This window comes from Melospiza melodia, chromosome 6 (assembly GCF_035770615.1).
Source record: "Melospiza melodia melodia isolate bMelMel2 chromosome 6, bMelMel2.pri, whole genome shotgun sequence".
NCBI classification, from domain to species: Eukaryota; Metazoa; Chordata; class Aves; order Passeriformes; family Passerellidae; genus Melospiza; species Melospiza melodia.
Genome location: NC_086199.1, coordinates 45,575,348 through 45,859,566, shown reverse-complemented (window position 1 = coordinate 45,859,566; position 284,219 = coordinate 45,575,348).

The following is a 284,219-nucleotide window of genomic DNA, read 5'->3' as shown; positions in this document are numbered from 1 at the left end:
TTTCCAGGGAAAAGCGCCGTTGTTTGTGTCTGGGGGCCTGTGGCTGGAGTGGCCGGCTGACTCCTTACAATGAACGATACGCAGGATGGTTCCCAGAGCTGAGGTGGCACCAGTGCCAAGTCGGGCTAGTTTGATGGTGCAAAGTGGCTCCTGCAATCTGCCATCCAGAAGCGGGGTAGCTTACTTTGGTTTGCCAGGGAAACGGGCCGAAATATTTGTCTAGGGGCCTCTGGCTGGGGGTGGCTGGCTGGCTCCTGAAAAGCTACGATAGGCAGGATGGTGACCAGACCCATGGTGGCACCAGTGCCAAGTTGGGCTGGTTTGATAGTACCAAGTGGCTCCTGCAATCTGCCATCAAAAAGTTGTCAGGCGAGTTTTGTTTTCCAGGGAAAAGCGCCGTTGTTTGTATTTGGGGGCCTGTGGCTGGGAGTGGCCGGCTGGCTCCTTTGAACCCACAATACGCAGGATGGTTCCCAGACCCAAGGTGGCACCAGTGCCAAGTTGGGCTGGTTTGATACTACCAAGTGGCTCCTGCAATCTGCCATCAAAAAGTTGGCAGGCGAGTTTTGTTTTCCAGGGAAAAGTGCCGTTGTTTGTGTTTGGGGGCCTGTGGGTGGGAGTGACCGGCTGGCTCCTTAGAATCCACGATACGCAGGATGGTTCCCAGACGAGAGGTCGCACCAGTGCCAAGTCGGGCTAGTTTGATGGTGCAAAGTGGCTCCTGCAATCTGCCATCCAGAAGCGGGGTAGCTTACTTTGGTTTGCCAGGGAAACGGGCCGAAATATTTGTCTAGGGGCCTCTGGCTGGGGGTGGCTGGCTGGCTCCTGAAAAGCTACGATAGGCAGGATGGTGACCAGACCCATGGTGGCACCAGTGCCAAGTTGGGCTGGTTTGATAGTACCAAGTGGCTCCTGCAATCTGCCATCAAAAAGTTGTCAGGCGAGTTTTGTTTTCCAGGGAAAAGCGCCGTTGTTTGTATTTGGGGGCCTGTGGCTGGGAGTGGCCGGCTGGCTCCTTTGAACCCACAATACGCAGGATGGTTCCCAGACCCATGGTGGCACAAGTGCCAAGTTGGGCTGGTTTGATAGTACCAAGTGGCTCCTGCAATCTGCCATCAAAAAGTTGGCAGGCGAGTTTTGTTTTCCAGGGAAAAGTGCCGTTGTTTGTGTTTGGGGGCCTGTGGGTGGGAGTGACCGGCTGGCTCCTTTGAATCCACGATACGCAGGATGGTTCCCAGACCAGAGGTGGCACCAGTGCCAAGTCGGGCTAGTTTGATGGTGCAAAGTGGCTCCTGCAATCTGCCATCCAGAAGCGGGGTAGCTTACTTTTGTTTGCCAGGGAAACGGGCCGAGGTTTGTGTCTGGGGGCCTATGGCTGCGAGTGACCGGCTGGCTCCTGAAAAGCTACGATAGGCAGGATGGTGACCAGACCCATAGTGGCACCAGTGCCAAGTTGGGCTGATTTGATAGTACCAAGTGGCTCCTGCAATCTGCCATCAAAATGTTGGCAGGCGAGTTTTGTTTTCCAGGGAAAAGCGCCGTTGTTTGTGTCTGGGGGCCTGTGGCTGGAGTGGCCGGCTGACTCCTTACAATGAACGATACGCAGGATGGTTCCCAGAGCTGAGGTGGCACCAGTGCCAAGTCGGGCTAGTTTGATGGTGCAAAGTGGCTCCTGCAATCTGCCATCCAGAAGCGGGGTAGCTTACTTTGGTTTGCCAGGGAAACGGGCCGAAATATTTGTCTAGGGGCCTCTGGCTGGGGGTGGCTGGCTGGCTCCTGAAAAGCTACGATAGGCAGGATGGTGACCAGACCCATGGTGGCACCAGTGCCAAGTTGGGCTGGTTTGATAGTACCAAGTGGCTCCTGCAATCTGCCATCAAAAAGTTGTCAGGCGAGTTTTGTTTTCCAGGGAAAAGCGCCGTTGTTTGTATTTGGGGGCCTGTGGCTGGGAGTGGCCGGCTGGCTCCTTTGAACCCACAATACGCAGGATGGTTCCCAGACCCAAGGTGGCACCAGTGCCAAGTTGGGCTGGTTTGATAGTACCAAGTGGCTCCTGCAATCTGCCATCAAAAAGTTGGCAGGCGAGTTTTGTTTTCCAGGGAAAAGTGCCGTTGTTTGTGTTTGGGGGCCTGTGGGTGGGAGTGGCCGGCTGACTCCTTACAATGAACGATACGCAGGATGGTTCCCAGAGCTGAGGTCGCACCAGTGCCAAGTCGGGCCAGTTTGATGGTGCAAAGTGGCTCCTGCAATCTGCCATCCAGAAGCGGGGCAGCTTACTTTTGTTTGCCAGGGAAACGGGCAGAGTTTTGTGTCTGGGGGCCTCTGGCTGGGGGTGGCTGGCTGGCTCCTGAAAAGCTACGATAGGCAGGATGGTGACCAGACCCATGGTGGTACCAGTGCCAAGTTGGGCTGATTTGATAGTACCAAGTGGCTCCTGCAATCTGCCATCAAAAAGTTGTCAGGCGAGTTTTGTTTTCCAGGGAAAAGCGCCGTTGTTTGTATTTGGGGGCCTGTGGCTGGGAGTGGCCGGCTGGCTCCTTTGAACCCACAATACGCAGGATGGTTCCCAGACCCAAGGTGGCACCAGTGCCAAGTCGGGCTGGTTTGATACTACCAAGTGCGTCCTGCAATCTGCCATCCAGAAGCGGGGCAGCTTAATTTTGTTTGCCAGGGAAACGGGCCGTGGGTTTTGTTTGGGGGCCTATGGCTGAGAGTGGCCGGCTGGCTCCTGAAAATCCACGCTAGGCAGCATGGTTCCCAGATGCAAGGTGGCACCAGTGCCAAGTCGGGCTGGTTTGATGGTGCAAAGTGGCTCCTGCAATCTGCCATCCAGAAGCTGGGCAGCTGATTTTTGTTTGCCAGAGAAAAATTCCGTGGATTGTTTTTGGGGGCATATTGCTGGGAGTGGCCGGCTGGCTCCTTAAAATGCTCGATACGCATGATGGTTCCCAGGTCCAAGGTGTCACCACTACCAAGTCGGCCTGCGGTTTTAGTATCAAGTTCATCCTGCAATTTGCCATCCAGAAGAGGGGCAGTTGAGTTTTGTTTGCCAGAGAAACGGGCCGAGGTTTCTGTTTGGGGACATATGGCTGAGAGTGGCCGGCTGGCCCCTGAATATCCACGATACACAGCATGGTTCCCAGATCCAAGGTGGCACCAGTGCCAAGTTGGGCTGGTTTGATAGTACCAAGTGTCTCCTGCAATCTGCCATCCAGAAGCGGGGCAGCTTACTTTTGTTTGCCAGAGAAATAGGCCTAGGTTTTTGTCTGGGGGCCTGTGGCTAGGAGTGGCCGGCTGGCTCCTAAGAATCCACGATACGCAGGATGTTTCCCAGACCCAAGGTGGCACCAGTGCCAAGTCGGGCTGGTTTGATAGTACCAAGTGGCTCCTGCAAACTCCATCAAAAAGTTGGCAGGCGTGTTTTGATTTCCAGGGAACAGCGCCGTTGATTTTGTTAGGGGGCCTGTGGCTGGGAGTGGCCGGCTGGCTCCTTAGAATCCACGATACGCAGGATGGTTCCCAGACCCAAGGTGGCACCAGTGCCAAGTCGGGCTGGTTTGATTACACCAAGTGGCTCCTGCAATCTGCCATCCAGAAGTGAGGCAGCTAAGTTTTGTTTGCCAGAAAAAAGGGCCGTGGTTTTTGTTGGGGGCCTGTGGCTGGGAGTGGCCGGCTGGCTCCTTAGAATCCACCATACGCAGGATGGTTCCCAGACCCAAGGTGGCACCAGTGCCAAGTCGGGCTGTTTTTATAGTACCAAGTGCGTCCTGCAATTTGCCATCCAGAAGAGGGGCAGTGGAGTTTTGTTTGCCAGAGGATAGCGCCGTTGTTTGTGTTTGGGGGCTTGTGGCTGGGAGTGGCCGACTGGCGCCTTAGAATCTGTGTTACGCAGCATGGTTCCCAGACCAGAGGTGGCACCAGTGCCAAGTTGGGCTGGTTTGATAGTACCAAGTGGCTCCTGCAATCTGCCATCCAGAAGCGGGGCAGCTTACTTTTGTTTGCCAGGGAAACGGGCCGAGGTTTGTGACTGGGGACCTATGGCTGGGAGTGACCGGCTGGCTCCTGAAAAGCTACGATAGGCAGGATGGTGACCAGACCCATGGTGGCACCAGTGCCAAGTTGGGCTGGTTTGATAGTACCAAGTGGCTCCTGCAATCTGCCATCAAAAAGTTGTCAGGCGAGTTTTGTTTTCCAGGGAAAAGCGCCGTTGTTTGTATTTGGGGGCCTGTGGCTGGGAGTGGCCGGCTGGCTCCTTTGAACCCACAATACGCAGGATGGTTCCCAGACCCAAGGTGGCACCAGTGCCAAGTCGGGCTGGTTTGATACTACCAAGTGCGTCCTGCAATCTGCCATCCAGAAGTGGGGCAGCTTAATTTTGTTTGCCAGGGAAACGGGCCGTGGGTTTTGTTTGGGGGCCTATGGCTGAGAGTGGCCGGCTGGCTCCTGAAAATCCACGCTAGGCAGCATGGTTCCCAGATGCAAGGTGGCACCAGTGCCAAGTCGGGCTGGTTTGATGGTGCAAAGTGGCTCCTGCAATCTGCCATCCAGAAGCGGGGCAGCTGATTTTTGTTTGCCAGAGAAAAATTCCGTGGATTGTTTTTGGGGGCATATTGCTGGGAGTGGCCGGCTGGCTCCTTAAAATGCTCGATACGCATGATGGTTCCCAGGTCCAAGGTGTCACCACTACCAAGTCGGCCTGCGGTTTTAGTATCAAGTTCATCCTGCAATTTGCCATCCAGAAGAGGGGCAGTTGAGTTTTGTTTGCCAGAGAAACGGGCCGAGGTTTCTGTTTGGGGACATATGGCTGAGAGTGGCCGGCTGGCCCCTGAATATCCACGATACACAGCATGGTTCCCAGATCCAAGGTGGCACCAGTGCCAAGTTGGGCTGGTTTGATAGTACCAAGTGTCTCCTGCAATCTGCCATCCAGAAGCGGGGCAGCTTACTTTTGTTTGCCAGAGAAATAGGCCTAGGTTTTTGTCTGGGGGCCTGTGGCTAGGAGTGGCCGGCTGGCTCCTTAGAATCCACGATACGCAGGATGGTTCCCAGACCCAAGGTGGCACCAGTGCCAAGTCGGGCTGGTTTGATTACACCAAGTTTCTCCTGCAATCTGCCATCCAGAAGTGAGGCAGCTAAGTTTTGTTTGCCAGAAAAAAGGGCCGTGGTTTTTGTTGGGGTCCTGTGGCTGGGAGTGGCCGGCTGGCTCCTTAGAATCCACGATACGCAGGATGGTTCCCAGACCCAAGGTGGCACCAGTGCCAAGTCGGGCTGGTTTGATAGTCCCAAGTGGCTCCTGCAAACTGCCATCCAGAAGCGGGGCAGCTGAGTTTTGTTTGCCAGGGAAATGGGCCGTGGTTTGTGTTTGGGGGCCTGTGGCTGGGAGTGTTCGGCTGGTTCCTGAATATGTACGATACGCAGGATTGTTCCCAGACCCAAGGTGGCACCAGTGCCAAGTCGGGCTGGTTTGATGGTGCAAAGTGGCTCCTGCAATCTGCCATCCAGACGCGGGGCAGCGGATTTTTGTTTCCATGAGAAATGGTCCGTGGTTTGTTTTTGGGGGTATATGGCTGGGCCTGGCCGGCTGGCTCCTTAAAAAGCTCGATATGCAGGATGGTTCCCTGACACAAGGTGGCACCAGTGCCACGTCGGGCGGTTTTCGTAGTACAAAGTGCGTCCTAAAATTTGCCATCCAGAAGAGGGGCAGTTGAGTTTTGTTTGCCAGAGAAAAGGTCCGTGGTTTGTTTTTGGGGGCATATGGCTGAGAGTGGCTGGCTGGCCCCTGAAAATCCACGATACACAGGATGGTTCCCAGATCCAAGGTGGCACCTGTGCCAAGTCGGGCTGATTTGATAGTACTAAGTAGCTCCTGCAATCTGCCATCCAGAAGCGGGACAGCTTACTTTTGTTTGCCAGGGAAACGGGCCGAGGTTTGTGTTTGGGGGCCTATGGCTGAGAGTGACCGGCTGGCTCCTGAAAAGCTACAATAGGCAGGATGGTGACCAGACCCATGGTGGCACCAGTGCCAAGTTGGGCTGGTTTGATAGTACCAAGTTGTTCCTGCAATCTGCCATCCAGAAGCAGGGCAGCTGAGTTTTGTTTGCCAGAGAAAAGGGCCTTGGTTTGTGTTTGGGGGCATATGGCTGGGTGTGGCCAGCTGGCTCCTTAAAATGCACGATATGCAACATGGCTCCCAGACCCAAGGTGGCACCAGTGCCAAGTTGGGCTGGTTTGATAGTACCAAGTGGCTCCTGCAATCTTCCATGATCACGTGGAGAAATACTTTCTGGTTTCAGCCTCATGCTCTTTCTTCTCTCCCTCAACTTCTCTATCACCTCTCATCTGGTTCACATGCGCTGTCTTCAAGGTCCACAGGCTACTTTTCACAGAATCTTCTGGCCTGATGAAGTAAGAATGATGAATAGAACAGAGCTGGGATCTATTTTCCAGTTTGGATAAAATGCATTCTGCACACAAATCCAAGGAGAACGGGCTGCCCCGATGCCCAGAAAATCTTTCACTCCTGCTAGTGTTCTACGTCAACCGCAACTTAGTCTGAAAGAAAAGCTTTTTCTCTGAGAGCATCTGAGAGGTTTGCATGAAGCACTGATATCTGACATATGCAATTTTGAATAGGAGAGGAAAAAGAAAATGGCAAGGAGTTTTTAATTTTAGTGGTTTCAATTTTAATTTCCGTGCACTTTTTCAAAACTTGTCAGCTCAAATGCCCATCAACATCTTTTAGTCATCTGTAAGTCAGTATTCATATAAAATGTGCTTCAAATCCAAAGAATTTCAAATTTGCACTCCAAGCTTCTATGCCTAGATTTATGATTTCCTACACATATTAGATGAAAGGAAGGCCTTTTTTACTGTGGGAGTGCTGGAACACTGGAACAGGTTGCCCAGAGAAGTTGTGGGTGTCCCATCCCTGAAAGTATTCAAGGTCACCTTGGACGGGGCTTGGAGCAGCAACAAAGGAGAAGCTTGATGGTAGAGAAACAAAGTCGGACTATAGAAGAAACTCGGATTGAAGTATAGGATCAAGTTTTCTCTCAGCTCTTGGGGTAAATTCAAAGTTGTACAAAATGACATTTATCTGTGCTATTCACTACTGTAACAGAAAGTTTCATGAAAACTGTACAGAAGATAGTAAATTTTAAAAGAGATAAGAATTACAGCATAAAATCCATGGGATAGGTTACAACATGAGACACTCTCTAAGAGAAAATCTCTTTGTTTCAGCACCTCATCGGGGTAAGATTTCATGAAGTGCCAAAGAAGGCGGCAAAATATCATTCGGGACATTATTTACTGGAATTCAGCCTGGCCATTAGTAGGAACTGCCTTTGAACATATCATGTAGATATACCACACACGCTTTCCCTTCACTGAAAAATTACTGTTTACAACAAATAAGCAATTGACGATCAAAATTGATTGAAAGCATCTTAAACATGTCAAGTATTTCATTGTAGATGATCTGTGATCCAAATGCTTCTTCCACCTTCGAGAGGGACAGAAGAATTCTTCCATATCATGATGGTTTAAAATTGTATCAACCAATGTTTTCTGCTGAAAAGATATCATCTATTTTTTTCTATTTTTGGAAGAAAATATTCCTAGACATACAACAGGTGAGAACTAAGTAATTTTAAAGAAACAAATGAAATGAAAATATTCTGTAAATAGAATGAAATGAAAAGCTGTGTTTTAAATAGGAGCTAAATATTAAACAGAATTTTTGTACCAGGCATTTGGATTACTGCACCAGCTCTTTTGCCCATCAAGAGAGGCATTTAGCATTTCAGTCTTTTCCAAGGTGTTCATGATCTGCTATTCTGATCTCTGTGTGTGCCTAGGTGTGTGTGGAGGGGGGGGCATATGAAGGGGAGTGTGTATGTTTGCTTTACAATTGTTGTGGCAGATTCATGCCTCAGCTCCACATTTTGTTTTAAAAAGGTCACACCGAGTGGATATGAAGTTTACTATCAACAAGAGATCGATTCCCAAATCATCCATTTGACTCTCCCTTATAAATCATGTGCTTTGTTGCATATTTTATCAAATATACTTTCAAGCCAGATGGAGGAAGGAGGATGTGGGAATCCCTCCACCATCTTGCAACTTTTATGTAAGTAGGTTTTCAAGAAAATCATCATTTCTCTTTTAAATATGTCTGGAACAGGCATGATGGTAGTGTCAACCTGTTGGAGTTTTTGTTGCTGGAAGAAGTTGTACAAAAGGATTGGTTTTTACATTGACCAGTTACTGAATCAAGCGCAGGAATACATTGGAAATTTAGCTGGGGGTTCCTTTTCCCAGCAGACTACTTCTAGAACGAGCTTGTACACTGAAGCTGACTCTTTTGCTCTCTTTTTGTTTCTTTCCTATTTTCTTGGCTTCTTTGCCACTATCTAGACAATTTTGGAACTTTGTTCCCAACTAAAATGGTTTCAATAGTCTGATTGTGATCATACATTTTTACAAGGAATTTTTAAAATCTTTCCTCGAGTCCAGAAAGTCAAGGACTTAGATCTTTTTCTTCCCTTATCAATATTGCCATGAAATTGATAAATAAAGACCAACTCTTTATTTTTGTTTTTAACCCACGTAGATAATTCCCATCCATTAATCCATTTTGTGGACCAATAGCTGCCATTCTGATGGAAGCTGTCACTTCTTAACAATAGGCATTCTGTGACTATGTTGACTGCACTTTGGGTGAAGATCCTAACTGGTCTTAGATATACATAGGGAGAAATTTGCTCAGCCAGTGTCAGTCTTAAGCATGCGTATCAGAAGATCTTTCTAGAGCTGGGAATTTTCCCATGAAAGGGATTCAGTTAGGGAAGAGACACTTGTGCCAGAGTTTTACATTCTTCTTGAACACTGCTTAAGGAACTTAGATGCCATGTCCATTTGGATCTCTGTCTGCACAGAACTTTGTCATGCCAGCGCTTTGAAATGCATCTTGAAGAGAATTCACTAGCACAGAATGAAAGAGAGTGGAAGGGGTTGGTGGGGCTAACCAGGCCCAACCCCCCTGCCTAAACCAGGATACCTAGAGCCTCTTGCCCAGGATTCTATCTGGGTGTACTTTTAATGTCTTCAAAGATCCAGGCTCCACAATCTTTCTGGGCAGTCTGTGCCGTGGTTCAGTCACCCTGACAGTAAAGAAACATTTACTGATGTTCAAAGGCAATCTCCTGTATTTCAGTGTGTGCCCACTGCCTCTTGTCTTTTCCCTCAGCATCACTGAAAAGACACTGATTCCCTCCCCTTTGCACTATTGCTTCCATATGTATGTGTGATGCCATGTAGAGGTATGTCAAAAACCTCCCTGAAGCCCAGGCAGATAATATTCCCTTCATCTACCAGTCAAGTTGATTCATCAGAGGAGTTTAAAGTGATGTTCAGCATGAAATTCCCCTGAAAAATCATGCTAACTACATTATTTGGTCATCTGTCATGTGCCTGGCAAGGATTTCCAGGAAGAGCTGCTTCATCAACTTCCTGGGGATAAAAAAGAGGCTGGCTGGTTTGTACTATGGCGAGTCCTCTTAATTGCCTTTTTTGAAGATGGGTGTCATTTGCTAACATCCACTCTTTAGCTCCTCTTCTCATCTACACCTCGGCAAAAAGCTTTTCCACTATGTCTGGCTAGGAAAAACTGTGCCAGCACAGAAAACATCTCCCATCGTGTTCTAGAAGTTGCACGGATGTCTGCCAAGTGTTTGGCAGGAAGAAAAGAAAAGTTGTCCAAAACAGCTTCCAATCGAATGTTCCTGTGATTGGAAAAGTCAGGAGAGTGCAAAGGTACTGTTTTCTATCAGTTGGCAAGGTGCGCACACAATCCCAGTGTTGTACAGCTTGCTTCTTCACCTTCCCGAAGCTGCCGCTCTCGCCGGCTGCCGGAGCCCAAGAAGCGGCTTCTTCACGCAAAGACGATTGTGCCGCTCACAGTGCTCTCCTTAGCGCGGCTTCTGCCGAAAGACGCCCGGCAGCGGCTCTTACCTCCGGAGAGCATCCTACCTTCGTCTTTAGCTCCTCTTCTCATCTACACCTCGGCAAAACGCTGTTCCACTATGTCTGGCTAGGAAAAACTGTGCCAGCACAGAAAACATCTCCCATCGTGTTCTAGAAGTTGCACGGATGTCTGCCAAGTGTTTGGCAGGAAGAAAAGAAAAGTTGTCCAAAACAGCTTCCAATCGAATGTTCCTGTGATTGGAAAAGTCAGGAGAGTGCAAAGGTACTGTTTTCTATCAGTTGGCAAGGTGCGCACACAATCCCAGTGTTGTACAGCTTGCTTCTTCACCTTCCCGAAGCTGCCGCTCTCGCCGGCTGCCGGAGCCCAAGAAGCGGCTTCTTTGCGCAAAGACGATTGTGCCGCTCACAGTGCTCTCCTTAGCGCGGCTTCTGCCGAAAGACGCCCGGCAGCGGCTCTTACCTCCGGAGAGCATCCTACCTTCGTCTTTCGCGTCTTATGTAGTCTACACCTCGGCAAAAAGCTTTTCCACTATGTCTGGCTAGGAAAAACTGTGCCAGCACAGAAAACATCTCCCATCGTGTTCTAGAAGTTGCACGGATGTCTGCCAAGTGTTTGGCAGGAAGAAAAGAAAAGTTGTCCAAAACAGCTTCCAATCGAATGTTCCTGTGATTGGAAAAGTCAGGAGAGTGCAAAGGTACTGTTTTCTATCAGTTGGCAAGGTGCGCACACAATCCCAGTGTTGTACAGCTTGCTTCTTCACCTTCCCGAAGCTGCCGCTCTCGCCGGCTGCCGGAACCGAAGAAGCGGCTTCTTCGCGCAAAGACGATTGTGCCGCTCACAGTGCTCTCCTTAGCGCGGCTTCTGCCGAAAGACGCCCGGCAGCGGCTCTTACCTCCGGAGAGCATCCTACCTTCGTCTTTCGCGTCTTTTGTAGTCTACATCTTAGCAAAACGCTTTTCCACTATGTCTGGCTAGGAAAAACTGTGCCAGCACAGAAAACATCTCCCATCGTGTTCTAGAAGTTGCACGGATGTCTGCCAAGTGTTTGGCAGGAAGAAAAGAAAAGTTGTCCAAAACAGCTTCCAATCGAATGTTCCTGTGATTGGAAAAGTCAGGAGAGTGCAAAGGTACTGTTTTCTATCAGTTGGCAAGGTGCGCACACAATCCCAGTGTTGTACAGCTTGCTTCTTCACCTTCCCGAAGCTGCCGCTCTCGCCGGCTGCCGGAGCCCAAGAAGCGGCTTCTTCGCGCAAAGACGATTGTGCCGCTCACAGTGCTCTCCTAAGCGCGGCTTCTGCCGAAAGACGCCCGGCAGCGGCTCTTACCTCCGGAGAGCATCCTACCTTCGTCTTTCGTGTCTTATGTAGTCTACACCTCGGCAAAAAGCTTTTTCACTATGTCTGGCTAGGAAAAACTGTGCCAGCACAGAAAACATCTCCCATCGTGTTCTAGAAGTTGCACGGATGTCTGCCAAGTGTTTGGCAGGAAGAAAAGAAAAGTTGTCCAAAACAGCTTCCAATCGAATGTTCCTGTGATTGGAAAAGTCAGGAGAGTGCAAAGGTACTGTTTTCTATCAGTTGGCAAGGTGCGCACACAATCCCAGTGTTGTACAGCTTGCTTCTTCACCTTCCCGAAGCTGCCGCTCTCGCCGGCTGCCGGAGCCCAAGAAGCGGCTTCTTCGCGCAAAGACGATTGTGCCGCTCACAGTGCTCCCATTAGCGCGGCTTCTGCCGAAAGACGCCCGGCAGCGGCTCTTACCTCCTGAGAGTGGCAGCTTCGGGAAGGTGAAGAAGCAAGCTGTACAACACTGGGATTGTGTGCGCACCTTGCCAACTGATAGAAAACAGTACCTTTGCACTCTCCTGACTTTTCCAATCACAGGAACATTCGATTGGAAGCTGTTTTGGACAACTTTTCTTTTCTTCCTGCCAAACACTTGGCAGACATCCGTGCAACTTCTAGAACACGATGGGAGATGTTTTCTGTGCTGGCACAGTTTTTCCTAGCCAGACATAGTGAAAAAGCTTTTTGCCGAGGTGTAGACTACATAAGACACGAAAGACGAAGGTAGGATGCTCTCCGGAGGTAAGAGCCGCTGCCGGGCGTCTTTCGGCAGAAGCCGCGCTAAGGAGAGCACTGTGAGCGGCACAATCGTCTTTGCGCGAAGAAGCCGATTCTTCGGTTCCGGGAGCCGGCGAGAGCGGCAGCTTCGGGAAGGTGAAGAAGCAAGCTGTACAACACTGGGATTGTGTGCGCACCTTGCCAACTGATAGAAAACAGTACCTTTGCACTCTCCTGACTTTTCCAATCACAGGAACATTCGATTGGAAGCTGTTTTGGACAACTTTTCTTTTCTTCCTGCCAAACACTTGGCAGACATCCGTGCAACTTCTAGAACACGATGGGAGATGTTTTCTGTGCTGGCACAGTTTTTCCTAGCCAGACATAGTGGAAAAGCTTTTTGCCGAGGTGTAGACTACATAAGACACGAAAGACGAAGGTAGGATGCTCTCCGGAGGTAAGAGCCGCTGCCGGGCGTCTTTCGGCAGAAGCCGCGCTAAGGAGAGCACTGTGAGCGGCACAATCGTCTTTGCGCGAAGAAGCCGATTCTTCGGTTCCGGGAGCCGGCGAGAGCGGCAGCTTCGGGAAGGTGAAGAAGCAAGCTGTACAACACTGGGATTGTGTGCGCACCTTGCCAACTGATAGAAAACAGTACCTTAGCACTCTCCTGACTTTTCCAATCACAGGAACATTCGATTGGAAGCTGTTTTGGACAACTTTTCTTTTCTTCCTGCCAAACACTTGGCAGACATCCGTGCAACTTCTAGAACACGATGGGAGATGTTTTCTGTGCTGGCACAGTTTTTCCTAGCCAGACATAGTGGAAAAGCGTTTTGCTAAGATGTAGACTACAAAAGACGCGAAAGACGAAGGTAGGATGCTCTCCGGAGGTAAGAGCCGCTGCCGGGCGTCTTTCGGCAGAAGCCGCGCTAAGGAGAGCCCTGTGAGCGGCACAATCGTCTTTGCGCGAAGAAGCCGCTTCTTGGGCTCCGGCAGCCGGCGAGAGTGGCAGCTTCGGGAAGGTGAAGAAGCAAGCTGTACAACACTGGGATTGTGTGCGCACCTTGCCAACTGATAGAAAACAGTACCTTTGCACTCTCCTGACTTTTCCAATCACAGGAACATTCGATTGGAAGCTGTTTTGGACAACTTTTCTTTTCTTCCTGCCAAACACTTGGCAGACATCCGTGCAACTTCTAGAACACGATGGGAGATGTTTTCTGTGCTGGCACAGTTTTTCCTAGCCAGACATAGTGGAAAAGCGTTTTGCTAAGATGTAGACTACAAAAGACGCGAAAGACGAAGGTAGGATGCTCTCCGGAGGTAAGAGCCGCTGCCGGGCGTCTTTCGGCAGAAGCCGCGCTAAGGAGAGCACTGTGAGCGGCACAATCGTCTTTGCGCGAAGAAGCCGCTTCTTGGGCTCCGGCAGCCGGCGAGAGCGGCAGCTTCGGGAAGGTGAAGAAGCAAGCTGTACAACACTGGGATTGTGTGCGCACCTTGCCAACTGATAGAAAACAGTACCTTAGCACTCTCCTGACTTTTCCAATCACAGGAACATTCGATTGGAAGCTGTTTTGGACAACTTTTCTTTTCTTCCTGCCAAACACTTGGCAGACATCCGTGCAACTTCTAGAACACGATGGGAGATGTTTTCTGTGCTGGCACAGTTTTTCCTAGCCAGACATAGTGGAAAAGCGTTTTGCTAAGATGTAGACTACAAAAGACGCGAAAGACGAAGGTAGGATGCTCTCCGGAGGTAAGAGCCGCTGCCGGGCGTCTTTCGGCAGAAGCCGCGCTAAGGAGAGCACTGTGAGCGGCACAATCGTCTTTGCGCGAAGAAGCCGCTTCTTGGGCTCCGGCAGCCGGCGAGAGCGGCAGCTTCGGGAAGGTGAAGAAGCAAGCTGTACAACACTGGGATTGTGTGCGCACCTTGCCAACTGATAGAAAACAGTACCTTTGCACTCTCCTGACTTTTCCAATCACAGGAACATTCGATTGGAAGCTGTTTTGGACAACTTTTCTTTTCTTCCTGCCAAACACTTGGCAGACATCCGTGCAACTTCTAGAACACGATGGGAGATGTTTTCTGTGCTGGCACAGTTTTTCCTAGCCAGACATAGTGGAAAAGCGTTTTGCTAAGATGTAGACTACAAAAGACGCGAAAGACGAAGGTAGGATGCTCTCCGGAGGTAAGAGCCGCTGCCGGGCGTCTTTCGGCAGAAGCCGCGCTAAGGAGAGCACTGTGAGCGGCACAATCGTCTTTGCGCGAAGAAGCCGCTTCTTGGGCTCCGGCAGCCGGCGAGAGCGGCAGCTTCGGGAAGGTGAAGAAGCAAGCTGTACAACACTGGGATTGTGTGCGCACCTTGCCAACTGATAGAAAACAGTACCTTTGCACTCTCCTGACTTTTCCAATCACAGGAACATTCGATTGGAAGCTGTTTTGGACAACTTTTCTTTTCTTCCTGCCAAACACTTGGCAGACATCCGTGCAACTTCTAGAACACGATGGGAGATGTTTTCTGTGCTGGCACAGTTTTTCCTAGCCAGACATAGTGGAAAAGCTTTTTGCCGAGGTGTAGATGAGAAGAGGAGCTAAAGACGAAGGTAGGATGCTCTCCGGAGGTAAGAGCCGCTGCCGGGCGTCTTTCGGCAGAAGCCGCGCTAAGGAGAGCCCTGTGAGCGGCACAATCGTCTTTGCGTGAAGAAGCCGCTTCTTGGGCTCCGGCAGCCGGCGAGAGCGGCAGCTTCGGGAAGGTGAAGAAGCAAGCTGTACAACACTGGGATTGTGTGCGCACCTTGCCAACTGATAGAAAACAGTACCTTTGCACTCTCCTGACTTTTCCAATCACAGGAACATTCGATTGGAAGCTGTTTTGGACAACTTTTCTTTTCTTCCTGCCAAACACTTGGCAGACATCCGTGCAACTTCTAGAACACGATGGGAGATGTTTTCTGTGCTGGCACAGTTTTTCCTAGCCAGACATAGTGGAAAAGCGTTTTGCTAAGATGTAGACGACAACAGAGGCTAAAGAGTGGATGTTAGCAAATGACACCCATCTTCAAAAAAGGCAATTAAGAGGACTCGCCATAGTACAAACCAGCCAGCCTCTTTTTTATCCCCAGGAAGTTGATGAAGCAGCTCTTCCTGGAAATCCTTGCCAGGCACATGACAGATGACCAAATAATGTAGTTAGCATGATTTTTCAGGGGAATTTCATGCTGAACATCACTTTAAACTCCTCTGATGAATCAACTTGACTGGTAGATGAAGGGAATATTATCTGCCTGGGCTTCAGGGAGGTTTTTGACATACCTCTACATGGCATCACACATACATATGGAAGCAATAGTGCAAAGGGGAGGGAATCAGTGTCTTTTCAGTGATGCTGAGGGAAAAGACAAGAGGCAGTGGGCACACACTGAAATACAGGAGATTGCCTTTGAACATCAGTAAATGTTTCTTTACTGTCAGGGTGACTGAACCACGGCACAGACTGCCCAGAAAGATTGTGGAGCCTGGATCTTTGAAGACATTAAAAGTACACCCAGATAGAATCCTGGGCAAGAGGCTCTAGGTATCCTGGTTTAGGCAGGGGGGTTGGGCCTGGTTAGCCCCACCAACCCCTTCCACTCTCTTTCATTCTGTGCTAGTGAATTCTCTTCAAGATGCATTTCAAAGCGCTGGCATGACAAAGTTCTGTGCAGAGATCCAAATGGACATGGCATCTAAGTTCCTTAAGCAGTGTTCAAGAAGAATGTAAAACTCTGGCACAAGTGTCTCTTCCCTAACTGAATCCCTTTCATGGGAAAATTCCCAGCTCTAGAAAGATCTTCTGATACGCATGCTTAAGACTGACACTGGCTGAGCAAATTTCTCCCTATGTATATCTAAGACCAGTTAGGATCTTCACCCAAAGTGCAGTCAACATAGTCACAGAATGCCTATTGTTAAGAAGTGACAGCTTCCATCAGAATGGCAGCTATTGGTCCACAAAATGGATTAATGGATGGGAATTATCTACGTGGGTTAAAAACAAAAATAAAGAGTTGGTCTTTATTTATCAATTTCATGGCAATATTGATAAGGGAAGAAAAAGATCTAAGTCCTTGACTTTCTGGACTCGAGGAAAGATTTTAAAAATTCCTTGTAAAAATGTATGATCACAATCAGACTATTGAAACCATTTTAGTTGGGAACAAAGTTCCAAAATTGTCTAGATAGTGGCAAAGAAGCCAAGAAAATAGGAAAGAAACAAAAAGAGAGCAAAAGAGTCAGCTTCAGTGTACAAGCTCGTTCTAGAAGTAGTCTGCTGGGAAAAGGAACCCCCAGCTAAATTTCCAATGTATTCCTGCGCTTGATTCAGTAACTGGTCAATGTAAAAACCAATCCTTTTGTACAACTTCTTCCAGCAACAAAAACTCCAACAGGTTGACACTACCATCATGCCTGTTCCAGACATATTTAAAAGAGAAATGATGATTTTCTTGAAAACCTACTTACATAAAAGTTGCAAGATGGTGGAGGGATTCCCACATCCTCCTTCCTCCATCTGGCTTGAAAGTATATTTGATAAAATATGCAACAAAGCACATGATTTATAAGGGAGAGTCAAATGGATGATTTGGGAATCGATCTCTTGTTGATAGTAAACTTCATATCCACTCGGTGTGACCTTTTTAAAACAAAATGTGGAGCTGAGGCATGAATCTGCCACAACAATTGTAAAGCAAACATACACACTCCCCTTCATATGCCCCCCCCTCCACACACACCTAGGCACACACAGAGATCAGCATAGCAGATCATGAACACCTTGGAAAAGACTGAAATGCTAAATGCCTCTCTTGATGGGCAAAAGAGCTGGTGCAGTAATTCAAATGCCTGGTACAAAAATTCTGTTTAATATTTAGCTCCTATTTAAAACACAGCTTTTCATTTCATTCTATTTACAGAATATTTTCATTTCATTTGTTTCTTTAAAATTACTTAGTTCTCACCTGTTGTATGTCTAGGAATATTTTCTTCCAAAAATAGAAAAAAATAGATGATATCTTTTCAGCAGAAAACATTGGTTGATACAATTTTAAACCATCATGATATGGAAGAATTCTTCTGTCCCTCTCGAAGGTGGAAGAAGCATTTGGATCACAGATCATCTACAATGAAATACTTGACATGTTTAAGATGCTTTCAATCAATTTTGATCGTCAATTGCTTATTTGTTGTAAACAGTAATTTTTCAGTGAAGGGAAAGTGTGTGTGGTATATCTACATGATATGTTCAAAGGCAGTTCCTACTAATGGCCAGGCTGAATTCCAGTAAATAATGTCCCGAATGATATTTTGCCGCCTTCTTTGGCACTTCATGAAATCTTACCCCGATGAAGTGCTGAAACAAAGAGATTTTCTCTTAGAGAGTGTCTCATGTTGTAACCTATCCCATGGATTTTATGCTGTAATTCTTATCTCTTTTAAAATTTACTATCTTCTGTACAGTTTTCATGAAACTTTCTGTTACAGTAGTGAATAGCACAGATAAATGTCATTTTGTACAACTTTGAATTTACCCCAAGAGCTGAGAGAAAACTTGATCCTATACTTCAATCCGAGTTTCTTCTATAGTCCGACTTTGTTTCTCTACCATCAAGCTTCTCCTTTGTTGCTGCTCCAAGCCCCGTCCAAGGTGACCTTGAATACTTTCAGGGATGGGACACCCACAACTTTTCTGGGCAACCTGTTCCAGTGTTCCAGCACTCCCACAGTAAAAAAGGCCTTCCTTTCATCTAATATGTGTAGGAAATCATAAATCTAGGCATAGAAGCTTGGAGTGCAAATTTGAAATTCTTTGGATTTGAAGCACAATTTATATGAATACTGACTTACAGATGACTAAAAGATGTTGATGGGCATTTGAGCTGACAAGTTTTGAAAAAGTGCACGGAAATTAAAATTGAAACCACTAAAATTAAAAACTCCTTGCCATTTTCTTTTTCCTCTCCTATTCAAAATTGCATATGTCAGATATCAGTGCTTCATGCAAACCTCTCAGATGCTCTCAGAGAAAAAGCTTTTCTTTCAGACTAAGTTGCGGTTGACGTAGAACACTAGCAGGAGTGAAAGATTTTCTGGGCATCGGGGCAGCCCGTTCTCCTTGGATTTGTGTGCAGAATGCATTTTATCCAAACTGGAAAATAGATCCCAGCTCTGTTCTATTCATCATTCTTACTTCATCAGGCCAGAAGATTCTGTGAAAAGTAGCCTGTGGACGTTGAAGACAGCGCATGTGAACCAGATGAGAGGTGATAGAGAAGTTGAGGGAGAGAAGAAAGAGCATGAGGCTGAAACCAGAAAGTATTTCTCCACGTGATCATGGAAGATTGCAGGAGCCACTTGGTACTATCAAACCAGCCCAACTTGGCACTGGTGCCACCTTGGGTCTGGGAGCCATGTTGCATATCGTGCATTTTAAGGAGCCAGCTGGCCACACCCAGCCATATGCCCCCAAACACAAACCAAGGCCCTTTTCTCTGGCAAACAAAACTCAGCTGCCCTGCTTCTGGATGGCAGATTGCAGGAACCACTTGGTACTATCAAACCAGCCCAACTTGGCACTGGTGCCACCATGGGTCTGGTCACCATCCTGCCTATTGTAGCTTTTCAGGAGCCAGCCGGTCACTCTCAGCCATAGGCCCCCAAACACAAACCTCGGCCCGTTTCCCTGGCAAACAAAAGTAAGCTGCCCCGCTTCTGGATGGCAGATTGCAGGAGCTACTTAGTACTATCAAATCAGCCCGACTTGGCACAGGTGCCACCTTGGATCTGGGAACCATCCTGTGTATCGTGGATTTTCAGGGGCCAGCCAGCCACTCTCAGCCATATGCCCCCAAAAACAAACCACGGACCTTTTCTCTGGCAAACAAAACTCAACTGCCCCTCTTCTGGATGGCAAATTTTAGGACGCATTTTGTACTACGAAAACCGCCCGACGTGGCACTGGTGCCACCTTGTGTCAGGGAACCATCCTGCATATCGAGCTTTTTAAGGAGCCAGCCGGCCAGGCCCAGCCATATACCCCCAAAAACAAACCACGGACCATTTCTCATGGAAACAAAAATCCGCTGCCCCGCGTCTGGATGGCAGATTGCAGGAGCCACTTTGCACCATCAAACCAGCCCGACTTGGCACTGGTGCCACCTTGGGTCTGGGAACAATCCTGCGTATCGTACATATTCAGGAACCAGCCGAACACTCCCAGCCACAGGCCCCCAAACACAAACAACGGCCCATTTCCCTGGCAAACAAAACTCAGCTGCCCCGCTTCTGGATGGCAGTTTGCTGGAGCCACTTGGGACTATCAAACCAGCCCGACTTGGCACTGGTGCCACCTTGGGTCTGGGAACCATCCTGCGTATGGTGGATTCTAAGGAGCCAGCCGGCCACTCCCAGCCACAGGCCCCCAACAAAAACCACGGCCCTTTTTTCTGGCAAACAAAACTTAGCTGCCTCACTTCTGGATGGCAGATTGCAGGAGCCACTTGGTGTAATCAAACCAGCCAGACTTGGCACTGGTGCCACCTTGCGTCTGGTTACCATGCGGCGTATCGTGCATTTTAAGGAGCCAGGTGGCCACTCCCAGCCATATGCCCCCAAACACAACCCACGGCCCTTTTCTCTGGCAAACAAAACTCAGCTGCCCCGCTTCTGGATGGCAGAGTGCAGGAGACACTTGGTACTATCAAACCAGCCCGACTTGGCACTGGTGCCACCTTTGGTCTGGGAACCATCCTGCGTATTGTGGATTGTCAGGAGACAGCCGACCACTCTCGGCCACAGACCCCAATCAAAAACAAAGGTCCGTTTCCCTGGCAAAAAAAACTCAGCTGCCCCGCTTCTGGATGGGAGATTGCAGGAGGCACTTGACACTGTCAAACGAGCCCCACTTTGTACTGGTGCCACCTTGGGTCTGGGAACCATGCTGCGTATCGTGGATTTTCAGGAGCCAGCCGGCCACTGCCAGCCACAGGCCCCCAAACAAAAACCACAGCCTTTTTCTCTGGCAAACAAAACTCAGCTGCCCCGCTTCTGGATGGCAGATTGCAGGAGCCACTTGGTACTATCAAACCAGCCCGACTTGGCACTGGTGCCACCTTGGGTCTGGGAACCATCCTGCCTATCGTGGATTTTAAGGAGCCAGCCGGCTACTCCCAGCCACAGACCCCAACAAAAACCACGGCCCTTTTTTCTCGCAAACAAAACTTAGCTGCCTCACTTCTGGATGGCAGATTGCAGGAGTCACTTGGTGTAATCAAACCAGCCCGACTTGGCACTGGTGCCACCTTGGGTCTGGGAACCATCCTGCGTATCGTGGATTCTAAGGAGCCAGCCGGGCACTCCCAGCCACAGGCCCCCAAACAAAATCAACGGCGCTGTTCCCTGGAAAACAAAACACGCCTGCCAACTTTTTGATGGAGTTTGCAGGAGCCACTTGGTACTATCAAACCAGCCCAACTTGGCACTGGTGCCACCTTGGGTCTGGGAAACATCCTGCGTATCGTGGATTCTTAGGAGCCAGCCGGCCACTCCTAGCCACAGGCCCCCAAACAAAAACCTAGGCCTATTTCTCTGGCAAACAAAAGTAAGCTGCCCCGCTTCTGGATGGCAGATTGCAGGAGACACTTGGGACTATCAAACCAGCCCAACTTGGCACTGGTGCCACCTTGGATCTGGGAACCATGCTGTGTATCGTGGATTTTCAGGGGCCAGCCGGCCACTCTCAGCCATATGCCCCCAAACAGAAACCTCGGCCCGTTTCTCAGGCAAACAAAACTCAACTGCCCCTCTTCTGGTTGGCAAATTGCAAGATGAACTTGATACTAAAACCGCAGGCCGACTTGGTAGTGGTGACACCTTGGGCCTGGGAACCATCATGCGTATCGAGCATTTTAAGGAGCCAGCCGGCCACTCCCAGCAATATGCCCCCAAAAACAATCCACGGAATTTTTCTCTGGCAAACAAAAATCAGCTGCCCCGCTTCTGGATGGCAGATTGCAGGAGCCACTTTGACCCATCAAACCAGCCCGACTTGGCACTGGTGCCACCTTGCATCCTGGAACCATGCTGCCTAGCGTGGATTTTCAGGGGCCAGCCGGCCACTCTCAGCTATATGCCCCCAAACAAAACCCACGGCCCGTTTCCCTGGCAAACAAAAGTAAGCTGCCCCGCTTCTGGATGGCAGATTGCAGGAACCACTTGGTAGTATCAAACCAGCCCGACTTGGCACTGGTGCCACCTTGGGTCTGGGAACCATCCTGCGTATCGTTTATTCTAAGGAGCCAGCCGGTCACTCCCAGCCACAGGCCCCCAAATACAAATAACGGCGCTTTTCCCTGGAAAACAAAACTCGCCTGCCAACTTTTTGATGGCAGATTGCAGGAGCAACTTGGTACTATCAAACCAGCCCAACTTGGCACTGGTGCCACCATGGGTCTGGTAACCATCCTGCCTATTGTAGCTTTCCGGGAGCCAGCCGGTCACTCCCAGCCATAGGCCCCCAGTCACAAACCTCGGCCCGTTTCCCTGGCAAACAAAAGTAAGCTGCCCCGCTTCTGGATGGCAGATTGCAGGAGCCACTTGGTACTATCAAACCAGCCCGACTTGGCACTGGTGCCACCTTGGGTCTGGGAACCATGCTGCGTATCGCAGATTCTAAGGCGCCAGTCGGCCACTCCCAGCCACAAGACCCCAAACACAAACAACGGCGCTTTTCTCTGGCAAACAAAACTCAACTGCCCCTCTTCTGGATGGCAAATTGCAGGACGCACTTGGTACTATCAAACCAGCACGACTTGGCACTGGTGCCACCTTGGGTCTGGGAACCATCCTGCATATTGTGGATTGTCAGGAGCCAGCTGGACACTCTCGGCCACAGACCCCAATCAAAAACAACGGCCCGTTTCACAGGCAAACAAAACTCAGCTGCCCCGCTTCTGGATGGGAGATTGCAGGAGGCACTTGACACTGTGAAACCAGCCCCACTTGGCACTGGTGCCACCTTGGGTCTGGGAACCATGCTGCGTATCATGGATTTTCAGGAGCCAGCCGGCCACTCCCAGCCATAGGCCCCCAAACAAAAACCACAGCCTTTTTCTCTGGCAAACAAAATTCAGCTGCCCCGCTTCTGGATGGCAGATTGCAGGAGCCACTTGGGACTATCACACCAGCACAACATGGCACTGGTGCCACCTTGGATCTGGGAATCATCCTTCCTATCGTGGATTTTCAGGGGCCAGCCGGTCACTCTCAGCCATAGGCCCCAAACACAAACCACGGCCCTTTTCTCTGGAAAACAAAACTCAACTGCCCCTCTTCTGGATGGCAGATTGCAGGAGCCACTGGGTACTATGAAACCAGCCCTACTTGGCACTGGTGCCACCTTGGGTCTGGGAACCATGCTGCGTATCATGGATTTTCAGGAGCCAGCCGTCCACTGCCAGCCACAGGCCCCGAAACACAAACAACAGCCTTTTTCTCTGGCAAACAAAATTCAGCTGCCCCGCTTCTGGATGGCAGATTGCAGGAACCACTTGGTACTAACAAACCAGCCCGACTTGGCACTGGTGCCACCTTGGGTCTGGGAACCATCCTGCGTATCGTGGATTCTAAGGAGCCAGCTGGCCACTCCCAGCCACAGGCCCCAAAATACACACAACGGCGCATTTCCCTGGAAAACAAAACTCGCCTGCCAACTTTTTGATGGCAGATTGCAGGAGCCACTTGGTACTATCAAACCAGCCCAACTTGGCACTGGTGCCACCATGGGTCTGGTCACCATCCTGCCTATCGTAGCTTTTCAGGAGCCAGCCGGTCACTCCCAGCCATAGGCCCCCAGAAAAATCCTCGGTCCGTTTCCCTGGAAAACAAAAGTAAGCTGCCCCGCTTCTGGATGGCAGATTGCAGGAGCCACTTGGTGCTATCAAACCAGCCCGACTTGGCACTGGTGCCACCTTGGGTCTGGGAACCATCCTGCGTATCGTGGATTCTAAGGAGCCAGCTGGCCACTCCCAGCCACAGGCCCCAAAACACACACAACGGCGCTTTTCCCTGGAAAACAAAACTCGCCTGCCAACTTTTTGATGGCAGATTGCAGGAACCACTTGGTACTATCAAACCAGCCCAACTTGGCACTGGTGCCACCATGGGTCTGGTCACCATCCTGCCTATCGTAGCTTTTCAGGAGCCAGCCGGTCACTCCCAGCCATAGGCCCCCAGAAAAATCCTCGGTCCGTTTCCCTGGAAAACAAAAGTAAGCTGCCCCGCTTCTGGATGGCAGATTGCAGGAGCCACTTGGTGCTATCAAACCAGCCCGACTTGGCACTGGTGCCACCTTGGGTCTGGGAACCATCCTGCGTATCGTGGATTCTAAGGAGCCAGCTGGCCACTCCCAGCCACAGGCCCCAAAACACACACAACGGCGCTTTTCCCTGGAAAACAAAACTCGCCTGCCAACTTTTTGATGGCAGATTGCAGGAGCCACTTGGTACTATCAAACCAGCCCAACTTTACACTGGTGCCACCATGGGTCTGGTCACCATCCTGCCTATCGTAGCTTTTCAGGAGCCAGCCGGTCACTCCCTGCCATAGGCCCCGAGACACAAAGCTCGACCCGTTTCCCTGGCAAACAAAAGTAAGCTGCCCCGCTTCTGGATGGCAGATTGCAGGAGCCACTTGGTACTATCAAACCAGCCCGACTTGGCACTGGTACCACCTTGGGTCTGGGAACCATCCTGCCTATCGTGGATTTTAAGGAGCCAGCCGGCTACTCCCAGCCACAGGCCCCCAACAAAAACCACGGCCCTTTTTTCTGGCAAACAAAACTTAGCTGCCTCACTTATGGATGGCAGATTGCAGGAGCCACTTGGTGTAATCAAACCAGCCCGACTTGGCACTGGTGTCACCTTGGGTCTGGGAACCATCCTGCGTATCGTGGATTCTAAGGAGCCAGCCGGCCACTCCCACCCACAGGCCCCCAAACAAAATCAACGGCGCTGTTCCCTGGAAAACAAAACACGCCTGCCAACTTTTTGATGGAGTTTGCAGGAGCCACTTGGTACTATCAAACCAGCCCGACTTGGCACTGGTGCCACCATGGGTCTGGTAAACATCCTGCGTATCGTGGATTCTTAGGAGCCAGCAGGCCACTCCTAGCCACAGGCCCCCAAACAAAATCCTAGGCCTATTTCTCTGGCAAACAAAAGTAAGCTGCCCCGCTTCTGGATGGCAGATTGCAGGAGACACTTGGGACTAACAAACCAGCCCAACTTGGCACTGGTGCCACCTTGGATCTGGGAACCATGTTGTGTATCGTGGATTTTCAGGGGCCAGCCGGCCACTCTCAGCCATATGTCCCCAAACAGAAACCTCGGCCAGTTTCTCTGGCAAACAAAACTCAACTGCCCCTCTTCTGGATGGCAAATTGCAGGATGAACTTGATACTAAAACCGCAGGCCGACTTGGTAGTGGTGACACCTTGGGCCTGGGAACCATCATGCGTATCGAGCATTTTAAGGAGCCAGCCGGCCACTCCCAGCAATATGCCCCCAAAAACAATCCACGGAATTTTTCTCTGGCAAACAAAAATCAGCTGCCCCGCTTCTGGATGGCAGATTGCAGGAGCCACTTTGACCCATCAAACCAGCCCGACTTGGCACTGGTGCCACCTTGCATCTGGGAACCATGCTGCCTAGCGTGGATTTTCAGGGGCCAGCGGGCCACTCTCAGCTATATGCCCCCAAACAAAACCCACGGCCCGTTTCCCTGGCAAACAAAAGTAAGCTGCCCTGCTTCTGGATGGCAGATTGCAGGAACCACTTGGTAGTATCAAACCAGCCCGACTTGGCACTGGTGCCACCTTGGGTCTGGGAACCATCCTGCGTATCGTGGATTCTAAGGAGCCAGCCGGCCACTCCCAGCCACAGGCCCCCAAACACAAACAACGGCGCTTTTCCCTGGAAAACAAAACTCGCCTGCCAACTTTTTGATGGCAGATTGCAGGAGCAACTTGGTACTATCAAACCAGCCCAACTTGGCACTGGTGCCACCATGGGTCTGGTCACCATCCTGCCTATTGTAGCTTTCCAGGATCCAGCCGGTCACTCCCAGCCATAGGCCCCCAAACACAAACCTCGGCCCGTTTCCCTGGCAAACAAAAGTAAGCTGCCCCGCTTCTGGATGGCAGATTGCAGGAGCCACTTGGTACTATCAAACCAGCCCAACTTGTTACTGGTGCCACCTTGGGTCTGGGAACCATGCTGCGTATCGCAGATTCTAAGGCTCCAGTCGGCCACTCCCAGCCACAAGCCCCCAAACACAAACAACGGCGCTTTTCTCTGGCAAACAAAACTCAACTGCCCCTCTTCTGGATGGCAAATTGCAGGACGCACTTGGTACTATAAAAACAGCCCGACTTGGCACTGGTGCCACCTTGGGTCTGGGAACCATCCTGCGTATCGATCTTTTTAATGAGACAGCCGGCCACTCCCAGCCATATGCCCCCAAACACAACCCACGGCCCTTTCCTCTGGCAAACAAAACTCGCCTGCCAACTTTTTGATGGCAGATTGCAGGAGCCACTTGGTACTATCAAACCAGCCCAACTTGGCACTGGTGCCACCATGGGTCTGGTCACCATCCTGCCTATCGTAGCTTTTCAGGAGCCAGGCGGTCACTCCCAGCCACAGGCCCCCAGACACAAACCTCGGCCCGTTTCCCTGGCAAACAAAAGTAAGCTGCCCCGCTTCTGCATGGCAGATTGCAGGTGCTATTTAGTACTATCAAACCAGCCCGACTTGGCACTGGTGCCACCTCTGGTCTGGGAACCATCCTGCCTATCGTGGATTTTCAGGGGCCAGCCGGCCACTATCAACCATATGCCCCCAAAAACAAACCACGGCCCTTTTCTCTGGTAAACAAAACTCAACTGCCCCTCTTCTGGATGGCAAATTTTAGGACGCACTTTGTACTACGAAAACCGCCCGACTTGGCACTGGTGCCACCTTGGGTCAGGGAACCATCCTGCCTATCGTAGCTTTTCAGGAGCCAGCCGGTCACTCCCAGCCATAGGTCCCCAGACAAATACCTCGGCCCGTTTCCCTGGCAAACAAAAGTAAGCTGCCCCGCTTCTGGATGGCAGATTGCAGGAGCCACTTGGTACTATCAAACCAGCCCAACTTGACACTGGTGCCACCTTGGCTCTGGGAACCATGCTGCGTAACCCGGATTCTAAGACGACAGGCAGCCCCTGCCAGCCACAGGCCTCCAAACAAAATCAACGGCGCTTTTCCCTGGAAAACAAAACTCGCCTGACAACTTTTAGATGGCAGATTGCAGGAGCCAGTTGGTACCATCAAACCAGCCCAACTTGGCACTGGTGCCACCTTGGGTCTGGGAACCATCCTGCCTATTGTTGCTTTTCAGGAGCCAGCCGGTCACTTCTAGCCCTAGGCCCCCAGTCATAAACCTCGGCCCGTTTCCCTGGCACACAAATGTAAGCTACCCCGCTTCAGGATGGCAGATTGCAGGAGCCACTTTTCACCATCAAACCAGCCCGACTTGGCACTGGTTCCACCTTGGGTCTGGGAACCATCCTGCGTATCGTGTGTTCTAAGGAGCCAGCCGGCCACTCCCACCCACAGTCCGCCAAACACAAACAACGGCGCTTTTCCCTGGAAAACAAAACTGGCCTGCCAACTTTTTGATGGCAGATTGCAGGAGCCACTTGGTACTATCAAACCAGCCTAACTTGGCACTGGTGCCACCATGGGTCTGGTCACCATCCTGCCTATTGTAGCTTTCCAGGAGCCAGCCGGTCACTCCCAGCCATAGGCCCCCAAACACAAACCTCGGCCCGTTTCCCTGGCAAACAAAAGTAAGCTGCCCCGCTTCTGGATGGCAGATTGCAGGAGCCACTTGGTACTATCAAACCAGCCCGACTTGGCACTGGTGCCACCTCTGGTCTGGGAACCATCCTGCCTATCGTGGATTTTCAGGGGCCAGACGGCCACTATCAGCCATATGCCCCCAAAAACAAACCACGGCCCTTTCCTCTGGTAAACAAAACTCAACTGCCCCTCTTCTGGATGGCAAATTTTAGGACGCACTTTGTACTAGGAATACCGCCCGACTTGGCACTGGTGCCACCTTGGGTCAGGGAACCATCCTGCCTATCGTAGCTTTTTAAGGAGCCAGCAGGCCACGCCCAGCCATATAGCCCCAAAAACAAACCACGGACCATTTCTCTTGGAAACAAAAATCCGCTGCCCCGCGTCAGGATGGCAGATTGCAGGAGCCACTTTGCACCATCAAACCACCCCGACTTGGCACTGGTGCCATCTTGGATCTGGGAACCATCCTGCCTATCGTAGCTTTTCAGGAGCCAGCCGGTTACTCCCAACCATAGGCCCCCAGACAGAAAGCTCTGCCCGTTTCCCTGGCAAACAAAAGTAAGCTACCCCGCTTCTGGATGGCAGATTGCAGGAGCCACTTGGTACTATCAAACCAGCCCAACTTGGCACTGGTGCCACCATGGGTCTGGTCACCATCCTGCCTATCGTAGCTTTTCAGGAGCCAGGCGGTCACTCCCAGCCATAGGCCCCCAGACAAATACCTCGGCCCGTTTCCCTGGCAAACAAATGTAAGCTGCCCCGCCTCTGGATGGCAGATTGCAGGAGCCACATGGTAGTATCAAACCAGGCCAACATGGCACTGGTGCCACCTTGGCTCTGGGAACCATCCTGCCTATCGTGGATTTTCAGGCGCCAGCCGGCCACTCTCAGCCATATGCCCCCAAACACAAACCACGGCCCTTTTCTCTGGTAAAAAAAACTCAACTGCCCCTCTTCTGGATGGCAAATTGCAGGACGCACTTGGTACTACGAAAACAGCCCGACTTGGCAGTGATGCCACCTTGGGTCAGGGAACCATCCTGCGTATCGATGTTTTTAAGGAGTCAGCCGGCAACGTCCAGCCATATACCCCCAAAAAAAACCCACGGAACTTTTCTCCAGCAAGCAAAAATCCGCTGCCCCGCGTCTGGATGGCAGATTGCAGGAGCTATTTAGTATTATCAAACCAGCCCGACTTGGCACTGGTGCCACCATGGGTCTGGTCACCATCCTGCCTATCGCAGCATTTCAGGAGCCAGCCGGTCACTCTCAGCCATAGGCCCCAAACACAAACCACGGCCCTTTTCTCTGGAAAACAAAACTCAACTGCCCCTCTTCTGGATGGCAGATTGCAGGAGCCACTGGGTACTATGAAACCAGCCCTACTTGGCACTGGTGCCACCTTGGGTCTGGGAACCATGCTGCGTATCATGGATTTTCAGGACCCAGACGTCCACTGCCAGCCACAGGCCCCGAAACACAAACAACAGCCTTTTTCTCTGGCAAACAAAATTCAGCTGCCCCGCTTCTGGATGGCAGATTGCAGGAACCACTTGGTACTAACAAACCAGCCCGACTTGGCACTGGTGCCACCTTGGGTCTGGGAACCATCCTGCGTATCGTGGATTCTAAGGAGCCAGCTGGCCACTCCCAGCCACAGGCCCCAAAACACACACAACGGCGCTTTTCCCTGGAAAACAAAACTCGCCTGCCAACTTTTTGATGGCAGATTGCAGGAGCCACTTGGTACTATCAAACCAGCCCAACTTGGCACTGGTGCCACCATGGGTCTGGTCACCATCCTGCCTATCGTAGCTTTTCAGGAGCCAGCCGGTCACTCCCAGCCATAGGCCCCCAGACACAAAGCTCGGCCTGTTTCCCTGGCACACAAAAGTAAGCTACCGCACTTCTGGATGGCAAAATGCAGGAGCCACTTTGCACCATCAAACCAGCCCAACTTGGCACTGGTGCCACCTTGGCTCTGGGAACCATGCTGCGTAACCCGGATTCTAAGACGACAGGCAGCCACTGCCAGCCACAGGCCTCCAAACAAAATCAACGTCGCTTTTCCCTGGAAAACAAAACTCGCCTGACAACTTTTAGATGGCAGATTGCAGGAGCCAGTTGGTACCATCAAACCAGCCCAACTTGGCACTGGTGCCACCTTGGGTCTGGGAACCATCCTGCCTATTGTTGCTTTTCAGGAGCCAGCCGGTCACTCCTAGCCCTAGGCCCCCAGTCATAAACCTCGGCCCGTTTCCCTGGCACACAAAAGTAAGCTACCCCGCTTCAGGATGGCAGATTGCAGGAGCCACTTTTCACCATCAAACCAGCCCGACGTGGCACTGGTGCCACCTTGGGTCTGGGAACCATCCTGCGTATCGTGTGTTCTAAGGAGCCAGCCGGCCACTCCCACCAACAGTCCCCCAAACACAAACAACGGCGCTTTTCCCTGGAAAACAAAACTCGCCTGACAACTTTTTGATGGCAGATTGCAGGAGCCACTTGGTACTATCAAACCAGCCCTACTTGGCACTGGTGCCACCATGGGTCTGGTCACCATCCTGCCTATCGTAGCTTTTCAGGAGCCAGGCGGTCACTCTCAGCCATAGGCCCCCAGACACAAACCTCGGCCCGTTTCCCTGGCAAACAAAAGTAAGCTGCCCCGCTTCTGCATGGCAGATTGCAGGTGCTATTTAGTACTATCAAACCAGCCCGACTTGGCACTGGTGCCACCTCTGGTCTGGGAACCATCCTGCCTATCGTGGATTTTCAGGCGCCAGACGGCCACTATCAGCCATATGCCCCCAAAAACAAACCACGGCCCTTTTCTCTGGTAAACAAAACTCAACTGCCCCTCTTCTGGATGGCAAATTTTAGGACGCACTTTGTACTACGAAAACCGCCCGACTTGGCACTGGTGCCACCTTGGGTCAGGGAACCATCCTGCCTATCGTAGCTTTTTAAGGAGCCAGCAGGCCACGCCCAGCCATATAGCCCCAAAAACAAGCCACGGACCATTTCTCTTGGAAACAAAAATCCGCCGCCCCGCGTCAGGATGGCAGATTGCAGGAGCCACGTTGCACCATCAAACCACCCCGACTTGGCACTGGTGCCATCTTGGATCTGGGAACCATCCTGCCTATCGTAGCTTTTGAGGAGCCAGCCGGTTACTCCCAACCATAGGCCCCCAGACAGAAAGCTCTGCCCGTTTCCCTGGCAAACAAAAGTAAGCTACCCCGCTTCTGGATGGCAGATTGCAGGAGCCACTTGGTACTATCAAACCAGCCCAACTTGACACTCGTGCCACTTTGGGTCTGGGAACCATGCTGCGTAACGTAGATTCTAAGGCGCCAGGCGGCCACTCCCAGCCACAGGCCCCCAAATACAAACAACGGCGCTTTTCCCTGGAAAACAAAACTCGCCTGCCAGCTTTTTGATGGCAGATTGCAGGAGCCACTTGGTACTATCAAATCATCCCAACTTGGCACTGGTGCCACTATGGGTCTGGGAACCATCCTGCCAGTTGTACCATTTCAGGAGCCAGCCGGTCACTCCCAGCCATAGGCCCCCAGACACAAAGCTCGGACCGTTTCCCTGGCAAACAAAATTAAGCTGCCCCGATTCTGGATGGCAGATTGCAGGAGCCACTTGGTAGTGTCAAAACAGCCCGACTTGGCACTGGTGCCACCTTGGGTCTGGGAACAATCCTGCGTATCGTGGATTCTAAGCAGCCACCCGGACACTCCGTGCCACTGGCGCCCAAACACAAACAACGGCGCTTTTCCCTGGAAAACAAAACTCGCCTGCCAACATTTTGATGGCAGATTGCAGGAGCCACTTGGTACTATCAAACCAGCCCAACTTGGCACTGGTGCCACCATGGGTCTGGTCACCATCCTGCCTATCGTAGCTTTTCAGGAGCCAGCCGGTCACTCCCAGCCATAAACCCCCAGACACAAACGTCGGCCCGTTTCCCTGGAAAACAAAAGTAAGCTGCCCCGATTCTGGATGGCAGATTGCAGGAGCCACTTGGTAGTATCAAATTAGCCCAACTTGGCACTGGTGCCATCATGGGTCTGGTAAACATCCTGCCTATCTTAGCTTTTCAGGAGCCGGCCGGTCACTCCCTGCCATAGGCCCCCAGAGAAATACCTCGGCCCGTTTCCCTGGCAAACAAAAGTAAGCTGCCCCTCTTCTGGATGGCAGATTGCAGGAACCACTTGCTACTATCAAACCAGCCCAACTTGGCACTGGTGCCACCTTGGCTCTGGGAACCATGCTGCGTAACGTAGATTCTAAGAGGACAGGCGGACACTCCCAGCCACAGGCCTCTAAACAAAAACAACGGCGCGTTACCCTGGAAAACAAAACTCGCCTGCCAACTTTTTGATGGCAGATTGCAGGAGCCACTTGGTACTATCAAACCAGCCCAACTTGGCACTGGTGCCACCATGGGTCTGGTCACCATCCTGCCTATCGTAGCTTTTCAGGAGCCAGCCGGTCACTCCCAGCCATAGGCCCCCAGACAAATACCTCGGCCCGTTTCCCTGGCAAACAAAAGTAAGCTGCCCCGCTTCTGGATGGCAGATTGCAGGAGCCACATGGTACTATCAAACCAGGCCAACATGGCACTGGTGCCACCTTGGCTCTGGGAACCATCCTGCCTATCGTGGATTTTCAGGCGCCAGCCGGCCACTCTCAGCCATATGCCCCAAAACACAAACCACGGCCCTTTTCTCTGGTAAACAAAACTCAACTGCCCCTCTTCTGGATGGCAAATTGCAGGAGCCACTTGGTACTACGAAAACAGCCCGACTTGGCAGTGATGCCACCTTGGGTCAGGGAACCATCCTGCGTATCGATGTTTTTAAGGAGTCAGCCGGACACGTCCAGCCATATACCCCCCAAAAAAACCCACGGAACTTTTCTCCAGCAAGCAAAAATCCGCTGCCCCGCGTCTGGATGGCAGATTGCAGGAGCTATTTAGTATTATCAAACCAGCCCGACTTGGCACTGGTGCCACCATCGGTCTGGTCACCATCCTGCCTATCGTAGCTTTTCAGGAGCCAGCCGGTCACTCCCAGCCATAGGCCCCCAGACAAAAACCTTGGCCCGTTTCCCTGGCAAACAAAAGTAAGCTGCCCTGCTTCTGGATGGCAGATTGCAGGAACCACTTGGTACTATCAAACCAGCAAAACTTGGCACTGGTGCCACCTTGGGTCTGGGAACCATCCTGCGTATCGTGGATTCTAAGCAGCCAGGCGGCCACTCCCAGCCACAGGCCCCCAAACACAAACAACGGCGCTTTTCCCTGGAAAATAAAAACTCGCCTGCCAAATTTTGACGGCAGATTGCAGGAGCCACTTGGTACTATCAAATCAGCCCAACTTGGGACTGGTGCCACCATGGGTCTGGTCACCATCCTGCCTATCGTAGCTTTTCAGGAGCCAGCCGGTCACTCCCAGCCATAGGCCCCCAGTCACAAACCTCGGCCCGTTTCCCTGGCAAACAAAAGTAAGCTGCCCCGCTTCTGGATGGCAGATTGCAGGAGCCACTTGGTACTATCAAACCAGCCCGACTTGGCACTGGTGCCACCTCTGGTCTGGGAACCATCCTGCGTATCGTGGATTCTAATTAGCCAGCCGGCCACTCCCTACCACAGGCCCCCAAACACAAACAACGGCCCGTTTCCGTGGCAAACAAATGTAAGCTGCCCCGCTTCTGGATGGCAGATTGCAGGAACCACTTGGTAGTATCAAACCAGCACAACTTGGCACTGGTGGCACCTCTTGTCTGGTAACCATGCTGCGTATCGTGGTTTCTAAGGAGCCAGCCGGGCACTCCCAACCACAGGTCCCCAAACACACACAATGGCGCTTTTCCCTGGAAAACAAAACTCGCCTGCCAACTTTTTGATGGCAGATTGCAGGAGCCACTTGGTACTATCAAACCAGCCCAACTTGGCACTGGTGCCACCATGGGTCTGGTCACCATCCTGCCTATCGTAGCTTTTCAGGAGCCAGGCGGTCACTCCCTGCCATAGGCCCCGAGACAGAAAGCCCGGCCCGTTTCCCTGGCAAACAAAAGTAAGCTGCCCCGCTTCTGGATGGCAGATTGCAGGAGCCACTTTGTACTATCAAACCAGCCCGACTTGGCACTGGTGCCACCTCTGGTCTGGGAACCATGCTGCGTATCGTGGATTTTAAGGAGCCAGTCGGCCACTCCCAGCCATACGCCTCCAAACACAAACAACGGTCCATTTCCCTGGCAAACAAAAGTAGAGCTGCCCCGCTTCTGGATGTCAGATTGCAGGAACCACTTGTTGCCAAGTTGGCGTGGTTTGATAGTACCAAGTGGCTCCTGCAATCTGCCATCAAAAAGTTGGCAAGCGAGTTTTGTTTTCCAGGGAAAAGCGCCGTTGTTTGTGTTTGGGGGCCTGTGGCTGGGAGTGGCCAGCTGTCTCCTTAGAATCCACGATACGCAGGATGGGTCCCAGACCAGAGGTGGCACCAGTGCCAAGTCGGGCTGGTTTGATGGTGCAAAGTGACTCCTGCAATCTGCCATCCAGAAGCGGGGTAGGTTACTTTTGTTTGCCAGGGAAACGGGCCGAGGTTTGTGTCTGGGGGCCTATGGCTGGGAGTGACCGGCTGGCTCCTGAAAAGCTACGATAGGCAGGATGGTGACCAGACCCATGGTGGCACCAGTGCCAAGTTGGGCTGGTTTGATAGTACCAAGTGGCTCCTGCAATCTGCCATCAAAAAGTTGGCAGGTGAGTTTTGTTTTCCAGGGAAGAGCACCGTTGTTTGTGTTTGGGGGCCTGTGGCTGGGAGTGGCCAGCTGGCGCCTTAGAATCCACGATACGCAGGATGGTTCCCAGACCAGAGGTGGCACCAGTGCCATGTTTGCCTGGTTTGATAGTACCATGTGGCTCCTGCAATCTGCCATCCAGAAGCGGGGCTGCTTACTTTTGTTTGCCAGGGAAACGGGCCGAGATATTTGTCTGGGGGCCTATGGCTGGGAGTGAGCGGCTGGCTCCTGAAAAGCTACGATAGGCAGGATGGTGACCAGACCCATGGTGGCACCAGTGCCAAGTTGGGCTGGTTTGATAGTACCAAGTGGCTCCTGCAATCTGCCATCAAAAAGTTGTCAGGCGACTTTTGTTTTCCAGGGAAAAGCGCCGTTGTTCTTGTTTAGAGGCCTGTGGCTGGGAGTGGCCGGCTGCCTCCTTTGAACCCAGGATACGCAGGATGGTTCCCAGAGCCAAGGTGGCACCAGTGCCAAGTTGGGCTGGTTTGATAGTACCAAGTGGCTCCTGCAATCTGCCATCCAGAAGCGGGTCAGCTTACTTTTGTTTCCCAGGGAAACGGGCCGAGGTTTGTGTCTGGGGGCCTATGGCTGGGAGTGACCGGCTGGCTACTGAAAAGCTACGATAGGCAGGATGGTTACCAGACTCATGGTGGCACCAGTGCCAAGTCGGGCTGGTTTGATAATACTAAATAGCTCCTGAAATCTGCCATTCAGACGCGGGGCAGCGGATTTTTGTTTGCTGGAGAAAAGTTCCGTGGTTTTTTTTTGGGGGTATATGGCTGGACGTGGCCGGCTGGCTCCTTAAAAAGATCGATACGCAGGATTGTTCCCTGACCCAAGGTGGCATCACTGCCAAGTCGGGCTGTTTTCGTAGTACCAAGTGCGTCCTGCAATTTGCCATCCAGAAGAGGGGCAGTTGAGTTTTGTTTGCCAGAGCAAAGGGCCGTGGTATGTGTTTGGGGGCATATGGCTGAGAGTGGCCGGCTGGCCCCTGAAAATCCACGATAGGCAGGATGGTTCCCAGAGCCAAGGTGGCACCAGTGCCATGTTGGCCTGGTTTGATAGTACCATGTGGCTGCTGTAATCTGCCATCCAGAAGCGGGGCAGCTTACTTTTGTTTGCCAGGGAAACGGGCCGAGATATTTGTCTGGGGGCCTATGGCTGGGAGTGACCGGCTGGCTCCTGAAAAGCTACGATAGGCAGGATGGTGACCAGACCCATGGTGGCACCAGTACCAAGTTGGGCTGGTTTGATAGTACCAAGTGGCTCCTGCAATCTGCCATCAAAAATTTGGCAGGCGAGTTTTGTTTTCCAGGGAAAAGCGCCGTTGTTTTTGTTTAGAGGCCTGTGGCTGGGAGTGGCCGCCTGTCCTCGTAGAATCTACGTTACGCAGCATGGTTCCCAGAGCCAAGGTGGCACGAGGGCCAAGTCGGGCAGGTTTGATAGTACCAAATGCATCCTGCAATCTGCCATCCAAAAGCGGGGCAGTTTACTTTTGTTTGCCAGGGAAACGGGCCGAGGTTTGTGTCTGGGGGCCTATGGCAGGGAGTGACCGGCTGGCTCCTGAAAAGCTACGATAGGCAGGATGTTTACCAGACCCATGGTGGCACCAGTGCCAAGTTGGGCTGGTTTGATAGCACCAAGTGGCTCCTGCAATCTGCCATCAAAATGTTGGCAGGCGAGTTTTGTTTTCCAGGGAAAAGCGCCGTTGTTTGTGTTTGGGCGCCTGTGGCTCAGAGTGGCCGGGTGGCTGCTTAGAATCCACGATACGCAGGATGGTTCCCAGACCCAAGGTGGCACCAGTGCCAAGTCGGGCTGGTTTGACACTACCAAGTGGCTCCTGCAATCTGCCATCCAGAATCGGGGCAGCTTAATTTTGTTTGCCAGGGAAACGGTCCGAGGTTTGTGTCTGGGGGACTATGGCTGGGAGTGACCGGCTGGCTCCAGAAATGCTACAATAGGCAGGATAGTTCCCAGACCCATAGTGGCACCAGTGCCAAGTTGGGATGATTTGATAGTACCAAGTGGCTCCTGCAATCTGCCATCCAGAAGCGGTGCAGTTGAGTTTTGTTTGCCAGAGAAAAGGGCCGTGGGTTGTGTTTGGGGGCATATGGCTGGAAGTGGCCGGCTGTCTCATTAAAAAGATCGATACGCAGGATGGTTCCCAGACCCAAGGTGGCACCAGTGCCAAGTCGGGCTGGTTTGATAGTACCAAGTGGTTCCTGCAATCTGCCATCAAATGTTGGGCAGGCGAGTTTTGTTTTCCAGGGAAAAGCACCGTTGTGTGTGTTTTGGGGCCTGTGGCTGGGAGTGGCCAGCTGGCTCCTTAGAATCCACGATACGCAGGATGGTTCCCAGACCCAAGGTGGCACCAGTGCCAAGTCGGGCTGGTTTGTTAGTACCAAGTGGTTCCTGCAATCTGCCATCCAGAAGCGGGGCAGCTGAATTTTGTTTGCCAGAGAAAAAGGCTGTTGTTTGTGTTTCGGGGCCTGTGGCTGGCAGTGGACGGCTGGCTCCTGAAAATCCATGATACGCAGCATGGTTCCCAGACCCAAGGTGGCACCAGTGCCAAGTCGGGCTGGTTTGATACTACCAAGTGCGTCCTGCAATCTGCCATCCAGAAGCGGGGCAGCTTAATTTTGTTTGCCAGGGAAACGGGCCGTGGGTTTTGTATGGGGGCCTATGGCTGAGAGTGGCCGGCTGGCTCCTGAAAATCCACGCTAGGCAGCATGGTTCCCAGATGCAAGGTGGCACCAGTGCCAAGTCGGGCTGGTTTGATGGTGCAAAGTGGCTCCTGCAATCTGCCATCCAGAAGCGGGGCAGCTGATTTTTGTTTGCCAGAGAAAAATTCCGTGGATTGTTTTTGGGGGCATATTGCTGGGAGTGGCCGGCTGGCTCCTTAAAATGCTCGATACGCATGATGGTTCCCAGGTCCAAGGTGTCACCACTACCAAGTCGGCCTGCGGTTTTAGTATCAAGTTCATCCTGCAATTTGCCATCCAGAAGAGGGGCAGTTGAGTTTTGTTTGCCAGAGAAACGGGCCGAGGTTTCTGTTTGGGGACATATGGCTGAGAGTGGCCGGGTGGCCCCTGAATATCCACGATACACAGCATGGTTCCCAGATCCAAGGTGGCACCAGTGCCAAGTTGGGCTGGTTTGATAGTCCCAAGTGTCTCCTGCAATCTGCCATCCAGAAGCGGGGCAGCTTACTTTTGTTTGCCAGAGAAATAGGCCTAGGTTTTTGTCTGGGGGCCTGTGGCTAGGAGTGGCCGGCTGGCTCCTTAGAATCCACGATACGCAGGATGTTTCCCAGACCCAAGGTGGCACCAGTGCCAAGTCGGGCTGGTTTGATAGTACCAAGTGGCTCCTGCAAACTCCATCAAAAAGTTGTCAGGCGTGTTTTGTTTTCCAGGGAACAGCGCCGTTGATTTTGTTTGGGGGCCTGTGGCTGGGAGTGGCCGGCTGGCTCCTTAGAATCCACGATACGCAGGATGGTTCCCAGACCCAAGGTGGCACCAGTGCCAAGTCGGGCTGGTTTGATTACACCAAGTGGCTCCTGCAATCTGCCATCCAGAAGTGAGGCAGCTAAGTTTTGTTTGCCAGAAAAAAGGGCCGTGGTTTTTGTTGGGGGCCTGTGGCTGGGAGTGGCCGGCTGGCTCCTTAGAATCCACCATACGCAGGATGGTTCCCAGACCCAAGGTGGCACCAGTGCCAAGTCGGGCTGGTTTGATAGTACCAAGTGGCTCCTGCAATCTGCCATCCAGAAGCGGTGCAGTTGAGTTTTGTTTGCCAGAGAAAAGGGCCGTGGGTTGTGTTTGGGGGCATATGACTGGAAGTGGCCGGCTGTCTCATTAAAAAGATCGATACGCAGGATGGTTCCCAGACCCAAGGTGGCACCAGTGCCAAGTCGGGCTGTTTTTATAGTACCAAGTGCGTCCTGCAATTTGCCATCCAGAAGAGGGGCAGTGGAGTTTTGTTTGCCAGAGAATAGCGCCGTTGTTTGTGTTTGGGAGCTTGTGGCTGGGAGTGGCCGACTGGCGCCGTAGAATCTGTGTTACGCAGCATGGTTCCCAGACCAGAGGTGGCACCAGTGCCAAGTTGGGCTGGTTTGATAGTACCAAGTGGCTCCTGCAATCTGCCATCAAAAAGTTGTCAGGCGAGTTTTGTTTTCCAGGGAAAAGCGCCATTGTTTGTATTTGGGGGCCTGTGGCTGGGAGTGGCCGGCTGGCTCCTTTGAACCCACAATACGCAGGATGGTTCCCAGACCCAAGGTGGCACCAGTGCCAAGTCGGGCTGGTTTGATACTACCAAGTGCGTCCTGCAAGCTGCCATCCAGAAGCGGGGCAGCTTAATTTTGTTTGCCAGGGAAACAGGTCGTGGGTTTTGTTTGGGGGCCTATGGCTGAGAGTGGCCGGCTGGCTCCTGAAAATCCACGCTAGGCAGCATGGTTCCCAGATGCATGGTGGCACCAGTGCCAAGTCGGGCTGGTTTGATGGTGCAAAGTGGCTCCTGCAATCTGCCATCCAGAAGCGGGGCAGCTGATTTTTGTTTGCAAGAGAAAAATTCCGTGGATTGTTTTTGGGGGCATATTGCTGGGAGTGGCCGGCTGGCTCCTTAAAATGCTCGATACGCATGATGGTTCCCAGGTCCAAGGTGTCACCACTACCAAGTCGGCCTGCGGTTTTAGTATCAAGTTCATCCTGCAATTTGCCATCCAGAAGAGGGGCAGTTGAGTTTTGTTTGCCAGAGAAACGGGCCGAGGTTTCTGTTTGGGGACATATGGCTGAGAGTGGCCGGCTGGCCCCTGAATATCCACGATACACAGCATGGTTCCCAGATCCAAGGTGGCACCAGTGCCAAGTTGGGCTGGTTTGATAGTACCAAGTGTCTCCTGCAATCTGCCATCCAGAAGCGGGGCAGCTTACTTTTGTTTGCCAGAGAAATAGGCCTAGGTTTTTGTCTGGGGGCCTGTGGCTAGGAGTGGCCGGCTGGCTCCTAAGAATCCACGATACGCAGGATGTTTCCCAGACCCAAGGTGGCACCAGTGCCAAGTCGGGCTGGTTTGATAGTACCAAGTGGCTCCTGCAAACTCCATCAAAAAGTTGTCAGGCGTGTTTTGTTTTCCAGGGAACAGCGCCGTTGTTTGTGTTTGGGGGCCTGTGGCTGGGAGTGGCCGGCTGGCTCCTTAGAATCCACGATACGCAGGATGGTTCCCAGACCCAAGGTGGCACCAGTGCCAAGTTGGGCTGGTTTGATTACACCAAGTGGCTCCTGCAATCTGCCATCCAGAAGTGAGGCAGCTAAGTTTTGTTTGCCAGAAAAAAGGGCCGTGGTTTTTGTTGGGGGCCTGTGGCTGGGAGTGGCCGGCTGGCTCCTTAGAATCCACCATACGCAGGATGGTTCCCAGACCCAAGGTGGCACCAGTGCCAAGTCGGGCTGGTTTGATAGTCCCAAGTGGCTCCTGCAAACTGCCATCCAGAAGCGGGGCAGCTGAGTTTTGTTTGCCAGGGAAATGGGCCGTTGTTTGTGTTTGGGGGCCTGTGGCTGGGAGTGTTCGGCTGGTTCCTGAATATGTACGATACGCAGGATTGTTCCCAGACCCAAGGTGGCACCAGTGCCAAGTCGGGCTGGTTTGATGGTGCAAAGTGGCTCCTGCAATCTGCCATCCAGACGCGGGGCAGCGGATTTTTGTTTCCATGAGAAATGGTCCGTGGTTTGTTTTTGGGGGTATATGGCTGGGCCTGGCCGGCTGGCTCCTTAAAAAGCTCGATATGCAGGATGGTTCCCTGACACAAGGTGGCACCAGTGCCACGTCGGGCGGTTTTCGTAGTACAAAGTGCGTCCTAAAATTTGCCATCCAGAAGAGGGGCAGTTGAGTTTTGTTTGCCAGAGAAAAGGGCCGTGGTTTGTTTTTGGGGGCATATGGCTGAGAGTGGCTGGCTGGCCCCTGAAAATCCACGATACACAGGATGGTTCCCAGATCCAAGGTGGCACCTGTGCCAAGTCGGGCTGATTTGATAGTACTAAGTAGCTCCTGCAATCTGCCATCCAGAAGCGGGGCAGCTTACTTTGGTTTGCCAGGGAAACGGGCCGAGGTTTGTGTTTGGGGGCCTATGGCTGAGAGTGACCGGCTGGCTCCTGAAAAGCTACAATAGGCAGGATGGTGACCAGACCCATGGTGGCACCAGTGCCAAGTTGGGCTGGTTTGATAGTACCAAGTGGTTCCTGCAATCTGCCATCCAGAAGCAGGGCAGCTGAGTTTTGTTTGCCAGAGAAAAGGGCCTTGGTTTGTGTTTGGGGGCATATGGCTGGGTGTGGCCAGCTGGCTCCTTAAAATGCACGATATGCAACATGGCTCCCAGACCCAAGGTGGCACCAGTGCCAAGTTGGGCTGGTTTGATAGTACCAAGTGGCTCCTGCAATCTTCCATGATCACGTGGAGAAATACTTTCTGGTTTCAGCCTCATGCTCTTTCTTCTCTCCCTCAACTTCTCTATCACCTCTCGTCTGGTTCACATGCGCTGTCTTCAAGGTCCACAGGCTACTTTTCACAGAATCTTCTGGCCTGATGAAGTAAGAATGATGAATAGAACAGAGCTGGGATCTATTTTCCAGTTTGGATAAAATGCATTCTGCACACAAATCCAAGGAGAACGGGCTGCCCCGATGCCCAGAAAATCTTTCACTCCTGCTAGTGTTCTACGTCAACCGCAACTTAGTCTGAAAGAAAAGCTTTTTCTCTGAGAGCATCTGAGAGGTTTGCATGAAGCACTGATATCTGACATATGCAATTTTGAATAGGAGAGGAAAAAGAAAATGGCAAGGAGTTTTTAATTTTAGTGGTTTCAATTTTAATTTCCGTGCACTTTTTCAAAACTTGTCAGCTCAAATGCCCATCAACATCTTTTAGTCATCTGTAAGACAGTATTCATATAAAATGTGCTTCAAATCCAAAGAATTTCAAATTTGCACTCCAAGCTTCTATGCCTAGATTTATGATTTCCTACACATATTAGATGAAAGGAAGGCCTTTTTTACTGTGGGAGTGCTGGAACACTGGAACAGGTTGCCCAGAGAAGTTGTGGGTGTCCCATCCCTGAAAGTATTCAAGGTCACCTTGGACGGGGCTTGGAGCAGCAACAAAGGAGAAGCTTGATGGTAGAGAAACAAAGTCGGACTATAGAAGAAACTCGGATTGAAGTATAGGATCAAGTTTTCTCTCAGCTCTTGGGGTAAATTCAAAGTTGTACAAAATGACATTTATCTGTGCTATTCACTACTGTAACAGAAAGTTTCATGAAAACTGTACAGAAGATAGTAAATTTTAAAAGAGATAAGAATTACAGCATAAAATCCATGGGATAGGTTACAACATGAGACACTCTCTAAGAGAAAATCTCTTTGTTTCAGCACTTCATCGGGGTAAGATTTCATGAAGTGCCAAAGAAGGCGGCAAAATATCATTCGGGACATTATTTACTGGAATTCAGCCTGGCCATTAGTAGGAACTGCCTTTGAACATATCATGTAGATATACCACACACACTTTCCCTTCACTGAAAAATTACTGTTTACAACAAATAAGCAATTGACGATCAAAATTGATTGAAAGCATCTTAAACATGTCAAGTATTTCATTGTAGATGATCTGTGATCCAAATGCTTCTTCCACCTTCGAGAGGGACAGAAGAATTCTTCCATATCATGATGGTTTAAAATTGTATCAACCAATGTTTTCTGCTGAAAAGATATCATCTATTTTTTTCTATTTTTGGAAGAAAATATTCCTAGACATACAACAGGTGAGAACTAAGTAATTTTAAAGAAACAAATGAAATGAAAATATTCTGTAAATAGAATGAAATGAAAAGCTGTGTTTTAAATAGGAGCTAAATATTAAACAGAATTTTTGTACCAGGCATTTGAATTACTGCACCAGCTCTTTTGCCCATCAAGAGAGGCATTTAGCATTTCAGTCTTTTCCAAGGTGTTCATGATCTGCTATGCTGATCTCTGTGTGTGCCTAGGTGTGTGTGGAGGGGGGGGCATATGAAGGGGAGTGTGTATGTTTGCTTTACAATTGTTGTGGCAGATTCATGCCTCAGCTCCACATTTTGTTTTAAAAAGGTCACACCGAGTGGATATGAAGTTTACTATCAACAAGAGATCGATTCCCAAATCATCCATTTGACTCTCCCTTATAAATCATGTGCTTTGTTGCATATTTTATCAAATATACTTTCAAGCCAGATGGAGGAAGGAGGATGTGGGAATCCCTCCACCATCTTGCAACTTTTATGTAAGTAGGTTTTCAAGAAAATCATCATTTCTCTTTTAAATATGTCTGGAACAGGCATGATGGTAGTGTCAACCTGTTGGAGTTTTTGTTGCTGGAAGAAGTTGTACAAAAGGATTGGTTTTTACATTGACCAGTTACTGAATCAAGCGCAGGAATACATTGGAAATTTAGCTGGGGGTTCCTTTTCCCAGCAGACTACTTCTAGAACGAGCTTGTACACTGAAGCTGACTCTTTTGCTCTCTTTTTGTTTCTTTCCTATTTTCTTGGCTTCTTTGCCACTATCTAGACAATTTTGGAACTTTGTTCCCAACTAAAATGGTTTCAATAGTCTGATTGTGATCATACATTTTTACAAGGAATTTTTAAAATCTTTCCTCGAGTCCAGAAAGTCAAGGACTTAGATCTTTTTCTTCCCTTATCAATATTGCCATGAAATTGATAAATAAAGACCAACTCTTTATTTTTGTTTTTAACCCACGTAGATAATTCCCATCCATTAATCCATTTTGTGGACCAATAGCTGCCATTCTGATGGAAGCTGTCACTTCTTAACAATAGGCATTCTGTGACTATGTTGACTGCACTTTGGGTGAAGATCCTAACTGGTCTTAGATATACATAGGGAGAAATTTGCTCAGCCAGTGTCAGTCTTAAGCATGCGTATCAGAAGATCTTTCTAGAGCTGGGAATTTTCCCATGAAAGGGATTCAGTTAGGGAAGAGACACTTGTGCCAGAGTTTTACATTCTTCTTGAACACTGCTTAAGGAACTTAGATGCCATGTCCATTTGGATCTCTGTCTGCACAGAACTTTGTCATGCCAGCGCTTTGAAATGCATCTTGAAGAGAATTCACTAGCACAGAATGAAAGAGAGTGGAAGGGGTTGGTGGGGCTAACCAGGCCCAACCCCCCTGCCTAAACCAGGATACCTAGAGCCTCTTGCCCAGGATTCTATCTGGGTGTACTTTTAATGTCTTCAAAGATCCAGGCTCCACAATCTTTCTGGGCAGTCTGTGCCGTGGTTCAGTCACCCTGACAGTAAAGAAACATTTACTGATGTTCAAAGGCAATCTCCTGTATTTCAGTGTGTGCCCACTGCCTCTTGTCTTTTCCCTCAGCATCACTGAAAAGACACTGATTCCCTCCCCTTTGCACTATTGCTTCCATATGTATGTGTGATGCCATGTAGAGGTATGTCAAAAACCTCCCTGAAGCCCAGGCAGATAATATTCCCTTCATCTACCAGTCAAGTTGATTCATCAGAGGAGTTTAAAGTGATGTTCAGCATGAAATTCCCCTGAAAAATCATGCTAACTACATTATTTGGTCATCTGTCATGTGCCTGGCAAGGATTTCCAGGAAGAGCTGCTTCATCAACTTCCTGGGGATAAAAAAGAGGCTGGCTGGTTTGTACTATGGCGAGTCCTCTTAATTGCCTTTTTTGAAGATGGGTGTCATTTGCTAACATCCACTCTTTAGCTCCTACCTTCTCATCTACACCTCGGCAAAAAGCTTTTCCACTATGTCTGGCTAGGAAAAACTGTGCCAGCACAGAAAACATCTCCCATCGTGTTCTAGAAGTTGCACGGATGTCTGCCAAGTGTTTGGCAGGAAGAAAAGAAAAGTTGTCCAAAACAGCTTCCAATCGAATGTTCCTGTGATTGGAAAAGTCAGGAGAGTGCAAAGGTACTGTTTTCTATCAGTTGGCAAGGTGCGCACACAATCCCAGTGTTGTACAGCTTGCTTCTTCACCTTCCCGAAGCTGCCGCTCTCGCCGGCTGCCGGAGCCCAAGAAGCGGCTTCTTCGCGCAAAGACGATTGTGCCGCTCACAGGGCTCTCCTTAGCGCGGCTTCTGCCGAAAGACGCCCGGCAGCGGCTCTTACCTCCGGAGAGCATCCTACCTTCGTCTTTAGCTCCTCTTCTCATCTACACCTCGGCAAAACGCTTTTCCACTATGTCTGGCTAGGAAAAACTGTGCCAGCACAGAAAACATCTCCCATCGTGTTCTAGAAGTTGCACGGATGTCTGCCAAGTGTTTGGCAGGAAGAAAAGAAAAGTTGTCCAAAACAGCTTCCAATCGAATGTTCCTGTGATTGGAAAAGTCAGGAGAGTGCAAAGGTACTGTTTTCTATCAGTTGGCAAGGTGCGCACACAATCCCAGTGTTGTACAGCTTGCTTCTTCACCTTCCCGAAGCTGCCGCTCTCGCCGGCTGCCGGAGCCCAAGAAGCGGCTTCTTGGCGCAAAGACGATTGTGCCGCTCACAGTGCTCTCCTTAGCGCGGCTTCTGCCGAAAGACGCCCGGCAGCGGCTCTTACCTCCGGAGAGCATCCTACCTTCGTCTTTCGCGTCTTTTGTAGTCTACATCTTAGCAAAACGCTTTTCCACTATGTCTGGCTAGGAAAAACTGTGCCAGCACAGAAAACATCTCCCATCGTGTTCTAGAAGTTGCACGGATGTCTGCCAAGTGTTTGGCAGGAAGAAAAGAAAAGTTGTCCAAAACAGCTTCCAATCGAATGTTCCTGTGATTGGAAAAGTCAGGAGAGTGCAAAGGTACTGTTTTCTATCAGTTGGCAAGGTGCGCACACAATCCCAGTGTTGTACAGCTTGCTTCTTCACCTTCCCGAAGCTGCCGCTCTCGCCGGCTCCCGGAACCGAAGAAGCGGCTTCTTCGCGCAAAGACGATTGTGCCGCTCACAGGGCTCTCCTTAGCGCGGCTTCTGCCGAAAGACGCCCGGCAGCGGCTCTTACCTCCGGAGAGCATCCTACCTTCGTCTTTCGCGTCTTTTGTAGTCTACATGTTAGCAAAACGCTTTTCCACTATGTCTGGCTAGGAAAAACTGTGCCAGCACAGAAAACATCTCCCATCGTGTTCTAGAAGTTGCACGGATGTCTGCCAAGTGTTTGGCAGGAAGAAAAGAAAAGTTGTCCAAAACAGCTTCCAATCGAATGTTCCTGTGATTGGAAAAGTCAGGAGAGTGCAAAGGTACTGTTTTCTATCAGTTGGCAAGGTGCGCACACAATCCCAGTGTTGTACAGCTTGCTTCTTCACCTTCCCGAAGCTGCCGCTCTCGCCGGCTCCCGGAACCGAAGAAGCGGCTTCTTCGCGCAAAGACGATTGTGCCGCTCACAGTGCTCTCCTTAGCGCGGCTTCTGCCGAAAGACGCCCGGCAGCGGCTCTTACCTCCGGAGAGCATCCTACCTTCGTCTTTCGCGTCTTATGTAGTCTACACCTCGGCAAAAAGCTTTTCCACTATGTCTGGCTAGGAAAAACTGTGCCAGCACAGAAAACATCTCCCATCGTGTTCTAGAAGTTGCACGGATGTCTGCCAAGTGTTTGGCAGGAAGAAAAGAAAAGTTGTCCAAAACAGCTTCCAATCGAATGTTCATGTGATTGGAAAAGTCAGGAGAGTGCAAAGGTACTGTTTTCTATCAGTTGGCAAGGTGCGCACACAATCCCAGTGTTGTACAGCTTGCTTCTTCACCTTCCCGAAGCTGCCGCTCTCGCCGGCTGCCGGAGCCCAAGAAGCGGCTTCTTCGCGCAAAGACGATTGTGCCGCTCACAGTGCTCTCCTTAGCGCGGCTTCTGCTGAAAGACGCCCGGCAGCGGCTCTTACCTCCGGAGAGCATCCTACCTTCGTCTTTCGCGTCTTATGTAGTCTACACCTCGGAAAAAAGCTTTTCCACTATGTCTGGCTAGGAAAAACTGTGCCAGCACAGAAAACATCTCCCATCGTGTTCTAGAAGTTGCACGGATGTCTGCCAAGTGTTTGGCAGGAAGAAAAGAAAAGTTGTCCAAAACAGCTTCCAATCGAATGTTCCTGTGATTGGAAAAGTCAGGAGAGTGCAAAGGTACTGTTTTCTATCAGTTGGCAAGGTGCGCACACAATCCCAGTGTTGTACAGCTTGCTTCTTCACCTTCCCGAAGCTGCCGCTCTCGCCGGCTCCCGGAACCGAAGAAGCGGCTTCTTCGCGCAAAGACGATTGTGCCGCTCACAGTGCTCTCCTTAGCGCGGCTTCTGCCGAAAGACGCCCGGCAGCGGCTCTTACCTCCGGAGAGCATCCTACCTTCGTCTTTCGCGTCTTATGTAGTCTACACCTCGGCAAAAAGCTTTTCCACTATGTCTGGCTAGGAAAAACTGTGCCAGCACAGAAAACATCTCCCATCGTGTTCTAGAAGTTGCACGGATGTCTGCCAAGTGTTTGGCAGGAAGAAAAGAAAAGTTGTCCAAAACAGCTTCCAATCGAATGTTCATGTGATTGGAAAAGTCAGGAGAGTGCAAAGGTACTGTTTTCTATCAGTTGGCAAGGTGCGCACACAATCCCAGTGTTGTACAGCTTGCTTCTTCACCTTCCCGAAGCTGCCGCTCTCGCCGGCTGCCGGAGCCCAAGAAGCGGCTTCTTCGCGCAAAGACGATTGTGCCGCTCACAGTGCTCTCCTTAGCGCGGCTTCTGCCGAAAGACGCCCGGCAGCGGCTCTTACCTCCGGAGAGCATCCTACCTTCGTCTTTCGCGTCTTATGTAGTCTACACCTCGGCAAAAAGCTTTTCCACTATGTCTGGCTAGGAAAAACTGTGCCAGCACAGAAAACATCTCCCATCGTGTTCTAGAAGTTGCACGGATGTCTGCCAAGTGTTTGGCAGGAAGAAAAGAAAAGTTGTCCAAAACAGCTTCCAATCGAATGTTCCTGTGATTGGAAAAGTCAGGAGAGTGCAAAGGTACTGTTTTCTATCAGTTGGCAAGGTGCGCACACAATCCCAGTGTTGTACAGCTTGCTTCTTCACCTTCCCGAAGCTGCCGCTTTCGCCGGCTCCCGGAACCGAAGAAGCGGCTTCTTCGCGCAAAGACGATTGTGCCGCTCACAGTGCTCTCCTTAGCGCGGCTTCTGCCGAAAGACGCCCGGCAGCGGCTCTTACCTCCGGAGAGCATCCTACCTTCGTCTTTCGCGTCTTTTGTAGTCTACATCTTAGCAAAACGCTTTTCCACTATGTCTGGCTAGGAAAAACTGTGCCAGCACAGAAAACATCTCCCATCGTGTTCTAGAAGTTGCACGGATGTCTGCCAAGTGTTTGGCAGGAAGAAAAGAAAAGTTGTCCAAAACAGCTTCCAATCGAATGTTCCTGTGATTGGAAAAGTCAGGAGAGTGCTAAGGTACTGTTTTCTATCAGTTGGCAAGGTGCGCACACAATCCCAGTGTTGTACAGCTTGCTTCTTCACCTTCCCGAAGCTGCCGTTCTCGCCGGCTCCCGGAACCGAAGAAGCGGCTTCTTCGCGCAAAGACGATTGTGCCGCTCACAGGGCTCTCCTTAGCGCGGCTTCTGCCGAAAGACGCCCGGCAGCGGCTCTTACCTCCGGAGAGCATCCTACCTTCGTCTTTCGCGTCTTTTGTAGTCTACATCTTAGCAAAACGCTTTTCCACTATGTCTGGCTAGGAAAAACTGTGCCAGCACAGAAAACATCTCCCATCGTGTTCTAGAAGTTGCACGGATGTCTGCCAAGTGTTTGGCAGGAAGAAAAGAAAAGTTGTCCAAAACAGCTTCCAATCGAATGTTCCTGTGATTGGAAAAGTCAGGAGAGTGCAAAGGTACTGTTTTCTATCAGTTGGCAAGGTGCGCACACAATCCCAGTGTTGTACAGCTTGCTTCTTCACCTTCCCGAAGCTGCCGCTCTCGCCGGCTCCCGGAACCGAAGAAGCGGCTTCTTCGCGCAAAGACGATTGTGCCGCTCACAGTGCTCTCCTTAGCGCGGCTTCTGCCGAAAGACGCCCGGCAGCGGCTCTTACCTCCGGAGAGCATCCTACCTTCGTCTTTCGCGTCTTATGTAGTCTACACCTCGGCAAAAAGCTTTTCCACTATGTCTGGCTAGGAAAAACTGTGCCAGCACAGAAAACATCTCCCATCGTGTTCTAGAAGTTGCACGGATGTCTGCCAAGTGTTTGGCAGGAAGAAAAGAAAAGTTGTCCAAAACAGCTTCCAATCGAATGTTCATGTGATTGGAAAAGTCAGGAGAGTGCAAAGGTACTGTTTTCTATCAGTTGGCAAGGTGCGCACACAATCCCAGTGTTGTACAGCTTGCTTCTTCACCTTCCCGAAGCTGCCGCTCTCGCCGGCTGCCGGAGCCCAAGAAGCGGCTTCTTGGCGCAAAGACGATTGTGCCGCTCACAGTGCTCTCCTTAGCGCGGCTTCTGCCGAAAGACGCCCGGCAGCGGCTCTTACCTCCGGAGAGCATCCTACCCTCGTCTTTCGCGTCTTTTGTAGTCTACATCTTAGCAAAACGCTTTTCCACTATGTCTGGCTAGGAAAAACTGTGCCAGCACAGAAAACATCTCCCATCGTGTTCTAGAAGTTGCACGGATGTCTGCCAAGTGTTTGGCAGGAAGAAAAGAAAAGTTGTCCAAAACAGCTTCCAATCGAATGTTCCTGTGATTGGAAAAGTCAGGAGAGTGCAAAGGTACTGTTTTCTATCAGTTGGCAAGGTGCGCACACAATCCCAGTGTTGTACAGCTTGCTTCTTCACCTTCCCGAAGCTGCCGCTCTCGCCGGCTCCCGGAACCGAAGAAGCGGCTTCTTCGCGCAAAGACGATTGTGCCGCTCACAGTGCTCTCCTTAGCGCGGCTTCTGCCGAAAGACGCCCGGCAGCGGCTCTTACCTCCGGAGAGCATCCTACCTTCGTCTTTCGCGTCTTATGTAGTCTACACCTCGGCAAAAAGCTTTTCCACTATGTCTGGCTAGGAAAAACTGTGCCAGCACAGAAAACATCTCCCATCGTGTTCTAGAAGTTGCACGGATGTCTGCCAAGTGTTTGGCAGGAAGAAAAGAAAAGTTGTCCAAAACAGCTTCCAATCGAATGTTCATGTGATTGGAAAAGTCAGGAGAGTGCAAAGGTACTGTTTTCTATCAGTTGGCAAGGTGCGCACACAATCCCAGTGTTGTACAGCTTGCTTCTTCACCTTCCCGAAGCTGCCGCTCTCGCCGGCTGCCGGAGCCCAAGAAGCGGCTTCTTCGCGCAAAGACGATTGTGCCGCTCACAGTGCTCTCCTTAGCGCGGCTTCTGCTGAAAGACGCCCGGCAGCGGCTCTTACCTCCGGAGAGCATCCTACCTTCGTCTTTCGCGTCTTATGTAGTCTACACCTCGGCAAAAACCTTTTCCACTATGTCTGGCTAGGAAAAACTGTGCCAGCACAGAAAACATCTCCCATCGTGTTCTAGAAGTTGCACGGATGTCTGCCAAGTGTTTGGCAGGAAGAAAAGAAAAGTTGTCCAAAACAGCTTCCAATCGAATGTTCCTGTGATTGGAAAAGTCAGGAGAGTGCAAAGGTACTGTTTTCTATCAGTTGGCAAGGTGCGCACACAATCCCAGTGTTGTACAGCTTGCTTCTTCACCTTCCCGAAGCTGCCGCTCTCGCCGGCTCCCGGAACCGAAGAAGCGGCTTCTTCGCGCAAAGACGATTGTGCCGCTCACAGGGCTCTCCTTAGCGCGGCTTCTGCCGAAAGACGCCCGGCAGCGGCTCTTACCTCCGGAGAGCATCCTACCTTCGTCTTTCGCGTCTTATGTAGTCTACACCTCGGCAAAAAGCTTTTCCACTATGTCTGGCTAGGAAAAACTGTGCCAGCACAGAAAACATCTCCCATCGTGTTCTAGAAGTTGCACGGATGTCTGCCAAGTGTTTGGCAGGAAGAAAAGAAAAGTTGTCCAAAACAGCTTCCAATCGAATGTTCATGTGATTGGAAAAGTCAGGAGAGTGCAAAGGTACTGTTTTCTATCAGTTGGCAAGGTGCGCACACAATCCCAGTGTTGTACAGCTTGCTTCTTCACCTTCCCGAAGCTGCCGCTCTCGCCGGCTGCCGGAGCCCAAGAAGCGGCTTCTTCGCGCAAAGACGATTGTGCCGCTCACAGTGCTCTCCTTAGCGCGGCTTCTGCCGAAAGACGCCCGGCAGCGGCTCTTACCTCCGGAGAGCATCCTACCTTCGTCTTTCGCGTCTTTTGTAGTCTACATCTTAGCAAAACGCTTTTCCACTATGTCTGGCTAGGAAAAACTGTGCCAGCACAGAAAACATCTCCCATCGTGTTCTAGAAGTTGCACGGATGTCTGCCAAGTGTTTGGCAGGAAGAAAAGAAAAGTTGTCCAAAACAGCTTCCAATCGAATGTTCCTGTGATTGGAAAAGTCAGGAGAGTGCAAAGGTACTGTTTTCTATCAGTTGGCAAGGTGCGCACACAATCCCAGTGTTGTACAGCTTGCTTCTTCACCTTCCCGAAGCTGCCGCTCTCGCCGGCTGCCGGAGCCCAAGAAGCGGCTTCTTCGCGCAAAGACGATTGTGCCGCTCACAGTGCTCTCCTTAGCGCGGCTTCTGCCGAAAGACGCCCGGCAGCGGCTCTTACCTCCGGAGAGCATCCTACCTTCGTCTTTTGCGTCTTTTGTAGTCTACATCTTAGCAAAACTCTTTTCCACTATGTCTGGCTAGGAAAAACTGTGCCAGCACAGAAAACATCTCCCATCGTGTTCTAGAAGTTGCACGGATGTCTGCCAAGTGTTTGGCAGGAAGAAAAGAAAAGTTGTCCAAAACAGCTTCCAATCGAATGTTCCTGTGATTGGAAAAGTCAGGAGAGTGCAAAGGTACTGTTTTCTATCAGTTGGCAAGGTGCGCACACAATCCCAGTGTTGTACAGCTTGCTTCTTCACCTTCCCGAAGCTGCCGCTCTCGCCGGCTGCCGGAGCCCAAGAAGCGGCTTCTTCGCGCAAAGACGATTGTGCCGCTCACAGTGCTCTCCTTAGCGCGGCTTCTGCTGAAAGACGCCCGGCAGCGGCTCTTACCTCCGGAGAGCATCCTACCTTCGTCTTTCGCGTCTTATGTAGTCTACACCTCGGCAAAAAGCTTTTCCACTATGTCTGGCTAGGAAAAACTGTGCCAGCACAGAAAACATCTCCCATCGTGTTCTAGAAGTTGCACGGATGTCTGCCAAGTGTTTGGCAGGAAGAAAAGAAAAGTTGTCCAAAACAGCTTCCAATCGAATGTTCCTGTGATTGGAAAAGTCAGGAGAGTGCAAAGGTACTGTTTTCTATCAGTTGGCAAGGTGCGCACACAATCCCAGTGTTGTACAGCTTGCTTCTTCACCTTCCCGAAGCTGCCGCTTTCGCCGGCTCCCGGAACCGAAGAAGCGGCTTCTTCGCGCAAAGACGATTGTGCCGCTCACAGTGCTCTCCTTAGCGCGGCTTCTGCCGAAAGACGCCCGGCAGCGGCTCTTACCTCCGGAGAGCATCCTACCTTCGTCTTTCGCGTCTTTTGTAGTCTACATCTTAGCAAAACGCTTTTCCACTATGTCTGGCTAGGAAAAACTGTGCCAGCACAGAAAACATCTCCCATCGTGTTCTAGAAGTTGCACGGATGTCTGCCAAGTGTTTGGCAGGAAGAAAAGAAAAGTTGTCCAAAACAGCTTCCAATCGAATGTTCCTGTGATTGGAAAAGTCAGGAGAGTGCAAAGGTACTGTTTTCTATCAGTTGGCAAGGTGCGCACACAATCCCAGTGTTGTACAGCTTGCTTCTTCACCTTCCCGAAGCTGCCGCTCTCGCCGGCTGCCGGAGCCCAAGAAGCGGCTTCTTCGCGCAAAGACGATTGTGCCGCTCACAGTGCTCTCCTTAGCGCGGCTTCTGCCGAAAGACGCCCGGCAGCGGCTCTTACCTCCGGAGAGCATCCTACCTTCGTCTTTCGCGTCTTATGTAGTCTACACCTCGGCAAAAACCTTTTCCACTATGTCTGGCTAGGAAAAACTGTGCCAGCACAGAAAACATCTCCCATCGTGTTCTAGAAGTTGCACGGATGTCTGCCAAGTGTTTGGCAGGAAGAAAAGAAAAGTTGTCCAAAACAGCTTCCAATCGAATGTTCCTGTGATTGGAAAAGTCAGGAGAGTGCAAAGGTACTGTTTTCTATCAGTTGGCAAGGTGCGCACACAATCCCAGTGTTGTACAGCTTGCTTCTTCACCTTCCCGAAGCTGCCGCTCTCGCCGGCTCCCGGAACCGAAGAAGCGGCTTCTTCGCGCAAAGACGATTGTGCCGCTCACAGTGCTCTCCTTAGCGCGGCTTCTGCCGAAAGACGCCCGGCAGCGGCTCTTACCTCCGGAGAGCATCCTACCTTCGTCTTTCGCGTCTTATGTAGTCTACACCTCGGCAAAAAGCTTTTCCACTATGTCTGGCTAGGAAAAACTGTGCCAGCACAGAAAACATCTCCCATCGTGTTCTAGAAGTTGCACGGATGTCTGCCAAGTGTTTGGCAGGAAGAAAAGAAAAGTTGTCCAAAACAGCTTCCAATCGAATGTTCCTGTGATTGGAAAAGTCAGGAGAGTGCAAAGGTACTGTTTTCTATCAGTTGGCAAGGTGCGCACACAATCCCAGTGTTGTACAGCTTGCTTCTTCACCTTCCCGAAGCTGCCGCTTTCGCCGGCTCCCGGAACCGAAGAAGCGGCTTCTTCGCGCAAAGACGATTGTGCCGCTCACAGTGCTCTCCTTAGCGCGGCTTCTGCCGAAAGACGCCCGGCAGCGGCTCTTACCTCCGGAGAGCATCCTACCTTCGTCTTTCGCGTCTTTTGTAGTCTACATCTTAGCAAAACGCTTTTCCACTATGTCTGGCTAGGAAAAACTGTGCCAGCACAGAAAACATCTCCCATCGTGTTCTAGAAGTTGCACGGATGTCTGCCAAGTGTTTGGCAGGAAGAAAAGAAAAGTTGTCCAAAACAGCTTCCAATCGAATGTTCCTGTGATTGGAAAAGTCAGGAGAGTGCAAAGGTACTGTTTTCTATCAGTTGGCAAGGTGCGCACACAATCCCAGTGTTGTACAGCTTGCTTCTTCACCTTCCCGAAGCTGCCGCTCTCGCCGGCTGCCGGAGCCCAAGAAGCGGCTTCTTCGCGCAAAGACGATTGTGCCGCTCACAGTGCTCTCCTTAGCGCGGCTTCTGCCGAAAGACGCCCGGCAGCGGCTCTTACCTCCGGAGAGCATCCTACCTTCGTCTTTTGCGTCTTTTGTAGTCTACATCTTAGCAAAACGCTTTTCCACTATGTCTGGCTAGGAAAAACTGTGCCAGCACAGAAAACATCTCCCATCGTGTTCTAGAAGTTGCACGGATGTCTGCCAAGTGTTTGGCAGGAAGAAAAGAAAAGTTGTCCAAAACAGCTTCCAATCGAATGTTCCTGTGATTGGAAAAGTCAGGAGAGTGCAAAGGTACTGTTTTCTATCAGTTGGCAAGGTGCGCACACAATCCCAGTGTTGTACAGCTTGCTTCTTCACCTTCCCGAAGCTGCCGCTCTCGCCGGCTGCCGGAGCCCAAGAAGCGGCTTCTTCGCGCAAAGACGATTGTGCCGCTCACAGTGCTCTCCTTAGCGCGGCTTCTGCTGAAAGACGCCCGGCAGCGGCTCTTACCTCCGGAGAGCATCCTACCTTCGTCTTTCGCGTCTTATGTAGTCTACACCTCGGCAAAAACCTTTTCCACTATGTCTGGCTAGGAAAAACTGTGCCAGCACAGAAAACATCTCCCATCGTGTTCTAGAAGTTGCACGGATGTCTGCCAAGTGTTTGGCAGGAAGAAAAGAAAAGTTGTCCAAAACAACTTCCAATCGAATGTTCCTGTGATTGGAAAAGTCAGGAGAGTGCAAAGGTACTGTTTTCTATCAGTTGGCAAGGTGCGCACACAATCCCAGTGTTGTACAGCTTGCTTCTTCACCTTCCCGAAGCTGCCGCTCTCGCCGGCTCCCGGAACCGAAGAATCGGCTTCTTCGCGCAAAGACGATTGTGCCGCTCACAGTGCTCCCCTTAGCGCGGGTTCTGCCGAAAGACGCCCGGCAGCGGCTCTTACCTCCTGAGAGTGGCAGCTTCGGGAAGGTGAAGAAGCAAGCTGTACAACACTGGGATTGTGTGCGCACCTTGCCAACTGATCGAAAACAGTACCTTTGCACTCTCCTGACTCTTCCAATCACAGGAACATTCGATTGGAAGCTGTTTTGGACAACTTTTCTTTTCTTCCTCCCAAACACTTGGCAGACATATCTGCAACTTCTAGAAAACGATGGGAGATGTTTTCTGGGCTGGCACGGTTTTTCCTAGCCAGACATAGTGGAAAAGCGTTTTGCTAAGATGTAGACTACATAAGATGCGAAAGACGAAGGTAGGATGCTCTCCGGTGTTAAGAGCCGCTGGGGGGCGTCTTTCGGCAGAAGCCGCGCTAAGGAGAGCCCTGTGAGCGGCACAATCGTCTTTGCGCGAAGAAGCCGATTCTTCGGTTCCGGGAGCCGGCGAGAGCGGCAGCTTCGGGAAGGTGAAGAAGCAAGCTGTACAACACTGGGATTGTGTGCGCACCTTGCCAACTGATAGAAAACAGTACCTTTGCACTCTCCTGACTTTTCCAATCACAGGAACATTCGATTGGAAGCTGTTTTGGACAACTTTTCTTTTCTTCCTGCCAAACACTTGGCAGACATCCGTGCAACTTCTAGAACACGATGGGAGATGTTTTCTGTGCTGGCACAGTTTTTCCTAGCCAGACATAGTGGAAAAGCGTTTTGCCGAGGTGTAGACTACAAAAGACGCGAAAGACGAAGGTAGGATGCTCTCCGGAGGTAAGAGCCGCTGCCGGGCGTCTTTCGGCAGAAGCCGCGCTAAGGAGAGCCCTGTGAGCGGCACAATCGTCTTTGCGCGAAGAAGCCGCTTCTTGGGCTCCGGCAGCCGGCGAGAGCGGCAGCTTCGGGAAGGTGAAGAAGCAAGCTGTACAACACTGGGATTGTGTGCGCACCTTGCCAACTGATAGAAAACAGTACCTTTGCACTCTCCTGACTTTTCCAATCACAGGAACATTCGATTGGAAGCTGTTTTGGACAACTTTTCTTTTCTTCCTGCCAAACACTTGGCAGACATCCGTGCAACTTCTAGAACACGATGGGAGATGTTTTCTGTGCTGGCACAGTCTTTCCTAGCCAGACATAGTGGAAAAGCTTTTTGCCGAGGTGTAGACTACATAAGACGCGAAAGACGAAGGTAGGATGCTCTCCGGAGGTAAGAGCCGCTGCCGGGCGTCTTTCGGCAGAAGCCGCGCTAAGGAGAGCACTGTGAGCGGCACAATCGTCTTTGCGCGAAGAAGCCGCTTCTTCGGCTCCGGCAGCCGGCGAGAGCGGCAGCTTCGGGAAGGTGAAGAAGCAAGCTGTACAACACTGGGATTGTGTGCGCACCTTGCCAACTGATAGAAAACAGTACCTTTGCACTCTCCTGACTTTTCCAATCACAGGAACATTCGATTGGAAGCTGTTTTGGACAACTTTTCTTTTCTTCCTGCCAAACACTTGGCAGACATCCGTGCAACTTCTAGAACACGATGGGAGATGTTTTCTGTGCTGGCACAGTTTTTCCTAGCCAGACATAGTGGAAAAGCGTTTTGCTAAGATGTAGACTACAAAAGACGCGAAAGACGAGGGTAGGATGCTCTCCGGAGGTAAGAGCCGCTGCCGGGCGTCTTTCGGCAGAAGCCGCGCTAAGGAGAGCACTGTGAGCGGCACAATCGTCTTTGCGCCAAGAAGCCGCTTCTTGGGCTCCGGCAGCCGGCGAGAGCGGCAGCTTCGGGAAGGTGAAGAAGCAAGCTGTACAACACTGGGATTGTGTGCGCACCTTGCCAACTGATAGAAAACAGTACCTTTGCACTCTCCTGACTTTTCCAATCACAGGAACATTCGATTGGAAGCTGTTTTGGACAACTTTTCTTTTCTTCCTGCCAAACACTTGGCAGACATCCGTGCAACTTCTAGAACACGATGGGAGATGTTTTCTGTGCTGGCACAGTCTTTCCTAGCCAGACATAGTGGAAAAGCTTTTTGCCGAGGTGTAGATGAGAAGAGGAGCTAAAGGGTGGATGTTAGCAAATGACACCCATCTTCAAAAAAGGCAATTAAGAGGACTCGCCATAGTACAAACCAGCCAGCCTCTTTTTTATCCCCAGGAAGTTGATGAAGCAGCTCTTCCTGGAAATCCTTGCCAGGCACATGACAGATGACCAAATAATGTAGTTAGCATGATTTTTCAGGGGAATTTCATGCTGAACATCACTTTAAACTCCTCTGATGAATCAACTTGACTGGTAGATGAAGGGAATATTATCTGCCTGGGCTTCAGGGAGGTTTTTGACATACCTCTACATGGCATCACACATACATATGGAAGCAATAGTGCAAAGGGGAGGGAATCAGTGTCTTTTCAGTGATGCTGAGGGAAAAGACAAGAGGCAGTGGGCACACACTGAAATACAGGAGATTGCCTTTGAACATCAGTAAATGTTTCTTTACTGTCAGGGTGACTGAACCACGGCACAGACTGCCCAGAAAGACTGTAGAGCCTGGATCTTTGAAGACATTAAAAGTACACCCAGATAGAATCCTGGGCAAGAGGCTCTAGGTATCCTGGTTTAGGCAGGGGGGTTGGGCCTGGTTAGCCCCACCAACCCCTTCCACTCTCTTTCATTCTGTGCTAGTGAATTCTCTTCAAGATGCATTTCAAAGCACTGGCATGACAAAGTTCTGTGCAGACAGAGATCCAAATGGACATGGCATCTAAGTTCCTTAAGCAGTGTTCAAGAAGAATGTAAAACTCTGGCACAAGTGTCTCTTCCCTAACTGAATCCCTTTCATGGGAAAATTCCCAGCTCTAGAAAGATCTTCTGATACGCATGCTTAAGACTGACACTGGCTGAGCAAATTTCTCCCTATGTATATCTAAGACCAGTTAGGATCTTCACCCAAAGTGCAGTCAACATAGTCACAGAATGCCTATTGTTAAGAAGTGACAGCTTCCATCAGAATGGCAGCTATTGGTCCACAAAATGGATTAATGGATGGGAATTATCTACGTGGGTTAAAAACAAAAATAAAGAGTTGGTCTTTATTTATCAATTTCATGGCAATATTGATAAGGGAAGAAAAAGATCTAAGTCCTTGACTTTCTGGACTCGAGGAAAGATTTTAAAAATTCCTTGTAAAAATGTATGATCACAATCAGACTATTGAAACCATTTTAGTTGGGAACAAAGTTCCAAAATTGTCTAGATAGTGGCAAAGAAGCCAAGAAAATAGGAAAGAAACAAAAAGAGAGCAAAAGAGTCAGCTTCAGTGTACAAGCTCGTTCTAGAAGTAGTCTGCTGGGAAAAGGAACCCCCAGCTAAATTTCCAATGTATTCCTGCGCTTGATTCAGTAACTGGTCAATGTAAAAACCAATCCTTTTGTACAACTTCTTCCAGCAACAAAAACTCCAACAGGTTGACACTACCATCATGCCTGTTCCAGACATATTTAAAAGAGAAATGATGATTTTCTTGAAAACCTACTTACATAAAAGTTGCAAGATGGTGGAGGGATTCCCACATCCTCCTTCCTCCATCTGGCTTGAAAGTATATTTGATAAAATATGCAACAAAGCACATGATTTATAAGGGAGAGTCAAATGGATGGTTTGGGAATCGATCTCTTGTTGATAGTAAACTTCATATCCACTCGGTGTGACCTTTTTAAAACAAAATGTGGAGCTGAGGCATGAATCTGCCACAACAATTGTAAAGCAAACATACACACTCCCCTTCATATGCCCCCCCCTCCACACACACCTAGGCACACACAGAGATCAGCATAGCAGATCATGAACACCTTGGAAAAGACTGAAATGCTAAATGCCTCTCTTGATGGGCAAAAGAGCTGGTGCAGTAATTCAAATGCCTGGTACAAAAATTCTGTTTAATATTTAGCTCCTATTTAAAACACAGCTTTTCATTTCATTCTATTTACAGAATATTTTCATTTCATTTGTTTCTTTAAAATTACTTAGTTCTCACCTGTTGTATGTCTAGGAATATTTTCTTCCAAAAATAGAAAAAAATAGATGATATCTTTTCAGCAGAAAACATTGGTTGATACAATTTTAAACCATCATGATATGGAAGAATTCTTCTGTCCCTCTCGAAGGTGGAAGAAGCATTTGGATCACAGATCATCTACAATGAAATACTTGACATGTTTAAGATGCTTTCAATCAATTTTGATCGTCAATTGCTTATTTGTTGTAAACAGTAATTTTTCAGTGAAGGGAAAGTGTGTGTGGTATATCTACATGATATGTTCAAAGGCAGTTCCTACTAATGGCCAGGCTGAATTCCAGTAAATAATGTCCCAAATGATATTTTGCCGCCTTCTTTGGCACTTCATGAAATCTTACCCCGATGAAGTGCTGAAACAAAGAGATTTTCTCTTAGAGAGTGTCTCATGTTGTAACCTATCCCATGGATTTTATGCTGTAATTCTTATCTCTTTTAAAATTTACTATCTTCTGTACAGTTTTCATGAAACTTTCTGTTACAGTAGTGAATAGCACAGATAAATGTCATTTTGTACAACTTTGAATTTACCCCAAGAGCTGAGAGAAAACTTGATCCTATACTTCAATCCGAGTTTCTTCTATAGTCCGACTTTGTTTCTCTACCATCAAGCTTCTCCTTTGTTGCTGCTCCAAGCCCCGTCCAAGGTGACCTTGAATACTTTCAGGGATGGGACACCCACAACTTCTCTGGGCAACCTGTTCCAGTGTTCCAGCACTCCCACAGTAAAAAAGGCCTTCCTTTCATCTAATATGTGTAGGAAATCATAAATCTAGGCATAGAAGCTTGGAGTGCAAATTTGAAATTCTTTGGATTTGAAGCACATTTTATATGAATACTGACTTACAGATGACTAAAAGATGTTGATGGGCATTTGAGCTGACAAGTTTTGAAAAAGTGCACGGAAATTAAAATTGAAACCACTAAAATTAAAAACTCCTTGCCATTTTCTTTTTCCTCTCCTATTCAAAATTGCATATGTCAGATATCAGTGCTTCATGCAAACCTCTCAGATGCTCTCAGAGAAAAAGCTTTTCTTTCAGACTAAGTTGCGGTTGACGTAGAACACTAGCAGGAGTGAAAGATTTTCTGGGCATCGGGGCAGCCCGTTCTCCTTGGATTTGTGTGCAGAATGCATTTTATCCAAACTGGAAAATAGATCCCAGCTCTGTTCTATTCATCATTCTTACTTCATCAGGCCAGAAGATTCTGTGAAAAGTAGCCTGTGGACCTTGAAGACAGCGCATGTGAACCAGACGAGAGGTGATAGAGAAGTTGAGGGAGAGAAGAAAGAGCATGAGGCTGAAACCAGAAAGTATTTCTCCACGTGATCATGGAAGATTGCAGGAGCCACTTGGTACTATCAAACCAGCCCAACTTGGCACTGGTGCCACCTTGGGTCTGGGAGCCATGTTGCATATCGTGCATTTTAAGGAGCCAGCTGGCCACACCCAGCCATATGCCCCCAAACACAAACCAAGGCCCTTTTCTCTGGCAAACAAAACTCAGCTGCCCTGCTTCTGGATGGCAGATTGCAGGAACAACTTGGTACTATCAAACCAGCCCAACTTGGCACTGGTGCCACCATGGGTCTGGTCACCATCCTGCCTATTGTAGCTTTTCAGGAGCCAGCCGGTCACTCTCAGCCATAGGCCCCCAAACACAAACCTCGGCCCGTTTCCCTGGCAAACAAAAGTAAGCTGCCCCGCTTCTGGATGGCAGATTGCAGGAGCTACTTAGTACTATCAAATCAGCCCGACTTGGCACAGGTGCCACCTTGGATCTGGGAACCATCCTGTGTATCGTGGATTTTCAGGGGCCAGCCAGCCACTCTCAGCCATATGCCCCCAAAAACAAACCACGGACCTTTTCTCTGGCAAACAAAACTCAACTGCCCCTCTTCTGGATGGCAAATTTTAGGACGCACTTTGTACTACGAAAACCGCCCGACGTGGCACTGGTGCCACCTTGTGTCAGGGAACCATCCTGCATATCGAGCTTTTTAAGGAGCCAGCCGGCCAGGCCCAGCCATATACCCCCAAAAACAAACCACGGATCATTTCTCATGGAAAAAAAAATCCGCTGCCCCGCGTCTGGATGGCAGATTGCAGGAGCCACTTTGCACCATCAAACCAGCCCGACTTGGCACTGGTGCCACCTTGGGTCTGGGAACAATCCTGCGTATCGTACATATTCAGGAACCAGCCGAACACTCCCAGCCACAGGCCCCCAAACACAAACAACGGCCCATTTCCCTGGCAAACAAAATTCAGCGGCCCCGCTTCTGGATGGCAGTTTGCAGGAGCCACTTGGGACTATCAAACCAGCCCGACTTGGCACTGGTGCCACCTTGGGTCTGGGAAACATCCTGCGTATCGTGGATTCTTAGGAGCCAGCCGGCCACTCCTAGCCACAGGCCCCCAAACAAAAACCTAGGCCTATTTCTCTGGCAAACAAAAGTAAGCTGCCCCGCTTCTGGATGGCAGATTTCAGGAGACACTTGGGACTATCAAACCAGCCCAACTTGGCACTGGTGCCACCTTGGATCTGGGAACCATGCTGTGTATCGTGGATATTCAGGGGCCAGCCGGCCACTCTCAGCCATATGTCCCCAAACAGAAACCTCGGCCCTGTTCTCTGGCAAACAAAACTCAACTGCCCCTCTTCTGGATGGCAAATTGCAGGATGAACTTGATACTAAAACCGCAGGCCGACTTGGTAGTGGTGACACCTTGGACCTGGGAACCATCATGCGTATCGAGCATTTTAAGGAGCCAGCCGGCCACTCCCAGCAATATGCCCCCAAAAACAATCCACGGAATTTTTCTCTGGCAAACAAAAATCAGCTGCCCCGCTTCTGGATGGCAGATTGCAGGAGCCACTTTGCACCATCAAACCAGCCCGACTTGGCACTGGTGCCACCTTGCATCTGGGAACCATGCTGCCTAGCGTGGATTTTCAGGAGCCAGCCGGCCACTCTCAGCCATAGGCCCCCAACCAAAACCCACGGCCCGTTTCCCTGGCAAACAAAATTAAGCTGCCCCGCTTCTGGATGGCAGATTGCAGGACGCACTTGGTAGTATCAAACCAGCCCGACTTGGCACTGGTGCCACCTTGGGTCTGGGAACCATCCTGCGTATCGTGGGTTCAAAGGAGCCAGCCGGCCACTCCCAGCCACAGGCCCCCAAATACAAACAACGGCGCTTTTCCCTGGAAAACAAAACTCGCCTGCCAACTTTTTGATGGCAGATTGCAGGAGCCACTTGGTACTATCAAACCAGCCCAACTTGGCACTGGTGCCACCATGGGTCTGGTCACCATCCTGCCTATTGTAGCTTTCCAGGAGCCAGCCGGTCACTCCCAGCCATACGTCCCCAGTCACAAACCTCGGCCCGTTTACCTGGCAAACAAAAGTAAGCTGCCCCGCTTCTGGATGGCAGATTGCAGGAGCCACTTGGTACTATCAAACCAGCCCGACTTGGCACTGGTGCCACCTCTGGTCTGGGAACCATGCTGCGTAAGACAGATTCTAAGGCGCCAGTCGGCCACTCCCAGCCACAAGCCCCCAAACACAAACAACGGCGCTATTCTCTGGCAAACAAAACTCCACTGCCCCTCTTCTGGATGGCAAATTGCAGGACGCACTTGGTACTATAAAAACAGCCCTACTTGGCACTGGTGCCACCTTGGGTCTGGGAACCATCCTGCGTATCGATCTTTTTAATGAGACAGCCGGCCACTCCCAGCCATATGCCCCCAAACACAACCCACGGCCCTTTTCTCTGGCAAACAAAACTCAACTGCACCGCTTCTGGATGGCAGATTGCAGGAGCCACTTGGTACTATCAAACCAGCCCGACTTGGCACTGGTGCCACCTTGGGTCTGGGAACCATCCAGCCTATCGTGGATTTTAAGGAGCCAGCCGGCTACTCCCAGCCACAGGCCCCCAACAAAAACCACGGCCCTTTTTTCTGGCAAACAAAACTTAGCTGCCTCACTTCTGGATGGCAGATTGCAGGAGCCACTTGGTGTAATCAAACCAACCCGACTTGGCACTGGTGCCACCTTGGGTCTGGGAACCATCCTGCGTATCGTGGATTCTAAGGAGCCAGCCGGCCACTCCCAGCCACAGGCCCCCAAACAAAATCAACGGCGCTGTTCCCTGGAAAACAAAACACGTCTGCCAACATTTTGATGGAGTTTGCAGGAGCCACTTGGTACTATCAAACCAGCCCGACTTGGCACTGGTGCCACCTTGGGTCTGGGAAACATCCTGCGTATCGTGGATTCTTAGGAGCCAGCCGGCCACTCCTAGCCACAGGCCCCCAGACAAAAACCTAGGCCTATTTCTCTGGCAAACAAAAGTAAGCTGCCCCGCTTCTGGATGGCAGATTGCAGGAGACACTTGGGACTATCAAACCAGCCCAACTTGGCACTGGTGCCACCTTGGATCTGGGAACCATGCTGTGTATCGTGGATATTCAGGGGCCACCCGGCCACTCTCAGCCATATGTCCCCAAACAGAAACCTCGGCCCGTTTCTCTGGCAAACAAAACTCAACTGCCCCTCTTCTGGATGGCAAATTGCAGGATGAACTTGATACTAAAACCGCAGGCCGACTTGGTAGTGGTGACACCTTGGGCCTGGGAACCATCATGCGTATCGAGCATTTTAAGGAGCCAGCCGGCCCCTCCCAGCAATAGGCCCCCAAAAACAATCCACGGAATTTTTCTCTGGCAAACAAAAATCAGCTGCCCCGCTTCTGGATGGCAGATTGCAGGAGCCACTTTGCACCATCAAACCAGCCCGACTTGGCACTGGTGCCACCTTGCATCTGGGAACCATGCTGCCTAGCGTGGATTTTCAGGAGCCAGCCGGCCACTCTCAGCCATAGGCCCCCATACAAAACCCACGGCCCGATTCCCTGGCAAGCAAAATTAAGCTGCCCCGCTTCTGGATGGCAGATTGCAGGACGCACTTGGTAGTATCAAACCAGCCCGACTTGGCACTGGTGCCACCTTGGGTCTGGGAACCATCCTGCGTATCGTGGGTTCAAAGGAGCCAGCCAGCCACTCCCAGCCATAGGTCCCAAGTCACAAACCTCGGCCCGTTTCACTGGCAAACATAAGTAAGCTGCCCCGCTTCTGGATGGCAGATTGCAGGAGCCACTTGGTACTATCAAACCAGCCCAACTTGGCACTGGTGCCACCTCTGGTCTGGGAACCATGCTGCGTAACACAGATTCTAAGGCGCCAGTCGGCCACTCCCAGCCACAAGCCCCCAAACACAAACAACGGCGCTATTCTCTGGCAAACAAAACTCCACTGCCCCTCTTCTGGATGGCAAATTGCAGGACGCACTTGGTACTATAAAAACAGCCCTACTTGGCACTGGTGCCACCTTGGGTCTGGGAACCATCCTGCGTATCGATCTTTTTAATGAGACAGCCGGCCACTCCCAGCCATATGCCCCCAAACACAACCCACGGCCCTTTTCTCTGGCAAACAAAACTCAACTGCACCGCTTCTGGATGGCAGATTGCAGGAGCCACTTGGTACTATCAAACCAGCCCGACTTGGCACTGGTGCCACCTTGGGTCTGGGAAACATCCTGCGTATTGTGGGTTGTCAGGAGCCAGCCGAACACTCTCGGCCACAGACCCCAATCAAAAACAACGGCCCGTTTCACAGGCAAACAAAACTCAGCTGCCCCGCTTCTGGATGGGAGATTGCAGGAGGCACTTGACACTGTGAAACCAGCCCCACTTGGCACTGGTGCCACCTTGGGTCTGGGAACCATGCTGCGTATCATGGATTTTCAGGAGCCAGCCGGCCACTCCCAGCCACAGGCCCCCAAACACAAACCACAGCATTTTTCTCTGGCAAACAAAATTCAGCTGCCCCGCTTCTGGATGGCAGATTGCAGGAGCCACTTGGGACTATCACACCAGCACAACATGGCACTGCTGCCACCTTGGATCTGGGAACCATCCTTCCTATCGTGGATTTTCAGGGGCCAGCCGGTCACTCTCAGCCATAGGCCCCAAACACAAACCACGGCCCTTTTCTCTGGAAAACAAAACTCAACTGCCCCTCTTCCTGATGGGAGATTGCAGGAGCCACTGGGTACTATGAAACCAGCCCTACTTGGCACTGGTGCCACCTTGGGTCTGGGAACCATGCTGCGTATCATGGATTTTCAGGAGCCAGCCGGCCACTGCCAGCCACAGGCCCCGAAACACAAACAACAGCCTTTTTCTCTGGCAAACAAAATTCGGCTGCCCCGCTTCTGGATGGCAGATTGCAGGAACCACTTGGTACTATCAAACCAGCCCGACTTGGCACTGGTGCCACCTTGGGTCTGGGAACCATCCTGCGTATCGTGGATTCTAAGGAGCCAGCTGGCCACTCCCAGCCACAGGCCCCAAAACGCACACAACGGTGCTTTTCCCTGGAAAGCAAAACTCGCCTGCCAAATATTTGATGGCAGATTGCAGGAGCCACTTGGTTTTATCAAATCAGCCCAACTTGGCACTGGTGCCACCATGGGTCTGGTCACCATCCTGCCTATCGTAGCTTTTCAGGTGCCACCCAGTAACCCCCAGCCAGAGGCCCCTAGACAAATATTTCGGCCCGTTTCCCTGGCAAACCAAAGTAAGCTACCCCGCTTCTGGATGGCAGATTGCAGGAGCCACTTTGCACCATCAAACCAGCCCAACTTGGCACTGGTGCCACCTCTGGTCTGGGAACCATCCTGCGTATCGTGGGTTCTAAGGAGCCAGCTAGCCACTCCCAGCCACAGGCCCCCAAACACAAACAACGGCGCTTTTCCCTGGAAAACAAAACTCGCCTGCCAACTTTTTGATGGCAGATTGCCGGAGCCACTTGGTACTATCAAACCAGCCCAACTTGGCACTGGTGCCACCATGGGTCTGGTCACCATCCTGCCTATCGTAGCTTTTCAGGAGCCAGCCGGTCACTCGCAGCCATAGGCCCCCAGACACAAACCTCGGCCCGTTTCCCTGGGAAACAAAAGTAAGCTGCCCCGCTTCTGCATGGCAGATTGCAGGAGCTATTTAGTTCTATCAAACCACCCCGACTTGGCACTGGTGACACCTCTGGTGTGGGAACCATCCTGCTTATTGTGGATTTTCAGGGGCCAGCCGGCCACTATCAGCCATGTGCCCCCAAAAACAAACCACGGCCCTTTTCTCTGGCAAACAAAACTCAACTGCCCCTCTTCTGGATGGCAAATTTTAGGACGCACTTTGTACTACGAAAACCGCCCGACGTGGCACTGGTGCCACCTTGTGTCAGGGAACCATCCTGCATATCGAGCTTTTTAAGGAGCCATCCGGCCACGCCCAGCCATATACCCCCAAAAACAAACCACGGACCATTTCTCATGGAAACAAAAATCCGCTGCCCCGCGTCTGGATGGCAGATTGCAGGAGCCACTTTGCACCATCAAACCAGCCCGACTTGGCACTGGTGCCACCTTGGGTCTGGGAACCATCCTGCCTATTGTAGCATTTCAGGAGCCAGCCGGTCACTCCCAGCCATAGGCCCCCAGACACAAACCTCGGACCGTTTCCCTGGCAAACAAAATTAAGCCGCCCCGATTCTGGATGGCAGATTGCAGGAGCCACGTGGTAGTGTCAAACCAGCCCGACTTGGCACTGGTGCCACCTTGGGTCTGGGAACCATCCGGCGTATCGTGGATTCTAAGCAGCCACCCGGCCACTCTGAGCCACAGGCGCCCAAACACAAACAACGGCGCTTTTCCCTGGAAAACAAAAATCGCCTGCCAACATTTTGATGGCAGATTGCAGGAGCCACTTGGTGCTATCAAACCAGCCCAACTTGGCACTGGTGCCACCATGGGTCTGGTCACCATCCTGCCTATCGTAGCTTTTCAGGAGCCAGCTGGTCACTCCCAGCCATAGACCCCCAGACACAAACCTCGGCCCGTTTCCCTGGAAAACAAAAGTAAGCTGCCCCGATTCTGGATGGCAGATTGCAGGAGCCACTTGGTACTATCAAATCCGCCCAACTTGGCACTGGTGCCACCATGGGTCTGGTAAACATCCTGCCTATCGTAGCTTTTCAGGAGCCAGACGGTCACTCCCTGCCATAGGCCCCCAGACAAAAACCTCGGCCCGTTTCCCTGGCAAACAAAAGTAAACTGCCCCGCTTTTGGATGGCAGATTGCAGGATGCATTTGGTACTATCAAACCTGCCCGACTTGGCCCTGGTGCCACCTTGGCTCTGGGAACCATGCTGCGTAACGTAGATTCTACGAGGACAGGCGGCCACTCCCAGCCACAGGCCTCTAAACAACGGCGCTTTTCCCTGGAAAACAAAACTCGCCTGCCAAATTTTTGATGGCAGATTGCAGGAGCCACTTGGTACTATCAAACCAGCCCAACTTGGTACTGGTTCCACTTTGGGTCTGGTCACCATCCTGCCTATCGTAGCTTTTCAGGAGCCAGCCGGTCACTCCCAGCCATAGGCCCCCAGACAAATATCTCGGCCCGTTTCCCTGGCAAACAAAAGTAAGCTGCCCCGCTTCTGGATGGCAGATTGCAGGAGCCACATGGTACTATCAAACCAGGCCAACATGGCACTGGTGCTACCTTGGCTCTGGGAACCATCCTGCCTATCGTGGATTTTCAGGGGCCAGCCGGCCACTCTCAGCCATATGCCCCCAAACACATACCACGGCGCTTTGCTCTGGCAAACAAAACTCAACTGCCCCTCTTCTGGATGGCAAATTGCAGGACGCACTTGGTACTACGAAAACAGCCCGACTTGGCAGTGATGCCACCTTGGGTCAGGGAACAATCCTGCGTATCGATCTTTTTAAGGAGCCAGCCGGCCACGTCCAGCCATATACCCCCAAAAAAAAACCACGGAACTTTTCTCCAGCAAACAAAAATCCGCTGCCCCGCGTCTGAATGGCAGATTTCAGGAGCTATTTAGTATTATCAAACCAGCCCGACTTGGCACTGGTGCCACCATGAGTCTGGTAACCATCCTGCCTATCGTAGCTTTTCAGTAGCCAGCTGGTCACTCCCAGCCATAGGCCCCCAGACAAATACCTCGGCCCGTTTCCCTGGGAAACAAAGGTAAGCTGTCCCGCTTCTGGATGGCAGATTGCAGGAGCCACTTGGTACTATCAAACCAGCCCAACTTGGCACTGGTGCCACCTTGGGTCTGGGAACCATCCTGCGTATCCTGGGTTCAAAGGAGGCAGCCGGCCACTCCCAGCCACAGGCCTCTAAACAAGAACAACGGCGCTTTTCCCTGGAAAACAAAACTCGCCTGACAACTTTTTGATGGCAGATTGCAGGAGCCACTTGGTACTATCAAACCAGCCCAACTTGGCACTGGTGCCACCATGGGTCTGGTCACCATCCTGCCTATCATAGCTTTTCAGGAGCCAGCCGCTCACTCCCAGCCATAGGCCCCCAGACAAATATCTCGGCCCGTTTCCCTGGCAAACTAAAGTAAGCAGCCCCGCTTCTGGATGGCAGATTGCAGGAGCCACATGGTACTATCAAACCAGGCCAACATGGCACTGGTGCCACCTTGGTTCTGGGAACCATCCTGCCTATCGTGGATTTTCAGGGGCCAGCCGGCCACTCTCAACCATATGCCCCCAAACATATACCACGGCCCTTTTCTCTGGCAAACAAAACTCAACTGCCCCTCTTCTGGATGGCAAATTGCAGGACGCACTTGGTACTACGAAAACAGCCCGACTTGGCACTGATGCCACCTTGGGTCAGGGAACAATCCTGCGTATCGATCTTTTAAGGAGCCAGCCGGCCGCGTCCAGCCATATACCCCCAAAAAAAAACCACGGAACTTTTCTGCAGCAAACAAAAATCCGCTGCCCCCCGTCTGGATGGCAGATTGCAGGAGCTATTTAGTATTATCAAACCAGCCCGACTTGGCACTGGTGCCACCATGAGTTTGGTAAACATCCTGCCTATCGTAGCTTTTCAGTAGCCAGCCAGTCATTCCCAGCCATAGGCCCCCAGACAAATACCTCGGCCCGTTTCCCTGGGAAACAAAATTAAGCTGTCCCGCTTCTGGATGGCAGATTGCAGGAGCCGCTTGGTACTATCAAACCAGCCCAACTTGGCACTGGCGCCACCTTGGCTCTGGGAACCATCCTGCGTATCCTGGGTTCAAAGGAGGCAGCCGGCCACTCCCAGCCACAGGCCTCCAAACACAAACAACGGCGCTTTTCCCTGGAAAACAAAACTGGCCTGCCAACTTTTTGATGGCAGATTGCAGGAGCCACTTGGTACTATCAAACCAGCCCAACTTGACACTGGTGCCACCATGGGTCTGGTCACCATCCTGCCTATCGTAGCTTTTCAGGCGCCAGCCGGTCACTCCCAGCCATAGGCCCCCAGTCACAAACCTCGGCCCGTTTCCCTGGCAAACAAAAGTAAGCTACCCCGCTTCTGGATGGCAGATTGCAGGAGCCAGTTTGTACCATCAAACCACCCCGACTTGGCACTGGTGCCACCTCTGGTCTGGGAACCATCCTGCGTATCGTGGATTCTAAGGAGCCAGCTGGCCACTCCCAGCCACAGGCCCCCAAACACAAACAACGGCGCTTTTCCCTGGAAAACGAAACTCACCTGCCAACTTTTTGATGGCAGATTGCAGGAGCCACTTGGTACTATCAAACCAGCCCAACTTGGCACTGGTGCCACCATGGGTCTGGTCACCATCCTGCCTATCGTAGCTTTTCAGGAGGCAGCCGGTCACTCCCAGCCATAGGCCCCCAGACACAAATCTCTGCCCGTTTCCCTGGCAAACAAAAGTAAGCTACCCCGCTTCTGGATGGCAGATTGCAGGAGTCACTTTGCACCATCAAACCAGCCCGACTTGGCACTGGTGCCACCTCTGGTCTGGGACCCATCCTGCGTATCGTGGATTCTAAGGAGACAGCTGGCCACTCCCAGCCACAGGCCCCCAAACACAAACAACGGCGCTTTTCCCTGGAAAACAAAACTCGCTTGCCAACTTTTTGATGGAAGATTGCAGGAGCCACTTGGTACTATCAAACCACCCCAACTTGGCAACAAGTGGTTCCTGCAATCTGACATCCAGAAGCGGGGCAGCTTACTTTTCTTTGCCAGGGAAACGGACCGTTGTTTATGTTTGGAGGCGTATGGCTGGGAGTGGCCGACTGGCTCCTTAAAATCCACGATACGCAGGATGGTTCCCAGACCAGAGGTGGCACCAGCGCCAAGACGGGCTAGTTTGATGGTGCAAAGTGGCTCCTGCAATCTGCCATCCAGAAGCGGGGTAGCTTACTTTTGTTTGCCAGGGAAACGGGCCGAGCTTTTTGTCTGGGGGCCTATGGCTGGGAGTGACCGGCTGCCTCCTGAAAAGCTACGATAGGCAGGATGGTGACCAGACCCATGGTGGCACCAGTGCCAAGTTGGGCTGATTTGATAAAACCAAGTGGCTCCTGCAATCTGCCATCAAAAAGTTGGCAGGAGAGTTTTGTTTTCCAGGGAAAAGCGCCGTTGTTTGTGTTTGGGGGCCTGTGGCTGGGAGTGGCCGGCTGGCTCCTTAGAATCCACGATACGCAGCATGGTATCCAGACCCAAGGTGGCACCAGTGCCAAGTTTTGCTGGTTTGATAGTACAAAGTGGTTCCTGCAATCTGCCATCCAGAAGCAGGGCAGCTTACTTTTGTTTGCCAGGGAAAGGGGCCGAGGTTTTTGTCTGGGGGCCTATGGCTGGGAGTGACCGGCTGGCTCCTGAAAAGCTACGATAGGCAGGATGGTGACCAGACCCAAGGTGGCACCAGTCCCAAGTTGGGCTGATTTGATAGTACCAAGTGGCTCCTGCAATCTGCCGTCAAAATTTGGCAGGCGAGTTTTGTTTTCCAGGGAAAAGCGCCGTTGTTTGTGTTTGGGGGCCTGTGGCTGGGAGTGGCCGGCTGGCTCCTTAGAATCCACGATACGCAGGATGGTTCCCAGACCCAAGGTGGCACCAGTGCCAAGTCGGGCTGGTTTGATAGTACCAAGTGCGTCCTGTAATCTGCCATCCAGAAGCGGGGCAGCTTACTTTTGTTTGCCAGGGAAACGGGCCGAGTTTTTGTCTGGGGGCCTATGGCTGGGAGTGAGCGGCTGGCTCCTGAAAAGCTACGATAGGCAGAATGGTGAGCAGACCCATGGTGGCACAAGTGCCAAGTTGGGCTGGTTTGATAGTACCAAGTGGCTCCTGCAATCTGCCATCAAAATGTTGGCAGGCGAGTTTTGTTTTCCAGGGAAAAGCGCCGTTGTTTGTGTTTGGGTGCCTATGGCTGGGAGTGGCCGGCTGGCTCCTTAGAATCCACGATACGCAGGATGGTTCCCAGACCAGAGGTGGCACCAGTGCCAAGTCGGGCTGGTTTGATAGTACCGAGTGCGTCCTACAATCTGCCATCCAGAAGCGGGACAGCTTGCTTTTGTTTGCCAGGGAAACGGGTCGAGATTTGTGTCTGGGGGCCTATGGCTGGGAGTGACCGGCTAGGTCCTGAAAAGCTAAGGTAGGCAGGATGGTGACCAGACCCATGGCGGCACCAGAGCCAAGTTGGGCTGGTTTGATAGTACCAAGTGGCTCCTGCAATCTGCCATCAAAAAGTTGGCAGGCGAGTTTTGTTTTCCAGGGAAAAGCGCCGTTGTTTGTGTTTGGGGGCCTTTGGCTGGGAGTGGCCGGCTGGCTCCTTAGAATCCACGATACGCAGCATGGTTCCCAGACCAGAGGTGGCACCAGTGCCAAGTCGGGCTGGTTTTATAGTACCAAGTGGTTCCTGCAATCTGCCATCCAGAAGCGGGGCAGCTTACTTTTGTTTGCCAGGGAAACGGGCCGAGGTTTTTGTCTGGGAGCCTATGGCTGGGAGTGACCGGCTGGCTCCTGAAAAGCTACGATAGGCAGGATGGTGACCAGACCCATGGTGGCACCAGTGCCAAGTTGGGCTGATTTGATAGTAGCAAGTGGCTCCTGCAATCTGCCATCAAAAAGTTGTCAGGCGAGTTTTGTTTTCCAGGGAAAATCGCCGTTGTTTGTGTTTGGGGGCCTGTGGCTGGGAGTGGCCGGCTGGCTCCTTAGAATCCACGATACGCAGCATGGTTCCCAGACCAGAGGTGGCTCCAGTTCCAAGTCGGGCTATTTGATGGTGAAAAGTGGTTCCTGCAATCTGCCATCCAGAAGCGGGGCAGCTTACTTTGGTTTGCCAGGGAAAAGGGAAGAGCATTGTGTCTGGGCGCCTATGGCTGGGAGTGACCGGCTGGCTCCTGAAAAGCTACGATAAGCAGGATGGTGACCAGACCCATGGTGGCACCAGTGCCAAGTTGGGCTGATTTGATAGTACCAAGTGGCTCCTGCAATCTGCCATCAAAAAGTTGGCCGGCGAATTTTGTTTTCCAGGGAAAAGCGCTGTGGTTTGTGTTTGGGGGCCTGTGGCTGGGAGTGGCCGGCTGGATCCTTATAATCCACGATACGCAGCATGGTTCCCAGACCCAAGGTGGCACCAGTGCCAAGTTGGGCTGGTTTGATAGTACCAAGTGGCTCTTGCAATCTGCCATCAAAAAGTTGGCAGACGAGTTTTGTTTTCCAGGGAAAAGCGCCGTTGTTTTTGTTTGGGGGCCTGTGGCTGGGAGTGGACGGATGGCTAATTAGAATCCACGATACGCAGGATGGTGACCAGACCCATGGTGGCACCAATGCCAAGTCGGGCTGGTTTGATAGTACCAAGTGGCTCCTGGAATCTGCCATCCAGAAGCAGGATAACTTACATTTGTTTGTCAGGGAAACGGGCCGAGGTTTGTGTCTGGGGGCCTATGGCTGGGAGTGACCGGCTGCCTCCTGAAAAGCTACGATAGGCAGGATGGTGACCAGACCCATGGTGGCACCAGTGCCAAGTTGGGCTGATTTGATAAAACCAAGTGGCTCCTGCAATCTCCCATCAAAAATTGGCAGGAGAGTTTTGTTTTCCAGGGAAAAGCGCCGTTGTTTGTGTTTGGGGGCCTGTGGCTGGGAGTGGCCGGCTGGCTCCTTAGAATCCACGATACGCAGCATGGTATCCAGACCCAAGGTGGCACCAGTGCCAAGTTTTGCTGGTTTGATAGTACCAAGTGGTTCCTGCAATCTGCCATCCAGAAGCAGGGCAGCTTACTTTTGTTTGCCAGGGAAACGGGCCGAGGTTTTTGTCTGGGGGCCTATGGCTGGGAGTGACCGGCTGGCTCCTGAAAAGCTACGATAGGCAGGATGGTGACCAGACCCATGGTGGCACCAGTGCCAAGTTGGGCTGATTTGATAGTACCAAGTGGCTCCTGCAATCTGCCGTCAAAATTTGGCAGGCGAGTTTTGTTTTCCAGGGAAAAGCGCCGTTGTTTGTGTTTGGGGGTCTGTGGCTGGGAGTGGCCGGCTGGCTCCTTAGAATCCACGATACGCAGGATGGTTCCCAGACCTGAGGTGGCACCAGTGCCAAGTCGGGCTGGTTTGATAGTACCGAGTGCGTCCTACAATCTGCCATCCAGAAGCGGGACAGCTTGCTTTTGTTTGCCAGGGAAACGGGTCGAGATTTGTGTCTGGGGGCCTATGGCTGGGAGTGACCGGCTAGGTCCTGAAAAGCTAAGGTAGGCAGGATGGTGACCAGACCCATGGCGGCACCAGAGCCAAGTTGGGCTGGTTTGATAGTACCAAGTGGCTCCTGCAATCTGCCATCAAAAAGTTGGCAGGCGAGTTTTGTTTTCCAGGGAAAAGCGCCGTTGTTTGTGTTTGGGGGCCTTTGGCTGGGAGTGGCCGGCTGGCTCCTTAGAATCCACGATACGCAGCATGGTTCCCAGACCAGAGGTGGCACCAGTGCCAAGTCGGGCTGGTTTTATAGTACCAAGTGGTTCCTGCAATCTGCCATCCAGAAGCGGGGCAGCTTACTTTTGTTTGCCAGGGAAACGGGCCGAGGTTTTTGTCTGGGAGCCTATGGCTGGGAGTGACCGGCTGGCTCCTGAAAAGCTACGATAGGCAGGATGGTGACCAGACCCATGGTGGCACCAGTGCCAAGTTGGGCTGATTTGATAGTAGCAAGTGGCTCCTGCAATCTGCCATCAAAAAGTTGTCAGGCGAGTTTTGTTTTCCAGGGAAAAGCGCCGTTGTTTGTGTTTGGGGGCCTGTGGCTGGGAGTGGCCGGCTGGCTCCTTAGAATCCACGATACGCAGCATGGTTCCCAGACCAGAGGTGGCTCCAGTTCCAAGTCGGGCTATTTGATGGTGAAAAGTGGTTCCTGCAATCTGCCATCCAGAAGCGGGGCAGCTTACTTTGGTTTGCCAGGGAAAAGGGAAGAGCATTGTGTCTGGGCGCCTATGGCTGGGAGTGACCGGCTGGCTCCTGAAAAGCTACGATAAGCAGGATGGTGACCAGACCCATGGTGGCACCAGTGCCAAGTTGGGCTGATTTGATAGTACCAAGTGGCTCCTGCAATCTGCCATCAAATAGTTGGCCGGCGAATTTTGTTTTCCAGGGAAAAGCGCTGTGGTTTGTGTTTGGGGGCCTGTGGCTGGGAGTGGCCGGCTGGATCCTTATAATCCACGATACGCAGCATGGTTCCCAGACCCAAGGTGGCACCAGTGCCAAGTTGGGCTGGTTTGATAGTACCAAGTGGCTCTGGCAATCTGCCATCAAAAAGTTGGCAGACGAGTTTTGTTTTCCAGGGAAAAGCGCCGTTGTTTTTGTTTGGGGGCCTGTGGCTGGGAGTGGACGGATGGCTAATTAGAATCCACGATACGCAGGATGGTGACCAGACCCATGGTGGCACCAATGCCAAGTCGGGCTGGTTTGATAGTACCAAGTGGCTCCTGGAATCTGCCATCCAGAAGCAGGATAACTTACATTTGTTTGTCAGGGAAACGGGCCGAGGTTTGTGTCTGGGGGCCTATGGCTGGGAGTGACCGGCTGGCTCCTGAAAAGCTACGATAGGCAGGATGGTGACCAGACCCATGGTGGCACCAGTGCCAAGTTGGTCTGATTTGATAAAACCAAGTGGCTCCTGCAATCTCCCATCAAAAATTGGCAGGAGAGTTTTGTTTTCCAGGGAAAAGCGCCGTTGTTTGTGTTTGGGGGCCTGTGGGTGGGAGTGGCCGGCTGGCTCCTTAGAATCCACGATACGCAGCATGGTATCCAGACCCAAGGTGGCACCAGTGCCAAGTTTTGCTGGTTTGATAGTACCAAGTGGTTCCTGCAATCTGCCATCCAGAAGCAGGGCAGCTTACTTTTGTTTGCCAGGGAAACGGGCCGAGGTTTTTGTCTGGGGGCCTATGGCTGGGAGTGACCGGCTGGCTCCTGAAAAGCTACGATAGGCAGGATGGTGACCAGACCCATGGTGGCACCAGTCCCAAGTTGGGCTGATTTGATAGTACCAAGTGGCTCCTGCAATCTGCCGTCAAAATTTGGCAGGCGAGTTTTGTTTTCCAGGGAAAAGCGCCGTTGTTTGTGTTTGGGGGTCTGTGGCTGGGAGTGGCCGGCTGGCTCCTTAGAATCCACGATACGCAGGATGGTTCCCAGACCTGAGGTGGCACCAGTGCCAAGTCGGGCTGGTTTGATAGTACTAAATAGCTCCTGCAATCTGCCATGCAGAAGCGGGGCAGCTTACTTTTGTTTGCCAGGGAAACGGGCCGAGGTTTTTGTCTGGGGGCCTATGGCTGCGAGTGACCGTCTGGCTCCTGAAAAGCTACGATAGGCAGGATGGAGAGCAGACCCATGGTGGCACCAGTGCCAAGTTGAGCTGGTTTGATAGTACCAAGTGGCTCCTGCAATCTGCCATCAAAAAGTTGGCAGGCGAGTTTTGTTTTCCAGGGAAAAGCGCCGTTGTTTGTGTTTGGGTGCCTATGGCTGGGAGTGGCCGGCTGGCTCCTTAGAATCCACGATACGCACCATAGTTCCCAGACCAGAGGTGGCACCAGTGCCAAGTCGGGCTGGTTTGATAGTACCCAGTGCGTCCTACAATCTGCCATCCAGAAGCGGGGCAGCTTACTTTTGTTTGCCAGGGAAACGGGCCGAGCTTTGTGTCTGGGGGCCTATGGCTGGGAGTGACCGGCTGGCTCCTGAAAAGCTACGATAGGCAGGATGGTGACCAGACCCATGGTGGCACCAGTGCCAAGTTGGGCTGATTTGATAGCAGCAAGTGGCTCCTGCAATCTGCCATCAAAATGTCGGCAGGCGGGTTTTGTTTTCCAGGGAAAAGCGCTGTGGTTTTTGTTTGGGGGCCTGTGGCTGGGAGTGACCGGCTGGCTCCTTAGAATCCACGATACGCAGGATGGTTCCCAGACCCAAGGTGGCACCAGTGCCAAGTTGGGCTGGTTTGATAGTACCAAGTGGCTCCTGCAATCTGCCATCCAGAAGCGGGGCAGCTTACTTTTGTGTGCCAGGGAAACGGGCCGAGCTTTGTGTCTGGGGGCCTATGGCTGGGAGTGACCGGCTGGCTCCTGAAAAGCTAAGATAGGCAGGATGGTGACCAGACCCATGGTGGCACCAGTGTCAAGTTGGGCTGGTTTGATAGTACCAAGTGGCTCCTGCAATCTGCCATCAAAAATTTGGCAGGCGAGTTTTGTTTTCCAGGGAAAAGCGCCGTTGTTTTTGTTTGGGGGCCTGTGGCTGGGAGTGGCCGGCTGGCTCCTTAGAATCCACGATACGCAGCATGGTTCCCAGACCAGAGGTGGCACCAGTGCCAAGTCGGGCTGGTTTTATAGTACCAAGTGGTTCCTGCAATCTGCCATCCAGAAGCGGGGCAGCTTACTTTGGTTTGCCAGGGAAAAGGGCAGAGCATTGTGTCTGGGCGCCTATGGCTGGGAGTGACCGGCTGGCTCCTGAAAAGCTACGATAAGCAGGATGGTGACCAGACCCATGGTGGCACCAGTGCCAAGTTGGGCTGATTTGATAGTACCAAGTGGCTCCTGCAATCTGCCATCAAAAAGTTGGCCGGCGAATTTTGTTTTCCAGGGAAAAGCGCTGTGGTTTGTGTTTGGGGGCCTGTGGCTGGGAGTGGCCGGCTGGCTCCTTATAATCCACGATACGCAGCATGGTTCCCAGACCCAAGGTGGCACCAGTGCCAAGTTGGGCTGGTTTGATAGTACCAAGTGGCTCTGGCAATCTGCCATCAAAAAGTTGGCAGACGAGTTTTGTTTTCCAGGGAAAAGCGCCGTTGTTTTTGTTTGGGGGCCTGTGGCTGGGAGTGGACGGATGGCTAATTAGAATCCACGATAGGCAGGATGGTGACCAGACCCATGGTGGCACCAGTGCCAAGTCGGGCTGGTTTGATAGTACCAAGTGGCTCCGGCAATCTGCCATCCAGAAGCGGGATAACATACTTTTGTTTGTCAGGGAAACGGGCCGAGGTTTGTGTCTGGGGGCCTATGGCTGGGAGTGACCGGCTGGCTCCTGAAAAGCTACGATAGGCAGGATGGTGACCAGACCCATGGTGGCACCAGTGCCAAGTTGGTCTGATTTGATAAAACCAAGTGTCTCCTGCAATCTCCCATCAAAAAGTTGGCAGGAGAGTTTTGTTTCCCAGGGAAAAGCGCCGTTGATTTTGTTTGGGGGCCTGTGGCTGGGAGTGGCCGGCTGGCTCCTTAGAATCCACGATACGCAGCATGGTATCCAGACCCAAGGTGGCACCAGTGCCAAGTTTTGCTGGTTTGATACTACCAAGTGGTTCCTGCAATCTGCCATCCAGAAGCAGGGCAGCTTACTTTTGTATGCCAGGGAAACGGGCCGAGGTTTTTGTCTGGGGGCCTATGGCTGGGAGTGACCGGCTGGCTCCTGAAAAGCTACGATAGGCAGGATGGTGACCAGACCCATGGTGGCACCAGTCCCAAGTTGGGCTGATTTGATAGTACCAAGTGGCTCCTGCAATCTGCCGTCAAAATTTGGCAGGCGAGTTTTGTTTTCCAGGGAAAAGCGCCGTTGTTTGTGTTTGGGGGCCTGTGGCTGGGAGTGGCCGGCTGGCTCCTTAGAATCCACGATACGCAGGATGGTTCCCAGACCTGAGGTGGCACCAGTGCCAAGTCGGGCTAGTTTGATAGTACTAAATAGCTCCTGCAATCTGCCATGCAGAAGCGGGGCAGCTTACTTTTGTTTGCCAGGGAAACGGGCCGAGGTTTTTGTCTGGGGGCCTATGGCTGCGAGTGACCGGCTGGCTCCTGAAAAGCTACGATAGGCAGGATGGTGACCAGACCCATGGTGGCACCAGTGCCAAGTTGGGCTGATTTGATAGCAGCAAGTGGCTCCTGCAATCTGCCATCAAAATGTCGGCAGGCGGGTTTTGTTTTCCAGGGAAAAGCGCTGTGGTTTGTGTTTGGGGGCCTGTGGCTGGGAGTGACCGGCTGGCTCCTTAGAATCCACGATACGCAGGATGGTTCCCAGACCCAAGGTGGCACCAGTGCCAAGTTGGGCTGGTTTGATAGTACCAAGTCGCTCCTGCAATCTGCCATCCAGAAGCGGGGCAGCTTACTTTTGTTTGCCAGGGAAACGGGCCGAGCTTTGTGTCTGGGGGCCTATGGCTGGGAGTGACCGGCTGGCTCCTGAAAAGCTAAGATAGGCAGGATGGTGACCAGACCCATGGTGGCACCAGTGTCAAGTTGGGCTGGTTTGATAGTACCAAGTGGCTCCTGCAATCTGCCATCAAAAATTTGGCAGGCGAGTTTTGTTTTCCAGGGAAAAGCGCCGTTGTTTTTGTTTGGGGGCCTGTGGCTGGGAGTGGCCGGCTGGCTCCTTAGAATCCACGATACGCAGCATGGTTCCCAGACCAGAGGTGGCACCAGTGCCAAGTCGGGCTGGTTTTATAGTACCAAGTGGTTCCTGCAATCTGCCATCCAGAAGCGGGGCAGCTTACTTTGGTTTGCCAGGGAAAAGGGCAGAGCATTGTGTCTGGGCGCCTATGGCTGGGAGTGACCGGCTGGCTCCTGAAAAGCTACGATAAGCAGGATGGTGACCAGACCCATGGTGGCACCAGTGCCAAGTTGGGCTGATTTGATAGTAGCAAGTGGCTCCTGCAATCTGCCATCAAAAAGTTGGCCGGCGAATTTTGTTTTCCAGGGAAAAGCGCTGTGGTTTGTGTTTGGGGGCCTGTGGCTGGGAGTGGCCGGCTGGCTCCTTATAATCCACGATACGCAGCATGGTTCCCAGACCCAAGGTGGCACCAGTGCCAAGTTGGGCTGGTTTGATAGTACCAAGTGGCTCTGGCAATCTGCCATCAAAAAGTTGGCAGACGAGTTTTGTTTTCCAGGGAAAAGCGCCGTTGTTTTTGTTTGGGGGCCTGTGGCTGGGAGTGGACGGATGGCTAATTAGAATCCACGAGAGGCAGGATGGTGACCAGACCCATGGTGGCACCAGTGCCAAGTCGGGCTGGTTTGATAGTACCAAGTGGCTCCGGCAATCTGCCATCCAGAAGCGGGATAACTTACTTTTGTTTGTCAGGGAAACAGGCCGAGGTTTGTGTCTGGGGGCCTATGGCTGGGAGTGACCGGTTGGCTCCTGAAAAGCTACGATAGGCAGGATGGTGACCAGACCCATGGTGGCACCAGTGCCAAGTTGGTCTGATTTGATAAAACCAAGTGGCTCCTGCAATCTCCCATCAAAAAGTTGGCAGGAGAGTTTTGTTTTCCAGGGAAAAGCGCCGTTGTTTGTGTTTGGGGGCCTGTGGCTGGGAGTGGCCGGCTGGCTCCTTAGAATCCACGATACGCAGCATGGTATCCAGACCCAAGGTGGCACCAGTGCCAAGTTTTGCTGGTTTGATAGTACCAAGTGGTTCCTGCAATCTGCCATCCAGAAGCAGGGCAGCTTACTTTTGTATGCCAGGGAAACGGGCCGAGGTTTTTGTCTGGGGGCCTATGGCTGGGAGTGACCGGCTGGCTCCTGAAAAGCTACGATAGGCAGGATGGTGACCAGACCCATGGTGGCACCAGTCCCAAGTTGGGCTGATTTGATAGTACCAAGTGGCTCCTGCAATCTGCCGTCAAAATTTGGCAGGCGAGTTTTGTTTTCCAGGGAAAAGCGCCGTTGTTTGTGTTTGGGGGCCTGTGGCTGGGAGTGGCCGGCTGGCTCCTTAGAATCCACGATACGCAGGATGGTTCCCAGACCTGAGGTGGCACCAGTGCCAAGTCGGGCTCGTTTGATAGTACAAAATAGCTCCTATAATCTGCCATGCAGAAGCGGGGCAGCTTACTTTTGTTTGCCAGGGAAACGGGCCGAGGTTTGTGTCTCAAGGCTTATGGCTGCGAGTGACCGTCTGGCTCCTGAAAAGCTACGATAGGCAGGATGGTGACCAGACCCATGGTGGCACCAGTGCCAAGTTGAGCTGGTTGGATAGTACCAAGTGGCTCCTGCAATCTGCCATCAAAATGTTGGCAGGCGAGTTTTGTTTTCCAGGGAAAAGCGCCGTTGTTTGTGTTTGGGTGCCTATGGCTGGGAGTGGCCGGCTGGCTCCTTAGAATTCACGATACGCACCATGGTTCCCAGACCAGAGGTGGCACCAGTGCCAAGTCGGGCTGGTTTGATAGTACCAAGTGCGTCCTACAATCTGCCATCCAGAAGCGGGGCAGCTTACTTTTGTTTGCCAGGGAAACGGGCCGAGCTTTGTGTCTGGGGGCCTATGGCTGGGAGTGACCGGCTGGCTCCTGAAAAGCTACGATAGGCAGGATGGTGACCAGACCCATGGTGGCACCAGTGCCAAGTTGGGCTGGTTTGATAGTAGCAAGTGGCTCCTGCAATCTGCCATCAAAATGTCGGCAGGCGGGATTTGTTTTCCAGGGAAAAGCGCTGTGGTTTGTGTTTGGGGGCCTGTGGCTGGGAGTGACCGGCTGGCTCCTTAGAATCCACGATACACAGGATGGTTCCCAGACCAGAGGTGGCACCAGTGCCAAGTTGGGCTGGTTTGATAGTACCAAGTGGCTCCTGCAATCTGCCATCCAGAAGCGGGGCAGCTTACTTTTGTTTGCCAGGGAAACGGGCCGAGGTTTGTGTCTGGGGGCCTATGGCTGGGAGTGACCGGCTGGCTCCTGAAAAGCTAAGATAGGCAGGATGGTGACCAGACCCATGGTGGCACCAGTGCCAAGTTGGGCTGATTTGATAGTACCAAGTGGCTCCTGCAATCTGCCATCAAAATGTTGGCAGGCGAGTTTTGTTTTCCAGGGAAAAGCGCCGTTGTTTTTGTTTGGGGGCCTGTGGCTGGGAGTGGCCGGCTGGCTCCTTAGAATCCACGATACGCAGCATGGTTCCCAGACCAGAGGTGGCACCAGTGCCAATTTGGGCTGGTTTGATAGTACCAAGTGCGTCCTGCAATCTGCCATCCAGAAGCGGGGTAGCTTACTTTTGTTTGCCAGGGAAACGGGCCGAGGTTTGTGTCTGGGGGCCTATGGCTGGGAGTGACCGGCTGGCTCCTGAAAAGCTACGATAGGCAGGATGGTGACCAGACCCATGGTGGCACCAGTGCCAAGTTGGGCTGGTTTGATAGTACCAAGTGGCTCCTGCAATCTGCCATCAAAAAGTTGGCAGGCGAGTTTGTTATCCAGGGAAATGCGCCGTTGTTTGTGTTTGGGGGCCTGTGGCTGGGAGTGGCCGGCTGGCTCCTTAGAATCCACGATACGCAGCATGGTTCCCAGACCCGAGGTGGCACCAGTGCCAAGTCGGGCTGGTTTGATGGTGAAAAGTGGCTCCTGCAATCTGCCATCCAGTAGCGGGGTAGCTTATTTTTCTTTGCCAGGGAAACGGGCCGAGGTTTGTGTCTGGGGGCCTATGGCTTGGAGTGACCGGCTGGCTCCTGAAAAGCTACGATAGGCAGGATGGTGACCAGACCCATGGTGGCACCAGTGCCAAGTTGGGCTGGTTTGATAGTACCAAGTGGCTCCTGCAATCTGCCATCAAAATGTTGGCAGGCGAGTTTTGTTTTCCAGGGAAAAGCGCCGTTGTTTGTGTTTGGGGGCCTGTGGCTGGGAGTGGACGGATGGCTGCTTAGAATCCACGATACGCAGGATGTTTCCCAGACCAGAGGTGGCACCAGTGCCAAGTCGGGCTGGTTTGATAATACCTAGTGGATCCTGCAATCTGCCATCCAGAAGCGGGACAGCTTACTTTTGTTTGCCAGGGAAACGGGCCGAGCTTTGTGTCACGGGGCCTATGGCTGGGAGTGACCGTCTAGGTCCTGAAAAGCTACGATAGGCAGGATGGTGACCAGACCCATGGTGGCACCAGTGCCAAGTTGGGCTGGTTTGATAGTAGCAAGTGGCTCCTGCAATCTGCCATCAAAAAGTTGGCAGGCGAGTTTTGTTTTCCAGGGAAAAGCGCCGTTGTTTGTGTTTGGAGGCCTGTGGCTGGGAGTGGCCGGCTTGCTAATTGGAATCCACGATACACAGCATGGTTCCCAGACCAGAGGTGGCACCAGTGCCAAGTTGGGCTGGTTTGATGGTGCAAAGTGGCTCCTGCAATCTGCCATCCAGAAGCGGGGCAGCTTACTTTTGTTTGCCAGGGAAACGGGCCGAGGTTTTTCTCTGGGGGCCTATGGCTGGGAGTGACCGGCTGGCGCCTGAACACCTACGATAGGCAGGATGGTGACCAGACCCATGGTGGCACCAGTGCCAAGATGGGCTGATTTGATAGTAGCAAGTGGCTCCTGCAATCTGCCATCAAAATGTTGGCAGGCAAGTTTTGTTTTCCAGGGAAAAGCGCCGTTGTTTGTGTTTGGGGGCCTGTGTCTGGGAGTGGACGGATGGCTCCTTAGAATCCACGATACGCAGCATGGTTCCCAGACCAGAGGTGGCACCAGTGCCAAGTCGGGCTGGTTTGATAGTACCAAGTGGCTCCGGAAATCTGCCATCCAGAAGCGGGGCAGCTTACTTTTGTTTGCCAGGGAAACGTGCCGAGCTTTGTGTCTGGGCGCCTATGGCTGGGAGTGACCTGCTAGGTCCTGAAAAGCTACGATAGGCAGGATGGTGACCAGACCCATGGTGGCACCAGTGCCAAGTTGGGCTGATTTGACAGTACCAAGTGGCTCCTGCAATCTGCCATCTAAATGTTGGCAGGCGAGTTTTGTTTTCCAGGGAAAAGCGCCGTTGTTTGTGTCTGGGGGCCTGTGGCTGGAGTGGCCGGCTGTCTCCTTAGAATGAACGATACGCAGGATGGTTCCCAGACCTGAGGTGGCACCAGTGCCAAGTCGGGCTAGTTTGATGGTGCAAAGTGGCTCCTGCAATCTGCCATCCAGAAGCGGGGTAGCTTACTTTTGTTTGCCAGGGAAACGGGCCGAGGTTTTTCTCTGGGGGCCTATGGCAGGGAGGGACCGGCTGGCTCCTGAAAAGCTACGATAGGCAGGATGGTGACCAGACCCATGGTGGCACCAGTGCCAAGTTGGGCTGATTTGATAGTAGCAAGTGGCTCCTGCAATCTGCCATCAAAATATTGGCAGGAGAGTTTTGTTTTCCAGGGAAAAGCGCCGTTGTTTGTGTTTGGGGGCCTGTGGCTGGGAGTGACCGGCTGGCTCCTTAGAATCCACGATACGCAGGATGGTTCCCAGACCCAAGGTGGCACCAGTGCCAAGTCGGGCTGGTTTGATAGTACCAAGTGGTTCCTGCAATCTGCCATCCAGAAGCGGGGCAGCTTACTTTGTTTGCCAGGGAAACGGGCCGAGCTTTTTGTCTGGGCGCCTATGGCTTGGAGTGACCGGCTAGGTCCTGAAAAGCTACGATAGGCAGGATGGTGACCAGATCCATGGTGGCACCAGAGCCAAGTTGGGCTGGTTTGATAGTACCAAGTGGCTTCTGCAATCTGCCATCAAAATGTTGGCAGGCGAGTTTTGTTTTCCAGGGAAAAGCGCCGTTGTTTGTGTTTGGGGGCCTGTGGCTGGGAGTGGACGGATGGCTCCTTAGAACCACGATACGCAGGATGGTTCCCAGACCAGAGGTGGCACCAGTGCCAAGTCGGGCTGGTTTGATAGTACCAAGTTGTTCTTGCAATCTGCCATCCAGAAGCGGGGCAGCTTACTTTTGTATGCCAGGGAAACGGGCCGAGGTTTTTGTCTGGGGGCCTATAGCTGGGAGTGACCGTCTGGCTCCTGAAAAGCTACGATAGGCAGGATGGTGACCAAACGCATGGTGGCACCAGTGCCAAGTTGGGCTGATTTGATAGTACCAAGTGGCTCCTGCAATCTGCCATCAAAATGTTGGCAGGCGAGTTTTGTTTTCCAGGGAAAAGCGCCGTTGTTTGTGTTTGGGGGCCTGTGGCTGGGAGTGGCCGGCTGGCTCCTTAGAATCCACGATACGCAGGATGGTTCCCAGACCAGAGGTGGCACCAGTGCCAAGTCGGGCTGGTTTGATAGTACTAAATAGCTCCTGCAATCTACCACGCAGAAGCGGGGCAGCTTACTTTTGTTTGCCAGGGAAACGGGCCGAGGTTTTTGTCTGGGGGCCTATGGCTGCGAGTGACCGTCTGGCTCCTGAAAAGCTACGATAGGCAGGATGGTGAGCAGACCCATGGTGGCACCAGTGCCAAGTTGAGCTGGTTTGATAGTACCAAGTGGCTCCTGCAATCTGCCATCAAAAAGTTGGCAGGCGAGTTTTGTTTTCCAGGGAAAAGCGCCGTTGTTTGTGTTTGGGTGCCTATGGCTGGGAGTGGCCGGCTGGCTCCTTAGAATTCACGATACGCACCATGGTTCCCAGACCAGAGGTGGCACCAGTGCCAAGTCGGGCTGGTTTGATAGTACCAAGTGCGTCCTACAATCTGCCATCCAGAAGCGGGGCAGCTTACTTTTGTTTGCCAGGGAAACGGGCCGAGGTTTGTGTCTGGGGGCCTATGGCTGGAAGTGACCGGCTGGCTCCTGAAAAGCTAAGATAGGCAGGATGGTGACCAGACCCATGGTGGCACCAGTGCCAAGTTGGGCTGGTTTGATAGTACCAAGTGGCTCCTGCAATCTGCCATCAAAATGTTGGCAGGCGAGTTTTGTTTTCCAGGGAAAAGCGCCGTTGTTTTTGTTTGGGGGCCTGTGGCTGGGAGTGGCCGGCTGGCTCCTTAGAATCCACGATACGCAGCATGGTTCCCAGACCTGAGGTGGCACCAGTGCCAAGTCGGGCTGGTTTGATGGTGAAAAGTGGCTCCTGCAATCTGCCATCCAGTAGCGGAATAACTTACTTTTGTTTGCCAGGGAAACGGTCCGAGCTTTTTGTCTGGGGGCCTATGGCTGGGAGTGACCGGCTGGCTCCTGAAAAGCTACGATAGGCAGGATGGTGACCAGACCCATGGTGGCACCAGTGTCAAGTTGGGCTGGTTTGATAGTACCCAGTGGCTCCGGCAATCTGCCATCAAAATTTGGCAGGCGAGTTTTGTTTTCCAGGGAAAAGCGCCGTTGATTTTGTTTGGGGGCCTGTGGCTGGGAGTGGACGGATGGCTAATTAGAATCCACGATACGCAGGATGGTTCCCAGACCAGAGGTGGCACCAGTGCCAAGTCGGGCTGGTTTGATGGTGCAAAGTGGCTCCTGCAATGCGCCATCCAGAAGCGGGGTAGCTTATTTTTCTTTGCCAGGGAAACGGGCCGAGGTTTTTGTCTGGGGGCCTATGGCTTGGAGTGACCGGCTGGCTCCTGAAAAGCTACGATAGGCAGGATGGTGACCAGACCCATGGTGGCACCAGTGCCAAGTTGGGCTGGTTTGATAGTACCAAGTGGCTCCTGCAATCTGCCATCAAAATGTTGGCAGGCGAGTTTTGTTTTCCAGGGAAAAGCGCCGTTGTTTGTGTTTGGGGGCCTGTGGCTGGGAGTGGCCGGCTGGCTGCTTAGAATCCACGATACGCAGGATGGTTCCCAGACCAGAGGTGGCACCAGTGCCAAGTCGGGCTGGTTTGATAATACCTAGTGGATCCTGCAATCTGCCATCCAGAAGCGGGGCAGCTTACTTTTGTTTGCCAGGGAAACGGGCCGAGCTTTGTGTCACGGGGCCTATGGCTGGGAGTGACCGTCTAGGTCCTGAAAAGCTACGATAGGCAGGATGGTGACCAGACCCATGGTGGCACCAGTGCCAAGTTGGGCTGATTTGATAGTACCAAGTGGCTCCTGCAATCTGCCATCTAAAAGTTGGCAGGCGAGTTTTGTTTTCCAGGGAAAAGCGCCGTTGTTTGTGTCTGGGGGCCTGTGGCTGGAGTGGCCGGCTGGCTCCTTAGAATGAACGATACGCAGGATGGTTCCCAGACCTGAGGTGGCACCAGTGCCAAGTCGGGCTAGTTTGATGGTGCAAAGTGGCTCCTGCAATCTGCCATCCAGAAGCGGGGTAGCTTACTTTTGTTTGCCAGGGAAACGGGCCGAGGTTTTTCTCTGGGGGCCTATGGCAGGGAGGGACCGGCTGGCTCCTGAAAAGCTACGATAGGCAGGATGGTGACCAAACGCATGTTGGCACCAGTGCCAAGTTGGGCTGATTTGATAGTACCAAGTGGCTCCTGCAATCTGCCATCAAAATGTTGGCAGGCGAGTTTTGTTTTCCAGGGAAAAGCGCCGTTGTTTGTGTTTGGGGGCCTGTGGCTGGGAGTGGCCGGCTGGCTGCTTAGAATCCACGATACGCAGGATGGTTCCCAGACCTGAGGTGGCACCAGTGCCAAGTCGGGCTGGTTTGATACTACCAAGTGCGTCCTGCAATCTGCCATCCAGAAGCGGGGCAGCTTACTTTTGTTTGCCAGGGAAACGGGCCGAGGTTTGTGTCTGGGGGCCTATGGCTGGGAGTGACCGGCTGGCTCCTGAAAAGCTACGATAGGCAGGATGGTGACCAGACCCATGGTGGCACCAGTGCCAAGTTGGGCTGGTTTGATAGTACCAAGTGGCTCCTGCAATCTGCCATCAAAAAGTTGGCAGGCGAGTTTTGTTTTCCAGGGAAAAGCGCCGTTGTTTGTGTTTGGGGGCCTGTGGCTGGGAGTGGACGGATGGCTCCTTAGAATCCACGATACGCAGCATGTTTCCCAGACCAGAGGTGGCACCAGTGCCAAGTCGGGCTAGTTTGATGGTGCAAAGTGGTTCCTGCAATCTGCCATCCAGAAGCGGGGTAGCTTACTTTTGTTTGCCAGGGAAACGGGCCGAGGTTTGTGTCTGGGGGCCTATGGCTGGGAGTGACCGGCTGGCTCCTGAAAAGCTACGATAGGCAGGATGGTGACCAGACCCATGGTGGCACCAGTGCCAAGTTGGGCTGATTTGATAGTACCAAGTGGCTCCTGCAATCTGCCATGAAAAAGTTGGCAGGCGAGTTTTGTTTTCCAGGGAAAAGCGCCGTTGTTTCTGTTTGGGGGCCTGTGGCTGGGAGTGGCCGGCTGGCTCCTTAGAATCCACGATACGCGGCATGGTTCCCAGACCAGAGGTGGCACCAGTGCCAAGTTGGGCTGGTTTGATAGTACCAAGTGCGTCCTGCAATCTGCCATCCAGAAGCGGGGCAGCTTACTTTTGTTTGCCAGGGATACGGGCCGAGGTTTGTGACTGGGGACCTATGGCTGGGAGTGACCGGCTGGCTCCTGAAAAGCTACGATAGGCAGGATGGTGACCAGACCCATGGTGGCACCAGTGCCAAGTTGGGCTGGTTTGATAGTACCAAGTGGCTCCTGCAATCTGCCATCAAAAAGTTGGCAGGCGAGTTTGTTATCCAGGGAAAAGCGCCGTTGTTTGTGTTTGGGGGCCTGTGGCAGTGAGTAGCCGGCTGGCTCCTTAGAATCCACGATACGCAGGATGGTTCCCAGACCAGAGGTGGCACCAGTGCCAAGTTGGGCTGGTTTGATGGTGAAAAGTGGCTCCTGCAATCTGCCATCCAGAAGCGGGATAACTTACTTTTGTTTGCCAGGGAAACGGGCCGAGGTTTTTGTCTGGGGGCCTATGGCTGGGAGTGACCGGCTGGCTCCTGAAAAGCTACGATAGGCAGGATGGTGACCAGACCCATGGTGGCACCAGTGCCAAGTTGGGCTGGTTTGATAGTACCAAGTGGCTCCTGCAATCTGCCATCAAAATGTTGGCAGGCGAGTTTTGTTTTCCAGGGAAAAGTGCCGTTGTTTGTGTTTGGGGGCCTGTGGGTGGGAGTGACCGGCTGGCTCCTTAGAATCCACGATACGCAGGATGGTTCCCAGACCAGAGGTCGCACCAGTGCCAAGTCGGGCCAGTTTGATGGTGCAAAGTGGCTCCTGCAATCTGCCATCCAGAAGCGGGGTAGCTTACTTTTGTTTGCCAGGGAAACGGGCCGAGGTTTTTGTCTGGGGGCCTATGGCTGCGAGTGACCGGCTGGCTCCTGAAAAGCTACGATAGGCAGGATGGTGACCAGACCCATGGTGGCACCAGTGCCAAGTTGGGCTGATTTGATAGTAGCAAGTGGCTCCTGCAATCTGCCATCAAAATGTTGGCAGGCGAGTTTTGTTTTCCAGGGAAAAGCGACGTTGTTTGTGTTTGGTGGCCTGTGGCTGGGACTGACCGGCTGGCTCCTTAGAATCCACGATACGCAGGATGGTTCCCAGACCAGAGGTGGCACCAGTGCCAAGTCGGGCTGGTTTGATGGTGAAAAGTGGTTCCTGCAATCTGCCATCCAGAAGCGGGGCAGCTTACTTTTGTTTGCCAGGGAAACGGGCCGAGGTTTTTCTCTGGGGGCCTATGGCTTGGAGTGACCGGCTAGGTCCTGAAAAGCTACGATAGGCAGGATGGTGACCAGATCCATGGTGGCACCAGTGCCAAGTTGGGCTGGTTTGATAGTACCAAGTGGCTCCTGCAATCTGCCATCAAAAAGTTGGCAGGCGAGTTTTGTTTTCCAGGGAAAAGCGCTGTGGTTTGTGTTTGGGGGCCTGTGGCTGGGAGTGGCCGGCTGGGTCCTTAGAATCCACGATACGCAGGATGGTTCCCAGACCAGAGGTGGCACCAGTGCCAAGTCGGGCTGGTTTGATGGTGAAAAGTGGCTCCTGCAATCTGCCATCCAGAAGCGGGATAACTTACTTTTGTTTGCCAGGGAAACGGGCCAAGGTTTTTGTCTGGGGGCCTATGGCTGGGAGTGACCGGCTGGCTCCTGAAAAGCTACGATAGGCAGGATGGTGACCAGACCCATGGTGGCACCAGTGTCAAGTTGGGCTGGTTTGATAGTACCAAGTGGCTCCGGCAATCTGCCATCAAAATTTGGCAGGCGAGGTTTGTTTTCCAGGGAAAAGCGCCGTTGTTTTTGTTTGGGGGCCTGTGGGTGGGAGTGGCCAGATGGCTAATTAGAATCCACGATACGCAGCATGGTTCCCAGACCTGAGGTGGCACCAGTGCCAAGTCGGGCTGGTTTGATACTATCAAGTGCGTCCTGCAATCTGCCATCCAGAAGCGGGGTAGCTTACTTTTGTTTGCCAGGGAAACGGGCCGAGGTTTGTGACTGGGGGCCTATGGCTGGGAGTGACCGGCTGGCTCCTGAAAAGCTACGATAGGCAGGATGGTGACCAGACCCATGGTGGCACCAGTGCCAAGTTGGGCTGGTTTGATAGTACCAAGTGGGTCCTGCAATCTGCCATCAAAAAATTGGCAGGCGAGTTTTGTTTTCCAGGGAAAAGCGCCGTTGTTTTTGTATTTGGGGGCCTGTGGGTGGGAGTGGCCGGCTGGCTCCTTAGAATCCACGATACGCAGGATGGTTCCCAGACCAGAGGTGGCACCAGTGCCAAGTCGGGCTAGTTTGATGGTGCAAAGTGGCTCCTGCAATCTGCCATCCAGAAGCGGGGCAGCTTACATTTGTTTGCCAGGGAAACGGGCCGAGTATTGTTTCTGGGGGCCTATGGCTGCGAGTGACCGGCTGGCTCCTGAAAAGCTACGATAGGCAGGATGGTGACCAGACCCATGGTGGCACCAGTGCCAAGTTGGGCTGATTTGATAGTACCAAGTGGCTCCTGCAATCTGCCATCAAAATTTGGCAGGCGAGTTTTGTTTTCCAGGGAAAAGCGCCGTTGTTTGTGTTTGGGGGCCTGTGGCTGGGAGTGGACGGATGGCTCCTTAGAACCACGATACGCAGGATGGTTCCCAGACCAGAGGTGGCACCAGTGCCAAGTCGTTGCTGGTTTGATACTACCAAGTGGTTCCTGCAATCTGCCATCCAGAAGCGGGGCAGCTTACTTTTGTTTGCCAGGGAAACGGGCCGAGGTTTGTGTCTGGGGGCCTATGGCTGGGAGTGACCGCCTGGCTCCTGAAAAGCTACGATAGGCAGGATGGTGACCAGACCCATGGTGGCACCAGTGCCAAGTTGGGCTGGTTTGATAGTACCAAGTGGCTCCTGCAATCTGCCATCAAAAAGTTGGCAGGCGAGTTTGTTATCCAGGGAAAAGCGCCGTTGTTTGTGTTTGGGGGCCTCTGGCTGGGAGTGGCCGGCTGGCTCCTTAGAATCCATGATACGCAGGATGGTTCCCAGACCAGAGGTGGCACCAGTGCCAAGTCGGGCTGGTTTGATGGTGAAAAGTGGCTCCTGCAATCTGCCATCCAGAAGCGGGATGACTTACTTTTGTTTGCCAGGGAAACGGGCCGAGGTTTTTGTCTGGGGGCCTATGGCTGGGAGTGACCGGCTGGCTCCTGAAAAGCTACGATAGGCAGGATGGTGACCAGACCCATGGTGGCACCAGTGCCAAGTTGGGCTGGTTTGATAGTACCAAGTGGCTCCTGCAATCTGCCATCAAAATGTTGGCAGGCGAGTTTTGTTTTCCAGGGAAAAGTGCCGTTGTTTGTGTTTGTGGGCCTGTGGGTGGGAGTGACCGGCTGGCTCCTTAGAATCCACGATACGCAGGATGGTTCCCAGACCAGAGGTCGCACCAGTGCCAAGTCGGGCCAGTTTGATGGTGCAAAGTGGCTCCTGCAATCTGCCATCCAGAAGCGGGGTAGCTTACTTTTGTTTGCCAGGGAAACGGGCCGAGTTTTGTGTCTGGGGGCCTATGGCTGCGAGTGACCGGCTGGCTCCTGAAAAGCTACGATAGGCAGGATGGTGACCAGACCCATGGTGGCACCAGTGCCAAGTTGGGCTGATTTGATAGTACCAAGTGGCTCCTGCAATCTGCCATCAAAATGTTGGCAGGCGAGTTTTGTTTTCCAGGGAAAAGCGCCGTTGTTTGTGTCTGGGGGCCTGTGGCTGGGAGTGGCCGGCTGGCTCCTTACAATGAACGATACGCAGGATGGTTCCCAGACCTGAGGTGGCACCAGTGCCAAGTCGGGCTAGTTTGATGGTGCAAAGTGGCTCCTGCAATCTGCCATCCAGAAGCGGGGTAGCTTACTTTTGTTTGCCAGGGAAACGGGCCGAGGTTTTTCTCTGGGGGCCTATGGCAGGGAGTGACCGGCTGGCTCCTGAAAAGCTACGATAGGCAGGATGGTGACCAGACCCATGGTGGCACCAGTGCCAAGTTGGGCTGATTTGATATTAGCAAGTGGCTCCTGCAATCTGCCATCTAAATGTTGGCAGGCGAGTTTTGTTTTCCAGGGAAAAGCGCCGTTGTTTGTGTTTGGTGGCCTGTGGCTGGGAGTGACCGGCTGGCTCCTTAGAATCCACGATATGCAGGATGGTTCCCAGACCCAAGGTGGCACCAGTGCCAAGTTGGGCTGGTTTGATGGTGAAAAGTGGCTCCTGCAATCTGCCATCCAGAAGCGGGATAACTTACTTTTGTTTGCCAGGGAAACGGGCCAAGGTTTTTGTCTGGGGGCCTATGGCTGGGAGTGACCGGCTGGCTCCTGAAAAGCTACGATAGGCAGGATGGTGACCAGACCCATGGTGGCACCAGTGTCAAGTTGGGCTGGTTTGATAGTACCAAGTGGCTCCGGCAATCTGCCATCAAAATTTGGCAGGCGAGGTTTGTTTTCCAGGGAAAAGCGCCGTTGTTTTTGTTTGGGGGCCTGTGGGTGGGAGTGGCCAGATGGCTAATTAGAATCCACGATACGCAGCATGGTTCCCAGACCTGAGGTGGCACCAGTGCCAAGTCGGGCTGGTTTGATACTATCAAGTGCGTCCTGCAATCTGCCATCCAGAAGCGGGGTAGCTTACTTTTGTTTGCCAGGGAAACGGGCCGAGGTTTGTGTCTGGGGGCCTATGGCTGCGAGTGACCGGCTGGCTCCTGAAAAGCTACGATAGGCAGGATGGTGACCAGACCCATGGTGGCACCAGTGCCAAGTTGGGCTGGTTTGATAGTACCAAGTGGCTCCTGCAATCTGCCATCAAAAAGTTGGCAGGCGAGTTTTGTTTTCCAGGGAAAAGCGCCGTTGTTTTTGTTTGGGGGCCTGTGGGTGGGAGTGGCCGGCTGGCTCCTTAGAATCCACGATACACAGCATGGTTCCCAGACCAGAGGTGGCACCAGTGCCAAGTCGGGCTAGTTTGATGGTGCAAAGTGGCTCCTGCAATCTGCCATCCAGAAGCGGGGCAGCTTACTTTTGTTTGCCAGGGAAACGGGCCCAGTATTGTTTCTGGGGGCCTACGGCAGGGAGTGACCGGCTGGCTCCTGAAAAGCTACGATAGGCAGGATGGTGACCAGACCCATGGTGGCACCAGTGCCAAGTTGGGCTGGTTTGATAGTACCAAGTGGCTCCTGCAATCTGCCATCAAAAAGTTGGCAGGCGAGTTTTGTTTTCCAGGGAAAAGCGCCGTTGTTTGTGTTTGGGGGCCTGTGGCTGGGAGTGGACGGATGGCTCCTTAGAATCCACGATACACAGCATGGTTCCCAGACCAGAGGTGGCACCAGTGCCAAGTCGGGCTAGTTTGATGGTGCAAAGTGGCTCCTGCAATCTGCCATCCAGAAGCGGGGCAGCTTACTTTTGTTTGCCAGGGAAACGGGCCGAGGTTTGTGTCTGGGGGCCTATGGCTGGGAGTGACCGCCTGGCTCCTGAAAAGCTACGATAGGCAGGATGGTGACCAGACCCATGGTGGCACCAGTGCCAAGTTGGGCTGGTTTGATAGTACCAAGTGACTCCTGCAATCTGCCATCAAAAAGTTGGCAGGCGAGTTTTGTTTTCCAGGGAAAAGCGCCGTTGTTTGTGTTTGGGGGCCTGTGGCTGGGAGTGGCCGGCTGGCTCCTTAGAATCCACGATACGCAGGATGGTTCCCAGACCAGAGGTGGCACCAGTGCCAAGTTGGGCTGGTTTGATAGTACCAAGTGCGTCCTGCAATCTACCATCCAGAAGCGGGGCAGCTTACTTTTGTTTGCCAGGGAAACGGGCCGAGGTTTGTGTCTCAGGGCCTATGGCTGGGAGTGACCGGCTGGCTCCTGAAAAGCTACGATAGGCAGGATGGTGACCAGACCCATGGTGGCACCAGTGCCAAGTTGGGCTGGTTTGATAGTACCAAGTGGCTCCTGCAATCTGCCATCAAAAAGTTGGCAGGCGAGTTTGTTATCCAGGGAAAAGCGCCGTTGTTTGTGTTTGGGGGCCTCTGGCTGGGAGTGGCCGGCTGGCTCCTTAGAATCCATGATACGCAGGATGGTTCCCAGACCAGAGGTGGCACCAGTGCCAAGTCGGGCTGGTTTGATGGTGAAAAGTGGCTCCTGCAATCTGCCATCCAGAAGCGGGATGACTTACTTTTGTTTGCCAGGGAAACGGGCCGAGGTTTTTGTCTGGGGGCCTATGGCTGCGAGTGACCGGCTGGCTCCTGAAAAGCTACGATAGGCAGGATGGTGACCAGACCCATGGTGGCACCAGTGCCAAGTTGGGCTGGTTTGATAGTACCAAGTGGCTCCTGCAATCTGCCATCAAAAAGTTGGCAGGCGAGTTTTGTTTTCCAGGGAAAAGTGCCGTTGTTTGTGTTTGGGGGCCTGTGGGTGGGAGTGACCGGCTGGCTCCTTAGAATCCACGATACGCAGGATGGTTCCCAGACCTGAGGTCGCACCAGTGCCAAGTCGGGCTAGTTTGATGGTGCAAAGTGGCTCCTGCAATCTGCCATCCAGAAGCGGGGTAGCTTACTTTTGTTTGCCAGGGAAACGGGCCGAGTTTTGTGTCTGGGGGCCTATGGCTGCGAGTGACCGGCTGGCTCCTGAAAAGCTACGATAGGCAGGATGGTGACCAGACCCATGGTGGCACCAGTGCCAAGTTGGGCTGATTTGATAGTAGCAAGTGGCTCCTGCAATCTGCCATCAAAATGTTGGCAGGCGAGTTTTGTTTTCCAGGGAAAAGCGCCGTTGTTTGTGTCTGGGGGCCTGTGGCTGGAGTGGCCGGCTGGCTCCTTCCAATGAACGATACGCAGGATGGTTCCCAGACCTGAGGTGGCACCAGTGCCAAGTCGGGCTAGTTTGATGGTGCAAAGTGGCTCCTGCAATCTGCCATCCAGAAGCGGGGTAGCTTACTTTTGTTTGCCAGGGAAACGGGCCGAAATATTTGTCTAGGGGCCTCTGGCTGGGGGTGGCTGGCTGGCTCCTGAAAAGCTACGATAGGCAGGATGGTGACCAGACCCATGGTGGCACCAGTGCCAAGTTGGGCTGGTTTGATAGTACCAAGTGGCTCCTGCAATCTGCCATCAAAAAGTTGTCAGGCGAGTTTTGTTTTCCAGGGAAAAGCGCCGTTGTTTGTATTTGGGGGCCTGTGGCTGGGAGTGGCCGGCTGGCTCCTTTGAACCCACGATACGCAGGATGGTTCCCAGACCCAAGGTGGCACCAGTGCCAAGTCGGGCTGGTTTGATACTACCAAGTGCGTCCTGCAATCTGCCATCCAGAAGCGGGGCAGCTTAATTTTGTTTGCCAGGGAAACGGGCCGTGGGTTTTGTTTGGGGGCCTATGGCTGAGAGTGGCCGGCTGGCTCCTGAAAATCCACGCTAGGCAGCATGGTTCCCAGATGCAAGGTGGCACCAGTGCCAAGTCGGGCTGGTTTGATGGTGCAAAGTGGCTCCTGCAATCTGCCATCCAGAAGCGGGGCAGCTGATTTTTGTTTGCCAGAGAAAAATTCCGTGGATTGTTTTTGGGGGCATATTGCTGGGAGTGGCCGGCTGGCTCCTTAAAATGCTCGATACGCATGATGGTTCCCAGGTCCAAGGTGTCACCACTACCAGGTCGGCCTGCGGTTTTAGTATCAAGTTCATCCTGCAATTTGCCATCCAGAAGAGGGGCAGTTGAGTTTTGTTTGCCAGAGAAACGGGCCGAGGTTTCTGTTTGGGGACATATGGCTGAGAGTGGCCGGCTGGCCCCTGAATATCCACGATACACAGCATGGTTCCCAGATCCAAGGTGGCACCAGTGCCAAGTTGGGCTGGTTTGATAGTACCAAGTGTCTCCTGCAATCTGCCATCCAGAAGCGGGGCAGCTTACTTTTGTTTGACAGAGAAATAGGCCTAGGTTTTTGTCTGGGGGCCTGTGGCTAGGAGTGGCCGGCTGGCTCCTAAGAATCCACGATACGCAGGATGTTTCCCAGACCCAAGGTGGCACCAGTGCCAAGTCGGGCTGGTTTGATAGTACCAAGTGGCTCCTGCAAACTCCATCAAAAAGTTGGCAGGCGTGTTTTGTTTTCCAGGGAACAGCGCCGTTGATTTTGTTTGGGGGCCTGTGGCTGGGAGTGGCCGGCTGGCTCCTTAGAATCCACCATACGCAGGATGGTTCCCAGACCCAAGGTGGCACCAGTGCCAAGTCGGGCTGGTTTGATAGTACCAAGTGGCTCCTGCAAACTGCCATCCAGAAGCGGTGCAGTTGAGTTTTGTTTGCCAGAGAAAAGGGCCGTGGGTTGTGTTTGGGGGCATATGGCTGGGAGTGGCCGGCTGTCTCATTAAAAAGATCGATGCGCAGGATGGTTCCCAGACCCAAGGTGGCACCAGTGCCAAGTCGGGCTGTTTTTATAGTACCAAGTGCGTCCTGCAATTTGCCATCCAGAAGAGGGGCAGTGGAGTTTTGTTTGCCAGAGAATAGCGCCGTTGTTTGTGTTTGGGGGCTTGTGGCTGGGAGTGGCCGACTGGCGCCTTAGAATCTGTGTTACGCAGCATGGTTCCCAGACCAGAGGTGGCACCAGTGCCAAGTTGGGCTGGTTTGATAGTACCAAGTGGCTCCTGCAATCTGCCATCCAGAAGCGGGGCAGCTTACTTTTGTTTGCCAGGGAAACGGGCCGAGGTTTGTGACTGGGGACCTATGGCTGGGAGTGACCGGCTGGCTCCTGAAAAGCTACGATAGGCAGGATGGTGACCAGACCCATGGTGGCACCAGTGCCAAGTTGGGCTGGTTTGATAGTACCAAGTGGCTCCTGCAATCTGCCATCAAAAAGTTGTCAGGCGAGTTTTGTTTTCCAGGGAAAAGCGCCGTTGTTTGTATTTGGGGGCCTGTGGCTGGGAGTGGCCGGCTGGCTCCTTTGAACCCACAATACGCAGGATGGTTCCCAGACCCAAGGTGGCACCAGTGCCAAGTCGGGCTGGTTTGATACTATCAAGTGCGTCCTGCAATCTGCCATCCAGAAGCGGGGCAGCTTACTTTTGTTTGCCAGGGATACGGGCCAAGGTTTGTGTCTCAGGGCCTATGGCTGGGAGTGACCGCCTGGCTCCTGAAAAGCTACGATAGGCAGGATGGTGACCAGACCCATGGTGGCACCAGTGCCAAGTTGGGCTGGTTTGATAGTACCAAGTGGCTCCTGCAATCTGCCATCAAAAAGTTGGCAGGCGAGTTTGTTATCCAGGGAAAAGCGCCGTTGTTTGTGTTTGGGGGCCTGTGGCTGGGAGTGGCCGGCTGGCTCCTTAGAATCCACGATACGCAGGATGGTTCCCAGACCAGAGGTGGCACCAGAGCCAAGTCGGGCTAGTTTGATGGTGAAAAGTGGCTCCTGCAATCTGCCATCCAGAAGCGGGATAACTTACTTTTGTTTGCCAGGGAAACGGGCCGAGGTTTGTGTCTGGGGGCCTATGGCTGGGAGTGACCGGCTGGCTCCTGAAAAGCTACGATAGGCAGGATGGTGACCAGACCCATGGTGGCACCAGTGCCAAGTTGGGCTGGTTTGATAGTACCAAGTGGCTCCTGCAATCTGCCATCAAAATGTTGGCAGGCGAGTTTTGTTTTCCAGGGAAAAGTGCCGTTGTTTGTGTTTGGGGGCCTGTGGGTGGGAGTGACCGGCTGGCTCCTTAGAATCCACGATACGCAGGATGGTTCCCAGACCAGAGGTCGCACCAGTGCCAAGTCGGGCCAGTTTGATGGTGCAAAGTGGCTCCTGCAATCTGCCATCCAGAAGCGGGGTAGCTTACTTTTGTTTGCCAGGGAAACGGGCCGAGTTTTGTGTCTGGGGGCCTATGGCTGCGAGTGACCGGCTGGCTCCTGAAAAGCTACGATAGGCAGGATGGTGACCAGACCCATGATGGTACCAGTGCCAAGTTGGGCTGATTTGATAGTACCAAGTGGCTCCTGCAATCTGCCATCAAAAAGTTGGCAGGCGAGTTTTGTTTTCCAGGGAAAAGCGCCGTTGTTTGTGTCTGGGGGCCTGTGGCTGGGAGTGGCCGGCTGGCTCCTTACAATGAACGATACGCAGGATGGTTCCCAGACCTGAGGTGGCACCAGTGCCAAGTCGGGCTAGTTTGATGGTGCAAAGTGGCTCCTGCAATCTGCCATCCAGAAGCGGGGTAGCTTACTTTTGTTTGCCAGGGAAACGGGCCGAGGTTTTTCTCTGGGTCCTATGGCAGGGAGGGACCGGCTGGCTCCTGAAAAGCTACGATAGGCAGGATGGTGACCAGACCCATGGTGGCACCAGTGCCAAGTTGGGCTGGTTTGATAGTACCAAGTGGCTCCTGCAATCTGCCATCAAAAAGTTGTCAGGCGAGTTTTGTTTTCCAGGGAAAAGCGCCGTTGTTTGTGTTTGGTGGCCTGTGGCTGGGAGTGACCGGCTGGCTCCTTAGAATCCACGATATGCAGGATGGTTCCCAGACCCAAGGTGGCACCAGTGCCAAGTTGGGCTGGTTTGATAGTACCAAGTGGCTCCTGCAATCTGCCATCCAGAAGCGGTGCAGTTGAGTTTTGTTTGCCAGAGAAAAGGGCCGTGGGTTGTGTTTGGGGGCATATGGCTGGGAGTGGCCGGCTGTCTCATTAAAAAGATCGATACGCAGGATGGTTCCCAGACCCAAGGTGGCACCAGTGCCAAGTCGGGCTGTTTTTATAGTACCAAGTGCGTCCTGCAATTTGCCATCCAGAAGAGGGGCAGTGGAGTTTTGTTTGCCAGAGAATAGCGCCGTTGTTTGTGTTTGGGGGCTTGTGGCTGGGAGTGGCCGACTGGCGCCTTAGAATCTGTGTTACGCAGCATGGTTCCCAGACCAGAGGTGGCACCAGTGCCAAGTTGGGCTGGTTTGATAGTACCAAGTGGCTCCTGCAATCTGCCATCCAGAAGCGGGGCAGCTTACTTTTGTTTGCCAGGGAAACGGGCCGAGGTTTGTGACTGGGGACCTATGGCTGGGAGTGACCGGCTGGCTCCTGAAAAGCTACGATAGGCAGGATGGTGACCAGACCCATGGTGGCACCAGTGCCAAGTTGGGCTGGTTTGATAGTACCAAGTGGCTCCTGCAATCTGCCATCAAAAAGTTGTCAGGCGAGTTTTGTTTTCCAGGGAAAAGCGCCGTTGTTTGTATTTGGGGGCCTGTGGCTGGGAGTGGCCGGCTGGCTCCTTTGAACCCACAATACGCAGGATGGTTCCCAGACCCAAGGTTGCACCAGTGCCAAGTCGGGCTGGTTTGATACTACCAAGTGCGTCCTGCAATCTGCCATCCAGAAGCGGGGCAGCTTAATTTTGTTTGCCAGGGAAACGGGCCGTGGGTTTTGTTTGGGGGCCTATGGCTGAGAGTGGCCGGCTGGCTCCTGAAAATCCACGCTAGGCAGCATGGTTCCCAGATGCAAGGTGGCACCAGTGCCAAGTCGGGCTGGTTTGATGGTGCAAAGTGGCTCCTGCAATCTGCCATCCAGAAGCGGGGCAGCTGATTTTTGTTTGCCAGAGAAAAATTCCGTGGATTGTTTTTGGGGGCATATTGCTGGGAGTGGCCGGCTGGCTCCTTAAAATGCTCGATACGCATGATGGTTCCCAGGTCCAAGGTGTCACCACTACCAAGTCGGCCTGCGGTTTTAGTATCAAGTTCATCCTGCAATTTGCCATCCAGAAGAGGGGCAGTTGAGTTTTGTTTGCCAGAGAAACGGGCCGAGGTTTCTGTTTGGGGACATATGGCTGAGAGTGGCCGGCTGGCCCCTGAATATCCACGATACACAGCATGGTTCCCAGATCCAAGGTGGCACCAGTGCCAAGTTGGGCTGGTTTGATAGTACCAAGTGTCTCCTGCAATCTGCCATCCAGAAGCGGGGCAGCTTACTTTTGTTTGCCAGAGAAATAGGCCTAGGTTTTTGTCTGGGGGCCTGTGGCTAGGAGTGGCCGGCTGGCTCCTAAGAATCCACGATACGCAGGATGTTTCCCAGACCCAAGGTGGCACCAGTGCCAAGTCGGGCTGGTTTGATAGTACCAAGTGGCTCCTGCAAACTCCATCAAAAAGTTGCAGGCGTGTTTTGTTTTCCAGGGAACAGCGCCGTTGATTTTGTTTGGGGGCCTGTGGCTGGGAGTGGCCGGCTGGCTCCTTAGAATCCACGATACGCAGGATGGTTCCCAGACCCAAGGTGGCACCAGTGCCAAGTCGGGCTGGTTTGATTACACCAAGTGGCTCCTGCAATCTGCCATCCAGAAGTGAGGCAGCTAAGTTTTGTTTGCCAGAAAAAAGGGCCGTGGTTTTTGTTGGGGGCATGTGGCTGGGAGTGGCCAGCTGGCTCCTTAGAATCCACCATACGCAGGATGGTTCCCAGACCCAAGGTGGCACCAGTGCCAAGTCGGGCTGGTTTGATAGTCCCAAGTGGCTCCTGCAAACTGCCATCCGGAAGCGGGGCAGCTGAGTTTTGTTTGCCAGGGAAATGGGCCGTTGTTTGTGTTTGGGGGCCTGTGGCTGGGAGTGTTCGGCTGGTTCCTGAATATGTACGATACGCAGGATTGTTCCCAGACCCAAGGTGGCACCAGTGCCAAGTCGGGCTGGTTTGATGGTGCAAAGTGGCTCCTGCAATCTGCCATCCAGACGCGGGGCAGCGGATTTTTGTTTCCATGAGAAATGGTCCGTGGTTTGTTTTTGGGGGTATATGGCTGGGCCTGGCCGGCTGGCTCCTTAAAAAGCTCGATATGCAGGATGGTTCCCTGACACAAGGTGGCACCAGTGCCACGTCGGGCGGTTTTCGTAGTACAAAGTGCGTCCTAAAATTTGCCATCCAGAAGAGGGGCAGTTGAGTTTTGTTTGCCAGAGAAAAGGTCCGTGGTTTGTTTTTGGGGGCATATGGCTGAGAGTGGCCGGCTGGCTCCTGAAAATCCACGCTAGGCAGCATGGTTCCCAGATGCAAGCTGGCACCAGTGCCAAGTCGGGCTGGTTTGATGGTGCAAAGTGGCTCCTGCAATCTGCCATCCAGAAGCGGGGCAGCTGATTTTTGTTTGCCAGAGAAAAATTCCGTGGATTGTTTTTGGGGGCATATTGCTGGGAGTGGCCGGCTGGCTCCTTAAAATGCTCGATACGCATGATGGTTCCCAGGTCCAAGGTGTCACCACTACCAAGTCGGCCTGCGGTTTTTATAACAAGTTCATCCTGCAATTTGCCATCCAGAAGAGGGGCAGTTGAGTTTTGTTTGCCAGAGAAACGGGCCGAGGTTTCTGTTTGGGGACATATGGCTGAGAGTGGCCGGCTGGCCCCTGAATATCCACGATACACAGCATGGTTCCCAGATCCAAGGTGGCACCAGTGCCAAGTTGGGCTGGTTTGATAGTCCCAAGTGTCTCCTGCAATCTGCCATCCAGAAGCGGGGCAGCTTACTTTTGTTTGCCAGAGAAATAGGCCTAGGTTTTTGTCTGGGGGCCTGTGGCTAGGAGTGGCCGGCTGGCTCCTAAGAATCCACGATACGCAGGATGTTTCCCAGACCCAAGGTGGCACCAGTGCCAAGTCGGGCTGGTTTGATAGTACCAAGTGGCTCCTGCAAACTCCATCAAAAAGTTGGCAGGCGTGTTTTGTTTTCCAGGGAACAGCGCCGTTGATTTTGTTTGGGGGCCTGTGGCTGGGAGTGGCCGGCTGGCTCCTTAGAATCCACGATACGCAGGATGGTTCCCAGACCCAAGGTGGCACCAGTGCCAAGTCGGGCTGGTTTGATTACACCAAGTGGCTCCTGCAATCTGCCATCCAGAAGTGAGGCAGCTAAGTTTTGTTTGCCAGAAAAAAGGGCTGTGGTTTTTGTTGGGGGCCTGTGGCTGGGAGTGGCCGGCTGGCTCCTTAGAATCCACCATACGCAGGATGGTTCCCAGACCCAAGGTGGCACCAGTGCCAAGTCGGGCTGGTTTGATAGTACCAAGTGGCTCCTGCAATCTGCCATCCAGAAGCGGTGCAGTTGAGTTTTGTTTGCCAGAGAAAAGGGCCGTGGGTTGTGTTTGGGGGCATATGGCTGGGAGTGGCCGGCTGTCTCATTAAAAAGATCGATACGCAGGATGGTTCCCAGACCCAAGGTGGCACCAGTGCCAAGTCGGGCTGTTTTTATAGTACCAAGTGCGTCCTGCAATTTGCCATCCAGAAGAGGGGCAGTGGAGTTTTGTTTGCCAGAGAATAGCGCCGTTGTTTGTGTTTGGGGGCTTGTGGCTGGGAGTGGCCGACTGGCGCCTTAGAATCTGTGTTACGCAGCATGGTTCCCAGACCAGAGGTGGCACCAGTGCCAAGTTGGGCTGGTTTGATAGTACCAAGTGGCTCCTGCAATCTGCCATCCAGAAGCGGGGCAGCTTACTTTTGTTTGCCAGGGAAACGGGCCGAGGTTTGTGACTGGGGACCTATGGCTGGGAGTGACCGGCTGGCTCCTGAAAAGCTACGATAGGCAGGATGGTGACCAGACCCATGGTGGCACCAGTGCCAAGTTGGGCTGGTTTGATAGTACCAAGTGGCTCCTGCAATCTGCCATCAAAAAGTTGTCAGGCGAGTTTTGTTTTCCAGGGAAAAGCGCCGTTGTTTGTATTTGGGGGCCTGTGGCTGGGAGTGGACGGCTGGCTGCTTAGAATCCACGATACGCAGGATGGTTCCCAGACCCAAGGTGGCACCAGTGCCAAGTCGGGCTGGTTTGATACTACCAAGTGCGTCCTGCAATCTGCCATCCAGAAGCGGGGCAGCTTAATTTTGTTTGCCAGGGAAACGGGCCGTGGGTTTTGTTTGGGGGCCTATGGCTGAGAGTGGCCGGCTGGCTCCTGAAAATCCACGCTAGGCAGCATGGTTCCCAGATGCAAGGTGGCACCAGTGCCAAGTCGGGCTGGTTTGATGGTGCAAAGTGGCTCCTGCAATCTGCCATCCAGAAGCGGGGCAGCTGATTTTTGTTTGCCAGAGAAAAATTCCGTGGATTGTTTTTGGGGGCATATTGCTGGGAGTGGCCGGCTGGCTCCTTAAAATGCTCGATACGCATGATGGTTCCCAGGTCCAAGGTGTCACCACTACCAAGTCGGCCTGCGGTTTTAGTATCAAGTTCATCCTGCAATTTGCCATCCAGAAGAGGGGCAGTTGAGTTTTGTTTGCCAGAGAAACGGGCCAAGGTTTCTGTTTGGGGACATATGGCTGAGAGTGGCCGGCTGGCCCCTGAATATCCACGATACACAGCATGGTTCCCAGATCCAAGGTGGCACCAGTGCCAAGTTGGGCTGGTTTGATAGTACCAAGTGTCTCCTGCAATCTGCCATCCAGAAGCGGGGTAGCTTACTTTTGTTTGCCAGAGAAATAGGCCTAGGTTTTTGTCTGGGGGCCTGTGGCTAGGAGTGGCCGGCTGGCTCCTAAGAATCCACGATACGCAGGATGTTTCCCAGACCCAAGGTGGCACCAGTGCCAAGTCGGGCTGGTTTGATAGTACCAAGTGGCTCCTGCAAACTCCATCAAAAAGTTGGCAGGCGTGTTTTGTTTTCCAGGGAACAGCGCCGTTGATTTTGTTTGGGGGCCTGTGGCTGGGAGTGGCCGGCTGGCTCCTTAGAATCCACGATACGCAGGATGGTTCCCAGACCCAAGGTGGCACCAGTGCCAAGTCGGGCTGGTTTGATTACACCAAGTGGCTCCTGCAATCTGCCATCCAGAAGTGAGGCAGCTAAGTTTTGTTTGCCAGAAAAAAGGGCCGTGGTTTTTGTTGGGGGCCTGTGGCTGGGAGTGGCCGGCTGGCTCCTTAGAATCCACCATACGCAGGATGGTTCCCAGACCCAAGGTGGCACCAGTGCCAAGTCGGGCTGGTTTGATAGTCCCAAGTGGCTCCTGCAAACTGCCATCCAGAAGCGGGGCAGCTGAGTTTTGTTTGCCAGGGAAATGGGCCGTTGTTTGTGTTTGGGGGCCTGTGGCTGGGAGTGTTCGGCTGGTTCCTGAATATGTACGATACGCAGGATTGTTCCCAGACCCAAGGTGGCACCAGTGCCAAGTCGGGCTGGTTTGATGGTGCAAAGTGGCTCCTGCAATCTGCCATCCAGACGCGGGGCAGCGGATTTTTGTTTCCATGAGAAATGGTCCGTGGTTTGTTTTTGGGGGTATATGGCTGGGCCTGGCCGGCTGGCTCCTTAAAAAGCTCGATATGCAGGATGGTTCCCTGACACAAGGTGGCACCAGTGCCACGTCGGGCAGTTTTCGTAGTACAAAGTGCGTCCTAAAATTTGCCATCCAGAAGAGGGGCAGTTGAGTTTTGTTTGCCAGAGAAAAGATCCGTGGTTTGCTTTTGGGGGCATATGGCTGAGAGTGGCTGGCTGGCCCCTGAAAATCCACGATACACAGGATGGTTCCCAGATCCAAGGTGGCACCTGTGCCAAGTCGGGCTGATTTGATAGTACTAAGTATCTCCTGCAATCTGCCATCCAGAAGCGGGGCAGCTTACTTTTGTTTGCCAGGGAAACGGGCCGAGGTTTGTGTTTGGGGGCCTATGGCTGAGAGTGACCGGCTGGCTCCTGAAAAGCTACAATAGGCAGGATGGTGACCAGACCCATGGTGGCACCAGTGCCAAGTTGGGCTGGTTTGATAGTACCAAGTGGTTCCTGCAATCTGCCATCCAGAAGCAGGGCAGCTGAGTTTTGTTTGCCAGAGAAAAGGGCCTTGGTTTGTGTTTGGGGGCATATGGCTGGGTGTGGCCAGCTGGCTCCTTAAAATGCACGATATGCAACATGGCTCCCAGACCCAAGGTGGCACCAGTGCCAAGTTGGGCTGGTTTGATAGTACCAAGTGGCTCCTGCAATCTTCCATGATCACGTGGAGAAATACTTTCTGGTTTCAGCCTCATGCTCTTTCTTCTCTCCCTCAACTTCTCTATCACCTCTCATCTGGTTCACATGCGCTGTCTTCAAGGTCCACAGGCTACTTTTCACAGAATCTTCTGGCCTGATGATGTAAGAATGATGAATAGAACAGAGCTGGGATCTATTTTCCAGTTTGGATAAAATGCATTCTGCACACAAATCCAAGGAGAACGTGCTGCCCCAATGCCCAGAAAATCTTTCACTCCTGCTAGTGTTCTACGTCAACCGCAACTTAGTCTGAAAGAAAAGCTTTTTCTCTGAGAGCATCTGAGAGGTTTGCATGAAGCACTGATATCTGACATATGCAATTTTGAATAGGAGAGGAAAAAGAAAATGGCAAGGAGTTTTTAATTTTAGTGGTTTCAATTTTAATTTCCTTGCACTTTTTCAAAACTTGTCAGCTCAAATGCCCATCAACATCTTTTAGTCATCTGTAAGTCAGTATTCATATAAAATGTGCTTCAAATCCAAAGAATTTCAAATTTGCACTCCAAGCTTCTATGCCTAGATTTATGATTTCCTACACATATTAGATGAAAGGAAGGCCTTTTTTACTGTGGGAGTGCTGGAACACTGGAACAGGTTGCCCAGAGAAGTTGTGGGTGTCCCATCCCTGAAAGTATTCAAGGTCACCTTGGACGGGGCTTGGAGCAGCAACAAAGGAGAAGCTTGATGGTAGAGAAACAAAGTTGGACTATAGAAGAAACTCGGATTGAAGTATAGGATCAAGTTTTCTCTCAGCTCTTGGGGTAAATTCAAAGTTGTACAAAATGACATTTATCTGTGCTATTCACTACTGTAACAGAAAGTTTCATGAAAACTGTACAGAAGATAGTAAATTTTAAAAGAGATAAGAATTACAGCATAAAATCCATGGGATAGGTTACAACATGAGACACTCTCTAAGAGAAAATCTCTTTGTTTCAGCACTTCATCGGGGTAAGATTTCATGAAGTGCCAAAGAAGGCGGCAAAATATCATTCGGGACATTATTTACTGGAATTCAGCCTGGCCATTAGTAGGAACTGCCTTTGAACATATCATGTAGATATACCACACACGCTTTCCCTTCACTGAAAAATTACTGTTTACAACAAATAAGCAATTGACGATCAAAATTGATTGAAAGCATCTTAAACATGTCAAGTATTTCATTGTAGATGATCTGTGATCCAAATGCTTCTTCCACCTTCGAGAGGGACAGAAGAATTCTTCCATATCATGATGGTTTAAAATTGTATCAACCAATGTTTTCTGCTGAAAAGATATCATCTATTTTTTTCTATTTTTGGAAGAAAATATTCCTAGACATACAACAGGTGAGAACTAAGTAATTTTAAAGAAACAAATGAAATGAAAATATTCTGTAAATAGAATGAAATGAAAAGCTGTGTTTTAAATAGGAGCTAAATATTAAACAGAATTTTTGTACCAGGCATTTGAATTACTGCACCAGCTCTTTTGCCCATCAAGAGAGGCATTTAGCATTTCAGTCTTTTCCAAGGTGTTCATGATCTGCTATGCTGATCTCTGTGTGTGCCTAGGTGTGTGTGGAGGGGGGGGCATATGAAGGGGAGTGTGTATGTTTGCTTTACAATTGTTGTGGCAGATTCATGCCTCAGCTCCACATTTTGTTTTAAAAAGGTCACACCGAGTGGATATGAAGTTTACTATCAACAAGAGATCGATTCCCAAATCATCCATTTGACTCTCCCTTATAAATCATGTGCTTTGTTGCATATTTTATCAAATATACTTTCAAGCCAGATGGAGGAAGGAGGATGTGGGAATCCCTCCACCATCTTGCAACTTTTATGTAAGTAGGTTTTCAAGAAAATCATCATTTCTCTTTTAAATATGTCTGGAACAGGCATGATGGTAGTGTCAACCTGTTGGAGTTTTTGTTGCTGGAAGAAGTTGTACAAAAGGATTGGTTTTTACATTGACCAGTTACTGAATCAAGCGCAGGAATACATTGGAAATTTAGCTGGGGGTTCCTTTTCCCAGCAGACTACTTCTAGAACGAGCTTGTACACTGAAGCTGACTCTTTTGCTCTCTTTTTGTTTCTTTCCTATTTTCTTGGCTTCTTTGCCACTATCTAGACAATTTTGGAACTTTGTTCCCAACTAAAATGGTTTCAATAGTCTGATTGTGATCATACATTTTTACAAGGAATTTTTAAAATCTTTCCTCGAGTCCAGAAAGTCAAGGACTTAGATCTTTTTCTTCCCTTATCAATATTGCCGTGAAATTGATAAATAAAGACCAACTCTTTATTTTTGTTTTTAACCCACGTAGATAATTCCCATCCATTAATCCATTTTGTGGACCAATAGCTGCCATTCTGATGGAAGCTGTCACTTCTTAACAATAGGCATTCTGTGACTATGTTGACTGCACTTTGGGTGAAGATCCTAACTGGTCTTAGATATACATAGGGAGAAATTTGCTCAGCCAGTGTCAGTCTTAAGCATGCGTATCAGAAGATCTTTCTAGAGCTGGGAATTTTCCCATGAAAGGGATTCAGTTAGGGAAGAGACACTTGTGCCAGAGTTTTACATTCTTCTTGAACACTGCTTAAGGAACTTAGATGCCATGTCCATTTGGATCTCTGTCTGCACAGAACTTTGTCATGCCAGTGCTTTGAAATGCATCTTGAAGAGAATTCACTAGCACAGAATGAAAGAGAGTGGAAGGGGTTGGTGGGGCTAACCAGGCCCAACCCCCCTGCCTAAACCAGGATACCTAGAGCCTCTTGCCCAGGATTCTATCTGGGTGTACTTTTAATGTCTTCAAAGATCCAGGCTCCACAATCTTTCTGGGCAGTCTGTGCCGTGGTTCAGTCACCCTGACAGTAAAGAAACATTTACTGATGTTCAAAGGCAATCTCCTGTATTTCAGTGTGTGCCCACTGCCTCTTGTCTTTTCCCTCAGCATCACTGAAAAGACACTGATTCCCTCCCCTTTGCACTATTGCTTCCATATGTATGTGTGATGCCATGTAGAGGTATGTCAAAAACCTCCCTGAAGCCCAGGCAGATAATATTCCCTTCATCTACCAGTCAAGTTGATTCATCAGAGGAGTTTAAAGTGATGTTCAGCATGAAATTCCCCTGAAAAATCATGCTAACTACATTATTTGGTCATCTGTCATGTGCCTGGCAAGGATTTCCAGGAAGAGCTGCTTCATCAACTTCCTGGGGATAAAAAAGAGGCTGGCTGGTTTGTACTATGGCGAGTCCTCTTAATTGCCTTTTTTGAAGATGGGTGTCATTTGCTAACATCCACTCTTTAGCTCCTCTTCTCATCTACACCTCGGCAAAAAGCTTTTCCACTATGTCTGGCTAGGAAAAACTGTGCCAGCACAGAAAACATCTCCCATCGTGTTCTAGAAGTTGCACGGATGTCTGCCAAGTGTTTGGCAGGAAGAAAAGAAAAGTTGTCCAAAACAGCTTCCAATCGAATGTTCCTGTGATTGGAAAAGTCAGGAGAGTGCAAAGGTACTGTTTTCTATCAGTTGGCAAGGTGCGCACACAATCCCAGTGTTGTACAGCTTGCTTCTTCACCTTCCCGAAGCTGCCGCTCTCGCCGGCTGCCGGAGCCCAAGAAGCGGCTTCTTCGCGCAAAGACGATTGTGCCGCTCACAGTGCTCTCCTTAGCGCGGCTTCTGCCGAAAGACGCCCGGCAGCGGCTCTTACCTCCGGAGAGCATCCTACCTTCGTCTTTCGCGTCTTTTGTAGTCTACATCTTAGCAAAACGCTTTTCCACTATGTCTGGCTAGGAAAAACTGTGCCAGCACAGAAAACATCTCCCATCGTGTTCTAGAAGTTGCACGGATGTCTGCCAAGTGTTTGGCAGGAAGAAAAGAAAAGTTGTCCAAAACAGCTTCCAATCGAATGTTCCTGTGATTGGAAAAGTCAGGAGAGTGCAAAGGTACTGTTTTCTATCAGTTGGCAAGGTGCGCACACAATCCCAGTGTTGTACAGCTTGCTTCTTCACCTTCCCGAAGCTGCCGCTCTCGCCGGTTGCCGGAGCCCAAGAAGCGGCTTCTTCGCGCAAAGACGATTGTGCCGCTCACAGTGCTCTCCTTAGCGCGGCTTCTGCCGAAAGACGCCCGGCAGCGGCTCTTACCTCCGGAGAGCATCCTACCTTCGTCTTTCGCGTCTTATGTAGTCTACACCTCGGCAAAACGCTTTTCCACTATGTCTGGCTAGGAAAAACTGTGCCAGCACAGAAAACATCTCCCATCGTGTTCTAGAAGTTGCACGGATGTCTGCCAAGTGTTTGGCAGGAAGAAAAGAAAAGTTGTCCAAAACAGCTTCCAATCGAATGTTCCTGTGATTGGAAAAGTCAGGAGAGTGCAAAGGTACTGCCCAAGAAGCGGCTTCTTCGCGCAAAGACGATTGTGCCGCTCACAGTGCTCTCCTTAGCGCGGCTTCTGCCGAAAGACGCCCGGCAGCGGGCACAGTTTTTCCTAGCCAGACATAGTGGAAAAGCTTTTTGCCGAGATGTAGACTACAAAAGACGCGAAAGACGAAGGTAGGATGCTCTCCGGAGGTAAGAGCCGCTGCCGGGCGTCTTTCGGCAGAAGCCGCGCTAAGGAGAGCACTGTGAGCGGCACAATCGTCTTTGCGCGAAGAAGCCGCTTCTTGGGCTCCGGCAGCCGGCGAGAGCGGCAGCTTCGGGAAGGTGAAGAAGCAAGCTGTACAACACTGGGATTGTGTGCGCACCTTGCCAACTGATAGAAAACAGTACCTTTGCACTCTCCTGACTTTTCCAATCACAGGAACATTCGATTGGAAGCTGTTTTGGACAACTTTTCTTTTCTTCCTCCCAAACACTTGGCAGACATATCTGCAACTTCTAGAACACGATGGGAGATGTTTTCTGTGCTGGCACGGTTTTTCCTAGCCAGACATAGTGGAAAAGCGTTTTCCTAAGATGTAGACTACAAAAGACGCGAAAGACGAAGGTAGGATGCTCTCCGGAGGTAAGAGCCGCTGCCGGGCGTCTTTCGGCAGAAGCCGCGCTAAGGAGAGCCCTGTGAGCGGCACAATCGTGTTTGCGCGAACAAGCCGATTCTTCGGTTCCGGGAGCCGGCGAGAGCGGCAGCTTCGGGAAGGTGAAGAAGCAAGCTGTACAACACTGGGATTGTGTGCGCACCTTGCCAACTGATAGAAAACAGTACCTTTGCACTCTCCTGACTTTTCCAATCACAGGAACATTCGATTGGAAGCTGTTTTGGACAACTTTTCTTTTCTTCCTGCCAAACACTTGGCAGACATCCGTGCAACTTCTAGAACACGATGGGAGATGTTTTCTGTGCTGGCACAGTTTTTCCTAGCCAGACATAGTGGAAAAGCGTTTTGCCGAGGTGTAGACTACATAAGACGCGAAAGACGAAGGTAGGATGCTCTCCGGAGGTAAGAGCCGCTGCCGGGCGTCTTTCGGCAGAAGCCGCGCTAAGGAGAGCACTGTGAGCGGCACAATCGTCTTTGCGCGAAGAAGCCGCTTCTTGGGCTCCGGCAGCCGGCGAGAGCGGCAGCTTCGGGAAGGTGAAGAAGCAAGCTGTACAACACTGGGATTGTGTGCGCACCTTGCCAACTGATAGAAAACAGTACCTTTGCACTCTCCTGACTTTTCCAATCACAGGAACATTCGATTGGAAGCTGTTTTGGACAACTTTTCTTTTCTTCCTGCCAAACACTTGGCAGACATCCGTGCAACTTCTAGAACACGATGGGAGATGTTTTCTGTGCTGGCACAGTTTTTCCTAGCCAGACATAGTGGAAAAGCGTTTTGCTAAGATGTAGACTACAAAAGACGCGAAAGACGAAGGTAGGATGCTCTCCGGAGGTAAGAGCCGCTGCCGGGCGTCTTTCAGCAGAAGCCGCGCTAAGGAGAGCACTGTGAGCGGCACAATCGTCTTTGCGCGAAGAAGCCGCTTCTTGGGCTCCGGCAGCCGGCGAGAGCGGCAGCTTCGGGAAGGTGAAGAAGCAAGCTGTACAACACTGGGATTGTGTGCGCACCTTGCCAACTGATAGAAAACAGTACCTTTGCACTCTCCTGACTTTTCCAATCACAGGAACATTCGATTGGAAGCTGTTTTGGACAACTTTTCTTTTCTTCCTGCCAAACACTTGGCAGACATCCGTGCAACTTCTAGAACACGATGGGAGATGTTTTCTGTGCTGGCACAGTTTTTCCTAGCCAGACATAGTGGAAAAGCGTTTTGCCGAGGTGTAGACTACATAAGACGCGAAAGACGAAGGTAGGATGCTCTCCGGAGGTAAGAGCCGCTGCCGGGCGTCTTTCGGCAGAAGCCGCGCTAAGGAGAGCACTGTGAGCGGCACAATCGTCTTTGCGCGAAGAAGCCGCTTCTTGGGCTCCGGCAACCGGCGAGAGCGGCAGCTTCGGGAAGGTGAAGAAGCAAGCTGTACAACACTGGGATTGTGTGCGCACCTTGCCAACTGATAGAAAACAGTACCTTTGCACTCTCCTGACTTTTCCAATCACAGGAACATTCGATTGGAAGCTGTTTTGGACAACTTTTCTTTTCTTCCTGCCAAACACTTGGCAGACATCCGTGCAACTTCTAGAACACGATGGGAGATGTTTTCTGTGCTGGCACAGTTTTTCCTAGCCAGACATAGTGGAAAAGCGTTTTCCTAAGATGTAGACTACAAAAGACGCGAAAGACGAAGGTAGGATGCTCTCCGGAGGTAAGAGCCGCTGCCGGGCGTCTTTCGGCAGAAGCCGCGCTAAGGAGAGCACTGTGAGCGGCACAATCGTCTTTGCGCGAAGAAGCCGCTTCTTGGGCTCCGGCAGCCGGCGAGAGCGGCAGCTTCGGGAAGGTGAAGAAGCAAGCTGTACAACACTGGGATTGTGTGCGCACCTTGCCAACTGATAGAAAACAGTACCTTTGCACTCTCCTGACTTTTCCAATCACAGGAACATTCGATTGGAAGCTGTTTTGGACAACTTTTCTTTTCTTCCTGCCAAACACTTGGCAGACATCCGTGCAACTTCTAGAACACGATGGGAGATGTTTTCTGTGCTGGCACAGTTTTTCCTAGCCAGACATAGTGGAAAAGCGTTTTGCTAAGATGTAGACTACAAAAGACGCGAAAGACGAAGGTAGGATGCTCTCCGGAGGTAAGAGCCGCTGCCGGGCGTCTTTCGGCAGAAGCCGCGCTAAGGAGAGCACTGTGAGCGGCACAATCGTCTTTGCGCGAAGAAGCCGCTTCTTGGGCTCCGGCAGCCGGCGAGAGCGGCAGCTTCGGGAAGGTGAAGAAGCAAGCTGTACAACACTGGGATTGTGTGCGCACCTTGCCAACTGATAGAAAACAGTACCTTTGCACTCTCCTGACTTTTCCAATCACAGGAACATTCGATTGGAAGCTGTTTTGGACAACTTTTCTTCCTGCCAAACACTTGGCAGACATCCGTGCAACTTCTAGAACACGATGGGAGATGTTTTCTGTGCTGGCACAGTTTTTCCTAGCCAGACATAGTGGAGAAGCGTTTTGCTAAGATGTAGACTACAAAAGACGCGAAAGACGAAGGTAGGATGCTCTCCGGAGGTAAGAGCCGCTGCCGGGCGTCTTTCGGCAGAAGCCGCGCTAAGGAGAGCACTGTGAGCGGCACAATCGTCTTTGCGCGAAGAAGCCGCTTCTTGGGCTCCGGCAGCCGGCGAGAGCGGCAGCTTCGGGAAGGTGAAGAAGCAAGCTGTACAACACTGGGATTGTGTGCGCACCTTGCCAACTGATAGAAAACAGTACCTTTGCACTCTCCTGACTTTTCCAATCACAGGAACATTCGATTGGAAGCTGTTTTGGACAACTTTTCTTTTCTTCCTGCCAAACACTTGGCAGACATCCGTGCAACTTCTAGAACACGATGGGAGATGTTTTCTGTGCTGGCACAGTTTTTCCTAGCCAGACATAGTGGAAAAGCGTTTTGCTAAGATGTAGACTACAAAAGACGCGAAAGACGAAGGTAGGATGCTCTCCGGAGGTAAGAGCCGCTGCCGGGCGTCTTTCGGCAGAAGCCGCGCTAAGGAGAGCACTGTGAGCGGCACAATCGTCTTTGCGCGAAGAAGCCGCTTCTTGGGCTCCGGCAGCCGGCGAGAGCGGCAGCTTCGGGAAGGTGAAGAAGCAAGCTGTACAACACTGGGATTGTGTGCGCACCTTGCCAACTGATAGAAAACAGTACCTTTGCACTCTCCTGACTTTTCCAATCACAGGAACATTCGATTGGAAGCTGTTTTGGACAACTTTTCTTTTCTTCCTGCCAAACACTTGGCAGACATCCGTGCAACTTCTAGAACACGATGGGAGATGTTTTCTGTGCTGGCACAGTTTTTCCTAGCCAGACATAGTGGAAAAGCGTTTTGCCGAGGTGTAGACTACATAAGACGCGAAAGACGAAGGTAGGATGCTCTCCGGAGGTAAGAGCCGCTGCCGGGCGTCTTTCGGCAGAAGCCGCGCTAAGGAGAGCACTGTGAGCGGCACAATCGTCTTTGCGCGAAGAAGCCGCTTCTTGGGCTCCGGCAGCCGGCGAGAGCGGCAGCTTCGGGAAGGTGAAGAAGCAAGCTGTACAACACTGGGATTGTGTGCGCACCTTGCCAACTGATAGAAAACAGTACCTTTGCACTCTCCTGACTTTTCCAATCACAGGAACATTCGATTGGAAGCTGTTTTGGACAACTTTTCTTTTCTTCCTGCCAAACACTTGGCAGACATCCGTGCAACTTCTAGAACACGATGGGAGATGTTTTCTGTGCTGGCACAGTTTTTCCTAGCCAGACATAGTGGAAAAGCGTTTTGCTAAGATGTAGACTACAAAAGACGCGAAAGACGAAGGTAGGATGCTCTCCGGAGGTAAGAGCCGCTGCCGGGCGTCTTTCAGCAGAAGCCGCGCTAAGGAGAGCACTGTGAGCGGCACAATCGTCTTTGCGCGAAGAAGCCGCTTCTTGGGCTCCGGCAGCCGGCGAGAGCGGCAGCTTCGGGAAGGTGAAGAAGCAAGCTGTACAACACTGGGATTGTGTGCGCACCTTGCCAACTGATAGAAAACAGTACCTTTGCACTCTCCTGACTTTTCCAATCACAGGAACATTCGATTGGAAGCTGTTTTGGACAACTTTTCTTTTCTTCCTGCCAAACACTTGGCAGACATCCGTGCAACTTCTAGAACACGATGGGAGATGTTTTCTGTGCTGGCACAGTTTTTCCTAGCCAGACATAGTGAGAAGCGTTTTGCTAAGATGTAGACTACAAAAGACGCGAAAGACGAAGGTAGGATGCTCTCCGGAGGTAAGAGCCGCTGCCAGGCGTCTTTCGGCAGAAGCCGCGCTAAGGAGAGCACTGTGAGCGGCACAATCGTCTTGGCGCGAAGAAGCCGCTTCTTGGGCTCCGGCAGCCGGCGAGAGCGGCAGCTTCGGGAAGGTGAAGAAGCAAGCTGTACAACACTGGGATTGTGTGCGCACCTTGCCAACTGATAGAAAACAGTACCTTTGCACTCTCCTGACTTTTCCAATCACAGGGAACATTCGATTGGAAGCTGTTTTGGACAACTTTTCTTTTCTTCCTGCCAAACACTTGGCAGACATCCGTGCAACTTCTAGAACACGATGGGAGATGTTTTCTGTGCTGGCACAGTTTTTCCTAGCCAGACATAGTGGAAAAGCGTTTTCCTAAGATGTAGACTACAAAAGACGCGAAAGACGAAGGTAGGATGCTCTCCGGAGGTAAGAGCCGCTGCCGGGCGTCTTTCGGCAGAAGCCGCGCTAAGGAGAGCACTGTGAGCGGCACAATCGTCTTTGCGCGAAGAAGCCGCTTCTTGGGCTCCGGCAGCCGGCGAGAGCGGCAGCTTCGGGAAGGTGAAGAAGCAAGCTGTACAACACTGGGATTGTGTGCGCACCTTGCCAACTGATAGAAAACAGTACCTTTGCACTCTCCTGACTTTTCCAATCACAGGAACATTCGATTGGAAGCTGTTTTGGACAACTTTTCTTTTCTTCCTGCCAAACACTTGGCAGACATCCGTGCAACTTCTAGAACACGATGGGAGATGTTTTCTGTGCTGGCACAGTTTTTCCTAGCCAGACATAGTGGAAAAGCGTTTTGCTAAGATGTAGACTACAAAAGACGCGAAAGACGAAGGTAGGATGCTCTCCGGAGGTAAGAGCCGCTGCCGGGCGTCTTTCGGCAGAAGCCGCGCTAAGGAGAGCACTGTGAGCGGCACAATCGTCTTTGCGCGAAGAAGCCGCTTCTTGGGCTCCGGCAGCCGGCGAGAGCGGCAGCTTCGGGAAGGTGAAGAAGCAAGCTGTACAACACTGGGATTGTGTGCGCACCTTGCCAACTGATAGAAAACAGTACCTTTGCACTCTCCTGACTTTTCCAATCACAGGAACATTCGATTGGAAGCTGTTTTGGACAACTTTTCTTCCTGCCAAACACTTGGCAGACATCCGTGCAACTTCTAGAACACGATGGGAGATGTTTTCTGTGCTGGCACAGTTTTTCCTAGCCAGACATAGTGGAGAAGCGTTTTGCTAAGATGTAGACTACAAAAGACGCGAAAGACGAAGGTAGGATGCTCTCCGGAGGTAAGAGCCGCTGCCGGGCGTCTTTCGGCAGAAGCCGCGCTAAGGAGAGCACTGTGAGCGGCACAATCGTCTTTGCGCGAAGAAGCCGCTTCTTGGGCTCCGGCAGCCGGCGAGAGCGGCAGCTTCGGGAAGGTGAAGAAGCAAGCTGTACAACACTGGGATTGTGTGCGCACCTTGCCAACTGATAGAAAACAGTACCTTTGCACTCTCCTGACTTTTCCAATCACAGGAACATTCGATTGGAAGCTGTTTTGGACAACTTTTCTTTTCTTCCTGCCAAACACTTGGCAGACATCCGTGCAACTTCTAGAACACGATGGGAGATGTTTTCTGTGCTGGCACAGTTTTTCCTAGCCAGACATAGTGGAAAAGCGTTTTGCTAAGATGTAGACTACAAAAGACGCGAAAGACGAAGGTAGGATGCTCTCCGGAGGTAAGAGCCGCTGCCGGGCGTCTTTCGGCAGAAGCCGCGCTAAGGAGAGCACTGTGAGCGGCACAATCGTCTTTGCGCGAAGAAGCCGCTTCTTGGGCTCCGGCAGCCGGCGAGAGCGGCAGCTTCGGGAAGGTGAAGAAGCAAGCTGTACAACACTGGGATTGTGTGCGCACCTTGCCAACTGATAGAAAACAGTACCTTTGCACTCTCCTGACTTTTCCAATCACAGGAACATTCGATTGGAAGCTGTTTTGGACAACTTTTCTTTTCTTCCTGCCAAACACTTGGCAGACATCCGTGCAACTTCTAGAACACGATGGGAGATGTTTTCTGTGCTGGCACAGTTTTTCCTAGCCAGACATAGTGGAAAAGCGTTTTGCCGAGGTGTAGACTACATAAGACGCGAAAGACGAAGGTAGGATGCTCTCCGGAGGTAAGAGCCGCTGCCGGGCGTCTTTCGGCAGAAGCCGCGCTAAGGAGAGCACTGTGAGCGGCACAATCGTCTTTGCGCGAAGAAGCCGCTTCTTGGGCTCCGGCAGCCGGCGAGAGCGGCAGCTTCGGGAAGGTGAAGAAGCAAGCTGTACAACACTGGGATTGTGTGCGCACCTTGCCAACTGATAGAAAACAGTACCTTTGCACTCTCCTGACTTTTCCAATCACAGGAACATTCGATTGGAAGCTGTTTTGGACAACTTTTCTTTTCTTCCTGCCAAACACTTGGCAGACATCCGTGCAACTTCTAGAACACGATGGGAGATGTTTTCTGTGCTGGCACAGTTTTTCCTAGCCAGACATAGTGGAAAAGCGTTTTGCTAAGATGTAGACTACAAAAGACGCGAAAGACGAAGGTAGGATGCTCTCCGGAGGTAAGAGCCGCTGCCGGGCGTCTTTCAGCAGAAGCCGCGCTAAGGAGAGCACTGTGAGCGGCACAATCGTCTTTGCGCGAAGAAGCCGCTTCTTGGGCTCCGGCAGCCGGCGAGAGCGGCAGCTTCGGGAAGGTGAAGAAGCAAGCTGTACAACACTGGGATTGTGTGCGCACCTTGCCAACTGATAGAAAACAGTACCTTTGCACTCTCCTGACTTTTCCAATCACAGGAACATTCGATTGGAAGCTGTTTTGGACAACTTTTCTTTTCTTCCTGCCAAACACTTGGCAGACATCCGTGCAACTTCTAGAACACGATGGGAGATGTTTTCTGTGCTGGCACAGTTTTTCCTAGCCAGACATAGTGGAAAAGCTTTTTGCCGAGGTGTAGATGAGAAGAGGAGCTAAAGACGAAGGTAGGATGCTCTCCGGAGGTAAGAGCCGCTGCCGGGCGTCTTTCGGCAGAAGCCGCGCTAAGGAGAGCACTGTGAGCGGCACAATCGTCTTTGCGCGAAGAAGCCGCTTCTTGGGCTCCGGCAGCCGGCGAGAGCGGCAGCTTCGGGAAGGTGAAGAAGCAAGCTGTACAACACTGGGATTGTGTGCGCACCTTGCCAACTGATAGAAAACAGTACCTTTGCACTCTCCTGACTTTTCCAATCACAGGAACATTCGATTGGAAGCTGTTTTGGACAACTTTTCTTTTCTTCCTGCCAAACACTTGGCAGACATCCGTGCAACTTCTAGAACACGATGGGAGATGTTTTCTGTGCTGGCACAGTTTTTCCTAGCCAGACATAGTGGAAAAGCTTTTTGCCGAGGTGTAGATGAGAAGAGGAGCTAAAGAGTGGATGTTAGCAAATGACACCCATCTTCAAAAAAGGCAATTAAGAGGACTCGCCATAGTACAAACCAGCCAGCCTCTTTTTTATCCCCAGGAAGTTGATGAAGCAGCTCTTCCTGGAAATCCTTGCCAGGCACATGACAGATGACCAAATAATGTAGTTAGCATGATTTTTCAGGGGAATTTCATGCTGAACATCACTTTAAACTCCTCTGATGAATCAACTTGACTGGTAGATGAAGGGAATATTATCTGCCTGGGCTTCAGGGAGGTTTTTGACATACCTCTACATGGCATCACACATACATATGGAAGCAATAGTGCAAAGGGGAGGGAATCAGTGTCTTTTCAGTGATGCTGAGGGAAAAGACAAGAGGCAGTGGGCACACACTGAAATACAGGAGATTGCCTTTGAACATCAGTAAATGTTTCTTTACTGTCAGGGTGACTGAACCACGGCACAGACTGCCCAGAAAGATTGTGGAGCCTGGATCTTTGAAGACATTAAAAGTACACCCAGATAGAATCCTGGGCAAGAGGCTCTAGGTATCCTGGTTTAGGCAGGGGTGTTGGGCCTGGTTAGCCCCACCAACCCCTTCCACTCTCTTTCATTCTGTGCTAGTGAATTCTCTTCAAGATGCATTTCAAAGCGCTGGCATGACAAAGTTCTGTGCAGACAGAGATCCAAATGGACATGGCATCTAAGTTCCTTAAGCAGTGTTCAAGAAGAATGTAAAACTCTGGCACAAGTGTCTCTTCCCTAACTGAATCCCTTTCATGGGAAAATTCCCAGCTCTAGAAAGATCTTCTGATACGCATGCTTAAGACTGACACTGGCTGAGCAAATTTCTCCCTATGTATATCTAAGACCAGTTAGGATCTTCACCCAAAGTGCAGTCAACATAGTCACAGAATGCCTATTGTTAAGAAGTGACAGCTTCCATCAGAATGGCAGCTATTGGTCCACAAAATGGATTAATGGATGGGAATTATCTACGTGGGTTTAAAAACAAAAATAAAGAGTTGGTCTTTATTTATCAATTTCATGGCAATATTGATAAGGGAAGAAAAAGATCTAAGTCCTTGACTTTCTGGACTCGAGGAAAGATTTTAAAAATTCCTTGTAAAAATGTATGATCACAATCAGACTATTGAAACCATTTTAGTTGGGAACAAAGTTCCAAAATTGTCTAGATAGTGGCAAAGAAGCCAAGAAAATAGGAAAGAAACAAAAAGAGAGCAAAAGAGTCAGCTTCAGTGTACAAGCTCGTTCTAGAAGTAGTCTGCTGGGAAAAGGAACCCCCAGCTAAATTTCCAATGTATTCCTGCGCTTGATTCAGTAACTGGTCAATGTAAAAACCAATCCTTTTGTACAACTTCTTCCAGCAACAAAAACTCCAACAGGTTGACACTACCATCATGCCTGTTCCAGACATATTTAAAAGAGAAATGATGATTTTCTTGAAAACCTACTTACATAAAAGTTGCAAGATGGTGGAGGGATTCCCACATCCTCCTTCCTCCATCTGGCTTGAAAGTATATTTGATAAAATATGCAACAAAGCACATGATTTATAAGGGAGAGTCAAATGGATGATTTGGGAATCGATCTCTTGTTGATAGTAAACTTCATATCCACTCGGTGTGACCTTTTTAAAACAAAATGTGGAGCTGAGGCATGAATCTGCCACAACAATTGTAAAGCAAACATACACACTCCCCTTCATATGCCCCCCCCTCCACACACACCTAGGCACACACAGAGATCAGCATAGCAGATCATGAACACCTTGGAAAAGACTGAAATGCTAAATGCCTCTCTTGATGGGCAAAAGAGCTGGTGCAGTAATTCAAATGCCTGGTACAAAAATTCTGTTTAATATTTAGCTCCTATTTAAAACACAGCTTTTCATTTCATTCTATTTACAGAATATTTTCATTTCATTTGTTTCTTTAAAATTACTTAGTTCTCACCTGTTGTATGTCTAGGAATATTTTCTTCCAAAAATAGAAAAAAATAGATGATATCTTTTCAGCAGAAAACATTGGTTGATACAATTTTAAACCATCATGATATGGAAGAATTCTTCTGTCCCTCTCGAAGGTGGAAGAAGCATTTGGATCACAGATCATCTACAATGAAATACTTGACATGTTTAAGATGCTTTCAATCAATTTTGATCGTCAATTGCTTATTTGTTGTAAACAGTAATTTTTCAGTGAAGGGAAAGCGTGTGTGGTATATCTACATGATATGTTCAAAGGCAGTTCCTACTAATGGCCAGGCTGAATTCCAGTAAATAATGTCCCGAATGATATTTTGCCGCCTTCTTTGGCACTTCATGAAATCTTACCCCGATGAAGTGCTGAAACACAGAGATTTTCTCTTAGAGAGTGTCTCATGTTGTAACCTATCCCATGGATTTTATGCTGTAATTCTTATCTCTTTTAAAATTTACTATCTTCTGTACAGTTTTCATGAAACTTTCTGTTACAGTAGTGAATAGCACAGATAAATGTCATTTTGTACAACTTTGAATTTACCCCAAGAGCTGAGAGAAAACTTGATCCTATACTTCAATCCGAGTTTCTTCTATAGTCCAACTTTGTTTCTCTACCATCAAGCTTCTCCTTTGTTGCTGCTCCAAGCCCCGTCCAAGGTGACCTTGAATACTTTCAGGGATGGGACACCCACAACTTCTCTGGGCAACCTGTTCCAGTGTTCCAGCACTCCCACAGTAAAAAAGGCCTTCCTTTCATCTAATATGTGTAGGAAATCATAAATCTAGGCATAGAAGCTTGGAGTGCAAATTTGAAATTCTTTGGATTTGAAGCACATTTTATATGAATACTGACTTACAGATGACTAAAAGATGTTGATGGGCATTTGAGCTGACAAGTTTTGAAAAAGTGCACGGAAATTAAAATTGAAACCACTAAAATTAAAAACTCCTTGCCATTTTCTTTTTCCTCTCCTATTCAAAATTGCATATGTCAGATATCAGTGCTTCATGCAAACCTCTCAGATGCTCTCAGAGAAAAAGCTTTTCTTTCAGACTAAGTTGCGGTTGACGTAGAACACTAGCAGGAGTGAAAGATTTTCTGGGCATCGGGGCAGCCCGTTCTCCTTGGATTTGTGTGCAGAATGCATTTTATCCAAACTGGAAAATAGATCCCAGCTCTGTTCTATTCATCATTCTTACTTCATCAGGCCAGAAGATTCTGTGAAAAGTAGCCTGTGGACCTTGAAGACAGCGCATGTGAACCAGGTGAGAGGTGATAGAGAAGTTGAGGGAGAGAAGAAAGAGCATGAGGCTGAAACCAGAAAGTATTTCTCCACGTGATCATGGAAGATTGCAGGAGCCACTTGGTACTATCAAACCAGCCCAACTTGGCACTGGTGCCACCTTGGGTCTGGGAGCCATGTTGCATATCGTGCATTTTAAGGAGCCAGCTGGCCACACCCAGCCATATGCCCCCAAACACAAACCAAGGCCCTTTTCTCTGGCAAACAAAACTCAGCTGCCCTGCTTCTGGATGGCAGATTGCAGGAACCACTTGGTACTATCAAACCAGCCCAACTTGGCACTGGTGCCACCATGGGTCTGGTCACCATCCTGCCTATTGTAGCTTTTCAGGAGCCAGCCGGTCACTCTCAGCCATAGGCCCCCAAACACAAACCTCGGCCCGTTTCCCTGGCAAACAAAAGTAAGCTGCCCCGCTTCTGGATGGCAGATTGCAGGAGCTACTTAGTACTATCAAATCAGCCCGACTTGGCACAGGTGCCACCTTGGATCTGGGAACCATCCTGTGTATCGTGGATTTTCAGGGGCCAGCCAGCCACTCTCAGCCATATGCCCCCAAAAACAAACCACGGACCTTTTCTCTGGCAAACAAAACTCAACTGCCCCTCTTCTGGATGGCAAATTTTAGGACGCACTTTGTACTACGAAAACCGCCCGACGTGGCACTGGTGCCACCTTGTGTCAGGGAACCATCCTGCATATCGAGCTTTTTAAGGAGCCAGCCGGCCAGGCCCAGCCATATACCCCCAAAAACAAACCACGGACCATTTCTCATGGAAACAAAAATCCGCTGCCCCGCGTCTGGATGGCAGATTGCAGGAGCCACTTTGCACCATCAAACCAGCCCGACTTGGCACTGGTGCCACCTTGGGTCTGGGAACAATCCTGCGTATCGTACATATTCAGGAACCAGCCGAACACTCCCAGCCACAGGCCCCCAAACACAAACAACGGCCCATTTCCCTGGCAAACAAAACTCAGCTGCCCCGCTTCTGGATGGCAGTTTGCAGGAGCCACTTGGGACTATCAAACCAGCCCGACTTGGCACTGGTGCCACCTTGGGTCTGGGAACCATCCTGCGTATGGTGGATTCTAAGGAGCCAGCCGGCCACTCCCAGCCACAGGCCCCCAACAAAAACCACGGCCCTCTTTTCTGGCAAACAAAACTTAGCTGCCTCACTTCTGGATGGCAGATTGCAGGAGCCACTTGGTGTAATCAAACCAGCCCGACTTGGCACTGGTGCCACCTTGGGTCTGGGAACCATCCTGCGTATCGTGGATTCTAAGGAGCCAGCCGGCCACTCCCAGCCACAGGCCCCCAAACAAAATCAACGGCGCTGTTCCCTGGAAAACAAAACACGCCTGCCAACTTTTTGATGGAGTTTGCAGGAGCCACTTGGTACTATCAAACCAGCCCGACTTGGCACTGGTGCCACCTTGGGTCTGGGAAACATCCTGCGTATCGTGGATTCTTAGGAGCCAGCCGGCCACTCCTAGCCACAGGCCCCCAGACAAAAACCTAGGCCTATTTCTCTGGCAAACAAAAGTAAGCTGCCCCGCTTCTGGATGGCAGATTGCAGGAGACACTTGGTACTATCAAACCAGCCCAACTTGGCACTGGTGCCACCTTGGATCTGGGAACCATGCTGTGTATCGTGGATATTCAGGGGCCAGCCGGCCACTCTCAGCCATATGTCCCCAAACAGAAACCTCGGCCCGTTTCTCTGGCAAACAAAACTCAACTGCCCCTCTTCTGGATGGCAAATTGCAGGATGAACTTGATACTAAAACCGCAGGCCGACTTGGTAGTGGTGACACCTTGGACCTGGGAACCATCATGCGTATCGAGCATTTTAAGGAGCCAGCCGGCCACTCCCAGCAATTTGCCCCCAAAAACAATCCACGGAATTTTTCTCTGGCAAACAAAAATCAGCTGCCCCGCTTCTGGATGGCAGATTGCAGGAGCCACTTTGCACCATCAAACCAGCCCGACTTGGCACTGGTGCCACCTTGCATCTGGGAACCATGCTGCCTAGCGTGGATTTTCAGGAGCCAGCCGGCCACTCTCAGCCATAGGCCCCCAAACAAAACCCACGGCCCGTTTCCCTGGCAAACAAAATTAAGCTGCCCCGCTTCTGGATGGCAGATTGCAGGACGCACTTGGCAGTATCAAACCAGCCCGACTTGGCACTGGTGCCACCTTGGGTCTGGGAACCATCCTGCGTATTGTGGGTTCAAAGGAGCCAGCCGGCCACTCCCAGCCACAGGCCCCCAAATACAAACAACGGCGCTTTTCCCTGGAAAACAAAACTCGCCTGACAACTTTTTGATGGCAGATTGCAGGAGCCACTTGGTACTATCAAACCAGCCCAACTTGGCACTGGTGCCACCATGGGTCTGGTCACCATCCTGCCTATCGTAGCTTTTCAGGAGCCAGCCGGTCACTCCCAGCCATAGGTCCCCAGTCACAAACCTCGGCCCGTTTCCCTGGCAAACAAAAGTAAGCTGCCCCGCTTCTGGATGGCAGATTGCAGGAGCCACTTGGTACTATCAAACCAGCCCAACTTGGCACTGGTGCCACCTCTGGTCTGGGAACCATGCTGCGTAACACAGATTCTACGGCGCCAGTCGGCCACTCCCAGCCACAAGCTCCCAAACACAAACAACGGCGCTATTCTCTGGCAAACAAAACTCCACTGCCCCTCTTCTGGATGGCAAATTGCAGGACGCACTTGGTACTATAAAAACAGCCCGACTTGGCACTGGTGCCACCTTGGGTCTGGGAACCATCCTGCGTATCGATCTTTTTAATGAGACAGCCGGCCACTCCCAGCCATATGCCCCCAAACACAACCCACGGCCCTTTTCTCTGGCAAACAAAACTCAACTGCACCGCTTCTGGATGGCAGATTGCAGGAGCCACTTGGTACTATCAAACCAGCCCGACTTGGCACTGGTGCCACCTTGGGTCTGGGAACCATCCTGCGTATGGTGGATTCTAAGGAGCCAGCCGGCCACTCCCAGCCACAGGCCCCCAACAAAAACCACGGCCCTTTTTTCTGGCAAACAAAACTTAGCTGCCTCACTTCTGGATGGCAGATTGCAGGAGCCACTTGGTGTAATCAAACCAGCCCGACTTGGCACTGGTGCCACCTTGGGTCTGGGAACCATCCTGCGTATCGTGGATTCTAAGGAGCCAGCCGGCCACTCCCAGCCACAGGCCCCCAAACAAAATCAACGGCGCTGTTCCCTGGAAAACAAAACACGCCTGCCAACTTTTTGATGGAGTTTGCAGGAGCCACTTGGTACTATCAAACCAGCCCGACTTGGCACTGGTGCCACCTTGGGTCTGGGAAACATCCTGCGTATCGTGGATTCTTAGGAGCCAGCCGGCCACTCCTAGCCACAGGCCCCCAGACAAAAACCTAGGCCTATTTCTCTGGCAAACAAAAGTAAGCTGCCCCGCTTCTGGATGGCAGATTGCAGGAGACACTTGGTACTATCAAACCAGCCCAACTTGGCACTGGTGCCACCTTGGATCTGGGAACCATGCTGTGTATCGTGGATATTCAGGGGCCAGCCGGCCACTCTCAGCCATATGTCCCCAAACAGAAACCTCGGCCCGTTTCTCTGGCAAACAAAACTCAACTGCCCCTCTTCTGGATGGCAAATTGCAGGATGAACTTGATACTAAAACCGCAGGCCGACTTGGTAGTGGTGACACCTTGGACCTGGGAACCATCATGCGTATCGAGCATTTTAAGGAGCCAGCCGGCCACTCCCAGCAATATGCCCCCAAAAACAATCCACGGAATTTTTCTCTGGCAAACAAAAATCAGCTGCCCCGCTTCTGGATGGCAGATTGCAGGAGCCACTTTGCACCATCAAACCAGCCCGACTTGGCACTGGTGCCACCTTGCATCTGGGAACCATGCTGCCTAGCGTGGATTTTCAGGAGCCAGCCGGCCACTCTCAGCCATAGGCCCCCAAACAAAACCCACGGCCCGTTTCCCTGGCAAACAAAATTAAGCTGCCCCGCTTCTGGATGGCAGATTGCAGGACGCACTTGGTAGTATCAAACCAGCCCGACTTGGCACTGGTGCCACCTTGGGTCTGGGAACCATCCTGCGTATTGTGGGTTCAAAGGAGCCAGCCGGCCACTCCCAGCCACAGGCCCCCAAATACAAACAACGGCGCTTTTCCCTGGAAAACAAAACTCGCCTGACAACTTTTTGATGGCAGATTGCAGGAGCCACTTGGTACTATCAAACCAGCCCAACTTGGCACTGGTGCCACCATGGGTCTGGTCACCATCCTGCCTATCGTAGCTTTTCAGGAGCCAGCCGGTCACTCCCAGCCATAGGTCCCCAGTCACAAACCTCGGCCCGTTTCCCTGGCAAACAAAAGTAAGCTGCCCCACTTCTGGATGGCAGATTGCAGGAGCCACTTGGTACTATCAAACCAGCCCAACTTGGCACTGGTGCCACCTCTGGTCTGGGAACCATGCTGCGTAACACAGATTCTAAGGCGCCAGTCGGCCACTCCCAGCCACAAGCCCCCAAACACAAACAACGGCGCTATTCTCTGGCAAACAAAACTCCACTGCCCCTCTTCTGGATGGCAAATTGCAGGACGCACTTGGTACTATAAAAACAGCCCGACTTGGCACTGGTGCCACCTTGGGTCTGGGAACCATCCTGCATATCGATCTTTTTAATGAGAGAGCCGGCCACTCCCAGCCATATGCCCCCAAACACAACCCACGGCCCTTTTCTCTGGCAAACAAAACTCAACTGCACCGCTTCTGGATGGCAGATTGCAGGAGCCACTTGGTACTATGAAACCAGCCCTACTTGGCACTGGTGCCACCTTGGGTCTGGGAACCATCCAGCCTATCGTGGATTTTAAGGAGCCAGCCGGCTACTCCCAGCCACAGGCCCCCAACAAAAACCACGGCCCTTTTTTCTGGCAAACAAAACTTAGCTGCCTCACTTCTGGATGGCAGATTGCAGGAGCCACTTGGTGTAATCAAACCAGCCCGACTTGGCACTGGTGCCACCTTGGGTCTGGGAACCATCCTGCGTATCGTGGATTCTAAGGAGCCAGGTGGCCACTCCCAGCCACAGGTCCCCAAACAAAATCAACGGCGCTGTTCCCTGGAAAACAAAACACGTCTGCCAACATTTTGATGGAGTTTGCAGGAGCCACTTGGTACTATCAAACCAGCCCGACTTGGCACTGGTGCCAACTTGGGTCTGGGAAACATCCTGCGTATCGTGGATTCTAAGGAGCCAGCCGGCCACTCCTAGCCACAGGCCCCCAGACAAAAACCTAGGCCTATTTCTCTGGCAAACAAAAGTAAGCTGCCCCGCTTCTGGATGGCAGATTGCAGGAGACACTTGGGACTATCAAACCAGCCCAACTTGGCACTGGTGCCACCTTGGATCTGGGAACCATCCTGTGTATCGTGGATATTCAGGGGCCAGCCGGCCACTCTCAGCCATATGTCCCCAAACAGAAACCTCGGCCCGTTTCTCTGGCAAACAAAACTCAACTGCCCCTCTTCTGGATGGCAAATTGCAGGATGAACTTGATACTAAAACCGCAGGCCGACTTGGTAGTGGTGACACCTTGGGCCTGGGAACCATCATGCGTATCGAGCATTTTAAGGAGCCAGCCGGCCACTCCCAGCAATATGCCCCCAAAAACAATCCACGGAATTTTTCTCTGGCAAACAAAAATCAGCTGCCCCGCTTCTGGATGGCAGATTGCAGGAGCCACTTTGCACCATCAAACCAGCCCGACTTGGCACTGGTGCCACCTTGCATCTGGGAACCATGCTGCCTAGCGTGGATTTTCAGGAGCCAGCCGGCCACTCTCAGCCATAGGCCCCCATACAAAACCCACGGCCCGTTTCCCTGGCAAACAAAATTAAGCTGCCCCGCTTCTGGATGGCAGATTGCAGGACGCACTTGGTAGTATCAAACCAGCCCGACTTGGCACTGGTGCCACCTTGGGTCTGGGAACCATCCTGCGTATCATGGATTTTCAGGAGCCAGCCGTCCACAGCCAGCCACAGGCCCCGAAACACACACAACGGTGCTTTTCCCTGGAAAACAAAACTCGCCTGCCAAACATTTGATGGCAGATTGCAGGAGCCACTTGGTACTATCAAACCAGCCCAACTTGGCACTGGTGCCACCATGGGTCTGGTCACCATCCTGCCTATCGTAGCTTTTCAGGTGCCAGCCAGCCACCCCCAGCCAGAGGCCCCTAGACAAATATTTCGGCCCGTTTCCCTGGCAAACAAAAGTAAGCTACCCCGCTTCTGGATGGCAGATTGCAGGAGCCACTTTGCACCATCAAACCAGCCCAACTTGGCACTGGTGCCACCTTGGGTCTGGGAACCATCCTGCGTATCGTGGGTTCTAAGGAGCCAGCTGGCCACTCCCAGCCACAGGCCCCCAAACAAAAACAACGGCGCTTTTCCCTGGAAAACAAAACTCGCCTGCCAACTTTTTGATGGCAGATTGCAGGAGCCACTTGGTACTATCAAACCAGCCCAACTTGGCACTGGTGCCACCATGGGTCTGGTCACCATCCTGCCTATCATAGCTTTTCAGGAGCCAGCCGGTCACTCCCAGCCATAGGCCCCCAGACACAAACCTCGGCCCGTTTCCCTGGCAAACAAAAGTAAGCTGCCCCGCTTCTGCATGGCAGATTGCAGGAGCTATTTAGTACTATCAAACCAGCCCGACTTGGCACTGGTGACACCTCTGGTCTGGGAACCATCCTGCCTATCGTGGATTTTCAGGGGCCAGCCGGCCACTCTCAGCCATATGCCCCCAAAAAGAAACCACGGCCCTTTTCTCTGGCAAACAAAACTCAACTGCCCCTCTTCTGGATGGCAAATTTTAGGACGCACTTTGTACTACGAAAACCGCCCGACGTGGCACTGGTGCCACCTTGTGTCAGGGAACCATCCTGCATATCGAGCTTTTTAAGGAGCCAGCCGGCCGCGCCCAGCCATATACCCCCAAAAACAAACCACGGACCATTTCTCATGGAAACAAAAATCCGCTGCCCCGCGTCTGGATGGCAGATTGCAGGAGCCACTTTGCACCATCAAACTAGCCCGACTTGGCACTGGTGCCACCTCAGGTCTGGGAACCATCCTGCGTATTTTAGATTCTAAGGAGCCAGCCGGCCACTCCCAGCCACAGGCCCCCAAACACAAACAACGGCGCTTTTCCCTGGAAAACAAAACTCGCCTGCCAGCTTTTTGATGGCAGATTGCAGGAGCCACTTGGTACTATCAAATCATCCCAACTTGGCACTGGTGCCACTATGGGTCTGGGAAACATCCTGCCTATTGTAGCTTTTCAGGAGCTAGCCGGTCACTCCCAGCCATAGGCCCCCAGACTCAAACCTCGGACCGTTTCCCTGGCAAACAAAATTAAGCTGCCCCGATTCTGGATGGCAGATTGCAGGAGCCACTTGGTAGTGTCAAACCAGCCCGACTTGGCACTGGTGCCACCTTGGGTCTGGGAACCATCCTGCGTATCGTGGATTCTAAGCAGCCACCCGGCCACTCTGAGCCACAGGCGCCCAAACACAAACAACGGCGCTTTTCCCTGGAAAACAAAACTCGCCTGCCAACATTTTGATGGCAGATTGCAGGAGCCACTTGGTGCTATCAAACCACCCAACTTGGCACTGGTGCCACCATGGGTCTGGTCACCATCCTGCCTATCGTAGCTTTTCAGGAGCCAGCCGGTCACTCCCAGCCATAGACCCCCAGACACAAACCTCGGCCCGTTTCCCTGGAAAACAAAAGTAAGCTGCCCCGATTCTGGATGGCAGATTGCAGGAGCCACTTGGTACTATCAAATCAGCCCAACTTGGCACAGGTGCCACCATGGGTCTGGTAAACATCCTGCCTATCATAGCTTTTCAGGAGCCAGCCGGTCACTCCCTGCCATAGGCCCCCAGACACAAACCTCGGCCCGTTTCCCTGGCAAACAAAAGTAAACTGCCCCGCTTTTGGATGGCAGATTGCAGGATGCATTTGGTACTATCAAACCTGCCCGACTTGGCCCTCGTGCCACCTTGGCTCTGGGAACCATGCTGCGTAACGTAGATTCTACGAGGACAGGCGGCCACTCCCAGCCACAGGCCTCTAAACAAAAACAACGGCGCTTTTCCCTGGAAAACAAAACTCGCCTGCCAAATTTTGATGGCAGATTGCAGGAGCCACTTGGTACTATCAAACCAGCCCAACTTGGTACTGGTGCCACCATGGGTCTGGTCACCATCCTGCCTATCGTAGCTTTTCAGGAGCCAGCCGGTCACTCCCAGCCATAGGCCCCCAGACAAATATCTCGGCCCGTTTCCCTGGCAAACAAAAGTAAGCTGCCCCGCTTCTGGATGGCAGATTACAGCAGCCACATGGTACTATCAAACCAGGCCAACATGGCACTGGTGCCACCTTGGCTCTGGGAACCATCCTGCCTATCGTGGATTTTCAGGGGCCAGCCGGCCACTCTCAGCCATATGCCCCCAAACACATACCACGGCCCTTTGCTCTGGCAAACAAAACTCAACTGCCCCTCTTCTGGATGGCAAATTGCAGGACGCACTTGGTACTACGAAAACAGCCCGACTTGGCAGTGATGCCACCTTGGGTCAGGGAACAATCCTGCGTATCGATCTTTTTAAGGAGCCAGCCGGCCACGTCCAGCCATATACCCCCAAAAAAAAACCACGGAACTTTTCTCCAGCAAACAAAAATCCGCTGCCCCGCGTCTGAATGGCAGATTTCAGGAGCTATTTAGTATTATCAAACCAGCCCGACTTGGCACTGGTGCCACCATGAGTCTGGTAACCATCCTGCCTATCGTAGCTTTTCAGTAGCCAGCCGGTCACTCCCAGCCATAGGCCCCCAGACACAAACGTCGGCCCGTTTCCCTGGCAAACAAAAGTAAGCTGACCCGCTTCTGGATGGCAGATTGCAGGAGCCACTTGGTACTATCAAACCAGCCCAACTTGGCACTGGTGCCACCTTGGCTCTGGGAACCATCCTGCGTATCCTGGGTTCAAAGGAGGCAGCCGGCCACTCCCAGCCACAGGCCTCTAAACAAGAACAACGGCGCTTTTCCCTGGAAAACAAAAGTCGCCTGACAACTTTTTGATGGCAGATTGCAGGAGCCACTTGGTACTATCAAACCAGCCCAACTTGGCACTGGTGCCACCATGGGTCTGGTCACCATCCTGCCTATCGTAGCTTTTCAGGAGCCAGCCGCTCACTCCCAGCCATAGGCCCCCAGACAAATATCTCGGCCCGTTTCCCTGGCAAACAAAAGTAAGCAGCCCCGCTTCTGGATGGCAGATTGCAGGAGCCACATGGTACTATCAAACCAGGCCAACATGGCACTGGTGCCACCTCTGGTCTGGGAACCATCCTGCGTATCGTGGATTCTAAGGAGCCAGCTGGCCACTCCCAGCCACAGGCCCCCAAACACAAACAACGGTGCTTTTCCCTGGAAAACAAAACTCACCTGCCAACTTTTTGATGGCAGATTGCAGGAGCCACTTGGTACTATCAAACCAGCCCAACTTGGCACTGGTGCCACCATGGGTCTGGTCACCATCCTGCCTATCGTAGCTTTTCAGGAGCCAGCCGGTCACTCCCAGCCATAGGCCCCCAGACACAAAGCTCTACCCGTTTCCCTGGCAAACAAAAGTAAGCTACCCCGCTACTGGATGGCAGATTGCAGGAGTCACTTTGCACCATCAAACCAGCCCGACTTGGCACTGGTGCCACCTCTGGTCTGGGACCCATCCTGCGTATCGTGGATTCTAAGGAGACAGCTGGCCACTCCCAGCCACAGGCCCCCAAACAAAAACAACGGCGCTTTTCCCTGGAAAACAAAACTCGCTTGCCAACTTTTTGATGGCAGATTGCAGGAGCCACTTGGTACTATCAAACCACCCCAACTTGGCAACAAGTGGTTCCTGCAATCTGACATCCAGAAGCGGGGCAGCTTACTTTTGTTTGCCAGGGAAATGGACCGTTGTTTGTGTTTGGAGGCATATGGCTGGGAGTGGCCGACTGGCTCCTTAAAATCCACGATACGCAGCATGGTTCCCAGACCAGAGGTGGCACCAGTGCCAAGTCGGGCTGGTTTGATAGTACAAAGTGGCTCCTGCAATCTGCCATCCAGAAGCGGGGCAGCTTACTTTTGTTTGCCAGGGAAACGGGCCGGGCTTTCTGTCTCGGGGCCTATGGCAGGGAGTGACCGGCTGGCTCCTGAAAAGCTACGATAGGCAGGATGGTGACCAGACCCATGGTGGCACCAGTGCCAAGTTGGGCTGGTTTGATAGTACCAAGTGGCTCCTGCAATCTGCCATCAAAAAGTTGGCAGGCGAGTTTTGTTTTCCAGGGAAAAGCGCAATTGTTTCTGTTTGGGGACCTGTGGTTGGGAGTGCCCGGCTGGCTCATTAGAAACCACGATACGCAGCATGGTTACCAGACAAGAGGTGCCACCAGTGCCAAGTTGTGCTGGTTTGATACTACCAAGTGGTTCCTGCAATCTGCCATCCAGAAGCGGGGCAGCTTACTTTTGTTTGCCACGGAAACGGGCCGTTGTTTGTGTTTGGGGGCCTGTGGCTGGGAGTGGCCGACTGGCTCCTTAGAATCCACGATACGCAGGATGGGTCCCAGACCAGAGGTGGCACCAGTGCCAAGTCGGACTGGTTTGATAGTACCAAATGGCTCCTGCAATCTGCCATCCAGAAGCGGGGCAGCTTACTTTTGTTTGCCAGGGAAACGGGCCGAGGTTTGTGACTGGGGACCTATGGCTGGGAGTGACCGGCTGGCTCCTGAAAAGTTACGATAGGCAGGATTGTGACCAGACCCATGGTGGCACCAGTGCCAAGTTGGGCTGGTTTGATAGTACCAAGTGGCTCCTGTAATCTGCCATCAAATAGTTGCTATGCGAGTTTTGTTTTCCAGGGAAAAGCGCCGTTGTTTTTGTTTGGGGGCCTGTGGTAGGGAGTGGCCGGCTGGCTAATTAGAATCCATGATACGCAGGATGGTTCCCAGACCAGAGGTGGCACCAGTGCCAAGACGGGCTAGTTTGATGGTGCAAAGTGGCTCCTGCAATCTGCCATCCAGAAGCGGGGTAGCTTACTTTTGTTTGCCAGGGAAACGGGCCGAGCTTTTTGTCTGGGGGCCTATGGCGGGGAGTGACCGGCTGGCTCCTGAAAAGCTAAGATAGGCAGGATGGTGACCAGACCCATGGTGGCACCAGTGCCAAGTTGGGCTGATTTGATAAAACGAAGTGGCTCCTGCAATCTGCCATCAAAAAGTTGGCAGGAGAGTTTTGTTTTCCAGGGAAAAGCGCCGTTGTTTGTGTTTGGGGGCCTGTGGCTGGGAGTGGCCGGCTGGCTCCTTAGAATCCAGGATACGCAGCATGGTATCCAGACCCAAGGTGGCACCAGTGCCAGGTTTTGCTGGTTTGATAGTACCAAGTGGTTCCTGCAATCTGTCATCCAGAAGCAGGGCAGCTTACTTTTGTTTGCCAGGGAAACGGGCCGTGGTTTTTGTCTGGGGGCCTATGGCTGGGAGTGACCGGCTGGCTCCTGAAAAGCTACGATAGGCAGGATGGTGACCAGACCCATGGTGGCACCAGTCCCAAGTTGGGCTGATTTGATAGTACCAAGTGGCTCCTGCAATCTGCCGTCAAAATTTGGCAGGCGAGTTTTTATTTTCCAGGGAAAAGCGCCGTTGTTTGTGTTTGGGGGCCTGTGGCTGGGAGTGGCCGGCTGGCTGCTTAGAATCCACGATACGCAGGATGGTTCCCAGACCCAAGGTGGCACCAGTGCCAAGTCGGGCTAGTATGATGGTGCAAAGTGGCTCCTGCAATCTGCCATCCAGAAGCGGGGCAGCTTACTTTTGTTTGCCAGGGAAACGGTCCGAGCTTTGTGTCTCGGGGCCTATGGCTGGGAGTGACCGGCTGGCTCCTGAAAAGCTACGATAGGCAGGATGGTGACCAGACCCATGGTGGCACCAGTGCCAAGTTGGGCTGGTTTGATAGTACCAAGTGGTTCCTGCAATCTGCCATCAAAAAGATGGCAGGCGAGTTTTGTTTTCCAGGGAAAAGCGTCGTTGTTTGTGTTTGGGGGCCTGTGGCTGGGAGTGGCCGGCTGGCTCCTTAGAATCCACGATACACAGCATGGTTCCCAGACCCAAGGTGGCACCAGTCCCAAGTAGGGCTGGTTTGATAGTACCAAGTGGTTGCTGCAATCTGCCATCCAGAAGCGGGGCAGCTTACTTTTGTTTGCCAGAGAAACGGGCCGAGGTTTGTGTCTGGGGGCCTATGGCTGCGAGTGACCGGCTGGCTCCTGAAAGGCTACGATAGGCAGGATGGTGACCAGACCCATGGTGGCACCAGTGCCAAGTTGGGCTGGTTTGATAGTACCAAGTGGCTCCTGCAATCTGCCATCAAAAATTTGGCAGGCGAGTTTTGTTTCCCAGGGAAAAGCGCCGTTGTTTGTGTTTGGGGGCCTGTGGCTGGGAGTGACCGGCTGGCTAATTAGAATCCACGACAGGCAGGATGGTTCCCAGACCAGAGGTGACACCAGTGCCAAGTCGGGCTAGTTTGATGGTGAAAAGCGGCTCCTGCAATCTGCCATCCAGAAGCGGGTTAACTTACTTTTGTTTGCCAGGGAAAAGGGCCGAGGTTTTTGTCTGGGGGCCTATGGCTGGGAGTGACCGGCTGTCTCCTGAAAAGCTACGATAGGCAGGATGGTGACCAGACCCATGGTGGCACCAGTGCCAAGTTGGGCTGGTTTGATAGTACCAAGTGGCTCCTGCAATCTGCCATCAAAAAGTTGGCAGGCGAGTTTGTTATCCAGGGAAAAGCGCCGTTGTTTTTGTTTGGGGGCCTGTGGCTGGGAGTGGCCGGATGGCTAATTAGAATCCACGATACGCAGCATGGTTCCCAGACCTGAGGTGGCACCAGTGCCAAGTTGGGCTGGTTTGATACTACCAAGTGCGTCCTGCAATCTGCCATCCAGAAGCGGGGCAGCTTACTTTTGTTTGCCAGGGAAACGGGCCGAGGTTTTGTCTGGGGGCCTATGGCAGGGAGTGACCGGCTGGCTCCTGAAAAACTACGATAGGCAGGATGGTGACCAGACCCATGGTGGCACCAGTGGCAAGTTGGGCTGGTTTGATAGTACCAAGTGGCTCCTGCAATCTGCCATCAAAATGTTGGCAGGCAAGTTTTGTTTTCCAGGGAAAAGCGCCGTTGTTTGTGTTTGGGGGCCTTTGGCTGGGAGTGGCCGGCTGGCTCCTTAGAATCCAAAATACGCAGGATGGTTCCCAGACCTGAGGTGGCACCAGTGCCAAGTTGGGCTGGTTTGATTGTAGCAAATGGTTCCTGCAATCTACCATCCAGAAGCGGGGCAGCTTCCTTTTGTTTGCCAGGGAAACGGGCCGAGGTTTGTGTCTGGGGGCCTATGGCTGGGAGTGACCGGCTGGCTCCTGAAAAGCTACGATAGGCAGGATGGTGACCAGACCCATGGTGGCACCAGTGCCATGTTCGGCTGGTTTGATAGTACCAAGTGGCTCCTGCAATCTGCCATCAAAATCTTGGCAGGCGAGTTTGGTTTTCCAGGGAAAAGCGCCGTTGTTTGTGTCTGCGGGCCTGTGGCTGGAGTGGCCGGCTGGCTCCTTAGAATCCACAATACGCAGGATGGTTCCCAGACCCAAGGTGGCACCAGTGCCAAGTTGGGCTGGTTTGATAGTACCAAGTGGTTCCTGCAATCTGCCATCTAAAAGTTGTCAGGCGAGTTTTGTTTTCCTGGGAAAATCGCCGTTGTTTTTTTTTGGGGGCCTGTGGCTGGGAGTGGCCGGCTGGCTCCTTAGGATCCACGATACCCAGGATGGTTCCCAGACCAGAGGTGGCACCAGTACCAAGTCGGGCTGGTATGATAATAACAAGTGGATCCTGCAATCTGCCATCCAGATGCGGGGCAGCTTACTTTTGTTTGCCAGGGAAACGGGCCGAGCTTTGTGTCTGGGGGCCTATGGCTGGGAGTGACCGGCTGGCTCCTGAAAAGCTACGATAGGCAGGATGGTGACCAGACCCATGGTGGCACCAGTGCCAAGTCGGGCTGCTTTGATAGTACCAAGTGGCTCCTGCAATCTGCCATCCAGACGCGGGGCAGCGGATTTTTGCTTGCTGGAGAAAAGTTCCGTGGGTTTTTTTTGGGGGTATATGGCTGGACGTTGCCGGCTGACTCCTTAAAAACATCGATACGCAGGATGGTTCCCTGACCCAAGGTGGCATCACTGCCAAGTCGGGCTGTTTTCGTAGTACCAAGTGGCTCCTGCAATTTGCCATCCAGAAGAGGGGCAGTTGAGTTTTGTTTACCAGAGAAAAGGGCCGTGGTTTGTGTTTTGGGGCATATGGCTGAGAGTGGCCGGCTGGCGCCTGAAAATCCACGATAGGCAGGATGGTTCCCAGAGCCAAGGTGGCACCAGTGCCATGTTGGCCTGGTTTGATAGTACCATGTGGCTCCTGCAATCTGCCATCCAGAAGCGGGGCAGCTTACTTTTGTTTGCCAGGGAAACGGGCCGACGTATTTGTCTGGGGGCCTATGGCTGGGAGTGACCGCCTGGCTCCTGAAAAGCTACGATAGGCAGGATGGTGACCAGACCCATGGTGGCACCAGTGCCAAGTTGGGCTGGTTTGATAGTACCAAGTGGCTCCTGCAATCTGCCATCTAAAAGTTGGCAGGCGAGTTTTGTTTTCCAGGGTAACGCGCCGTTGTTTTTGTTTAGAGGCCTGTGGCTGGGAGTGTCCGCCTGTCCTCTTAGAATCTACGTTACGCAGCATGGTTCCCAGAGCCAAGGTGGCACCAGTGCCAAGTTGGGCTGGTTTGATAGTAGCAAGTGGTTCCTGCAATCTGCCATCCAGAAGAGGGGCAGCTTACTTTTGTTTGCCAGGGAAACGGGCCGAGGTATTTCTCTGGGGGCCTATGGCAGGGAGTGACCGGCCGGCTCCTGAAAAGCTAAGATAGGCAGGATGTTTACCAGACCCATGATGGCACCAGTGCCAAGTTGGGCTAATTTGATACTACCAAGTGGCTCCTGCAATCTGCCATCCAGAATCGGGGGTGCTTACTTTTGTTTTCCAGGGAAACGGGCCGACGTTTGTGTCTGGGGGTTTATGGCTGGAAGTGACCGGCTGGCTCCTGAAAAGCTACGATAGGCAGGATGGTGACCAGACCCATGGTGGCACCAGTGCCAAGTTGGGCTGGTTTGATAGTACCAAGTGGCTCCTGCAATCTGCCATCAAAATTTTGGCAGGCGAGTTTTGTTTTCCAGGGAAAAGCGCCATTGTTTGTGTTTGGGCGCCTGTGGCACGGAGTGGCCGGGTGGCTGCTTAGAATCCACGATACGCAGGATGGTTCCCAGACCCAAGGTGGCACCAGTGCCAAGTCGGGCTGTTTTGACACTACCAAGTGGCTCCTGCAATCTGCCATCCAGAATCGGGGCAGCTTAATTTTGTTTGCCAGGGAAACGGTCCGAGGTTTGTGATGGGGGCCTATGGTTGGGAGTGACCGGCTGGCTCCTGAAATGGTACAATTGGCAGGATGGTTCCCAGACCCATAGTGGCACCAGTGCCAAGTTGGGATGATTTGATAGTACCAAGTGGCTCCTGCAATCTGCCATCAAAAAGCTGGCAGGCGAGTTTTGTTTTCCAGGGAAAAGCGCCGTTGTTTGTATTTGGGGGCCTGTGGCTGGGAGTGGCCGCCTGGCGCCTTAGAATCTACGTTACGCAGCATGGTTCCCAGACCCAAAGTGGCACCAGTGTCAAGTTGGGCTGGTTTGATAGTACCAAGTGGCTCCTGCAATCTGCCATCCAGAAGCGGGGTAGCTTACTTTTGTTTGCCAGGGAAAGGGGCAGAGCTTTCTGTCTGGGGGCCTATGGTTGGGAGTAACCGGCTGGCTCCTGAAAAGCTACGATAGGCAGGATGGTTCCCAGATCCAAGATGGCACCAGTGCCAAGTCGGGGTGGTTTGATGGTGCAACGTGGCTCCTGCAATCTGCCATCCTGACGCGGGGCAGCGGATTTTTGTTTCCAAGAGAAATGGTCCGTGGTTTGTTTTTGGGGCTATATGGCTGGGCGTGGCCTGCTGGCTCCTTAAAAAGCTACGATAGGCAGGATGGTTCCCTGACACAAGGTGGCACCAGTGCCAAGTCGGGCGGTTTTCGTAGTACAAAGTGCGTCCTAAAATTTGCCATCCAGAAGAGGGGCAGTTGAGTTTTGTTTACCAGAGAAAAGGGCCGTGGTTTGTTTTTGGGGGCATATGGCTGATAGTGGCCGTCTGGCGCCTGAAAATCCACGATAGGCAGGATGGTTCCCAGACCAGAGGTGGCACCAGTGCCAAGTCGGGCTGGTTTGATAGTACTAAATAGCACCTGCAATCTGCCATCCAGAAGCGGGGCAGCTTACTTTTGTTTGCCAGGGAAACGGGCCGAGGTTTGTGTCTGGGGGCCTATGGCTGGGAGTGACCGGCTGGCTCCTGAAAAGCTACGATAGGCAGGATGGTTACCAGACCCATGGTGGCACCAGTGCCAAGTTGGGCTGGTTTGATAGTACCAAGTGGCTCCTGCAATCTGCCATCAAAAAGTTGTCAGGCGAGTTTTGTTTTCCAGGGAAAAGCGCCGTTGTTTGTGTTTGGGGGACTGTTGGTGGGAGTGGCCGGCTGGCTCCTTAGAACACACGATACGCAGGATGGTTCCCAGACCCAAGGTGGCACCAGTGCCACGTCGGGCTGGTTTGATGGTGAAAAGTGGCTCCGGCAATCTGCCATCCTGAAGCGGGGTAGCTTACTTTTGTGTGCCAGGGAAACGGGCCGAGGTTTATGACTGGGGGCCTAGGGCTAGGAGTGACCGGCTGGCTCCTGAAAAGCAACAATAGGCAGGATGGTTCCCAGACCCAAGGTGGCACCAGTGCCAAGTTGGGCTGGTTTGATGGTACCAACTGGCTCCTGCAATCTGCCATCTAAAAGTTGTCAGGCGAGTTTTGTTTTCCAGGGAAAAGCGCCGTTGATTTTGTTTGGAGGCCTGTGGCTGGCAGTGGCTGCCTGTCTTCTTAGAATCCGGGTTACACAGCATGGTTCCCAGAGCCAAGGTGGCACCAGTGCCAAGTTGGGCTGGTTTGATGGTGCAAAGTGGCTCCTGCAATCTGCCATCCAGAAGTGCGGTAGCTTACTTTTGTGTGCCAGGGAAACAGGCCGAGGTTTGTGTCTGGGGGCCTATGGCTGGGAGTGACCGCCTGGCTCCTGAAAAGCTACGATAGGCAGGATGGTGACCAGACCCATGGTGGCACCAGTGCCAAGTTGGGCTGGTTTGATAGTACCAAGTGGCTCCTGCAATCTGCCATCAAAAATTTGGCAGGCGAGTTTTGTTTTCCAGGGAAAAGCGCCGTTGTGTGTGTTTTGGGGCCTGTGGCTGGGAGTGGCCAGCTGGCTCCTTAGAATCCACGATACGCAGGATGGTTCCCAGACCCAAGGTGGCACCAGTGCCAAGTCGGGCTGGTTTGTTAGTACCAAGTGGTTCCTGCAATCTGCCATCCAGAAGCGGGGCAGCTGAATTTTGTTTGCCAGAGAAAAAGGCTGTTGTTTGTGTTTCGGGGCCTGTGGCTGGCAGTGGACGGCTGGCTCCTGAAAATCCATGATACGCAGCATGGTTCCCAGACCCAAGGTGGCACCAGTGCCAAGTAGGGCTGGTTTCATAGTACCCAGTGGCTCCTGCAATCTGCCATCCAGAAGAGGGGCAGCTGAGTTTTGTTTTCCAGAGAAAAGGGCCGTGGTTTGTGTTTGGGGCCTATGGCTGAGAGTGACCGGCTGGCTCCTGAAAAGCTACGATAGGCAGGATGGTGACCAGACCCATGGTGGCACCAGTGCCAAGTCGGGCTGCTTTGATAATACTAAATAGCTCCTGCAATCTGCCATCCAGACGCGGGGCAGCGGATTTTTGCTTGCTGGAGAAAAGTTCCGTGGGTTTATTTTGGGGGTATATGGCTGGACGTTGCCGGCTGACTCCTTAAAAACATCGATACGCAGGATGGTTCCCTGACCCAAGGTGGCATCACTGCCAAGTCGGGCTGTTTTCGTAGTACCAAGTGCGTCCTGCAATTTGCCATCCAGAAGAGGGGCAGTTGAGTTTTGTTTACCAGAGAAAAGGGCCGTGGTTTGTGTTTGGGGGCATATGGCTGAGAGTGGCCGGCTGGCGCCTGAAAATCCACGATAGGCAGGATGGTTCCCAGAGCCAAGGTGGCACCAGTGCCATGTTGGCCTGGTTTGATAGTACCATGTGGCTCCTGCAATCTGCCATCCAGAAGAGGGGCAGCTTACATTTGTTTGCCAGGGAAACGGGCCGAGGTATTTGTCTGGGGGCCTATGGCTGGGAGTGACCGGCTGGCTCCTGAAAAGCTACGATAGGCAGGATGGTGACCAGACCCATGGTGGCACCAGTGCCAAGTTGGGCTGGTTTGATAGTACCAAGTGGCTCCTGCAATCTGCCATCCAGAAGCGGGGTAGCTTACTTTTGTTTGCCAGGGAAACGAGCAGAGCTTTCTGTCTGGGGGCCTATGGTTGGGAGTAACCGGCTGGCTCCTGAAAAGCTACGATAGGCAGGATGGTTCCCAGATCCAAGATGGCACCAGTGCCAAGTCGGGGTGGTTTGATGGTGCAAAGTGGCTCCTGCAATCTGCCATCCTGACGCGGGGCAGCGGATTTTTGTTTCCAAGAGAAATGGTCCGTGGTTTGTTTTTGGGGCTATATGGCTGGGCGAGGCCTGCTGGCTCCTTAAAAAGCTACGATAGGCAGGATTGTTCCCTGACCCAAGGTGGCACCAGTGCCAAGTCGGGCGGTATTCGTAGTACAAAGTGCGCCCTAAAATTTGCCATCCAGAAGAGGGGCAGTTGAGTTTTGTTTACCAGAGAAAAGGGCCGTGGTTTGTCTTTGGGGGCATATGGCTGATAGTGGCCGTCTGGCCCCTGAAAATCCACGATAGGCAGGATGGTTCCCAGACCAGAGGTGGCACCAGTGCCAAGTCGGGCTGGTTTGATAGTACTAAATAGCACCTGCAATCTGCCATGCAGAAGCGGGGCAGCTTACTTTTGTTTGCCAGGGAAACGGGCCGAGGTTTGTGTCTGGGGGCCTATGGCTGGGAGTGACCGGCTGGCTCCTGAAAAGCTACGATAGGCAGGATGGTGAGCAGACCCATGGTGGCACCAGTGCCAAGTTGGGCTGGTTTGATAGTACCAAGTGGCTCCGGCAATCTGCGATCAAAAAGTTGGCAGGCCAGTTTTGTTTTCCAGGGAAAAGCGCCGTTGTTTGTGTTTGGGGGACTGTGGGTGGGAGTGGCCGGCTGGCTCCTTAGAACACACGATACGCAGGATGGTTCCCAGACCCAAGGTGGCACCAGTGCCACGTCGGGCTGGTTTGATGGTGAAAAGTGGCTCCTGCAATCTGCCATCCTGAAGCGGGGTAGCTTACATTTGTGTGCCAGGGAAACGGGCCGAGGTTTATGACTGGGGGCCTAGGGCTAGAAGTGACCGGCTGGCTCCTGAATAGCAACAATCGGCAGGATGGTTCCCAGACCCAAGGTGGCACCAGTGCCAAGTTGGGCTGGTTTGATGGTAGCAACTGGCTCCTGCAATCTGCCATCTAAAAGTTGTCAGGCGAGTTTTGTTTTCCAGGGAAAAGCGCCGTTGATTTTGTTTGGAGGCCTGTGGCTGGCAGTGGCTGCCTGTCGTCTTAGAATCCGGGTTACGCAGCATGGTTCCCAGAGCCAAGGTGGCACCAGTGTCAAGTTGGGCTGGTTTGATAGTACCAAGTGGCTCCTGCAATCTGCCATCCAGAAGCGGGGCAGCTTACTTTTGTTTGCCAGGGAAACGGGCCGAGGTATTTGTCTGGGGACCTATGGCTGGGAGTGACCGGCTGGCTCCTGAAAAGCTACGATAGGCAGGATGGTTCCCTGACCCAAGGTGGCACCAGTGCCAAGTCGGGCGGTTTTCGTAGTACAAAGTGCGTCCTAAAATTTGCCATCCAGAAGAGGGGCAGGTGAGTTTTGTTTACCAGAGAAAAGGGCCGTGGTTTGTTTTTGGGGGCATATGGCTGAGAGTGGCCGGCTGGCGCCTGAAAATCCACGATAGGCAGGATGGTTCCCAGACCAGAGGTGGCACCAGTGCCAAGTCGGGCTGGTTTGATAGTACTAAATAGCACCTGCAATCTGCCATGCAGAAGCGGGGCAGCTTACTTTTGTTTGCCAGGGAAACGGGCCGAGGTTTGTGTCTGGGGGCCTATGGCTGGGAGTGACCGGCTGGCTCCTGAAAAGCTACGATAGGCAGGATGGTGACCAGACCCATGGTGGCACCAGTGCCAAGTTGGGCTGGTTTGATAGTACCAAGTGGCTCCTGCAATCTGCCATCAAAAGTTGGCAGGCCAGTTTTGTTTTCCAGGGAAAAGCGCCGTTGTTTGTGTTTGGGGGACTGTGGCTGGGAGTGGCCGGCTGGCTGCTTAGAACACACGATACGCAGGATGGTTCCCAGACCCAAGGTGGCACCAGTGCCACGTCGGGCTGGTTTGATGGTGAAAAGTGGCTCCTGCAATCTGCCATCCTGAAGCGGGGTAGCTTACATTTGTGTGCCAGGGAAACGGGCCGAGGTTTATGACTGGGGGCCTAGGGCTAGAAGTGACCGGCTGGCTCGTGAAAAGCAACAATAGGCAGCATGGTTCCCAGACCCAAGGTGGCACCAGTGCCAAGTTGGGCTGGTTTGATGGTAGCAACTGGCTCCTGCAATCTGCCATCTAAAAGTTGTCAGGCGAGTTTTGTTTTCCAGGGAAAAGCGCCGTTGATTTTGTTTGGAGGCCTGTGGCTGGCAGTGGCTGCCTGTCGTCTTAGAATCCGGGTTACGCAGCATGGTTCCCAGAGCCAAGGTGGCACCAGTGTCAAGTTGGGCTGGTTTGATAGTACCAAGTGGCTCCTGCAATCTGCCATCCAGAAGCGGGGCAGCTTACTTTTGTTTGCCAGGGAAACGGGCCGAGGTATTTGTCTGGGGACCTATGGCTGGGAGTGACCGGCTGGCTCCTGAAAAGCTACGATAGGCAGGATGGTTCCCTGACCCAAGGTGGCACCAGTGCCAAGTCGGGCGGTTTTCGTAGTACAAAGTGCGTCCTAAAATTTGCCATCCAGAAGAGGGGCAGGTGAGTTTTGTTTACCAGAGAAAAGGGCCGTGGTTTGTTTTTGGGGGCATATGGCTGAGAGTGGCCGGCTGGCGCCTGAAAATCCACGATAGGCAGGATGGTTCCCAGACCAGAGGTGGCACCAGTGCCAAGTCGGGCTGGTTTGATAGTACTAAATAGCACCTGCAATCTGCCATGCAGAAGCGGGGCAGCTTACTTTTGTTTGCCAGGGAAACGGGCCGAGGTTTGTGTCTGGGGGCCTATGGCTGGGAGTGACCGCCTGGCTCCTGAAAAGCTACGATAGGCAGGATGGTGACCAGACCCATGGTGGCACCAGTGCCAAGTTGGGCTGGTTTGATAGTACCAAGTGGCTCCTGCAATCTGCCATCAAAAGTTGGCAGGCCAGTTTTGTTTTCCAGGGAAAAGCGCCGTTGTTTGTGTTTGGGGGACTGTGGCTGGGAGTGGCCGGCTGGCTGCTTAGAACACACGATACGCAGGATGGTTCCCAGACCCAAGGTGGCACCAGTGCCACGTCGGGCTGGTTTGATGGTGAAAAGTGGCTCCTGCAATCTGCCATCCTGAAGCGGGGTAGCTTACATTTGTGTGCCAGGGAAACGGGCCGAGGTTTATGACTGGGGGCCTAGGGCTAGAAGTGACCGGCTGGCTCGTGAAAAGCAACAATAGGCAGGATGGTTCCCAGACCCAAGGTGGCACCAGTGCCAAGTTGGGCTGGTTTGATGGTAGCAACTGGCTCCTGCAATCTGCCATCTAAAAGTTGTCAGGCGAGTTTTGTTTTCCAGGGAAAAGCGCCGTTGATTTTGTTTGGAGGCCTGTGGCTGGCAGTGGCTGCCTGTCGTCTTAGAATCCGGGTTACGCAGCATGGTTCCCAGAGCCAAGGTGGCACCAGTGTCAAGTTGGGCTGGTTTGATAGTACCAAGTGGCTCCTGCAATCTGCCATCCAGAAGCGGGGCAGCTTACTTTTGTTTGCCAGGGAAACGGGCCGAGGTATTTGTCTGGGGACCTATGGCTGGGAGTGACCGGCTGGCTCCTGAAAAGCTACGATAGGCAGGATGGTGACCAGACCCATGGTGGCACCAGTGCCAAGTTGGGCTGGTTTGATAGTACCAAGTTGCTCCTGCAATCTGCCATCAAAAAGTTGGCAGGTCAGTTTTGTTTTCCAGGGAAAAGCGCCGTTGTTTGTGTTTGGGGGACTGTGGCTGGGAGTGGCCGGCTGGCTCCTTAGAACACAGGATACGCAGGATGGTTCCCAGACCCAAGGTGGCACCAGTGCCAAGTCGGGCTGGTTTGATAGCACCAAGTGGCTCCTGCAATCTGCCATCCAGAAGCGGGGCAGCTTACTTTTGTTTTCCAGGGAAACGGACCGAGGTTTTTTTCTGGGGGCCTATGGCTGGGAGTGACCGCCTGGCTCCTGAAAAGCTACGATAGGCAGGATGGTGACCAGACCCATGGTGGCACCAGTGCCAAGTTGGGCTGGTTTGATAGTACCAAGTGGCTCCTGCAATCTGCCATCAAAAAGTTGGCAGGCGAGTTTTGTTTTCCAGGGAAAAGCGCCGTTGTGTGTATTTTGGGGCCTGTGGCTGGGAGTGGCCAGCTGGCTCCTTAGAATCCACGATACGCAGGATGGTTCCCAGACCCAAGGTGGCACCAGTGCCAAGTCGGGCTGGTTTGTTAGTACCAAGTGGTTCCTGCAATCTGCCATCCAGAAGCGGGGCAGCTGAATTTTGTTTGCCAGAGAAAAAGGCTGTTGTTTGTGTTTCGGGGCCTGTGGCTGGCAGTGGACGGCTGGCTCCTGAACATCCATGATACGCAGCATGGTTCCCAGACCCAAGGTGGCACCAGTGCCAAGTAGGACTAGTTTCATAGTACCCAGTGGCTCCTGCAATCTGCCATCCAGAAGAGGGGCAGTTGAGTTTTGTTTTCCAGAGAAAAGGGCCGTGGTTTGTGTTTGGGGCCTATGGCTGAGAGTGACCGGCTGGCCCCTGAAAATCCACGATAGGAAGGATGGTTCCCAGATCCAAGGTGGCACCAGTGCCATGTTGTGCTGGTGTGATAGTCCCAAGTGGCTCCTGCAATCTGCCATCCAGAAGTGGGGCAGCTGAATTTTGTTTGCCAGAGAAAAAGGCTGTGGTTTTTGTTTGGGGGCCTATGGCTGGGAGTGGCCGGCTGGCTCCTGAAAATCCATGATACGCAGCATGGTTCCCAGACCCAAGGTGGCATCAGTGCCAAGTGGGGCTGGTTTCACAGTGTCAAGTGCCTCCTGCAATCTCCCATCCAGAAGCGGGGCAGCTGAGTTTTGTTTGCCTGTGAAACGGGCCGTTGTTTTTGATTGGGGTCTGTGGCCGAGAATGTTCAGCTGGCTCCTGACAATCCACAATATGCAGGATGGTGACCAGACCCATGGTGGCACCAGTGCCAAGTCTTGCTTGTTTGATAGTACCAAGTGGCTCCTGCAATCTGCCATCCAGAAGCGGTGCAGCTGAGTTTTGTTTGCCAGAGGAAAGGGCCGTGGGTTGTGTTTGGGGGCATATGGCTGGGAGTGGCCGGCTGTCTCATTAAAAAGATCGATACGCAGGATGGTTCCCAGACCCAAGGTGGCACCAGTGCCAAGTCGGGCTGTTTTTATAGTACCAAGTGCGTCCTGCAATTTGCCATACAGAAGAGGGGCAGTTGAGTTTTGTTTGCCAGAGAAAAGCGCCGTTGTTTGTGTTTGGGGGCTTGTGGCTGGGAGTGGCCGACTGGCGCCTTAGAATCTGCGATACGCACCACGGTTCCCAGACCCAAGGTGGCACCAGTTCCAAGTTGGGCTGGTTTGATAGTACCAAGTGGCTCCTGCAATCTGCCATCCAGAAGCGGGGCAGCTTACTTTTGTTTGCCAGGGAAACGGGCCGAGGTTTGTGTTTGGGGGCCTATGGCTGGGAGTGACCGGCTGGCTCCTGGAAATCTACAATAGGCAGGATGGTGACCAGACCCATGGTGGCACCAGTGCCAAGTTGGGCTGGTTTGATAGTACCAAGTAGCTCCTGCAATCTGCCATCAAAAAGTTGGCAGGCGAGTTTTGTTTTCCAGGGAAAAGCGCCGTTGTTTGTGTTTGGGGGCCTGTGGCTGGGAGTGGCCGGCTGGCTCCTTAGAATCCACGATACGCAGGATGGTTCCCAGACCCAAGGTGGCACCAGTGCCAAGTCGGGCTGGTTTGATACTACCAAGTGGTTCCTGCAATCTGCCATCCAGAAGCAGGGCAGCTTACTTTTGTTTGCCAGGGAAACGGGCCGTGGGTTTTGTTTGGGGGCATATAGCTGAGAGTGGCCCGCTGGCCCCTGAAAATCCACGCTAGGCAGCATGGTTCCCAGATGCAAGGTGGCACCAGTGCCAAGTCGGGCTGGTTTGATGGTGCAAAGTGGCTCCTGCAATCTGCCATCCAGAAGCGGGGCAGCTGATTTTTGTTTGCCAGAGAAAAATTCCGTGGATTGTTTTTGGGGGCATATTGCTGGGAGTGGCCGGCTGGCTCCTTAAAATGCTCGATACGCATGATGGTTCCCAGGCCCAAGGTGTCACCACTACCAAGTCGGCCTGCGGTTTTAGTATCAAGTTCACCCTGCAATTTGCCATCCAGAAGAGGGGCAGTTGAGTTTTGTTTGCCATGGAAACGGGCCGAGGTTTCTGTTTGGGGACATATGGGTGAGAGTGGCCGGCTGGCCCCTGAAAATCCACGATACACAACATGGTTCCCAGATCCAAGGTGGCACCAGTGCCAAGTTGGGCTGGTTTGATAGTCCCAAGTGTCTCCTGCAATCTGCCATCCAGAAGCGGGGCAGCTTACTTTTGTTTGCCAGAGAAATAGGCCTAGGTTTTTGTTTGGGGGCCTGTGGCTAGGAGTGGCCTGCTGGCTCCTAAGAATCCACGATACGCAGTATGTTTACCAGACCCATGGTGGCACCAGTGCCAAGTTGGGCTGGTTTGATAGTACCAAGTGGCTCCTGCAAACTCCATCAAAAAGTTGGCAGGCGTGTTTTGTTTTCCAGGGAACAGCGCCGTTGATTTTGTTTGGGGGCCTGTGGCTGGGAGTGGCCGGCTGGCTCCTTAGAATCCACGATACGCAGGATGGTTCCCAGACCCAAGGTGACACCAGTGCCAAGTCGGGCTGGTTTGATTACACCAAGTGGCTCCTGCAATCTGCCATCCAGAAGTGAGGCAGCTAAGTTTTGTTTGCCAGAAAAAAGGGCCGTGGTTTTTGTTGGGGGCCTGTGGCTGGGAGTAGCCGGCTGGCTCCTTAAAATCCACGATAGGCAGGATGGTTCCCAGACCCAAGGTGGTACCAGTGCCAAGTCGGGCTGGTTTGATAGCACCAAGTGGCTCCTGCAATCTGCCATCCAGAAGCGGGGCAGCTTACTTTTGTTTGCCAGGGAAACGGGCCGAGGTATTTGTCTGGGGACCTATGGCTGGGAGTGACCGGCTGGCTCCTGAAAAGCTACGATAGGCAGGATGGTGACCAGACACATGGTGGCACCAGTGCCAAGTTGGGCTGGTTTGATAGTACCAAGTTGCTCCTGCAATCTGCCATCAAAAAGTTGGCAGGTCAGTTTTGTTTTCCAGGGAAAAGCGCCGTTGTTTGTGTTTGGGGGCCTGTGGCTGGGAGTGGCCGGCTGGCTCCTTAGAATCCACGATACGCAGGATGGTTCCCAGACCCAAGGTGGCACCAGTGCCAAGTCGGGCTGGTTTGATAGCACCAAGTGGCTCCTGCAATCTGCCATCCAGAAGCGGGGCAGCTTACTTTTGTTTTCCAGGGAAACGGACCGAGGTTTTTTTCTGGGGGCCTATGGCTGGGAGTGACCGGCAGGCTCCTGAAAAGCTACGATAGGCAGGATGGTGACCAGACCCATGGTGGCACCAGTGCCAAGTTGGGCTGGTTTGATAGTACCAAGTGGCTCCTGCAATCTGCCATCACAAAGTTGGCAGGCGAGTTTTGTTTTCCAGGGAAAAGCGCCGTTGTGTGTATTTTGGGGCCTGTGGCTGGGAGTGGCCAGCTGGCTCCTTAGAATCCACGATACGCAGGATGGTTCCCAGACCCAAGGTGGCACCAGTGCCAAGTCGGGCTGGTTTGTTAGTACCAAGTGGTTCCTGCAATCTGCCATCCAGAAGCGGGGCAGCTGAATTTTGTTTGCCAGAGAAAAAGGCTGTTGTTTGTGTTTCGGGGCCTGTGGCTGGCAGTGGACGGCTGGCTCCTGAAAATCCATGATACGCAGCATGGTTCCCAGACCCAAGGTGGCACCAGTGCCAAGTAGGACTAGTTTCATAGTACCCAGTGGCTCCTGCAATCTGCCATCCAGAAGAGGGGCAGTTGAGTTTTGTTTTCCAGAGGAAAGGGCCGTGGTTTGTGTTTGGGGCCTATGGCTGAGAGTGACCGGCTGGCCCCTGAAAATCCACGATAGGAAGGATGGTTCCCATATCCAAGGTGGCACCAGTGCCATGTTGTGCTGGTGTGATAGTCCCAAGTGGCTCCTGCAATCTGCCATCCAGAAGTGGGGCAGCTGAATTTTGTTTGCCAGAGAAAAAGGCTGTGGTTTTTGTTTGGGGGCCTATGGCTGGGAGTGGCCGGCTGGCTCCTGAAAATCCATGATACGCAGCATGGTTCCCAGACCCAAGGTGGCACCAGTGCCAAGTGGGGCTGGTTTCACAGTGTCAAGTGCCTCCTGCAATCTCCCATCCAGAAGCGGGGCAGCTGAGTTTTGTTTGCCTGTGAAACGGGCCGTTGTTTTTGATTGGGGTCTGTGGCCGAGAATGTTCAGCTGGCTCCTGACAATCCACAATATGCAGGATGGTTCCCAGACCCAAGGTGGCACCAGTACCAAGTCGGGCTGGTTTGATAGTACCAAGTGGCTCCTGCAATCTGCCATCCAGAAGCGGGGCAGTTTACTTTTGTTTGCCAGGGAAACGGGCCGAGGTTTGTGTTTGGGGGCCTATGGCTGGGAGTGACCGGCTGGCTCCTGGAAATCTACAATAGGCAGGATGGTGACCAGACCCATGGTGGCACCAGTGCCAAGTTGGGCTGGTTTGATAGTACCAAGTGGCTCCTGCAATCTGCCATCAAAAAGTTGGCAGGCGAGTTTTGTTTTCCAGGGAAAAGCGCCGTTGTTTGTGTTTGGGGGCCTGTGGCTGGGAGTGGCCGGCTGGCTCCTTAGAATCCGCGATACGCAGGATGGTTCCCAGACCCAAGGTGGCACCAGTGCCAAGTCGGGCTGGTTTGATACTACCAAGTGGTTCCTGCAATCTGCCATCCAGAAGCAGGGCAGCTTACTTTTGTTTGCCAGGGAAACGGGCCGTGGGTTTTGTTTGGGGGCATATAGCTGCGAGTGGCCCGCTGGCCCCTGAAAATCCACGCTAGGCAGCATGGTTCCCAGATGCAAGGTGGCACCAGTGCCAAGTCGGGCTGGTTTGATGGTGCAAAGTGGCTCCTGCAATCTGCCATCCAGAAGCGGGGCAGCTGATTTTTGTTTGCCAGAGAAAAATTCCGTGGATTGTTTTTGGGGGCATATTGCTGGGAGTGGCCGGCTGGCTCCTTAAAATGCTCGATACGCATGATGGTTCCCAGGCCCAAGGTGTCACCACTACCAAGTCGGCCTGCGGTTTTAGTATCAAGTTCATCCTGCAATTTGCCATCCAGAAGAGGGGCAGTTGAGTTTTGTTTGCCAGAGAAACGGGCCGAGGTTTCTGTTTGGGGACATATGGCTGAGAGTGGCCGGCTGGCCCCTGAAAATCCACGATACACAACATGGTTCCCAGATCCAAGGTGGCACCAGTGCCAAGTTGGGCTGGTTTGATAGTCCCAAGTGTCTCCTGCAATCTGCCATCCAGAAGCGGGGCAGCTTACTTTTGTTTACCAGAGAAATAGGCCTAGGTTTTTGTTTGGGGTCCTGTGGCTAGGAGTGGCCTGCTGGCTCCTAAGAATCCACGATACGCAGGATGTTTACCAGACCCATGGTGGCACCAGTGCCAAGTTGGGCTGGTTTGATAGTACCAAGTGGCTCCTGCAAACTCCATCAAAAAGTTGGCAGGCGTGTTTTGTTTTCCAGGGACCAGCGCCGTTGATTTTGTTTGGGGGCCTGTGGCTGGGAGTGGCCGGCTGGCTCCTTAGAATCCACGATACGCAGGATGGTTCCCAGACCCAAGGTGACACCAGTGCCAAGTCGGGCTGGTTTGATTACACCAAGTGGCTCCTGCAATCTGCCATCCATAAGTGAGGCAGCTAAGTTTTGTTTGCCAGAAAAAAGGGCCGTGGTTTTTGTTGGGGGCCTGTGGCTGGGAGTAGCCGGCTGGCTCCTTAAAATCCACGATAGGCAGGATGGTTCCCAGACCCAAGGTGGTACCAGTGCCAAGTCGGGCTGGTTTGACACTACCAAGTGGCTCCTGCAATCTGCCATCCAGAAGCGGGGCAGCTTACTTTTGTTTTCCAGGGAAACGGACCGAGGTTTTTTTCTGGGGGCCTATGGCTGGGAGTGACCGGCAGGCTCCTGAAAAGCTACGATAGGCAGGATGGTGACCAGACCCATGGTGGCACCAGTGCCAAGTTGGGCTGGTTTGATAGTACCAAGTGGCTCCTGCAATCTGCCATCACAAAGTTGGCAGGCGAGTTTTGTTTTCCAGGGAAAAGCGCCGTTGTGTGTATTTTGGGGCCTGTGGCTGGGAGTGGCCAGCTGGCTCCTTAGAATCCACGATACGCAGGATGGTTCCCAGACCCAAGGTGGCACCAGTGCCAAGTCGGGCTGGTTTGTTAGTACCAAGTGGTTCCTGCAATCTGCCATCCAGAAGCGGGGCAGCTGAATTTTGTTTGCCAGAGAAAAAGGCTGTTGTTTGTGTTTCGGGGCCTGTGGCTGGCAGTGGACGGCTGGCTCCTGAAAATCCATGATACGCAGCATGGTTCCCAGACCCAAGGTGGCACCAGTGCCAAGTAGGACTAGTTTCATAGTACCCAGTGGCTCCTGCAATCTGCCATCCAGAAGAGGGGCAGTTGAGTTTTGTTTTCCAGAGAAAAGGGCCGTGGTTTGTGTTTGGGGCCTATGGCTGAGAGTGACCGGCTGGCCCCTGAAAATCCACGATAGGAAGGATGGTTCCCATATCCAAGGTGGCACCAGTGCCATGTTGTGCTGGTGTGATAGTCCCAAGTGGCTCCTGCAATCTGCCATCCAGAAGTGGGGCAGCTGAATTTTGTTTGCCAGAGAAAAAGGCTGTGGTTTTTGTTTGGGGGCCTATGGCTGGGAGTGGCCGGCTGGCTCCTGAAAATCCATGATACGCAGCATGGTTCCCAGACCCAAGGTGGCACCAGTGCCAAGTGGGGCTGGTTTCACAGTGTCAAGTGCCTCCTGCAATCTCCCATCCAGAAGCGGGGCAGCTGAGTTTTGTTTGCCTGTGAAACGGGCCGTTGTTTTTGATTGGGGTCTGTGGCCGAGAATGTTCAGCTGGCTCCTGACAATCCACAATATGCAGGATGGTTCCCAGACCCAAGGTGGCACCAGTTCCAAGTTGGGCTGGTTTGATAGTACCAAGTGGCTCCTGCAATCTGCCATCCAGAAGCGGGGCAGTTTACTTTTGTTTGCCAGGGAAACGGGCCGAGGTTTGTGTTTGGGGGCCTATGGCTGGGAGTGACCGGCTGGCTCCTGGAAATCTACAATAGGCAGGATGGTGACCAGACCCATGGTGGCACCAGTGCCAAGTTGGGCTGGTTTGATAGTACCAAGTTGCTCCTGCAATCTGCCATCAAAAAGTTGGCAGGCGAGTTTTGTTTTCCAGGGAAAAGCGCCGTTGTTTGTGTTTGGGGGCCTGTGGCTGGGAGTGGCCGGCTGGCTCCTTAGAATCCGCGATACGCAGGATGGTTCCCAGACCCAAGGTGGCACCAGTGCCAAGTCGGGCTGGTTTGATACTACCAAGTGGTTCCTGCAATCTGCCATCCAGAAGCAGGGCAGCTTACTTTTGTTTGCCAGGGAAACGGGCCGTGGGTTTTGTTTGGGGGCATATAGCTGAGAGTGGCCCGCTGGCCCCTGAAAATCCACGCTAGGCAGCATGGTTCCCAGATGCAAGGTGGCACCAGTGCCAAGTCGGGCTGGTTTGATGGTGCAAAGTGGCTCCTGCAATCTGCCATCCAGAAGCGGGGCAGCTGATTTTTGTTTGCCAGAGAAAAATTCCGTGGATTGTTTTTGGGGGCATATTGCTGGGAGTGGCCGGCTGGCTCCTTAAAATGCTCGATACGCATGATGGTTCCCAGGCCCAAGGTGTCACCACTACCAAGTCGGCCTGCGGTTTTAGTATCAAGTTCACCCTGCAATTTGCCATCCAGAAGAGGGGCAGTTGAGTTTTGTTTGCCAGAGAAACGGGCCGAGGTTTCTGTTTGGGGACATATGGCTGAGAGTGGCCGGCTGGCCCCTGAAAATCCACGATACACAACATGGTTCCCAGATCCAAGGTGGCACCAGTGCCAAGTTGGGCTGGTTTGATAGTCCCAAGTGTCTCCTGCAATCTGCCATCCAGAAGCGGGGCAGCTTACTTTTGTTTACCAGAGAAATAGGCCTAGGTTTTTGTTTGGGGTCCTGTGGCTAGGAGTGGCCTGCTGGCTCCTAAGAATCCACGATACGCAGGATGTTTACCAGACCCATGGTGGCACCAGTGCCAAGTTGGGCTGGTTTGATAGTACCAAGTGGCTCCTGCAAACTCCATCAAAAAGTTGGCAGGCGTGTTTTGTTTTCCAGGGACCAGCGCCGTTGATTTTGTTTGGGGGCCTGTGGCTGGGAGTGGCCGGCTGGCTCCTTAGAATCCACGATACGCAGGATGGTTCCCAGACCCAAGGTGACACCAGTGCCAAGTCGGGCTGGTTTGATTACACCAAGTGGCTCCTGCAATCTGCCATCCATAAGTGAGGCAGCTAAGTTTTGTTTGCCAGAAAAAAGGGCCGTGGTTTTTGTTGGGGGCCTGTGGCTGGGAGTAGCCGGCTGGCTCCTTAAAATCCACGATAGGCAGGATGGTTCCCAGACCCAAGGTGGTACCAGTGCCAAGTCGGGCTGGTTTGATAGCACCAAGTGGCTCCTGCAATCTGCCATCCAGAAGCGGGGCAGCTTACTTTTGTTTGCCAGGGAAACGGGCCGAGCTTTGTGTCTCGGGGCCTATGGCAGGGAGTGACCGGCTGGCTCCTGAAAAGCTACGATAGGCAGGATGGTGAGCAGACCCATGGTGGCACCAGTGGCAAGTTGGGCTGGTTTGATAGTACCAAGTGGCTCCTGCAATCTGCCATCAAAAAGTTGGCAGGCGAGTTTTGTTTTCCAGGGAAAAGCGCCGTTGTGTGTGTTTTGGGGCCTGTGGCTGGGAGTGGCCAGCTGGCTCCTTAGAATCCACGATACGCAGGATGGTTCCCAGACCCAAGGTGGCACCAGTGCCAAGTCGGGCTGGTTTGTTAGTACCAAGTGGTTCCTGCAATCTGCCATCCAGAAGCGGGGCAGCTGAATTTTGTTTGCCAGAGAAAAAGGCTGTTGTTTGTGTTTCGGGGCCTGTGGCTGGCAGTGGACGGCTGGCTCCTGAAAATCCATGATACGCAGCATGGTTCCCAGACCCAAGGTGGCACCAGTGCCAAGTAGGGCTGGTTTCATAGTACCCAGTGGCTCCTGCAATCTGCCCTCCAGAAGAGGGGCAGTTGAGTTTTGTTTTCCAGAGAAAAGGGCCGTGGTTTGTGTTTGGGGCCTATGGCTGAGAGTGACCGGCTGGCCCCTGAAAATCCACGATAGGAAGGATGGTTCCCAGATCCAAGGTGGCAGCAGTGCCATGTTGTGCTGGTGTGATAGTCCCAAGTGGCTCCTGCAATCTGCCATCCAGAAGTGGGGCAGCTGAATTTTGTTTGCCAGAGAAAAAGGCTGTGGTTTTTGTTTGGGGGCCTATGGCTGGGAGTGGCCGGCTGGCTCCTGAAAATCCATGATACGCAGCATGGTTCCCAGACCCAAGGTGGCACCAGTGCCAAGTGGGGCTGGTTTCACAGTGTCAAGTGCCTCCTGCAATCTCCCATCCAGAAGCGGGGCAGCTGAGTTTTGTTTGCCTGTGAAACGGGCCGTTGTTTTTGATTGGGGTCTGTGGCCGAGAATGTTCAGCTGGCTCCTGACAATCCACAATATGCAGGATGGTTCCCAGACCCAAGGTGGCACCAGTGCCAAGTCTTGCTGGTTTGATAGTACCAAGTGGCTCCTGCAATCTGCCATCCAGAAGCGGTGCAGCTGAGTTTTGTTTGCCAGAGGAAAGGGCCGTGGGTTGTGTTTGGGGGCATATGGCTGGGAGTGGCCGGCTGTCTCATTAAAAAGATCGATACGCAGGATGGTTCCCAGACCCAAGGTGGCACCAGTGCCAAGTCGGGCTGTTTTTATAGTACCAAGTGCGTCCTGCAATTTGCCATCCAGAAGAGGGGCAGTTGAGTTTTGTTTGCCAGAGAAAAGCGCCGTTGTTTGTGTTTGGGGGCTTGTGGCTGGGAGTGGCCGACTGGCGCCTTAGAAACTGCGATACGCAGCATGGTTCCCAGACCCAAGGTGGCACCAGTTCCAAGTTGGGCTGGTTTGATAGTACCAAGTGGCTCCTGCAATCTGCCATCCAGAAGCGGGGCAGCTTACTTTTGTTTGCCAGGGAAACGGGCCGAGGTTTGTGTTTGGGGGCCTATGGCTGGGAGTGACCGGCTGGCTCCTGGAAAGCTACAATAGGCAGGATGGTGACCAGACCCATGGTGGCACCAGTGCCAAGTTGGGCTGGTTTGATAGTACCAAGTAGCTCCTGCAATCTGCCATCAAAAAGTTGGCAGGCGAGTTTTGTTTTCCAGGGAAAAGCGCCGTTGTTTGTGTTTGGGGGCCTGTGGCTGGGAGTGGCCGGCTGGCTCCTTAGAATCCACGATACGCAGGATGGTTCCCAGACCCAAGGTGGCACCAGTGCCAAGTCGGGCTGGTTTGATACTACCAAGTGGTTCCTGCAATCTGCCATCCAGAAGCGGGGCAGCTTACTTTTGTTTGCCAGGGAAACGGGCCGTGGGTTTTGTTTGGGGGCATATAGCTGAGAGTGGCCCGCTGGCCCCTGAAAATCCACGCTAGGCAGCATGGTTCCCAGATGCAAGGTGGCACCAGTGCCAAGTCGGGCTGGTTTGATGGTGCAAAGTGGCTCCTGCAATCTGCCATCCAGAAGCGGGGCAGCTGATTTTTGTTTGCCAGAGAAAAATTCCGTGGATTGTTTTTGGGGGCATATTGCTGGGAGTGGCCGGCTGGCTCCTTAAAATGCTCGATACGCATGATGGTTCCCAGGCCCAAGGTGTCACCACTACCAAGTCGGCCTGCGGTTTTAGTATCAAGTTCACCCTGCAATTTGCCATCCAGAAGAGGGGCAGTTGAGTTTTGTTTGCCAGAGAAACGGGCCGAGGTTTCTGTTTGGGGACATATGGCTGAGAGTGGCCGGCTGGCCCCTGAAAATCCACGATACACAACATGGTTCCCAGATCCAAGGTGGCACCAGTGCCAAGTTGGGCTGGTTTGATAGTCCCAAGTGTCTCCTGCAATCTGCCATCCAGAAGCGGGGCAGCTTACTTTTGTTTGCCAGAGAAATAGGCCTAGGTTTTTGTTTGGGGGCCTGTGGCTAGGAGTGGCCTGCTGGCTCCTAAGAATCCACGATACGCAGTATGTTTACCAGACCCATGGTGGCACCAGTGCCAAGTTGGGCTGGTTTGATAGTACCAAGTGGCTCCTGCAAACTCCATCAAAAAGTTGGCAGGCGTGTTTTGTTTTCCAGGGAACAGCGCCGTTGATTTTGTTTGGGGGCCTGTGGCTGGGAGTGGCCGGCTGGCTCCTTAGAATCCACGATACGCAGGATGGTTCCCAGACCCAAGGTGACACCAGTGCCAAGTCGGGCTGGTTTGATTACACCAAGTGGCTCCTGCAATCTGCCATCCATAAGTGAGGCAGCTAAGTTTTGTTTGCCAGAAAAAAGGGCCGTGGTTTTTGTTGGGGGCCTGTGGCTGGGAGTAGCCGGCTGGCTCCTTAAAATCCACGATAGGCAGGATGGTTCCCAGACCCAAGGTGGCACCAGTGCCAAGTCGGGCTGGTTTGATAGCACCAAGTGGCTCCTGCAATCTGCCATCCAGAAGCGGGGCAGCTTACTTTTGTTTGCCAGGGAAACGGGCCGAGGTATTTGTCTGGGGACCTATGGCTGGGAGTGACCGGCTGGCTCGTGAAAAGCTACGATAGGCAGGATGGTGACCAGACCCATGGTGGCACCAGTGCCAAGTTGGGCTGGTTTGATAGTACCAAGTTGCTCCTGCAATCTGCCATCAAAAAGTTGGCAGGTCAGTTTTGTTTTCCAGGGAAAAGCGCCGTTGTTTGTGTTTGGGGGACTGTGGCTGGGAGTGGCCGGCTGGCTCCTTAGAACACAGGATACGCAGGATGGTTCCCAGACCCAAGGTGGCACCAGTGCCAAGTCGGGCTGGTTTGATAGCACCAAGTGGCTCCTGCAATCTGCCATCCAGAAGCGGGGCAGCTTACTTTTGTTTTCCAGGGAAACGGACCGAGGTTTTTTTCTGGGGGCCTATGGCTGGGAGTGACCGGCAGGCTCCTGAAAAGCTACGATAGGCAGGATGGTGACCAGACCCATGGTGGCACCAGTGCCAAGTTGGGCTGGTTTGATAGTACCAAGTGGCTCCTGCAATCTGCCATCAAAAAGTTGGCAGGCGAGTTTTGTTTTCCAGGGAAAAGCGCCGTTGTGTGTATTTTGGGGCCTGTGGCTGGGAGTGGCCAGCTGGCTCCTTAGAATCCACGATACGCAGGATGGTTCCCAGACCCAAGGTGGCACCAGTGCCAAGTCGGGCTGGTTTGTTAGTACCAAGTGGTTCCTGCAATCTGCCATCCAGAAGCGGGGCAGCTGAATTTTGTTTGCCAGAGAAAAAGGCTGTTGTTTGTGTTTCGGGGCCTGTGGCTGGCAGTGGACGGCTGGCTCCTGAAAATCCATGATACGCAGCATGGTTCCCAGACCCAAGGTGGCACCAGTGCCAAGTAGGACTAGTTTCATAGTACCCAGTGGCTCCTGCAATCTCCCATCAGGAAGAGGGGCAGTTGAGTTTTGTTTTCCAGAGAAAAGGGCCGTGGTTTGTGTTTGGGGCCTATGGCTGAGAGTGACCGGCTGGCCCCTGAAAATCCACGATAGGAGGGATGGTTCCCATATCCAAGGTGGCACCAGTGCCATGTTGTGCTGGTGTGATAGTCCCAAGTGGCTCCTGCAATCTGCCATCCAGAAGTGGGGCAGCTGAATTTTGTTTGCCAGAGAAAAAGGCTGTGGTTTTTGTTTGGGGGCCTATGGCTGGGAGTGGCCGGCTGGCTCCTGAAAATCCATGATACGCAGCATGGTTCCCAGACCCAAGGTGGCACCAGTGCCAAGTGGGGCTGGTTTCACAGTGTCAAGTGCCTCCTGCAATCTCCCATCCAGAAGCGGGGCAGCTGAGTTTTGTTTGCCTGTGAAACGGGCCGTTGTTTTTGATTGGGGTCTGTGGCCGAGAATGTTCAGCTGGCTCCTGACAATCCACAATATGCAGGATGGTTCCCAGACCCAAGGTGGCACCAGTTCCAAGTTGGGCTGGTTTGATAGTACCAAGTGGCTCCTGCAATCTGCCATCCAGAAGCGGGGCAGTTTACTTTTGTTTCCCAGGGAAACGGGCCGAGGTTTGTGTCTGGGGGCCTATGGCTGGGAGTGACCGGCTGGCTCCTGGAAATCTACAATAGGCAGGATGGTGACCAGACCCATGGTGGCACCAGTGCCAAGTTGGGCTGGTTTGATAGTACCAAGTTGCTCCTGCAATCTGCCATCAAAAAGTTGGCAGGCGAGTTTTGTTTTCCAGGGAAAAGCGCCGTTGTTTTTGTTTGGGGGCCTGTGGCTGGGAGTGGCCGGCTGGCTCCTTAGAATCCGCGATACGCAGGATGGTTCCCAGACCCAAGGTGGCACCAGTGCCAAGTCGGGCTGGTTTGATACTACCAAGTGGTTCCTGCAATCTGCCATCCAGAAGCAGGGCAGCTTACTTTTGTTTGCCAGGGAAACGGGCCGTGGGTTTTGTTTGGGGGCATATAGCTGAGAGTGGCCCGCTGGCCCCTGAAAATCCACGCTAGGCAGCATGGTTCCCAGATGCAAGGTGGCACCAGTGCCAAGTCGGGCTGGTTTGATGGTGCAAAGTGGCTCCTGCAATCTGCCATCCAGAAGCGGGGCAGCTGATTTTTGTTTGCCAGAGAAAAATTCCGTGGATTGTTTTTGGGGGCATATTGCTGGGAGTGGCCGGCTGGCTCCTTAAAATGCTCGATATGCATGATGGTTCCCAGGCCCAAGGTGTCACCACTACCAAGTCGGCCTGCGGTTTTAGTATCAAGTTCATCCTGCAATTTGCCATCCAGAAGAGGGGCAGTTGAGTTTTGTTTGCCAGAGAAACGGGCCGAGGTTTCTGTTTGGGGACATATGGCTGAGAGTGGCCGGCTGGCCCCTGAAAATCCACGATACACAACATGGTTCCCAGATCCAAGGTGGCACCAGTGCCAAGTTGGGCTGGTTTGATAGTCCCAAGTGTCTCCTGCAATCTGCCATCCAGAAGCGGGGCAGCTTACTTTTGTTTACCAGAGAAATAGGCCTAGGTTTTTGTTTGGGGTCCTGTGGCTAGGAGTGGCCTGCTGGCTCCTAAGAATCCAGGATACGCAGGATGTTTACCAGACCCATGGTGGCACCAGTGCCAAGTTGGGCTGGTTTGATAGTACCAAGTGGCTCCTGCAAACTCCATCAAAAAGTTGGCAGGCGTGTTTTGTTTTCCAGGGACCAGCGCCGTTGATTTTGTTTGGGGGCCTGTGGCTGGGAGTGGCCAGCTGGCTCCTTAGAATCCACGATACGCAGGATGGTTCCCAGACCCAAGGTGACACCAGTGCCAAGTCGGGCTGGTTTGATTACACCAAGTGGCTCCTGCAATCTGCCATCCATAAGTGAGGCAGCTAAGTTTTGTTTGCCAGAAAAAAGGGCCGTGGTTTTTGTTGGGGGCCTGTGGCTGGGAGTAGCCGGCTGGCTCCTTAAAATCCACGATAGGCAGGATGGTTCCCAGACCCAAGGTGGTACCAGTGCCAAGTCGGGCTGGTTTGATAGCACCAAGTGGCTCCTGCAATCTGCCATCCAGAAGCGGGGCAGCTTACTTGTGTTTGCCAGGGAAACGGGCCGAGCTTTGTGTCTCGGGGCCTATGGCAGGGAGTGACCGGCTGGCTCCTGAAAAGCTACGATAGGCAGGATGGTGACCAGACCCATGGTGGCACCAGTGCCAAGTTGGGCTGGTTTGATAGTACCAAGTGGCTCCTGCAATCTGCCATCAAAAAGTTGGCAGGCGAGTTTTGTTTTCCAGGGAAAAGCGCCGTTGTGTGTGTTTTGGGGCCTGTGGCTGGGAGTGGCCAGCTGGCTCCTTAGAATCCACGATACGCAGGATGGTTCCCAGACCCAAGGTGGCACCAGTGCCAAGTCGGGCTGGTTTGTTAGTACCAAGTGGTTCCTGCAATCTGCCATCCAGAAGCGGGGCAGCTGAATTTTGTTTGCCAGAGAAAAAGGCTGTTGTTTGTGTTTCGGGGCCTGTGGCTGGCAGTGGACGGCTGGCTCCTGAAAATCCATGATACGCAGCATGGTTCCCAGACCCAAGGTGGCACCAGTGCCAAGTAGGGCTGGTTTCATAGTACCCAGTGGCTCCTGCAATCTGCCATCCAGAAGAGGGGCAGTTGAGTTTTGTTTTCCAGAGAAAAGGGCCGTGGTTTGTGTTTGGGGCCTATGGCTGAGAGTGACCGGCTGGCCCCTGAAAATCCACGATAGGAAGGATGATTCCCAGATCCAAGGTGGCACCAGTGCCATGTTGTGCTGGTGTGATAGTCCCAAGTGGCTCCTGCAATCTGCCATCCAGAAGCGGGGCAGCTGAATTTTGGTTTCCAGAGAAAAAGGCTGTGGTTTTTGTTTGGGGGCCTATGGCTGGGAGTGGCCGGCTGGCTCCTGAAAATCCATGATACGCAGCATGGTTCCCAGACCCAAGGTGGCACCAGTGCCAATTGGGGCTGGTTTCACTGTGTCAAGTGCCTCCTGCAATCTCCCATCCAGAAGCGGGGCAGCTGAGTTTTGTTTGCCTGTGAAACGGGCCGTTGTTTTTGATTGGGGTCTGTGGCCGAGAGTGTCCAGCTGGCTCCTGACAATCCACAATACGCAGGATGGTTCCCAGACCCAAGGTGGCACCAGTGCCAAGTCGTGCTGGTTTGATAGTACCAAGTGCGTCCTGCAATTTGCCATCCAGAAGAGGGGCAGTTGAGTTTTGTTTGCCAGAGAAAAGCGCCGTTGTTTGTGTTTGGGGTCTTGTGGCTGGGAGTGGCCGACTGGCGCCTTAGAATCTGCGATACGCAGCATGGTTCCCAGACCCAAGGTGGCACCAGTGCCAAGTCGGGCTGGTTTGATAGTACCAAGTGGCTCCTGCAATCTGCCATCCAGAAGCGGGGCAGCTTACTTTTGTTTGCCAGGGAAACGGGCCGAGGTTTGTGACTGGGGGCCTATGGCTGGGAGTGACCGGCTGGCTCCTGGAAAGCTACAATAGGCAGGATGGTGACCAGACCCATGGTGGCACCAGTGCCAAGTTGGGCTGGTTTGATAGTACCAAGTTGCTCCTGCAATCTGCCATCAAAAAGTTGGCAGGCGAGTTTTGTTTTCCAGGGAAAAGCGCCGTTGTTTGTATTTGGGGGCCTGTGGCTGGGAGTGGCCGGCTGGCTCCTTAGAATCCACGATACGCAGGATGGTTCCCAGACCCAAGGTGGCACCAGTGCCAAGTCGGGCTGGTTTGATACTACCAAGTGGTTCCTGCAATCTGCCATCCAGAAGCGGGGCAGCTTACTTTTGTTTGCCAGGGAAACGGGCCGTGGGTTTTGTTTGGGGGCATATAGCTGAGAGTGGCCGGCTGGCCCCTGAAAATCCACGCTAGGCAGCATGGTTCCAGGATGCAAGGTGGCACCAGTGCCAAGTCGGGCTGGTTTGATGGGTCAAAGTGGCTCCTGCAATCTGCCATCCAGAAGCGGGGCAGCTGATTTTTGTTTGCCAGAGAAAAATTCCGTGGATTGTTTTTGGGGGCATATTGCTGGGAGTGGCCGGCTGGCTCCTTAAAATGCTCGATACGCATGATGGTTCCCAGGCCCAAGGTGTCACCACTACCAAGTCGGCCTGCGGTTTTAGTATCAAGTTCATCTTGCAATTTGCCATCCAGAAGAGGGGCAGTTGAGTTTTGTTTGCCAGAGAAACGGGCCGAGGTTTCTGTTTGGGGGCATATGGCTGAGAGTGGCCGGCTGGCCCCTGAAAATCCACGATACACAGCATGGTTCCCAGATCCAAGGTGGCACCAGTGCCAAGTTGGGCTGGTTTGATAGTCCCAAGTGTCTCCTGCAATCTGCCATCCAGAAGCGGGGCAGCTTACTTTTGTTTGCCAGAGAAATAGGCCTAGGTTTTTGTTTGGGGGCCTGTGGCTAGGAGTGGCCGGCTGGCTCCTAAGAATCCACGATACGCAGGATGTTTACCAGACCCATGGTGGCACCAGTGCCAAGTTGGGCTGGTTTGATAGTACCAAGTGGCTCCTGCAAACTCCATCAAAAAGTTGGCAGGCGTGTTTTGTTTTCCAGGGAACAGCGCCGTTGATTTTGTTTGGGGGCCTGTGGCTGGGAGTGGCCGGCTGGCTCCTTAGAATCCACGATACGCAGGATGGTTCCCAGACCCAAGGTGGCACCAGTGCCAAGTCGGGCTGGTTTGATTACACCAAGTGACTCCTGCAATCTGCCATCCAGAAGTGAGGCAGCTAAGTTTTGTTTGCGAGAAAAAAGGGCCGTGGTTTTTGTTGGGGGCCTGTGGCTGGGAGTAGCCGGCTGGCTCCTTAAAATCCACGATAGGCAGGATGGTTCCCAGACCCAAGGTGGCACCAGTGCCAAGTCGGGCTGGTTTGATAGTACCAAGTGGCTCCTGCAATCTGCCATCCAGAAGCGGGGCAGCTGAGTTTTGTTTGCCAGAGAAAAAGGCTGTTGTTTGTGTTTGGGGGCCTGTGGCTGGCAGTGGACGGCTGGCTCCTGAAAATCCATGATACGCAGCATGGTTCCCAGACCCAAGGTGGCACCAGTGCCAAGTAGGGCTGGTTTCATAGTACCCAGTGGCTCCTGCAATCTGCCATCCAGAAGAGGGGCAGTTGAGTTTTGTTTTCCAGAGAAAAGGGCCGTGGTTTGTGTTTGGGGCCTATGGCTGAGAGTGACCGGCCGGCCCCTGAAAATCCACGATAGGAAGGATGATTCCCAGATCCAAGGTGGCACCAGTGCCATGTTGTGCTGGTGTGATAGTCCCAAGTGGCTCCTGCAATCTGCCATCCAGAAGCGGGGCAGCTGAATTTTGTTTGCCAGAGAAAAAGGCTGTGGATTTGTTTGGGGGCCTATGGCTGGGAGTGGCCGGCTGGCTCCTGAAAATCCATGATACGCAGCATGGTTCCCAGACCCAAGGTGGCACCAGTGCCAATTGGGGCTGGTTTCACAGTGTCAAGTGCCTCCTGCAATCTCCCATCCAGAAGCGGGGCAGCTGAGTTTTGTTTGCCTGTGAAACGGGCCGTTGTTTTTGATTGGGGTCTGTGGCCGAGAGTGTCCAGCTGGCTCCTGACAATCCACAATACGCAGGATGGTTCCCAGACCCAAGGTGGCAACAGTGCCAAGTCGTGCTGGTTTGATAGTACCAAGTGCGTCCTGCAATTTGCCATCCAGAAGAGGGGCAGTTGAGTTTTGTTTGCCAGAGAAAAGCGCCGTTGTTTGTGTTTGGGGTCTTGTGGCTGGGAGTGGCCGACTGGCGCCTTAGAATCTGCGATACGCAGCATGGTTCCCAGACCCAAGGTGGCACCAGTGCCAAGTCGGGCTGGTTTGATAGTACCAAGTGGCTCCTGCAATCTGCCATCCAGAAGCGGGGCAGCTTACTTTTGTTTGCCAGGGAAACGGGCCGAGGTTTGTGACTGGGGGCCTATGGCTGGGAGTGACCGGCTGGCTCCTGGAAAGCTACAATAGGCAGGATGGTTACCAGACCCATGGTGGCACCAGTGCCAAGTTGGGCTAGTTTGATAGTACCAAGTTGCTCCTGCAATCTGCCATCAAAAAGTTGGCAGGCGAGTTTTGTTTTCCAGGGAAAAGCGCCGTTGTTTGTATTTGGGGGCCTGTGGCTGGGAGTGGCCGGCTGGCTCCTTAGAATCCACGATACGCAGGATGGTTCCCAGACCCAAGGTGGCACCAGTGCCAAGTCGGGCTGGTTTGATAGTACCAAGTGGTTCCTGCAATCTGCCATCCAGAAGCGGGGCAGCTTACTTTTGTTTGCCAGGGAAACGGGCCGTGGGTTTTGTTTGGGGGCATATAGCTGAGAGTGGCCGGCTGGCCCCTGAAAATCCACGCTAGGCAGCATGGTTCCAGGATGCAAGGTGGCACCAGTGCCAAGTCGGGCTGGTTTGATGGGTCAAAGTGGCTCCTGCAATCTGCCATCCAGAAGCGGGGCAGCTGATTTTTGTTTGCCAGAGAAAAATTCCGTGGATTGTTTTTGGGGGCATATTGCTGGGAGTGGCCGGCTGGCTCCTTAAAATGCTCGATACGCATGATGGTTCCCAGGCCCAAGGTGTCACCACTACCAAGTCGGCCTGCGGTTTTAGTATCAAGTTCATCTTGCAATTTGCCATCCAGAAGAGGGGCAGTTGAGTTTTGTTTGCCAGAGAAACGGGCCGAGGTTTCTGTTTGGGGGCATATGGCTGAGAGTGGCCGGCTGGCCCCTGAAAATCCACGATACACAGCATGGTTCCCAGATCCAAGGTGGCACCAGTGCCAAGTTGGGCTGGTTTGATAGTCCCAAGTGTCTCCTGCAATCTGCCATCCAGAAGCGGGGCAGCTTACTTTTGTTTGCCAGAGAAATAGGCCTAGGTTTTTGTTTGGGGGCCTGTGGCTAGGAGTGGCCGGCTGGCTCCTAAGAATCCACGATACGCAGGATGTTTACCAGACCCATGGTGGCACCAGTGCCAAGTTGGGCTGGTTTGATAGTACCAAGTGGCTCCTGCAAACTCCATCAAAAAGTTGGCAGGCGTGTTTTGTTTTCCAGGGAACAGCGCCGTTGATTTTGTTTGGGGGCCTGTGGCTGGGAGTGGCCGGCTGGCTCCTTAGAATCCACGATACGCAGGATGGTTCCCAGACCCAAGGTGGCACCAGTGCCAAGTCGGGCTGGTTTGATTACACCAAGTGACTCCTGCAATCTGCCATCCAGAAGTGAGGCAGCTAAGTTTTGTTTGCGAGAAAAAAGGGCCGTGGTTTTTGTTGGGGGCCTGTGGCTGGGAGTAGCCGGCTGGCTCCTTAAAATCCACGATAGGCAGGATGGTTCCCAGACCCAAGGTGGCACCAGTGCCAAGTCGGGCTGGTTTGATAGTACCAAGTGGCTCCTGCAATCTGCCATCCAGAAGCGGGGCAGCTGAGTTTTGTTTGCCAGAGAAAAAGGCTGTGGTTTTTGTTTGGGGGCCTGTGGCTGGCAGTGGCCGGCTGGCTCCTGAAAATCCACGATACGCAGCATGGTTCCCAGACCCAAGGTGGCACCAGTACAAAGTGGGGCTCGTTTGACAGTGTCAAGTGCCTCCTGCAATCTCCCATCCAGAAGCGGGGCAGCTGAGTTTTTTTTGCCAGGGAAACCGACCTTTGTTTTTGATTGGGGTCTGTGGCCTAGAGTGGTCGGCTGTCTCCTGACAATCCACAATACGCAGGATGGTTCCCAGACCAAAGGTGGCACCAGTGCCAAGTCGGGCTGGTTTGATAGTACCAAGTGTCTCCTGCACTCTGCCATCCAGAAGCGGGGCAGCTGAGTTTTGTTTGCCAGAGAAAAGGGCCGTGGGTTGTGTTTGGGGGCATATGGCTGGGAGTGGCCACCTGGCTCCTTAAAATGCACGATACGCCGCATGGTAACCAGACGCAAGGTGGCACCAGTGCCAAGTCGGGCTGTTTTTGTAGTACCCAGTGGCTCCTGCAATTTGCCATCCAGAAGCGGGGCAGCTAAATTTTGTTTGCTAGAGAAAAGGGCTGTGGTTTGTGTTTGGGGGCCTATGGCCGAGAGTGGTAGCCTGGCCCCTGAAAATCAACGATAGGCAGGATGGTTCCCAGATCCAAGGTGGCACCAGTGCCAAGTAAGGCTGGTTGTATGGTTCAAAGTGACTCCTGCAATCTACCATCCAGAAGCGGGACAGCTGAGGTTTTTTTGCCAGAGAAAAGGTCCGTGGTTTCTTTTTGGGGCATATGGCTGGGAATGACCGGCTGGCCCCTGAAAATCCACGATACGCCGGATGGTTCCCAGATCCAAGATGGTACCATTACCAAGTCGGGCTGCTTTGATAGTCCCAAGTGGCTCCTGCAAACTGCCACACCAGAAGCGGGGCAGCTGAGTTTTGTTTGCCAGGGAAATGGGCCGTTGTTTGTGTTTGGGGGCCTGTGGCTGGGAGTGTTCGGCTGGTTCCTGAATATGTACGATACGCAGGATTGTTCCCAGATCCAAGGTGGCAGCAGTGCCATGTTGTGCTGGTGTGATAGTCCCAAGTGGCTCCTGCAATCTGCCATCCAGAAGTGGGGCAGCTGATTTTTGTTTGCCAGAGAAAAGGTCCGTGGTTTGTGTTTGGGGGCATATGGCTGAGAGTGGCCGGCTGGCCCCTGAAAATCCACGATACACAGGATGGTTCCCAGATCCAAGGTGGCACCAGTGCCAAGTCGGGCTGATTTGATAGTACTAAGTAGCTCCTGCAATCTGCCATCCAGAAGCGGGGCAGCTTACTTTTGTTTGCCAGGGAAACGGGCCGAGGTTTCTGTTTGGGGGCCTATGGCTGGGAGTGACCGGCTGGCTCCTGAAAAGCTACAATAGGCAGGATGGTTCCCAGAGCCAAGGTGGCACCAGTGCCAAGTTGGGCTGGTTTGATAGTACCAAGTGGCTCCTGCAATCTGCCATCCAGAAGCAGGGCAGCTGAGTTTTGTTTGCCAGAGAAAAGGGCTTGGTTTGTGTTTGGGGGCATATGGCTGGGTGTGGCCAGCTGGCTCCTTAAAATGCACGATATGCAACATGGCTCCCAGACCCATAGTGGCACCAGTGCCAAGTCGGGCTGGTTTGATAGTACCAAGTGGCTCCTGCAATCTTCCATGATCACGTGGAGAAATACTTTCTGGTTTCAGCCATATGCTCTTTCTTCTCTCCCTCAACTTCTCTATCACCTCTCATCTGGTTCACATGCGCTGTCTTCAAGGTCCACAGGCTACTTTTCACAGAATCTTCTGGCCTGATGAAGTAAGAATGATGAATAGAACAGAGCTGGGATCTATTTTCCAGTTTGGATAAAATGCATTCTGCACACAAATCCAAGGAGAACGTGCTGCCCCAATGCCCAGAAAATCTTTCACTCCTGCTAGTGTTCTACGTCAACCGCAACTTAGTCTGAAAGAAAAGCTTTTTCTCTGAGAGCATCTGAGAGGTTTGCATGAAGCACTGATATCTGACATATGCAATTTTGAATAGGAGAGGAAAAAGAAAATGGCAAGGAGTTTTTAATTTTAGTGGTTTCAATTTTAATTTCCGTGCACTTTTTCAAAACTTGTCAGCTCAAATGCCCATCAACATCTTTTAGTCATCTGTAAGTCAGTATTCATATAAAATGTGCTTCAAATCCAAAGAATTTCAAATTTGCACTCCAAGCTTCTATGCCTAGATTTATGATTTCCTACACATATTAGATGAAAGGAAGGCCTTTTTTACTGTGGGAGTGCTGGAACACTGGAACAGGTTGCCCAGAGAAGTTGTGGGTGTCCCATCCCTGAAAGTATTCAAGGTCACCTTGGACGGGGCTTGGAGCAGCAACAAAGGAGAAGCTTGATGGTAGAGAAACAAAGTTGGACTATAGAAGAAACTCGGATTGAAGTATAGGATCAAGTTTTCTCTCAGCTCTTGGGGTAAATTCAAAGTTGTACAAAATGACATTTATCTGTGCTATTCACTACTGTAACAGAAAGTTTCATGAAAACTGTACAGAAGATAGTAAATTTTAAAAGAGATAAGAATTACAGCATAAAATCCATGGGATAGGTTACAACATGAGACACTCTCTAAGAGAAAATCTCTGTGTTTCAGCACTTCATCGGGGTAAGATTTCATGAAGTGCCAAAGAAGGCGGCAAAATATCATTCGGGACATTATTTACTGGAATTCAGCCTGGCCATTAGTAGGAACTGCCTTTGAACATATCATGTAGATATACCACACACGCTTTCCCTTCACTGAAAAATTACTGTTTACAACAAATAAGCAATTGACGATCAAAATTGATTGAAAGCATCTTAAACATGTCAAGTATTTCATTGTAGATGATCTGTGATCCAAATGCTTCTTCCACCTTCGAGAGGGACAGAAGAATTCTTCCATATCATGATGGTTTAAAATTGTATCAACCAATGTTTTCTGCTGAAAAGATATCATCTATTTTTTTCTATTTTTGGAAGAAAATATTCCTAGACATACAACAGGTGAGAACTAAGTAATTTTAAAGAAACAAATGAAATGAAAATATTCTGTAAATAGAATGAAATGAAAAGCTGTGTTTTAAATAGGAGCTAAATATTAAACAGAATTTTTGTACCAGGCATTTGAATTACTGCACCAGCTCTTTTGCCCATCAAGAGAGGCATTTAGCATTTCAGTCTTTTCCAAGGTGTTCATGATCTGCTATGCTGATCTCTGTGTGTGCCTAGGTGTGTGTGGAGGGGGGGGCATATGAAGGGGAGTGTGTATGTTTGCTTTACAATTGTTGTGGCAGATTCATGCCTCAGCTCCACATTTTGTTTTAAAAAGGTCACACCGAGTGGATATGAAGTTTACTATCAACAAGAGATCGATTCCCAAATCATCCATTTGACTCTCCCTTATAAATCATGTGCTTTGTTGCATATTTTATCAAATATACTTTCAAGCCAGATGGAGGAAGGAGGATGTGGGAATCCCTCCACCATCTTGCAACTTTTATGTAAGTAGGTTTTCAAGAAAATCATCATTTCTCTTTTAAATATGTCTGGAACAGGCATGATGGTAGTGTCAACCTGTTGGAGTTTTTGTTGCTGGAAGAAGTTGTACAAAAGGATTGGTTTTTACATTGACCAGTTACTGAATCAAGCGCAGGAATACATTGGAAATTTAGCTGGGGGTTCCTTTTCCCAGCAGACTACTTCTAGAACGAGCTTGTACACTGAAGCTGACTCTTTTGCTCTCTTTTTGTTTCTTTCCTATTTTCTTGGCTTCTTTGCCACTATCTAGACAATTTTGGAACTTTGTTCCCAACTAAAATGGTTTCAATAGTCTGATTGTGATCATACATTTTTACAAGGAATTTTTAAAATCTTTCCTCGAGTCCAGAAAGTCAAGGACTTAGATCTTTTTCTTCCCTTATCAATATTGCCATGAAATTGATAAATAAAGACCAACTCTTTATTTTTGTTTTTAACCCACGTAGATAATTCCCATCCATTAATCCATTTTGTGGACCAATAGCTGCCATTCTGATGGAAGCTGTCACTTCTTAACAATAGGCATTCTGTGACTATGTTGACTGCACTTTGGGTGAAGATCCTAACTGGTCTTAGATATACATAGGGAGAAATTTGCTCAGCCAGTGTCAGTCTTAAGCATGCGTATCAGAAGATCTTTCTAGAGCTGGGAATTTTCCCATGAAAGGGATTCAGTTAGGGAAGAGACACTTGTGCCAGAGTTTTACATTCTTCTTGAACACTGCTTAAGGAACTTAGATGCCATGTCCATTTGGATCTCTGTCTGCACAGAACTTTGTCATGCCAGCGCTTTGAAATGCATCTTGAAGAGAATTCACTAGCACAGAATGAAAGAGAGTGGAAGGGGTTGGTGGGGCTAACCAGGCCCAACCCCCCTGCCTAAACCAGGATACCTAGAGCCTCTTGCCCAGGATTCTATCTGGGTGTACTTTTAATGTCTTCAAAGATCCAGGCTCCACAATCTTTCTGGGCAGTCTGTGCCGTGGTTCAGTCACCCTGACAGTAAAGAAACATTTACTGATGTTCAAAGGCAATCTCCTGTATTTCAGTGTGTGCCCACTGCCTCTTGTCTTTTCCCTCAGCATCACTGAAAAGACACTGATTCCCTCCCCTTTGCACTATTGCTTCCATATGTATGTGTGATGCCATGTAGAGGTATGTCAAAAACCTCCCTGAAGCCCAGGCAGATAATATTCCCTTCATCTACCAGTCAAGTTGATTCATCAGAGGAGTTTAAAGTGATGTTCAGCATGAAATTCCCCTGAAAAATCATGCTAACTACATTATTTGGTCATCTGTCATGTGCCTGGCAAGGATTTCCAGGAAGAGCTGCTTCATCAACTTCCTGGGGATAAAAAAGAGGCTGGCTGGTTTGTACTATGGCGAGTCCTCTTAATTGCCTTTTTTGAAGATGGGTGTCATTTGCTAACATCCACTCTTTAGCTCCTCTTCTCATCTACACCTCGGCAAAAAGCTTTTCCACTATGTCTGGCTAGGAAAAACTGTGCCAGCACAGAAAACATCTCCCATCGTGTTCTAGAAGTTGCACGGATGTCTGCCAAGTGTTTGGCAGGAAGAAAAGAAAAGTTGTCCAAAACAGCTTCCAATCGAATGTTCCTGTGATTGGAAAAGTCAGGAGAGTGCAAAGGTACTGTTTTCTATCAGTTGGCAAGGTGCGCACACAATCCCAGTGTTGTACAGCTTGCTTCTTCACCTTCCCGAAGCTGCCGCTCTCGCCGGCTGCCGGAGCCCAAGAAGCGGCTTCTTCGCGCAAAGACGATTGTGCCGCTCACAGTGCTCTCCTTAGCGCGGCTTCTGCCGAAAGACGCCCGGCAGCGGCTCTTACCTCCGGAGAGCATCCTACCTTCGTCTTTAGCTCCTCTTCTCATCTACACCTCGGCAAAACGCTTTTCCACTATGTCTGGCTAGGAAAAACTGTGCCAGCACAGAAAACATCTCCCATCGTGTTCTAGAAGTTGCACGGATGTCTGCCAAGTGTTTGGCAGGAAGAAAAGAAAAGTTGTCCAAAACAGCTTCCAATCGAATGTTCCTGTGATTGGAAAAGTCAGGAGAGTGCAAAGGTACTGTTTTCTATCAGTTGGCAAGGTGCGCACACAATCCCAGTGTTGTACAGCTTGCTTCTTCACCTTCCCGAAGCTGCCGCTCTCGCCGGCTGCCGGAGCCCAAGAAGCGGCTTCTTCGCGCAAAGACGATTGTGCCGCTCACAGTGCTCTCCTTAGCGCGGCTTCTGCCGAAAGACGCCCGGCAGCGGCTCTTACCTCCGGAGAGCATCCTACCTTCGTCTTTCGCGTCTTATGTAGTCTACACCTCGGCAAAACGCTTTTCCACTATGTCTGGCTAGGAAAAACTGTGCCAGCACAGAAAACATCTCCCATCGTGTTCTAGAAGTTGCACGGATGTCTGCCAAGTGTTTGGCAGGAAGAAAAGAAAAGTTGTCCAAAACAGCTTCCAATCGAATGTTCCTGTGATTGGAAAAGTCAGGAGAGTGCAAAGGTACTGTTTTCTATCAGTTGGCAAGGTGCGCACACAATCCCAGTGTTGTACAGCTTGCTTCTTCACCTTCCCGAAGCTGCCGCTCTCGCCGGCTGCCGGAGCCCAAGAAGCGGCTTCTTCGCGCAAAGACGATTGTGCCGCTCACAGTGCTCTCCTTAGCGCGGCTTCTGCCGAAAGACGCCCGGCAGCGGCTCTTACCTCCGGAGAGCATCCTACCTTCGTCTTTCGCGTCTTTTGTAGTCTACATCTTAGCAAAACGCTTTTCCACTATGTCTGGCTAGGAAAAACTGTGCCAGCACAGAAAACATCTCCCATCGTGTTCTAGAAGTTGCACGGATGTCTGCCAAGTGTTTGGCAGGAAGAAAAGAAAAGTTGTCCAAAACAGCTTCCAATCGAATGTTCCTGTGATTGGAAAAGTCAGGAGAGTGCAAAGGTACTGTTTTCTATCAGTTGGCAAGGTGCGCACACAATCCCAGTGTTGTACAGCTTGTTTCTTCACCTTCCCGAAGCTGCCGCTCTCGCCGGCTGCCGGAGCCCAAGTAGCGGCTTCTTCGCGCAAAGACGATTGTGCCGCTCACAGTGCTCCCCTTAGCGCGGCTTCTGCCGAAAGACGCCCGGCAGCGGCTCTTACCTCCTGAGAGTGGCAGCTTCGGGAAGGTGAAGAAGCAAGCTGTACAACACTGGGATTGTGTGCGCACCTTGCCAACTGATAGAAAACAGTACCTTTGCACTCTCCTGACTTTTCCAATCACAGGAACATTCGATTGGAAGCTGTTTTGGACAACTTTTCTTTTCTTCCTCCCAAACACTTGGCAGACATATCTGCAAGTTCTAGAAAACGATGGGAGATGTTTTCTGGGCTGGCACGGTTTTTCCTAGCCAGACATAGTGGAAAAGCGTTTTGGTAAGATGTAGACTACATAAGACGCGAAAGACGAAGGTAGGATGCTCTCCGGAGGTAAGAGCCGCTGCCGGGCGTCTTTCGGCAGAAGCCGCGCTAAGGAGAGCACTGTGAGCGGCACAATCGTCTTTGCGCGAAGAAGCCGCTTCTTGGGCTCCGGCAGCCGGCGAGAGCGGCAGCTTCGGGAAGGTGAAGAAACAAGCTGTACAACACTGGGATTGTGTGCGCACCTTGCCAACTGATAGAAAACAGTACCTTTGCACTCTCCTGACTTTTCCAATCACAGGAACATTCGATTGGAAGCTGTTTTGGACAACTTTTCTTTTCTTCCTGCCAAACACTTGGCAGACATCCGTGCAACTTCTAGAACACGATGGGAGATGTTTTCTGTGCTGGCACAGTTTTTCCTAGCCAGACATAGTGGAAAAGCGTTTTGCTAAGATGTAGACTACAAAAGACGCGAAAGACGAAGGTAGGATGCTCTCCGGAGGTAAGAGCCGCTGCCGGGCGTCTTTCGGCAGAAGCCGCGCTAAGGAGAGCACTGTGAGCGGCACAATCGTCTTTGCGCGAAGAAGCCGCTTCTTGGGCTCCGGCAGCCGGCGAGAGCGGCAGCTTCGGGAAGGTGAAGAAGCAAGCTGTACAACACTGGGATTGTGTGCGCACCTTGCCAACTGATAGAAAACAGTACCTTTGCACTCTCCTGACTTTTCCAATCACATGAACATTCGATTGGAAGCTGTTTTGAACAACTTTTCTTTTCTTCCTGCCAAACACTTGGCAGACATCCGTGCAACTTCTAGAACACGATGGGAGATGTTTTCTGTGCTGGCACAGTTTTTCCTAGCCAGACATAGTGGAAAAGCGTTTTGCTAAGATGTAGACTACAAAAGACGCGAAAGACGAAGGTAGGATGCTCTCCGGAGGTAAGAGCCGCTGCCGGGCGTCTTTCGGCAGAAGCCGCGCTAAGGAGAGCACTGTGAGCGGCACAATCGTCTTTGCGCGAAGAAGCCGCTTCTTGGGCTCCGGCAGCCGGCGAGAGCGGCAGCTTCGGGAAGGTGAAGAAGCAAGCTGTACAACACTGGGATTGTGTGCGCACCTTGCCAACTGATAGAAAACAGTACCTTTGCACTCTCCTGACTTTTCCAATCACAGGAACATTCGATTGGAAGCTGTTTTGGACAACTTTTCTTTTCTTCCTGCCAAACACTTGGCAGACATCCGTGCAACTTCTAGAACACGATGGGAGATGTTTTCTGTGCTGGCACAGTTTTTCCTAGCCAGACATAGTGGAAAAGCGTTTTGCCGAGGTGTAGACTACATAAGACGCGAAAGACGAAGGTAGGATGCTCTCCGGAGGTAAGAGCCGCTGCCGGGCGTCTTTCGGCAGAAGCCGCGCTAAGGAGAGCACTGTGAGCGGCACAATCGTCTTTGCGCGAAGAAGCCGCTTCTTGGGCTCCGGCAGCCGGCGAGAGCGGCAGCTTCGGGAAGGTGAAGAAGCAAGCTGTACAACACTGGGATTGTGTGCGCACCTTGCCAACTGATAGAAAACAGTACCTTTGCACTCTCCTGACTTTTCCAATCACAGGAACATTCGATTGGAAGCTGTTTTGGACAACTTTTCTTTTCTTCCTGCCAAACACTTGGCAGACATCCGTGCAACTTCTAGAACACGATGGGAGATGTTTTCTGTGCTGGCACAGTTTTTCCTAGCCAGACATAGTGGAAAAGCGTTTTGCTAAGATGTAGACTACAAAAGACGCGAAAGACGAAGGTAGGATGCTCTCCGGAGGTAAGAGCCGCTGCCGGGCGTCTTTCGGCAGAAGCCGCGCTAAGGAGAGCACTGTGAGCGGCACAATCGTCTTTGCGCGAAGAAGCCGCTTCTTGGGCTCCGGCAGCCGGCGAGAGCGGCAGCTTCGGGAAGGTGAAGAAGCAAGCTGTACAACACTGGGATTGTGTGCGCACCTTGCCAACTGATAGAAAACAGTACCTTTGCACTCTCCTGACTTTTCCAATCACAGGAACATTCGATTGGAAGCTGTTTTGGACAACTTTTCTTTTCTTCCTGCCAAACACTTGGCAGACATCCGTGCAACTTCTAGAACACGATGGGAGATGTTTTCTGTGCTGGCACAGTTTTTCCTAGCCAGACATAGTGGAAAAGCGTTTTGCCGAGGTGTAGACTACATAAGACGCGAAAGACGAAGGTAGGATGCTCTCCGGAGGTAAGAGCCGCTGCCGGGCGTCTTTCGGCAGAAGCCGCGCTAAGGAGAGCCCTGTGAGCGGCACAATCGTCTTTGCGCGAAGAAGCCGCTTCTTGGGCTCCGGCAGCCGGCGAGAGCGGCAGCTTCGGGAAGGTGAAGAAGCAAGCTGTACAACACTGGGATTGTGTGCGCACCTTGCCAACTGATAGAAAACAGTACCTTTGCACTCTCCTGACTTTTCCAATCACAGGAACATTCGATTGGAAGCTGTTTTGGACAACTTTTCTTTTCTTCCTGCCAAACACTTGGCAGACATCCGTGCAACTTCTAGAAAACGATGGGAGATGTTTTCTGTGCTGGCACAGTTTTTCCTAGCCAGACATAGTGGAAAAGCTTTTTGCCGAGGTGTAGATGAGAAGAGGAGCTAAAGACGAAGGTAGGATGCTCTCCGGAGGTAAGAGCCGCTGCCGGGCGTCTTTCGGCAGAAGCCGCGCTAAGGAGAGCACTGTGAGCGGCACAATCGTCTTTGCGCGAAGAAGCCGCTTCTTGGGCTCCGGCAGCCGGCGAGAGCGGCAGCTTCGGGAAGGTGAAGAAGCAAGCTGTACAACACTGGGATTGTGTGCGCACCTTGCCAACTGATAGAAAACAGTACCTTTGCACTCTCCTGACTTTTCCAATCACAGGAACATTCGATTGGAAGCTGTTTTGGACAACTTTTCTTTTCTTCCTGCCAAACACTTGGCAGACATCCGTGCAACTTCTAGAACACGATGGGAGATGTTTTCTGTGCTGGCACAGTTTTTCCTAGCCAGACATAGTGGAAAAGCTTTTTGCCGAGGTGTAGATGAGAAGAGGAGCTAAAGACGAAGGTAGGATGCTCTCCGGAGGTAAGAGCCGCTGCCGGGCGTCTTTCGGCAGAAGCCGCGCTAAGGAGAGCACTGTGAGCGGCACAATCGTCTTTGCGCGAAGAAGCCGCTTCTTGGGCTCCGGCAGCCGGCGAGAGCGGCAGCTTCGGGAAGGTGAAGAAGCAAGCTGTACAACACTGGGATTGTGTGCGCACCTTGCCAACTGATAGAAAACAGTACCTTTGCACTCTCCTGACTTTTCCAATCACAGGAACATTCGATTGGAAGCTGTTTTGGACAACTTTTCTTTTCTTCCTGCCAAACACTTGGCAGACATCCGTGCAACTTCTAGAACACGATGGGAGATGTTTTCTGTGCTGGCACAGTTTTTCCTAGCCAGACATAGTGGAAAAGCGTTTTGCTAAGATGTAGACTACAAAAGACGCGAAAGACGAAGGTAGGATGCTCTCCGGAGGTAAGAGCCGCTGCCGGGCGTCTTTCGGCAGAAGCCGCGCTAAGGAGAGCACTGTGAGCGGCACAATCGTCTTTGCGCGAAGAAGCCGCTTCTTGGGCTCCGGCAGCCGGCGAGAGCGGCAGCTTCGGGAAGGTGAAGAAGCAAGCTGTACAACACTGGGATTGTGTGCGCACCTTGCCAACTGATAGAAAACAGTACCTTTGCACTCTCCTGACTTTTCCAATCACAGGAACATTCGATTGGAAGCTGTTTTGGACAACTTTTCTTTTCTTCCTGCCAAACACTTGGCAGACATCCGTGCAACTTCTAGAACACGATGGGAGATGTTTTCTGTGCTGGCACAGTTTTTCCTAGCCAGACATAGTGGAAAAGCTTTTTGCCGAGGTGTAGATGAGAAGAGGAGCTAAAGACGAAGGTAGGATGCTCTCCGGAGGTAAGAGCCGCTGCCGGGCGTCTTTCGGCAGAAGCCGCGCTAAGGAGAGCACTGTGAGCGGCACAATCGTCTTTGCGCGAAGAAGCCGCTTCTTGGGCTCCGGCAGCCGGCGAGAGCGGCAGCTTCGGGAAGGTGAAGAAGCAAGCTGTACAACACTGGGATTGTGTGCGCACCTTGCCAACTGATAGAAAACAGTACCTTTGCACTCTCCTGACTTTTCCAATCACAGGAACATTCGATTGGAAGCTGTTTTGGACAACTTTTCTTTTCTTCCTGCCAAACACTTGGCAGACATCCGTGCAACTTCTAGAACACGATGGGAGATGTTTTCTGTGCTGGCACAGTTTTTCCTAGCCAGACATAGTGGAAAAGCTTTTTGCCGAGGTGTAGATGAGAAGAGGAGCTAAAGACGAAGGTAGGATGCTCTCCGGAGGTAAGAGCCGCTGCCGGGCGTCTTTCGGCAGAAGCCGCGCTAAGGAGAGCACTGTGAGCGGCACAATCGTCTTTGCGCGAAGAAGCCGCTTCTTGGGCTCCGGCAGCCGGCGAGAGCGGCAGCTTCGGGAAGGTGAAGAAGCAAGCTGTACAACACTGGGATTGTGTGCGCACCTTGCCAACTGATAGAAAACAGTACCTTTGCACTCTCCTGACTTTTCCAATCACAGGAACATTCGATTGGAAGCTGTTTTGGACAACTTTTCTTTTCTTCCTGCCAAACACTTGGCAGACATCCGTGCAACTTCTAGAACACGATGGGAGATGTTTTCTGTGCTGGCACAGTTTTTCCTAGCCAGACATAGTGGAAAAGCGTTTTGCTAAGATGTAGACTACAAAAGACGCGAAAGACGAAGGTAGGATGCTCTCCGGAGGTAAGAGCCGCTGCCGGGCGTCTTTCGGCAGAAGCCGCGCTAAGGAGAGCACTGTGAGCGGCACAATCGTCTTTGCGCGAAGAAGCCGCTTCTTGGGCTCCGGCAGCCGGCGAGAGCGGCAGCTTCGGGAAGGTGAAGAAGCAAGCTGTACAACACTGGGATTGTGTGCGCACCTTGCCAACTGATAGAAAACAGTACCTTTGCACTCTCCTGACTTTTCCAATCACAGGAACATTCGATTGGAAGCTGTTTTGGACAACTTTTCTTTTCTTCCTGCCAAACACTTGGCAGACATCCGTGCAACTTCTAGAACACGATGGGAGATGTTTTCTGTGCTGGCACAGTTTTTCCTAGCCAGACATAGTGGAAAAGCGTTTTGCCGAGGTGTAGACTACATAAGACGCGAAAGACGAAGGTAGGATGCTCTCCGGAGGTAAGAGCCGCTGCCGGGCCTCTTTCGGCAGAAGCCGCGCTAAGGAGAGCCCTGTGAGCGGCACAATCGTCTTTGCGCGAAGAAGCCGCTTCTTGGGCTCCGGCAGCCGGCGAGAGCGGCAGCTTCGGGAAGGTGAAGAAGCAAGCTGTACAACACTGGGATTGTGTGCGCACCTTGCCAACTGATAGAAAACAGTACCTTTGCACTCTCCTGACTTTTCCAATCACAGGAACATTCGATTGGAAGCTGTTTTGGACAACTTTTCTTTTCTTCCTGCCAAACACTTGGCAGACATCCGTGCAACTTCTAGAACACGATGGGAGATGTTTTCTGTGCTGGCACAGTTTTTCCTAGCCAGACATAGTGGAAAAGCGTTTTGCTAAGATGTAGACTACATAAGACGCGAAAGACGAAGGTAGGATGCTCTCCGGAGGTAAGAGCCGCTGCCGGGCGTCTTTCGGCAGAAGCCGCGCTAAGGAGAGCACTGTGAGCGGCACAATCGTCTTTGCGCGAAGAAGCCGCTTCTTGGGCTCCGGCAGCCGGCGAGAGCGGCAGCTTCGGGAAGGTGAAGAAGCAAGCTGTACAACACTGGGATTGTGTGCGCACCTTGCCAACTGATAGAAAACAGTACCTTTGCACTCTCCTGACTTTTCCAATCACAGGAACATTCGATTGGAAGCTGTTTTGGACAACTTTTCTTTTCTTCCTGCCAAACACTTGGCAGACATCCGTGCAACTTCTAGAACACGATGGGAGATGTTTTCTGTGCTGGCACAGTTTTTCCTAGCCAGACATAGTGGAAAAGCTTTTTGCCGAGGTGTAGATGAGAAGAGGAGCTAAAGACGAAGGTAGGATGCTCTCCGGAGGTAAGAGCCGCTGCCGGGCGTCTTTCGGCAGAAGCCGCGCTAAGGAGAGCCCTGTGAGCGGCACAATCGTCTTTGCGCGAAGAAGCCGCTTCTTGGGCTCCGGCAGCCGGCGAGAGCGGCAGCTTCGGGAAGGTGAAGAAGCAAGCTGTACAACACTGGGATTGTGTGCGCACCTTGCCAACTGATAGAAAACAGTACCTTTGCACTCTCCTGACTTTTCCAATCACAGGAACATTCGATTGGAAGCTGTTTTGGACAACTTTTCTTTTCTTCCTGCCAAACACTTGGCAGACATCCGTGCAACTTCTAGAACACGATGGGAGATGTTTTCTGTGCTGGCACAGTTTTTCCTAGCCAGACATAGTGGAAAAGCGTTTTGCTAAGATGTAGACGACAACAGAGGCTAAAGAGTGGATGTTAGCAAATGACACCCATCTTCAAAAAAGGCAATTAAGAGGACTCGCCATAGTACAAACCAGCCAGCCTCTTTTTTATCCCCAGGAAGTTGATGAAGCAGCTCTTCCTGGAAATCCTTGCCAGGCACATGACAGATGACCAAATAATGTAGTTAGCATGATTTTTCAGGGGAATTTCATGCTGAACATCACTTTAAACTCCTCTGATGAATCAACTTGACTGGTAGATGAAGGGAATATTATCTGCCTGGGCTTCAGGGAGGTTTTTGACATACCTCTACATGGCATCACACATACATATGGAAGCAATAGTGCAAAGGGGAGGGAATCAGTGTCTTTTCAGTGATGCTGAGGGAAAAGACAAGAGGCAGTGGGCACACACTGAAATACAGGAGATTGCCTTTGAACATCAGTAAATGTTTCTTTACTGTCAGGGTGACTGAACCACGGCACAGACTGCCCAGAAAGATTGTGGAGCCTGGATCTTTGAAGACATTAAAAGTACACCCAGATAGAATCCTGGGCAAGAGGCTCTAGGTATCCTGGTTTAGGCAGGGGGGTTGGGCCTGGTTAGCCCCACCAACCCCTTCCACTCTCTTTCATTCTGTGCTAGTGAATTCTCTTCAAGATGCATTTCAAAGCGCTGGCATGACAAAGTTCTGTGCAGACAGAGATCCAAATGGACATGGCATCTAAGTTCCTTAAGCAGTGTTCAAGAAGAATGTAAAACTCTGGCACAAGTGTCTCTTCCCTAACTGAATCCCTTTCATGGGAAAATTCCCAGCTCTAGAAAGATCTTCTGATACGCATGCTTAAGACTGACACTGGCTGAGCAAATTTCTCCCTATGTATATCTAAGACCAGTTAGGATCTTCACCCAAAGTGCAGTCAACATAGTCACAGAATGCCTATTGTTAAGAAGTGACAGCTTCCATCAGAATGGCAGCTATTGGTCCACAAAATGGATTAATGGATGGGAATTATCTACGTGGGTTAAAAACAAAAATAAAGAGTTGGTCTTTATTTATCAATTTCATGGCAATATTGATAAGGGAAGAAAAAGATCTAAGTCCTTGACTTTCTGGACTCGAGGAAAGATTTTAAAAATTCCTTGTAAAAATGTATGATCACAATCAGACTATTGAAACCATTTTAGTTGGGAACAAAGTTCCAAAATTGTCTAGATAGTGGCAAAGAAGCCAAGAAAATAGGAAAGAAACAAAAAGAGAGCAAAAGAGTCAGCTTCAGTGTACAAGCTCGTTCTAGAAGTAGTCTGCTGGGAAAAGGAACCCCCAGCTAAATTTCCAATGTATTCCTGCGCTTGATTCAGTAACTGGTCAATGTAAAAACCAATCCTTTTGTACAACTTCTTCCAGCAACAAAAACTCCAACAGGTTGACACTACCATCATGCCTGTTCCAGACATATTTAAAAGAGAAATGATGATTTTCTTGAAAACCTACTTACATAAAAGTTGCAAGATGGTGGAGGGATTCCCACATCCTCCTTCCTCCATCTGGCTTGAAAGTATATTTGATAAAATATGCAACAAAGCACATGATTTATAAGGGAGAGTCAAATGGATGATTTGGGAATCGATCTCTTGTTGATAGTAAACTTCATATCCACTCGGTGTGACCTTTTTAAAACAAAATGTGGAGCTGAGGCATGAATCTGCCACAACAATTGTAAAGCAAACATACACACTCCCCTTCATATGCCCCCCCCTCCACACACACCTAGGCACACACAGAGATCAGCATAGCAGATCATGAACACCTTGGAAAAGACTGAAATGCTAAATGCCTCTCTTGATGGGCAAAAGAGCTGGTGCAGTAATCCAAATGCCTGGTACAAAAATTCTGTTTAATATTTAGCTCCTATTTAAAACACAGCTTTTCATTTCATTCTATTTACAGAATATTTTCATTTCATTTGTTTCTTTAAAATTACTTAGTTCTCACCTGTTGTATGTCTAGGAATATTTTCTTCCAAAAATAGAAAAAAATAGATGATATCTTTTCAGCAGAAAACATTGGTTGATACAATTTTAAACCATCATGATATGGAAGAATTCTTCTGTCCCTCTCGAAGGTGGAAGAAGCATTTGGATCACAGATCATCTACAATGAAATACTTGACATGTTTAAGATGCTTTCAATCAATTTTGATCGTCAATTGCTTATTTGTTGTAAACAGTAATTTTTCAGTGAAGGGAAAGCGTGTGTGGTATATCTACATGATATGTTCAAAGGCAGTTCCTACTAATGGCCAGGCTGAATTCCAGTAAATAATGTCCCGAATGATATTTTGCCGCCTTCTTTGGCACTTCATGAAATCTTACCCCGATGAAGTGCTGAAACAAAGAGATTTTCTCTTAGAGAGTGTCTCATGTTGTAACCTATCCCATGGATTTTATGCTGTAATTCTTATCTCTTTTAAAATTTACTATCTTCTGTACAGTTTTCATGAAACTTTCTGTTACAGTAGTGAATAGCACAGATAAATGTCATTTTGTACAACTTTGAATTTACCCCAAGAGCTGAGAGAAAACTTGATCCTATACTTCAATCCGAGTTTCTTCTATAGTCCAACTTTGTTTCTCTACCATCAAGCTTCTCCTTTGTTGCTGCTCCAAGCCCCGTCCAAGGTGACCTTGAATACTTTCAGGGATGGGACACCCACAACTTCTCTGGGCAACCTGTTCCAGTGTTCCAGCACTCCCACAGTAAAAAAGGCCTTCCTTTCATCTAATATGTGTAGGAAATCATAAATCTAGGCATAGAAGCTTGGAGTGCAAATTTGAAATTCTTTGGATTTGAAGCACATTTTATATGAATACTGACTTACAGATGACTAAAAGATGTTGATGGGCATTTGAGCTGACAAGTTTTGAAAAAGTGCACGGAAATTAAAATTGAAACCACTAAAATTAAAAACTCCTTGCCATTTTCTTTTTCCTCTCCTATTCAAAATTGCATATGTCAGATATCAGTGCTTCATGCAAACCTCTCAGATGCTCTCAGAGAAAAAGCTTTTCTTTCAGACTAAGTTGCGGTTGACGTAGAACACTAGCAGGAGTGAAAGATTTTCTGGGCATCGGGGCAGCCCGTTCTCCTTGGATTTGTGTGCAGAATGCATTTTATCCAAACTGGAAAATAGATCCCAGCTCTGTTCTATTCATCATTCTTACTTCATCAGGCCAGAAGATTCTGTGAAAAGTAGCCTGTGGACCTTGAAGACAGCGCATGTGAACCAGATGAGAGGTGATAGAGAAGTTGAGGGAGAGAAGAAAGAGCATGAGGCTGAAACCAGAAAGTATTTCTCCACGTGATCATGGAAGATTGCAGGAGCCACTTGGTACTATCAAACCAGCCCAACTTGGCACTGGTGCCACCTTGGGTCTGGGAGCCATGTTGCATATCGTGCATTTTAAGGAGCCAGCTGGCCACACCCAGCCATATGCCCCCAAACACAAACCAAGCCCTTTTCTCTGGCAAACAAAACTCAGCTGCCCTGCTTCTGGATGGCAGATTGCAGGAACCACTTGGTACTATCAAACCAGCCCAACTTGGCACTGGTGCCACCATGGGTCTGGTCACCATCCTGCCTATTGTAGCTTTTCAGGAGCCAGCCGGTCACTCTCAGCCATAGGCCCCCAAACACAAACCTCGGCCCGTTTCCCTGGCAAACAAAAGTAAGCTGTCCCGCTTCTGGATGGCAGATTGCAGGAGCTACTTAGTACTATCAAATCAGCCCGACTTGGCACAGGTGCCACCTTGGATCTGGGAACCATCCTGTGTATCGTGGATTTTCAGGGGCCAGCCAGCCACTCTCAGCCATATGCCCCCAAAAACAAACCACGGACCTTTTCTCTGGCAAACAAAACTCAACTGCCCCTCTTCTGGATGGCAAATTTTAGGACGCACTTTGTACTACGAAAACCGCCCGACGTGGCACTGGTGCCACCTTGTGTCAGGGAACCATCCTGCATATCGAGCTTTTTAAGGAGCCAGCCGGCCAGGCCCAGCCATATACCCCCAAAAACAAACCACGGACCATTTCTCATGGAAACAAAAATCCGCTGCCCCGCGTCTGGATGGCAGATTGCAGGAGCCACTTTGCACCATCAAACCAGCCCGACTTGGCACTGGTGCCACCTTGGGTCTGGGAACAATCCTGCGTATCGTACATATTCAGGAACCAGCCGAACACTCCCAGCCACAGGCCCCCAAACACAAACAACGGCCCATTTCCCTGGCAAACAAAACTCAGCTACCCCGCTTCTGGATGGCAGTTTGCAGGAGCCACTTGGGACTATCAAACCAGCCCGACTTGGCACTGGTGCCACCTTGGGTCTGGGAACCATCCTGCGTATGGTGGATTCTAAGGAGCCAGCCGGCCACTCCCAGCCACAGGCCCCCAACAAAAACCACGGCCCTTTTTTCTGGCAAACAAAACTTAGCTGCCTCACTTCTGGATGGCAGATTGCAGGAGCCACTTGGTGTAATCAAACCAGCCCGACTTGGCACTGGTGCCACCTTGGGTCTGGGAACCATCCTGCGTATCGTGGATTCTAAGGAGCCAGCCGGCCACTCCCAGCCACAGGCCCCCAAACAAAATCAACGGCGCTGTTCCCTGGAAAACAAAACACGCCTGCCAACTTTTTGATGGAGTTTGCAGGAGCCACTTGGTACTATCAAACCAGCCCGACTTGGCACTGGTGCCACCTTGGGTCTGGGAAACATCCTGCGTATCGTGGATTCTTAGGAGCCAGCCGGCCACTCCTAGCCACAGGCCCCCAGACAAAAACCTAGGCCTATTTCTCTGGCAAACAAAAGTAAGCTGCCCCGCTTCTGGATGGCAGATTGCAGGAGACACTTGGTACTATCAAACCAGCCCAACTTGGCACTGGTGCCACCTTGGATCTGGGAACCATGCTGTGTATCGTGGATATTCAGGGGCCAGCCGGCCACTCTCAGCCATATGTCCCCAAACAGAAACCTCGGCCCATTTCTCTGGCAAACAAAACTCAACTGCCCCTCTTCTGGATGGCAAATTGCAGGATGAACTTGATACTAAAACCACAGGCCGACTTGGTAGTGGTGACACCTTGGACCTGGGAACCATCATGCGTATCGAGCATTTTAAGGAGCCAGCCGGCCACTCCCAGCAATATGCCCCCAAAAACAATCCACGGAATTTTTCTCTGGCAAACAAAAATCAGCTGCCCCGCTTCTGGATGGCAGATTGCAGGAGCCACTTTGCACCATCAAACCAGCCCGACTTGGCACTGGTGCCACCTTGCATCTGGGAACCATGCTGCCTAGCGTGGATTTTCAGGAGCCAGCCGGCCACTCTCAGCCATAGGCCCCCAAACAAAACCCACGGCCCGTTTCCCTGGCAAACAAAATTAAGCTGCCCCGCTTCTGGATGGCAGATTGCAGGACGCACTTGGTAGTATCAAACCAGCCCGACTTGGCACTGGTGCCACCTTGGGTCTGGGAACCATCCTGCGTATTGTGGGTTCAAAGGAGCCAGCCGGCCACTCCCAGCCACAGGCCCCCAAATACAAACAACGGCGCTTTTTCCTGGAAAACAAAACTCGCCTGACAACTTTTTGATGGCAGATTGCAGGAGCCACTTGGTACTATCAAACCAGCCCAACTTGGCACTGGTGCCACTATGGGTCTGGTCACCATCCTGCCTATCGTAGCTTTTCAGGAGCCAGCCGGTCACTCCCAGCCATAGGTCCCCAGTCACAAACCTCGGCCCGTTTCCCTGGCAAACAAAAGTAAGCTGCCCCGCTTCTGGATGGCAGATTGCAGGAGCCACTTGGTACTATCAAACCAGACCAACTTGGCACTGGTGCCACCTCTGGTCTGGGAACCATGCTGCGTAACACAGATTCTAAGGCGCCAGTCGGCCACTCCCAGCCACAAGCCCCCAAACACAAACAACGGCGCTATTCTCTAGCAAACAAAACTCCACTGCCCCTCTTCTGGATGGCAAATTGCAGGACGCACTTGGTACTATAAAAACAGCCCGACTTGGCACTGGTGCCACCTTGGGTCTGGGAACCATGCTGCGTATCGATCTTTTTAATGAGACAGCCGGCCACTCCCAGCCATATGCCCCCAAACACAACCCACGGCCCTTTTCTCTGGCAAACAAAACTCAGCTGCACTGCTTCTGGATGGCAGATTGCAGGAGCCACTTGGTACTATCAAACCAGCCCGACTTGGCACTGGTGCCACCTTGGGTCTGGGAACCATCCTGGGTATGGTGGATTCTAAGGAGCCAGCCGGCCACTCCCAGCCACAGGCCCCCAACAAAAACCACGGCCCTTTTTTCTGGCAAACAAAACTTAGCTGCCTCACTTCTGGATGGCAGATTGCAGGAGCCACTTGGTGTAATCAAACCAGCCCGACTTGGCACTGGTGCCACCTTGGGTCTGGGAACCATCCTGCGTATCGTGGATTCTAAGGAGCCAGCCGGCCACTCCCAGCCACAGGCCCCCAAACAAAATCAACGGCGCTGTTCCCTGGAAAACAAAACACGCCTGCCAACTTTTTGATGGAGTTTGCAGGAGCCACTTGGTACTATCAAACCAGCCCGACTTGGCACTGGTGCCACCTTGGGTCTGGGAAACATCCTGCGTATCGTGGATTCTTAGGAGCCAGCCGGCCACTCCTAGCCACAGGCCCCCAGACAAAAACCTAGGCCTATTTCTCTGGCAAACAAAAGTAAGCTGCCCCGCTTCTGGATGGCAGATTGCAGGAGACACTTGGTACTATCAAACCAGCCCAACTTGGCACTGGTGCCACCTTGGATCTGGGAACCATGCTGTGTATCGTGGATATTCAGGGGCCAGCCGGCCACTCTCAGCCATATGTCCCCAAACAGAAACCTCGGCCCGTTTCTCTGGCAAACAAAATTCAACCGCCCCTCTTCTGGATGGCAAATTGCAGGATGAACTTGATACTAAAACCGCAGGCCGACTTGGTAGTGGTGACACCTTGGACCTGGGAACCATCATGCGTATCGAGCATTTTAAGGAGCCAGCCGGCCCCTCCCAGCAATATGCCCCCAAAAACAATCCACGGAATTTTTCTCTGGCAAACAAAAATCAGCTGCCCCGCTTCTGGATGGCAGATTGCAGGAGCCACTTTGCACCATCAAACCAGCCCGACTTGGCACTGGTGCCACCTTGCATCTGGGAACCATGCTGCCTAGCGTGGATTTCCAGGAGCCAGCCGGCCACTCTCAGCCATAGGCCCCCAAACAAAACCCAGGGCCCGTTTCCCTGGCAAACAAAATTAAGCTGCCCCGCTTCTGGATGGCAGATTGCAGGACGCACTTGGTAGTATCAAACCAGCCCGACTTGGCACTGGTGCCACCTTGGGTCTGGGAACCATCCTGCGTATCGTGGGTTCAAAGGAGCCAGCCGGCCACTCCCAGCCACAGGCCCCCAAATACAAACAACGGCGCTTTTCCCTGGAAAACAAAACTCGCCTGACAACTTTTTGATGGCAGATTGCAGGAGCCACTTGGTACTATCAAACCAGCCCAACTTGGCACTGGTGCCACCATGGGTCTGGTCACCATCCTGCCTATCGTAGCTTTTCAGGAGCCAGCCGGTCACTCCCAGCCATAGGCCCCCAGACACAAACCTCGGCCCGTTTCCCTGGCAAACAAAAGTAAGCTGCCCCGCTTCTGCATGGCAGATTGCAGGTGCTATTTAGTACTATCAAACCAGCCCGACTTGGCACTGGTGCCACCTCTGGTCTGGGAACCATCCTGCCTATCGTGGATTTTCAGGCGCCAGACGGCCACTATCAGCCATATGCCCCCAAAAACAAACCACGGCCCTTTTCTCTGGTAAACAAAACTCAACTGCCCCTCTTCTGGATGGCAAATTTTAGGACGCACTTTGTACTACGAAAACCGCCCGACTTGGCACTGGTGCCACCTTGGGTCAGGGAACCATCCTGCCTATCGTAGCTTTTTAAGGAGCCAGCAGGCCACGCCCAGCCATATAGCCCCAAAAACAAACCACGGACCATTTCTCTTGGAAACAAAAATCCGCTGCCCCGCGTCAGGATGGCAGATTGCAGGAGCCACGTTGCACCATCAAACCACCCCGACTTGGCACTGGTGCCATCTTGGATCTGGGAACCATCCTGCCTATTGTAGCTTTTCAGGAGCCAGCCGGTTACTCCCAACCATAGGCCCCCAGACAGAAAGCTCTGCCCGTTTCCCTGGCAAACAAAAGTAAGCTACCCCGCTTCTGGATGGCAGATTGCAGGAGCCACTTGGTACTATCAAACCAGCCCAACTTGGCACTGGTGCCACCATGGGTCTGGTCACCATCCTGCCTATCGTAGCTTTTCAGGAGCCAGCCGGTCACTCCCAGCCATAGGCCCCCAGACAAATACCTCGGCCCGTTTCCCTGGCAAACAAAAGTAAGCTGCCCCGCTTCTGGATGGCAGATTGCAGGAGCCACATGGTACTATCAAACCAGGCCAACATGGCACTGGTGCCACCTTGGCTCTGGGAACCATCCTGCCTATCGTGGATTTTCAGGAGCCAGCCGGCCACTCAGCCATATGCCCCAAAACACAAACCACGGCCCTTTTCTCTGGTAAACAAAACTCAACTGCCCCTCTTCTGGATGGCAAATTGCAGGAGCCACTTGGTACTACGAAAACAGCCCGACTTGGCAGTGATGCCACCTTGGGTCAGGGAACCATCCTGCGTATCGATGTTTTTAAGGAGTCAGCCGGCAACGTCCAGCCATATACCCCCAAAAAAAACCCACGGAACTTTTCTCCAGCAAGCAAAAATCCGCTGCCCCGCGTCTGGATGGCAGATTGCAGTAGCTATTTAGTATTATCAAACCAGCCCGACTTGGCACTGGTGCCACCATCGGTCTGGTCACCATCCTGCCTATCGTAGCTTTTCAGGAGCCAGCCGGTCACTCCCAGCCATAGGCCCCCAGACAAAAACCTCGGCCCGTTTCCCTGGCAAACAAAAGTAAGCTGCCCTGCTTCTGGATGGCAGATTGCAGGAACCACTTGGTACTATCAAACCAGCAAAACTTGGCACTGGTGCCACCTTGGGTCTGGGAACCATCCTGCGTATCGTGGATTCTAAGCAGCCAGCCGGCCACTCCCAGCCACAGGCCCCCAAACACAAACAACGGCGCTTTTCCCTGGAAAATAAAAACTCGCCTGCCAAATTTTGACGGCAGATTGCAGGAGCCACTTGGTACTATCAAATCAGCCCAACTTGGGACTGGTGCCACCATGGGTCTGGTCACCATCCTGCCTATCGTAGCTTTTCAGGAGCCAGCCGGTCACTCCCAGCCATAGGCCCCCAGACAAAAACCTCGGCCCATTTCCCTGGCAAACAAAAGTAAGCTGCCCTGCTTCTGGATGGCAGATTGCAGGAACCACTTGGTACTATCAAACCAGCAAAACTTGGCACTGGTGCCACCTTGGGTCTGGATACCATGCTGCGTATCGTGGATTCTAAGGAGCCAGCCGGCCACTCCCAGCCACTGGCCCCCAAACACAAACAACGGCGCTTTTCCCTGGAAAACAAAACTCTCCTGCCAACTTTTTGATGGCAGATTGCAGGAGCCACTTGGTTTTATCAAATCAGCCCAACTTGGCACTGGTGCCACCATGGGTCTGGTCACCATCCTGCCTATCTTATCTTTTCAGGAGCCAGCCGGTCACTCCCCGCCATAGGCCCCCAGACAAAAAGCTCGGCCCGTTTCCCTGGCAAACAAAAGTAAGCTACCCCGCTTCTGGATGGCAGATTGCAGGAGCCACTTTGCACCATCAAACTAGCCCGTCTTGGCACTGGTGCCACCTCTGGTCTGGGAACCATCCTGCGTATCGTGGATTCTAATTAGCCAGCCGGCCACTCCCTACCACAGGCCCCCAAACACAAACATCTGCGCTTTTCCCTGGAAAACAAAACTCGCCTACCAACTATTTGATGGCAGATTACAGGAGCCACTTGGTACTATCAAACCAGCCCAACTTGGCCCTGGTGCCACCATGGGTCTGGTCACAATCCTGCCTATCGTAACTTTTCAGGAGCCAGCCGGTCACTCCCAGCCATAGGTCCCCAGTCATAAACCTCGGCCCGTTTCCCTGGCAAACAAAAGTAAGCTGCCCCGCTTCTGGATGGCAGATTGCAGGAGCCACTTGGTACTATCAAACCAGCCCGACTTGGCACTGGTGCCACCTCTGGTCTGGGACCCATCCTGCGTATCGTGGATTCTAAGGAGCCAGTCGGCCACTCCCAGCCACAGGCCCCCAAACACAAACAACGGCCCGTTTCCGTGGCAAACAAAAGTAAGCTGCCCCGCTTCTGGATGGCAGATTGCAGGAACCACTTGGTAGTATCAAACCAGCACAACTTGGCACTGGTGGCACCTCTTGTCTGGTAACCATGCTGCGTATCGTGGTTTCTAAGGAGCCAGCCGGGCACTCCCAACCACAGGTCCCCAAACACACACAATGGCGCTTTTCCATGGAAAACAAAACTCGCCTGCCAACTTTTTGATGGCAGATTGCAGGAGCCACTTGGTACTATCAAACCAGCCCAACTTGGCACTGGTGCCACCATGGGTCTGGGAACCATCCTGCCTATCGTAGCTTTTCAGGAGCCAGGCGGTCACTCCCTGCCATAGGCCCCGAGACAGAAAGCCCGGCCCGTTTCCCTGGCAAACAAAAGTAAGCTGCCCCGCTTCTGGATGGCAGATTGCAGGAGCCACTTTGTACTATCAAACCAGCCCGACTTGGCACTGGTGCCACCTTGGGTCTGGGAACCATCCTGCCTATCGTGGATTTTAAGGAGCCAGTCGGCCACTCCCAGCCATACGCCTCCAAACACAAACAACGGTCCATTTCCCTGGCAAACAAAAGTAAGCTGCCCCGCTTCTGGATGTCAGATTGCAGGAACCACTTGTTGCCAAGTTGGGGTGGTTTGATAGTACCAAGTGGCTCCTGCAATCTGCCATCAAAAAGTTGGCAAGCGAGTTTTGTTTTCCAGGGAAAAGCGCCGTTGTTTGTGTTTGGGGGCCTGTGGCTGGGAGTGGCCAGCTGTCTCCTTAGAATCCACGATACGCAGGATGGGTCCCAGACCAGAGGTGGACCAGTGCCAAGTCGGGCTGGTTTGATGGTGCAAAGTGACTCCTGCAATCTGCCATCCAGAAGCGGGGTAGCTTACTTTTGTTTGTCAGGGAAACGGGTAGAGCTTTGTGTCTGGGGGCCTATGGCTGGGAGTGACCGGCTGGCTCCTGAAAAGCTACGATAGGCAGGATGGTGACCAGACCCATGGTGGCACCAGTGCCAAGTTGGGCTGGTTTGATAGTACCAAGTGGCTCCTGCAATCTGCCGTCAAAATTTGGCAGGCGAGTTTTGTTTTCCCGGGAAAAGCGCCGTTGTTTTTGTTTAGAGGCCTGTGGCTGGGAGTGGCCGCCTGTCCTCATAGAATCTACGATACGCAGCATGGTTCCCAGAGCCAAGGTGGCACGAGGGCCAAGTCGGGCTGGTTTGATAGTACTAAATAGCTCCTGCAATCTGCCATGCAGAAGCGGGGCAGCTTACTTTTGTTTGCCAGGGAAACGGGCCGAGGTTTGTGTCTGGGGCCTATGGCAGGGAGTGACCGGCTGGCTCCTGAAAAGCTACGATAGGCAGGATGTTTACCAGACCCATGGTGGCACCAGTGCCAAGTTGGGCTGATTTGATAGTACCAAGTGGCTCCTGCAATCTGCCATCCAGAATCGGGGCAGCTTAATTTTGTTTGCCAGGGAAACGGTCCGAGGTTTGTGTCTGGGGGACTATGGCTGGGAGTGACCGGCTGGCTCCTGAAATTCTACAATAGGCAGGATGTTTCCCAGACCCATAGTGGCACCAGTGCCAAGTTGGGATGATTTGATAGTACCAAGTGGCTCCTGCAATCTGCCATCAAAAAGCTGGCAGGCGAGTTTTGTTTTCCAGGGAAAAGCGCCGTTGTTTGTGTTTGGGGGCCTGTGGCTGGGAGTGGCCGGCTGGCTCCTTAGAATCCACGATATGCAGGATTGTTCCCAGACCCAAGGTGGCACCAGTGCCAAGTCGGGCTGGTTTGATGGTGCAAAGTGGCTCCTGCAATCTGCCATCCTGACGCGGGGCAGCGGATTTTTGTTTCCATGAGAAATGGTCCGTGGTTTGTTTTTGGGGGTATATGGCTGGGCGTGGCCGGCTGGCTCCTTAAAAAGCTCGATATGCAGGATGGTTCCCTGACACAAGGTGGCACCAGTGCCACGTCGGGCGGTTTTCGTAGTACAAAGTGCGTCCTAAAATTTGCCATCCAGAAGAGGGGCAGTTGAGTTTTGTTTGCCAGAGAAAAGGGCCGTGGTTTGTTTTTGGGGGCATATGGCTGCGAGTGGCCGGCTGGCCCCTGAAAATCCACGATAGGCAGGATGGGTCCCAGACCAGAGGTGTCACCAGTGCCAAGTCGGGCTGGTTTGATAGTACTAAATAGCTCCTGCAATCTGCCATGCAGAAGCGGGGCAGCTTACTTTTGTTTGCCAGGGAAACGGGCCGAGGTTTGTGTTTGGGGGCCTATGGCTGGGAGTGACCGGCTGGCTCCTGAAAAGCTACGATAGGCAGGATAGTGACCAGACCCATGGTGGCACCAGTGCCAAGTTGGGCTGGTTTGATAGTACCAAGTGGCTCCGGCAATCTGCCATCAAAAAGTTGGCAGGCGAGTTTTGTTTTCCAGGGAAAAGCGCCGTTGTTTGTGTTTGGGGGCCTGTGGCTGGGAGTGGCCAGCTGGCTCCTTAGAACCCACGATACGCAGGATGGTTCCCAGACCAGAGGTGGCACCAGTGCCAAGTTGGGCTGGTTTGATGGTGCAAAGTGGCTCCTGCAATCTGCCATCCAGAAGCGGGGTAGCTTACTTTTGTTTGCCAGGGAAACGGGCCGAAATATTTGTCTAGGGGCCTCTGGCTGGGGGTGGCTGGCTGGCACCTGAAAAGCTACGATAGGCAGGATGGTGACCAGACCCATGGTGGCACCAGTGCCAAGTTGGGCTGGTTTGATAGTACCAAGTGGCTCCTGCAATCTGCCATCAAATGTTTGGCAGGCGAGTTTTGTTTTCCAGGGAAAAGCACCGTTGTGTGTGTTTTGGGGCCTGTGGCTGGGAGTGGCCAGCTGGCTCCTTAGAATCCACGATACGCAGGATGGTTCCCAGACCCAAGGTGGCACCAGTGCCAAGTCAGGCTGGTTTGTTAGTACCAAGTGGTTCCTGCAATCTGCCATCCAGAAGCGGGGCAGCTGAATTTTGTTTGCCAGAGAAAAAGGCTGTTGTTTGTGTTTCGGGGCCTGTGGCTGGCAGTGGACGGCTGGCTCCTGAAAATCCATGATACGCAGGATGGTTCCCAGACCCAAGGTGGCACCAGTGCCAAGTCGGGCTGGTTTGATACTACCAAGTGCGTCCTGCAATCTGCCATCCAGAAGCGGGGCAGCTTAATTTTGTTTGCCAGGGAAACGGGCCGTGGGTTTTGTATGGGGGCCTATGGCTGAGAGTGGCCGGCTGGCTCCTGAAAATCCACGCTAGGCAGGATGGTCCCCAGACCCAAGGTGGCACCAGTGCCAAGTCGGGCTGGTTTGATGGTGCAAAGTGGCTCCTGCAATCTGCCATCCAGAAGCGGGGCAGCTGATTTTTGTTTGCCAGAGAAAAATTCCGTGGATTGTTTTTGGGGGCATATTGCTGGGAGTGGCCGGCTGGCTCCTTAAAATGCTCGATACGCATGATGGTTCCCAGGCCCAAGGTGTCACCACTACCAAGTCGGCCTGCGGTTTTAGTATCAAGTTCATCCTGCAATTTGCCATCCAGAAGAGGGGCAGTTGAGTTTTGTTTGCCAGAGAAACGGGCCGAGGTTTCTGTTTGGGGACATATGGCTGAGAGTGGCCGGCTGGCCCCTGAATATCCACGATACACAGCATGGTTCCCAGATCCAAGGTGGCACCAGTGCCAAGTTGGGCTGGTTTGATAGTCCCAAGTGTCTCCTGCAATCTGCCATCCAGAAGCGGGGCAGCTTACTTTTGTTTGCCAGAGAAATAGGCCTAGGTTTTTGTCTGGGGGCCTGTGGCTAGGAGTGGCCGGCTGGCTCCTTAGAATCCACGATACGCAGGATGTTTCCCAGACCCAAGGTGGCACCAGTGCCAAGTCGGGCTGGTTTGATAGTACCAAGTGGCTCCTGCAAACTCCATCAAAATGTTGGCAGACGTGTTTTGTTTTCCAGGGAACAGCGCCGTTGATTTGGTTTGGGGACCTGTGGCTGGGAGTGGCCGGCTGGCTCCTTAGAATCCACGATACGCAGGATGGTTCCCAGACCCAAGGTGGCACCAGTGCCAAGTCGGGCTGGTTTGATTACACCAAGTGGCTCCTGCAATCTGCCATCCAGAAGTGAGGCAGCTAAGTTTTGTTTGCCAGAAAAAAGGGCCGTGGTTTTTGTTGGGGGCCTGTGGCTGGGAGTAGCCGGCTGGCTCCTTAAAATCCACGATAGGCTGGATGGTTCCCAGACCCAAGGTGGCACCAGTGCCAAGTCGGGCTGGTTTGATAGTACCAAGTGGCTCCTGCAATCTGCCATCCAGAAGCGGTGCAGTTGAGTTTTGTTTGCCAGAGAAAAGGGCCGTGGGTTGTGTTTGGGGGCATATGGCTGGGAGTGGCCGGCTGTCTCATTAAAAAGATCGATACGCAGGATGGTTCCCAGACCCAAGGTGGCACCAGTGCCAAGTCGGGCTGTTTTTATAGTACCAAGTGCGTCCTGCAATTTGCCATCCAGAAGAGGGGCAGTGGAGTTTTGTTTGCCAGAGAATAGCGCCGTTGTTTGTGTTTGGGGGCTTGTGGCTGGGAGTGGCCGACTGGCGCCTTAGAATCTGTGTTACGCAGCATGGTTCCCAGACCAGAGGTGGCACCAGTGCCAAGTTGGGCTGGTTTGATAGTACCAAGTGGCTCCTGCAATCTGCCATCCAGAAGCGGGGCAGCTTACTTTTGTTTGCCAGGGAAACGGGCCGAGGTTTGTGACTGGGGACCTATGGCTGGGAGTGACCGGCTGGCTCCTGAAAAGCTACGATAGGCAGGATGGTGACCAGACCCATTGTGGCACCAGTGCCAAGTTGGGCTGGTTTGATAGTACCAAGTGGCTCCTGCAATCTGCCATCAAAAAGTTGTCAGGCGAGTTTTGTTTTCCAGGGAAAAGCGCCGTTGTTTGTATTTGGGGGCCTGTGGCTGGGAGTGGCCGGCTGGCTCCTTTGAACCCACAATACGCAGGATGGTTCCCAGACCCAAGGTGGCACCAGTGCCAAGTCGGGCTGGTTTGATACTACCAAGTGCGTCCTGCAATCTGCCATCCAGAAGCGGGGCAGCTTAATTTTGTTTGCCAGGGAAACGGGCCGTGGGTTTTGTATGGGGGCCTATGGCTGAGAGTGGCCGGCTGGCTCCTGAAAATCCACGCTAGGCAGCATGGTTCCCAGATGCAAGGTGGCACCAGTGCCAAGTCGGGCTGGTTTGATGGGTCAAAGTGGCTCCTGCAATCTGCCATCCAGAAGCGGGGCAGCTGATTTTTGTTTGCCAGAGAAAAATTCCGTGGATTGTTTTTGGGGGCATATTGCTGGGAGTGGCCGGCTGGCTCCTTAAAATGCTCGATACGCATGATGGTTCCCAGGCCCAAGGTGTCACCACTACCAAGTCGGCCTGCGGTTTTAGTATCAAGTTCATCCTGCAATTTGCCATCCAGAAGAGGGGCAGTTGAGTTTTGTTTGCCAGAGAAACGGGCCGAGGTTTCTGTTTGGGGACATATGGCTGAGAGTGGCCGGGTGGCCCCTGAATATCCACGATACACAGCATGGTTCCCAGATCCAAGGTGGCACCAGTGCCAAGTTGGGCTGGTTTGATAGTCCCAAGTGGCTCCTGCAATCTGCCATCCAGAAGCGGGGCAGCTTACTTTTGTTTGCCAGAGAAATAGGCCTAGGTTTTTGTCTGGGGGCCTGTGGCTAGGAGTGGCCGGCTGGCTCCTTAGAATCCACGATACGCAGGATGTTTCCCAGACCCAAGGTGGCACCAGTGCCAAGTCGGGCTGGTTTGATAGTACCAAGTGGCTCCTGCAAACTCCATCAAAATGTTGGCAGACGTGTTTTGTTTTCCAGGGAACAGCGCCGTTGATTTTGTTTGGGGACTTGTGGCTGGGAGTGGCCGGCTGGCTCCTTAGAATCCACGATACGCAGGATGGTTCCCAGACCCAAGGTGGCACCAGTGCCAAGTCGGGCTGGTTTGATTACACCAAGTGGCTCCTGCAATCTGCCATCCAGAAGTGAGGCAGCTAAGTTTTGTTTGCGAGAAAAAAGGGCCGTGGTTTTTGTTGGGGGCCTGTGGCTGGGAGTAGCCGGCTGGCTCCTTAAAATCCACGATAGGCTGGATGGTTCCTAGACCCAAGGTGGCACCAGTGCCAAGTCGGGCTGGTTTGATAGTACCAAGTGGCTCCTGCAATCTGCCATCCAGAAGCGGTGCAGTTGAGTTTTGTTTGCCAGAGAAAAGGGCCGTGGGTTGTGTTTGGGGGCATATGGCTGGGAGTGGCCGGCTGTCTCATTAAAAAGATCGATACGCAGGATGGTTCCCAGACCCAAGGTGGCACCAGTGCCAAGTCGGGCTGTTTTTATAGTACCAAGTGCGTCCTGCAATTTGCCATCCAGAAGAGGGGCAGTGGAGTTTTGTTTGCCAGAGAATAGCGCCGTTGTTTGTGTTTGGGGGCTTGTGGCTGGGAGTGGCCGACTGGCGCCTTAGAATCTGTGTTACGCAGCATGGTTCCCAGACCAGAGGTGGCACCAGTGCCAAGTTGGGCTGGTTTGATAGTACCAAGTGGCTCCTGCAATCTGCCATCCAGAAGCGGGGCAGCTTACTTTTGTTTGCCAGGGAAACGGGCCGAGGTTTGTGACTGGGGACCTATGGCTGGGAGTGACCGGCTGGCTCCTGAAAAGCTACGATAGGCAGGATGGTGACCAGACCCATGGTGGCACCAGTGCCAAGTTGGGCTGGTTTGATAGTACCAAGTGGCTCCTGCAATCTGCCATCAAAAAGTTGTCAGGCGAGTTTTGTTTTCCAGGGAAAAGCGCCGTTGTTTGTATTTGGGGGCCTGTGGCTGGGAGTGGCCGGCTGGCTCCTTTGAACCCACAATACGCAGGATGGTTCCCAGACCCAAGGTGGCACCAGTGCCAAGTCGGGCTGGTTTGACACTACCAAGTGCGTCCTGCAATCTGCCATCCAGAAGCGGGGCAGCTTAATTTTGTTTGCCAGGGAAACGGGCCGTGGGTTTTGTTTGGGGACTTGTGGCTGGGAGTGGCCGGCTGGCTCCTTAGAATCCACGATACGCAGGATGGTTCCCAGACCCAAGGTGGCACCAGTGCCAAGTCGGGCTGGTTTGATTACACCAAGTGGCTCCTGCAATCTGCCATCCAGAAGTGAGGCATCTAAGTTTTGTTTGCCAGAAAAAAGGGCCGTGGTTTTTGTTGGGGGCCTGTGGCTGGGAGTAGCCGGCTGGCTCCTTAAAATCCACGATAGGCTGGATGGTTCCCAGACCCAAGGTGGCACCAGTGCCAAGTCGGGCTGGTTTGATAGTACCAAGTGGCTCCTGCAATCTGCCATCCAGAAGCGGTGCAGTTGAGTTTTGTTTGCCAGAGAAAAGGGCCGTGGGTTGTGTTTGGGGGCATATGGCTGGGAGTGGCCGGCTGTCTCATTAAAAAGATCGATACGCAGGATGGTTCCCAGACCCAAGGTGGCACCAGTGCCAAGTCGGGCTGTTTTTATAGTACCAAGTGCGTCCTGCAATTTGCCATCCAGAAGAGGGGCAGTGGAGTTTTGTTTGCCAGAGAATAGCGCCGTTGTTTGTGTTTGGGGGCTTGTGGCTGGGAGTGGCCGACTGGCGCCTTAGAATCTGTGTTACGCAGCATGGTTCCCAGACCAGAGGTGGCACCAGTGCCAAGTCGGGCTGGTTTGATAGTACCAAGTGGCTCCTGCAATCTGCCATCCAGAAGCGGGGCAGCTTACTTTTGTTTGCCAGGGAAACGGGCCGAGGTTTGTGACTGGGGACCTATGGCTGGGAGTGACCGGCTGGCTCCTGAAAAGCTACGATAGGCAGGATGGTGACCAGACCCATGGTGGCACCAGTGCCAAGTTGGGCTGGTTTGATAGTACCAAGTGGCTCCTGCAATCTGCCATCAAAAAGTTGTCAGGCGAGTTTTGTTTTCCAGGGAAAAGCGCCGTTGTTTGTATTTGGGGGCCTGTGGCTGGGAGTGGCCGGCTGGCTCCTTTGAACCCACAATACGCAGGATGGTTCCCAGACCCAAGGTGGCACCAGTGCCAAGTCGGGCTGGTTTGATACTACCAAGTGCGTCCTGCAATCTGCCATCCAGAAGCGGGGCAGCTTAATTTTGTTTGCCAGGGAAACGGGCCGTGGGTTTTGTTTGGGGGCCTATGGCTGAGAGTGGCCGGCTGGCTCCTGAAAATCCACGCTAGGCAGCATGGTTCCCAGATGCAAGGTGGCACCAGTGCCAAGTCGGGCTGGTTTGATGGTGCAAAGTGGCTCCTGCAATCTGCCATCCAGAAGCGGGGCAGCTGATTTTTGTTTGCCAGGGAAAAATTCCGTGGATTGTTTTTGGGGGCATATTGCTGGGAGTGGCCGGCTGGCTCCTTAAAATGCTCGATACGCATGATGGTTCCCAGGTCCAAGGTGTCACCACTACCAAGTCGGCCTGCGGTTTTAGTATCAAGTTCATCCTGCAATTTGCCATCCAGAAGAGGGGCAGTTGAGTTTTGTTTGCCAGAGAAACGGGCCGAGGTTTCTGTTTGGGGACATATGGCTGAGAGTGGCCGGGTGGCCCCTGAATATCCACGATACACAGCATGGTTCCCAGATCCAAGGTGGCACCAGTGCCAAGTTGGGCTGGTTTGATAGTACCAAGTGTCTCCTGCAATCTGCCATCCAGAAGCGGGGCAGCTTAATTTTGTTTGCCAGAGAAATAGGCCTAGGTTTTTGTCTGGGGGCCTGTGGCTAGGAGTGGCCGGCTGGCTCCTAAGAATCCACGATACGCAGGATGTTTCCCAGACCCAAGGTGGCACCAGTGCCAAGTCGGGCTGGTTTGATAGTACCAAGTGGCTCCTGCAAACTCCATCAAAAAGTTGGCAGGCGTGTTTTGTTTTGCCAGGGAACAGCGCCGTTGATTTTGTTTGGGGGCCTGTGGCTGGGAGTGGCCGGCTGGCTCCTTAGAATCCACGATACGCAGGATGGTTCCCAGACCCAAGGTGGCACCAGTGCCAAGTCGGGCTGGTTTGATTACACCAAGTGGCTCCTGCAATCTGCCATCCAGAAGTGAGGCAGCTAAGTTTTGTTTGCCAGAAAAAAGGGCCGTGGTTTTTGTTGGGGGCCTGTGGCTGGGAGTGGCCGGCTGGCTCCTTAGAATCCACCATACGCAGGATGGTTCCCAGACCCAAGGTGGCACCAGTGCCAAGTCGGGCTGGTTTGATAGTACCAAGTGGCTCCTGCAATCTGCCATCCAGAAGCGGTGCAGTTGAGTTTTGTTTGCCAGAGAAAAGGGCCGTGGGTTGTGTTTGGGGGCATATGGCTGGGAGTGGCCGGCTGTCTCATTAAAAAGATCGATACGCAGGATGGTTCCCAGACCCAAGGTGGCACCAGTGCCAAGTCGGGCTGTTTTTATAGTACCAAGTGCGTCCTGCAATTTGCCATCCAGAAGAGGGGCAGTGGAGTTTTGTTTGCCAGAGAATAGCGCCGTTGTTTGTGTTTGGGAGCTTGTGGCTGGGAGTGGCCGACTGGCGCCGTAGAATCTGTGTTACGCAGCATGGTTCCCAGACCAGAGGTGGCACCAGTGCCAAGTTGGGCTGGTTTGATAGTACCAAGTGGCTCCTGCAATCTGCCATCCAGAAGCGGGGCAGCTTACTTTTGTTTGCCAGGGAAACGGGCCGAGGTTTGTGACTGGGGACCTATGGGTGGGAGTGACCGGCTGGCTCCTGAAAAGCTACGATAGGCAGGATGGTGACCAGACCCATGGTGGCACCAGTGCCAAGTTGGGCTGGTTTGATAGTACCAAGTGTCTCCTGCAATCTGCCATCCAGAAGCGGGGCAGCTTAATTTTGTTTGCCAGAGAAATAGGCCTAGGTTTTTGTCTGGGGGCCTGTGGCTAGGAGTGGCCGGCTGGCTCCTAAGAATCCACGATACGCAGGATGTTTCCCAGACCCAAGGTGGCACCAGTGCCAAGTCGGGCTGGTTTGATAGTACCAAGTGGCTCCTGCAAACTCCATCAAAAAGTTGGCAGGCGTGTTTTGTTTTGCCAGGGAACAGCGCCGTTGATTTTGTTTGGGGGCCTGTGGCTGGGAGTGGCCGGCTGGCTCCTTAGAATCCACGATACGCAGGATGGTTCCCAGACCCAAGGTGGCACCAGTGCCAAGTCGGGCTGGTTTGATTACACCAAGTGGCTCCTGCAATCTGCCATCCAGAAGTGAGGCAGCTAAGTTTTGTTTGCCAGAAAAAAGGGCCGTGGTTTTTGTTGGGGGCCTGTGGCTGGGAGTGGCCGGCTGGCTCCTTAGAATCCACCATACGCAGGATGGTTCCCAGACCCAAGGTGGCACCAGTGCCAAGTAGGGCTGGTTTGATAGTACCAAGTGGCTCCTGCAATCTGCCATCCAGAAGCGGTGCAGTTGAGTTTTGTTTGCCAGAGAAAAGGGCCGTGGGTTGTGTTTGGGGGCATATGGCTGGGAGTGGCCGGCTGTCTCATTAAAAAGATCGATACGCAGGATGGTTCCCAGACCCAAGGTGGCACCAGTGCCAAGTCGGGCTGTTTTTATAGTACCAAGTGCGTCCTGCAATTTGCCATCCAGAAGAGGGGCAGTGGAGTTTTGTTTGCCAGAGAATAGCGCCGTTGTTTGTGTTTGGGAGCTTGTGGCTGGGAGTGGCCGACTGGCGCCGTAGAATCTGTGTTACGCAGCATGGTTCCCAGACCAGAGGTGGCACCAGTGCCAAGTTGGGCTGGTTTGATAGTACCAAGTGGCTCCTGCAATCTGCCATCCAGAAGCGGGGCAGCTTACTTTTGTTTGCCAGGGAAACGGGCCGAGGTTTGTGACTGGGGACCTATGGGTGGGAGTGACCGGCTGGCTCCTGAAAAGCTACGATAGGCAGGATGGTGACCAGACCCATGGTGGCACCAGTGCCAAGTTGGGCTGGTTTGATAGTACCAAGTGGCTCCTGCAATCTGCCATCAAAAAGTTGTCAGGCGAGTTTTGTTTTCCAGGGAAAAGCGCCGTTGTTTGTATTTGGGGGCCTGTGGCTGGGAGTGGCCGGCTGGCTCCTTTGAACCCACGATACGCAGGATGGTTCCCAGACCCAAGGTGGCACCAGTGCCAAGTCGGGCTGGTTTGATACTACCAAGTGCGTCCTGCAATCTGCCATCCAGAAGCGGGGCAGCTTAATTTTGTTTGCCAGGGAAACGGGCCGTGGGTTTTGTTTGGGGGCCTATGGCTGAGAGTGGCCGGCTGGCTCCTGAAAATCCACGCTAGGCAGCATGGTTCCCAGATGCAAGGTGGCACCAGTGCCAAGTCGGGCTGGTTTGATGGTGCAAAGTGGCTCCTGCAATCTGCCATCCAGAAGCGGGGCAGCTGATTTTTGTTTGCCAGAGAAAAATTCCGTGGATTGTTTTTGGGGGCATATTGCTGGGAGTGGCCGGCTGGCTCCTTAAAATGCTCGATACGCATGATGGTTCCCAGGTCCAAGGTGTCACCACTACCAAGTCGGCCTGCGGTTTTAGTATCAAGTTCATCCTGCAATTTGCCATCCAGAAGAGGGGCAGTTGAGTTTTGTTTGCCAGAGAAACGGGCCGAGGTTTCTGTTTGGGGACATATGGCTGAGAGTGGCCGGCTGGCCCCTGAATATCCACGATACACAGCATGGTTCCCAGATCCAAGGTGGCACCAGTGCCAAGTTGGGCTGGTTTGATAGTACCAAGTGTCTCCTGCAATCTGCCATCCAGAAGCGGGGCAGCTTACTTTTGTTTGCCAGAGAAATAGGCCTAGGTTTTTGTCTGGGGGCCTGTGGCTAGGAGTGGCCGGCTGGCTCCTAAGAATCCACGATACGCAGGATGTTTCCCAGACCCAAGGTGGCACCAGTGCCAAGTCGGGCTGGTTTGATAGTACCAAGTGGCTCCTGCAAACTCCATCAAAAAGTTGGCAGGCGTGTTTTGTTTTCCAGGGAACAGCGCCGTTGATTTTGTTTGGGGGCCTGTGGCTGGGAGTGGCCGGCTGGCTCCTTAGAATCCACGATACGCAGGATGGTTCCCAGACCCAAGGTGGCACCAGTGCCAAGTCGGGCTGGTTTGATTACACCAAGTGGCTCCTGCAATCTGCCATCCAGAAGTGAGGCAGCTAAGTTTTGTTTGCCAGAAAAAAGGGCCGTGGTTTTTGTTGGGGGCCTGTGGCTGGGAGTGGCCGGCTGGCTCCTTAGAATCCACCATACGCAGGATGGTTCCCAGACCCAAGGTGGCACCAGTGCCAAGTCGGGCTGGTTTGATAGTCCCAAGTGGCTCCTGCAAACTGCCATCCAGAAGCGGGGCAGCTGAGTTTTGTTTGCCAGGGAAATGGGCCGTTGTTTGTGTTTGGGGGCCTGTGGCTGGGAGTGTTCGGCTGGTTCCTGAATATGTACGATACGCAGGATTGTTCCCAGACCCAAGGTGGCACCAGTGCCAAGTCGGGCTGGTTTGATGGTGCAAAGTGGCTCCTGCAATCTGCCATCCAGACGCGGGGCAGCGGATTTTTGTTTCCATGAGAAATGGTCCGTTGTTTGTTTTTGGGGGTATATGGCTGGGCCTGGCCGGCTGGCTCCTTAAAAAGCTCGATATGCAGGATGGTTCCCTGACACAAGGTGGCACCAGTGCCACGTCAGGCGGTTTTCGTAGTACAAAGTGCGTCCTAAAATTTGCCATCCAGAAGAGGGGCAGTTGAGTTTTGTTTGCCAGAGAAAAGGTCCGTGGTTTGTTTTTGGGGGCATATGGCTGAGAGTGGCTGGCTGGCCCCTGAAAATCCACGATACACAGGATGGTTCCCAGATCCAAGGTGGCACCTGTGCCAAGTCGGGCTGATTTGATAGTACTAAGTAGCTCCTGCAATCTGCCATCCAGAAGCGGGGCAGCTTACTTTTGTTTGCCAGGGAAACGGGCCGAGGTTTGTGTTTGGGGGCCTTTGGCTGAGAGTGACCGGCTGGCTCCTGAAAAGCTACAATAGGCAGGATGGTGACCAGACCCATGGTGGCACCAGTGCCAAGTTGGGCTGGTTTGATAGTACCAAGTGGTTCCTGCAATCTGCCATCCAGAAGCAGGGCAGCTGAGTTTTGTTTGCCAGAGAAAAGGGCCTTGGTTTGTGTTTGGGGGCATATGGCTGGGTGTGGCCAGCTGGCTCCTTAAAATGCACGATATGCAACATGGCTCCCAGACCCAAGGTGGCACCAGTGCCAAGTTGGGCTGGTTTGATAGTACCAAGTGGCTCCTGCAATCTTCCATGATCACGTGGAGAAATACTTTCTGGTTTCAGCCTCATGCTCTTTCTTCTCTCCCTCAACTTCTCTATCACCTCTCATCTGGTTCACATGCGCTGTCTTCAAGGTCCACAGGCTACTTTTCACAGAATCTTCTGGCCTGATGAAGTAAGAATGATGAATAGAACAGAGCTGGGATCTATTTTCCAGTTTGGATAAAATGCATTCTGCACACAAATCCAAGGAGAACGGGCTGCCCCGATGCCCAGAAAATCTTTCACTCCTGCTAGTGTTCTACGTCAACCGCAACTTAGTCTGAAAGAAAAGCTTTTTCTCTGAGAGCATCTGAGAGGTTTGCATGAAGCACTGATATCTGACATATGCAATTTTGAATAGGAGAGGAAAAAGAAAATGGCAAGGAGTTTTTAATTTTAGTGGTTTCAATTTTAATTTCCGTGCACTTTTTCAAAACTTGTCAGCTCAAATGCCCATCAACATCTTTTAGTCATCTGTAAGTCAGTATTCATATAAAATGTGCTTCAAATCCAAAGAATTTCAAATTTGCACTCCAAGCTTCTATGCCTAGATTTATGATTTCCTACACATATTAGATGAAAGGAAGGCCTTTTTTACTGTGGGAGTGCTGGAACACTGGAACAGGTTGCCCAGAGAAGTTGTGGGTGTCCCATCCCTGAAAGTATTCAAGGTCACCTTGGACGGGGCTTGGAGCAGCAACAAAGGAGAAGCTTGATGGTAGAGAAACAAAGTTGGACTATAGAAGAAACTCGGATTGAAGTATAGGATCAAGTTTTCTCTCAGCTCTTGGGGTAAATTCAAAGTTGTACAAAATGACATTTATCTGTGCTATTCACTACTGTAACAGAAAGTTTCATGAAAACTGTACAGAAGATAGTAAATTTTAAAAGAGATAAGAATTACAGCATAAAATCCATGGGATAGGTTACAACATGAGACACTCTCTAAGAGAAAATCTCTGTGTTTCAGCACTTCATCGGGGTAAGATTTCATGAAGTGCCAAAGAAGGCGGCAAAATATCATTCGGGACATTATTTACTGGAATTCAGCCTGGCCATTAGTAGGAACTGCCTTTGAACATATCATGTAGATATACCACACACACTTTCCCTTCACTGAAAAATTACTGTTTACAACAAATAAGCAATTGACGATCAAAATTGATTGAAAGCATCTTAAACATGTCAAGTATTTCATTGTAGATGATCTGTGATCCAAATGCTTCTTCCACCTTCGAGAGGGACAGAAGAATTCTTCCATATCATGATGGTTTAAAATTGTATCAACCAATGTTTTCTGCTGAAAAGATATCATCTATTTTTTTCTATTTTTGGAAGAAAATATTCCTAGACATACAACAGGTGAGAACTAAGTAATTTTAAAGAAACAAATGAAATGAAAATATTCTGTAAATAGAATGAAATGAAAAGCTGTGTTTTAAATAGGAGCTAAATATTAAACAGAATTTTTGTACCAGGCATTTGAATTACTGCACCAGCTCTTTTGCCCATCAAGAGAGGCATTTAGCATTTCAGTCTTTTCCAAGGTGTTCATGATCTGCTATGCTGATCTCTGTGTGTGCCTAGGTGTGTGTGGAGGGGGGGGCATATGAAGGGGAGTGTGTATGTTTGCTTTACAATTGTTGTGGCAGATTCATGCCTCAGCTCCACATTTTGTTTTAAAAAGGTCACACCGAGTGGATATGAAGTTTACTATCAACAAGAGATCGATTCCCAAATCATCCATTTGACTCTCCCTTATAAATCATGTGCTTTGTTGCATATTTTATCAAATATACTTTCAAGCCAGATGGAGGAAGGAGGATGTGGGAATCCCTCCACCATCTTGCAACTTTTATGTAAGTAGGTTTTCAAGAAAATCATCATTTCTCTTTTAAATATGTCTGGAACAGGCATGATGGTAGTGTCAACCTGTTGGAGTTTTTGTTGCTGGAAGAAGTTGTACAAAAGGATTGGTTTTTACATTGACCAGTTACTGAATCAAGCGCAGGAATACATTGGAAATTTAGCTGGGGGTTCCTTTTCCCAGCAGACTACTTCTAGAACGAGCTTGTACACTGAAGCTGACTCTTTTGCTCTCTTTTTGTTTCTTTCCTATTTTCTTGGCTTCTTTGCCACTATCTAGACAATTTTGGAACTTTGTTCCCAACTAAAATGGTTTCAATAGTCTGATTGTGATCATACATTTTTACAAGGAATTTTTAAAATCTTTCCTCGAGTCCAGAAAGTCAAGGACTTAGATCTTTTTCTTCCCTTATCAATATTGCCGTGAAATTGATAAATAAAGACCAACTCTTTATTTTTGTTTTTAACCCACGTAGATAATTCCCATCCATTAATCCATTTTGTGGACCAATAGCTGCCATTCTGATGGAAGCTGTCACTTCTTAACAATAGGCATTCTGTGACTATGTTGACTGCACTTTGGGTGAAGATCCTAACTGGTCTTAGATATACATAGGGAGAAATTTGCTCAGCCAGTGTCAGTCTTAAGCATGCGTATCAGAAGATCTTTCTAGAGCTGGGAATTTTCCCATGAAAGGGATTCAGTTAGGGAAGAGACACTTGTGCCAGAGTTTTACATTCTTCTTGAACACTGCTTAAGGAACTTAGATGCCATGTCCATTTGGATCTCTGTCTGCACAGAACTTTGTCATGCCAGTGCTTTGAAATGCATCTTGAAGAGAATTCACTAGCACAGAATGAAAGAGAGTGGAAGGGGTTGGTGGGGCTAACCAGGCCCAACCCCCCTGCCTAAACCAGGATACCTAGAGCCTCTTGCCCAGGATTCTATCTGGGTGTACTTTTAATGTCTTCAAAGATCCAGGCTCCACAATCTTTCTGGGCAGTCTGTGCCGTGGTTCAGTCACCCTGACAGTAAAGAAACATTTACTGATGTTCAAAGGCAATCTCCTGTATTTCAGTGTGTGCCCACTGCCTCTTGTCTTTTCCCTCAGCATCACTGAAAAGACACTGATTCCCTCCCCTTTGCACTATTGCTTCCATATGTATGTGTGATGCCATGTAGAGGTATGTCAAAAACCTCCCTGAAGCCCAGGCAGATAATATTCCCTTCATCTACCAGTCAAGTTGATTCATCAGAGGAGTTTAAAGTGATGTTCAGCATGAAATTCCCCTGAAAAATCATGCTAACTACATTATTTGGTCATCTGTCATGTGCCTGGCAAGGATTTCCAGGAAGAGCTGCTTCATCAACTTCCTGGGGATAAAAAAGAGGCTGGCTGGTTTGTACTATGGCGAGTCCTCTTAATTGCCTTTTTTGAAGATGGGTGTCATTTGCTAACATCCACTCTTTAGCTCCTCTTCTCATCTACACCTCGGCAAAAAGCTTTTCCACTATGTCTGGCTAGGAAAAACTGTGCCAGCACAGAAAACATCTCCCATCGTGTTCTAGAAGTTGCACGGATGTCTGCCAAGTGTTTGGCAGGAAGAAAAGAAAAGTTGTCCAAAACAGCTTCCAATCGAATGTTCCTGTGATTGGAAAAGTCAGGAGAGTGCAAAGGTACTGTTTTCTATCAGTTGGCAAGGTGCGCACACAATCCCAGTGTTGTACAGCTTGCTTCTTCACCTTCCCGAAGCTGCCGCTCTCGCCGGCTGCCGGAGCCCAAGAAGCGGCTTCTTCGCGCAAAGACGATTGTGCCGCTCACAGTGCTCTCCTTAGCGCGGCTTCTGCCGAAAGACGCCCGGCAGCGGCTCTTACCTCCGGAGAGCATCCTACCTTCGTCTTTCGCGTCTTTTGTAGTCTACATCTTAGCAAAACGCTTTTCCACTATGTCTGGCTAGGAAAAACTGTGCCAGCACAGAAAACATCTCCCATCGTGTTCTAGAAGTTGCACGGATGTCTGCCAAGTGTTTGGCAGGAAGAAAAGAAAAGTTGTCCAAAACAGCTTCCAATCGAATGTTCCTGTGATTGGAAAAGTCAGGAGAGTGCAAAGGTACTGTTTTCTATCAGTTGGCAAGGTGCGCACACAATCCCAGTGTTGTACAGCTTGCTTCTTCACCTTCCCGAAGCTGCCGCTCTCGCCGGCTGCCGGAGCCCAAGAAGCGGCTTCTTCGCGCAAAGACGATTGTGCCGCTCACAGTGCTCTCCTTAGCGCGGCTTCTGCCGAAAGACGCCCGGCAGCGGCTCTTACCTCCGGAGAGCATCCTACCCTCGTCTTTCGCGTCTTTTGTAGTCTACATCTTAGCAAAACGCTTTTCCACTATGTCTGGCTAGGAAAAACTGTGCCAGCACAGAAAACATCTCCCATCGTGTTCTAGAAGTTGCACGGATGTCTGCCAAGTGTTTGGCAGGAAGAAAAGAAAAGTTGTCCAAAACAGCTTCCAATCGAATGTTCCTGTGATTGGAAAAGTCAGGAGAGTGCAAAGGTACTGTTTTCTTTCAGTTGGCAAGGTGCGCACACAATCCCAGTGTTGTACAGCTTGCTTCTTCACCTTCCCGAAGCTGCCGCTCTCGCCGGCTGCCGGAGCCCAAGAAGCGGCTTCTTCGCGCAAAGACGATTGTGCCGCTCACAGTGCTCTCCTTAGCGCGGCTTCTGCCGAAAGACGCCCGGCAGCGGCTCTTACCTCCGGAGAGCATCCTACCTTCGTCTTTCGCGTCTTTTGTAGTCTACACCTCGGCAAAACGCTTTTCCACTATGTCTGGCTAGGAAAAACTGTGCCAGCACAGAAAACATCTCCCATCGTGTTCTAGAAGTTGCACGGATGTCTGCCAAGTGTTTGGCAGGAAGAAAAGAAAAGTTGTCCAAAACAGCTTCCAATCGAATGTTCCTGTGATTGGAAAAGTCAGGAGAGTGCAAAGGTACTGTTTTCTATCAGTTGGCAAGGTGCGCACACAATCCCAGTGTTGTACAGCTTGCTTCTTCACCTTCCCGAAGCTGCCGCTCTCGCCGGCTGCCGGAGCCCAAGAAGCGGCTTCTTCGCGCAAAGACGATTGTGCCGCTCACAGTGCTCTCCTTAGCGCGGCTTCTGCCGAAAGACGCCCGGCAGCGGCTCTTACCTCCGGAGAGCATCCTACCTTCGTCTTTCGCGTCTTTTGTAGTCTACATCTTAGCAAAACGCTTTTCCACTATGTCTGGCTAGGAAAAACTGTGCCAGCACAGAAAACATCTCCCATCGTGTTCTAGAAGTTGCACGGATGTCTGCCAAGTGTTTGGCAGGAAGAAAAGAAAAGTTGTCCAAAACAGCTTCCAATCGAATGTTCCTGTGATTGGAAAAGTCAGGAGAGTGCAAAGGTACTGTTTTCTATCAGTTGGCAAGGTGCGCACACAATCCCAGTGTTGTACAGCTTGCTTCTTCACCTTCCCGAAGCTGCCGCTCTCGCCGGCTGCCGGAGCCCAAGAAGCGGCTTCTTCGCGCAAAGACGATTGTGCCGCTCACAGTGCTCTCCTTAGCGCGGCTTCTGCCGAAAGACGCCCGGCAGCGGCTCTTACCTCCGGAGAGCATCCTACCTTCGTCTTTCGCGTCCTATGTAGTCTACACCTCGGCAAAACGCTTTTCCACTATGTCTGGCTAGGAAAAACTGTGCCAGCACAGAAAACATCTCCCATCGTGTTCTAGAAGTTGCACGGATGTCTGCCAAGTGTTTGGCAGGAAGAAAAGAAAAGTTGTCCAAAACAGCTTCCAATCGAATGTTCCTGTGATTGGAAAAGTCAGGAGAGTGCAAAGGTACTGTTTTCTATCAGTTGGCAAGGTGCGCACACAATCCCAGTGTTGTACAGCTTGCTTCTTCACCTTCCCGAAGCTGCCGCTCTCGCCGGCTCCCGGAACCGAAGAATCGGCTTCTTCGCGCAAAGACGATTGTGCCGCTCACAGGGCTCTCCTTAGCGCGGCTTCTGCCGAAAGACGCCCGGCAGCGGCTCTTAACTCCGGAGAGCATCCTACCTTCGTCTTTCGCGTCTTATGTAGTCTACATCTTAGCAAAACCCTTTTCCACTATGTCTGGCTAGGAAAAACTGTGCCAGCCCAGAAAACATCTCCCATCGTTTTCTAGAAGTTGCAGATATGTCTGCCAAGTGTTTGGGAGGAAGAAAAGAAAAGTTGTCCAAAACAGCTTCCAATCGAATGTTCCTGTGATTGGAAAAGTCAGGAGAGTGCAAAGGTACTGTTTTCTATCAGTTGGCAAGGTGCGCACACAATCCCAGTGTTGTACAGCTTGCTTCTTCACCTTCCCGAAGCTGCCACTCTCAGGAGGTAAGAGCCGCTGCCGGGCGTCTTTCGGCAGAAGCCGCGCTAAGGGGAGCACTGTGAGCGGCACAATCGTCTTTGCGCGAAGAAGCCGATTCTTCGGTTCCGGGAGCCGGCGAGAGCGGCAGCTTCGGGAAGGTGAAGAAGCAAGCTGTACAACACTGGGATTGTGTGCGCACCTTGCCAACTGATAGAAAACAGTACCTTTGCACTCTCCTGACTTTTCCAATCACAGGAACATTCGATTGGAAGCTGTTTTGGACAACTTTTCTTTTCTTCCTGCCAAACACTTGGCAGACATCCGTGCAACTTCTAGAACACGATGGGAGATGTTTTCTGTGCTGGCACAGTTTTTCCTAGCCAGACATAGTGGAAAAGCTTTTTGCCGAGGTGTAGACTACATAAGACGCGAAAGACGAAGGTAGGATGCTCTCCGGAGGTAAGAGCCGCTGCCGGGCGTCTTTCGGCAGAAGCCGCGCTAAGGAGAGCACTGTGAGCGGCACAATCGTCTTTGCGCGAAGAAGCCGCTTCTTCGGTTCCGGGAGCCGGCGAGAGCGGCAGCTTCGGGAAGGTGAAGAAGCAAGCTGTACAACACTGGGATTGTGTGCGCACCTTGCCAACTGATAGAAAACAGTACCTTTGCACTCTCCTGACTTTTCCAATCACAGGAACATTCGATTGGAAGCTGTTTTGGACAACTTTTCTTTTCTTCCTGCCAAACACTTGGCAGACATCCGTGCAACTTCTAGAACACGATGGGAGATGTTTTCTGTGCTGGCACAGTTTTTCCTAGCCAGACATAGTGGAAAAGCGTTTTGCTAAGATGTAGACTACAAAAGACGCGAAAGACGAAGGTAGGATGCTCTCCGGAGGTAAGAGCCGCTGCCGGGCGTCTTTCGGCAGAAGCCGCGCTAAGGAGAGCACTGTGAGCGGCACAATCGTCTTTGCGCGAAGAAGCCGCTTCTTGGGCTCCGGCAGCCGGCGAGAGCGGCAGCTTCGGGAAGGTGAAGAAGCAAGCTGTACAACACTGGGATTGTGTGCGCACCTTGCCAACTGATAGAAAACAGTACCTTTGCACTCTCCTGACTTTTCCAATCACAGGAACATTCGATTGGAAGCTGTTTTGGACAACTTTTCTTTTCTTCCTGCCAAACACTTGGCAGACATCCGTGCAACTTCTAGAACACGATGGGAGATGTTTTCTGTGCTGGCACAGTTTTTCCTAGCCAGACATAGTGGAAAAGCGTTTTGCTAAGATGTAGACTACAAAAGACGCGAAAGACGAAGGTAGGATGCTCTCCGGAGGTAAGAGCCGCTGCCGGGCGTCTTTCGGCAGAAGCCGCGCTAAGGAGAGCACTGTGAGCGGCACAATCGTCTTTGCGCGAAGAAGCCGCTTCTTCGGTTCCGGGAGCCGGCGAGAGCGGCAGCTTCGGGAAGGTGAAGAAGCAAGCTGTACAACACTGGGATTGTGTGCGCACCTTGCCAACTGATAGAAAACAGTACCTTTGCACTCTCCTGACTTTTCCAATCACAGGAACATTCGATTGGAAGCTGTTTTGGACAACTTTTCTTTTCTTCCTGCCAAACACTTGGCAGACATCCGTGCAACTTCTAGAACACGATGGGAGATGTTTTCTGTGCTGGCACAGTTTTTCCTAGCCAGACATAGTGGAAAAGCTTTTTGCCGAGGTGTAGACTACATAAAACGCGAAAGACGAAGGTAGGATGCTCTCCGGAGGTAAGAGCCCCTGCCGGGCGTCTTTCAGCAGAAGCCGCGCTAAGGAGAGCACTGTGAGCGGCACAATCGTCTTTGCGCGAAGAAGCCGCTTCTTGGGCTCCGGCAGCCGGCGAGAGCGGCAGCTTCGGGAAGGTGAAGAAGCAAGCTGTACAACACTGGGATTGTGTGCGCACCTTGCCAACTGATAGAAAACAGTACCTTTGCACTCTCCTGACTTTTCCAATCACATGAACATTCGATTGGAAGCTGTTTTGGACAACTTTTCTTTTCTTCCTGCCAAACACTTGGCAGACATCCGTGCAACTTCTAGAACACGATGGGAGATGTTTTCTGTGCTGGCACAGTTTTTCCTAGCCAGACATAGTGGAAAAGCTTTTTGCCGAGGTGTAGACTACATAAGACGCGAAAGACGAGGGTAGGATGCTCTCCGGAGGTAAGAGCCGCTGCCGGGCGTCTTTCGGCAGAAGCCGCGCTAAGGAGAGCACTGTGAGCGGCACAATCGTCTTTGCGCGAAGAAGCCGCTTCTTGGGCTCCGGCAGCCGGCGAGAGCGGCAGCTTCGGGAAGGTGAAGAAGCAAGCTGTACAACACTGGGATTGTGTGCGCACCTTGCCAACTGATAGAAAACAGTACCTTTGCACTCTCCTGACTTTTCCAATCACAGGAACATTCGATTGGAAGCTGTTTTGGACAACTTTTCTTTTCTTCCTGCCAAACACTTGGCAGACATCCGTGCAACTTCTAGAACACGATGGGAGATGTTTTCTGTGCTGGCACAGTTTTTCCTAGCCAGACATAGTGGAAAAGCGTTTTGCTAAGATGTAGACTACAAAAGACGCGAAAGACGAGGGTAGGATGCTCTCCGGAGGTAAGAGCCGCTGCCGGGCGTCTTTCGGCAGAAGCCGCGCTAAGGAGAGCACTGTGAGCGGCACAATCGTCTTTGCGCGAAGAAGCCGCTTCTTGGGCTCCGGCAGCCGGCGAGAGCGGCAGCTTCGGGAAGGTGAAGAAGCAAGCTGTACAACACTGGGATTGTGTGCGCACCTTGCCAACTGATAGAAAACAGTACCTTTGCACTCTCCTGACTTTTCCAATCACAGGAACATTCGATTGGAAGCTGTTTTGGACAACTTTTCTTTTCTTCCTGCCAAACACTTGGCAGACATCCGTGCAACTTCTAGAACACGATGGGAGATGTTTTCTGTGCTGGCACAGTTTTTCCTAGCCAGACATAGTGGAAAAGCGTTTTGCTAAGATGTAGACTACAAAAGACGCGAAAGACGAAGGTAGGATGCTCTCCGGAGGTAAGAGCCGCTGCCGGGCGTCTTTCGGCAGAAGCCGCGCTAAGGAGAGCACTGTGAGCGGCACAATCGTCTTTGCGCGAAGAAGCCGCTTCTTGGGCTCCGGCAGCCGGCGAGAGCGGCAGCTTCGGGAAGGTGAAGAAGCAAGCTGTACAACACTGGGATTGTGTGCGCACCTTGCCAACTGATAGAAAACAGTACCTTTGCACTCTCCTGACTTTTCCAATCACAGGAACATTCGATTGGAAGCTGTTTTGGACAACTTTTCTTTTCTTCCTGCCAAACACTTGGCAGACATCCGTGCAACTTCTAGAACACGATGGGAGATGTTTTCTGTGCTGGCACAGTTTTTCCTAGCCAGACATAGTGGAAAAGCGTTTTGCTAAGATGTAGACTACAAAAGACGCGAAAGACGAAGGTAGGATGCTCTCCGGAGGTAAGAGCCGCTGCCGGGCGTCTTTCGGCAGAAGCCGCGCTAAGGAGAGCACTGTGAGCGGCACAATCGTCTTTGCGCGAAGAAGCCGCTTCTTGGGCTCCGGCAGCCGGCGAGAGCGGCAGCTTCGGGAAGGTGAAGAAGCAAGCTGTACAACACTGGGATTGTGTGCGCACCTTGCCAACTGATAGAAAACAGTACCTTTGCACTCTCCTGACTTTTCCAATCACAGGAACATTCGATTGGAAGCTGTTTTGGACAACTTTTCTTTTCTTCCTGCCAAACACTTGGCAGACATCCGTGCAACTTCTAGAACACGATGGGAGATGTTTTCTGTGCTGGCACAGTTTTTCCTAGCCAGACATAGTGGAAAAGCGTTTTGCTAAGATGTAGACTACAAAAGACGCGAAAGACGAAGGTAGGATGCTCTCCGGAGGTAAGAGCCGCTGCCGGGCGTCTTTCGGCAGAAGCCGCGCTAAGGAGAGCACTGTGAGCGGCACAATCGTCTTTGCGCGAAGAAGCCGCTTCTTCGGCTCCGGCAGCCGGCGAGAGCGGCAGCTTCGGGAAGGTGAAGAAGCAAGCTGTACAACACTGGGATTGTGTGCGCACCTTGCCAACTGATAGAAAACAGTACCTTTGCACTCTCCTGACTTTTCCAATCACAGGAACATTCGATTGGAAGCTGTTTTGGACAACTTTTCTTTTCTTCCTGCCAAACACTTGGCAGACATCCGTGCAACTTCTAGAACACGATGGGAGATGTTTTCTGTGCTGGCACAGTTTTTCCTAGCCAGACATAGTGGAAAAGCTTTTTGCCGAGGTGTAGACTACATAAAACGCGAAAGACGAAGGTAGGATGCTCTCCGGAGGTAAGAGCCGCTGCCGGGCGTCTTTCGGCAGAAGCCGCGCTAAGGAGAGCACTGTGAGCGGCACAATCGTCTTTGCGCGAAGAAGCCGCTTCTTGGGCTCCGGCAGCCGGCGAGAGCGGCAGCTTCGGGAAGGTGAAGAAGCAAGCTGTACAACACTGGGATTGTGTGCGCACCTTGCCAACTGATAGAAAACAGTACCTTTGCACTCTCCTGACTTTTCCAATCACAGGAACATTCGATTGGAAGCTGTTTTGGACAACTTTTCTTTTCTTCCTGCCAAACACTTGGCAGACATCCGTGCAACTTCTAGAACACGATGGGAGATGTTTTCTGTGCTGGCACAGTTTTTCCTAGCCAGACATAGTGGAAAAGCGTTTTGCCGAGGTGTAGATGAGAAGAGGAGCTAAAGACGAAGGTAGGATGCTCTCCGGAGGTAAGAGCCGCTGCCGGGCGTCTTTCGGCAGAAGCCGCGCTAAGGAGAGCACTGTGAGCGGCACAATCGTCTTTGCGCGAAGAAGCCGCTTCTTGGGCTCCGGCAGCCGGCGAGAGCGGCAGCTTCGGGAAGGTGAAGAAGCAAGCTGTACAACACTGGGATTGTGTGCGCACCTTGCCAACTGATAGAAAACAGTACCTTTGCACTCTCCTGACTTTTCCAATCACAGGAACATTCGATTGGAAGCTGTTTTGGACAACTTTTCTTTTCTTCCTGCCAAACACTTGGCAGACATCCGTGCAACTTCTAGAACACGATGGGAGATGTTTTCTGTGCTGGCACAGTTTTTCCTAGCCAGACATAGTGGAAAAGCTTTTTGCCGAGGTGTAGATGAGAAGAGGAGCTAAAGAGTGGATGTTAGCAAATGACACCCATCTTCAAAAAAGGCAATTAAGAGGACTCGCCATAGTACAAACCAGCCAGCCTCTTTTTTATCCCCAGGAAGTTGATGAAGCAGCTCTTCCTGGAAATCCTTGCCAGGCACATGACAGATGACCAAATAATGTAGTTAGCATGATTTTTCAGGGGAATTTCATGCTGAACATCACTTTAAACTCCTCTGATGAATCAACTTGACTGGTAGATGAAGGGAATATTATCTGCCTGGGCTTCAGGGAGGTTTTTGACATACCTCTACATGGCATCACACATACATATGGAAGCAATAGTGCAAAGGGGAGGGAATCAGTGTCTTTTCAGTGATGCTGAGGGAAAAGACAAGAGGCAGTGGGCACACACTGAAATACAGGAGATTGCCTTTGAACATCAGTAAATGTTTCTTTACTGTCAGGGTGACTGAACCACGGCACAGACTGCCCAGAAAGATTGTGGAGCCTGGATCTTTGAAGACATTAAAAGTACACCCAGATAGAATCCTGGGCAAGAGGCTCTAGGTATCCTGGTTTAGGCAGGGGGGTTGGGCCTGGTTAGCCCCACCAACCCCTTCCACTCTCTTTCATTCTGTGCTAGTGAATTCTCTTCAAGATGCATTTCAAAGCGCTGGCATGACAAAGTTCTGTGCAGACAGAGATCCAAATGGACATGGCATCTAAGTTCCTTAAGCAGTGTTCAAGAAGAATGTAAAACTCTGGCACAAGTGTCTCTTCCCTAACTGAATCCCTTTCATGGGAAAATTCCCAGCTCTAGAAAGATCTTCTGATACGCATGCTTAAGACTGACACTGGCTGAGCAAATTTCTCCCTATGTATATCTAAGACCAGTTAGGATCTTCACCCAAAGTGCAGTCAACATAGTCACAGAATGCCTATTGTTAAGAAGTGACAGCTTCCATCAGAATGGCAGCTATTGGTCCACAAAATGGATTAATGGATGGGAATTATCTACGTGGGTTAAAAACAAAAATAAAGAGTTGGTCTTTATTTATCAATTTCATGGCAATATTGATAAGGGAAGAAAAAGATCTAAGTCCTTGACTTTCTGGACTCGAGGAAAGATTTTAAAAATTCCTTGTAAAAATGTATGATCACAATCAGACTATTGAAACCATTTTAGTTGGGAACAAAGTTCCAAAATTGTCTAGATAGTGGCAAAGAAGCCAAGAAAATAGGAAAGAAACAAAAAGAGAGCAAAAGAGTCAGCTTCAGTGTACAAGCTCGTTCTAGAAGTAGTCTGCTGGGAAAAGGAACCCCCAGCTAAATTTCCAATGTATTCCTGCGCTTGATTCAGTAACTGGTCAATGTAAAAACCAATCCTTTTGTACAACTTCTTCCAGCAACAAAAACTCCAACAGGTTGACACTACCATCATGCCTGTTCCAGACATATTTAAAAGAGAAATGATGATTTTCTTGAAAACCTACTTACATAAAAGTTGCAAGATGGTGGAGGGATTCCCACATCCTCCTTCCTCCATCTGGCTTGAAAGTATATTTGATAAAATATGCAACAAAGCACATGATTTATAAGGGAGAGTCAAATGGATGATTTGGGAATCGATCTCTTGTTGATAGTAAACTTCATATCCACTCGGTGTGACCTTTTTAAAACAAAATGTGGAGCTGAGGCATGAATCTGCCACAACAATTGTAAAGCAAACATACACACTCCCCTTCATATGCCCCCCCCTCCACACACACCTAGGCACACACAGAGATCAGCATAGCAGATCATGAACACCTTGGAAAAGACTGAAATGCTAAATGCCTCTCTTGATGGGCAAAAGAGCTGGTGCAGTAATTCAAATGCCTGGTACAAAAATTCTGTTTAATATTTAGCTCCTATTTAAAACACAGCTTTTCATTTCATTCTATTTACAGAATATTTTCATTTCATTTGTTTCTTTAAAATTACTTAGTTCTCACCTGTTGTATGTCTAGGAATATTTTCTTCCAAAAATAGAAAAAAATAGATGATATCTTTTCAGCAGAAAACATTGGTTGATACAATTTTAAACCATCATGATATGGAAGAATTCTTCTGTCCCTCTCGAAGGTGGAAGAAGCATTTGGATCACAGATCATCTACAATGAAATACTTGACATGTTTAAGATGCTTTCAATCAATTTTGATCGTCAATTGCTTATTTGTTGTAAACAGTAATTTTTCAGTGAAGGGAAAGTGTGTGTGGTATATCTACATGATATGTTCAAAGGCAGTTCCTACTAATGGCCAGGCTGAATTCCAGTAAATAATGTCCCGAATGATATTTTGCCGCCTTCTTTGGCACTTCATGAAATCTTACCCCGATGAAGTGCTGAAACAAAGAGATTTTCTCTTAGAGAGTGTCTCATGTTGTAACCTATCCCATGGATTTTATGCTGTAATTCTTATCTCTTTTAAAATTTACTATCTTCTGTACAGTTTTCATGAAACTTTCTGTTACAGTAGTGAATAGCACAGATAAATGTCATTTTGTACAACTTTGAATTTACCCCAAGAGCTGAGAGAAAACTTGATCCTATACTTCAATCCGAGTTTCTTCTATAGTCCAACTTTGTTTCTCTACCATCAAGCTTCTCCTTTGTTGCTGCTCCAAGCCCCGTCCAAGGTGACCTTGAATACTTTCAGGGATGGGACACCCACAACTTCTCTGGGCAACCTGTTCCAGTGTTCCAGCACTCCCACAGTAAAAAAGGCCTTCCTTTCATCTAATATGTGTAGGAAATCATAAATCTAGGCATAGAAGCTTGGAGTGCAAATTTGAAATTCTTTGGATTTGAAGCACATTTTATATGAATACTGACTTACAGATGACTAAAAGATGTTGATGGGCATTTGAGCTGACAAGTTTTGAAAAAGTGCACGGAAATTAAAATTGAAACCACTAAAATTAAAAACTCCTTGCCATTTTCTTTTTCCTCTCCTATTCAAAATTGCATATGTCAGATATCAGTGCTTCATGCAAACCTCTCAGATGCTCTCAGAGAAAAAGCTTTTCTTTCAGACTAAGTTGCGGTTGACGTAGAACACTAGCAGGAGTGAAAGATTTTCTGGGCATCGGGGCAGCCCGTTCTCCTTGGATTTGTGTGCAGAATGCATTTTATCCAAACTGGAAAATAGATCCCAGCTCTGTTCTATTCATCATTCTTACTTCATCAGGCCAGAAGATTCTGTGAAAAGTAGCCTGTGGACCTTGAAGACAGCGCATGTGAACCAGATGAGAGGTGATAGAGAAGTTGAGGGAGAGAAGAAAGAGCATGAGGCTGAAACCAGAAAGTATTTCTCCACGTGATCATGGAAGATTGCAGGAGCCACTTGGTACTATCAAACCAGCCCAACTTGGCACTGGTGCCACCTTGGGTCTGGGAGCCATGTTGCATATCGTGCATTTTAAGGAGCCAGCTGGCCACACCCAGCCATATGCCCCCAAACACAAACCAAGGCCCTTTTCTCTGGCAAACAAAACTCAGCTGCCCTGCTTCTGGATGGCAGATTGCAGGAACCACTTGGTACTATCAAACCAGCCCAACTTGGCACTGGTGCCACCATGGGTCTGGTCACCATCCTGCCTATTGTAGCTTTTCAGGAGCCAGCCGGTCACTCTCAGCCATAGGCCCCCAAACACAAACCTCGGCCCGTTTACCTGGCAAACAAAAGTAAGCTGCCCCGCTTCTGGATGGCAGATTGCAGGAGCTACTTAGTACTATCAAATCAGCCCGACTTGGCACAGGTGCCACCTTGGATCTGGGAACCATCCTGTGTATCGTGGATTTTCAGGGGCCAGCCAGCCACTCTCAGCCATATGCCCCCAAAAACAAACCACGGACCTTTTCTCTGGCAAACAAAACTCAACTGCCCCTCTTCTGGATGGCAAATTTTAGGACGCACTTTGTACTACGAAAACCACCCGACGTGGCACTGGTGCCACCTTGTGTCAGGGAACCATCCTGCATATCGAGCTTTTTAAGGAGCCAGCCGGCCAGGCCCAGCCATATACCCCCAAAAACAAACCACGGACCATTTCTCATGGAAACAAAAATCCGCTGCCCCGCGTCTGGATGGCAGATTGCAGGAGCCACTTTGCACCATCAAACCAGCCCGACTTGGCACTGGTGCCACCTTGGGTCTGGGAACAATCCTGCGTATCGTACATATTCAGGAACCAGCCGAACACTCCCAGCCACAGGCCCCCAAACACAAACAACGGCCCATTTCCCTGGCAAACAAAACTCAGCGGCCCCGCTTCTGGATGGCAGTTTGCAGGAGCCACTTGGGACTATCAAACCAGCCCGACTTGGCACTGGTGCCACCTTGGGTCTGGGAAACATCCTGCGTATCGTGGATTCTTAGGAGCCAGCCGGCCACTCCTAGCCACAGGCCCCCAAACAAAAACCTAGGCCTATTTCTCTGGCAAACAAAAGTAAGCTGCCCCGCTTCTGGATGGCAGATTGCAGGAGCTACTTAGTACTATCAAATCAGCCCGACTTGGCACAGGTGCCACCTTGGATCTGGGAACCATGCTGTGTATTGTGGATTTTCAGGGGCCAGCCAGCCACTCTCAGCCATATGCCCCCAAAAACAAACCACGGACTTTTTCTCTGGCAAACAAAACTCAACTGCCCCTCTTCTGGATGGCAAATTTTAGGACGCACTTTGTACTACGAAAACCGCCCGACGTGGCACTGGTGCCACCTTGTGTCAGGGAACCATCCTGCATATCGAGCTTTTTAAGGAGCCAGCCGGCCAGGCCCAGCCATATACCCCCAAAAACAAACAACGGACCATTTCTCATGGAAACAAAAATCCGCTGCCCCGCGTCTGGATGGCAGATTGCAGGAGCCACTTTGCACCATCAAACCAGCCCGACTTGGCACTGGTGCCACCTTGGGTCTGGGAACAATCCTGCGTATCGTACATATTCAGGAACCAGCCGAACACTCCCAGCCACAGGCCCCCAAACACAAACAACGGCCCATTTCCCTGGCAAACAAAACTCAGCGGCCCCGCTTCTGGATGGCAGTTTGCAGGAGCCACTTGGGACTATCAAACCAGCCCGACTTGGCACTGGTGCCACCTTGGGTCTGGGAAACATCCTGCGTATCGTGGATTCTTAGGAGCCAGCCGGCCACTCCTAGCCACAGGCCCCCAAACAAAATCCTAGGCCTATTTCTCTGGCAAACAAAAGTAAGCTGCCCCGCTTCTGGATGGCAGATTGCAGGAGACACTTGGGACTATCAAACCAGCCCAACTTGGCACTGGTGCCACCTTGGATCTGGGAACCATGCTGTGTATCGTGGATATTCAGGGGCCAGCCGGCCACTCTCAGCCATATGTCCCCAAACAGAAACCTCGGCCCTGTTCTCTGGCAAACAAAACTCAACTGCCCCTCTTCTGGATGGCAAATTGCAGGATGAACTTGATACTAAAACCGCAGGCCGACTTGGTAGTGGTGACACCTTGGACCTGGGAACCATCATGCGTATCGAGCATTTTAAGGAGCCAGCCGGCCACTCCCAGCAATATGCCCCCAAAAACAATCCACGGAATTTTTCTCTGGCAAACAAAAATCAGCTGCCCCGCTTCTGGATGGCAGATTGCAGGAGCCACTTTGCACCATCAAACCAGCCCGACTTGGCACTGGTGCCACCTTGCATCTGGGAACCATGCTGCCTAGCGTGGATTTTCAGGAGCCAGCCGGCCACTCTCAGCCATAGGCCCCCAAACAAAACCCACGGCCCGTTTCCCTGGCAAACAAAATTAAGCTGCCCCGCTTCTGGATGGCAGATTGCAGGACGCACTTGGTAGTATCAAACCAGCCCGACTTGGCACTGGTGCCACCTTGGGTCTGGGAACCATCCTGCGTATCGTGGGTTCAAAGAAGCCAGCCGGCCACTCCCAGCCACAGGCCCCCAAATACAAACAACGGCGCTTTTCCCTGGAAAACAAAACTCGCCTGCCAACTTTTTGATGGCAGATTGCAGGAGCCACTTGGTACTATCAAACCAGCCCAACTTGGCACTGGTGCCACCATGGGTCTGGTCACCATCCTGCCTATTGTAGCTTTCCAGGAGCCAGCCGGTCACTCCCAGCCATACGTCCCCAGTCACAAACCTCGGCCCGTTTCCCTGGCAAACAAAAGTAAGCTACCCCGCTTCTGGATGGCAGATTGCAGGAGCCACTTGGTACTCTCAAACCAGCCCAACTTGGCACTGGTGCCACCTCTGGTCTGGGAACCATGCTGCGTAAGACAGATTCTAAGGCGCCAGTCGGCCACTCCCAGTCACAAGCCCCCAAACACAAACAACGGCGCTATTCTCTGGCAAACAAAACTCCACTGCCCCTCTTCTGGATGGCAAATTGCAGGACGCACTTGGTACTATAAAAACAGCCCGACTTGGCACTGGTGCCACCTTGGGTCTGGGAACCATCCTGCGTATCGATCTTTTTAATGAGACAGCCGGCCACTCCCAGCCATATGCCCCCAAACACAACCCACGGCCCTTTTCTCTGGCAAACAAAACTCAACTGCACCGCTTCTGGATGGCAGATTGCAGGAGCCACTTGGTACTATCAAACCAGCCCGACTTGGCACTGGTGCCACCTTGGGTCTGGGAACCATCCAGCCTATCGTGGATTCTAAGGAGCCAGCCGGCCACTCCCAGCCACAGGCCCCCAAACAAAATCAACGGCGCTGTTCCCTGGAAAACAAAACACGTCTGCCAACATTTTGATGGAGTTTGCAGGAGCCACTTGGTACTATCAAACCAGCCCGACTTGGCACTGGTGCCACCTTGGGTCTGGGAAACATCCTGCGTATCGTGGATTCTTAGGAGCCAGCCGGCCACTCCTAGCCACAGGCCCCCAGACAAAAACCTAGGCCTATTTCTCTGGCAAACAAAATTAAGCTGCCCCGCTTCTGGATGGCAGATTGCAGGAGACACTTGGTACTATCAAACCAGCCCAACTTGGCACTGGTGCCACCTTGGATCTGGGAACCATGTTGTGTATCGTGGATATTCAGGGGCCAGCCGGCCACTCTCAGCCATATGTCCCCAAACAGAAACCTCGGCCCGTTTCTCTGGCAAACAAAACTCAACTGCCCCTCTTCTGGATGGCAAATTGCAGGATGAACTTGATACTAAAACCGCAGGCCGACTTGGTAGTGGTGACACCTTGGGCCTGGGAACCATCATGCGTATCGAGCATTTTAAGGAGCCAGCCGGCCACTCCCAGCAATATGCCCCCAAAAACAATCCACGGAATTTTTCTCTGGCAAACAAAAATCAGCTGCCCCGCTTCTGGATGGCAGATTGCAGGAGCCACTTTGCACCATCAAACCAGCCCGACTTGGCACTGGTGCCAGCTTGCATCTGGGAACCATGCTGCCTAGCGTGGATTTTCAGGAGCCAGCCGGCCACTCTCAGCCATAGGCCCCCATACAAAACCCACGGCCCGATTCCCTGGCAAACAAAATTAAGCTGCCCCGCTTCTGGATGGCAGATTGCAGGACGCACTTGGTAGTATCAAACCAGCCCGACTTGGCACTGGTGCCACCTTGGGTCTGGGAACCATCCTGCGTATCGTGGGTTCAAAGGAGCCAGCCGGCCACTCCCAGCCATAGGTCCCAAGTCACAAACCTCGGCCCGTTTCACTGGCAAACAAAAGTAAGCTGCCCCGCTTCTGGATGGCAGATTGCAGGAGCCACTTGGTACTATCAAACCAGCCCAACTTGGCACTGGTGCCACCTCTGGTCTGGGAACCATGCTGCGTAACACAGATTCTAAGGCGCCAGTCGGCCACTCCCAGCCACAAGCCCCCAAACACAAACAACGGCGCTATTCTCTGGCAAACAAAACTCCACTGCCCCTCTTCTGGATGGCAAATTGCAGGACGCACTTGGTACTATAAAAACAGCCCGACTTGGCACTGGTGCCACCTTGGGTCTGGAAACCATCCTGCGTATCGATCTTTTTAATGAGACAGCTGGCCACTCACAGCCATATGCCCCCAAACACAACCCACGGCCCTTTTCTCTGGCAAACAAAACTCAACTGCACCGCTTCTGGATGGCAGATTGCAGGAGCCACTTGGTACTATCAAACCAGCCCGACTTGGCACTGGTGCCACCTTGGGTCTGGGAAACATCCTGCGTATTGTGGGTTGTCAGGAGCCAGCCGAACACTCTCGGCCACAGACCCCAATCAAAAACAACGGCCCGTTTCACAGGCAAACAAAACTCAGCTGCCCCGCTTCTGGATGGGAGATTGCAGGAGGCACTTGACACTGTGAAACCAGCCCCACTTGGCACTGGTGCCACCTTGGGTCTGGGAACCATGCTGCGTATCATGGATTTTCAGGAGCCAGCCGGCCACTCCCAGCCACAGGCCCCCAAACACAAACCACAGCATTTTTCTCTGGCAAACAAAATTCAGCTGCCCCGTTCTGGATGGCAGATTGCAGGAGCCACTTGGGACTATCACACCAGCACAACATGGCACTGCTGCCACCTTGGATCTGGGAACCATCCTTCCTATCGTGGATTTTCAGGGGCCAGCCGGTCACTCTCAGCCATAGGCCCCAAACACAAACCACGGCCCTTTTCTCTGGAAAACAAAACTCAACTGCCCCTCTTCCTGATGGGAGATTGCAGGAGCCACTGGGTACTATGAAACCAGCCCTACTTGGCACTGGTGCCACCTTGGGTCTGGGAACCATGCTGCGTATCATGGATTTTCAGGAGCCAGCCGGCCACTGCCAGCCACAGGCCCCGAAACACAAACAACAGCCTTTTTCTCTGGCAAACAAAATTCAGCTGCCCCGCTTCTGGATGGCAGATTGCAGGAACCACTTGGTACTATCAAACCAGCCCGACTTGGCACTGGTGCCACCTTGGGTCTGGGAACCATCCTGCGTATCGTGGATTCTAAGGAGCCAGCTGGCCACTCCCAGCCACAGGCCCCAAAACACACACAACGGTGCTTTTCCCTGGAAAACAAAACTCGCCTGCCAAACATTTGATGGCAGATTGCAGGAGCCACTTGGTTTTATCAAATCAGCCCAACTTGGCACTGGTGCCACCATGGGTCTGGTCACCATCCTGCCTATCGTAGCTTTTCAGGTGCCACCCAGTCACCCCCAGCCAGAGGTCCCTAGACAAATATTTCGGCCCGTTTCCCTGGCAAACAAAAGTAAGCTACCCCGCTTCTGGATGGCAGATTGCAGGAGCCACTTTGCACCATCAAACCAGCCCAACTTGGCACTGGTGCCACCTCTGGTCTGGGAACCATCCTGCGTATCGTGGGTTCTAAGGAGCCAGCTAGCCACTCCCAGCCACAGGCCCCCAAACACAAACAACGGCGCTTTTCCCTGGAAAACAAAACTCGCCTGCCAACTTTTTGATGGCAGATTGCAGGAGCCACTTGGTACTATCAAACCAGCCCAACTTGGCACTGGTGCCACCATGGGTCTGGTCACCATCCTGCCTATCGTAGCTTTTCAGGAGCCAGCCGGTCACTCGCAGCCATAGGCCCCCAGACACAAACCTCGGCCCGTTTCCCTGGGAAACAAAAGTAAGCTGCCCCGCTTCTGCATGGCAGATTGCAGGAGCTATTTTGTACTATCAAACCAGTCCGACTTGGCACTGGTGACACCTCTGGTGTGGGAACCATCCTGCTTATTGTGGATTTTCAGGGGCCAGCCGGCCACTCTCAGCCATATGCCCCCAAAAACAAACCACGGCCCTTTTCTCTGGCAAACAAAACTCAACTGCCCCTCTTCTGGATGGCAAATTTTAGGACGCACTTTGTACTACGAAAACCGCCCGACGTGGCACTGGTGCCACCTTGTGTCAGGGAACCATCCTGCATATCGAGCTTTTTAAGGAGCCAGCCGGCCAGGCCCAGCCATATACCCTCAAAAACAAACCACGGACCATTTCTCATGGAAACAAAAATCCGCTGCCCCGCGTCTGGATGGCAGATTGCAGGAGCCACTTTGCACCATCAAACCAGCCCGACTTGGCACTGGTGCCACCTTGGGTCTGGGAACAATCCTGCATATCGTGGATTCTAAGGAGCCAGCCGGCCACTCCCAGCCACAGGCCCCCAAACACAAACAACGGCGCTTTTCCCTGGAAAACAAAACTCGCCTGCCAGCTTTTTGATGGCAGATTGCAGGAGCCACTTGGTACTATCAAATCATCCCAACTTGGCACTGGTGCCACTATGGGTCTGGGAACCATCCTGCCTATTGTAGCATTTCAGGAGCCAGCCGGTCACTCCCAGCCATAGGCCCCCAGACACAAACCTCGGACCGTTTCCCTGGCAAACAAAATTAAGCTGCCCCGCTTCTGGATGGCAGATTGCAGGAGCCACTTGGTAGTGTCAAACCAGCCCGACTTGGCACTGGTGCCACCTTGGGTCTGGGAACCATCCGGCGTATCGTGGATTCTAAGCAGCCACCCGGCCACTCTGAGCCACAGGCGCCCAAACACAATCAACGGCGTTTTCCCTGGAAAACAAAACTCGCCTGCCAACATTTTGATGGCAGATTGCAGGAGCCACTTGGTGCTATCAAACCAGCCCAACTTGGCACTGGTGCCACCATGGGTCTGGTCACCATCCTGCCTATCGTAGCTTTTCAGGAGCCAGCCGGTCACTCCCAGCCATAGACCCCCAGACACAAACCTCGGCCCGTTTCCCTGGAAAACAAAAGTAAGCTGCCCCGATTCTGGATGGCAGATTGCAGGAGCCACTTGGTACTATCAAACCAGCCCGACTTGGCACTGGTGCCACCATGGGTCTGGTAAACATCCTGCCTATCGTAGCTTTTCAGGAGCCAGACGGTCACTCCCTGCCATAGGCCCCCAGACACAAACCTCGGCCCGTTTCCCTGGCAAACAAAAGTAAACTGCCCCGCTTTTGGATGGCAGATTGCAGGATGCATTTGGTACTATCAAACCTGCCCGACTTGGCCCTGGTGCCACCTTGGCTCTGGGAACCATGCTGCGTAACGTAGATTCTACGAGGACAGGCGGCCACTCCCAGCCACAGGCCTCTAAACAACGGCGCTTTTCCCTGGAAAACAAAACTCGCCTGCCAAACATTTGATGGCAGATTGCAGGAGCCACTTGGTACTATCAAACCAGCCCAACTTGGTACTGGTTCCACTTTGGGTCTGGTCAACATCCTGCCTATCGTAGCTTTTCAGGAGCCAGCCGGTCACTCCCAGCCATAGGCCCCCAGACAAATATCTCGGCCCGTTTCCCTGGCAAACAAAAGTAAGCTGCCCCGCTTCTGGATGGCAGATTGCAGGAGCCACATGGTACTATCAAACCAGGCCAACATGGCACTGGTGCTACCTTGGCTCTGGGAACCATCCTGCCTATCGTGGATTTTCAGGGGCCAGCCGGCCACTCTCAGCCATATGCCCCCAAACACATACTACGGCCCTTTGCTCTGGCAAACAAAACTTAACTGCCCCTCTTCTGGATGGCAAATTGCAGGACGCACTTGGTACTACGAAAACAGCCCGACTTGGCAGTGATGCCACCTTGGGTCAGGGAACAATCCTGCGTAACGATCTTTTTAAGGAGCCAGCTGGCCACGTCCAGCCATATACCCCCAAAAAAAAACCACGGAACTTTTCTCCAGCAAACAAAAATCCGCTGCCCCGCGTCTGAATGGCAGATTTCAGGAGCTATTTAGTATTATCAAACCAGCCCGACTTGGCACTGGTGCCACCATGAGTCTGGTAACCATCCTGCCTATCGTAGCTTTTCAGTAGCCAGCTGGTCACTCCCAGCCATAGGCGCCCAGACAAATACCTCGGCCCGTTTCCCTGGGACACAAAGGTAAGCTGTCCCGCTTCTGGATGGCAGATTGCAGGAGCCACTTGGTACTATCAAACCAGCCCAACTTGGCACTGGTGCCACCTTGGGTCTGGGAACCATCCTGCGTATCCTGGGTTCAAAGGAGGCAGCCGGCCACTCCCAGCCACAGGCCTCTAAACAAGAACAACGGCGCTTTTCCCTGGAAAACAAAAGTCGCCTGACAACTTTTTGATGGCAGATTGCAGGAGCCACTTGGTACTATCAAACCAGCCCAACTTGGCACTGGTGCCACCATGGGTCTGGTCACCATCCTGCCTATCGTAGCTTTTCAGGAGCCAGCCGCTCACTCCCAGCCATAGGCCCCCAGACAAATATCGCGGCCCGTTTCCCTGGCAAACAAAAGTAAGCAGCCCCGCTTCTGGATGGCAGATTGCAGGAGCCACATGGTACTATCAAACCAGGCCAACATGGCACTGGTGCCACCTTGGTTCTGGGAACCATCCTGCCTATCGTGGATTTTCAGGGGCCAGCCGGCCACTCTCAACCATATGCCCCCAAACATATACCACGGCCCTTTTCTCTGGCAAACAAAACTCAACTGCCCCTCTTCTGGATGGCAAATTGCAGGACGCACTTGGTACTACGAAAACAGCCCGACTTGGCACTGATGCCACCTTGGGTCAGGGAACAATCCTGCGTATCGATCTTTTAAGGAGCCAGCCGGCCACGTCCAGCCATATACCCCCAAAAAAAAACCACGGAACTTTTCTGCAGCAAACAAAAATCCGCTGCCCCCCGTCTGGATGGCAGATTGCAGGAGCTATTTAGTATTATCAAACCAGCCCGACTTGGCACTGGTGCCACCATGAGTTTGGTAACCATCCTGCCTATCGTAGCTTTTCAGTAGCCAGCCAGTCACTCCCAGCCATAGGCCCCCAGACAAATACCTCGGCCCGTTTCCCTGGGAAACAAAATTAAGCTGTCCCGCTTCTGGATGGCAGATTGCAGGAGCAGCTTGGTAATATCAAACCAGCCTAACTTGGCACTGGCGCCACCTTGGCTCTGGGAACCATCCTGCGTATCCTGGGTTCAAAGGAGGCAGCCGGCCACTCCCAGCCATAGGCCTCCAAACACAAACAACGGCGCTTTTCCCTGGAAAACAAAACTGGCCTGCCAACTTTTTGATGGCAGATTGCAGGAGCCACTTGGTACTATCAAACCAGCCCAACTTGACACTGGTGCCACCATGGGTCTGGTCACCATCCTGCCTATCGTAGCTTTTCAGGCGCCAGCCGGTCACTCCCAGCCATAGGCCCCCAGTCACAAACCTCGGCCCGTTTCCCTGGCAAACAAAAGTAAGCTACCCCGCTTCTGGATGGCAGATTGCAGGAGCCACTTTGTACCATCAAACCAGCCCGACTTGGCACTGGTGCCACCTCTGGTCTGGGAACCATCCTGCGTATCGTGGATTCTAAGGAGCCAGCTGGCCACTCCCAGCCACAGGCCCCCAAACACAAACAACGGCGCTTTTCCCTGGAAAACAAAACTCACCTGCCAACTTTTTGATGGCAGCTTGCAGGAGCCACTTGGTACTATCAAACCAGCCCAACTTGGCACTGGTGCCACCATGGGTCTGGTCACCATCCTGCCTATCGTAGCTTTTCAGGAGGCAGCCGGTCACTCCCAGCCATAGGCCCCCAGACACAAAGCTCTGCCCGTTTCCCTGGCAAACAAAAGTAAGCTACCCTGCTTCTGGATGGCAGATTACAGGAGTCACTTTGCACCATCAAACCAGCCCGACTTGGCACTGGTGCCACCTCTGGTCTGGGACCCATCCTGCGTATCGTGGATTCTAAGGAGACAGCTGGCCACTCCCAGCCACAGGCCCCCAAACACAAACAACGGCGCTTTTCCCTGGAAAACAAAACTCGCTTGCCAACTTTTTGATGGAAGATTGCAGGAGCCACTTGGTACTATCAAACCACCCCAACTTGGCAACAAGTGGTTCCTGCAATCTGACATCCAGAAGCGGGGCAGCTTACTTTTCTTTGCCAGGGAAACGGACCGTTGTTTGTGTTTGGAGGCGTATGGCTGGGAGTGGCCGACTGGCTCCTTAAAATCCACGATACGCAGGATGGTTCCCAGACCAGAGGTGGCACCAGTGTCAAGACGGGCTAGTTTGATGGTGCAAAGTGGCTCCTGCAATCTGCCATCCAGAAGCGGGGTAGCTTACTTTTGTTTGCCAGGGAAACGGGCCGAGCTTTTTGTCTGGGGGCCTATGGCTGCGAGTGACCGGCTGGCTCCTGAAAAGCTACGATAGGCAGGATGGTGACCAGACCCATGGTGGCACCAGTGCCAAGTTGGGCTGATTTGATAAAACCAAGTGGCTCCTGCAATCTGCCATCAAAAAGTTGGCAGGAGAGTTTTGTTTTCCAGGGAAAAGCGCCGTTGTTTTTGTTTGGGGGCCTGTGGCTGGGAGTGGCCGGCTGGCTCCTTAGAATCCACGATACGCAGCATGGTATCCAGACCCAAGGTGGCACCAGTGCCAAGTTTTGCTGGTTTGATAGTACCAAGTGGTTCCTGCAATCTGCCATCCAGAAGCAAGGCAGCTTACTTTTGTTTGCCAGGGAAACGGTCCGAGGTTTTTGTCTGGGGGCCTATGGCTGGGAGTGACCGGCTGGCTCCTGAAAAGCTACGATAGGCAGGATGGTGACCAGACCCATGCTGGCACCAGTCCCAAGTTGGGCTGATTTGATAGTACCAAGTGGCTCCTGCAATCTGCCGTCAAAATTTGGCAGGCGAGTTTTGTTTTCCAGGGAAAAGCGCCGTTTTTTGTGTTTGGGGGCCTGTGGCTGGGAGTGGCCGGCTGGCTCCTTAGAATCCACGATACGCAGGATGGTTCCCAGACCTGAGGTGGCACCAGTGCCAAGTCGGGCTGGTTTGATAGTACCAAGTGCGTCCTGCAATCTGCCATCCAGAAGCGGGGCAGCTTACTTTTGTTTGCCAGGGAAACGGGCCGAGCTTTTTGTCTGGGGGCCTATGGCTGGGAGTGAGCGGCTGGCTCCTGAAAAGCTACGATAGGCAGAATGGTGAGCAGACCCATGGTGGCACAAGTGCCAAGTTGGGCTGGTTTGATAGTACCAAGTGGCTCCTGCAATCTGCCATCAAAAAGTTGGCAGGCGAGTTTTGTTTTCCAGGGAAAAGCGCCGTTGTTTGTGTTTGGGTGCCTATGTCTGGGAGTGGCCGGCTGGCTCCTTAGAATCCACGATACGCAGGATGGTTCCCAGACCAGAGGTGGCACCAGTGCCAAGTCGGGCTGGTTTGATAGTACCGAGTGCGTCCTACAATCTGCCATCCAGAAGCGGGACAGCTTGCTTTTGTTTGCCAGGGAAACGGGTCGAGATTTGTGTCTGGGGGCCTATGGCTGGGAGTGACCGGCTAGGTCCTGAAAAGCTAAGGTAGGCAGGATGGTGACCAGACCCATGGTGGCACCAGTGCCAAGTTGGGCTGGTTCGATAGTACCAAGTGGCTCCTGCAATCTGCCATCAAAAAGTTGGCAGGCGAGTTTTGTTTTCCAGGGAAAAGCGCCGTTGTTTGTGTTTGGGGGCCTTTGGCTGGGAGTGGCCGGCTGGCTCCTTAGAATCCACGATACGCAGCATGGTTCCCAGACCAGAGGTGGCACCAGTGCCAAGTCGGGCTGGTTTTCTAGTACCAAGTGGTTCCTGCAATCTGCCATCCAGAAGCGGGGCAGCTTACTTTTGTTTGCCAGGGAAACGGGGCGAGGTTTGTGTCTGGGAGCCTATGGCTGGGAGTGACCGGCTGGCTCCTGAAAAGCTACGATAGGCAGGATGGTGACCAGACCCATGGTGGCACCAGTGCCAAGTTGGGCTGATTTGATAGTAGCAAGTGGCTCCTGCAATCTGCCATCAAAATGTTGTCAGGCGAGTTTTGTTTTCCAGGGAAAAGCGCCGTTGTTTGTGTTTGGGGGCCTGTGGCTGGGAGTGGCCGGCTGGCTGCTTAGAATCCACTATACGCAGCATGGTTCCCAGACCAGAGGTGGCTCCAGTTCCAAGTCGGGCTATTTGATGGTGAAAAGTGGCTCCTGCAATCTGCCATCCAGAAGCGGGGCAGCTTACTTTGGTTTGCCAAGGAAAAGGGCAGAGCATTGTGTCTGGGCGCCTATGGCTGGGAGTGACCGGCTGGCTCCTGAAAAGCTACGATAAGCAGGATGATGACCAGACCCATGGTGGCACCAGTGCCAAGTTGGGCTGATTTGATAGTACCAAGTGGCTCCTGCAATCTGCCATCAAAAAGTTGGCCGGCGAATTTTGTTTTCCAGGGAAAAGCGCTGTGGTTTGTGTTTGGGGGCCTGTGGCTGGGAGTGGCCGGCTGGATCCTTATAATCCACGATACGCAGCATGGTTCCCAGACCCAAGGTGGCACCAGTGCCAAGTTGGGCTGGTTTGATAGTACCAAGTGGCTCTGGCAATCTGCCATCAAAAAGTTGGCAGACGAGTTTTGTTTTCCAGGGAAAAGCGCCGTTGATTTGTTTGGGGGCCTGTGGCTGGGAGTGGACGGATGGCTAATTAGAATCCACGATACGCAGGATGGTGACCAGACCTGAGGTGGCACCAGTGCCAAGTCGGGGTAGTTTGATGGTGCAAAGTGGCTCCTGCAATCTGCCATCCAGAAGCGGGGTAGCTTACTTTTGTTTGTCAGGGAAACGGGCCGAGGTTTGTGTCTGGGGGCCTATGGCTGGGAGTGACCGGCTGGCTCCTGAAAAGCTACGATAGGCAGGATGGTGACCAGACCCATGGTGGCACCAGTGCCAAGTTGGGCTGATTTGATAGCAGCAAGTGGCTCCTGCAATCTGCCATCAAAATGTTGGCAGGCGAGTTTTGTTTTCCAGGGAAAAGCGCCGTTGTTTGTGTCTGGGGGCCTGTGGCTGGAGTGGCCGGCTGGATCCTTACAATGAACGATACGCAGGATGGTTCCCAGACCTGAGGTGGCACCAGTGCCAAGTCGGGCTAGTTTGATGGTGCAAAGTGGCTCCTGCAATCTGCCATCCAGAAGCGGGGTAGCTTACTTTTGTTTGCCAGGGAAACGGGCCGAGGTTTTTCTCTGGGGGCCTACGGCAGGGAGGGACCGGCTGGCTCCTGAAAAGCTACGATAGGCAGGATGGTGAACAGACCCATGGTGGCACCAGTCCCAAGTTGGGCTGATTTGATAGTACCAAGTGGCTCCTGCAATCTGCCGTCAAAATTTGGCAGGCGAGTTTTGTTTTCCAGGGAAAAGCGCCGTTGTTTGTGTTTGGGGGCCTGTGGCTGGGAGTGGCCGGCTGGCTCCTTAGAATCCACGATACGCAGGATGGTTCCCAGACCTGAGGTGGCACCAGTGCCAAGTCGGGCTGGTTTGATAGTACTAAATAGCTCCTGCAATCTGCCATGCAGAAGCGGGGCAGCTTACTTTTGTTTGCCAGGGAAACGGGCCGAGGTTTTTCTCTGGGGGCCTATGGCTGCGAGTGACCGTCTGGCTCCTGAAAAGCTACGATAGGCAGGATGGTGAGCAGACCCATGGTGGCACCAGTGCCAAGTTGAGCTGGTTTGATAGTACCAAGTGGCTCCTGCAATCTGCCATCAAAAAGTTGGCAGGCGAGTTTTGTTTTCCAGGGAAAAGCGCCGTTGTTTGTGTTTGGGTGCCTATGGCTGGGAGTGGCCGGCTGGCTCCTTAGAATCCACGATACGCACCATAGTTCCCAGACCAGAGGTGGCACCAGTGCCAAGTCGGGCTGGTTTGATAGTACCAAGTGCGTCCTACAATCTGCCATCCAGAAGCGGGGCAGCTTACTTTTGTTTGCCAGGGAAACGGGCCGAGCTTTGTGTCTGGGGGCCTATGGCTGGGAGTGACCGGCTGGCTCCTGAAAAGCTAAGATAGGCAGGATGGTGACCAGACCCATGGTGGCACCAGTGCCAAGTTGGGCTGATTTGATAGCAGCAAGTGGCTCCTGCAATCTGCCATCAAAATGTCGGCAGGCGGGTTTGTTTTCCAGGGAAAAGCGCTGTGGTTTGTGTTTGGGGGCCTGTGGCTGGGAGTGACCGGCTGGCTCCTTAGAATCCACGATACGCAGGATGGTTCCCAGACCCAAGGTGGCACCAGTGCCAAGTTGGGCTGGTTTGATAGTACCAAGTGGCTCCTGCAATCTGCCATCCAGAAGCGGGGCAGCTTACTTTTGTTTGCCAGGGAAACGGGCCGAGCTTTGTGTCTGGGGGCCTATGGCTGGGAGTGACCGGCTGGCTCCTGAAAAGCTAAGATAGGCAGGATGGTGACCAGACCCATGGTGGCACCAGTGCCAAGTTGGGCTGGTTTGATAGTACCAAGTGGCTCCTGCAATCTGCCATCAAAAATTTGGCAGGCGAGTTTTGTTTTCCAGGGAAAAGCGCCGTTGTTTTGTTTGGGGGCCTGTGGCTGGGAGTGGCCGGCTGGCTCCTTAGAATCCACGATACGCAGCATGGTTCCCAGACCAGAGGTGGCACCAGTGCCAAGTCGGGCTGGTTTTATAGTACCAAGTGGTTCCTGCAATCTGCCATCCAGAAGCGGGGCAGCTTACTTTGGTTTGCCAGGGAAAAGGGCAGAGCATTGTGTCTGGGCGCCTATGGCTGGGAGTGACCGGCTGGCTCCTGAAAAGCTACGATAAGGAGGATGGTGACCAGACCCATGGTGGCACTAGTGCCAAGTTGGGCTGATTTGATAGTACCAAGTGGCTCCTGCAATCTGCCATCAAAATGTTGGCCGGCGAATTTTGTTTTCCAGGGAAAAGCGCTGTGGTTTGTGTTTGGGGGCCTGTGGCTGGGAGTGGCCGGCTGGCTCCTTATAATCCACGATATGCAGCATGGTTCCCAGACCCAAGGTGGCACCAGTGCCAAGTTGGGCTGGTTTGATAGTACCAAGTGGCTCTGGCAATCTACCATCAAAAAGTTGACAGACGAGTTTTGTTTTCCAGGGAAAAGCGCCGTTGTTTTTTTTTGGGGGCCTGTGGCTGGGAGTGGACGGATGGCTAATTAGAATCCACGATAGGCAGGATGGTGACCAGACCCATGGTGGCACCAGTGCCAAGTTGGTCTGATTTGATAAAACCAAGTGGCTCCTGCAATCTCCCATCAAAAAGTTGGCAGGAGAGTTTTGTTTCCCAGGGAAAAGCGCCGTTGTTTGTGTTTGGGGGCCTGTGGCTGGGAGTGGCCGGCTGGCTCCTTAGAATCCACGATACGCAGCATGGTATCCAGACCCAAGGTGGCACCAGTGCCAAGTTTTGCTGGTTTGATAGTACCAAGTGGTTCCTGCAATCTGCCAGCCAGAAGCAGGGCAGCTTACTTTTGTATGCCAGGGAAACGGGCCGAGGTTTTTGTCTGGGGGCCTATGGCTGGGAGTGACCGGCTGGCTCCTGAAAAGCTACGATAGGCAGGATGGTGACCAGACCCATGGTGGCACCAGTCCCAAGTTGGGGTGATTTGATAGTACCAAGTGGCTCCTGCAATCTGCCGTCAAAATTTGGCAGGCGAGTTTTGTTTTCCAGGGAAAAGCGCCGTTGTTTGTGTTTGGGGGCCTGTGGCTGGGAGTGGCCGGCTGGCTCCTTAGAATCCACGATACGCAGGATGGTTCCCAGACCTGAGGTGGCACCAGTGCCAAGTCGGGCTGGTTTGATAGTACTAAATAGCTCCTGCAATCTGCCATGCAGAAGCGGGGCAGCTTACTTTTGTTTGCCAGGGAAACGGGCCGAGGTTTTTGTCTGGGGGCCTATGGCTGTGAGTGACCGTCTGGCTCCTGAATAGCTACGATAGGCAGGATGGTGAGCAGACCCATGGTGGCACCAGTGCCAAGTTGAGCTGGTTTGATAGTACCAAGTGGCTCCTGCAATCTGCCATCAAAAAGTTGGCAGGCGGGTTTTGTTTTCCAGGGAAAAGCGCCGTTGTTTGTGTTTGGGTGCCTATGGCTGGGAGTGGCCGGCTGGCTCCTTAGAATCCACGATACGCACCATAGTTCCCAGACCAGAGGTGGCACCAGTGCCAAGTCGGGCTGGTTTGATAGTACCAAGTGCGTCCTACAATCTGCCATCCAGAAGCGGGGCAGCTTACTTTTGTTTGCCAGGGAAACGGGCCGAGCTTTGTGTCTGGGGGCCTATGGCTGGGAGTGACCGGCTGGCTCCTGAAAAGCTAAGATAGGCAGGATGGTGACCAGACCCATGGTGGCACCAGTGCCAAGTTGGGCTGATTTGATAGCAGCAAGTGGCTCCTGCAATCTGCCATCAAAATGTCGGCAGGCGGGTTTGTTTTCCAGGGAAAAGCGCTGTGGTTTGTGTTTGGGGGCCTGTGGCTGGGAGTGACCGGCTGGCTCCTTAGAATCCACGATACGCAGGATGGTTCCCAGACCCAAGGTGGCACCAGTGCCAAGTTGGGCTGGTTTGATAGTACCAAGTGGCTCCTGCAATCTGCCATGCAGAAGCGGGGCAGCTTACTTTTGTTTGCCAGGGAAACGGGCCGAGCTTTGTGTCTGGGGGCCTATGGCTGGGAGTGACCGGCTGGCTCCTGAAAAGCTAAGATAGGCAGGATGGTGACCAGACCCATGGTGGCACCAGTGTCTAGTTGGGCTGGTTTGATAGTACCAAGTGGCTCCTGCAATCTGCCATCAAAAATTTGGCAGGCGAGTTTTGTTTTCCAGGGAAAAGCGCCGTTGTTTTTGTTTGGGGGCCTGTGGCTGGGAGTGGCCGGCTGGCTCCTTAGAATCCACGATACGCAGCATGGTTCCCAGACCAGAGGTGGCACCAGTGCCAAGTCGGGCTGGTTTTATAGTACCAAGTGGTTCCTGCAATCTGCCATCCAGAAGCGGGGCAGCTTACTTTGGTTTGCCAGGGAAAAGGGCAGAGCATTGTGTCTGGGCGCCTATGGCTGGGAGTGACCGGCTGGCTCCTGAAAAGCTACGATAAGCAGGATGGTGACCAGACCCATGGTGGCACCAGTGCCAAGTTGGGCTGATTTGATAGTACCAAGTGGCTCCTGCAATCTGCCATCAAAAAGTTGGCCGGCGAATTTTGTTTTCCAGGGAAAAGCGCTGTGGTTTGTGTTTGGGGGCCTGTGGCTGGGAGTGACCGGCTGGCTCCTTATAATCCACGATACGCAGCATGGTTCCCAGACCCAAGGTGGCACCAGTGCCAAGTTCGGCTGGTTTGATAGTACCAAGTGGCTCTGGCAATCTGCCATCAAAAAGTTGGCAGACGAGTTTTGTTTTCCAGGGAAAAGCGCCGTTGTTTTGTTTGGGGGCCTGTGGCTGGGAGTGGACGGATGGCTAATTAGAATCCACGATAGGCAGGATGGTGACCAGACCCATGGTGGCACCAGTGCCAAGTCGGGCTGGTTTGATAGTACCAAGTGGCTCCGGCAATCTGCCATCCAGAAGCGGGATAACTTACTTTTGTTTGTCAGGGAAACGGGCCGAGGTTTGTGTCTGGGGGCCTATGGCTGGGAGTGACCGGCTGGCTCCTGAAAAGCTACGATAGGCAGGATGGTGACCAGACCCATGGTGGCACCAGTGCCAAGTTGGTCTGATTTGATAAAACCAAGTGGCTCCTGCAATCTCCCATCAAAAAGTTGGCAGGAGAGTTTTGTTTTCCAGGGAAAAGCGCCGTTGTTTGTGTTTGGGGGCCTGTGGCTGGGAGTGGCCGGCTGGCTCCTTAGAATCCACGATACGCAGCATGGTATCCAGACCCAAGGTGGCACCAGTGCCAAGTTTTGCTGGTTTGATAGTACCAAGTGGTTCCTGCAATCTGCCAGCCAGAAGCAGGGCAGCTTACTTTTGTATGCCAGGGAAACGGGCCGAGGTTTTTGTCTGGGGGCCTATGGCTGGGAGTGACCGGCTGGCTCCTGAAAAGCTACGATAGGCAGGATGGTGACCAGACCCATGGTGGCACCAGTCCCAAGTTGGGCTGATTTGATAGTACCAAGTGGCTCCTGCAATCTGCCGTCAAAATTTGGCAGGCGAGTTTTGTTTTCCAGGGAAAAGCGCCGTTGTTTGTGTTTGGGGGCCTGTGGCTGGGAGTGGCCGGCTGGCTCCTTAGAATCCACGATACGCAGGATGGTTCCCAGACCTGAGGTGGCACCAGTGCCAAGTCGGGCTGGTTTGATAGTACTAAATAGCTCCTGCAATCTGCCATGCAGAAGCGGGGCAGCTTACTTTTGTTTGCCAGGGAAACGGGCCGAGGTTTTTGTCTGGGGGCCTATGGCTGCGAGTGACCGTCTGGCTCCTGAATAGCTACGATAGGCAGGATGGTGAGCAGACCCATGGTGGCACCATTGCCATGTTGAGCTGGTTTGATAGTACCAAGTGGCTCCTGCAATCTGCCATCAAAAAGTTGGCAGGCGAGTTTTGTTTTCCAGGGAAAAGCGCCGTTGTTTGTGTTTGGGTGCCTATGGCTGGGAGTGGCCGGCTGGCTCCTTAGAATCCACGATACGCACCATAGTTCCCAGACCAGAGGTGGCACCAGTGCCAAGTCGGGCTGGTTTGATAGTACCAAGTGCGTCCTACAATCTGCCATCCAGAAGCGGGGCAGCTTACTTTTGTTTGCCAGGGAAACGGGCCGAGCTTTGTGTCTGGGGGCCTATGACTGGGAGTGACCGGCTGGCTCCTGAAAAGCTAAGATCGGCAGGATGGTGACCAGACCCATGGTGGCACCAGTGCCAAGTTGGGCTGATTTGATAGCAGCAAGTGGCTCCTGCAATCTGCCATCAAAATGTCGGCAGGCGGGTTTGTTTTCCAGGGAAAAGCGCTGTGGTTTGTGTTTGGGGGCCTGTGGCTGGGAGTGACCGGCTGGCTCCTTAGAATCCACGATACGCAGGATGGTTCCCAGACCCAAGGTGGCACCAGTGCCAAGTTGGGCTGGTTTGATAGTACCAAGTGGCTCCTGCAATCTGCCATCCAGAAGCGGGGCAGCTTACTTTTGTTTGCCAGGGAAACGGGCCGAGCTTTGTGTCTGGGGGCCTATGGCTGGGAGTGACCGGCTGGCTCCTGAAAAGCTAAGATAGGCAGGATGGTGACCAGACCCATGGTGGCACCAGTGTCAAGTTGGGCTGGTTTGATAGTACCAAGTGGCTCCTGCAATCTGCCATCAAAAATTTGGCAGGCGAGTTTTGTTTTCCAGGGAAAAGCGCCGTTGTTTTTGTTTGGGGGCCTGTGGCTGGGAGTGGCCGGCTGGCTCCTTAGAATCCACGATACGCAGCATGGTTCCCAGACCAGAGGTGGCACCAGTGCCAAGTCGGGCTGGTTTTATAGTACCAAGTGGTTCCTGCAATCTGCCATCCAGAAGCGGGGCAGCTTACTTTGGTTTGCCAGGGAAAAGGGCAGAGCATTGTGTCTGGGCGCCTATGGCTGGGAGTGACCGGCTGGCTCCTGAAAAGCTACGATAAGCAGGATGGTGACCAGACCCATGGTGGCACCAGTGCCAAGTTGGGCTGGTTTGATAGTACCAAGTGGCTCCTGCAATCTGCCATCAAAAAGTTGGCCGGCGAATTTTGTTTTCCAGGGAAAAGCGCTGTGGTTTGTGTTTGGGGGCCTGTGGCTGGGAGTGGCTGGCTGGCTCCTTATAATCCACGATACGCAGCATGGTTCCCAGACCCAAGGTGGCACCAGTGCCAAGTTCGGCTGGTTTGATAGTACCAAGTGGCTCTGGCAATCTGCCATCAAATAGTTGGCAGACGAGTTTTGTTTTCCAGGGAAAAGTGCCGTTGTTTTGTTTGGGGGCCTGTGGCTGGGAGTGGACGGATGGCTAATTAGAATCCACGATAGGCAGGATGGTGACCAGACCCATGGTGGCACCAGTGCCAAGTCGGGCTGGTTTGATAGTACCAAGTGGCTCCGGCAATCTGCCATCCAGAAGCGGGATAACTTACTTTTGTTTGTCAGGGAAACGGGCCGAGGTTTGTGTCTGGGGGCCTATGGCTGGGAGTGACCGGCTGGCTCCTGAAAAGCTACGATAGGCAGGATGGTGACCAGACCCATGGTGGCACCAGTGCCAAGTTGGTCTGATTTGATAAAACCAAGTGGCTCCTGCAATCTCCCATCAAAAAGTTGGCAGGAGAGTTTTGTTTCCCAGGGAAAAGCGCCGTTGTTTGTGTTTGGGGGCCTGTGGCTGGGAGTGGCCGGCTGGCTCCTTAGAATCCACGATACGCAGCATGGTATCCAGACCCAAGGTGGCACCAGTGCCAAGTTTTGCTGGTTTGATAGTACCAAGTGGTTCCTGCAATCTGCCATCCAGAAGCAGGGTAGCTTACTTTTGTATGCCAGGGAAACGGGCCGAGGTTTTTGTCTGGGGGCCTATGGCTGGGAGTGACCGGCTGGCTCCTGAAAAGCTACGATAGGCAGGATGGTGACCAGACCAGACCCATGGTGGCACCAGTCCCAAGTTGGGCTGATTTGATAGTACCAAGTGGCTCCTGCAATCTGCCGTCAAAATTTGGCAGGCGAGTTTTGTTTTCCAGGGAAAAGCGCCGTTGTTTGTGTTTGGGCGCCTGTGGCTGGGAGTAGCCGGATGGCTCCTTAGAATCCACGATACGCAGGATGGTTCCCAGACCTGAGGTGGCACCAGTGCCAAGTCGGGCTGGTTTGATAGTACTAAATAGCTCCTGCAATCTGCCATGCAGAAGCGGGGCGGCTTACTTTTGTTTGCCAGGGAAATGGGCCGAGGTTTGTGTCTGGGGGCCTATGGCTGCGAGTGACCGTCTGGCTCCTGAAAAGCTACGATAGGCAGGATGGTGAGCAGACCCATGGTGGCACCAGTGCCAAGTTGAGCTGGTTTGATAGTACCAAGTGGCTCCTGCAATCTGCCATCAAAAAGTTGGCAGGCGAGTTTTGTTTTCCAGGGAAAAGCGCCGTTGTTTGTGTTTGGGTGCCTATGGCTGGGAGTGGCCGGCTGGCTCCTTAGAATTCACGATACGCACCATGGTTCCCAGACCAGAGGTGGCACCAGTGCCAAGTCGGGCTGGTTTGATAGTACCAAGTGCGTCCTACAATCTGCCATCCAGAAGCGGGGCAGCTTACTTTTGTTTGCCAGGGAAACGGGCCGAGCTTTGTGTCTGGGGGCCTATGGCTGGGAGTGACCGGCTGGCTCCTGAAAAGCTACGATAGGCAGGATGGTGACCAGACCCATGGTGGCACCAGTGCCAAGTTGGGCTGATTTGATAGTAGCAAGTGGCTCCTGCAATCTGCCATCAAAATGTCGGCAGGCGGGTTTTGTTTTCCAGGGAAAGCGCTGTGGTTTGTGTTTGGGGGCCTGTGGCTGGGAGTGACCGGCTGGCTCCTTAGAATCCACGATACGCAGGATGGTTCCCAGACCCAAGGTGGCACCAGTGCCAAGTTGGGCTGGTTTGATAGTACCAAGTGGCTCCTGCAATCTGCCATCCAGAAGCGGGGCAGCTTACTTTTGTTTGCCAGGGAAACGGGCCGAGCTTTGTGTCTGGGGGCCTATGGCTGGGAGTGACCGGCTGGCTCCTGAAAAGCTAAGATAGGCAGGATGGTGACCAGACCCATGGTGGCACCAGTGTCAAGTTGGGCTGGTTTGATAGTACCAAGTGGCTCCTGCAATCTGCCATCAAAAATTTGGCAGGCGAGTTTTGTTTTCCAGGGAAAAGCGCCGTTGTTTTTGTTTGGGGGCCTGTGGCTGGGAGTGGCCGGCTGGCTCCTTAGAATCCACGATACGCAGCATGGTTCCCAGACCAGAGGTGGCACCAGTGCCAAGTCGGGCTGGTTTTATAGTACCAAGTGGTTCCTGCAATCTGCCATCCAGAAGCGGGGCAGCTTACTTTGGTTTGCCAGGGAAAAGGGCAGAGCATTGTGTCTGGGCGCCTATGGCTGGGAGTGACCGGCTGGCTCCTGAAAAGCTACGATAAGCAGGATGGTGACCAGACCCATGGTGGCACCAGTGCCAAGTTGGGCTGGTTTGATAGTACCAAGTGGCTCCTGCAATCTGCCATCAAAAAGTTGGCCGGCGAATTTTGTTTTCCAGGGAAAAGCGCTGTGGTTTGTGTTTGGGGGCCTGTGGCTGGGAGTGGCTGGCTGGCTCCTTATAATCCACGATACGCAGCATGGTTCCCAGACCCAAGGTGGCACCAGTGCCAAGTTCGGCTGGTTTGATAGTACCAAGTGGCTCTGGCAATCTGCCATCAAATAGTTGGCAGACGAGTTTTGTTTTCCAGGGAAAAGTGCCGTTGTTTTGTTTGGGGGCCTGTGGCTGGGAGTGGACGGATGGCTAATTAGAATCCACGATAGGCAGGATGGTGACCAGACCCATGGTGGCACCAGTGCCAAGTCGGGCTGGTTTGATAGTACCAAGTGGCTCCGGCAATCTGCCATCCAGAAGCGGGATAACTTACTTTTGTTTGTCAGGGAAACGGGCCGAGGTTTGTGTCTGGGGGCCTATGGCTGGGAGTGACCGGCTGGCTCCTGAAAAGCTACGATAGGCAGGATGGTGACCAGACCCATGGTGGCACCAGTGCCAAGTTGGTCTGATTTGATAAAACCAAGTGGCTCCTGCAATCTCCCATCAAAAAGTTGGCAGGAGAGTTTTGTTTCCCAGGGAAAAGCGCCGTTGTTTGTGTTTGGGGGCCTGTGGCTGGGAGTGGCCGGCTGGCTCCTTAGAATCCACGATACGCAGCATGGTATCCAGACCCAAGGTGGCACCAGTGCCAAGTTTTGCTGGTTTGATAGTACCAAGTGGTTCCTGCAATCTGCCATCCAGAAGCAGGGTAGCTTACTTTTGTATGCCAGGGAAACGGGCCGAGGTTTTTGTCTGGGGGCCTATGGCTGGGAGTGACCGGCTGGCTCCTGAAAAGCTACGATAGGCAGGATGGTGACCAGACCCATGGTGGCACCAGTCCCAAGTTGGGCTGATTTGATAGTACCAAGTGGCTCCTGCAATCTGCCGTCAAAATTTGGCAGGCGAGTTTTGTTTTCCAGGGAAAAGCGCCGTTGTTTGTGTTTGGGCGCCTGTGGCTGGGAGTAGCCGGATGGCTCCTTAGAATCCACGATACGCAGGATGGTTCCCAGACCTGAGGTGGCACCAGTGCCAAGTCGGGCTGGTTTGATAGTACTAAATAGCTCCTGCAATCTGCCATGCAGAAGCGGGGCGGCTTACTTTTGTTTGCCAGGGAAATGGGCCGAGGTTTGTGTCTGGGGGCCTATGGCTGCGAGTGACCGTCTGGCTCCTGAAAAGCTACGATAGGCAGGATGGTGAGCAGACCCATGGTGGCACCAGTGCCAAGTTGAGCTGGTTTGATAGTACCAAGTGGCTCCTGCAATCTGCCATCAAAAAGTTGGCAGGCGAGTTTTGTTTTCCAGGGAAAAGCGCCGTTGTTTGTGTTTGGGTGCCTATGGCTGCGAGTGGCCGGCTGGCTCCTTAGAATTCACGATACGCACCATGGTTCCCAGACCAGAGGTGGCACCAGTGCCAAGTCGGGCTGGTTTGATAGTACCAAGTGCGTCCTACAATCTGCCATCCAGAAGCGGGGCAGCTTACTTTTGTTTGCCAGGGAAACGGGCCGAGCTTTGTGTCTGGGGGCCTATGGCTGGGAGTGACCGGCTGGCTCCTGAAAAGCTACGATAGGCAGGATGGTGACCAGACCCATGGTGGCACCAGTGCCAAGTTGGGCTGATTTGATAGTAGCAAGTGGCTCCTGCAATCTGCCATCAAAATGTCGGCAGGCGGGTTTTGTTTTCCAGGGAAAGCGCTGTGGTTTGTGTTTGGGGGCCTGTGGCTGGGAGTGACCGGCTGGCTCCTTAGAATCCACGATACGCAGGATGGTTCCCAGACCCAAGGTGGCACCAGTGCCAAGTTGGGCTGGTTTGATAGTACCAAGTGGCTCCTGCAATCTGCCATCCAGAAGCGGGGCAGCTTACTTTTGTTTGCCAGGGAAACGGGCCGAGGTTTGTGTCTGGGGGCCTATGGCTGGGAGTGACCGGCTGGCTCCTGAAAAGCTACGATAGGCAGGATGGTGACCAGACCCATGGTGGCACCAGTGCCAAGTTGGGCTGGTTTGATAGTACCAAGTGGCTCCTGCAATCTGCCATCAAAAATTTGGCAGGCGAGTTTGTTATCCAGGGAAATGCGCCGTTGTTTGTGTTTGGGGTCCTGTGGCTGGGAGTGGCCGGCTGGCTCCTTAGAATCCACGATACGCAGCATGGTTCCCAGACCAGAGGTGGCACCAGTGCCAAGTCGGGCTGGTTTGATGGTGAAAAGTGGCTCCTGCAATCTGCCATCCAGTAGCGGAATAACTTACTTTTGTTTGCCAGGGAAACGGTCCGAGCTTTTTGTCTGGGGGCCTATGGCTGGGAGTGACCGGCTGGCTCCTGAAAAGCTACGATAGGCAGGATGGTGACCAGACCCATGGTGGCACCAGTGCCAAGTTGGGCTGGTTTGATAGTACCCAGTGGCTCCGGCAATCTGCCATCAAAATTTGGCAGGCGAGTTTTGTTTACCAGGGAAAAGCGCCGTTGTTTTTGTTTGGGGGCCTGTGGCTGGGAGTGGACGGATGGCTAATTAGAATCCACGATACGCAGGATGGTTCCCAGACCAGAGGTGGCACCAGTGCCAAGTCGGGCTGGTTTGATGGTGCAAAGTGGCTCCTGCAATGTGCCATCCAGAGGCGGGGTAGCTTATTTTTCTTTGCCAGGGAAACGGGCCGAGGTTTTTGTCTGGGGGCCTATGGCTTGGAGTGACCGGCTGGCTCCTGAAAAGCTACGATAGGCAGGATGGTGACCAGACCCATGGTGGCACCAGTGCCAAGTTGGGCTGGTTTGATAGTACCAAGTGGCTCCTGCAATCTGCCATCAAAATGTTGGCAGGCGAGTTTTGTTTTCCAGGGAAAAGCGCCGTTGTTTGTGTTTGGGGGCCTGTGGCTGGGAGTGGCCGGCTGGCTGCTTAGAATCCACGATACGCAGGATGGTTCCCAGACCAGAGGTGGCACCAGTGCCAAGTCGGGCTGGTTTGATAATACCTAGTGGATCCTGCAATCTGCCATCCAGAAGCGGGACAGCTTACTTTTGTTTGCCAGGGAAACGGGCCGAGCTTTGTGTCACGGGGCCTATGGCTGGGAGTGACCGTCTAGGTCCTGAAAAGCTACGATAGGCAGGATGGTGACCAGACCCATGGTGGCACCAGTGCCAAGTTGGGCTGGTTTGATAGCACCAAGTGGCTCCTGCAATCTGCCATCAAAAAGTTGGCAGGCGAGTTTTGTTTTCCAGGGAAAAGCGCCGTTGTTTGTGTTTGGAGGCCTGTGGCTGGGAGTGGCCGGCTGGCTCCTTAGAATGAACGATACGCAGGATGGTTCCCAGACCAGAGGTGGCACCAGTGCCAAGTCGGGCTAGTTTGATGGTGCAAAGTGGCTCCTGCAATCTGCCATCCAGAAGCGGGGTAGCTTACTTTTGTTTGCCAGGGAAACGGGCCGAGGTTTTTCTCTGGGGGCCTATGGCAGGGAGGGACCGGCTGGCTCCTGAAAAGCTACGATAGGCAGGATGGTGACCAGACCCATGGTGGCACCAGTGCCAAGTTGGGCTGATTTGATAGTAGCAAGTGGCTCCTGCAATCTGCCATCTAAATGTTGGCAGGCGAGTTTTGTTTTCCAGGGAAAAGCGCCGTTGTTTGTGTTTGGGGGCCTGTGGCTTGGAGTGACCGGCTGGCTCCTTAGAATCCACGATACGCAGGATGGTTCCCAGACCCAAGGTGGCACCAGTGCCAAGTCGGGCTGGTTTGATAGTACCAAGTGGTTCCTGCAATCTGCCATCCAGAAGCGGGGCAGCTTACTTTGTTTGCCAGGGAAACGGGCCGAGCTTTCTGTCTGGGCGCCTATGGCTTGGAGTGACCGGCTAGGTCCTGAAAAGCTACGATAGGCAGGATGGTGACCAGATCCATGGTGGCACCAGTGCCAAGTTGGGCTGGTTTGATAGTACCAAGTGGCTCCTGCAATCTGCCATCAAAATGTTGGCAGGCGAGTTTTGTTTTCCAGGGAAAAGCGCCGTTGTTTGTGTTTGGGGGCCTGTGGCTGGGAGTGGCCGGCTGGCTGCTTAGAATCCACGATACGCAGGATGGTTCCCAGACCAGAGGTGGCACCAGTGCCAAGTCGGGCTGGTTTGATACTACCAAGTGCGTCCTGCAATCTGCCATCCAGAAGCGGGGCAGCTTACTTTTGTTTGCCAGGGAAACGGGGCGAGGTTTGTGTCTGGAGGCCTATGGCTGCGAGTGACCGGCTGGCTCCTGAAAAGCTACGATAGGCAGGATGGTGACCAGACCCATGGTGGCACCAGTGCCAAGTTGGGCTGGTTTGATAGTACCAAGTGGCTCCTGCAATCTGCCATCAAAATGTTGGCAGGCGAGTTTTGTTTTCCAGGGAAAAGCGCCGTTGTTTGTGTTTGGGGGCCTGTGTCTGGGAGTGGACGGATGGCTCCTTAGAATCCACGATACGCAGGATGGTTCCCAGACCAGAGGTGGCACCAGTGCCAAGTCGGGCTAGTTTGATGGTGCAAAGTGGCTCCTGCAATCTGCCATCCAGAAGCGGGGTAGCTTACTTTTGTTTGCCAGGGAAACGGGCCGAGGTTTGTGTCTGGGGGCCTATGGCTGGGAGTGACCGGCTGGCTCCTGAAAAGCTACGATAGGCAGGATGGTGACCAGACCCATGGTGGCACCAGTGCCAAGTTGGGCTGATTTGATAGTACCAAGTGGCTCCTGCAATCTGCCATGAAAAAGTTGGCAGGCGAGTTTTGTTTTCCAGGGAAAAGCGCCGTTGTTTCTGTTTGGGGGCCTGTGGCTGGGAGTGGCCGGCTGGCTCCTTAGAATCCACGATACGCGGCATGGTTCCCAGACCAGAGGTGGCACCAGTGCCAAGTTGGGCTGGTTTGATAGTACCAAGTGCGTCCTGCAATCTGCCATCCAGAAGCGGGGCAGCTTACTTTTGTTTGCCAGGGATACGGGCCGAGGTTTGTGTCTCAGGGCCTATGGCTGGGAGTGACCGCCTGGCTCCTGAAAAGCTACGATAGGCAGGATGGTGACCAGACCCATGGTGGCACCAGTGCCAAGTTGGGCTGGTTTGATAGTACCAAGTTGCTCCTGCAATCTGCCATGAAAAAGTTGGCAGGCGAGTTTGTTTTCCAGGGAAAAGCGCCGTTGTATGTGTTTGGGGGCCTGTGGGTGGGAGTGGCCGGCTGGCTCCTTAGAATCCACGATACGCGGCATGGTTCCCAGACCAGAGGTGGCACCAGTGCCAAGTCGGGCTGGTTTGATGGTGAAAAGTGGCTCCTGCAATCTGCCATCCAGAAGCGGGATAACTTACTTTTGTTTGCCAGGGAAACGGGCCGAGGTTTTTATCTGGGAGCCTATGGCTGGGAGTGACCGGCTGGCTCCTGAAAAGCTACGATAGGCAGGATGGTGACCAGACCCATGGTGGCACCAGTGCCAAGTTGGGCTGGTTTGATAGTACCAAGTGGCTCCTGCAATCTGCCATCAAAATGTTGGCAGGCGAGTTTTGTTTTCCAGGGAAAAGTGCCGTTGTTTGTGTTTGGGGGCCTGTGGGTGGGAGTGACCGGCTGGCTCCTTAGAATCCACGATACGCAGGATGGTTCCCAGACCAGAGGTGGCACCAGTGCCAAGTCGGGCCAGTTTGATGGTGCAAAGTGGCTCCTGCAATCTGGCATCCAGAAGCGGGGTAGCTTACTTTTGTTTGCCAGGGAAACGGGCCGAGTTTTGTGTCTGGGGGCCTATGGCTGGGAGTGACCGGCTGGCTCCTGAAAAGCTACGATAGGCAGGATGGTGACCAGACCCATGGTGGCACCAGTGCCAAGTTGGGCTGATTTGATAGTACCAAGTGGCTCCTGCAATCTGCCATCAAAAAGTTGGCAGGCGAGTTTTGTTTTCCAGGGAAAAGCGCCGTTGTTTGTGTCTGGGGGCCTGTGGCTGGGAGTGGCCGGCTGGCTCCTTACAATGAACGATACGCAGGATGGTTCCCAGACCTGAGGTGGCACCAGTGCCAAGTCGGGCTAGTTTGATGGTGCAAAGTGGCTCCTGCAATCTGCCATCCAGAAGCGGGGTAGCTTACTTTTGTTTGCCAGGGAAACGGGCCGAGGTTTTTCTCTGGGGGCCTAAGGCAGGGAGGGACCGGCTGGCTCCTGAAAAGCTACGATAGGCAGGATGGTGACCAGACCCATGGTGGCACCAGTGCCAAGTTGGGCTGATTTGATAGTAGCAAGTGGCTCCTGCAATCTGCCATCAAAATGTTGGCAGGCGAGTTTTGTTTTCCAGGGAAAAGCGCCGTTGTTTGTGTTTGGTGGCCTGTGGCTGGGAGTGACCGGCTGGCTCCTTAGAATCCACGATACGCAGGATGGTTCCCAGACCCAAGGTGGCACCAGTGCCAAGTTGGGCTGGTTTGATAATACCAAGTGGTTCCTGCAATCTGCCATCCAGAAGCGGGGCAGCTTACTTTTGTTTGCCAGGGAAACGGGCCGAGTATTGTTTCTGGGGGCCTACGGCTGCGAGTGACCGGCTGGCTCCTGAAAAGCTACGATAGGCAGGATGGTGACCAGACCCATGGTGGCACCAGTGCCAAGTTGGGCTGATTTGATAGTACCAAGTGGCTCCTGCAATCTGCCATCAAAAAGTTGGCAGGCGAGTTTTGTTTTCCAGGGAAAAGCGCCGTTGTTTGTGTTTGGGGGCCTGTGGCTGGGAGTGGACGGATGGCTCCTTAGAACCACGATACGCAGGATGGTTCCCAGACCAGAGGTGGCACCAGTGCCAAGTCGGGCTGGTTTGATACTACGAAGTGGTTCCTGCAATCTGCCATCCAGAAGCGGGGCAGCTTGCTTTTGTTTGCCAGGGAAACGGGCCGAGGTTTGTGTCTGGGGGCCTATGGCTGGGAGTGACCGCCTGGCTCCTGAAAAGCTACGATAGGCAGGATGGTGACCAGACCCATGGTGGCACCAGTGCCAAGTTGGGCTGGTTTGATAGTACCAAGTGGCTCCTGCAATCTGCCATCAAAAAGTTGGCAGGCGAGTTTGTTATCCAGGGAAAAGCGCCGTTGTTTGTGTTTGGGGGCCTGTGGCTGGGAGTGGCCGGCTGGCTCCTTAGAATCCACGATACGCAGGATGGTTCCCAGACCAGAGGTGGCACCAGTGCCAAGTCGGGCTGGTTTGATGGTGAAAAGTGGCTCCTGCAATCTGCCATCCAGAAGCGGGATAACTTACTTTTGTTTGCCAGGGAAACGGGCCGAGCTTTTTGTCTGGGGGCCTATGGCTGGGAGTGACCGGCTGGCTCCTGAAAAGCTACGATAGGCAGGATGGTGACCAGACCCATGGTGGCACCAGTGCCAAGTTTCGCTGGTTTGATAGTAGCAAGTGGCTCCTGCAATCTGCCATCAAAATTTGGCAGGCGAGATTTGTTTTCCAGGGAAAAGCGCCGTTGTTTGTGTTTGGGGGCCTGTGGGTGGGAGTGGCCAGATGGCTAATTAGAATCCACGATACGCAGGATGGTTCCCAGACCTGAGGTGGCACCAGTGCCAAGTCGGGCTGGTTTGATACTATCAAGTGCGTCCTGCAATCTGCCATCCAGAAGCGGGGTAGCTTACTTTTGTTTGCCAGGGAAACGGGCCGAGGTTTGTGTCTGGGGGCCTATGGCTGGGAGTGACCGGCTGGCTCCTGAAAAGCTACGATAGGCAGGATGGTGACCAGACCCATGGTGGCACCAGTGCCAAGTTGGGCTGGTTTGATAGTACCAAGTGGCTCCTGCAATCTGCCATCAAAAAATTGGCAGGCGAGTTTTGTTTTCCAGGGAAAAGCGCCGTTGTTTTTGTTTGGGGGCCTGTGGGTGGGAGTGGCCGGCTGGCTCCTTAGAATCCACGATACGCAGGATGGTTCCCAGACCAGAGGTGGCACCAGTGCCAAGTCGGGCTAGTTTGATGGTGCAAAGTGGCTCCTGCAATCTGCCATCCAGAAGCGGGGCAGCTTACTTTTGTTTGCCAGGGAAACGGGCCGAGTATTGTTTCTGGGGGCCTACGGCTGGGAGTGACCGGCTGGCTCCTGAAAAGCTACGATAGGCAGGATGGTGACCAGACCCATGGTGGCACCAGTGCCAAGTTGGGCTGATTTGATAGTACCAAGTGGCTCCTGCAATCTGCCATCAAAAAGTTGGCAGGCCAGTTTTGTTTTCCAGGGAAAAGCGCCGTTGTTTGTGTTTGGGGGCCTGTGGCTGGGAGTGGCCGGATGGCTCCTTAGAATCCACGATACGCAGGATGGTTCCCAGACCAGAGGTGGCACCAGTGCCAAGTCGGGCTGGTTTGATAGTACCAAGTGGTTCCTGCAATCTGCCATCCAGAAGCGGGGCAGCTTACTTTTGTATGCCAGGGAAACGGGCCGAGGTTTTTGTCTGGGGGCCTATAGCTGGGAGTGACCGGCTGGCTCCTGAAAAGCTACGATAGGCAGGATGGTGACCAAACGCATGGTGGCACCAGTGCCAAGTTGGGCTGATTTGATAGTACCAAGTGGCTCCTGCAATCTGCCATCAAAATGTTGGCAGGCGAGTTTTGTTTTCCAGGGAAAAGCGCCGTTGTTTGTGTTTGGGGGCCTGTGGCTGGGAGTGGCCGGCTGGCTGCTTTGAATCCACGATACGCAGCATGGTTCCCAGACCAGAGGTGGCACCAGTGCCAAGTCGGGCTGGTTTGATACTACCAAGTGCGTCCTGCAATCTGCCATCCAGAAGCGGGGCAGCTTACTTTTGTTTGCCAGGGAAACGGGCCGAGGTTTGTGTCTGGGGGCCTATGGCTGGGAGTGACCGGCTGGCTCCTGAAAAGCTACGATAGGCAGGATGGTGACCAGACCCATGGTGGCACCAGTGCCAAGTTGGGCTGGTTTGATAGTAGCAAGTGGCTCCTGCAATCTGCCATCAAAATGTTGGCAGGCGAGTTTTGTTTTCCAGGGAAAAGCGCTGTTGTTTGTGTTTGGGGGCCTGTGGCTGGGAGTGGACGGATGGCTCCTTAGAATCCACGATACGCAGGATGGTTCCCAGACCCAAGGTGGCACCAGTGCCAAGTTGGGCTGGTTTTATAGTACCAAGTGGTTCCTGCAATCTGCCATCCAGAAGCGGGGCAGCTTACTTTTGTTTGCCAGGGAAACGGGCCGAGGTTTTTCTCTGGGGGCCTATGGCTTGGAGTGACCGGCTAGGTCCTGAAAAGCTACGATAGGCAGGATGGTGACCAGATCCATGGTGGCACCAGTGCCAAGTTGGGCTGGTTTGATAGTACCAAGTGGCTCCTGCAATCTGCCATCAAAATGTTGGCAGGCGAGTTTTGTTTTCCAGGGAAAAGCGCCGTTGTTTGTGTTTGGGGGCCTGTGGCTGGGAGTGGACAGATGGCTCCTTAGAATCCACGATACGCAGGATGGTTCCCAGACCCAAGGTGGCACCAGTGCCAAGTTGGGCTGGTTTGATAGTACCAAGTGGTTCCTGCAATCTGCCATCCAGAAGCGGGGCAGCTTACTTTTGTTTGCCAGGGAAACGGGCCGAGGTTTTTCTCTGGGGGCCTATGGCTTGGAGTGACCGGCTAGGTCCTGAAAAGCTACGATAGGCAGGATGGTGACCAGATCCATGGTGGCACCAGTGCCAAGTTGGGCTGGTTTGATAGTACCAAGTGGCTCCTGCAATCTGCCATCAAAATGTTGGCAGGCGAGTTTTGTTTTCCAGGGAAAAGCGCCGTTGTTTGTGTCTGGGGGCCTGTGGCTGGGAGTGGCCGGCTGGCTCCTTAGAATCCACGATACGCAGGATGGTTCCCAGACCAGAGGTGGCACCAGTGCCAAGTCGGGCTGGTTTGATGGTGAAAAGTGGCTCCTGCAATCTGCCATCCAGAAGCGGGATAACTTACTTTTGTTTGCCAGGGAAACGGGCCAAGGTTTTTGTCTGGGGGCCTATGGCTGGGAGTGACCGGCTGGCTCCTGAAAAGCTACGATAGGCAGGATGGTGACCAGACCCATGGTGGCACCAGTGCCAAGTTGGTCTGATTTGATAAAACCAAGTGGCTCCTGCAATCTCCCATCAAAAAGTTGGCAGGAGAGTTTTGTTTCCCAGGGAAAAGCGCCGTTGTTTGTGTTTGGGGGCCTGTGGCTGGGAGTGGCCGGCTGGCTCCTTAGAATCCACGATACGCAGCATGGTATCCAGACCCAAGGTGGCACCAGTGCCAAGTTTTGCTGGTTTGATAGTACCAAGTGGTTCCTGCAATCTGCCATCCAGAAGCAGGGTAGCTTACTTTTGTATGCCAGGGAAACGGGCCGAGGTTTTTGTCTGGGGGCCTATGGCTGGGAGTGACCGGCTGGCTCCTGAAAAGCTACGATAGGCAGGATGGTGACCAGACCAGACCCATGGTGGCACCAGTCCCAAGTTGGGCTGATTTGATAGTACCAAGTGGCTCCTGCAATCTGCCGTCAAAATTTGGCAGGCGAGTTTTGTTTTCCAGGGAAAAGCGCCGTTGTTTGTGTTTGGGCGCCTGTGGCTGGGAGTAGCCGGATGGCTCCTTAGAATCCACGATACGCAGGATGGTTCCCAGACCTGAGGTGGCACCAGTGCCAAGTCGGGCTGGTTTGATAGTACTAAATAGCTCCTGCAATCTGCCATGCAGAAGCGGGGCGGCTTACTTTTGTTTGCCAGGGAAATGGGCCGAGGTTTGTGTCTGGGGGCCTATGGCTGCGAGTGACCGTCTGGCTCCTGAAAAGCTACGATAGGCAGGATGGTGAGCAGACCCATGGTGGCACCAGTGCCAAGTTGAGCTGGTTTGATAGTACCAAGTGGCTCCTGCAATCTGCCATCAAAAAGTTGGCAGGCGAGTTTTGTTTTCCAGGGAAAAGCGCCGTTGTTTGTGTTTGGGTGCCTATGGCTGCGAGTGGCCGGCTGGCTCCTTAGAATTCACGATACGCACCATGGTTCCCAGACCAGAGGTGGCACCAGTGCCAAGTCGGGCTGGTTTGATAGTACCAAGTGCGTCCTACAATCTGCCATCCAGAAGCGGGGCAGCTTACTTTTGTTTGCCAGGGAAACGGGCCGAGCTTTGTGTCTGGGGGCCTATGGCTGGGAGTGACCGGCTGGCTCCTGAAAAGCTACGATAGGCAGGATGGTGACCAGACCCATGGTGGCACCAGTGCCAAGTTGGGCTGATTTGATAGTAGCAAGTGGCTCCTGCAATCTGCCATCAAAATGTCGGCAGGCGGGTTTTGTTTTCCAGGGAAAGCGCTGTGGTTTGTGTTTGGGGGCCTGTGGCTGGGAGTGACCGGCTGGCTCCTTAGAATCCACGATACGCAGGATGGTTCCCAGACCCAAGGTGGCACCAGTGCCAAGTTGGGCTGGTTTGATAGTACCAAGTGGCTCCTGCAATCTGCCATCCAGAAGCGGGGCAGCTTACTTTTGTTTGCCAGGGAAACGGGCCGAGCTTTGTGTCTGGGGGCCTATGGCTGGGAGTGACCGGCTGGCTCCTGAAAAGCTAAGATAGGCAGGATGGTGACCAGACCCATGGTGGCACCAGTGTCAAGTTGGGCTGGTTTGATAGTACCAAGTGGCTCCTGCAATCTGCCATCAAAAATTTGGCAGGCGAGTTTTGTTTTCCAGGGAAAAGCGCCGTTGTTTTTGTTTGGGGGCCTGTGGCTGGGAGTGGCCGGCTGGCTCCTTAGAATCCACGATACGCAGCATGGTTCCCAGACCAGAGGTGGCACCAGTGCCAAGTCGGGCTGGTTTTATAGTACCAAGTGGTTCCTGCAATCTGCCATCCAGAAGCGGGGCAGCTTACTTTGGTTTGCCAGGGAAAAGGGCAGAGCATTGTGTCTGGGCGCCTATGGCTGGGAGTGACCGGCTGGCTCCTGAAAAGCTACGATAAGCAGGATGGTGACCAGACCCATGGTGGCACCAGTGCCAAGTTGGGCTGGTTTGATAGTACCAAGTGGCTCCTGCAATCTGCCATCAAAAAGTTGGCCGGCGAATTTTGTTTTCCAGGGAAAAGCGCTGTGGTTTGTGTTTGGGGGCCTGTGGCTGGGAGTGGCTGGCTGGCTCCTTATAATCCACGATACGCAGCATGGTTCCCAGACCCAAGGTGGCACCAGTGCCAAGTTCGGCTGGTTTGATAGTACCAAGTGGCTCTGGCAATCTGCCATCAAATAGTTGGCAGACGAGTTTTGTTTTCCAGGGAAAAGTGCCGTTGTTTTGTTTGGGGGCCTGTGGCTGGGAGTGGACGGATGGCTAATTAGAATCCACGATAGGCAGGATGGTGACCAGACCCATGGTGGCACCAGTGCCAAGTCGGGCTGGTTTGATAGTACCAAGTGGCTCCGGCAATCTGCCATCCAGAAGCGGGATAACTTACTTTTGTTTGTCAGGGAAACGGGCCGAGGTTTGTGTCTGGGGGCCTATGGCTGGGAGTGACCGGCTGGCTCCTGAAAAGCTACGATAGGCAGGATGGTGACCAGACCCATGGTGGCACCAGTGCCAAGTTGGTCTGATTTGATAAAACCAAGTGGCTCCTGCAATCTCCCATCAAAAAGTTGGCAGGAGAGTTTTGTTTCCCAGGGAAAAGCGCCGTTGTTTGTGTTTGGGGGCCTGTGGCTGGGAGTGGCCGGCTGGCTCCTTAGAATCCACGATACGCAGCATGGTATCCAGACCCAAGGTGGCACCAGTGCCAAGTTTTGCTGGTTTGATAGTACCAAGTGGTTCCTGCAATCTGCCATCCAGAAGCAGGGTAGCTTACTTTTGTATGCCAGGGAAACGGGCCGAGGTTTTTGTCTGGGGGCCTATGGCTGGGAGTGACCGGCTGGCTCCTGAAAAGCTACGATAGGCAGGATGGTGACCAGACCCATGGTGGCACCAGTCCCAAGTTGGGCTGATTTGATAGTACCAAGTGGCTCCTGCAATCTGCCGTCAAAATTTGGCAGGCGAGTTTTGTTTTCCAGGGAAAAGCGCCGTTGTTTGTGTTTGGGCGCCTGTGGCTGGGAGTAGCCGGATGGCTCCTTAGAATCCACGATACGCAGGATGGTTCCCAGACCTGAGGTGGCACCAGTGCCAAGTCGGGCTGGTTTGATAGTACTAAATAGCTCCTGCAATCTGCCATGCAGAAGCGGGGCGGCTTACTTTTGTTTGCCAGGGAAATGGGCCGAGGTTTGTGTCTGGGGGCCTATGGCTGCGAGTGACCGTCTGGCTCCTGAAAAGCTACGATAGGCAGGATGGTGAGCAGACCCATGGTGGCACCAGTGCCAAGTTGAGCTGGTTTGATAGTACCAAGTGGCTCCTGCAATCTGCCATCAAAAAGTTGGCAGGCGAGTTTTGTTTTCCAGGGAAAAGCGCCGTTGTTTGTGTTTGGGTGCCTATGGCTGGGAGTGGCCGGCTGGCTCCTTAGAATTCACGATACGCACCATGGTTCCCAGACCAGAGGTGGCACCAGTGCCAAGTCGGGCTGGTTTGATAGTACCAAGTGCGTCCTACAATCTGCCATCCAGAAGCGGGGCAGCTTACTTTTGTTTGCCAGGGAAACGGGCCGAGCTTTGTGTCTGGGGGCCTATGGCTGGGAGTGACCGGCTGGCTCCTGAAAAGCTACGATAGGCAGGATGGTGACCAGACCCATGGTGGCACCAGTGCCAAGTTGAGCTGATTTGATAGTAGCAAGTGGCTCCTGCAATCTGCCATCAAAATGTCGGCAGGCGGGTTTTGTTTTCCAGGGAAAGCGCTGTGGTTTGTGTTTGGGGGCCTGTGGCTGGGAGTGACCGGCTGGCTCCTTAGAATCCACGATACGCAGGATGGTTCCCAGACCCAAGGTGGCACCAGTGCCAAGTTGGGCTGGTTTGATAGTACCAAGTGGCTCCTGCAATCTGCCATCCAGAAGCGGGGCAGCTTACTTTTGTTTGCCAGGGAAACGGGCCGAGGTTTGTGTCTGGGGGCCTATGGCTGGGAGTGACCGGCTGGCTCCTGAAAAGCTACGATAGGCAGGATGGTGACCAGACCCATGGTGGCACCAGTGCCAAGTTGGGCTGGTTTGATAGTACCAAGTGGCTCCTGCAATCTGCCATCAAAAATTTGGCAGGCGAGTTTGTTATCCAGGGAAATGCGCCGTTGTTTGTGTTTGGGGTCCTGTGGCTTGGAGTGGCCGGCTGGCTCCTTAGAATCCACGATACGCAGCATGGTTCCCAGACCAGAGGTGGCACCAGTGCCAAGTCGGGCTGGTTTGATGGTGAAAAGTGGCTCCTGCAATCTGCCATCCAGTAGCGGAATAACTTACTTTTGTTTGCCAGGGAAACGGTCCGAGCTTTTTGTCTGGGGGCCTATGGCTGGGAGTGACCGGCTGGCTCCTGAAAAGCTACGATAGGCAGGATGGTGACCAGACCCATGGTGGCACCAGTGCCAAGTTGGGCTGGTTTGATAGTACCCAGTGGCTCCGGCAATCTGCCATCAAAATTTGGCAGGCGAGTTTTGTTTACCAGGGAAAAGCGCCGTTGTTTTTGTTTGGGGGCCTGTGGCTGGGAGTGGACGGATGGCTAATTAGAATCCACGATACGCAGGATGGTTCCCAGACCAGAGGTGGCACCAGTGCCAAGTCGGGCTGGTTTGATGGTGCAAAGTGGCTCCTGCAATGTGCCATCCAGAGGCGGGGTAGCTTATTTTTCTTTGCCAGGGAAACGGGCCGAGGTTTTTGTCTGGGGGCCTATGGCTTGGAGTGACCGGCTGGCTCCTGAAAAGCTACGATAGGCAGGATGGTGACCAGACCCATGGTGGCACCAGTGCCAAGTTGGGCTGGTTTGATAGTACCAAGTGGCTCCTGCAATCTGCCATCAAAATGTTGGCAGGCGAGTTTTGTTTTCCAGGGAAAAGCGCCGTTGTTTGTGTTTGGGGGCCTGTGGCTGGGAGTGGCCGGCTGGCTGCTTAGAATCCACGATACGCAGGATGGTTCCCAGACCAGAGGTGGCACCAGTGCCAAGTCGGGCTGGTTTGATAATACCTAGTGGATCCTGCAATCTGCCATCCAGAAGCGGGACAGCTTACTTTTGTTTGCCAGGGAAACGGGCCGAGCTTTGTGTCACGGGGCCTATGGCTGGGAGTGACCGTCTAGGTCCTGAAAAGCTACGATAGGCAGGATGGTGACCAGACCCATGGTGGCACCAGTGCCAAGTTGGGCTGGTTTGATAGCACCAAGTGGCTCCTGCAATCTGCCATCAAAAAGTTGGCAGGCGAGTTTTGTTTTCCAGGGAAAAGCGCCGTTGTTTGTGTTTGGAGGCCTGTGGCTGGGAGTGGCCGGCTGGCTCCTTAGAATGAACGATACGCAGGATGGTTCCCAGACCAGAGGTGGCACCAGTGCCAAGTCGGGCTAGTTTGATGGTGCAAAGTGGCTCCTGCAATCTGCCATCCAGAAGCGGGGTAGCTTACTTTTGTTTGCCAGGGAAACGGGCCGAGGTTTTTCTCTGGGGGCCTATGGCAGGGAGGGACCGGCTGGCTCCTGAAAAGCTACGATAGGCAGGATGGTGACCAGACCCATGGTGGCACCAGTGCCAAGTTGGGCTGATTTGATAGTAGCAAGTGGCTCCTGCAATCTGCCATCTAAATGTTGGCAGGCGAGTTTTGTTTTCCAGGGAAAAGCGCCGTTGTTTGTGTTTGGGGGCCTGTGGCTGGGAGTGACCGGCTGGCTCCTTAGAATCCACGATACGCAGGATGGTTCCCAGACCCAAGGTGGCACCAGTGCCAAGTCGGGCTGGTTTGATAGTACCAAGTGGTTCCTGCAATCTGCCATCCAGAAGCGGGGCAGCTTACTTTGTTTGCCAGGGAAACGGGCCGAGCTTTCTGTCTGGGCGCCTATGGCTTGGAGTGACCGGCTAGGTCCTGAAAAGCTACGATAGGCAGGATGGTGACCAGATCCATGGTGGCACCAGTGCCAAGTTGGGCTGGTTTGATAGTACCAAGTGGCTCCTGCAATCTGCCATCAAAATGTTGGCAGGCGAGTTTTGTTTTCCAGGGAAAAGCGCCGTTGTTTGTGTTTGGGGGCCTGTGGCTGGGAGTGGCCGGCTGGCTGCTTAGAATCCACGATACGCAGGATGGTTCCCAGACCAGAGGTGGCACCAGTGCCAAGTCGGGCTGGTTTGATACTACCAAGTGCGTCCTGCAATCTGCCATCCAGAAGCGGGGCAGCTTACTTTTGTTTGCCAGGGAAACGGGGCGAGGTTTGTGTCTGGAGGCCTATGGCTGCGAGTGACCGGCTGGCTCCTGAAAAGCTACGATAGGCAGGATGGTGACCAGACCCATGGTGGCACCAGTGCCAAGTTGGGCTGGTTTGATAGTACCAAGTGGCTCCTGCAATCTGCCATCAAAATGTTGGCAGGCGAGTTTTGTTTTCCAGGGAAAAGCGCCGTTGTTTGTGTTTGGGGGCCTGTGTCTGGGAGTGGACGGATGGCTCCTTAGAATCCACGATACGCAGGATGGTTCCCAGACCAGAGGTGGCACCAGTGCCAAGTCGGGCTAGTTTGATGGTGCAAAGTGGCTCCTGCAATCTGCCATCCAGAAGCGGGGTAGCTTACTTTTGTTTGCCAGGGAAACGGGCCGAGGTTTGTGTCTGGGGGCCTATGGCTGGGAGTGACCGGCTGGCTCCTGAAAAGCTACGATAGGCAGGATGGTGACCAGACCCATGGTGGCACCAGTGCCAAGTTGGGCTGATTTGATAGTACCAAGTGGCTCCTGCAATCTGCCATGAAAAAGTTGGCAGGCGAGTTTTGTTTTCCAGGGAAAAGCGCCGTTGTTTCTGTTTGGGGGCCTGTGGCTGGGAGTGGCCGGCTGGCTCCTTAGAATCCACGATACGCGGCATGGTTCCCAGACCAGAGGTGGCACCAGTGCCAAGTTGGGCTGGTTTGATAGTACCAAGTGCGTCCTGCAATCTGCCATCCAGAAGCGGGGCAGCTTACTTTTGTTTGCCAGGGATACGGGCCGAGGTTTGTGTCTCAGGGCCTATGGCTGGGAGTGACCGGCTGGCTCCTGAAAAGCTACGATAGGCAGGATGGTGACCAGACCCATGGTGGCACCAGTGCCAAGTTGGGCTGGTTTGATAGTACCAAGTTGCTCCTGCAATCTGCCATGAAAAAGTTGGCAGGCGAGTTTGGTTTCCAGGGAAAAGCGCCGTTGTATGTGTTTGGGGGCCTGTGGCTGGGAGTGGCCGGCTGGCTCCTTAGAATCCACGATACGCGGCATGGTTCCCAGACCAGAGGTGGCACCAGTGCCAAGTCGGGCTGGTTTGATGGTGAAAAGTGGCTCCTGCAATCTGCCATCCAGAAGCGGGATAACTTACTTTTGTTTGCCAGGGAAACGGGCCGAGGTTTTTATCTGGGAGCCTATGGCTGGGAGTGACCGGCTGGCTCCTGAAAAGCTACGATAGGCAGGATGGTGACCAGACCCATGGTGGCACCAGTGCCAAGTTGGGCTGGTTTGATAGTACCAAGTGGCTCCTGCAATCTGCCATCAAAATGTTGGCAGGCGAGTTTTGTTTTCCAGGGAAAAGTGCCGTTGTTTGTGTTTGGGGGCCTGTGGGTGGGAGTGACCGGCTGGCTCCTTAGAATCCACGATACGCAGGATGGTTCCCAGACCAGAGGTGGCACCAGTGCCAAGTCGGGCCAGTTTGATGGTGCAAAGTGGCTCCTGCAATCTGGCATCCAGAAGCGGGGTAGCTTACTTTTGTTTGCCAGGGAAACGGGCCGAGTTTTGTGTCTGGGGGCCTATGGCTGGGAGTGACCGGCTGGCTCCTGAAAAGCTACGATAGGCAGGATGGTGACCAGACCCATGGTGGCACCAGTGCCAAGTTGGGCTGATTTGATAGTACCAAGTGGCTCCTGCAATCTGCCATCAAAAAGTTGGCAGGCGAGTTTTGTTTTCCAGGGAAAAGCGCCGTTGTTTGTGTCTGGGGGCCTGTGGCTGGGAGTGGCCGGCTGGCTCCTTACAATGAACGATACGCAGGATGGTTCCCAGACCTGAGGTGGCACCAGTGCCAAGTCGGGCTAGTTTGATGGTGCAAAGTGGCTCCTGCAATCTGCCATCCAGAAGCGGGGTAGCTTACTTTTGTTTGCCAGGGAAACGGGCCGAGGTTTTTCTCTGGGGGCCTAAGGCAGGGAGGGACCGGCTGGCTCCTGAAAAGCTACGATAGGCAGGATGGTGACCAGACCCATGGTGGCACCAGTGCCAAGTTGGGCTGATTTGATAGTAGCAAGTGGCTCCTGCAATCTGCCATCAAAATGTTGGCAGGCGAGTTTTGTTTTCCAGGGAAAAGCGCCGTTGTTTGTGTTTGGTGGCCTGTGGCTGGGAGTGACCGGCTGGCTCCTTAGAATCCACGATACGCAGGATGGTTCCCAGACCCAAGGTGGCACCAGTGCCAAGTTGGGCTGGTTTGATAATACCAAGTGGTTCCTGCAATCTGCCATCCAGAAGCGGGGCAGCTTACTTTTGTTTGCCAGGGAAACGGGCCGAGTATTGTTTCTGGGGGCCTACGGCTGGGAGTGACCGGCTGGCTCCTGAAAAGCTACGATAGGCAGGATGGTGACCAGACCCATGGTGGCACCAGTGCCAAGTTGGGCTGATTTGATAGTACCAAGTGGCTCCTGCAATCTGCCATCAAAAAGTTGGCAGGCGAGTTTTGTTTTCCAGGGAAAAGCGCCGTTGTTTGTGTTTGGGGGCCTGTGGCTGGGAGTGGACGGATGGCTCCTTAGAACCACGATACGCAGGATGGTTCCCAGACCAGAGGTGGCACCAGTGCCAAGTCGGGCTGGTTTGATACTACGAAGTGGTTCCTGCAATCTGCCATCCAGAAGCGGGGCAGCTTGCTTTTGTTTGCCAGGGAAACGGGCCGAGGTTTGTGTCTGGGGGCCTATGGCTGGGAGTGACCGCCTGGCTCCTGAAAAGCTACGATAGGCAGGATGGTGACCAGACCCATGGTGGCACCAGTGCCAAGTTGGGCTGGTTTGATAGTACCAAGTGGCTCCTGCAATCTGCCATCAAAAAGTTGGCAGGCGAGTTTGTTATCCAGGGAAAAGCGCCGTTGTTTGTGTTTGGGGGCCTGTGGCTGGGAGTGGCCGGCTGGCTCCTTAGAATCCACGATACGCAGGATGGTTCCCAGACCAGAGGTGGCACCAGTGCCAAGTCGGGCTGGTTTGATGGTGAAAAGTGGCTCCTGCAATCTGCCATCCAGAAGCGGGATAACTTACTTTTGTTTGCCAGGGAAACGGGCCGAGCTTTTTGTCTGGGGGCCTATGGCTGGGAGTGACCGGCTGGCTCCTGAAAAGCTACGATAGGCAGGATGGTGACCAGACCCATGGTGGCACCAGTGCCAAGTTTCGCTGGTTTGATAGTAGCAAGTGGCTCCTGCAATCTGCCATCAAAATTTGGCAGGCGAGATTTGTTTTCCAGGGAAAAGCGCCGTTGTTTGTGTTTGGGGGCCTGTGGGTGGGAGTGGCCAGATGGCTAATTAGAATCCACGATACGCAGGATGGTTCCCAGACCTGAGGTGGCACCAGTGCCAAGTCGGGCTGGTTTGATACTATCAAGTGCGTCCTGCAATCTGCCATCCAGAAGCGGGGTAGCTTACTTTTGTTTGCCAGGGAAACGGGCCGAGGTTTGTGTCTGGGGGCCTATGGCTGGGAGTGACCGGCTGGCTCCTGAAAAGCTACGATAGGCAGGATGGTGACCAGACCCATGGTGGCACCAGTGCCAAGTTGGGCTGGTTTGATAGTACCAAGTGGCTCCTGCAATCTGCCATCAAAAAATTGGCAGGCGAGTTTTGTTTTCCAGGGAAAAGCGCCGTTGTTTTTGTTTGGGGGCCTGTGGGTGGGAGTGGCCGGCTGGCTCCTTAGAATCCACGATACGCAGGATGGTTCCCAGACCAGAGGTGGCACCAGTGCCAAGTCGGGCTAGTTTGATGGTGCAAAGTGGCTCCTGCAATCTGCCATCCAGAAGCGGGGCAGCTTACTTTTGTTTGCCAGGGAAACGGGCCGAGTATTGTTTCTGGGGGCCTACGGCTGGGAGTGACCGGCTGGCTCCTGAAAAGCTACGATAGGCAGGATGGTGACCAGACCCATGGTGGCACCAGTGCCAAGTTGGGCTGATTTGATAGTACCAAGTGGCTCCTGCAATCTGCCATCAAAAAGTTGGCAGGCCAGTTTTGTTTTCCAGGGAAAAGCGCCGTTGTTTGTGTTTGGGGGCCTGTGGCTGGGAGTGGCCGGATGGCTCCTTAGAATCCACGATACGCAGGATGGTTCCCAGACCAGAGGTGGCACCAGTGCCAAGTCGGGCTGGTTTGATAGTACCAAGTGGTTCCTGCAATCTGCCATCCAGAAGCGGGGCAGCTTACTTTTGTATGCCAGGGAAACGGGCCGAGGTTTTTGTCTGGGGGCCTATAGCTGGGAGTGACCGGCTGGCTCCTGAAAAGCTACGATAGGCAGGATGGTGACCAAACGCATGGTGGCACCAGTGCCAAGTTGGGCTGATTTGATAGTACCAAGTGGCTCCTGCAATCTGCCATCAAAATGTTGGCAGGCGAGTTTTGTTTTCCAGGGAAAAGCGCCGTTGTTTGTGTTTGGGGGCCTGTGGCTGGGAGTGGCCGGCTGGCTGCTTTGAATCCACGATACGCAGCATGGTTCCCAGACCAGAGGTGGCACCAGTGCCAAGTCGGGCTGGTTTGATACTACCAAGTGCGTCCTGCAATCTGCCATCCAGAAGCGGGGCAGCTTACTTTTGTTTGCCAGGGAAACGGGCCGAGGTTTGTGTCTGGGGGCCTATGGCTGGGAGTGACCGGCTGGCTCCTGAAAAGCTACGATAGGCAGGATGGTGACCAGACCCATGGTGGCACCAGTGCCAAGTTGGGCTGGTTTGATAGTAGCAAGTGGCTCCTGCAATCTGCCATCAAAATGTTGGCAGGCGAGTTTTGTTTTCCAGGGAAAAGCGCTGTTGTTTGTGTTTGGGGGCCTGTGGCTGGGAGTGGACGGATGGCTCCTTAGAATCCACGATACGCAGGATGGTTCCCAGACCCAAGGTGGCACCAGTGCCAAGTTGGGCTGGTTTTATAGTACCAAGTGGTTCCTGCAATCTGCCATCCAGAAGCGGGGCAGCTTACTTTTGTTTGCCAGGGAAACGGGCCGAGGTTTTTCTCTGGGGGCCTATGGCTTGGAGTGACCGGCTAGGTCCTGAAAAGCTACGATAGGCAGGATGGTGACCAGATCCATGGTGGCACCAGTGCCAAGTTGGGCTGGTTTGATAGTACCAAGTGGCTCCTGCAATCTGCCATCAAAATGTTGGCAGGCGAGTTTTGTTTTCCAGGGAAAAGCGCCGTTGTTTGTGTTTGGGGGCCTGTGGCTGGGAGTGGACAGATGGCTCCTTAGAATCCACGATACGCAGGATGGTTCCCAGACCCAAGGTGGCACCAGTGCCAAGTTGGGCTGGTTTGATAGTACCAAGTGGTTCCTGCAATCTGCCATCCAGAAGCGGGGCAGCTTACTTTTGTTTGCCAGGGAAACGGGCCGAGGTTTTTCTCTGGGGGCCTATGGCTTGGAGTGACCGGCTAGGTCCTGAAAAGCTACGATAGGCAGGATGGTGACCAGATCCATGGTGGCACCAGTGCCAAGTTGGGCTGGTTTGATAGTACCAAGTGGCTCCTGCAATCTGCCATCAAAATGTTGGCAGGCGAGTTTTGTTTTCCAGGGAAAAGCGCCGTTGTTTGTGTCTGGGGGCCTGTGGCTGGGAGTGGCCGGCTGGCTCCTTAGAATCCACGATACGCAGGATGGTTCCCAGACCAGAGGTGGCACCAGTGCCAAGTCGGGCTGGTTTGATGGTGAAAAGTGGCTCCTGCAATCTGCCATCCAGAAGCGGGATAACTTACTTTTGTTTGCCAGGGAAACGGGCCAAGGTTTTTGTCTGGGGGCCTATGGCTGGGAGTGACCGGCTGGCTCCTGAAAAGCTACGATAGGCAGGATGGTGACCAGACCCATGGTGGCACCAGTGCCAAGTTGGGCTGATTTGATAGTACCAAGTGGCTCCTGCAATCTGCCATCAAAATGTTGGCAGGCGAGTTTTGTTTTCCAGGGAAAAGCGCCGTTGTTTGTGTTTGGGGGCCTGTGGCTGGGAGTGGCCGGCTGGCTGCTTTGAATCCACGATACGCAGCATGGTTCCCAGACCAGAGGTGGCACCAGTGCCAAGTCGGGCTGGTTTGATACTACCAAGTGCGTCCTGCAATCTGCCATCCAGAAGCGGGGCAGCTTACTTTTGTTTGCCAGGGAAACGGGCCGAGGTTTGTGTCTGGGGGCCTATGGCTGGGAGTGACCGGCTGGCTCCTGAAAAGCTACGATAGGCAGGATGGTGACCAGACCCATGGTGGCACCAGTGCCAAGTTGGGCTGGTTTGATAGTACCAAGTGGCTCCTGCAATCTGCCATCAAAAAGTTGGCAGGCGAGTTTTGTTTTCCAGGGAAAAGCGCCGTTGTTTGTGTTTGGGGGCCTGTGGCTGGGAGTGGACGGATGGCTCCTTAGAATCCACGATACACAGCATGGTTCCCAGACCAGAGGTGGCACCAGTGCCAAGTCGGGCTAGTTTGATGGTGCAAAGTGGTTCCTGCAATCTGCCATCCAGAAGCGGGGCAGCTTACTTTTGTTTGCCAGGGAAACGGGCCGAGGTTTGTGTCTGGGGGCCTATGGCTGGGAGTGACCGGCTGGCTCCTGAAAAGCTACGATAGGCAGGATGGTGACCAGACCCATGGTGGCACCAGTGCCAAGTTGGGCTGATTTGATAGTACCAAGTGGCTCCTGCAATCTGCCATCAAAAAGTTGGCAGGCGAGTTTTATTTTCCAGGGAAAAGCGCCGTTGTTTGTGTTTGGGGGCCTGTGGCTGGGAGTGGACGGCTGGCTCCTTAGAATCCACGATACGCAGGATGGTTCCCAGACCAGAGGTGGCACCAGTGCCAAGTTGGGCTGGTTTGATAGTACCAAGTGCGTCCTGCAATCTACCATCCAGAAGCGGGGCAGCTTACTTTTGTTTGCCAGGGAAACGGGCCGAGGTTTGTGTCTCAGGGCCTATGGCTGGGAGTGACCGGCTGGCTCCTGAAAAGCTACGATAGGCAGGATGGTGACCAGACCCATGGTGGCACCAGTGCCAAGTTGGGCTGGTTTGATAGTACCAAGTGGCTCCTGCAATCTGCCATCAAAAAGTTGGCAGGCGAGTTTGTTATCCGGGGAAAAGCGCCGTTGTTTGTGTTTGGGGGCCTCTGGCTGGGAGTGGCCGGCTGGCTCCTTAGAATCCATGATACGCAGGATGGTTCCCAGACCAGAGGTGGCACCAGTGCCAAGTTGGGCTGGTTTGATGGTGAAAAGTGGCTCCTGCAATCTGCCATCCAGAAGCGGGATGACTTACTTTTGTTTGCCAGGGAAACGGGCCGAGGTTTTTTTCTGGGGGCCTATGGCTGGGAGTGACCGGCTGGCTCCTGAAAAGCTACGATAGGCAGGATGGTGACCAGACCCATGGTGGCACCAGTGCCAAGTTGGGCTGGTTTGATAGTACCAAGTGGCTCCTGCAATCTGCCATCAAAAAGTTGGCAGGCGAGTTTTGTTTTCCAGGGAAAAGTGCCGTTGTTTGTGTTTGGGGGTCTGTGGGTGGGAGTGACCGGCTGGCTCCTTAGAATCCACGATACGCAGGATGGTTCCCAGACCAGAGGTGGCACCAGTGCCAAGTCGGGCTAGTTTGATGGTGCAAAGTGGCTCCTGCAATCTGCCATCCAGAAGCGGGGTAGCTTACTTTTGTTTGCCAGGGAAACGGGCCGAGTTTTGTGTCTGGGGGCCTATGGCTGCGAGTGACCGGCTGGCTCCTGAAAAGCTACGATAGGCAGGATGGTGACCAGACCCATGGTGGCACCAGTGCCAAGTTGGGCTGATTTGATAGTAGCAAGTGGCTCCTGCAATCTGCCATCTAAAAGTTGGCAGGCGAGTTTTGTTTTCCAGGGAAAAGCGCCGTTGTTTGTGTCTGGGGGCCTGTGGCTGGAGTGGCCGGCTGGCTCCTTAGAATCCGCGATACGCAGGATGGTTCCCAGACCAGAGGTGGCACCAGTGCCAAGTTGGGCTGGTTTGATACTACCAAGTGCGTCCTGCAATCTGCCATCCAGAAGCGGGGCAGCTTAATTTTGTTTGCCAGGGAAACGGGCCGTGGGTTTTGTTTGGGGGCCTATGGCTGAGAGTGGCCGGCTGGCTCCTGAAAATCCACGCTAGGCAGCATGGTTCCCAGATGCAAGGTGGCACCAGTGCCAAGTCGGGCTGGTTTGATGGTGCAAAGTGGCTCCTGCAATCTGCCATCCAGAAGCGGGGCAGCTGATTTTTGTTTGCCAGAGAAAAATTCCGTGGATTGTTTTTGGGGGCATATTGCTGGGAGTGGCCGGCTGGCTCCTTAAAATGCTCGATACGCATGATGGTTCCCAGGTCCAAGGTGTCACCACTACCAAGTCGGCCTGCGGTTTTAGTATCAAGTTCATCCTGCAATTTGCCATCCAGAAGAGGGGCAGTTGAGTTTTGTTTGCCAGAGAAACGGGCCGAGGTTTCTGTTTGGGGACATATGGCTGAGAGTGGCCGGCTGGCCCCTGAATATCCACGATACACAGCATGGTTCCCAGATCCAAGGTGGCACCAGTGCCAAGTTGGGCTGGTTTGATAGTACCAAGTGTCTCCTGCAATCTGCCATCCAGAAGCGGGGCAGCTTACTTTTGTTTGCCAGAGAAATAGGCCTAGGTTTTTGTCTGGGGGCCTGTGGCTAGGAGTGGCCGGCTGGCTCCTAAGAATCCACGATACGCAGGATGTTTCCCAGACCCAAGGTGGCACCAGTGCCAAGTCGGGCTGGTTTGATAGTACCAAGTGGCTCCTGCAAACTCCATCAAAAAGTTGGCAGGCGTGTTTTGTTTTCCAGGGAACAGCGCCGTTGATTTTGTTTGGGGGCCTGTGGCTGGGAGTGGCCGGCTGGCTCCTTAGAATCCACGATACGCAGGATGGTTCCCAGACCCAAGGTGGCACCAGTGCCAAGTCGGGCTGGTTTGATTACACCAAGTGGCTCCTGCAATCTGCCATCCAGAAGTGAGGCAGCTAAGTTTTGTTTGCCAGAAAAAAGGGCCGTGGTTTTTGTTGGGGGCCTGTGGCTGGGAGTGGCCGGCTGGCTCCTTAGAATCCACCATACGCAGGATGGTTCCCAGACCCAAGGTGGCACCAGTGCCAAGTCGGGCTGGTTTGATAGTACCAAGTGGCTCCTGCAATTTGCCATCCAGAAGAGGGGCAGTGGAGTTTTGTTTGCCAGAGAAAAGCGCCGTTGTTTGTGTTTGGGGGCCTGTGGCTGGGAGTGGACGGCTGGCTCCTTAGAATCCACGATACGCAGGATGGTTCCCAGACCAGAGGTGGCACCAGTGCCAAGTTGGGCTGGTTTGATAGTACCAAGTGCGTCCTGCAATCTACCATCCAGAAGCGGGGCAGCTTAGTTTTGTTTGCCAGGGAAACGGGCCGAGGTTTGTGTCTCAGGGCCTATGGCTGGGAGTGACCGGCTAGGTCCTGAAAAGCTACGATAGGCAGGATGGTGACCAGACCCATGGTGGCACCAGTGCCAAGTTGGGCTGGTTTGATAGTACCAAGTGGCTCCTGCAATCTGCCATCAAAAAGTTGGCAGGCGAGTTTGTTATCCGGGGAAAAGCGCCGTTGTTTGTGTTTGGGGGCCTCTGGCTGGGAGTGGCCGGATGGCTCCTTAGAATCCATGATACGCAGGATGGTTCCCAGACCAGAGGTAGCACCAGTGCCAAGTTGGGCTGGTTTGATGGTGAAAAGTGGCTCCTGCAATCTGCCATCCAGAAGCGGGATGACTTACTTTTGTTTGCCAGGGAAACGGGCCGAGGTTTTTGTCTGGGGGCCTATGGCTGGGAGTGACCGGCTGGCTCCTGAAAAGCTACGATAGGCAGGATGGTGACCAGACCCATGGTGGCACCAGTGCCAAGTTGGGCTGGTTTGATAGTACCAAGTGGCTCCTGCAATCTGCCATCAAAAAGTTGGCAGGCGAGTTTTGTTTTCCAGGGAAAAGTGCCGTTGTTTGTGTTTGGGGGCCTGTGGGTGGGAGTGACCGGCTGGCTCCTTAGAATCCACGATACGCAGGATGGTTCCCAGACCAGAGGTGGCACCAGTGCCAAGTCGGGCTAGTTTGATGGTGCAAAGTGGCTCCTGCAATCTGCCATCCAGAAGCGGGGTAGCTTACTTTTGTTTGCCAGGGAAACGGGCCGAGTTTTGTGTCTGGGGGCCTATGGCTGCGAGTGACCGGCTGGCTCCTGAAAAGCTACGATAGGCAGGATGGTGACCAGACCCATGGTGGCACCAGTGCCAAGTTGGGCTGATTTGATAGTAGCAAGTGGCTCCTGCAGTCTGCCATCTAAAAGTTGGCAGGCGAGTTTTGTTTTCCAGGGAAAAGCGCCGTTGTTTGTGTCTGGGGGCCTGTGGCTGGAGTGGCCGGCAGGCTCCTTAGAATCAGCGATACGCAGGATGGTTCCCAGACCAGAGGTGGAACCAGTGCCAAGTTGGGCTGGTTTGATACTACCAAGTGCGTCCTGCAATCTGCCATCCAGAAGCGGGGCAGCTTAATTTTGTTTGCCAGGGAAACGGGCCGTGGGTTTTGTTTGGGGGCCTATGGCTGAGAGTGGCCGGCTGGCTCCTGAAAATCCACGCTAGGCAGCATGGTTCCCAGATGCAAGGTGGCACCAGTGCCAAGTCGGGCTGGTTTGATGGTGCAAAGTGGCTCCTGCAATCTGCCATCCAGAAGCGGGGCAGCTGATTTTTGTTTGCCAGAGAAAAACTCCGTGGATTGTTTTTGGGGGCATATTGCTGGGAGTGGCCGGCTGGCTCCTTAAAATGCTCGATACGCATGATGGTTCCCAGGTCCAAGGTGTCACCACTACCAAGTCGGCCTGCGGTTTTAGTATCAAGTTCATCCTGCAATTTGCCATCCAGAAGAGGGGCAGTTGAGTTTTGTTTGCCAGAGAAACGGGCCGAGGTTTCTGTTTGGGGACATATGGCTGAGAGTGGCCGGCTGGCCCCTGAATATCCACGATACACAGCATGGTTCCCAGATCCAAGGTGGCACCAGTGCCAAGTTGGGCTGGTTTGATAGTACCAAGTGTCTCCTGCAATCTGCCATCCAGAAGCGGGGCAGCTTACTTTTGTTTGCCAGAGAAATAGGCCTAGGTTTTTGTCTGGGGGCCTGTGGCTAGGAGTGGCCGGCTGGCTCCTAAGAATCCACGATACGCAGGATGTTTCCCAGACCCAAGGTGGCACCAGTGCCAAGTCGGGCTGGTTTGATAGTACCAAGTGGCTCCTGCAAACTCCATCAAAAAGTTGGCAGGCGTGTTTTGTTTTCCAGGGAACAGCGCCGTTGATTTTGTTTGGGGGCCTGTGGCTGGGAGTGGCCGGCTGGCTCCTTAGAATCCACGATACGCAGGATGGTTCCCAGACCCAAGGTGGCACCAGTGCCAAGTCGGGCTGGTTTGATTACACCAAGTGGCTCCTGCAATCTGCCATCCAGAAGTGAGGCAGCTAAGTTTTGTTTGCCAGAAAAAAGGGCCGTGGTTTTTGTTGGGGGCCTGTGGCTGGGAGTGGCCGGCTGGCTCCTTAGAATCCACCATACGCAGGATGGTTCCCAGACCCAAGGTGGCACCAGTGCCAAGTCGGGCTGGTTTGATAGTACCAAGTGGCTCCTGCAATTTGCCATCCAGAAGAGGGGCAGTGGAGTTTTGTTTGCCAGAGAATAGCGCCGTTGTTTGTGTTTGGGGGCTTGTGGCTGGGAGTGGCCGACTGGCGCCTTAGAATCTGTGTTACGCAGCATGGTTCCCAGACCAGAGGTGGCACCAGTGCCAAGTTGGGCTGGTTTGATAGTACCAAGTGGCTCCTGCAATCTGCCATCCAGAAGCGGGGCAGCTTACTTTTGTTTGCCAGGGAAACGGGCCGAGGTTTGTGTCTGGGGGCCTATGGCTGGGAGTGACCGGCTGGCTCCTGAAAAGCTACGATAGGCAGGATGGTGACCAGACCCATGGTGGCACCAGTGCCAAGTTGGGCTGATTTGATAGTACCAAGTGGCTCCTGCAATCTGCCATGAAAAAGTTGGCAGGCGAGTTTTGTTTTCCAGGGAAAAGCGCCGTTGTTTGTATTTGGGGGCCTGTGGCTGGGAGTGGCCGGCTGGCTCCTTAGAATCCACGATACGCGGCATGGTTCCCAGACCAGAGGTGGCACCAGTGCCAAGTTGGGCTGGTTTGATAGTACCAAGTGGTTCCTGCAATCTGCCATCCAGAAGCGGGGCAGCTTACTTTTGTTTGCCAGGGAAACGGGCCGAGGTTTTTCTCTGGGGGCCTATGGCTTGGAGTGACCGGCTAGGTCCTGAAAAGCTACGATAGGCAGGATGGTGACCAGATCCATGGTGGCACCAGTGCCAAGTTGGGCTGGTTTGATAGTACCAAGTGGCTCCTGCAATCTGCCATCAAAATGTTGGCAGGCGAGTTTTGTTTTCCAGGGAAAAGCGCCGTTGTTTTTGTCTGGGGGCCTGTGGCTGGGAGTGGCCGGCTGGCTCCTTAGAATCCACGATACGCAGGATGGTTCCCAGACCAGAGGTGGCACCAGTGCCAAGTCGGGCTGGTTTGATGGTGAAAAGTGGCTCCTGCAATCTGCCATCCAGAAGCGGGATAACTTACTTTTGTTTGCCAGGGAAACGGGCCAAGGTTTTTGTCTGGGGGCCTATGGCTGGGAGTGACCGGCTGGCTCCTGAAAAGCTATGATAGGCAGGATGGTGACCAGACCCATGGTGGCACCAGTGCCAAGTTGGGCTGATTTGATAGTACCAAGTGGCTCCTGCAATCTGCCATCAAAAAGTTGGCAGGCGAGTTTTGTTTTCCAGGGAAAAGCGCCGTTGTTTGTGTTTGGGGGCCTGTGGCTGGGAGTGGACGGATGGCTCCTTAGAACCACGATACGCAGGATGGTTCCCAGACCAGAGCTGGCACCAGTGCCAAGTCGGGCTGGTTTGATAGTACCAAGTGGTTCCTGCAATCTGCCATCCAGAAGCGGGGCAGCTTACTTTTGTATGCCAGGGAAACGGGCCGAGGTTTTTGTCTGGGGGCCTATAGCTGGGAGTGACCGGCTGGCTCCTGAAAAGCTACGATAGGCAGGATGGTGACCAAACGCATGGTGGCACCAGTGCCAAGTTGGGCTGATTTGATAGTACCAAGTGGCTCCTGCAATCTGCCATCAAAATGTTGGCAGGCGAGTTTTGTTTTCCAGGGAAAAGCGCCGTTGTTTGTGTTTGGGGGCCTGTGGCTGGGAGTGGCCGGCTGGCTGCTTAGAATCCACGATACGCAGGATGGTTCCCAGACCAGAGGTGGCACCAGTGCCAAGTCGGGCTAGTTTGATGGTGCAAAGTGGTTCCTGCAATCTGCCATCCAGAAGCGGGGCAGCTTACTTTTGTTTGCCAGGGAAACGGGCCGAGGTTTGTGTCTGGGGGCCTATGGCTGGGAGTGACCGGCTGGCTCCTGAAAAGCTACGATAGGCAGGATGGTGACCAGACCCATGGTGGCACCAGTGCCAAGTTGGGCTGATTTGATAGTACCAAGTGGCTCCTGCAATCTGCCATCAAAAAGTTGGCAGGCGAGTTTTATTTTCCAGGGAAAAGCGCCGTTGTTTGTGTTTGGGGGCCTGTGGCTGGGAGTGGACGGCTGGCTCCTTAGAATCCACGATACGCAGGATGGTTCCCAGACCAGAGGTGGCACCAGTGCCAAGTTGGGCTGGTTTGATAGTACCAAGTGCGTCCTGCAATCTACCATCCAGAAGCGGGGCAGCTTACTTTTGTTTGCCAGGGAAACGGGCCGAGGTTTGTGTCTCAGGGCCTATGGCTGGGAGTGACCGGCTGGCTCCTGAAAAGCTACGATAGGCAGGATGGTGACCAGACCCATGGTGGCACCAGTGCCAAGTTGGGCTGGTTTGATAGTACCAAGTGGCTCCTGCAATCTGCCATCAAAAAGTTGGCAGGCGAGTTTGTTATCCAGGGAAAAGCGCCGTTGTTTGTGTTTGGGGGCCTCTGGCTGGGAGTGGCCGGCTGGCTCCTTAGAATCCATGATACGCAGGATGGTTCCCAGACCAGAGGTGGCACCAGTGCCAAGTTGGGCTGGTTTGATGGTGAAAAGTGGCTCCTGCAATCTGCCATCCAGAAGCGGGATGACTTACTTTTGTTTGCCAGGGAAACGGGCCGAGGTTTTTGTCTGGGGGCCTATGGCTGGGAGTGACCGGCTGGCTCCTGAAAAGCTACGATAGGCAGGATGGTGACCAGACCCATGGTGGCACCAGTGCCAAGTTGGGCTGGTTTGATAGTACCAAGTGGCTCCTGCAATCTGCCATCAAAATGTTGGCAGGCGAGTTTTGTTTTCCAGGGAAAAGTGCCGTTGTTTGTGATTGGGGGCCTGTGGGTGGGAGTGACCGGCTGGCTCCTTAGAATCCACGATACGCAGGATGGTTCCCAGACCAGAGGTGGCACCAGTGCCAAGTCGGGCTAGTTTGATGGTGCAAAGTGGCTCCTGCAATCTGCCATCCAGAAGCGGGGTAGCTTACTTTTGTTTGCCAGGGAAACGGGCCGAGTTTTGTGTCTGGGGGCCTATGGCTGCGAGTGACCGGCTGGCTCCTGAAAAGCTACGATAGGCAGGATGGTGACCAGACCCATGGTGGCACCAGTGCCAAGTTGGGCTGATTTGATAGTAGCAAGTGGCTCCTGCAATCTGCCATCAAAAAGTTGGCAGGCGAGTTTTGTTTTCCAGGGAAAAGCGCCGTTGTTTGTGTCTGGGGGCCTGTGGCTGGAGTGGCCGGCTGGCTCCTTACAATGAACGATACGCAGGATGGTTCCCAGACCAGAGGTGGCACCAGTGCCAAGTTGGGCTGGTTTGATAGTACCAAGTGCGTCCTGCAATCTACCATCCAGAAGCGGGGCAGCTTACTTTTGTTTGCCAGGGAAACGGGCCGAGGTTTGTGTCTCAGGGCCTATGGCTGGGAGTGACCGGCTGGCTCCTGAAAAGCTAAGATAGGCAGGATGGTGACCAGACCCATGGTGGCACCAGTGCCAAGTTGGGCTGGTTTGATAGTACCAAGTGGCTCCTGCAATCTGCCATCAAAAAGTTGGCAGGCGAGTTTGTTATCCAGGGAAAAGCGCCGTTGTTTGTGTTTGGGGGCCTCTGGCTGGGAGTGGCCGGCTGGCTCCTTAGAATCCATGATATGCAGGATGGTTCCCAGACCAGAGGTGGCACCAGTGCCAAGTTGGGCTGGTTTGATGGTGAAAAGTGGCTCCTGCAATCTGCCATCCAGAAGCGGGATGACTTACTTTTGTTTGCCAGGGAAACGGGCCGAGGTTTTTGTCTGGGGGCCTATGGCTGGGAGTGACCGGCTGGCTCCTGAAAAGCTACGATAGGCAGGATGGTGACCAGACCCATGGTGGCACCAGTGCCAAGTTGGGCTGATTTGATAGTAGCAAGTGGCTCCTGCAATCTGCCATCAAAAAGTTGGCAGGCGAGTTTTGTTTTCCAGGGAAAAGCGCCGTTGTTTGTGTCTGGGGGCCTGTGGCTGGAGTGGCCGGCTGGCTCCTTACAATGAACGATACGCAGGATGGTTCCCAGAGCTGAGGTGGCACCAGTGCCAAGTTGGGCTGGTTTGATACTACCAAGTGCGTCCTGCAATCTGCCATCCAGAAGCGGGGCAGCTTAATTTTGTTTGCCAGGGAAACGGGCCGTGGGTTTTGTTTGGGGGCCTATGGCTGAGAGTGGCCGGCTGGCTCCTGAAAATCCACGCTAGGCAGCATGGTTCCCAGATGCAAGGTGGCACCAGTGCCAAGTCGGGCTGGTTTGATGGTGCAAAGTGGCTCCTGCAATCTGCCATCCAGAAGCGGGGCAGCTGATTTTTGTTTGCCAGAGAAAAATTCCGTGGATTGTTTTTGGGGGCATATTGCTGGGAGTGGCCGGCTGGCTCCTGAAAATCCACGCTAGGCAGCATGGTTCCCAGATGCAAGGTGGCACCAGTGCCAAGTCGGGCTGGTTTGATGGTGCAAAGTGGCTCCTGCAATCTGCCATCCAGAAGCGGGGCAGCTGATTTTTGTTTGCCAGAGAAAAATTCCGTGGATTGTTTTTGGGGGCATATTGCTGGGAGTGGCCGGCTGGCTCCTTAAAATGCTCGATACGCATGATGGTTCCCAGGTCCAAGGTGTCACCACTACCAAGTCGGCCTGCGGTTTTAGTATCAAGTTCATCCTGCAATTTGCCATCCAGAAGAGGGGCAGTTGAGTTTTGTTTGCCAGAGAAACGGGCCGAGGTTTCTGTTTGGGGACATATGGCTGAGAGTGGCCGGCTGGCCCCTGAATATCCATGATACACAGCATGGTTCCCAGATCCAAGGTGGCACCAGTGCCAAGTTGGGCTGGTTTGATAGTACCAAGTGTCTCCTGCAATCTGCCATCCAGAAGCGGGGCAGCTTACTTTTGTTTGCCAGAGAAATAGGCCTAGGTTTTTGTCTGGGGGCCTGTGGCTAGGAGTGGCCGGCTGGCTCCTAAGAATCCACGATACGCAGGATGTTTCCCAGACCCAAGGTGGCACCAGTGCCAAGTCGGGCTGGTTTGATAGTACCAAGTGGCTCCTGCAAACTCCATCAAAAAGTTGGCAGGCGTGTTTTGTTTTCCAGGGAACAGCGCCGTTGATTTTGTTTGGGGGCCTGTGGCTGGGAGTGGCCGGCTGGCTCCTTAGAATCCACCATACGCAGGATGGTTCCCAGACCCAAGGTGGCACCAGTGCCAAGTCGGGCTGGTTTGATAGTACCAAGTGGCTCCTGCAATTTGCCATCCAGAAGAGGGGCAGTGGAGTTTTGTTTCCCAGAGAATAGCGCCGTTGTTTGTGTTTGGGGGCTTGTGGCTGGGAGTGGCCGACTGGCGCCTTAGAATCTGTGTTACGCAGCATGGTTCCCAGACCAGAGGTGGCACCAGTGCCAAGTTGGGCTGGTTTGATAGTACCAAGTGGCTCCTGCAATCTGCCATCCAGAAGCGGGGCAGCTTACTTTTGTTTGCCAGGGAAACGGGCCGAGGTTTGTGTCTGGGGGCCTATGGCTGGGAGTGACCGGCTGGCTCCTGAAAAGCTACGATAGGCAGGATGGTGACCAGACCCATGGTGGCACCAGTGCCAAGTTGGGCTGATTTGATAGTACCAAGTGGCTCCTGCAATCTGCCATGAAAAAGTTGGCAGGCGAGTTTTGTTTTCCAGGGAAAAGCGCCGTTGTTTGTATTTGGGGGCCTGTGGCTGGGAGTGGCCGGCTGGCTCCTTAGAATCCACGATACGCGGCATGGTTCCCAGACCAGAGGTGGCACCAGTGCCAAGTTGGGCTGGTTTGATAGTACCAAGTGCGTCCTGCAATCTGCCATCCAGAAGCGGGGCAGCTTACTTTTGTTTGCCAGGGAAACGGGCCGAGGTTTGTGTCTGGGGGCCTATGGCTGCGAGTGACCGGCTGGCTCCTGAAAAGCTACGATAGGCAGGATGGTGACCAGACCCATGGTGGCACCAGTGCCAAGTTGGGCTGGTTTGATAGTACCAAGTGGCTCCTGCAATCTGCCATCAAAAAGTTGGCAGGCGAGTTTGTTATCCAGGGAAAAGCGCCGTTGTTTGTGTTTGGGGGCCTGTGGCTGGGAGTGGCCGGCTGGCTCCTTAGAATCCACGATACGCAGGATGGTTCCCAGACCAGAGGTGGCACCAGTGCCAAGTCGGGCTGGTTTGATGGTGAAAAGTGGCTCCTGCAATCTGCCATCCAGAAGCGGGATAACTTACTTTTGTTTGCCAGGGAAACGGGCCGAGGTTTTTGTCTGGGGGCCTATGGCTGGGAGTGACCGGCTGGCTCCTGAAAAGCTACGATAGGCAGGATGGTGACCAGACCCATGGTGGCACCAGTGCCAAGTTGGGCTGGTTTGATAGTACCAAGTGGCTCCTGCAATCTGCCATCAAAATGTTGGCAGGCGAGTTTTGTTTTCCAGGGAAAAGTGCCGTTGTTTGTGTTTGGGGGCCTGTGGGTGGGAGTGACCGGCTGGCTCCTTAGAATCCACAATACGCAGGATGGTTCCCAGACCAGAGGTCGCACCAGTGCCAAGTTGGGCTGGTTTGATGGTGCAAAGTGGCTCCTGCAATCTGCCATCCAGAAGCGGGGTAGCTTACTTTTGTTTGCCAGGGAAACGGGCCGAGTTTTGTGTCTGGGGGCCAATGGCTGCGAGTGACCGGCTGGCTCCTGAAAAGCTACGATAGGCAGGATGGTGACCAGACCCATGGTGGTACCAGTGCCAAGTTGGGCTGATTTGATAGTACCAAGTGGCTCCTGCAATCTGCCATCAAAAAGTTGGCAGGCGAGTTTTGTTTTCCAGGGAAAAGCGCCGTTGTTTGTGTCTGGGGGCCTGTGGCTGGGAGTGGCCGGCTGGCTCCTTACAATGAACGATACGCAGGATGGTTCCCAGACCTGAGGTGGCACCAGTGCCAAGTCGGGCTAGTTTGATGGTGCAAAGTGGTTCCTGCAATCTGCCATCCAGAAGCGGGGTAGCTTACTTTTGTTTGCCAGGGAAACGGGCCGAGGTTTTTCTCTGGGGGCCTATGGCAGGGAGGGACCGGCTGGCTCCTGAAAAGCTACGATAGGCAGGATGGTGACCAGACCCATGGTGGCACCAGTGCCAAGTTGGGCTGGTTTGATAGTACCAAGTGGTTCCTGCAATCTGCCATCCAGAAGCGGGGCAGCTTACTTTTGTTTGCCAGGGAAACGGGCCGAGGTTTTTCTCTGGGGGCCTATGGCTTGGAGTGACCGGCTAGGTCCTGAAAAGCTACGATAGGCAGGATGGTGACCAGATCCATGGTGGCACCAGTGCCAAGTTGGGCTGGTTTGATAGTACCAAGTGGCTCCTGCAATCTGCCATCAAAAAGTTGGCAGGCGAGTTTTGTTTTCCAGGGAAAAGCGCTGTGGTTTGTGTTTGGGGGCCTGTGGCTGGGAGTGGCCGGCTGGCTCCTTAGAATCCACGACACGCAGGATGGTTCCCAGACCCAAGGTGGCACCAGTGCCAAGTCGGGCTGGTTTGATGGTGAAAAGTGGCTCCTGCCATCTGCCATCCAGAAGCGGGATAACTTACTTTTGTTTGCCAGGGAAACGGGCCAAGGTTTTTGTCTGGGGGCCTATGGCTGGGAGTGACCGGCTGGCTCCTGAAAAGCTACGATAGGCAGGATGGTGACCAGACCCATGGTGGCACCAGTGTCAAGTTGGGCTGGTTTGATAGTACCAAGTGGCTCCGGCAATCTGCCATCAAAATTTGGCAGGCGAGGTTTGTTTTCCAGGGAAAAGCGCCGTTGTTTTTGTTTGGGGGCCTGTGGGTGGGACAGGCCAGATGGCTAATTAGAATCCACGATACGCAGCATGGTTCCCAGACCTGAGGTGGCACCAGTGCCAAGTCGGGCTGGTTTGATACTATCAAGTGCGTTCTGCAATCTGCCATCCAGAAGCGGGGTAGCTTACTTTTGTTTGCCAGGGAAACGGGCCGAGGTTTGTGTCTGGGGGCCTATGGCTGGGAGTGACCGGCTGGCTCCTGAAAAGCTACGATAGGCAGGATGGTGACCAGACCCATGGTGGCACCAGTGCCAAGTTGGGCTGGTTTGATAGTACCAAGTGGCTCCTGCAATCTGCCATCAAAAAATTGGCAGGCGAGTTTTGTTTTCCAGGGAAAAGCGCCGTTGTTTTTGTTTGCGGGCCTGTGGGTGGGAGTGGCCGGCTGGCTGCTTAGAATCCACGATACGCAGGATGGTTCCCAGACCAGAGGTGGCACCAGTGCCAAGTCGGGCTAGTTTGATGGTGCAAAGTGGCTCCTGCAATCTGCCAACCAGAAGCGGGGCAGCTTACTTTTGTTTGCCAGGGAAACGGGCCGAGTATTGTTTCTGGGGGCCTATGGCTGCGAGTGACCGGCTGGCTCCTGAAAGGCTACGATAGGCAGGATGGTGACCAGACCCATGGTGGCACCAGTGCCAAGTTGGGCTGATTTGATAGTACCAAGTGGCTCCTGCAATCTGCCATCAAAAAGTTGGCAGGCGAGTTTTGTTTTCCAGGGAAAAGCGCCGTTGTTTGTGTTTGGGGGCCTGTGGCTGGGAGTGGACGGATGGCTCCTTAGAACCACGATACGCAGGATGGTTCCCAGACCAGAGGTGGCACCAGTGCCAAGTCGGGCTGGTTTGATAGTACCAAGTGCGTCCTGCAATCTGCCATCCAGAAGCGGGGCAGCTTACTTTTGTTTGCCAGGGAAACGGGCCGAGGTTTGTGTCTGGGGGCCTATGGCTGGGAGTGACCGCCTGGCTCCTGAAAAGCTACGATAGGCAGGATGGTGACCAGACCCATGGTGGCACCAGTGCCAAGTTGGGCTGGTTTGATAGTACCAAGTGGCTCCTGCAATCTGCCATCAAAATGTTGGCAGGCGAGTTTTGTTTTCCAGGGAAAAGTGCCGTTGTTTGTGTTTGGGGGCCTGTGGGTGGGAGTGACCGGCTGGCTCCTTAGAATCCACGATACGCAGGATGGTTCCCAGACCAGAGGTCGCACCAGTGCCAAGTCGGGCCAGTTTGATAGTGCAAAGTGGCTCCTGCAATCTGGCATCCAGAAGCGGGGTAGCTTACTTTTGTTTGCCAGGGAAACGGGCCGAGTTTTGTGTCTGGGGGCCTATGGCTGGGAGTGACCGGCTGGCTCCTGAAAAGCTACGATAGGCAGGATGGTGACCAGACCCATGGTGGCACCAGTGCCAAGTTGGGCTGATTTGATAGTACCAAGTGGCTCCTGCAATCTGCCATCAAAAAGTTGGCAGGCGAGTTTTGTTTTCCAGGGAAAAGCGCCGTTGTTTGTGTCTGGGGGCCTGTGGCTGGGAGTGGCCGGCTGGCTCCTTACAATGAACGATACGCAGGATGGTTCCCAGACCTGAGGTGGCACCAGTGCCAAGTCGGGCTAGTTTGATGGTGCAAAGTGGCTCCTGCAATCTGCCATCCAGAAGCGGGGTAGCTTACTTTTGTTTGCCAGGGAAACGGGCCGAGGTTTTTCTCTGGGGGCCTATGGCAGGGAGGGACCGGCTGGCTCCTGAAAAGCTACGATAGGCAGGATGGTGACCAGACCCATGGTGGCACCAGTGCCAAGTTGGGCTGATTTGATAGTACCAAGTGGCTCCTGCAATCTGCCATCTAAATGTTGGCAGGCGAGTTTTGTTTTCCAGGGAAAAGCGCCGTTGTTTGTGTTTGGTGGCCTGTGGCTGGGAGTGACCGGCTGGCTCCTTAGAATCCACGATACGCAGGATGGTTCCCAGACCCAAGGTGGCACCAGTGCCAAGTTGGGCTGGTTGATAGTACCAAGTGGTTCCTGCAATCTGCCATCCAGAAGCGGGGCAGCTTACTTTTGTTTGCCAGGGAAACGGGCCGAGGTTTTTCTCTGGGGGCCTATGGCTTGGAGTGACCGGCTAGGTCCTGAAAAGCTACGATAGGCAGGATGGTGACCAGATCCATGGTGGCACCAGTGCCAAGTTGGGCTGGTTTGATAGTACCAAGTGGTTCCTGCAATCTGCCATCAAAAAGTTGGCAGGCGAGTTTTGTTTTCCAGGGAAAAGCGCTGTGGTTTGTGTTTGGGGGCCTGTGGCTGGGAGTGGCCGGCTGGCTCCTTAGAATCCACGATACGCAGGATGGTTCCCAGACCAGAGGTGGCACCAGTGCCAAGTCGGGCTGGTTTGATGGTGAAAAGTGGCTCCTGCAATCTGCCATCCAGAAGCGGGATAACTTACTTTTGTTTGCCAGGGAAACGGGCCAAGGTTTTTTTCTGGGGGCCTGTGGCTAGGAGTGGCCGGCTGGCTCCTAAGAATCCACGATACGCAGGATGTTTCCCAGGTCCAAGGTGTCACCACTACCAAGTCGGCCTGCGGTTTTAGTATCAAGTTCATCCTGCAATTTGCCATCCAGAAGAGGGGCAGTTGAGTTTTGTTTGCCAGAGAAACGGGCCGAGGTTTCTGTTTGGGGACATATGGCTGAGAGTGGCCGGCTGGCCCCTGAATATCCACGATACACAGCATGGTTCCCAGATCCAAGGTGGCACCAGTGCCAAGTTGGGCTGGTTTGATAGTACCAAGTGTCTCCTGCAATCTGCCATCCAGAAGCGGGGCAGCTTACTTTTGTTTGCCAGAGAAATAGGCCTAGGTTTTTGTCTGGGGGCCTGTGGCTAGGAGTGGCCGGCTGGCTCCTAAGAATCCACGATACGCAGGATGTTTCCCAGACCCAAGGTGGCACCAGTGCCAAGTCGGGCTGGTTTGATAGTACCAAGTGGCTCCTGCAAACTCCATCAAAAAGTTGGCAGGCGTGTTTTGTTTTCCAGGGAACAGCGCCGTTGATTTTGTTTGGGGGCCTGTGGCTGGGAGTGGCCGGCTGGCTCCTTAGAATCCACGATACGCAGGATGGTTCCCAGACCCAAGGTGGCACCAGTGCCAAGTCGGGCTGGTTTGATTACACCAAGTGGCTCCTGCAATCTGCCATCCAGAAGTGAGGCAGCTAAGTTTTGTTTGCCAGAAAAAAGGGCCGTGGTTTTTGTTGGGGGCCTGTGGCTGGGAGTGGCCGGCTGGCTCCTTAGAATCCACCATACGCAGGATGGTTCCCAGACCCAAGGTGGCACCAGTGCCAAGTCGGGCTGGTTTGATAGTCCCAAGTGGCTCCTGCAAACTGCCATCCAGAAGCGGGGCAGCTGAGTTTTGTTTGCCAGGGAAATGGGCCGTTGTTTGTGTTTGGGGGCCTGTGGCTGGGAGTGTTCGGCTGGTTCCTGAATATGTACGATACGCAGGATTGTTCCCAGACCCAAGGTGGCACCAGTGCCAAGTCGGGCTGGTTTGATGGTGCAAAGTGGCTCCTGCAATCTGCCATCCAGACGCGGGGCAGCGGATTTTTGTTTCCATGAGAAATGGTCCGTTGTTTGTTTTTGGGGGTATATGGCTGGGCCTGGCCGGCTGGCTCCTTAAAAAGCTCGATATGCAGGATGGTTCCCTGACACAAGGTGGCACCAGTGCCACGTCAGGCGGTTTTCGTAGTACAAAGTGCGTCCTAAAATTTGCCATCCAGAAGAGGGGCAGTTGAGTTTTGTTTGCCAGAGAAAAGGTCCGTGGTTTGTTTTTGGGGGCATATGGCTGAGAGTGGCTGGCTGGCCCCTGAAAATCCACGATACACAGGATGGTTCCCAGATCCAAGGTGGCACCTGTGCCAAGTCGGGCTGATTTGATAGTACTAAGTAGCTCCTGCAATCTGCCATCCAGAAGCGGGACAGCTTACTTTTGTTTGCCAGGGAAACGGGCCGAGGTTTGTGTTTGGGGGCCTATGGCTGAGAGTGACCGGCTGGCTCCTGAAAAGCTACAATAGGCAGGATGGTGACCAGACCCATGGTGGCACCAGTGCCAAGTTGGGCTGGTTTGATAGTACCAAGTGGTTCCTGCAATCTGCCATCCAGAAGCAGGGCAGCTGAGTTTTGTTTGCCAGAGAAAAGGGCCTTGGTTTGTGTTTGGGGGCATATGGCTGGGTGTGGCCAGCTGGCTCCTTAAAATGCACGATATGCAACATGGCTCCCAGACCCAAGGTGGCACCAGTGCCAAGTTGGGCTGGTTTGATAGTACCAAGTGGCTCCTGCAATCTTCCATGATCACGTGGAGAAATACTTTCTGGTTTCAGCCTCATGCTCTTTCTTCTCTCCCTCAACTTCTCTATCACCTCTCATCTGGTTCACATGCGCTGTCTTCAAGGTCCACAGGCTACTTTTCACAGAATCTTCTGGCCTGATGAAGTAAGAATGATGAATAGAACAGAGCTGGGATCTATTTTCCAGTTTGGATAAAATGCATTCTGCACACAAATCCAAGGAGAACGTGCTGCCCCAATGCCCAGAAAATCTTTCACTCCTGCTAGTGTTCTACGTCAACCGCAACTTAGTCTGAAAGAAAAGCTTTTTCTCTGAGAGCATCTGAGAGGTTTGCATGAAGCACTGATATCTGACATATGCAATTTTGAATAGGAGAGGAAAAAGAAAATGGCAAGGAGTTTTTAATTTTAGTGGTTTCAATTTTAATTTCCGTGCACTTTTTCAAAACTTGTCAGCTCAAATGCCCATCAACATCTTTTAGTCATCTGTAAGTCAGTATTCATATAAAATGTGCTTCAAATCCAAAGAATTTCAAATTTGCACTCCAAGCTTCTATGCCTAGATTTATGATTTCCTACACATATTAGATGAAAGGAAGGCCTTTTTTACTGTGGGAGTGCTGGAACACTGGAACAGGTTGCCCAGAGAAGTTGTGGGTGTCCCATCCCTGAAAGTATTCAAGGTCACCTTGGACGGGGCTTGGAGCAGCAACAAAGGAGAAGCTTGATGGTAGAGAAACAAAGTTGGACTATAGAAGAAACTCGGATTGAAGTATAGGATCAAGTTTTCTCTCAGCTCTTGGGGTAAATTCAAAGTTGTACAAAATGACATTTATCTGTGCTATTCACTACTGTAACAGAAAGTTTCATGAAAACTGTACAGAAGATAGTAAATTTTAAAAGAGATAAGAATTACAGCATAAAATCCATGGGATAGGTTACAACATGAAACACTCTCTAAGAGAAAATCTCTTTGTTTCAGCACTTCATCGGGGTAAGATTTCATGAAGTGCCAAAGAAGGCGGCAAAATATCATTCGGGACATTATTTACTGGAATTCAGCCTGGCCATTAGTAGGAACTGCCTTTGAACATATCATGTAGATATACCACACACGCTTTCCCTTCACTGAAAAATTACTGTTTACAACAAATAAGCAATTGACGATCAAAATTGATTGAAAGCATCTTAAACATGTCAAGTATTTCATTGTAGATGATCTGTGATCCAAATGCTTCTTCCACCTTCGAGAGGGACAGAAGAATTCTTCCATATCATGATGGTTTAAAATTGTATCAACCAATGTTTTCTGCTGAAAAGATATCATCTATTTTTTTCTATTTTTGGAAGAAAATATTCCTAGACATACAACAGGTGAGAACTAAGTAATTTTAAAGAAACAAATGAAATGAAAATATTCTGTAAATAGAATGAAATGAAAAGCTGTGTTTTAAATAGGAGCTAAATATTAAACAGAATTTTTGTACCAGGCATTTGAATTACTGCACCAGCTCTTTTGCCCATCAAGAGAGGCATTTAGCATTTCAGTCTTTTCCAAGGTGTTCATGATCTGCTATGCTGATCTCTGTGTGTGCCTAGGTGTGTGTGGAGGGGGGGGCATATGAAGGGGAGTGTGTATGTTTGCTTTACAATTGTTGTGGCAGATTCATGCCTCAGCTCCACATTTTGTTTTAAAAAGGTCACACCGAGTGGATATGAAGTTTACTATCAACAAGAGATCGATTCCCAAATCATCCATTTGACTCTCCCTTATAAATCATGTGCTTTGTTGCATATTTTATCAAATATACTTTCAAGCCAGATGGAGGAAGGAGGATGTGGGAATCCCTCCACCATCTTGCAACTTTTATGTAAGTAGGTTTTCAAGAAAATCATCATTTCTCTTTTAAATATGTCTGGAACAGGCATGATGGTAGTGTCAACCTGTTGGAGTTTTTGTTGCTGGAAGAAGTTGTACAAAAGGATTGGTTTTTACATTGACCAGTTACTGAATCAAGCGCAGGAATACATTGGAAATTTAGCTGGGGGTTCCTTTTCCCAGCAGACTACTTCTAGAACGAGCTTGTACACTGAAGCTGACTCTTTTGCTCTCTTTTTGTTTCTTTCCTATTTTCTTGGCTTCTTTGCCACTATCTAGACAATTTTGGAACTTTGTTCCCAACTAAAATGGTTTCAATAGTCTGATTGTGATCATACATTTTTACAAGGAATTTTTAAAATCTTTCCTCGAGTCCAGAAAGTCAAGGACTTAGATCTTTTTCTTCCCTTATCAATATTGCCATGAAATTGATAAATAAAGACCAACTCTTTATTTTTGTTTTTAACCCACGTAGATAATTCCCATCCATTAATCCATTTTGTGGACCAATAGCTGCCATTCTGATGGAAGCTGTCACTTCTTAACAATAGGCATTCTGTGACTATGTTGACTGCACTTTGGGTGAAGATCCTAACTGGTCTTAGATATACATAGGGAGAAATTTGCTCAGCCAGTGTCAGTCTTAAGCATGCGTATCAGAAGATCTTTCTAGAGCTGGGAATTTTCCCATGAAAGGGATTCAGTTAGGGAAGAGACACTTGTGCCAGAGTTTTACATTCTTCTTGAACACTGCTTAAGGAACTTAGATGCCATGTCCATTTGGATCTCTGTCTGCACAGAACTTTGTCATGCCAGCGCTTTGAAATGCATCTTGAAGAGAATTCACTAGCACAGAATGAAAGAGAGTGGAAGGGGTTGGTGGGGCTAACCAGGCCCAACCCCCCTGCCTAAACCAGGATACCTAGAGCCTCTTGCCCAGGATTCTATCTGGGTGTACTTTTAATGTCTTCAAAGATCCAGGCTCCACAATCTTTCTGGGCAGTCTGTGCCGTGGTTCAGTCACCCTGACAGTAAAGAAACATTTACTGATGTTCAAAGGCAATCTCCTGTATTTCAGTGTGTGCCCACTGCCTCTTGTCTTTTCCCTCAGCATCACTGAAAAGACACTGATTCCCTCCCCTTTGCACTATTGCTTCCATATGTATGTGTGATGCCATGTAGAGGTATGTCAAAAACCTCCCTGAAGCCCAGGCAGATAATATTCCCTTCATCTACCAGTCAAGTTGATTCATCAGAGGAGTTTAAAGTGATGTTCAGCATGAAATTCCCCTGAAAAATCATGCTAACTACATTATTTGGTCATCTGTCATGTGCCTGGCAAGGATTTCCAGGAAGAGCTGCTTCATCAACTTCCTGGGGATAAAAAAGAGGCTGGCTGGTTTGTACTATGGCGAGTCCTCTTAATTGCCTTTTTTGAAGATGGGTGTCATTTGCTAACATCCACTCTTTAGCTCCTCTTCTCATCTACACCTCGGCAAAAAGCTTTTCCACTATGTCTGGCTAGGAAAAACTGTGCCAGCACAGAAAACATCTCCCATCGTGTTCTAGAAGTTGCATGGATGTCTGCCAAGTGTTTGGCAGGAAGAAAAGAAAAGTTGTCCAAAACAGCTTCCAATCGAATGTTCCTGTGATTGGAAAAGTCAGGAGAGTGCAAAGGTACTGTTTTCTATCAGTTGGCAAGGTGCGCACACAATCCCAGTGTTGTACAGCTTGCTTCTTCACCTTCCCGAAGCTGCCGCTCTCGCCGGCTGCCGGAGCCCAAGAAGCGGCTTCTTCGCGCAAAGACGATTGTGCCGCTCACAGTGCTCTCCTTAGCGCGGCTTCTGCCGAAAGACGCCCGGCAGCGGCTCTTACCTCCGGAGAGCATCCTACCTTCGTCTTTCGCGTCTTTTGTAGTCTACATCTTAGCAAAACGCTTTTCCACTATGTCTGGCTAGGAAAAACTGTGCCAGCACAGAAAACATCTCCCATCGTGTTCTAGAAGTTGCACGGATGTCTGCCAAGTGTTTGGCAGGAAGAAAAGAAAAGTTGTCCAAAACAGCTTCCAATCGAATGTTCCTGTGATTGGAAAAGTCAGGAGAGTGCAAAGGTACAGTTTTCTATCAGTTGGCAAGGTGCGCACACAATCCCAGTGTTGTACAGCTTGCTTCTTCACCTTCCCGAAGCTGCCACTCTCAGGAGGTAAGAGCCGCTGCCGGGCGTCTTTCGGCAGAAGCCGCGCTAAGGGGAGCACTGTGAGCGGCACAATCGTCTTTGCGCGAAGAAGCCGCTTCTTGGGCTCCGGCAGCCGGCGAGAGCGGCAGCTTCGGGAAGGTGAAGAAGCAAGCTGTACAACACTGGGATTGTGTGCGCACCTTGCCAACTGATAGAAAACAGTACCTTTGCACTCTCCTGACTTTTCCAATCACAGGAACATTCGATTGGAAGCTGTTTTGGACAACTTTTCTTTTCTTCCTGCCAAACACTTGGCAGACATCCGTGCAACTTCTAGAACACGATGGGAGATGTTTTCTGTGCTGGCACAGTTTTTCCTAGCCAGACATAGTGGAAAAGCGTTTTGCTAAGATGTAGACTACAAAAGACGCGAAAGACGAAGGTAGGATGCTCTCCGGAGGTAAGAGCCGCTGCCGGGCGTCTTTCGGCAGAAGCCGCGCTAAGGAGAGCCCTGTGAGCGGCACAATCGTCTTTGCGCGAAGAAGCCGCTTCTTGGGCTCCGGCAGCCGGCGAGAGCGGCAGCTTCGGGAAGGTGAAGAAGCAAGCTGTACAACACTGGGATTGTGTGCGCACCTTGCCAACTGATAGAAAACAGTACCTTTGCACTCTCCTGACTTTTCCAATCACAGGAACATTCGATTGGAAGCTGTTTTGAACAACTTTTCTTTTCTTCCTGCCAAACACTTGGCAGACATCCGTGCAACTTCTAGAACACGATGGGAGATGTTTTCTGTGCTGGCACAGTTTTTCCTAGCCAGACATAGTGGAAAAGCGTTTTGCTAAGATGTAGACTACAAAAGACGCGAAAGACGAAGGTAGGATGCTCTCCGGAGGTAAGAGCCGCTGCCGGGCGTCTTTCGGCAGAAGCCGCGCTAAGGAGAGCACTGTGAGCGGCACAATCGTCTTTGCGCGAAGAAGCCGCTTCTTGGGCTCCGGCAGCCGGCGAGAGCGGCAGCTTCGGGAAGGTGAAGAAGCAAGCTGTACAACACTGGGATTGTGTGCGCACCTTGCCAACTGATAGAAAACAGTACCTTTGCACTCTCCTGACTTTTCCAATCACAGGAACATTCGATTGGAAGCTGTTTTGGACAACTTTTCTTTTCTTCCTGCCAAACACTTGGCAGACATCCGTGCAACTTCTAGAACACGATGGGAGATGTTTTCTGTGCTGGCACAGTTTTTCCTAGCCAGACATAGTGGAAAAGCGTTTTGCTAAGATGTAGACTACAAAAGACGCGAAAGACGAAGGTAGGATGCTCTCCGGAGGTAAGAGCCGCTGCCGGGCGTCTTTCGGCAGAAGCCGCGCTAAGGAGAGCCCTGTGAGCGGCACAATCGTCTTTGCGCGAAGAAGCCGCTTCTTGGGCTCCGGCAGCCGGCGAGAGCGGCAGCTTCGGGAAGGTGAAGAAGCAAGCTGTACAACACTGGGATTGTGTGCGCACCTTGCCAACTGATAGAAAACAGTACCTTTGCACTCTCCTGACTTTTCCAATCACAGGAACATTCGATTGGAAGCTGTTTTGGACAACTTTTCTTTTCTTCCTGCCAAACACTTGGCAGACATCCGTGCAACTTCTAGAACACGATGGGAGATGTTTTCTGTGCTGGCACAGTTTTTCCTAGCCAGACATAGTGGAAAAGCGTTTTGCTAAGATGTAGACTACAAAAGACGCGAAAGACGAAGGTAGGATGCTCTCCGGAGGTAAGAGCCGCTGCCGGGCGTCTTTCGGCAGAAGCCGCGCTAAGGAGAGCACTGTGAGCGGCACAATCGTCTTTGCGCGAAGAAGCCGCTTCTTGGGCTCCGGCAGCCGGCGAGAGCGGCAGCTTCGGGAAGGTGAAGAAGCAAGCTGTACAACACTGGGATTGTGTGCGCACCTTGCCAACTGATAGAAAACAGTACCTTTGCACTCTCCTGACTTTTCCAATCACAGGAACATTCGATTGGAAGCTGTTTTGGACAACTTTTCTTTTCTTCCTGCCAAACACTTGGCAGACATCCGTGCAACTTCTAGAACACGATGGGAGATGTTTTCTGTGCTGGCACAGTTTTTCCTAGCCAGACATAGTGGAAAAGCGTTTTGCTAAGATGTAGACTACAAAAGACGCGAAAGACGAAGGTAGGATGCTCTCCGGAGGTAAGAGCCGCTGCCGGGCGTCTTTCGGCAGAAGCTGCGCTAAGGAGAGCACTGTGAGCGGCACAATCGTCTTTGCGCGAAGAAGCCGCTTCTTGGGCTCCGGCAGCCGGCGAGAGCGGCAGCTTCGGGAAGGTGAAGAAGCAAGCTGTACAACACTGGGATTGTGTGCGCACCTTGCCAACTGATAGAAAACAGTACCTTTGCACTCTCCTGACTTTTCCAATCACAGGAACATTCGATTGGAAGCTGTTTTGGACAACTTTTCTTTTCTTCCTGCCAAACACTTGGCAGACATCCGTGCAACTTCTAGAACACGATGGGAGATGTTTTCTGTGCTGGCACAGTTTTTCCTAGCCAGACATAGTGGAAAAGCGTTTTGCTAAGATGTAGACTACAAAAGACGCGAAAGACGAAGGTAGGATGCTCTCCGGAGGTAAGAGCCGCTGCCGGGCGTCTTTCGGCAGAAGCCGCGCTAAGGAGAGCACTGTGAGCGGCACAATCGTCTTTGCGCGAAGAAGCCGCTTCTTGGGCTCCGGCAGCCGGCGAGAGCGGCAGCTTCGGGAAGGTGAAGAAGCAAGCTGTACAACACTGGGATTGTGTGCGCACCTTGCCAACTGATAGAAAACAGTACCTTTGCACTCTCCTGACTTTTCCAATCACAGGAACATTCGATTGGAAGCTGTTTTGGACAACTTTTCTTTTCTTCCTGCCAAACACTTGGCAGACATCCGTGCAACTTCTAGAACACGATGGGAGATGTTTTCTGTGCTGGCACAGTTTTTCCTAGCCAGACATAGTGGAAAAGCGTTTTGCTAAGATGTAGACTACAAAAGACGCGAAAGACGAAGGTAGGATGCTCTCCGGAGGTAAGAGCCGCTGCCGGGCGTCTTTCGGCAGAAGCCGCGCTAAGGAGAGCACTGTGAGCGGCACAATCGTCTTTGCGCGAAGAAGCCGCTTCTTGGGCTCCGGCAGCCGGCGAGAGCGGCAGCTTCGGGAAGGTGAAGAAGCAAGCTGTACAACACTGGGATTGTGTGCGCACCTTGCCAACTGATAGAAAACAGTACCTTTGCACTCTCCTGACTTTTCCAATCACAGGAACATTCGATTGGAAGCTGTTTTGGACAACTTTTCTTTTCTTCCTGCCAAACACTTGGCAGACATCCGTGCAACTTCTAGAACACGATGGGAGATGTTTTCTGTGCTGGCACAGTTTTTCCTAGCCAGACATAGTGGAAAAGCTTTTTGCCGAGGTGTAGATGAGAAGAGGAGCTAAAGAGTGGATGTTAGCAAATGACACCCATCTTCAAAAAAGGCAATTAAGAGGACTCGCCATAGTACAAACCAGCCAGCCTCTTTTTTATCCCCAGGAAGTTGATGAAGCAGCTCTTCCTGGAAATCCTTGCCAGGCACATGACAGATGACCAAATAATGTAGTTAGCATGATTTTTCAGGGGAATTTCATGCTGAACATCACTTTAAACTCCTCTGATGAATCAACTTGACTGGTAGATGAAGGGAATATTATCTGCCTGGGCTTCAGGGAGGTTTTTGACATACCTCTACATGGCATCACACATACATATG